The sequence below is a fragment of the Pecten maximus genome, chromosome 8 (genome assembly GCF_902652985.1).
Source record: "Pecten maximus chromosome 8, xPecMax1.1, whole genome shotgun sequence".
Taxonomy (NCBI): Eukaryota; Metazoa; Mollusca; class Bivalvia; order Pectinida; family Pectinidae; genus Pecten; species Pecten maximus.
In genome coordinates, this window is record NC_047022.1 from 38,900,300 (window position 1) to 39,112,045 (window position 211,746).

Here is a 211,746-nt window from a genome sequence, read left to right on the forward strand (position 1 = left end):
CATGATTAAAAGCAAGCTTTAGTAATGATGTAGAAGCTAAGTTAACAATCTTGATGAAAAATTAGGAAACTCCTAAAAAATAGGAATGGTTGAGTGGAGAATTGAACTTGATCCCACGAGGAAACACAGAGATGAAAATCTTCAGCTCATTTGTTGATTTCAGCATTTTGACTCTCTGAAAAGAGCCAATTTCATGTATAGTCCACAAAAAAGTAAATTTTTGAAGACACTGTATTTCCATCTGTGGAAACTGCAAAGTGCCAAACGGATGAGATGTTCTTATGAAATATGGAGGAATGTCCATATTTACAAGTTTTCTGTGTATAGTAGTAGGGTTGATCTCGCTCCCCTGACCTTAAGGACAGGTGCTCTATGAATCATTGGCAGTGCACCTATACCTTAACTGGCAACCACTAATAATATATAAGTACTTTGGTCATGCATTTCACCATTATCATTTTAATTTCCTAATTACAAAAGATTAAACTTTAATCTTCAGTTTTGGCAGTGAGTCTTTTGTTACAGTTTGTAGACTACCTGTAATATAATGTATGTACACAGTTTGTACATGTTCTATTGTGGGTAAGTGAGGAAGAAGACCTTTGTGGCTTTTGTTTGGAACATAATGTTAATCAATTTCTGCCAGCCATATTGATGAGGTATTTTGATTTTTTTGGTGACATATAAAATCTTTGAGCTATCCAGTATGTCTGGAACAGTCCAGCTATTTGACCACTAATCTGTCTGAAGGTAGCTGGGATTTTGAAGTGTGCATTAATATATGAAGAAGGAGAGTGGTCATCTCCATGTTTACATAGCCAGGCATTACCTGTATGTCATGTTTACATTACCTGTGTATTGGTTAGTGTTGGACACTGACCAAAACACATGGACATCTTGACCTAAGGGACCCACCACATGACAGGCCTCTTTACAGCTTGACCGATGAGTTGATGCACTCAATAGATGACCACTGGGCCTATACTGGACAAAGCCTAAGCCTTATGGATGACCAGGTGAGGCCAGAGTGGCTTTAGGTAATTTAATTATCTTTTCTTACATCAATGTCCAGGTATGGGACAGGAGTGGACATAAGTCATCATTACAGTTTTACCAGGACAGTTTTATTCTAGGCATTAAGTGAGAAAGTTTTTGTACTTGAAGGGAAAGTGATTGATTATCATCCTGACTATCAACAAGTGGGTGCATCCCTCATCCATCACTAGGACTGCAATGGTGTTCACGTTTTTATAGGACTTCCCATTATCTGATATTAATTGAAGCAGAGCATTCAGAAAACACAGTTTGAAAATCTACTGTATTCATGCCAGATTTGTACATTTAGTGAATTTTGAAAACACTCTACACCAGGGAAGTTGATGTGACAAACTATCTGTTACTAAATACTTTGACAATTTTCTGGTGCATTTCATGTGCACAGTCACTGCATGCAGGTCTGACTTGTAAAAGATGTAGAATATGTTCATGGAATTGAGAAAGACACAAAGTTTTAACTTGCAGATAAGTGACTGGAGCTCATAAGCGGTACTCTGGCAGTATATATAAGTTGACCCCAACCAAAGGTCAGTGTTTGAATGATGGACACAGACTAGTCTCCTCATTTGTTGACCTTAGTGGTGAAAAAAAACAGGTACATGGTTGTCATTAGCTCCGCCCCCATATAATGGAGGCCTGCCCTCAAGGCAAAGGAAAAAGAATCCAGTCTCGTCAAATACGAGTGTGGATATAAATATCTTGGAAAGTGTTAATTTGTCTCCATGGATACCAAGTCCACATGTAGGTATTGAGGATGTATGACACTTACTCATTAAGATCATAAGGACAGTGTTGGATTTCAGTGTAAAGGCTTTCATCTCCATGACAACAATTTGAAACCTAAAATATTCAAAGGACATCAGAAAAGAAAGTGAATAATGTAAGATTCAGATTCTGTTGGTTTCTGGGTATTTCAAGGGCATTGAAAATGACATTGTTGATGTCAAGGGCATGAACTAACATTGCCTACTGATACTAAAACATTTTCGATTTTAAAGATTTGATTTGTGGTAGATGAAGCAGGAGAGGGAATAATTTGATCATCGAATCATTAATGTCTGAACACGAGGCAGTCAAGTTGGCCGTGGCCAATGATTTGAGTGACGACTGCCAATGAGGTGTAACCAACCTCATCAATGTCAGTGAGTTAAAGGGGCTGACCTGGCCACACAACCACATGGTTTTCATTGTCAACAGTTGATTCGTTCAGCTGGACATATCGATCTCTCAGTGAACCCCAAAATCTGCTGCATGGTCATGCCTGACGGGATCAAAAGAGAACACACCAGTATGCAAGTTCAGGGCTTGCTCTGTTCTGTTTGTGAATGAACATTTCTGAAGTGACAGGTATACTGTAATTTAAGACTGTAAAAGATTACTATTTTATTGACGATTCTCAGTTTTGCATTAATGACTGCAGGTACAAAAGTTTTTCCACACAATTTTAATCTATTGTTCCTCACCATTGTTATCAATTTTAAGATGCAGAAAATGAACATGTGGTTATTGTAAGATACATTATAATAAGAGATGTTGGGACACCACTTGCTGTCATGATGTTCTGTTGTACAGGTTTGATTAGCCTGAAGGATATTCCAAACATCAGCACCACCTACTTGTAACATAGAACTAATTAACAGGACATATTATATAAATGTTCCACAGGCCACTTGACCTAGTGAATTATTCATGTATTGTTTTGGTGCTGTAGGGGCTGTGTACCAGTGAGTGATCATACACTTGTGTCTATACCACTCTGTAGTAGCACCAGGTGTTTGTTTTAAATACAGATGTCACCAGAATTATGTCTGTATGACTGCGGAATTACTGGTGGTATTCTCGATTAACTGGTGAGGATGTGAACTAATGTCGTTGAATTTGTTAATTAAGACAGCCTGGACATCACCTGGAGTTACGACTCAGAGGAGGAACGGGAAACTTGGAGGGAAACTTGAAGGGAAACTTCGAGGGCAACTTTGAGGGAAACTGTGCAATTTATCTAAAGCCTGAGGAATTCTCATCTGCTCATTGTTTTAATGTTTCAGACAGGCTAAATGTCCCTGAAAAATGTAAACAGCCTATGATGTATGCAGGAGACCAAATGTCAGCCATTATATACCAGTATCATCTGTCAGCTTCACACAGTGGTCTCCACTAACACTAAACTATGGTAACTTTTTGAAGACTGTTGTTGGCAGAGAAGCATCCTTGGTCATTTTGGTATTATAAAGATAGACTTAAGTCGTGGGTTTGAAACTCTCCGTGAGGTGTGGGTATGATGTTGATGGTATAAAACTCTCCTGAGATGAGGGTATGAGAATCTAACTGTGTCCTGTACATGCTGGTGGGGGCTCAGGTGACATCTCTCCCTGTGTGTGCTGCAGGGTATATCCAGACATCCCAGGTCTGTTCCAGGAGATATACTGGGACAGTCTTGTTGTCCTGTGGTTCCAGGAGTATTCTGCGGAAATCAATATTGGGAAAAGGATAAGTCCCATATCAGGATTATTCAGGCTTGTGATTTTAATATAGCTCACACAGTTTAGAATCTCGTGTTCATTTCAATATTGGATCTAATGTGCACTGTGTAATATTTGCTGATAACTAGTGGTCGTTCAAATCTCTCATATTCATGGGAAAAGTGTGCCTCATTTGATGTAGTGACCAGTATATTGATAAGATACCTGGAGCACCTGAGGATATTAAGGACATGCTTGACCGGTGAATGACCACTCCACAGGAATACATTACAGGTAATTTCGTCATAATATCAGCTCTAGTGATAAAGTTTGATTGTTGAATGCCTCTCTTGAATTATAGTTAGTTTATTCTATGGTGCACAATTGGCCAGAGGGAGGCTTGGTCAATATCGAAGTCTGTTTGAGCTTATCTTAATGAGTTAGCTATCGTAAAAGTTGAACAGGTCAGTTTGCGGTAAACTTAATGTACCGTGAGTCCTTGATGTACATAAGCTTTTTAACCTGAACAGTTAGTGAATGGTAATTTATTCATTACATGTAATGCTTGACCTTGGTAGTCCACTTGTGAATTGATAACTCAGTTTACAGTGAGAAAATGACCATTCATGACCATTACATTAACAGGCCAGTGTTGCCTTAAGGACAGTTTTTTAGTTGCACATAAAAAGGGTCATCAAGTCCAATGTACAATATTTGATGAAAAGTGTAAAAACTGCCATCATTTATGCATTCATTATGTGATTTTGTTATATTACATATATAAAATATATAAATCAAATATACGTAAAATGTGCCATCAAGGTAAAATAAATAATCACAACTGGCCTTAATACTTGTTCAAATCCATTTCTCCAAAAATAATCCATTAATAACACATATCACTATGTATTGTAGAGAGTTGTAGCACATAGTTTATCCTTTATGCACAGTATCAAAATGAAAGATAAATACATTGACATTGGAGTTAACTCTGAGTGAGAAAAGGGTTCTTGTTATGATTTCATCGTCTGTATGTAAGGGATCAGATTACACTTCAAGTCACAAAAACAATTGAACTTTTCTTCAATTGATCTAATGATATTGGGAAAGCAATAACAACTTTTTAATCTAAAGTATGTCTTACAGTTCAAATTAAATATTGTGTATGATATTTTAAACCATATTTTCTCATACATAAAACATGTTGTGTAGAGATGAATTGATTTATGTGTAACGTATTTAAATTACAAAGAATAAGCAAAAGCCATCAAGACCAGACATGCTTTAACTAGACAGAACTTAGTATATTCTGTCAAACATTGCTGATTTATACTAGATTTTAAAAGTTTACTGACTTATAGTTTTACAGAGCAGGTAAGGTGTATCAATTACACATGTGATCAGAGTACCCAGTAAATTACAGGGTGGCGTCCAGCCAAAGTACAACAGGCATTCAGTCAAATACCTGACCAATCATAGAGGTGTTTAAAGGCCAGTAGAGATTTACCACCAGTGAGTGCTGGACATGGATACTGGTCAAGGTTGAAGTTATTCCAAAAGACATTTTGAAAAAGTATCAAATATGATGGTCAGAGATAAAGCAGCCATTCTATTGTAGAAGGGATGTTCTTTAAATTGGCAGAACATGATCAATTAAAACTTGTTTTTACTTGTGCAGAGCTTTGAAGGAGTCAGGGTAAATGCAATAAACAAAAGGATATTTTTATTTAACAGACTGGTGGGGATTTTAATGTGGGATAACTTTGTAGATTTGACATGCATGTCTGGTGGTCAGGGGAAGGTCAGAAGATTGATGGCAGGTATCAGTGTTGGCACCCCTATAATCTGTGGACAGGAAGACATTAACCTATGTGACCTCTGTAATGAGTGACCTTTAGTGTGGTCGGCAATGGGGAGGGGTAGAATCTAGATTCAGGTACAACTGTACAGGGGCAATTTATCAGGTGTAGGTCCGAACTTTCAAAGTTGCAGGTGTCTCCTAGTATGGATATCTCAGAACATAATTACACATGTAGGATGAGTTTTTAAATAACTTGTCTTTCTGTAAAAAATAACCATCATTCAAATACCGATTACAAAAGATGCTTCTGTTTGTCTGATATCTCTCATGATCCCAATGTTTTAAACCCAACTTTGTAGCAGTAATGTATGCCCTATTTAAGTACATTGTTTGTTGTACTGGCAAATTTCTATTTGCATAATTTATTGAAATTTATTTAAAAAAAGTATTAACTGAATTTTAAATAAATAGTTATAGTTTTCAAATAAAGATGTAAGCCTTGTTTGAAACTTGTCAACAGTAGTTTAGACATTTGTCCTTGCTTGTCCTTCAAAGTAAGATGAAGGTTATAGATCATGGTATAATGCAGATTCATAAAATAGCATGTCTGTTGAAGCCCACATTCAGATTCATTAAATAATGTGTATCAAAGCCCACATTCAAATTGTTTACTATCGTAATGAATAGCACAGCAAAACATGAATTCATTAAATTTGTAAACATGATCTTCATTTGAACATTGATATGGATGATCTATTTACATAATTAGCCATTAGACTGTATTTATTTATTTCAGAAGGGGTGGGGGGGGGGGGGGGGGGGAGCACTTTAGGACAGGCAAGTTGTAAGGTCGTCAATTTTTCTTCAGTGTCAAGGCATATTTAAAAAAATTGAACTTCTGACGACTTTTAACGAAATTAATCACAGCTGATCTTTGACTAGTCATTTAAAATAGCTCAAGTTACAGCAAGTCGATGGGATTTCCTGGTGGGAGGGGTGGGTATGTAGATTGTTTTGGTATCTCTTATTTAGGAAATGGTAAATAATCCTCAGTTTTGATATATCGCCATATCTTTGTATGATTTTTTTTTCAAAACTGTCTTGAACCAAGCTGTGATAATTATGGTTCTGCGTCAAGAAAGTGATGTGTAAAGATGTTTCCCTTTTTCTACTTCCATACTGGTATAAATATATATCTACACTTATTTATTACTATCAGAATTTGAGGATACATACACAAGTCTGGTACAAGTAGGTATAGTTTCATGTTTCAAATTGAGGAGGGTAGTCTGTACAGGAGTTGTTGGGATGTACTTTCTCAAAGACAAAGGATGTTTTGTAGATCACATGTGATTGATGTGAAGGATGTTATTTATTTAACTGACAAATGTGAACTTTCAGCTTCTATGTAGGTGAGTAACTTTGACCAAACCAAACTAGAAATTCAGTCAAAATGCCTTACCTATCTATCATGTAATGGTTGTAGTGTAAGCTTCCACAGGGACATGTTGAATGAAGATTTCAAATTTAATTATTTTTTTTTTTTCAGATATTTTTTTTTTCATTTCTCTACATACTAATATGATACAACACATACACATATACGCTGTTTAAATTATTTGTAAAGCTATGAAGTATTATAGGTTTATAAAGATTGTTTTAAACAGGTTTTAGCAGAATCATCTGTGTGAAATTGACTTTTAAGGAGAAAACTTAATCACTTGTGCTTGGAGACAAATTTCTTGGGAATGCAATTTTTTATGACTTAATTTGAAGTAGTGAATCTAATGTCAGTGTTGAATATGTCAAAATCATTTTCACAATTATGTAGAGAACTTCACATAAATGTAATCCATGCAGAATTTAATTGAAATATCATATTTCTCATCCTGAGAAAATTTTAATGGTCAGTGAATATTTACATTATGATTTGAGTGATTACTAAAAAAGACCCTATACATGTATATCGCTAAACATAGTTGTATCCGGGTGATTAGTCAAAAAGACCCCATTTATCAGTAAAGATAGCTGTATTTGGGTGATACACATTTAGAGATGGTTGTTTTCCATGATAATTTATATTCCTTTTACCTAATTACTGCCTTGTTTGTTCCATTCCTATTGTGCATTATTATGTCATATTACATGTCTTTTACTTCCTTTCATTGCATAATATAAAGCTAGGGATATTCATTCTACTTGTTCATTTCCTACTATTGTACAAAGGTGTAACAATACTTGTCTTGATACAAGGCACACAATACAAAATCTGTTAATTTGTTATTGTAAATAATGTATTGAAAAACATCAAAGACAGAATCTATCCATTTATTATTGTAAATGATTATGATATATAATGAAAAACAACAAAGACAAATCTCTTTCACAATTTATTCGGAACTTGACATGTGGAGATTAAAAATGATCATTTAAAGAAGATAGATTAAACATATTTTTGTCATACAACAGAAGATTTTGCTTCAATATGGTTGGAAGTGGGGACTGATTCTTCAATCTTAGTTCTGGAATGTCCTCCATTTTCTATAGTAAGAATTAAGTAAGGTTTTCATGTCAACATCAATAAGTTGCAATAAAGACCTTTTTATCTTGCATTGCTCAATATGACAATTGTGTATGATGGATTTAAGATATAATGTCACCTATCTTTCTTAAGTTGCTTAGAACTGTGGATTATTAATTTTACAAGCGTTGGTTTTGTTGGGTATGGAATGTCTTAATGAAGCCAATCTCCCTTTATCTTATCATTACTTCCTGCCTTTTCATTTACAACTTTAATTATAAAGTATTCTGACAAACATATATTGCTATTCCATACTCTCATATTAGTGATGTCTGAGGTGTATGGTAGTAACCCTTGATATGTATGTCAGTAACACCTGAGATGTATGTTAGTAACACCTGAGATATACGTTAGTAACACCTGAATATGTAAGTAACACCTGAGATGTATGTAAGTAACACCTGAGATATATGTAAGTAACACCTGAGATATATGTTAGTAACACTTGATATACATTAGTAACACCTGAGATATATGTTAGTAACACCTGAGATATATGTTAGTAACACCTGAGATATATGTAAGTAACACCTGAGATATATGTTAGTAACACCTAAGATATGTTAGTATCACCTGAGATATATGTTAGTAACACCTGAGATATGTTAGTATCAACTGAGATGTATGGTAGTAACACCTGATATATGTTAGTAACACCTGAGATGTATGTTAGTAACACCTGAGATATATGGTAGTAATACCTGAGATATATGTAAGTAACACCTGAGATATATGTAAGTAACACCTGAGATATATGTTAGTAACACCTGAGATGTATGTTAGTAATACCTGAGATATACGTTAGTAACACCTGAGATATATGTAAGTAACACCTGAGATATATGTTAGTAACACCTGAGATATGTTAGTATCACCTGAGATGTATATAAGTAACACCTGAGATATATGTTAGTAACACCTGAGATATATGTAAGTAACACCTGAGATATATGTTAGTAACACCTGAGATATATGTAAGTAACACCTGAGATATATGTTAGTAACACCTGAGATGTATGTTAGTAACACCTGAGATATATGTTAGTAACACCTGGGATGTATGTTAGTAACACCTGAGATGTATGTTAGTAACACCTGAGATATATGTTAGTAACACCTGAGATATATGTTAGTAACACCTGGGATATATGTTAGTAACACCTGAGATATATGTTAGTAACACCTGAGATATATGTTAGTAACACCTGAGATATATGTTAGTAACACCTGAGATATATGTTAGTAACACCTGAGATATATGTTAGTAACACCTGAGATGTATGTTAGTAACACCTGAGATATATGTTAGTAACACCTGGGATATATGTTAGTAACACCTGAGATGTATGTTAGTAACACTTGAGATATAAGTTATTAACACCTGAGATATATATAAGTATCACCTGGGATGTATGTTAGTAACACCTGAGATGTATGTTAGTAACACCTGAGATGTATGTTAGTAACACCTGAGATGTATGTTAGTAACACCTGAGATGTATGTTGTATAAATTACACCTGGGAAATGAGCTAGTACTTGAGGTATATATTATCAATAAATACCTGAGTGGAGTACAGGTATGAACACAGGCATGCATGGATAGCTACCTAATCAAATGTTAAGTCTGTAAATTTATGTCCCAGGAGTCAGTTGTTTAATACATTAACTGTTTGATGACAACACTTGATGAGCTGATACATTTGATTTTACCTGGTTAATACATTCCAGTTGTGTATTTACCTGTACATGGAGTGTTTAGTAAACAATTTCCTGTTGTTCCATGGCTATTATGTACAGAATACATTTTCTGTGCAATAAATCTGGCTGTCCTAATGCTTGGTTGACTATTGTGCCCTTGATAACTTTCAAGGATGATCAGGTCTTCACACAGCTATGAAACATACTCTGATCATAGATTACTCTATACAAAAGGACATAGGCATGTCATTCTTATTATCTCCCTTTATTGTCCCCTCTCCCTGGCACCTCCCTTACCTAGTCTCTTTACAACAGGAATAGGTTGATTATCTCCCTTTATTTATCCCCTCTCCCTGGCACCTCCCTTACCTAGTCTTTACAACAGGAAAAGGTTGATTGTCTCCCTTTGTTTATCCCCTCTCCCTGGCACCTCCCTTACCTAGTCTTTACAACAGGAATAAGTTGATTATCTCCCTTTGTTTATCCCCTCTCCCTGGCACCTCCCTTACCTAGTCTTTACAACAGGAATAGGTTGATTATCTCCCTTTGTTTATCCCCTCTCCCTGGCACCTCCCTTATCTAGTCTTTACAACATGAATAGGTTGATTATCTCCCTTTGTTTATCCCCTCTCCCTGGCACCTTCCTTACCTAGTCTTTACAGAGAGAATAGGTTGATTATCTCTCTTTATTTACCCCTCTCCCAGGCACCTCCCTTACCCAGACTTTACAACAGGAATAGGTGGATTATCTCAGTCTTTACAACAGGAATAGGTTTATTAACTCCCTTTATTTATCCCCTCTCCCAGGCACCTCCCTTACCCAGTCTTTACAACAGGAATAGGTGGATTATCTCAGTCTTTACAACAGGAATAGGTGGATTATCTCCCTTTTTTATCCCCTCTCCCTGTCACCTCCCTTACCCAGTCTTTACAACAGGAAAAGGTTGATTATCTTCCTTTTTTATCCCCTCTCCCTGGCACCTCCCTTACCTAGTCTTTACAACAGGAATAGGTTGATTATCTCCCTTTGTTTATCCCCTCTCCCTGGCACCTCCCTTACCCAGTCTTTACAACAGGAAAAGGTTGATTATCTTCCTTTTTTATCCCCTCTCCCTGGCACCTCCCTTACCTAGTCTTTACAACAGGAATAGGTTGATTATCTCCCTTTGTTTATCCCCTCTCCCTGGCACCTCCCTTACCCAGTCTTTACAACAGGAATAGGTTGAATATCTCCCTTTATCATCCCCTCTCCCTGGCACCTCCCTTACCTAGTCTTTACAATAGGAATATGTTGATTATCTCAGTCTTTACAACAGGAATAGGTTGATTATCTCCCTTTTTTATCCCCTCTCCCTGTCACCTCCCTTACCCAGTCTTTACAACAGAAAAAGGTTGATTATCTTCCTTTTTTATCCCCTCTCCCTGGCACCTCCCTTACCTAGTCTTTACAACAGGAATAGGTTGATTATCTCCCTTTGTTTATCCCCTCTCCCTGGCACCTCCCTTACCCAGTCTTTACAACAGGAAAAGGTTGATTATCTCCCTTTATTTATCCCCTCTCCCAGGCACCTCCCTTACCTAGTCTTTACAACAGGAATAGGTTGAGCAATATTTATGTAGACTATTTTCTTTCAAGAGTTTTTGACCAAGTGGCATATTTGCTGTATAAGTAGTCACACAATGTGCTTTCACAGAAGGAATGTTGGGCGAGGCTGAGTGTTAGAAGGTTACACTTATTGATATCAAATTATGTACTGGAAACAATAACTCCTGCACTTGTTAAATGCTTGAGATGCCATGTTGATGATGCACATGCAGCTCTTATCAGTATCAATGTATTGTTGGGCCGTTATAATCTGTTCTTGTGTTGGGGACACTGACACAGGATACAAATATAAATGTTTTTTAACATGCAAGTGATCACAGAGTTAACTTTGATTTCAAGTTATGGACAGATCTAATCGTAACCAGTTTTTCTGTCCTGTCTATCCAGCCAATTATTAATGTGGTTTTCCTTGTCTAAGTAAGATCATTACAGTTACGTTTTGTACTTACATTGTATATAAGATTTTAAAGTATTATAAATAGATTAAGAATCACTGATTTGTGAAAAAAAAATTGCTTTTTCCCAAAGATTGCCATAAAACTGTGATGGATCATTTTTGGTTCTACTTTTCTTGAAGGTCACTACGTTTTTCTCATGTACTAGAAAACTTTGTGACATGTCATCCAATCATGAGTAATAACGATGTATGATGTTGGTAGTTTAATTTAGTCAAGTGCCTCATGGAAAAATGTTCAGACTTCATCCAGAAGTCTGCCAGTCTCCAACAACCAATTCACTACCTCTTAACCAAGCAACTGCACTGAAATTTTAAATGGACACTGATTACCAGTAGATTATTATATTAACCATGTATCATTTTAGCTATTCAAATCTCCCTAAGATGTGGTCCATTGTCCATTGATCCGTTTGTCTGTAAAAATCACTATTTCTTGAGAAATTCTGGAAAAATATTTCTCATAGTTCACAGGTAGGTTCTCCTTGTCCCTAGTCGTGCCCACTGTGATTTCTAGTCATTTTTACACTCATTGGACCAAAGTATTAGAAAATCTAAGTGTATTTTCTTGCATTTTAAAATAAATAACGCATTAGGTATTATGTACAGTATACTACAATGCGTGCTGTCGTGCTTACAGGTATTGGGTGATAGATCAGTGATGCAGTGGAGAAGGGGTGTTCAACAGGGTGCTCTGTCAGGGCATGCTTTGCATCATTAGTGTATTGATTTTCTTTGTCCAGAGATTGTAAAACAGGTAGCCGACTCCCCATCAATATTTGATGTCCGTAAACAACACCTGAACTTCATATGCACAGTACAACTTTTGTGTCTTCACAGTAAGGAGAGCCAGTCTCATTTCTACCTGTATTAGTGGTATGTGCTTCCTTAACATATGTTGATGTTTATGTGACATGAAAAGGGACTATACTTGTACTACTGTACAGAGGTATGTATTTTACAAAGGCTGTCCTGACTGCACTGCACTTTGTTTACCTCTGGCTGATGAAGAATTCCATTGTACTTATAACATCTGTCAGAGTATGCTTTACTTAAGATTTACTTATATTGATTTGAAACATAGTTAACACATATATACAAAAAGTAATTATGGCCATTTTGTTGGTCTTATTTTCAGTATTGTTGTTGTATTTACTAGTTATAAACAGGTCCAATATATTTGGTGGATATGGCAGTGATAACCAAGGTTATAGGGGACAGGATTGCATTAACAACAAATGGCTTGTGTATTGTTGTCTGGAAGGCTGATCAAAGAGACCCAAAATGTTCTATTAACAAGTAAATTATACCTGTACAGGCAATAAACTCCAACCTGCTAGGTCACCCAGAGCTGTCGTTATCATTAGGTGATAGCTACATAAATCATAACTCGGTGATGGAATATTGATAAATTTCTACTTATATACTTTATGTATTACAATCGCTTGAATGACATTATTTTCTTGGGTCGTTTTCTGATTTATAACAACCATATACGGGAAATAAATATTTCATTTAACTATAAGGGAACATGCCCATTAAACCTTTGCAAATGGGTACATCTCACATAGACCCATTTCCAAACAAGTTTTTAGATAATACTCAATATTGTTTGTCTGATCATTGTTTGTCTGCATGTGACATATGCTGAAACTCAGAAACAAGCAGTAAGGTATGCAAGCCTTCTACACCAGGGCCTTTGGATGGTAGAGGACAGGACAGTTGATGTCCCAATAATAGATTATACTGAGTAGGTCTCTAATCAACAGGTGTGCTGTTATCAGGACAGGTGTAAAATACTTCCTGACTATGGAGATAGGCCTGATAGGTGATACTAGGGAATGTGAGGAAGTTACTGTGGTAATGTGACCTCTAGGTACATTCTTGGAAATAGCTAGGACCAATGTGGCCATCTCTTATGATTGTATGACCAGGTCAGTATCATCACACCAAGTTTAAGTCATTGTCTGTCCTTATCTCTGATTGGTGGATTTAAAATTCAAAAGTTTTGTGGTAGGAGTAAATTGAAAAAACCCCACAATATCAGGGTTATTATCAGAAGATTCTTGTTCATTGTTCAGTTCAGTTGTGATATTCCTAAAGAGTTTTCCCTCATGGTGACTGCTCAAATTGCTCTATCTACCTATACTCTGTTTCCCCATCTGATGACAAACATCTGGTGATGTAGTACCACAGTGTAGGAGGTGGTATTTATCAGGACTGACCATGCAAGGCTGTCCACTTTTACTTTACAATGGGTAAATGCTGCTAAAGTACATTATAGAATATGACATTAGAAACAAACACTAGATTTTCCATGTACATTGTATATGTACAGCCATTTATCAACGATGTCATTTTGATTGCTCAATTTATTGTTTATTGCTAAAAATTAAATTACAAAAAGACAACTGAGAAAACAGAATTTTCAAAGAAATCATGCTAAGATTGTAATTTAAGGTATCATTGGACTTAGTTGGATGATCTGATATTGTACACGTCATTCTAGTAGATAAACTGTGATGTGATCAGGGTTACAGGTCCCAAGGGCCTTTTGACATCAGTTTATATTTATATCTGGGTTCATCAGTTGTTTGTTATGCATGGTTATGTCAGCCCATGGGACCTCTTTATTGTGACTGGTGCTGTGATCCTCAAAGATTATACACAGACAGGTGTGTACATAGTGGAACCTTTCAGGAACTTAATGATTTTGACATACAGTAGAAACTCTCAAGTTTGGACACATTGGACAGTCTGGACACACAGCTTTCATTGGTTTGTGTGTATAGTTAAGTTAACCTTACTTAATTCAAGCTTTTAGTATAGATCTACTTATTGTCGATTTCAGGTTATATTCTTAGCTATGTGATGGTTTTTAGATATGAAAGAAAAAATTACATTTCTTTAATATTCTGTCAGAAATTCAGGTTCTGTAGATTATTTGTTATTTTGACAGTAAAATACCTCCTGGGCCACTGACTCATTATCAACACTAACTTAATTGACTCATTTGAACATTTATATTACTTTACTAAATTGTTCTAAGTGTTATTTGTGAAGAATGGGAATGGTCCTAGTTGTGTTCAACATTAATGTTGTATTTTTCTTACACAGATCATCTATACACTGTTACAGAGAGTGTAAACTTGATATTGATCTTAATGTGTCCCCAGACTGTATTTAAGTCAACATAAATAATTTTTTTGTTTTAAATTCTGGTCCATAAATCATTTGCCATATGTCCTAGTAATTAAAGGTTCCACCAGGTAACTGGAGTGTGTTACTAATGGTGATGTATAACAGTAATCAATAACAACAGGTAACCTAGTGGGATATGTTGTTCAGGACTATTTATAATAAATTCATTTAGGTCAAGGTTGTTACAGTGATCAACAAAGGTCAAGGTCATTACAGTGATCAGCAAAAGGTCAAAGTCATAATGATTGTTAATACAGGTCAAGGCTGTTACAATGGTCAATATAGGTGAAGGATATTAAATACTACAGAGATTAGTATATGTTGCAAGGTTTTTATAGATCAAAGTTATGAGTGATGTTCTGAGTGGTCAGTATAGGTCAAGGTTATCACAATGATCAAATATAGGTCATGGTTATGAGTGATAAGTAAAAAGTAATGAGGCTATGTCAGTGATGATACAGGTCACAAGTCAATTACAGGTCACAAGTCAATTACAGGTCACAAGTCAATTACAGGTCAAGTCAGTAACATGCTAAACAAAAACTACCTGTATTCTCCCTAGATACCTTAGATACCTGTATTGTCACTAACTACCTGTATCCTGTCTAGATACCTGTATTGTCACTAACTACCTGTATTCTCCCTAGATACCTTAGATACCTGTATTGTCACTAACTACCTGTATTCTCCCTAGATACCTGTATTGTCACTAACTACCTGTATTCTCCCTAGATACCTTAGATACCTGTATTGTCACTAACTACCTGTATTCTGTCTAGATACCTTAGATACCTGTATTGTTACTAACTACCTGTATTCTGTCTAGATACCTTATATACCTGTATTGTCACTAACTACCTGTATTATGTCTAGATACCTGTATTGTCACTAACTACCTGTATTCTGTCTAGATATCTTATATACCTGTATTGTCACTTACTACCTGTATCCTGTATAGATACCTTATATACCTGTATTGTCACTAACTACCTGTATTCTGTCTAGATATCTTATATATCTATATTGTCACTAACTACCTGTATCCTGTCTAGATACCCGTATTGTCACTAAATACCTGCATCTCCCTATAGATACCTTAGATACCTGTATTGTCACTAACTACCTGTATTATGTCTAGATACCTTAGATACCTGTATTGTCACTAACTACCTGTATTCTGTCTAGATACCTGTATTGTTGCTAACTACCTGTGTTCTCCCTAGATACCTTAGATACATGTATTGTCACTAACTACCTGTATTCTGTCTAGATACCTTAGATACCTGTATTGTCACTAACTACCTGTGTTCTCCCTAGATACCTTAGATACATGTATTGTCACTAACTACCTGTATTCTGTCTTGATACCTTAGATACCTGTATTGTCACTAACTACCTGTATTCTGTCTAGATATCTTAGATACCTGTATTGTCACTAACTACCTGTATTCTGTCTAGATACCTTAGATACATGTATTGTCACCAACTACCTGTATTCTCCCTAGATACCTTATATACCTGTATTGTCACTAACTACCTGTATTCTGTCTAGATACCTAAGATACCTGTATTGTCACTAACTACCTGTATTCTCCCTAGATACCTTAGATACCTGTATTGTCACTAACTACCTGTATTATGTCTAGATATCTTATATACCTGTATTGTCACTTACTACCTGTATCCTGTATAGATACCTTATATACCTGTATTGTCACCAACTACCTGTATTCTCCCTAGATACCTTATATACCTGTATTGTCACTAACTACCTGTATTCTCCCTAGATACCTTAGATACCTGTATTGTCACTAACTACCTGTATTCTCCCTAGATACCTTAGATACCTGTATTGTCACTAACTACCTGTATTATGTCTAGATATCTTATATACCTGTATTGTCACTTACTACCTGTATCCTGTATAGATACCTTATATACCTGTATTGTCACTAACTACCTGTATTCTGTCTAGATATCTTATATACCTGTATTGTCACTAACTACCTGTATTCTGTACCTTAGATACCTGTATTGTCACTAACTACCTGTATTCTGTCTAGATACCTTAGATACCTGTATTGTCACTAACTACCTGTATTCTGTCTAGATACCTTAGATACCTGTATTGTCACTAACTACCTGTATTCTGTCTAGATACCTTATATACCTGTATTGTCACTAACTACCTGTATTCTCCCTAGATACCTTGGATACCTGTATTGTCACTAACTACCTGTATTCTGTCTAGATATCTTATATACCTGTATTGTCACTAACTACCTGTATTCTGTCTAGATACCTTAGATACCTGTATTGTCACTAACTACCTGTATTCTGTCTAGATACCTTAGATACCTGTATTGTCACTAACTACCTGTATTCTGTCTAGATACCTTAGATACCTGTATTGTCACTTACTACCTGTATTATGTCTAGATACCTTAGATACCTGTATTGTCACTTACTACCTGTATCCTGTCTAGATACCTTAGATACCTGTATTGTCACTAACTACCTGTATTCTGTCTAGATACCTTAGATACCTGTATTGTCACTAACTACCTGTATTCTATCTAGATACCTGTATTGTCACAAACTACCTGTATTCTGTCTAGATACCTTATATACCTGTATTGTCACTAACTACCTGTATTCTGTCTAGATACCTTAATAATATCTTGGATATGCCTGTATCCTAATTATTCCTGACTCTGTGTGTACTCTGCCCTTTCTAGATTATGTATGCTATATTGATCGTCATGTGATGGTTTTTAAATCAGCTACTTGGTAATGCCTGTTGTTCGATCTGTCTGTTCATTATATTGATTGTTTATTGGAAAAGTTGGAGGGACAATTATAATTGATTTCGTTGTTATAGTAAGGCCAGAGAACAAACAAATCAATTTCAGGGGGTAATTGGATAACTCTATTGTCAAGGCTGTACACAATGCTAAGCTACAGTGTATGGTTAGATTATGTGAGGGTGGTAGCTATATAGTATGATTTACAGTGTAAAGTAAGGTGTTTTCTAATCATTTTATTTTGGAAACATCATTGTTTGTAGAGAAATTGAATCTTCTGTAAGTGATTAACCTGATTGGTAAGTTAGATTGCTATAATCAGTGATAAACTCGCGACTCTACTGAGTTTGTGGCTTTGTGCTGCTTCATCAATAACCCATAGGCTCACCCTTTCCTCGTACTAAGGTCTTGTTAAACATTGCTAGTTTGTCTAGGTAACTGACCGTAGGAGTTAGACCTGCCATACGCTATATATACATGGACAGGTATACATCGCTATAGGTAAAGATCACCAGGTGAAATCATATGATTACTTATTCATGGTCATTGCTGGCTGTACTCTACTAAAACTTGATACCTGGAGCAAAATAGATATAAACTTAGTTACAAAGGGTTTTACGGAAATAGATGCTTGTGTACTCCATGTAACAAGATAGAAAAATATGTTTACTTTCAACATATTTTATTGTTAAACTAAAATATGAGATTAAGCATATATATTAACTGCAAATTTATTATCAACGCCATGTGATGAAAAATGTTACAGGTCAGATAATGGGGATTTATTCCCTCCACTCGGAAAACTCTAACTCCCTGCAAGGAAGCTTTAATTACAAGTAATCAATTAATATAAAAGTCAGTTTGGCTATTAAGAATAAAAAAGTAAAACATTTTTTAAAATCACATGAGCAGATTAAATTCCTTTCATTTAATAGCACTTTTGTAGCCGAGCTTTGATGGCATTTTCACTGTAAAGTTTAAACAGTAGCACTTATAGAGTATCAAGTATACATAATTTAATTTGTTATGAAGTATTCTAATCTCAGTTTTATAAAAGTCAGATTATCTAATAAAGTATTTTAATCTCTATTATATAAAAGTCAGTCTGTGTAGTGATTTGTCACAAAGGTGTTTAAGCTACGGAGTGTTCAGGTCAAATAGCCAGGTAACTTTACATTAGGCGGACATCTACAGGACAGTTACATTGTGGTTAGGTAAGTTATTTTATTCCAACCTTTTCACAAAGATTTGTGCAAGTTTAGAAATATTAAGGTGAGAGTATCACAGGAGTTGTCATTTCTACCCAGAATGTCAAAGGCATTGTAACATTTGAATTATAACCTTGACCTTGGCATGTTTAACAGTTTTAATACTTAATCATTTCACAGAGACTTCATTTCAACTTTAAAATGTACTTAAATCTGTCAGTTTTATAAATACCACATGTCTCTCAGTTATCCTTGAAAAAATACTTAAAACACATGTAAAGATACTTGTACAATAGGTACATGGTTTGACCTGAGGTAAACAACTGTATGTTTTTATTTCAAAGTGTTTAGGAGAAGTTACTGTATAGGGATTCTAACAGCATTACTTATATTGGGGAACCTGAAATGCAGGTGACTGTTTTGCAGGATATATTGTAATAAAAAGAAATATTTCATTTAAAATTTTTCATCAGGAAGGTTGTGTAACAGCTGAATACTGTAAGTCATTTAGATTTTGTGAACCTTACTCTTCAGACATATTTGTAAAAATATGATTTCGCAAATGCTGATCTACAATGACTATGAATTTGTGATAAGCTATTAGAGTGGTTAACTCTGCAAGACTCCGATATTAGTAACCGATAGCATAGCCTTCATCAAAAGGGCCATTTTTATACAAATACTCAAATACTCACGAAGGATTTGAATTCATGATTGAATCTCCTCGCATATTAACAGCAAAAATAAATCCCGCATCTATAAGTGATTTACTGTATTATGCATGAGCAGTGCATGAAGACATGGTGAAACTTTTGCATGAATTTGAGGAATGATTGTTGATCTTCATATAGTTTGTACCTTTGGCTTTAATAATGTGAACCATTTTATCCTGAAACTTTATAACATTGTCAAAGTTTCAGTGGGTACCTCCCCAAAAGGTATTATCAAAGTTCCCCAATATAATTGTAAAAGTGTATCTATAACGGAGATCAGCGAATATTGTACCAGTCTCAGAGATCACAGAACATGTTGATCACCTTTAATGAACAGGTGTAAAGTTTGTTTACGTAGGGAGGGTATAGATAAATGTATACCTAAGATAGGTGTAGTAACGAGATATGGACAAGTAAAGGGGAGCCAGGCGTCAGATATTTCACTATCATGTAACAAGAGAAGGTTTGTGCCAGTTTCAAAATATCTGTGCCAGAGTTTGTCTTTCATTATTTGTCTGGAAATCAAAGGAAACGGTACGTAAATCTACAATCACTTTTAGGTTATGATTTGATAATTTAAGTACCTGTATTTATTTTCATATCATATAACAAACCTTTATCACGATTTCTTATAAAATCTTTCTTCTTATGCTTACATACATTTTATAGACACTGCATGTTGTTTCTCTGCGACTTCTACTGTAGTATTTTAGGAAAGGAAAAAATATATTTTGATGTAGAGATTTTATGGTATGAAGAATGAGAACTAGTGTTTATAATGTACCTGTCAAGCTGACACCACTAATAAGTAACTCATCATCTTGTGTACAGATGCAGATGACACATATTTTGCTATCACTTTGATCATAAAAACTCATTGATCAGAAATTTGGGTTTTCTGTCTTGAAATGTTCTTTTAACATATTTTCACATATTTTCATATTTGAAGGGAAAGTTACAAGGTTGTGATGCCTCCATTAGTTTTAAGGTGTAAACTTTCTTGCTGTGGTATTTGTAGTTGTCTAAGGCTGTCCAATGCTCATAATGTACCCTTACATTGACATTCCCTACAATGTTTGTTGTTATAGACATGAAGTGCCTATAATTCAAGTTAAAGGTTATTTATCAGTAGAATGCATGGTAAACCAACATTTTGATGGTAAACTGTCTTTATCTGCATGGCTTTAATTACGAAGTCATCCAGACACACTGTGGTAACCATGTACCATTCCTAAATCCACTTTCTGTTGCTAATCTATCTTTGACAAATATGGGAAGACTACAATATATTAACCTGGATAATATCTTACTTTTTTTTTTTAATTTGAAGATTCTCCTGTCTGATGAGAATCTATTGTTTGGAAAAACAAGAATTAGGATAAAGATTATCAAGTGATTAGATAACATACAGTCATACAGATCAAAATGTACTGAAATATAATGAACGTCCATTGACTAATGTGTTAAATTAAAGGTTCTGTTGACTAATGTGTTAAATTCAAGGTTCCGTTGACTAATGTGTTAAATTCAAGGTTCCATTGACTAATGTGTTAAATTAAAGGTTCCGTTGACTAATGTGTTAAATTCAAGGTTCCGTTGACTAATGTGTTAAATTAAAGGTTCCATTGACTAATGTGTTAAATTAAAGGTTCCGTTGACTAATGTGTTAAATTATAGGTTCCATTGACTAATGTGTTAAATTAAAGGTTCCATTGACTAATGTGTTAAATTAAAGGTTCCATTGACTAATGTGTTAAGTCAAAGGTTCCATTGACTAATGTGTTAAATTAAAGGTTCCATTGACTAATGTGTTAAATTAAAGGTACCTACTTGACACCCAGGTTATATAACTGTGATATAACATTTACCTGTTAAGTTGTACCAATCTCCTTAGACACTGGAGAGAGAGAGAGAGGTATACCCCCTACTCAAGTTAGATCATGTCTTAATAGCATATTAAATACAGTGGTATATGAATCTGAGGAATATGTATTATACAATCGACCTCTACAACATTGTTGGTAGTATTATACTTACATATGTATTTCTTAAATTTGATGTCAATACGGAAGCATATAGGAAGAGGGTATAACTGAAAAGTCACCATTTAGGGTGAAAATCATCACAGGAAAATTGACAGGTATGTAGATTTAATATTATACATTTATAAAGAAATGAAACTTCTGACATAAAAATATCCTGTTATACATTTATAAAGAAATGAAACTGCTGACATAAAAATATCCTGTTATACATTTATAAAGAAATGAAACTTCTGACATAAAAATATCCTGTTATACATTTACAAAGAAATGAAACTTCTGACATAAAAATATCCTGTTATATATCTATAAAGAAATGAAACTGCTGACATAAAAATATCCTGTTGTGCTTGCTTTATTTTGAGCCTGCATAATTGTTTGTTCAATAACAGCCTCCTTGTTGTGTATGCCAAATTTTGAAATTTGATAAGATATTGAAGATGGCTGCTATGCAGTCAGCATTTCGATTTTGACATTTGAAGATTGTTATATCGATTATCAATTAGGTTTGATATATATCTTTCTCAATAGCTTCTGATAGAATCTTCTTGAAACCTGTTGGACATTTTCTGGAGGATTAAGGGCTATAGCTGTTTATGACATATTTTGAGCCTGATTAAATTATTCAAGATGGTCACCAGCAGTCATATTTTGATTTTGACACATGAAGTTTGTTATCACAATTTCTCGTGAACTATCTTCTTTAAAACTTTATAAACACATTCAGTATACTGAATTCATTTTTGTTTTGTTTTGTTTTTAATTGTCCTTTAGAATGAAAATGTCCTTCAATTCATTGACTAGAATTGTGAAGTGTAACAGGAGGATATATTGAAATTCAAAATGGCCACTAGTGGCCGTCTTGAATGATCTTTATCAAAGTCTTGACAAAAAAAAAATATGAAAATCATTTATACACCAAGATCCCTCTGTAATGTTTCTAAGATCCAGATTTGAAATGAAAACTTTGTAAATAGGAATATCTTTAAGCACACAATACACTTACGGTATCAACTTAGATATAGCAATGCAGTATTAGTCCTAGTAGGGGATTGGAAATACCAATATTGATTATGAAGAACTATTGTTTACAGGGGGACATATATATCAAACATATTGTTTAGATAATGAATTAAGACACATTATTTGTGATGTCAGAAATCAGCTTGGATATCATTGATTAGATGTATGCTAATACAGCATGCTTTCTATAAATGAATTGAATATTATAGATTTGTTGTGATATATTGGATTTTATCACATTGTATTATTGACATAACTGTATGTCACATTCAATGGCTGTGTCAGATCACAGTTGTCATCAAAATCTACCTGCATGGCTCACCGACTTGTCCACAATCTTGATTCACCCATAAGTTGTGCATTGAAACTGTCCTGTTTTGTCATTGGAAGAGTCCATTGTATATTTTAGGAATAAGATTAACTGCTAATAATTTGATACATTAAATTTTGAAAAAAAGTTTGAGCCCAATATAGAACCTGATCGTATGCTGACATTATTGGGCCGTTAAAGCTCAGTGATTAACTACACCAGTGACTGTTATTGTAACATGTCTGTTTTGACCTGTGTAATGCCGTACAGGGTTAGAAGTTTTGTGGGGGACAATTCCTATAAGACATGTGATAAAGACTATCTATACTGATAGTATCATACCTTGTGTGTGAGTCATTCTATAAACGGCCGATTTATACATTCCAGTATTATCTGCTGATTACACTGATAAAAACACTACTAAATGTCATGATCCATTAAAAAGTAAGACTATTTCCTAGCGGAGTATAGATATAAATTGTGAACTGTATATGAGTTCTCAATGTCTTTATGTGTAAGGGAGTCAATAGCTGAATTATAATTTAAAATCAGAACTTGCTGTGGATACAAACTCCAACGGGTTTTAATGTTTGTTCTGCCAAATTGAACTGAAATGAATTTGTTTAAGTGTAAGTTCTAAGTGTAGTTCCTTCATTTCATTTTCTGTAGGAAAAGAAAAAGATACCAGTACTTAGAAGCAGAAAAAAGTGATGAATTGTAAAAAAATTTTTGTTTTCTGCTCAGGTGATTTACCATTTCCTGTGTTAAACAAGTCATTATTGACGTAATACTTCAGAATTTAAGTCATTGTCGACGTAATGCCTAGTGTTTAAGAGTCATTGTCAAAATAATTCTATAGTGTTTAAAATCTTTGGGATTTGCTGGTTCCAATGTGCTGGTATTGTGATTGGATAATAAACAAGATGGCTTGTCCCTGAAGGGGGCCTGAGAAGTAAATTCATAAGTCTGTAATCACAACTTAATCTTCTGTCTGTGAACCTTTAAACCATTCATAGTAATTATTGAAATCAGGCTTTAGTATACACCTCAGGGATGTTTTGTACCTGACCTTACACTGACCTTGAAGATCTGTCTGAACTGAACACCACATAAACCATTATCAGTGCCATAATGTTAGGACCCCATTGAAACCATGTACACATGTAATTGTGGGAAGGACCATGTATGTCTCTGATATTCTAAACACAAAAATTGTTGACCATTAGGAGTAACCAAGGCTATTTTGGGTGGTTGGGTTTAGGCACAGTGGTAGTTAACACACTTGATTTTCACCTACAATTGTAGGTGGTCAGGGTTTCCCAGTAATGTTCGAAGGTCTAGTCACAAGACTGACCCTGGTACTCCACTGATTCCTCCCTTAATAAGACCCATTTACACACTTCCATCAGGGCCAACAAGTGATTTATACAAGCTGATGTATTGTTATAATAATAAATAAAGTTACATAAAGAGTTAGGAAAGGCTGCAGCAAACATTACTAGAATACAAAAGTGATATAAATTAAAATGTGTGCATACATAACTAATCATTGGTCATTAATATAATTCAAATGTTGTTGTAAATTAAAGAGAGATGATAGAATTAATCATAATGGTGTTAGATAACAGTGTTTTATAGTCATGATACCTTTTTAGATGAAAGAACTGGAAGATAAACCTGACTCATCAGCGTTGTGTATCCAGTTTTGATTAAAATATTAAAATTTAATGTGCTAGACGAATCGGTGAGATCACTTCATTGTCTAGGCCAGTCACTCACTGTAACAGATTAGTCAAAAAGTTAATCCACAATGTAGGGATTTAATCCTCCTTGTTAACTACTAATGTATATCTCTAAAAGGGTTTGTCTGGATGTGTCCGAGCAGGGGCGTAAGGGTGTATTAGGTATACTTTGATTAGTAAATACTTAGCTATGTATTAGATATGTAAGTCATTGTGGGGTATATACTTAGCTTCGTAAGTCATTGTTGGGTTTATCAATGGAATTCACAAAGATACCAGCATAGCCCCCGACTCGTAAACAGTACGCTACAACATGGATGACCCTGTGGAGAATTTGTCGGAGGATTGTTTGGAAAGTGAAGGGGTAAATATGTTATATTTAATACTGTGTTTCTGTAAGGAATCAGTGAGTTTGTCTAGGAATGTAGTCAACTTAGTGTGAATTGTAGACAACGTTAATTAAATAAGTTCATTAGGAATGACAGTAAAATGATGAATTAAATATGCATTGGAACTGGACTGGGCTGAACGCTTGTGGGCAGGTACATGTAGCTATAGTGGTTAGAGTGTCCATCTAGAGGTCAGAAGTCCCAGGTTCGAGTCTTGGTCAGGTCGTTGCATTATTTTATTGACAGACCAGCTTTGAGTAGACTCGCTTAGTATTCTATTGACCAACCAGCTTGATGTAGACTCCCTTGGTATTCTTTCGACCAAACAAATTTGAGTAAACTCCCTTGGCATTCTGTTGACCAACCAGCTTAACGTAGACTTTCTTAGTATTCTATTGACCAACTAGTCAGGAGTAGGCTCCCTTAGTATTCTATTGACCAACAGTCAGGAGTAGACACCTTTGGTATTCTTTTGACCAACTAGTCAGGAGTAGACACCCTTAGTATTCTATTGACCACCCAGCTTTGAGTAGACTCCGTTAGTATTCTATTGACCAACTAGTCAGGAGTAGGCTCCCTTAGTATTCTATTGACCAACAGTCAGGAGTAGACACCTTTGGTATTCTTTTGACCAACTAGTCAGGAGTAGACACCCTTAGTATTCTATTGACCACCCAGCTTTGAGTAGACTCCCTTAGTATTCTATTGACCAACCAGTCAGGAGTAGACTCCATTGGTATTCTATTGACCAACCAGTCAGGAGTAGACTCCCTTGGTATTCTATTGACCAACCAGTCAGGAGTAGACTCCATGGGTATTCTATTGACCAACCAGTCAGGAGTAGACTCCCTTGGTATTCTATTGACCAACCAGTCAGGAGTAGACTCTCTTAGTATTCTATTGACCAACCAGTCAGGAGTAGACACCCTTGGTATTCTATTGACCAACCAGTCAGGAGTAGACTCCCTTGGTATTCTATTGACCACCCAGTCAGGAGTAGACTCCCTTGGTATTCTATTGACCAACAGTCAGGAGTAGACTCCCTTGGTATTCTATTGACCAACCAGTCAGGAGTAGACTCCCTTGGTATTCTATTGACCAACCAGTCAGGAGTAGACTCGCTTAGTATTCTATTGACCAACCAGTCAGGAGTAGACTCCCTTGGTATTCTATTGACCAACCAGTCAGGAGTAGACACCCTTAGTATTCTATTGACCAACCAGTCAGGAGTAGACTCCCTTGGTATTCTATTGACCAACCAGTCAGGAGTAGGCTCCTTTGGTATTCTATTGACCAACCAGTCAGGAGTAGACTCCCTTGGTATTCTATTGACCAACCAGTCAGGAGTAGACTCCCTTGGTATTCTATTGACTAACCAGTCAGGAGTCGACTCGCTTAGTATTCTATTGACTAACCAGTCAGGAGTCGACTCTCTTAGTATTCTATTGACCAACCAGTCAGGAGTAGACTCCCTTAGTATTCTATTGACCAACCAGTCAGGAGTAGACACCCTTGGTATTCTATTGACCAACCAGTCAGGAGTAGACTCCATTGGTATTCTATTGACCAGTAGTCAGGGGTAGACTCCCTTAGTATTCTATTGACCAACCAGTCAGGAGTAGACTCCCTTGGTATTCTATTGACCAGTAGTCAGGGGTAGACTCCCTTAGTATTCTATTGACCAACCAGTCAGGAGTAGACTCGCTTAGTATTCTATTGACTAACCAGTCAGGAGTCGACTCTCTTAGTATTCTATTGACCAACCAGTCAGGAGTAGACTCCCTTAGTATTCTATTGACCAACCAGTCAGGAGTAGACTCCATTGGTATTCTATTGACCAGTAGTCAGGGGTAGACTCCCTTGGTATTCTATTGACCAGCTAGTCCGGAGTAGACTTGCTTAGTATTCTATTGACCAACCAGTCAGGAGTCGACTCCCTTAGTATTCTATTAACCAACCAGCTTGGAGTAGAGTCCCTTTGTACCTATTGATCCAACTAGCCTGGAAGTGGCTCGATGTGGCCCTATTATTAATCTTAAGCAAGGAGTTAACTCTTTGGGTTCTTACAGTCACTCACCTAAGCCTGAGTAAGCTCTATCCTCTTTGGGTTCTTACAGTCACTCACCTAAGCCTGAGTAAGCTCTATCCTCTTTGGGTTCTTACAGTCACTCACCTAAGCCTGAGTAAGCTCTGTTTGGTACCTGTCTTGCAGGGAGTCACCTCAGTGGGTACCAAATGACTTATCTGCTAGAGTCATTAGTTAGTTGTTTGATTGACCCACCTAGGCAGGAGAGCTTCCTTGCCCCAATATATACAGAGTTATTGCCCTTTTGTATCACTTTGATGTATGGATATCTGGTATAATACATCAGTTACAGTGATAATATTTATACCTCTTACAATACTGGAGTGATATATATTGAAATCAAGTTACCTGTCCTATTACTTACAGAGTTACAGCTCTTTGTTCAATTCTATATCAAAGAATGTTCTTAGATGTCACAAACTGGATCATTACTATTTATTGTAATTTTAATGTTAAGTTGAATTCTAATTCTAACAGCACGCAGATTCACTGGATTTATCTTCTAACTTTATTGGATTTCTGATTATTGAGATCTAATATGTAGAAAAGCAGCAGATTGCGAGCAGAATACAAGTGTTGACAGCTCCCATAGGAAATCCTACCAGAACCATCCATCTATTTACTGAAGCATTGGTCTCCTGCATTCATGCAAAGAAAAAAAACAAAATACATAATGTGTTTCTGAAATTAACTTAAGACTTGTGTTTTACATAGTAGCATTATCTCAGTCCAGAGATCTGATTTGATTTCTCACTAATCAGGTAGAGGGAGGTAACTCCTCCTGACTTGGCGTTTACATTGATTGCTGTAGACCTTACACCTGAATCTAGGCATTGTCAATGAGTAGATACTAGAATTATTAATGGTATTATTCTAGGCTGAAGTAAGGAACTCAGGGTCATAGAGTACAAAAACAAAATGATATTTGGAAGGTTTTGGGTATTGTCTACCTCAGGGTTAGCTGTTGTTGGGTCAGTATGTGCATAGAGAGTTATTATCCGATTGTGTGTGACCATAATGCATCAATTTTATATGGAGGAGTGTTAGGATAGCTAGGTCAGTATCTGGAAGCAGATCAGTGAGGGGACAGGCTAGTTATTTCGCAGCTGAATGTTAACAAAATTCTCTATACTGCTGGAGATATAAATGTTCTACTTCAAAATTTCAGTTTTTTAAGCAGAATTTGTATATAATGTTAAGCAGGCAGTGTCAGTTGTGTGTACTCTAATAGATACTGGGTCAGTTTGGGTCAGTGTGGACTGGACATTCCCTAAGTTTGTTTGTCCTGTAACATTGTATACTAACATTGCCTTATTGTCTACACAAACTTGACCATAACACCCTGATAGGAGTATAGAGAACTTACAAACATGGGCAATATATGTGTGGGGTCTCCTAACAACTTAATCTTTCATGGGAACCTCTCATCTTTAAATCAGTTACAACAGGAACAGATTCGTGTGGCATGTACACCATATCAAATAATGAATCTGTCACTCAGCTCAGATGCAGTATCACAAAGTTGGTTAAGAGCTGTTAACTGTATGGATTAGAATCTTTATGGGGCATTTGTCAGAAGTATAATAACTCATTGCTTTCCCCTGATCTTTCCAAAGCAGCTCAATGAAATTCCACTGATTTCAAACTGAAAGATTTAGGACAACTCGAGAACAAGGGAAGTATAGTTGTGTAAAAGGAAGGAGAAATGTAATATACCCTAGCTGCCCTTGCTGGGCCCTAGGATACGGGATACCCTGCCCATGTTGGGCCTTGGGATACAGGATATCCTTCCCATGTTGGACCTTGGGATACAGGATACCCTGCCCATGTTGGACCTTGGGATACAGGATATCCTTCCCATGTTGGACCTTGGGATACAGGATACCCTGCCCATGTTGGACCTTGGGATACAGGATACCCTGCCCATGTTGGACCTTGGGATACAGGATATCCTTCCCATGTTGGACCTTGGGATACAGGATACCCTGCCCATGTTGGACCTTGGGATACCCTGGTTTCCAGAGCCTTGGGATACCATGCCCTCACAGGGCCTTTGGATACTGGATACCCTGCCCATGCTGGGTTGTGGGATATTCTGGTGTCCTGGGCCTTGGAATACCCTGCCCTTGCTGGGCCTTGGGATGCAACCCTACTGGTGCTGGGCCCTACACGGCCTTGGGATACGGGATACCCTGCCCATGCTGGGCCGTGGGATACCCTGCCCTCGCTTGGCCTTGGAATCTCTACTTCTCTGAAGGGACATATCTATAGCATTACACTAAAGAGAAACTCCTACTAGCCTGTCTATGTTGGTCACCTGTCCTGTCCACTTTACACACATAATGTGAAGCTAGGATTGCTCATCCCCCCCCCCCCCCCTCTTCCCCCCACCCCAACTCTTGACTGATAAATGTAGGTAAACATTACAGAAGGTCAAGACAAGGTTTACCTACTTGATGATTAGTGGACATTATAAACAATGCAGTCACTGTCACTACTTGTTGGTCAATAGACAGTACTGGTCAGTATACCTACCTGATGGTCAATAGACAGTACTTGTCAGTAGACATTCCTGATGGTCAGTAGACATGCAATACTGGTCACTAGATGTTCCTGATGGTTAATAGACAATTCTGGTCAGTAGCCGTTCCTGATGGTCAGTAGACAGCACTGGTCACTAGATGTTCCTGATGGTTAATAGACAATTCTGGTCAGTAGACGTTCCTAATGGTCAGTAGACAGCGCTGGTCAGTTGACATACACGATGGTCAATAGACAGTACTGGTCACTAGATGTTCCTGATGGTCAGTAGACATAACTGATGGTCAATAAACAGTACTGGTCAGTAAAGACATACCTGATGGTTTGTAAGCAATGGTCACTCACCATGGGTCAATAGTGGTCACTGGTGATTTGGGATCAACACTCTACAACACGTAAGTCTTAACCAGATGAAGAATTTGTTGAAAATGTTCCTACAATCTTGATTACAAAATAACGGTGTTCTTCACTTATGTTTGAATAGATCTAAAGAATTAAATATGTGAAAAAAGATGAAATGTTGCTATAAAGATAATATTATTTTATCTAAGGATCAATTTTGTGTAATGGGAGTTTGAAGGATGCATTAAAAGTGAAGTCATTAATTTTTACCACACAATTGATAGTCATTTCGTATAAACATACTGAAGTTAGATGTTTGTGTTTAAAATCTCATTTACATGCAAGAAGAATCAATCTTTAAGATAAGACATCTGATTAGTTGATTATGGAGATTGTAAACTACATCTGTTTGATAATCCTATCCTATGAAAATAATCGTGTTAAAAACATATGGAACATGTTAATTGGCTTCAAACAGAATTGAAGAATCTTTGAATATATGTTTATATTTAAAGATGGTGAAAATGGTATAGATACGATATAAACTATTTATATCAAGTTTATCAACTGAAGTTAACTTTCCAAACTTTTTTGAAACATTAAACATGAATGAAATCCTGTGCGCGTATGAATGAATTTGAGTGGAGTATAGGGTTTCCCTGAGAATGACAACCATACAAACATGGACAATAGGGAAGGACAACATCAAGATGGCTGTCCCCTCATCCTCACTGATAAACAGGACCTAGTAGATTGGGTTGCAGGGGTATGAATAGAACACACCCGCGCCTGTAATTGCCCTAGTCAGCCGTAACCTTGGAGATGGCTTCGGGTAGGTCCATCCTACTACCATATGTTAATGCCACACAGCAGGCGATACATAAAACCATCATATGACCATTATGCTGTGCTGAAATTGCTTTCTGCCCCTGATACAGGCATGTTCACGCAACCAGAAACTTCAAAACATTTTAGTCAGGTCCATAATCAACTTCTATCATGAACCGTTTGGAGGAGATTCTTATGTCACAAGTCAGACTTGATCACAACTTATACTGGAAAATCTCGTCCCTTTAAAATCTAGACATGGATGGTATTTGCTTTTCTCCTACACTTTTGAATAAAATTTAAAATGAAATGTAAATGTTAAGAAAATAGAGTCAACACTGCAGGCAATATAGAATAGCTTTGCAAGTGTTGAATGTTTTAAAATTGTCGTGTCAGAATTCTCACTCAGGTAAGTGGGGCCACGGTGGCCGAGTGGTTAAGGTGTCCTGACACTTTACCACTAGCCCTCCACCTGTACGAAACTCACTTGGAGCAGTTGCCTGGTACTGACCATAGGCCAATGATTTTTCTCTGGACTTGCCTCCACCTCCAAAGAAACCAGGCACGTCCTTAAATGACCCTGGCTGTTAAATAGGACATTAAACAAAATAAACCCAAACCAAACCTCACTGACAGGTGATGTGAACTTATACATCATATGGAGAGTGCTTTTTAGATCTGTGCACTAGTATGACGCTGTTTTATGTGTGATTTTTAATGTGAGATTTGAATTCCCTTGTTTGCCTACATGTTGACATCATACTTGTCAATGTATTACACATTCTATGACATTTTCATTCAAAGTTAATTGTCATCTACTCATATTACCAGTGACAGCTCTATAGCAGGCACAAGCCAGGGGATTTCAATTTAATTTTAACATCTAAAATTAGGGTAAAAATCAATTAAGATGTGTTTAACCCTTTCAAATTTATTTATTGATGTATTGTAAGGACATTGCATGTGTTGATTCATATATTAAAGTTGATTATTTTCATGAATAGATATGAATTCTTTACTCATATAAAGATTGTTTTCTGCAGGTCTAATCATTTGATGCACAAACATCTGTATAGTTAGTTTGGGAAAATTCTTGAAGTTTATTGTTAGGATCAAATTGTATATAAGGCATAATAATTCAAAGAGGTTTGTAATTTTTTTCATATTTTTTTTTTAAGGTAATGCTTTAAGTTATATCCTTTAACCATTCTGGAAAATTGTCCTTTTTTAAAAGTTAAAAACAAAGAACACCTAAAATAACAAACATTCCTTGGACAGTTTGTTTGTTTGGTATATCTCAGAAATGAGGAGTGCAAAGGAAGTGTGGAAAAGAAATATTCCTACTGTTTCAATCGTAACAGAAGACATCAGAGTCCCTTTGAAACCCCTGATTATGGAAGAGACCCACTTTTAGTTAATACAGCTAGCTGCCTTCTTGGGCTCTACAATTTTATGTCAAAGATACCATCTTCAATCCTTAGGAAGGGATCAAAATTAGTTTTACCTAACTGTTCTAGCATGGGTTTTAAGGGACAGTAATACTGTGAGATATGTATCTTTAATTGTCTGTCAGCAAACTTTATTTTTCACCTAGAGGAAGGAAGGAACATTTTGTCAGATACTCTACAATTATACAGCTATGCTTGACCTGATTTTTATATAGACTATCTTATAACATTTAATAACTGATGTGTAGAAGAATCAAACACAGACTATTGAGAGGAGATGAAAACAATCTGATACATAACTATTATTTACCTGTGAGTTCCAGGTGTTACTGTTAAACAACACTGCTGTAAGTAATAAAAAACCAAAGAATTTGATGGCCTGACTGTCAATTTCCTGTGAGCACGACAAACAGATCTTTACATTAAAGTGACAAGAGGAAATCTCATTTCATATATTTCAAAATGAAGTACTTCAAGACTGTACAAAGTTATTCCAAATCATCTTTTATTTGTTTTTGTTGGAAGCAGTTAAATATAATTATTAATGTATTTAATTTGTTAACAGATTTATAGATTTTGAATTGTTCAGTTGTTTATTTTAATCTGGACAGTTTGTCATCACTCGCTTGGTCTTCAGGTAACCAAATAGCCATCGCCAGGGAAACATTTTTCCTCCTCACTGGTTTTTTGACAGTGTCAGATTTCATTGGCAAATTTTTCTGATTTATGACAAACTTGATATTTTCAAATATGTATCATATTTGTGTATTTTATATAAATACAGCATATTTCTTCAGGGCTGATTTAATGATATCTGTTGTTGAAGCTGTTTGATGAATTGGAAGTGTGGTACTGGTACAGTGTATTTAAGGTTTGTGTATCATTAGAAATACATATTCTTTGAAAATGAAATGTGAAGATGATTGTTGTACATGATTTATTCTGTATTTTTAAGAATCTAAGAAACCTTCAAGTTGGCATTCATGCTACCATAAACTTACATTTGTCCATGATTTAGATACACAGGAAAGCTACAGATTCTATTGTGACTGTGCTACATTGTTGTATTCATTTTCAATTAATTTGATTTACCAATGTATAGGTCTCCCTTGTGTCTGTTCCATGCATTGACTGAAACTTCGTTTAATTTTTCATGAAACAAGACTCTTTAAAAGTGAATAAATATGGCCTTCTTTTGTGTCATTACAGTTGATTGGCTGCTACGATTACCAGGAGAGAACGAAAATCCGGGCAGCCATAAGGGATTTGCAGGATCCAAGTAACAGTGGAATCAAGACCTACTCCTTCAACCAGAAATACAGACGTAAATCCGGATCTGGTTCTTCTCCGTCAAACTCTCCACTCCTCTTGCCAAATTCTCCCCTGCTGTCACCTAAAGATTTCTCCTGGCCAAAATCTCCGCTCTCATCACCTAAGAATTTCTCTTCATCGAGATCCCCACTTTCGTCACCTAAGAGTATCTCTTCATCGAGATCCCCACTTCCATCTCCTAAGAGTTTCTCTTCGTTGAGATCCCCACTTCCATCTCCTAAGAATATTTCTTCGTCAAGATCGTCTATTCCTTCTCCTAAGAGTTTCTCTTCGTTGAGATCCCCACTTCCATCACCTAAGAATATCCCTTCATCAAAATCTCCACTGTCATCACCAAAGAATTTCTCTTCACGACTTTTCCAAGACAGGAAAACTGATCAAACCTTACCCAAGACAAACTCCAAATCCTCTGTGGGTAAAGATGATGTAGCAAAAAAGGAAAGGAAGTTATCATGGAGGGAAGCTTTAAAAGATGTCATTGAACGTCAGACAAAGCGGAATTTGATCCGGAGAGAGAGGATGTCAAGTGGTTCTTCAGACGGTGGAGGTTCCAGAGGTGCAGATAATGTATTTGAGTCCAGTCAAGTCAGCAAAACATTTAAAAGTTACCTGTTTGCTGGAAATATAAGCTGCCCAAAGAGGGAAGGAGATCTGTTACATAGTGAGAGTAACTTACGAAAAAAGTTTCGACTAAAATCTGATGGTTCCGATTCTGAGTCTGACAAAAAGGATGTGAGTCTTACGGCCAGTGTGTACAACAACAGATGGTCTCACCTGAAATCTGATGAGTCTCACAACAACTTCAGTCCTAGAAATTCACAGTCATCTGCAAAAAGTTTACAGGAAACAAGTTCAGCTCCAGTTAAGAGATTGAGACTAAAGTCGGATGGAACGCCACCGAATTCTCCTCCACATAATATGAATGTAACATACCACAAATCAGACGACAGTTTATCCATGATGTCGTATTCAAGCCGAGCTACTTCCTGTAAGAGTGTTGATTCTGGATACAGTTCAGCATCTGGCCGATCCCAAACAGACAAAGATGAGTCTGATGGGCAAAATGCCTGCAGGGAGTTACAAGGTGAGGATAGCTCGATATAAATCACCTGAAACTCATCATGAGGAACCAACGAAGTATATCAGTAAAACAGTATGGCGTTCATCTCTCCATGAAAGCAATGAGGATTCGGTGTTTAGGAAGGATGCCAGTCCATCTGAGTATGGCAGCAAAAAGCCACCCCGGTCTCAGAGAAAAATATTTCGTATGAAGTCTGACGAAAACTTGTTGGATGAACCAGTTGAAAATAAGAAAACTTCAAAGGAACAAAATGGTGAAATAACTCTAAGCAGAGATGTGCGTGTTTCTCCAACTGAACGGAAAATGATGCGTGTGAAATCGGAGAGCAACCTGTTGACTCCTTTAACAACTCGTACAGTAAATAGGGCATCACTACTGGACAAAGAACAAGATCAAGCTCCATTATTCTTGAGGCGGGCAGAGAAAAACTCCAAGATCACAGATGCAAGGTATGGATTTACACGTAATTCGCGGAATGCGGATTACATGGACACTGAGAATGGCTACAATGACACTGGTGGTAGTATGAAGGTCAAGGTCAGAGATTCCAGTCCCTCTGGGTTGAGTTTAAAACTTGACAGATCCATATCATCTCCTGGCAATAGTCAGCCAGATAGTCCGTCACGTCTTAGACTCCAGGAAAGGATGCGGCGCCGTGTTTCTGAATCAGATGTTTTACGAGATATTGAGACATCTTCTCTAGTCATTGATGTTGATAGAAATTTCAGTTCAGCACTGGAAGTAGAGACAGCAATTGAGAACTTGCAGGACCAGGTAAGAAATATTGGTGGGAGAATATGGTATACTATTGTAGGTTCATATTGATGTAAAACGAATGATCTCAAGTGGTCTGATGTCATTCTATTGAGATGGGGATACATAGACCATTTCTGTAGTATCTTTTTGGATGAAATTTGAAATTAATTACATAAAATGTAAATAGAAATGATGAAAAAAAACCCCGAAACTTATGTGTCGCTTATAGATTCATTAAAAGATAAGGGATATAGAGCTATATTGAGCCAATCACAAACTCGAATCACAATTGTGTTATAGCTCTTAGTGTTTGCTTGGGGTTACTTTTTACTTTCAGGTCAATATCTAAGATAGTATTATAAAAAGACATTAGTCTCTTCACAAATATGTTGTCTATTTACTTTTTACTGGTTTCCCACCAAGCAACACATACTTCTTTTGAATTTTTGTGATTTTATAGAAAATGTTTGTTTCATTTCATTAATTTATTGCTTAGAACATGTTACACTCTGATGGTTACCTCTGTGATTTTTTTTTTAAATTCAAAGTTCATTTTTGAGATATTGCGATGCAGCTTCATTATAAACATGAACAGTTTTAAAATTATACCTAAAGTTTGTTAGGTGTTAACCTAAAGATATGTAAACATTGAAACACTTTGGTCACCTTGATATTGTAGTTTCTTTTGGGTAGTTTACATAATTTAAGCAGTTTATAGATTAAATCTGTTCAAATATTTAAAGAATGGAATCAATTTTCAAACAATTACTACATTGTTGAATGTCTAATGTTAAAAGGCCTGCAGTATTTTAATCAACTGGAACCCATATGTTTACATTACTCAGCTGCCCTTTACGTACTCTAATGCCAAAATACAGAACTTGTAACCAGGTAATGTCTCACATAGACATCAGGTGCACTTTACTGTTGTGTGCTTCGCTTGTAATGAATATAACTTCATCAGAAGGTATGGGCTTCAGTTTGGTAATATATTCTAAGTTATACGTCTGTTATGGTGGAGTCAGTACCCTGTCCTACTGTAACAGGTAGGTTGGAATATGTAAATCTATTTAGAATAAGATTCCATTGATGTGAGGTGCCTATGTGGAGTTATACCATTTTGACTTCGGTGTCTGTCATAACCTTTGATTCACCTGTCTTCAGGTTTGTCTTTAAATGATATACTTACAAAACCAAAAGGACTATCTATGGTCAGGCTAATTGGCTTGCTAGTCTCATCAATTAATTTTGAATTAAATTACTTTAAACAACCCAACAGTGGATGTTCAAATTTTCAAGTGACACCATACCATGTTATGTAGAAAAGATCGAGATCAAATATGTTAAAACAGTCAAATGATTGAATTTGACTTGCTGCTTGAGGAAGTAAAGAGAGTGAACATTCAGTTTTTAATATGAGTGAAAACTTTCAGCATTAAATGTTATTTTCTGAATTATATAATAACAAGGCAGTGATACAGACAATTTGAGCCTTTATCTGAGCCTCTATTTGATACAGCTTGTAAAAATCTTTTCAAATCTAAAACTGAACAGTAATTACAATAATATTCAAACTTTATTAGAAGCTCTTACCTGAGTTATTATTACCTATGGTGGTTAGGGAGATCTCATAAATCTAGTTCAGTGTATCACCGGGTCAGATCACCGATATCAAGGTCAGATTTCTGATTAGTTTCAAGGTCATTGACTTTTTATTTCTGTTTGTATTCATTGATGTTTGTCCTGTTGTAGCTGAAGCTATGTACAGACTTCTCAGAGAGGAGAAAGATACGAGCTGCGGTACGGAAGCTGAGAGAGAGGAAACAAGGTAGGTAACTCTAGTGAAATCATGTTACATCTACATGCAATTGATCCTTAGGTGATTGCAGAGTGAAGCAGTCGGGAGAATTTGAATAAAATCATGCAAAAAAATGGGTTTATATATAGAAATTGAGCATCTACAATTAACATCTTGGGTAGCGGATGAAGGCACTGACATAGGAGTATTGACCTTCAATAGTCATCACTCTCATTAACATCAGGTTGTGTATAGACCAGTTTAACAAAAAATATCCACATCGGTCATATGATGTATTGTCAGCAAGATCGTAGGGTGAACAAATCAACATGCTGATATGCTGGTTTAAGAACCTGTTTGGGTAATAAATATTCGAGATGGATTTGGAGAATCAGTCATAAATCCTTCTATAGTTTTCAGATTGACTTCTGTATGCTCCTTCAACAAGCAGGCAATATACCTTAATTATCAACATTAATGTTCGGCTCAATTTCTATCCGAATTATTTTTTCTTCATTTAAAACACATGCCCATATAATTCCACAGAATGCTGTCTAGTAATTGGTGTATGGTGATTTGTCACTTAAATTCACTTGATGCTATCAGATCCATTTTTTCGCAACACAATCCTTTACACATTGGACATTGTGGCACTGTGTTTTATTGTATCATAGTAATTACTAGATCCCGTTGGATGATGATCTTCACGGTTCTTGAACAGTTTTTGTGATGACATATTTTTACCTTACAATTTATTCATATAGACAAACCTGGTGTCAGTTTTACACTCCCAAGTCCCCTTAGGCTAGATATAACCTACCACTCTGTCATTTTAAACAATTACATGAGAAATTGGGAAAATCAAGTTAAAAAGTACCCCATGAAGTGAGTCCATATACAGCAATAATTTCACATGAATAATTTGTTTGCCGGTGAATTCTATCTGATGAGAGGGTACAAAGTGTAGCACAAATAGATGATAAAGCTACAGAAATATCCGGTTTCTCAAATAATGTAACATTTGTGTAGAGTGACGCGAAATATTTGGCCACTTATTTCCGAATGACCTTCTCAGCACTGATATATATAAAGTTACTGTATCACTTTCTCTACAGGTGAAATATTCACAGGTGTGGTTAGACTTTTATATAAAACTTCTGAAATAGGAAATAAATGAGATTTTGACCTGTGGCTGGCCATCGGCTTAAGGGTGTTGTATAATGATGGTATTGTTGGGATACGGATGTTTACGGAAACTGGATACAAAATGTTTCCATGTGGAAATAAAAATGAAGACTGGAATAATTTTCTACTTTAAAATGATTTAAAATGTAGAAAAAATGTCCAACAAAATAAAAACAGTTACAATAAAATCTTTTGTGAAAGTGATGTGCAATCAGGAATTGTAGCATGGACAGCCTAGCTTCTGATATATTTACTCCTACATTGCTTGTTACTATGGAAACAGAAATTGAGTGATTTAAGGGAGAATCTATATTGCTTACAAAATGAATGGTAGCGTACATCAAAGAAAGTCGGTGACGCTTTGCTGGTGACCTTTCTGTTTGTCCATTTTTTTTTTATAAAATCAAGGAAATATTTATACTTTATTTATTTTACAAAATATATCAAAAGGTTTTATGAATATTATCACTTTTGTTCGACTGGCTTGAAGCAGGTGTCCCAACATTTTCATTTGATGACCATAGTGACCATCATAGTGTAGCAATGGGTGCCATCTTCCCAACCATTGCTTAAAAGTTTGAACATTTTGTAGTGTTATGATGCAATACTAATTAAACATTACTGACAAAAAGTTCCTATAAAAAACAAAACTGTTAATTTCTAAGGATGATTTTATTAGCTTGAAAATTAATGAATTTGTATATAAAGTTGATCAAAACTTTTATCTGAATTTGGTAGGGAAAGATAAATGGAAAGCGTATGGTTTGTAGGAATCAGGGTTGAGGAACTACTGGCTGGCATACAAATGAGTTGTGTAGTGAAATGATGGAGGTTTTAGTTTACAACGGAATAGAATTGAGTCGTGTAGTGAGATCGTCGGGGTTCTGCCTGTATAGAAATTGAATTGAGTCGTGTTAAAAGTGAGCTTGTTGAGATACATTAAGACTTACCTACAGACGTCACATATATATTATGAAATCATAAATAAGGATTTATGGTAGATCCTAAATTTGCATTTTAATATGTTTTTAGACAAATCAAAGAAAAGAATTTCAAAAGACATTTTTTATGAATATTTCACGGATTAGACATGGCTTTTGGTTTGTATTACAATAAGAGGTAAATAAACCTTAAGTCCTATCATAGGAAAATTTACATTTAACGTGGGGCTCTATCTCGGTAGGGGAGATTTGACGACCTATTTACATTCTTATCCATCAGAAATGGATCGAAGATGTTTGTAATCTACACACATTGATTTCTTTAAGATCAGTATAGCGTACTAAGTCCCCTGTCTAATACAAATTTATTCTTGATATCATGGCTTCCTGTAATTTATTCCGACTTTTGTGGCCTGTTGAAAACGTGCTTTTTACTACGGTACAGTATGCCGCGCAGGTTTTCTATGACCAGCTTACAGTTGGGAAACTGAGCATAGCAAGGAATGAAACATGTTAAACAAGCCTTAAAATATTCAGTTTACTTGATATTGTGTAGACTTTATGAACTTGTGGGGGTATACAAAGAGATATGTACTTGATGTGTATTTATAAAATAACATGTGTTTGAATTTCCTTTATGATATGAATACTAGGTCACTGTGGCTGATTGACATATTTATGGATACTTATATCATTATCACAAAACATTATCAAGGTCAGTGTGTACATACCAGTTACATGGATCAAAGATCTTAGAATAAGGCCGAACAAAAACCATACAAACCAGTGTCATGTGACATTGAATGTTGGCTTCAGTGAGACGTTCAGATAAAGAGTACATCAGCATTAGTTTGAACTTTAAAGACAAATTCTACTTTGTTCTACATGTACATCTATAACAAGGTAAATTAAAAAAATATATAATAATGAGTAGAGTTACTTCCCCTGTCCAGATATTCATCTATCATATAACATAATTAGTAAAGTATACTGCTGGCAATGTATATGTCCGGAGATTAATTGCTGCAGTTTCTTTATTTCTTTTAATTATATATTTGTTTTTATGTACTGAGAATCGGATAACAATGACATTCAAATATAACTCTAGTTCTATCTCAAAATTGATAAAACAAGGTGTTAAAAACAAGATATAGGTTCTCATGGAGACCCTTGAAAATTACAAAGATAGATAAAGACCAGGCACTCCAGTAGAGTAAGCATCTTCTGCTTCCTCGATGACACCTTCCATGCAAATCAAAGTCAAATCATGTCAAGTCCTCAAAATGAGAACCAGGTAGTGACAACGGAACCAACAGGTGTATCAACAATCATCAGAAATTTTAAACAGATCTAAGTATGTTTAGTTACAACTAGAAAAGGACTTAAAACTTGACAGACAGTGATACTGCAGGTCCATTGTAAAATGGTGTACTTACTTTACATGATAGTAATTACCTTCACATACACAGTGTACACTAGCTGTAGGGAAAGTCTTTCAAACTTAGAGGTTCTAACTTTTGTTCTGATCTTATACAAGTAAAAGGTAACATTAAATTTCAGGGTCACCATTATAGTGTAAAGTTTAAGATTCCGTGTAAAGTATAAATGTCAGGGTCACCATTATAGTGTAAAGTTTAAGATTCCGTGTAATCAAAATGCTTTGAGAAAAGGAATGAGGTGTTATTGCAGTATTTTTACATAATTTTCTGGTTTACTGTAATACATTTTTTAATATTTCAATTTGTACTCAAGTTGGACTCAATGAAACTACCAAACTTAATCGGTTTCATTTGCTCATGAATTTGACCAGATTAACACTGATCAGTGCGTAAATCCTTCCACGGAACGATTTCACTTTTTCTACATTGTTGTTATAAACATAGAATAATTATTAAAATTATCAAATTTATAATGTATTCTTGTATTTTATGAAAGACCAGATATGCTAAATACTTCTATTTTGACAAAATAATGCTGTTTTTAATCCTAATATTGCGGACTATTTTACTCGACCGACTCGACATGCACAATCCGGAACTCCTCGGGCTTTTCCCCATTTGGACTTGCACAAGCTTCGAGACATTAATATCTAGACCGACTTTTTTATTCGAAAAAAAAAACAATTGAAATATAAGGATTGAATCTTGATTTGGTCGACTTCATGGGGTCATGAATTGAGTTGCTCTTGAGACAAATTTAATGAACTGCGAACATGGGGTCATGAATTGAGTTGCTCTTGAGACAAATTCAACATGAACTGCTTCGCAGTTCATTAAATTTGTCTCAAGAGCAACTCAATTCATGACCCCATGAAATCGACCAAATCAAGATTCAATCCTTAAATGTTTAAGCAAAGTATTTCAAATATACATACCGTAACAGCCAGTGCAAGCACCATTGAGACCCAGATTATTGTAATCATTTCATCTGAGAAATTAAATGCCATGTAAACTGACCCAAATTTAAGTTTTATACTTGGTAACCTGCAGGGTTTGATGCAGTTCCTTGAGCAAGGTCAAGGGCAGGAGAGATCACTTTCTTCTACAGGTATCATGTGAACATTCACCGAGTAAACATCTATATTTAATCATGGTACAGATTCCAATCATTACGGCAAGGCTCTCAGTTTCAATGATTAGAGAATAGAATAAAATTTGCAATAGCTATGCATATAAAACACATTTACAAAGATTTATTACTGTTGACTGAATGTTGACAGTTATTTCTCTGTGAAATCTACCTAGTCACAGGTAAGTCATTCTACTTAACGAGAAATCAACATTTAACCAGGTGTGGAATTTATGGCTGAGTAATAAAGTCATGGGTCTCTATTGGAAATTTAAGTCTGTATTGGAAACATAAGTATGGCTATAGGTTGTTACAGTTATATATCCATCAACCCTGGAAGTGGTGAATGGCATCTCATCAAGGATATTTAACCTTACGAGAATACCAGCATCAGCTGTAACCATGTTTTAATGTACTATAACTGTCATCAATGTTCTATTTGACATCAGTGCTCTACACAACAAATTTCATTTTGATGGATTTTAAACAGATTGGGATATTTTGTTTCCTTTTCAACTTATCCACATATTCACAGAAGTGGATATATTTGTTGTCACCAGTTTTTGATGAGAGGAACATATCATCTCTTTACTACACGTGTTCCTGAGTGATTTTCCATCCGTGAATCAAAGAAGATTCACTGTAAGTAATTTTACCATATAGTTTCTATGAGAGCTTATCTAAATAAAGAATCTAGTTTGAAATTTTGTATTATTTCAGACAATCTTACAAAAAATGTAAAAGATTTTCTGTAAGAACTATGAAAATAAATAATTTAGTCTGAAATATTTGTATTATTGCAGACAATCTACAAAAAGTGTAAAAGACAGATTTTCTGTAAGAACTAGTGTAAATAAAGTACATATACGCTTATGTATTTTCACACACCCACCAGAAAAAGTATTTGTAGGAATTTGAGATGTATCTGGGTAGAATATTGGACACTGTAAGTGTTGCTTTCCTCTGATTACTGCCCACAGAGACAGATACCTGACCCATCAATACAGTCACAGGATGGACATTGTCACATGTATAACATCTCAGGATTGTTTATTTCATTCATGCTTGGTGATGAAAGCCGTGGTTCTAAGAGTACCACCCATCCCCCAGTGTTAACCTTCTCCTCTTTTGTCCGGGGTGATTTAAAGTCGCTGGCCTGTTAAATTGACTATAATATGATTACATTTAAAATGTAATCCTTGCCCAAAGTATCTCGGTGATACCCTAATATCCCGCCCAGTTCGTCCCTCTTTTGTCCAGCCTAGGTATATAAGAAGCTATTGGCTGACCAATGGGAGAGATGAGAGAGGACTTCAGTGCCTCAATGTTGTGGTAGCTGTCCTACAATCTTACACCTTCTTTACCAGGATTATTTACGGAGTTAAGGTCCATTTGGTAAAGGTGAGACTTGTTTTGTAAGTCAATACTGTAGAAATGAAGATTTGGTTTGATGGTCAGTCTAAACTTCCAGAAACATGTTCTAAAAATCTTTGCTGAGTCTACAAGTGGATGAAATTAAGATTGATGTTGACAGCCAATATGTTTAAAACTTTCTTTATTAAACTAAGGTTGATAATCATAACATTAAACTAAGGTTGATAATCATAACATTAAACTAAGGTTGATAATCATAACATTAAACTAAGATTGATAATCATAATATTAAACTAAGGTTGATAATCATAACATTAAACTAAGATTGATAATCATAATATTAAACTAAGGTTGATAATCATAATATTAAACTATGGTTGATAATCATAATATTAAACTATGGTTGATAATCATAACATTAAACTAAGGTTGATAATCATAAGTCTTCAGTTAGTACATATCATTCATCCTATTATACAAATACATATGTATATCAAAGAGAAAGCAAGAGAATGGAAGACAACAAAATATTCATTATATGGTAGAATAGCTCAGTACTGTAAAGCAGAATGAAACTAAGGTTTTACGATTAATGAGTATATTTCTAAACAACCACCAAATAATGAGTATATTTCTAAACAACCACCAAATAATGAGTATATTTCTAAACAACCACCAAATAATGAGTATATTTCTAAACAACCACCAAATAATGAGTATATTTCTAAACAACCACCAAATAATGAGTATATTTCTAAACAACCACCAAATAATGAGTATATTTCTAAACAACCAAACTGCATGTTTTGTGCATTAAGTTATTTCCTGGTAAAATTAACTACTATAGCTATTTTCACTGACATACACTGAAGGAGTGCAAGAAACCTTGATGATTTTGTTTAGAGGACTTCTAATTGTAGGACTGTGATCAGTACAATACTGGCAGCTGGTTATTGCTTCTTATATGACCTTTGTAATCAAAATTCTAGCTAAATGTCAAACAAGTTTACTTGAATTCCTTAAACAAATGACAAAGTAACAGATGCTGTAGTCCTCAGCTTAAATGTGAGAAGACAACTTGTCATCAGGTACATAATTTGTTATAATTTGTTGATATTTTGTTGCCATATTGAGGACAGTAAAACATATCATCTATCAATTTTATTACAGCAATCATCACTTAGTCAGTCCTCTGTTAAAACATCTAACACCTCGTTTTACTTTCTGTTCAGAGTATCCTTACAGAATCGTTGAGGTTTATTACCCACTGTCTACTGTAGATGTATATAATTATCTATTTAACCTCGTGCAGTTCAGTAAAAAGTGTCTCTATAGTGACAGGTGGCGCCCCCTGTGGTCTACTTAAGTTATTACATAGCTATAACAATAAAATAGGTGATGGGTGATTATGTAATTATTCACACTTATAAGAACCTGGAATGATAATGTCACATCCGAGTTGTACCAATAAACCATATCTTACACTTTCTTATTGATAATCTGTGTAAAACGCTGCTTGCAATTTTTAGGTTATCCGAGTCAAAATCTCCTGATGACCTATTACAAGGCCTTTTGTCCACTGTCGTCCAATAACTTTTTCTTGCGAACACGATAACTGGAGTAAATATGAACAAATTTTCATGAAACTTGGTATACACCATTATATCAATAAGATCTCGGATGACTCCCACCGTAGGGCCGATTCAACTGTACCTTACAGTTATGGCCCTTTGTAGTTTTATTGCCATTGGATCTTGTGAACACAATAACTTGATGAATATGAACAGATTTTCATGAAATTCAAATGAATTACCTTGGCCTACTTTCAAGGTCAGAGGGATCAAATATGTAAAATGTAAAATCTTAGTTTAAAAGCAAAAATTGTCTATCAGTAGACATATATATGTCAGAACTTAGGTGAACAATAAAGCCCATGGGCCTCCTGTTTTTTTTGTTTTTTTTTTAAATTTTTAATTTAAAAAAAAAAAATTTTTTTTTTGGGGGGGGGGGGGGGGGGGGGGGGGGGAGGCGGGGATATTAGTTATGCCAGTAGCTCATTAATTGTTTTTCATAATTATATTATATTTACATGCCCTATATTACTTCAGATAAGTGTATAGCAAGGAATTTTAACAGAGCTGTGGTGTTTCAAAAGATCGAAATTTTAACAGTTTAAAACAGACAAATAACAAACATTTTACAACTGAGCTTAGGTAAATGATAATAATGTTGTTTACAACTAAAAACCAGCCACCCTTCTGAGAAGTCATTGAAGTGTTTACAGTAACGTTTCATTGACATATAAAGTAAAAAGGTGTATTGGGTTTCACATTAAAATTTGATGTTAATTGACTGTGCTTACCCATGATTACACACACAAAGGTGTGTTTTCCATTTTATCTTTATTAAAAATGGGCGTAATTTTTCCACCTGTCATTATTGGAGATTGTCCATGGTCTGATTGGATATTGACGTAGGTTATGTCGTTTAACAAGTAAAGTCGTTACAAGGTCATCCTGTGTCATATTGTTGGTGGTGTAAAACAATGGCCTATTCTTCTTGGATATTTCCTCTACAAATACCTGTAGATCACATAGAGTAATTCCTCAAGTGTCCATGATCTACTACAATGTTATGTGTTTGTGGGCAGATTGACCACAGGAATGTGTAGTGCTGTATTCAAAACAAATGCATCTTGACAAAAATGTTGAAAATTTGTCCAATCAGAGGTGTGTAATATAATCTTTGAATAAGGGAAATGCTTAAGGATTGTTAGGGTTATAATTCTGAAATAAAACATGAATCAGAGAGAATTAGATAGGTCTCTTTGTGAACCCATCATTTTATTGCAGCAAAGGGTGGTCGGGTGGCGCTGTGGTAACACCCGCTTTTCACCAAGTTAGCTGAGGTTTGATTCCCCAATTGAACCATGTGGGTTTCCTCTGGGTACTACGGTTTCCTCCAACACTAAGAAGTCGTTATAACTTGTTGCACAGTTGTTGTAAAATAAAGTTTACATTTCTTATTACAACAAGTGTTATTATAATGATATGTACACCTTCCAATGAAAAATCATTCACTTATAGGTTTCAGCCTACCTCGTATAGCTTGCCGAGTCAGCCTACCTCGTATTTATAGCTTGCCGAGTCAGCCTACCTCGTATAGCTTGCCGAGTCAGCCTACCTCGTATAGCTTGCCGAGTCAGCCTACCTCGTATAGCTTGCCGAGTCAGCCTACCTCGTATATATAGCTTGCCGAGTCAGCCTACCTCGTATATATAGCTTGCCGAGTCAGCCTACCTCGTATATATAGCTTGCCGAGTCAGCCTACCTCGTATAGCTTGCCGAGTCAGCCTACCTCATATATATAGCTTGCCGAGTCAGCCTACCTCGTATATGTAGCTTGCCGAGTCAGCCTACCTCGTATAGCTTGCCGAGTCTCCCTACATGGAGGAGGTATACTGATTTGATTTATTATAACAAGATATAAACAATATGAAGTGAAGGGTCTATACTTGCCAAACCTCCCTATTGGCGACTCCTATTTCCCAAATGGAAATTCAAAATAGTTGGGATCAGTATGAAGGTCATGTCACCATTTTGACATTAAATCTACACAAAGGCTATCATGGTCTTCATATTCATCATCTAAAAGATCTTCAGATCTTTTTTCAAAACCATATTATGTATTATTTTAGGGTGGGAAATCCAGCACATGGTCTGCGATATGTACAACACTGTGTTGACAGGTTATGATCTTACTGTTATGGTAAGGCAATCCTTCAGCTAATACAGTAGTATATAAAAATGTCACATCTGTGATGACCATTTTGAAAAGCCAAGTTTGGAAATTCCACAACTGGTATAAGCATGTTTACACTTAAGACACTTGTGAGAAATAAGAGAGTGAGATTTGTCTTATCTAGGTGGATTTCTTGATAGAGGTCATTTGTACCCTTTATGTTGTCAAGGATTCATATGAATTCTTGTCCTGAGGTGTGTTGAGAGTGCCACCTTTAGGAGAGCCTATGTAAATAGCTAGTTACACACTCCCTTAAGAGGAGCTAGTTCAGTCTGATACAATTTTGTGAAATTGATGAGTCGAACACCTGAATTTTACCATGGATTACGATTCGTATTTCCGTTACCAGCTCCTTAAGATGACTATGTGGAGAGGTAGGGACATTGTAACTCATCGCCTAGACCTCATCTATCAGATGGAATTGAATGTTTTTAGTCTGGAGGAAATGTAAAGCTGTTTTTTCCTGTCACTGTTTGTAAATCTTATCTATGTTTGATCAGCCATTTTTAATGCATATGATCCTGTAAACTATTCTCTGTGGTATAATAAATTACATGTGTTAATCCTGAGGACACATTTGCTGTTGATATACTCTGTTTGTCTGGATGGCATCACAACAGGGGAATCTTATCTCACATTTTGTAAATTTTCAAAAAAATAACCAAAACAAGATAAAATTGTTCTTGTTTATTTCAGGTCTTACTGGTGAGATTTAAGATTATAATGAATGAATTCTGTTTATGGTGCGATCTATAGTAATTTACTACCTTCCTGTACCTTCACTTCACCTCAGTCATTAGTAATGTAATGAGGGTACTGATGGTCATGGCCCTATCACCGTAATACCACGGTAAGTTAGATTATATATAGTAACACATGACTGGGTGTCAGGGTACTGATGGTCATGGCCCTATAACTGTAGTACCATGGTAAGTTAGATTGTATGTAGTAACACATGACTGGGTGTCAGGGTACTGATGGTCATGGCCCTATAACCGTAGTACCACGGTAAGTTAGATTGTATGTAGTAACAAATGACTGGGTGTCAGGGTACTGATGGTCATGGCCCTATAACCGTAGTACCACGGTAAGTTAGATTGTATGTAGTAACACATGACTGGGTGTCAGGGTACTGATGGTCATGGCCCTATAACCGTAGTACCACGGTAAGTTAGATTGTATGTAGTAACAAATGACTGGGTGTCAGGGTACTGATGGTCATGGCCCTATAACTGTAGTACCACGGTAAGTTAGATTGTATGTAGTAACAAATGACTGGGTGTCAGGGTACCAAACGATTCTGGCCGATAAGTTGATCATGTTAGAATAAACACACAAGATTTGTGGCGTTAAGAGACACACCAACAGGTGCCTGTCATGTATTATCATATCAACAAACCAAAATCAATATTTACACTTACGTAACAAATTAGAAATAGCTGGATTTAGAACCCTCTAAGGTTCTGATCAAACAACTCCATTTCAGTCCTTTTAAACCTAACTTCTGGTGACACAGGCTAGCTTTAAATAGTGAGGAGCTGCTACACCAAGTTGAGAACTCTCAGCATGTTCTATTTAATGATATAAAAGCTGACACTTAAGTGTGAAGTTTGGCTGTTAGAATGAGACATTCATCCATCACAACCTGATCAATGTCTGCTAATATTCATTACGAGATATTGGGTAATAGGTATAATGTGTTTTTATGCTCCCCGCTATGAAATGGAGGGCATATAGTATTACCCATGTCTGTTCCTTCCCGTCCCGTCCAGTCTCGTCCTGTCCTGTCCCGATGCGATGTAACTAACTATTTTCAGGAACTGCTGATGTGATCCTCACCAAACTGTGTTTCTGGGTATCAAGTGGCCGCGGGGACATTTATGACTTACAGACATTTTCTAGTTTCTGTTTACATGGGTATACTTTTCAGTGACACCCTCCAAAAAGGCTTTCCCATACTGCAAGTCTATAGATGGTTCAAATGCTTGCTGTCCATAAAAAAATGGAGGCCAACAGATTTTGACTTTTAGGTACATTTAAGGAATTATGTGTCCCAGGTAGTGTTCTACTCTATAATTGTTTGTTAGGGTTTACCGCCCCATGTACAGCCAAGGTCATTTTGAGGCAGAATCTCCCTGCAAGCAGAATAAAGTGTCTTACCCAAAGTGTCTTCCCGAGAAACACAAGTGGTCATGGGTGTATGGAATGCCTAACCATGCACCTTGGATCTTCACCAGAGGTTATGTGGCCGGCGCTCTGAGTAACCCGGCCGGCGCTCTAAGTAACCTGGCCGGCGCTCTAAGTAACCTGGCCGGCGCTCTAAGTAACCGAGCTATCGTGGCCCGTCTGCTCTATAATACAGTACTCTATACAGTATGTGTACACGTTATATGATGAACTCTCAGGTTTTCTTTCATCTATTATTAAATCAAACATTTTCTTTTCCTCGTTAGAATTCCATCCTATTCTCATGCATGTACATCACTTTATTATTGCTTAAATATGTCCCCTGGGTTCTGTTGAGTTTGTAAATGTCAAATTGACATTAACCTTTACTAGGATACCTTTAACAAACATTCCCAAGATCAAATATCAATTCTACATTTGAGATATTTAAATCATGTTTATTGCATTTTAATGGTATCGTTCATTATAGAAATCAAAGCTTGAGGAAATAAAGAAATGACGTATGAAGTATTCATTTTACAACGTATCCATTCAGCTGTTCCAGTTTGCATGAATAAAGTGATATAATACTTTGTCAAGCATTCAGGTATCAGACATATATCTGAAGAATTGATTAGGATTGCGAAATCTACTTGTGTTTAAAGCATACAATACAATAGATACACCAAAACTGCTGTTGACTCTGACTCTAATACAGATATTTCACAGTTTTAAATGGGGATTTCTCTGTATGGAGATAGAGATTTAATGGTGTTCAGAGTACCTGTGTATCACATATGGTAATATGTGTGCAAATCTACATAAGCCATTCTTCTGTCAAACCATCCTGATCTTCTCTTACAAAAACATCAAGAAGATTTTTTACTTGCAAATCTAAGGTATTCTTCTGTCAAACCATCCTGATCTTACTTTAACAGAAATATCAAATCGAGCTGTCCTGATCTGTCTTCAACAAAAACATCAACATATTTTGACATGCAAATTTTATCCATTCTTCTGTCAAGCCATCCTATCCTTTCTTTACAATGATATCAACAGGTTTTTATTTTGTAATAGCAAACTAAAATCCCCTTCACTTTGCTTTTCCTGTGTGATACAGCGAATGGTATTTAATAAGTCAACGACTGACCAAAATATCCCTAGACCAATACCTACCAGAGATATAACCACACTGGTCTAATACTTTAACAATGACCCTGGACTGACACACCTGTATTCACAACCAGGTCAGGTTACCTTTCTTTTAAAGACAATTCTGTAGTATTTCTTCTGAATTTTGAAATAATATCAAAACAACAACAAAAATGTTTTCCAGTAGGTTAAGTTCATCCACTCAATGCTTCCTAAAGTTACTTGTTCCATTTTGACAACAGTTGCCAAAAACAAAGTTATTTTTAACATCAAAACTTGGAATGAAGTATTCAGGTCTAGATCATAATTTGACACAATTATGAACCATTTTATCACCTTTAATCAGGTATATGGAATTGTTCATGACCCCGAGAATAATGAATTGTGGATGGCGTGATTTTTACCCCTCACAGAGGCGTGGCCATTGGTGTTGCTCGTGTGTATATAATACCTGCCACGTTCATTGCGTCCTGCTATCGTCATCACCTATTGTTCATGACCAATCAAGGTCAAAATGATTTTAACGTGATACATTGATCACAAATTAACCTTATATATTTTTTCTTTATTTGAATTTTCATTCTACTCTGAAATTCATTACAAAATACACTTTAGGAATATCCAAGAGATTAGATTTGAAGGCAAAAGAAATTTTAAGCAATTGAATAAAGTGTGATTAAGCCTACAGAAGATAACTTTGATTTAGTGACAGTCATATATTATCAAGTCTGATATGGAACATTGGACGATGAAAAGAACTGAACGTAAACAATTTGACCCTGCCTGTTCGTGCAGATACAGATCAGTTACCTTTTTAACGGATATGACAAACCATTTTTAGATCTGTATATACGATGCTTTGTTTCCCGTCCTTTGTGGTGTTGGTTTACAGGAAATGGTCAGATTGTGTTTAAATGTTTATTTGTAGTGATTACCACAGGTGGACAGGAAAGAGTAACTCCCTAATCCATTTTATAGCCCCAATAGGAGAATTACTTCCATTGGACGTCGGAACGAGAAATAAATAGGTTCTGAAAAATTTGGTATTGACCACCAGAATAAGAGACCTGTTGATATGACACAAATAGAAATGCAAGGTTACAGTTGGATGTTAAGGATTCTCAAATTGTAGGAATTGTAAAGTTGTGCACATTTAGATCAGGAGAGAAGGAAACCTACAGAACATTCTCAAGTTTGTGATGTGAAAATATCTGTTGCGTGTTGACAGTGCAGACGTTTTGGATTCCTATCATGGTTATCATAAACAGAGGTAAGGTCCTCACTACCTGTACACAGGGTGAAACTGGATGTTTTATACCTTTCTTTATCAAGTTTTGGTTTAACGAGACTTGAAATAAAAAGCCTACAATATTGACAATAAATTGATTCTCTGTAGTTTATAGGGTTTGATAAATCACTGTGTTCGTTTGAACTTGGATAAGGATTCATTTTAGGAAGATAGTAGTTATTGTTTGGTATTGATTTGTAAGAGAGGTACTGTATACTCTCTCTGATCATCATACATAGTGGCTGTTACAACACAGATTCATTCGGTACAATACGTGTATACATGGCTTGTTTAAAAGGATGTCTGACTTTACAGCGAGGGAAATCATAACTATATAGTTGTCTCTACATTCCTAAGTTAATTATCTAGAAAAGGTAAACAAAAAAATAACAATGAAATAAACATTGACATATAAAGAATAGAACTGGCTGTGATGTTTAATTCTGTACAGAGAACAGTTGTCTTTTGCACATTACATTTTTTACACATTATACTTATATACATGCGATTTGTGTTAGAGTTATCTCCCTCAAGGATATGATACCCGTAAAGTTAAAAAGAAAAAAAAGACACTGAGAACTATTTATGAAGCTTTCTATTGAATCAATTAAGAAAGCTTTCTGATTGATTTTAACCAATACTTGTGTAGTTTTGTGTTATCAGCTAATTTTAATTGGGTCCAGATTAACAGCTACCCTTATATGTCTGTTCTGAGACTCCTTAACTTCAAGGTTAAATGTAAATGTAAAATTTCCTTTTCTCAGATTATCACACAAAACAGCATAGATAACATTTGACATTAGTAAAATCAGTGTGGGTGATATACCCAGTATATATTGCTGTGAAGGTTCAACATTTAATGTCTCTATAGATCTTGTACTATTAATACATCCTTTTTCTCTATTTTTGTTGATGTTCCTGAAATGGTATTGTGTGTCTCTAGACCTCTGTAGACTGTTGATTATAGATCTTTCTCAAAAGAGATGTCTGTTAAATGGATTATGATAATTAAAATAATTTAAGCTTAACTCTTTGTTAAAACTTTTTAGAAAATTCATTGAATTTTTTTTCTTTGGTGATTGAATTGGCCAATTACCCTTGATAAAAGTAGAGATGACAGGAGAGAATGCACTTTTAACATCTCGGAGGACAGCGAGCAGACATGTTCTCACACCTCATTACCTGTACTATCATTACCGTGATTTCTGTCTACAGGGAAGTTTTAATAGACTAGAGCAATTGGGTGGTTTCAATAAACCCCATGGAAAATCATTGTCAGTTCTGATTAGGAAAAACGTTAATACACTGATTCAAATAATGAGTAAATGCAATCACATATACTGTATACCTATGTAATGGATGATGAAATGTCTGAATTTTTCAATTTCAATATAGCATAGGATATTTAAAGTAAATTTAGACATACTGATTATGAACATCTTGATTTTTTTCTCATAGTTCTCTTTTGAACCAATATGAAGTATTTTAAATTGTATTGTCGAATAAGGAATTTCAGTTGTAGAGTATCAGTCAGAATATCTGTACTTTGTGTCAAGGTATGATAAACAGAAAGGATCATTAAACATGATATGTAAGTAAATATTTATTTTATATTTTTAAATGTTTTTAACAAGATTCAAGTTTTTTATGAGAAACTGATAAAATCACTCAGGTTAGTTAAATGGTGCCATGTGTTAGTGAACAATGTACTGAATGGCAGAATATTGTCTGAGTTGGAGTGTAGATACAATCTAGCTCAGACCTGGACTTTTTTGTGGACTATCCCTCATATCTGTTGTCATAGTTACAAAACCAGGACTGTATCAACTTATCTAGCTGGAGATGTGTACAGGTTAAGATATAAACCTGCATTTCTCATACATGTGGGGTACCACACCTGTACAGGGGTATCAGTACCTGCCAGGGGCCTGGTGCCAGTTTAAAGGTGGATCTACTTTGTTTACTTCAAAACAGTTTGAAGGAGGAAAGGAATTTTTATTATACCCCCCGCAACGAAGTTAGTGGGGGTATACTGGAATCACCTTGTCCGTCCGGCCGGCCGTCCATCCGTCACAAAATTTGTGCTATGCATTCGCTCATTTCTTTATGGATTTCACTCAAATTTGGTATATAGTTAGAAGACCATATGAACTTGTGTCCCCTGCAGTGATTTCGCGATTTAGCCCTTTTTATCAGAGTTATGCCCCTTTTTCATACAAAATGTGTCATAATTTTGTCCGGCTATGCATTCATTTAGTTTTTGATGGATTATCTTGAAACTTTATACAGAGTTGAAGGATGGCATGAAGTTGTGTCTCCAGTAACGGCTTCTTCCGAACAAACTCTTTTTACAGAGTTATGCCCCTTTATGTAAAAAATAGTTACTAGCTTGTCCTGCTATGCATTTGCTTTGTTTTCAATGGATTTTACTAAAATTTGGTATGTAGTTAGAGGACCCTATGAGGCTTAGCTCTATGCAAAGATTTTGCCGAATTACCAGTTATACTAGAGTTATGCCCCTTTTTTCTTTAAAAACGAGCAAAATTTTGTTCGGCTATGCATTCACTTAGTTCTTAGGCAGCGTCACAAAGTATCTAAACCAATCATGGAAAAGCGGGGGTATACTTGTCACCCCCTCGGTGACAGCTCTAGTTGATTTTGAAGGATATGAATGGTTTGTTAAGACTTAAAAATATGTCAATTGTCTAGGTCCATTTGTAGGATATACCTCTAGGTTGAATTAATTGAAGAAGACAAATTGACTTTGCTGATTATTGATTTTGTTGATTTGAAACAAATTGTCTCTGTTAGTTTGAAGGATACAAACTCTCCAGATTGAGTTGATGGACAAATTGTCTATGTTGATTTGAAGGACAAATTGTCTTCGTTGTTTTGGAGAATTTGAAGCAAATTGTCTTGATTTCATTTGGAGGAAGTCTTTAAGGGGATACAAAGGAAAATTGTCTTGATTTCATTTGGAGGAAGTCTTTAAGGGGATACAAAGGACAGCCAGTGTGTGTAAAACATTGATGTTTAATGCCTGGTTGGAGTTATTCTTAGAGAGTGAAGATTTATTGCATAACACTTTAATGAGATTTACTCTGTTAATGCTTTCTCTGGGACAAAATGTTGATTAAGTTGCACATGCAGGATGTCCATTAACAGGAGGAATTATAAATGACCTTGAGAAAACTGTTGTTGTATTGTGGTGTAACTTAGAACAGAGGTTGATTGTTTACAAATCTGATGTATAGGGTTTTAAATAGCGGTATTTAAATCAGATTTTTCCATATCATTCTCAAAGGATGTTGGATATTGTATCAGAGAAGGGCGTTGTAAAGGCAATGTTTGTAATTGGAGAAACTTTAAACTGGGTCAGGATCAGATATTTACATAAACATGGTAAGTTTAAAATTCTTATTTCTGGGTCAGTAAAGATGATTTGCTTTTTAAGGTAATAAAACTACATCTGACAAGTAGATTACAAATTAATGCATGTATTAACAAATTATTAGTCATATTTGAGTAGAAATAAATGTTTACCTGATAAATATTACATAAACCTTTCCAATATATCTTTTATTTGATTAATGTCTAGCTTATTGAAGCCACCGACTGAGAAACAGATCCTACCATATAATATACTGATGATTAGGACAATGTGGGAGTACTTGATTAACTTGCTGTCTTCATTGTCTTGGTTGTTAGAGACAGCTTATAAACTGGAGACAGCTTATACCTGACTGGAGACAGCTTATAACTGACTGGAGACAGCTAATAACTGACTGGAGACAGGTAATAACTGACTGGAGACAGCTAATAACTGACTGGAGACAGCTAATAACTGACTGGAGACAGGTTATAACTGACAGGAGACAGCTTATAACTGACTGGAGACAGCTTATAAACTGGAGACAGCTTATAACTGACTGGAGACAGCTTATAAACTGGAGACAGCTTATAACTGACTGGAGACAGCTTATAAACCGGAGACAGGTTATAACTGACTGGAGACGGGTAATAACTGACTGGAGACAACTTATAACTGACTGGAGACAACTTATAACTGACTGGAGACAGCTAATAACTGACTGGAGACAGCTTATAACTGACTGGAGACAGCTTATAACTGACTGGAGACAGCTTATAAACTGGAGACAACTTATAACTGACTGGAGACAGCTTATAACTGACTGGAGACAACTTATAACTGACCGGAGACAGCTAATAACTGACTGGAGACAGCTAATAACTGACTGGAGACAGCTTATAACTGACTGGAGACAGCTAATAACTGACTGGAGACAACTTATAACTGACTGGAGACAGCTTATAACTGACTGGAGACAACTTATAACTGACTGGAGACAGGTTATAACTGACTGGAGACAGGTTATAAACTGGAGACAGCTTATAACTGACTGGAGACAGCTAATAACTGACTGGAGACAGCTTATAACTGACTGGAGACAGCTTATAACTGACTGGAGACAACTTATAACTGACTGGAGACAGCTAATAACTGACTGGAGACAGCTAATAACTGACTAGAGACAGCTTATAACTGACTGGAGACAGCTTATAACTGACTGGAGACAGCTAATAACTGACTGGAGACAGCTTATAACTGACTGGAGACAACTTATAACTGACTGGAGACAGCTAATAACTGACTGGAGACAGCTAATAACTGACTGGAGACAACTAATAACTGACTGGAGACAACTAATAACTGACTGGAGACAGCTTATAACTGACTAGAGACAACTAATAACTGACTGGAGACAACTTATAACTGACTGGAGACAACTAATAACTGACTGGAGACAACTAATAACTGACTGGAGACAACTAATAACTGACTGGAGACAGCTAATAACTGACTGGAGACAGCTAATAACTGACTGGAGACAAGCTAATAACTGACTGGAGACAGCTAATAACTGACTGGAGACAGCTTATAACTGACTGGAGACAGCTATAACTGACTGGAGACAGCTTAATAACTGACTGGAGACAGCTAATAACTGACTGGAGACAGCTAATAACTGACTGGAGACAGCTAATAACTGACTGGAGACAGCTTATAACTGACTGGAGACAGCTAATAACTGATTGGAGACAGCTAATAACTGACTGGAGACAGCTAATAACTGACTGGAGACAGCTAATAACTGACTGGAGACAGCTTATAACTGACTGGAGACAGCTAATAACTGACTGGAGACAGCTTATAACTGACTGGAGACAAGCTAATAACTGACTGGAGACAGCTTATAACTGACTGGAGACAACTAATAACTGACTGGAGACAGCTAATAACTGACTGGAGACAGCTTATAACTGACTGGAGACAGCTAATAACTGACTGGAGACAGCTAATAACTGACTGGAGACAGCTAATAACTGACTGGAGACAGCTAATAACTGACTGGAGACAGCTTATAACTGACTGGAGACAGCTTATAACTGACTGGAGACAGCTTATAACTGACTGGAGACAGCTAATAACTGACTGGAGACAACGTATAACTGACTGGAGACAGCTTATAACTGACTGGAGACAGCTTATAACTGACTGGAGACAGCTTATAACTGACTGGAGACAGCTAATAACTGATTGGAGACAGGTAATAACTGACTGGAGACAGCTATAACTGACTGGAGACAGGTAATAACTGACTGGAGACAGCTTATAACTGACTGGAGACAGCTAATAACTGACTGGAGACAGCTTATAACTGACTGGAGACAGCTTATAACTGACTGGAGACAGCTTATAACTGACTGGAGACAGCTTATAACTGACTGGAGACAGCTTATAACTGACTGGAGACAGGTTATAACTGACTGGAGACAGCTTATAACTGACTGGAGACAGCTTATAACTGACTGGAGACAGCTAATAACTGATTGGAGACAGCTTATAACTGACTGGAGACAGCTTATAACTGATTGGAGACAGGTTATAACTGACTAGAGACAGGTTATAACTGACTGGAGACAGCTTATAACTGACTGGAGACAGGTTATAACTGACTGGAGACAGCTTATAACTGACTGGAGACAGCTAATAACTGACTGGAGACAGCTAATAACTGACTGGAGACAGCTAATAACTGACTGGAGACAGATTATAACTGACTGGAGACAGCTTATAACTGATTGGAGACAGGTAATAACTGGCTGGAGACAGGTAATAACTGACTGGAGACAGCTTATAACTGACTAGAGACAGGTAATAACTGGCTGGAGACAGGTAATAACTGACTGGAGACAGCTTATAACTGACTAGAGACAGCTAATAACTGACTGGAGACAGCTAATAACTGACTGGAGACAACTTATAACTGACTGGAGACAGCTAATAACTGACTGGAGACAGGTTATAACTGACTGGAGACAGCTATAAACTGACTGGAGACAGCTTATAACTGACTGGAGACAGCTTATAACTGACTGGAGACAGCTAATAACTGACTGGAGACAGCTTATAACTGACTGGAGACAGCTAATAACTGACTGGAGACAGCTTATAACTGACTGGAGACAGCTTATAACTGACTGGAGACAGCTATAACTGACTGGAGACAGCTAATAACTGACTGGAGACAGCTTATAACTGACTGGAGACAGCTAATAACTGACTGGAGACAGCTAATAACTGACTGGAGACAGCTTATAACTGACTGGAGACAGACTTATAACTGACTGGAGACAGCTAATAACTGACTGGAGACAGCTAATAACTGCTGGAGACAGCTAATAACTGACTGGAGACAGCTATAACTGACTGGAGACAGCTATAACTGACTGGAGACAGGTATAACTGACTGGAGACAGCTTATAACTGACTGGAGACAGCTAATAACTGACTGGAGACAGCTTATAACTGACTGGAGACAGCTTATAACTGACTGGAGACAGGTAATAACTGACTGGAGACGGGTAATAACTGACTGGAGACAGGTAATAACTGACTGGAGACAGCTAATAACTGACTGGAGACAGCTAATAACTGACTGGAGACAACTTATAACTGACTGGAGACAGGTAATAACTGACTGGAGACAGCTAATAACTGACCGGAGACAGCTAATAACTGACTGGAGACAACTTATAACTGACTGGAGACAGGTAATAACTGACTGGAGACAGCTAATAACTGACCGGAGACAGCTAATAACTGACTGGAGACAACTTATAACTGACTGGAGACAGGTTATAACTGACTGGAGACAGCTAATAACTGACTAGAGACAACTAATAACTGACTGGAGACAGCTAATAACTGACTGGAGACAGCTAATAACTGACTGGAGACAACTTATAACTGACTGGAGACAGGTAATAACTGACTGGAGATATCTTATAACTGACTGGAGACAACTTATAACTGACTGGAGACAGCTTATAACTGACTGGAGACAACTTCTTACTACTGTAGCTGGACACAGCCTAGAAATCAGTTTTAGTGAAAAGTTGATATATCCCCTACAAATAAGAATTTATTGTATTGGTTATAAATTATATCTGACCATCCTGTCTTGTTGTACTCATTTACTTTCAATACTTTAAAGTTTGTGAGATTGTGACCTTGACAACAGCAACATTGATAAAAAATACGTCAACAGGAGGTGAGCTTGTCTTTCACAAACAAACCTGTTGGTAAGAACACCTGGAGTGTCACGTTTGGCCCCAGCTGGGGGATTACAAGGGCTCTTTAGATTTGATTCATGACATAAACACCACCAATATCTGTGGTATTACTCTGTCTGGGATTACTGATGATTGATATCAGAGGTCAAACGATAAATCCCCACATTTCAAGGGTCGTGATTGACCTGTAATTCAGTATTGTAACACGAGTCTTTTTTTTTTTTTATCTATACAGAATTTCCTGATTATTACATATAACTTCTATGCTGAAATTATTATGGATTCTAATATATGATAATTTTGCCACTGACAACATGAAATGCTTTGTTGTATTTTTTTTTTTTGGTGTTTAGTTTGTCCTTCTGTACTACACTACTTGTTACTAGAACTTTATACTTGGGGCACGGGGTCACTGGGGTGAGGGGTGTTCCATGTTAATCTACAGTAAGTCGGTGAGGTAGTCTTCCACGTACCACCAAGAGTATGTCACTTTAGCCTATGTTTTGACCTTTGACCTACATGGAAGAAAAAGTTTGCCAGGCTGACTTTTCCTGCACTACAACCTAGACAAGGCAGTATGTCGAGCATCAAAACTGATCTACATTTTGACCTGCATCAAGGTCAAAGGTCAAATTTCATATTTTGTGGGGGACTAGTCCATTGAATTATCTATCTTCATGTTTATATAATTTTACCCAGATATGTTTTTATTGATTATGTTCTGTTTGACCTACCATAGAGACTAATTCATATAAACTAACATAATTTATCCTAAACTAACAGTTTAAACTAACATATATTAAACTAACAGTTTACTTTTTTTCATCTTCAGCATTAGAAAACTGTGACAGTGGAAGTGACAAAACTCCCATCAGCCCACAGGAGATCCCGTTTGTAAGGGAGACAACTCCGTTGACCAGGGTTGATCCGGATTTGACTCCCCTGAATGGATACACTGACATAGAAAGCATCCCTGAACTACGACGTCTAGTATGTATAAATTTTTATTGTTTTATGCTCCATTATAGGGATCATACAAATAAAATTCAGGCCAAACAAATAGGTCAGGTGGTGCAGTGGATAGTGTTTTTGCCTCTCACCAGAACAGCCATGATATGTATTCCCTGGTCATATGTGAAATGTGAAAAGGATATAGGATCACTAATTTTCAACCAAATTATTGCCATCAGGTTCTCTGGATTTCACCAAATATATGACTCTCTGGACTTTTCCATTTGAGCCAATGAAAGTGATAAATATAAATTGATTATAACTTGTTTCATAATTGTCGTAAAATTAGTAAAAAAAAAATTGAATTGAAACAATTATTGATTGCTATACAAATAGCTTTAAATCACTGACAGCCAAAGGACAAAAAGCTATATAATCCAGTGTTTAAGACCTGGGAAGCAGGGAAGCAGGAAAGCGAGGGATGCCAAGCAATGTCAGAAGGTAACATACAACCTTAAAGCTTGTCATACAAATGTACATTTGTGGACAAATGAGTGTTAATGAAGATTTCAGCATTCGAGGGGCGACACAAATTGTAACTAATGTTTAGCTCTACTGGATCTAACACTTGTGAAGGCAATTATGTCTTGTTTTACAATCCTTTGTAGCAGAATTCTCTAGAGGGAGGCTTTGTATAGAGGTTACTTGGTAGTCTGAGTTAGAGAGAGTCTTTGTATAGAGGGTATTTGGTAGTCTGGGTTAGAAGGAAGCTTTGTATAGAGGTTACTTGGTAGTCTGAGTTAGAGGGAAGCTTTGTATAGAGGTTATTTGGTAGTCTGAGTTAGAGGGAGGCTTTGTATAGAGGTTACTTGGTAGTCTGAGTTAGAGGGAGGCTTTGTGTAGAGGTTATTTGGTAGTCTGAGTTAGAGGGAGGCTTTGTATAGAGGTTACTTGGTAGTCTGAGTTAGAGGGAGTCTTTGTATAGAGGTTATTTGGTAGTCTGAGTTAAAGGGAAGCTTTGTATAGAGGTTACTTGGTACATTGTAGTCTGAGTTAGAGGGAGTCTTTGTGTAGAGGTTATTTGGTAGTCTGAGTTAGAGGGAGGCTTTGTGTAGAGGTTACTTGGTAGTCTGAGTTAGAGGGAAGCTTTGTATAGAGGTTACTTGGTAGTCTGAGTTAGAGGGAGTCTTTGTATAGAGGTTATTTGGTAGTCTGAGTTAGAGGGAGGCTTTGTATAGAGGTTACTTGGTAGTCTGAGTTAGAGGGAGTCTTTGTATAGAGGTTATTTGGTAGTCTGAGTTAGAGGGAGGCTTTGTATAGAGGTTACTTGGTAGTCTGAGTTAGAGGGAAGCTTTTTATAGAGGTTACTTGGTACATTGTAGTCTGAGCTAGAGGGAGTCTTTGTATAGAGGTTATTTGGTAGTCTGAGTTAGAGGGAGGCTTTGTATAGAGGTTACTTGGTAGTCTGAGTTAGAGGGAAGCTTTTTATAGAGGTTACTTGGTACATTGTAGTCTGAGTTAGAGGGAGTCTTTGTGTAGAGGTTATTTGGTAGTCTCAGTTGTCAGATGCTTTGTGAGTTTTTCCTGAGATGTTTTGTGACTTGGTTGTAACAGGATGTCTATGGTATTTGTTTACATGTACATACAATGAACTGCAATGATTTGTGAAAATCAACCGATTCTTTTATCTGAGTCAGCTGAAGTAAATTAAATGGTATCAGCCTGTGGAAGTATCATAACCACTGTATAAAGGTCAGGCCATTTAATGGCTTTTTTATTTCCTATCTCTGAACTTTATTTACAACCAGTGTCAAAACTTGCTGGCATGGAAAGACCATAAATGATGATTTCTTCATGTGTAATCAAGTGTAGAAATTAGATAAACCTGTCTTCAGCGATACTCAATGTGTACTCGATGTGGACGTCAAAGGCGGAGTGCAGTTACTTTTTGTTTCCCTGATAGTCTGAGGATTCCATGGAGTTTACGAGGGATGTAGATAGGGTGCTGTCTGTACCAGATATAGGGATATTTGTTACCATTGTTTACATATATATGTAAATATTTACCCCATTGAATTAAAGTGCTAAAGATGATATTACATGTTATAAATCTGTTTTATGTCTCCTCCTTAAATCTCCCAAGTCAAAAGTTCACCGCTTATAGACCTTCTTATATCTTATATTTGACAGATGTTCAAGCACTCATATTTTCATAGAGTTTAGATAACAGTGTTTGTTTTGTTGGAAATCTTTTGTCATAATTATGTCATGATAAAAGACAACATATTAGCAGAAATATGTTAATAAAATTTTATAGTTGTCATTTAGATGAATAGAAATACAGATTTATATATATAGAACAATTTGTTTTGTTTCTACAATCCACTGAACAATAACCAGAGGCGAATTTTCACTTAACTTGCATTCAGGTATTTAAAGTTTCTTCCTGTGTGAAGAACATATGTAAATATTGTATATTTCATATTTTGACCACACATGAAAAGAGTGCTGTAGACTCAATGTGTAATCGAATAAAGTAATGCCTAAAGAAAATACATAGTCAAAAGTGTCGACTGATTTAAAGTTAAAATCATATGTCAGTATATACATGTGTATCATCACTTATAAATCCCTAACCAGGTCATAAAATAACCAACATTAGAAAGGTTGAATTGTGTATTTCCGCATAAAAAGACAATTTCATAAAGTGTTCCACTTGTGATAAGATGTATGGACTTTTGTAAAGATATAAACTGGAGACTATAACCTATTGCAGGTAAACATACGAAAGCAGTTTACCTGTTACCTGACCTAACGAGATAAGGTTTTCAGTGTTATCTGTAACGAGTCATTAATGATGCCATAATTAGTTCCCTAATGAGGTAATGATTGGAAAAAGTTAAATACAAAAATATAAGATAAATGTTAGATTTGTCTGAACTTGGCTGATCTTGTGTGTAGTCATATGTTTTCGAGACATGCATTTGTAATAAGTGCATGGCCTGTGGGAATTCAAACATTCAGATAACCATGATCTTATCGGTAAACGGCAAGTGTGTTTGTATTTTTGATTGTTCAAGGTAAGCATTGAGATCTCATGGTGGTTGAAAAAGCATTGACTTTGGCAAGCTTTCAACACACCTTCAAATTACTTAAGTAGGAAAGTGTTTCCTTATGATATTTGTTGTGACGTGGATGATATATGGTCTGGGTAGTTCTTGAAGGTCAGCGTGATTAAATGATTAATTTCTGACAGTTCATTGAGGGTCTTTCCGGGCTGTTCATTACTTAGTCATTGGTAGATATATTGATGAATTTTGGGCAGTTCATTTATTTTGTCTGTGCTGTTCATCAAATGCCGCTTCAATTCAAACGATCTAGAGCTTTCATAATGAGATTTTGTTCAGTTTACCACTGGTGCATTTCGGTCTATAATGAAAGGAGAGAGGAAAAACCATGTTTACCAACTAAAGCAAAGGCATCTTGTCAGCTGAGTAACAGATTATATTTAACACTGGTGCACAAGCATTGTGGCCTGGACCTGCTCCTTTCTATACTCAATAAAAAACAGGTGTATTGTTTGACAATTAAAACTGTTAGAACATTAGAGTTTGATTTTCTCCTGTGTTTTATCTTCAAATTCTAATGAAAGAATACAAAATCTTCAAGTTACTCTTTCAGAACTGTTGTTTTATTGAAGAAAGTTAATTTGTAAATGTTTAAATTGTAAGGATTTTAACAAGGTCATATTTTAGTCTCTGCATGGAAACTATTGACTGAATTAAAGTGTAACAGTCGTAAACCTTTAAAGTCAACAATGGAAATTCACCCAAAAAAGGTGTCAAAAGACGGGTTTTATCTGCCACAAAATTAATGAGCCTTTACAATGTCTTTTTGGGATTGTAAAACCATAAAGTCAACCATTTATAGAAGTTTTCAAGGCATTCTGACACTGTGGAGAAAACAGTGAATCGTGAGTTCTATCCGTAACAATAACACTTCCATACAACAGGTCTGTCAAGTTTACTCAATACCTGCCGAGTTATCCTGTCTTCTAAAGATCTGGGATTAAAACTGTGACAATATCCAGCTGTTTATGTAAGCTGATCGTTATAAGGCCAGGTTTAGATCAGACATAGATAAATCATATAAAAGTAAATTCAAATGAACTAGTGTTAAATGTACATACTGGGTATAGACATGTTATTGGTCAATATTATGTTGTCCAGTCAGTAGAGGAACCAGGACTGGTCAGTTGTCCCTACAAAATTTGGACAATCCATTTGGTGAGGTCATTGTGGGTCTGACCAGCCTTAGACATTTAATAGTGTGTATTTCAGTTATTCTGAAAGGAGATATCATTGTAAATTCAACACTTCTGTATCTGGCCTGAGAGCATTGCACATTCCCTTCAATCATTAATGCGGACATTTTGGACGCTGCGAAGGAAGTCTGTGATATTGCTGATTTGACAGTACAGGGGTTGAAGTTTGAAGCAGTTGTGTAGATATGATGTTTAAGGTCCTTACCTGGATTATCTAACATTCCATGATTCCAGAATCTGTTGAATTGGAATATAAACATGGGGGACTCTATTATGCTCTACAGCCCCTATCAGTAAGGTAGGTAGCCTCATTTCCTATATAGCTAAAAAACATCTTGGTATGGGTGAGGAAATAGGTATCTTATTCAAACATACAAACTTGATATTGATGTCTTATATTTATGCATGCAGCTCAGGAAAAAAGATGCTTAAACATAGTAACATCTATTTCTCATTTAATGACATGTACGTAACACTCCATTTGGTCAATCCTTCAGCTGAGGTTGGCAAAAAAATATAGAAATATCGAGATATATATGTAGCATTAATTTTACTACCTCTTAGGAACCTTTGCAGACAGTCAACAAAAGTACTGGTAGTTGACATGTTGAAAGTCAAATAAATGTCAGTGATTTCTGGGGTTAAAATCCTCCAAAACTGTTCCTTTATTATATTGTAGAAGATGTTACAAATTGTTACAAGTTAGTAGGAAGTCTATAGAGGTTTGATGTCAAAACTTAGATAAGTTCTTAATTGAGTGGTAAACTACAGAACCTGTCGATAAGTGGAGTAATGAATGTCAGCTATTATGTCACAGAGAGAATATTGTCCTTATTGGGAGATTAATGGATTAAATATATAGGTAATATAGTCATTATAGTTACCTGTTCAGATCACCAGGGAATTTAATGATTATATGTTATGTCTGTGTTGTGTGATCACCGGGGAATTCAAGGATTATATATTATGTCTGTGTCATCATTGACTTTATATGAGTGCCAAGTTAGTGTTTAGCTCTTAATTGCTTATAAAATTGTATTCCAAGTATATAATAAGTTTGTATTTTACAAATGAATACTGCTGTCTCTTATAGAATATTTCACCAATTTCGACATACATATACATGTATTTGATTTTATAAAAGTGCAAGGGACCATTTAAGGAATTGATTTTTGCATGTCCCAAACCAATTAAGAACTTCAAAATCTTGCCTGACTACATTGCAGTTCCAATAAGTACCCAATAAACAGATTTCGTAACTTGATATAGTGAAGACAACTCTGGTATATTATTCTAATCAATTGGGGTGAACCTAGTTGGTTTACTTGCCTTTCCTCTCGGCAAGCCAGGAAGACATTGGGGAGGGGGGAGGGAAATGGAGGACTGCTAGTGGGGCATATACATGGGATGGGACAATGCTGTACAGATAATACTAGTAGGGCTTTCCACACCCACATGCATTGGATCTTAATATCCTACCTGTTACAGATAATATAATATTTTATATTTATACATTTGTCTGGCATTGTCACTATATAGTCTGTTTGAGAGCTCTGGCATTGATGTACAGTCTACCCTCGTTATATCGCCACATTTCGTCCGTGTCAATTATGGCGGTATAACGAGGGTGGCGTTAGTATCGAATCATGAAAATTACAACAGTAAAAGATAATGTTGTACCAACGTTTTAATAAATACACAATGAGTTAACATATAAGACACCATGGTATTGACCGTACATTTCGTAGCTTACAAATACACATTTACATATGTAATTTCTGAAAAAAGACATTAATTTGCTTTTGTCTCATGCCATCTGTTACAATCTGTCGAATTTGCGCATTACGTTGACAAATGAAACTTTATATAAAAATCTTTTTTTTTTGTTTTTTGTTTTTTGTTTTTTGCAATCTGTCATCCAAGATGGCCACTGTCTCCTCTGATTGGTTGACTGAATGTCTAAGGGGAAAAATGAAGGTTAATTGTCACTCTGACATCTGATTGACTGTTGCATTTTAATCCATAAACATAATAACTCTATATGTAGTACATTGGGAAGTTGTTTATAATTGATTCTGAAGAATAGTACCTGTAAAATAAACAAAATCCACTATATGGCTGTCATTTCTAGGTTCTCTGACACTGATTGAGAGGTACCATTGATTCCTGCTAGGCTTAATGAAATAGCTACACTGTTCTATTATAAGTAAAATTAATGGTAGAACAGTCTGACATAAAACTTTGATTTACACCTGATTAAGGACATACCCAGTGAGTGAGCTCATCGATCACTTCACCTTGTAATATTATTGATACCCTGGACAGTATACTTGTATAACTACAGGAATGTTTTACACCTGTATTTACACCTGTGTCCAGGTAACACCTTGTCCCGCCATCACCTGGAGGGACAGCAATATAAGTCATACACAATCAGTAGTACCGAAATGCTCGCCTTCCTTACGATTCAATAAAATCAAACAAGTTCACCAATAGAAAATCGGCGCAATTAGCTCAGGCTTTCAATGCCTGTATAGTCTAGTATTTGATTTGGATGTTTTTCCAAGATCACATAATCTTTGTGTGTAATGAAAGGGGTATGAATGTGGGGTTTAAAGTTTCTCGTGGGTTTGTGTACACCGTGATACCTATATAGATATTTCTACATATTTTGGCTACGTATGGCAGTCCTGTGCCACATAGATGATTGTGTGCACAGTGGGATTGTTTTGTTTTGTATATTGACTGCTGAAATGTTGTAATAGTTATGATCTATGTACAGGTGTGAGAAAGGCTATATGCTGCCTTAAGATATGGTAAAAGAATTCCGCGGAGATCAATATGATTATGTCATGGAGGTCGACGTTTGAATGACAGGGCCTTGATGTGTTAGGTATTTGAGTGATATTTACTTCGAAGGATGGTACAATGGGCAGTGTAAAGTTTGATACGGGGATGTACAGTGTCCAGTCTAAATCATTTCCAGATATGTCCAGTCGTCAGTCTAAGTCAATTCCATGGATGTACAGTCGACAGTCTAAAGTAAGTTATAGTTGATACATTAACGGCCAATCAACACAAAAAAGGTCATTAGGGACATAAAAATGGTGCAAGTAAGTTCTGGGAGTAATATTGTCCATTTCGGTTACAGGGATGAATCTAACTCTTGTTTTACTGTAGTGACCAGTGTCCAGTCTGGTATTGCATATCAAGCAGAACATATCTAGTCTTGTTCCATGTACAATACTAGGACTTCAGGCGAATGTCCCAGGGAACATACAGAGTCGAGTCTCCTCAATGCTAGGACATTCCAGTCCAGTTCCATGGACATGCAGTGCCATGCTTTCCTACTAACAGGAGTCTGTTCTCTCCAGATAAAGTCGGTGTAATTAAATGACAGTTTACTTCAATATATAATTGACGTCTTATCTTCTGACCAGATATTGGCTGCTTTCATCTGTCACTTGTCACAGTGATACAGGTCAACGTCTCCAGACATTGAAGGAGCAGTACTACTTCGTCTGAGACTTAAATCAGTTGTGAAATGTCACATCATAGGATCCTTTTGACTTTACACGGCACACCATCATGATTTATATTTGTTGTGTGTAGAGATAGAAGCTCAGTGAAAATATTAGATCACAAGTCATGAGTGTGAAAGATTTAAATGACTTACAGAATATGATTTAATCTTTTTAGACATAGAAATGAAGGAAAGCCTGATATTGATGTCAAGTTGTGAATTGGAATGATTTAAACGTGAGCCTGGACAGACACTACCTTACCTGTTGTTATCAATGTGGGTCTGATCCGAAATGTGATCAGGATGTTCAATTCTGTCCCGACAAGCTGTCACGTAGCCGCAAGTCAAGGAGAGGCTGGTTATTGACAGAAAAATGCTGTCCTAGCGTAGATTTCAAAGCATGCCGACGACAACGCACAGCTGATTGACGTGCATCGCTTTGATATTGATTCGACAATGTTTACAAAGTTTGCATCTCGCACAAAGTCTGTTACGATATATTGAGCTGGGCTACGTTTAAACAATTTGCTGCATCATAATCTGTTTCACAAAAAATCTTGGATTACACTTATATATGTGATACTGTGGTGTTATCTTTGAAATGTCTACGTGATAAAACTAGCAGGATTGATATAGCTTGTACCAAATGTGTTGATTTGATTTAAAGGAATATTTTACCTCACATAAAATAGTTAACACGAACATGTTTGTCCGATACATGCAGCAACGTTTAAATTTTGGTTCTCCTGATGCGGGCACTAAGACATCGCAAAACAGACAGAATAATAACAAAGAAAAGGTTTGTAATAGTTGAAATAGTTTTACTGGGTGAAACTGTTCTTTAAAGGAAATGTCTGTGTTTGATTTTTGTAAAAATGTTGTGATTTTAGAAATTGGAGTTGGTCCATATTTATATTTGGAAGATGGATGACGTTGGTATTGATGGATTTATAAGATGTTTAAAAAGTGATTCAAATCAGAGATGGTGAGGTAGACAGAGATTAATGATATCTACAAGCTGGTGTCCTTACATCGCATGATTTAAGTCCATGGACATTGACCTGACATCAGTATGAACAAGGAATCCCTCCCCCTATTAAATACTGAACTGTCTCAGTGAAGAATGAACTTCATCTGTCCCTAATAAGGGAGACTGTATTTATCCTGACTGGTCCTGTCAGTGTGTAGGTTTTGATAAGGAAAATATTCTGTGATCAACTACTATTAACCTGTTATCGTAATGTTATTCTTTTAAAAATATGTGTTGAGGGAGATACTGTGTACATAACTTGTATAGAACCTAAAATCTTAACAACCTCGATTTTCCATTTATGTTAAATATGTGGAAACTTAATTGTTTTATCTATATCTATTATTGAATATAAGTTTTAATTAGTATTGATGTATTGTTTCTTCCAACAGTTGACTGAAGAAACCGACTATGATGAGAAGAGAAAGATTCGTCTTGCTCTCCGACAACTGCGACAACGAGAACGTGGTGAGTTGGACACTTGTATACCGTAAAATTTGTGTGTATAATGCAAGATATATGCAGGTGCTTTTTCAAACTTCATTTTCAGTAAAAAATGATTGAGAATCTTTTTCAAAAACTTTACTGCATGAAAGTTGCTTATTCTTACAAATGTCATTTCAAAATAACGTCTATGATTTAGTAAAGCTAATTACGTACAGTAGTCATACGAACAGTCTGAATAATACGTGCAGTCATATGAACAGTCTCAATAATACGTACAGTCATACGAACAGTCTCAATGAGAGTTGTGTAGAAGATGAGCATGCAGCAATGAAGTTTAGGAAATCTTAGGTTCTTTATAAAGCTCTTATAATGAAAACAGTTGTTAAATTGACATTCTTACATCCTCATGTGATTCAATATTAAACATTTAAATTATATAAAATGGCAAAAAAGTCTACCAATTGATAAAGTTTAGAAATAAACTGAAATGGGAAATAAAAGTAACACTGGAGGCCAGATATAACACCTGTACAGTGTTTTGATTAATGTGTAACATCCATTAATCATCGATTCTAATCTACCTGTAGTAAACATCCATATAAAAACATGCCCAGGTAATGGTACTACCTGGAGAGTATATATTAACATGTTAATGGTGGAGTAATTAGACTAAAACATGGCCTGGTAGGATAGAAATTATTCAAATCAATTAAAATTCTATTTATATGCTGAAATCAAAATTTACATATTGAAGCTTTTATGTCAAGGTACAGATTCATTTATCATCAATCAGGTTTACATATTAGTGCTCAATCAATCCAATAAATATTTTTGTTAATGTTTTCACATACATTTGGAATGATTTTTGATAAGGTGTCAAGCAGTTTCATTAAAATTACAGACAGCAGGTTACATATGCATAAAACACTTTTTTATTCATTTTTGTTTTAATTAATCTAAATTTGAATGTGTTACTCTTTGAAAGTGATTGGTATTTTCAATAAACAAGTTTTGGGTCGTTGTGGAATGTGATAAACATGAAAAGATTATAAACAAGGTGCTGTGTTTATTTTCATTCTTTGAAGAACTATAGAAAAAAACAACTTAATGTCATGTTTATTTACAAAAGGGTATTAGGTCTTTGTTATCAATATGTTCCTATTTACGTGTAGACAGAGTATTGACTGAAGGTTTTATACACCTTACGTAACTGTATAGAGTGAAGATTATATCAAAGTAAGAACGGGTAACGTGTTACACAGATAAACAGCTTAGGGGCGAGATCCACAGACACATGGAGTGGGGCTCAAATGTAAACGTCATTGATTTTACAACAATTACGAAATGACTTATCATCAACTTATATTAATCTGTCTTGTTGGCCCGATGGAGATGGGCGCCCTGAGATTTTACTGTGGGAGGAGCAGGAAACCCACGTGGTAGGGCAGGTGAATCCCATATTTTTTTGTGTCCGATTGGGGAGTCAAACCTGGGTCGGCTAAGTGAAAGGCATGTGTGTTATCACTCTGCTACCAACCACCTAGGGCTAAAGTTAGGACTGTTCTATCAGAAATAAAATAAAATATATCATTATGTGATATTGGTGGCAATTAATAGCCAAAGATACTGAAACAAAAAAAAAACCCTGGTGTATCAGTTTTTATATTGTTATAGATATTTGTATACATTATAATTTTGACAAATTTTAGCTTTTAAATCAACATCACTTTAATTTTTGATATTCAATTAATTATAAAAGATGATCCTGCATTCTATAGGTTTCTTTAATGGTGACTTACAAGTGTTGTGGGTAACATGGTGTTGACAGATCCATCAAACAGCCAAAGAAATTAATGGTATTTGAGGTGGTAATTATTTTAAACCATCGTGAACTTGATGTATTGGTTACAGAAAACCAGTGATATGTGTAATGTTGGTATAAATACCTCAGTGGAAATCCAGAACCATAGCTAGGTAGGCGATGATTAACACAGTGATTTAATAGGCGCCCTAAGATTGAGTACTTTCTCAGTGTAAGGTTGGGAGAGGTATCTACTCACATGTAAGGTCAAGGTCGTACCAGTGTATTATAAGGTAATTTTCACCAGAGTAGATTTTGTCAGGTGTGGTCTAGATCTGCTGTACACAATTATTGAGACAAGTCTGTCACTAACTATTCCCAGAACAATTAAGTTTTGGCTTGTTTCTATGGGACGATCCCTTATCCACTAAGGTACAGTCGGGTGACTAATGTTGTCTGTGTACCCTGACTTCCAATCACGCCTCGTCATCAGAAATAATAAGCTCCCTGGAGCTGACAAATAACATTTTAAATAAGAGTTTTTTTTCTTATTAGAATTAATAGGTATTTGTCAGAAATTTGTATTGTGGCATATGTGTATATATATCTTTATTTTGATTCATTATTGAAAAGTCTTTTTTTTTTTTTTTTTAAAAACCCACCTAAAAACGGTACAGTGTGTTCTTAAGGGTTACATTACAAGATTCATAACATTTTGAGGTAATCGCAGAAAATTGAGGAATGACGTCAGTACAGTATTTCAAACTCTAATGTATTGACACAAAAATCCTTTTGGGTTGTAATTTGAAAATGTATATTGACAGATATAAATCTGAGAGATAACTGGTGACATTTTAACATGTTGGGAGAAAGAGAATATGAAAACATAGATCAACAAGGTCAGACTGGCATTCATTTCCAACATGACACCAATTTCTATAAGAGCTGTGTTGAGTAGGTTCACCTTGTCACAAGAGCCAATAGCTAACAGGAACATATCCTTACCTATGAATACAGTCCTCATTTGGAGTGAGAACTCTTCAGACAAATGAGGTAATGTTATTTGGATGTCAGATTATATCATCTTGCAACCTTAACAGAAAGCAGTAATTATCCAGTTTTCAATGAAATGTCAGCCAAAGATTGTAAACTATCCCTTAATACCCCAAGTACAATATATCTCTAAGTTATGTCATCAACGCTTTAAAGTTTTTATTTGTAAAGAATATTTTCTTCGCGTCACTCAGGATTCTATTTTCGTAGCCTGCTTGTTGAATGTGTAATGTATGGTAACTAAAAAACGATACACTCTGGCACTTACATATAATGTGATTTGGAAATCATGACGTAATTGTTGATAGAAACTTGTAATTGAAATGATTGGTTTTCCTGAGAAATTTGTCAGATACTTGAATGTGAGTGTGGGTATTTCTCTAGGGGTGTGTACAGTTCTCCAGTAGGAGAGGGTAGTGCTACTGTAGGTCTCGCTGAGTTTGTTAAACTTACAGCTTATCTCGAGGAGTCTCCAAACACCCTCTACCTATGAGTACGTCACATGTATGTTTATTAAACCTTTAGCACTGTTAGACTTTAAAGTGAGGTTTATATATCAGTAGAATGGTGCAAACATGACAAGCAAAATTTTAAACAATACGTGTATCTGGGAAGGTATCAATGGTATAAGTTACATTCCTGAACAGGAAAATCGTTTCTGGTATGTAACAAATAAGAAAAAACAACTCATGTCACATACACCGAATCTCGTGTCACAGACACGCAGAATCCTGTGCACAAACAAATTGAATTTCTTGCCAATGTGTTGCAAAAATATCACAAAATACATGAAACCCTTTTGGTTATTATATGTGAAACCTGACAAGATTTGGTAATGACATGTAGAGTAAGAGGTCACAATGTCGGGTAAGATGTCACAGTTAAGTTGGGTTAGAGGTCATTCAGGGTTAGGGGTCACAAAGTGAGGATGCCCAAGACAACATTGTCAGACATGTACACCAACACTATGCAGTCAGTTTACAGTCTGTGAAGACTGTGTGAGGTAGGAATGCAGAGGAATTCCATGTGTTAGGCTAAATATTTTATGTTTGAAAAGTAAACACAGAAGGATATATTGTTCCTTGTCTGACAAATGTTTTCAGTCTGTGTCATGTACACCCATATATTAGGTCCATCCCGAATATTTTCTGAGAAAAACAAATATTGTTGAAGACAAGGGTACACATAAAAAGGGGATATATGTTCAATAAAACATTAATGTAAGTGCAATACTTCATCAATCTTAAAATTCTTTTTGGGGGAGATTTAAATTATGACAACATCTAACAATATAAAGAGATTTCTCTGCTGTTGACAAACCCAGCCACTACTTCAGTCAGACATTTGTAATATGTAATTCTGTGGAATGCAGTCTACTGCGTCATCAGGTGGATTGAACCCGAACAACCACATGTTTTATCCCTTCAGTCCGAACAACCATATGCTTTATCCATTCAGTCCGAACAACAAAGTATTTCATCCCTTCAGTCCGATCAACCAAGTGTTCCATCCCTTCAGTGTGAACAACCAAGTGTTCCATCTCTTCAGTCCGAACAACCAAGTGTTCCATCCCTTCAGTCCGAACAACCAAGTGTTCCATCCCTTCAGTCCAAACAACAAAGTGTTCCATCCCTTCAGTCCGAACAACCAAGTGTTCCATCCCTTCAGTCCGAACAACCAAGTGTTTCATCCCTTCAGTCCCAACAACCAAGTGTTCCATCCCTTCAGTCCCAACAACCAAGTGTTCCATCCCTTCAGTCCCAACAACCAAGTGTTCCATCCCTTCAGTCCGAACAACCAAGTGTTCCATCCCTTCAGTCCCAACAACCAAGTGTTCCATCCCTTCAGTCCCAACAACCAAGTGTTCCATCCCTTCAGTCCCAACAACCAAGTGTTCCATCCCTTCAGTCCCAACAACCAAGTGTTCCATCCCTTCAGTCCCAACAACCAAGTGTTCCATCCCTTCAGTCCCAACAACCAAGTGTTCCATCCCTTCAGTCCCAACAACCAAGTGTTCCATCCCTTCAGTCCCAACAACCAAGTGTTCCATCCCTTCAGTCCGAACAACCAAGTGTTCCATCCCTTCAGTCCCAACAACCAAGTGTTCCATCCCTTCAGTCCCGAACAACCAAGTGTTCCATCCCTTCAGTCCCAACAACCAAGTGTTCCATCCCTTCAGTCCCAACAACCAAGTGTTCCATCCCTTCAGTCCCGAACAACCAAGTGTTCCATCCCTTCAGTCCGAACAACCAAGTGTTCCATCCCTTCAGTCCCAACAACCAAGTGTTCCATCCCTTCAGTCCGAACAACCAAGTGTTCCATCCCTTCAGTCCGAACAACCAAGTGTTCCATCCCTTCAGTCCCAACAACCAAGTGTTCCATCCCTTCAGTCCCAACAACCAAGTGTTCCATCCCTTCAGTCCGAACAACCAAGTGTTCCATCCCTTCAGTCCCGAACAACCAAGTGTTCCATCCCTTCAGTCCCAACAACCAAGTGTTCCATCCCTTCAGTCCCAACAACCAAGTGTTCCATCCCTTCAGTCCGAACAACCAAGTGTTCCATCCCTTCAGTCCCAACAACCAAGTGTTCCATCACTTCAGTCCCAACAACCAAGTGTTCCATACCTTCAGTCCCAACAACCAAGTGTTCCATCCCTTCAGTCCCAACAACCAAGTGTTCCATCCCTTCAGTCCCAACAACCAAGTGTTCCATCCCTTCAGTCCCAACAACCAAGTGTTCCATCCCTTCAGTCCGAACAACAAAGTGTTCCATCCCTTCAGTCTACACTGCTCTACAAACTTAGTATTTGGCAGCTTTCCCTACGTGCCTCATCGCATCCTTCCTCCCACCGAAAAGTCGCATCCTTCCTTCCACCAAATGTCGGCAATATGATCTTCCAACGCTGCTTTGGCCATATCACAGTCTCAGTGCGGTTTATACAATATCAGGAAAGACAAGACATTGAGATCTAAAACAGGACTTCCACAGGATTCCATTTAATAATTGGAGATAGTGTAAGCTAAGTCACAATATAACCTGTTCAGTTAACTGAATGAGTAATACTGAAGTTAAAATGAAACAAACAAAATTGGAATCTCCTTCCAGAAGATCAACAGTTGATGAGTAAGCACACAGTTGATGTCACAGGTCCTTCAAGGTCCTGACTGGTTTTTCCTTCTATTTCTAATACACTTTCATTACTTTGATAAAGTAAATATCAGATTGATTTGCCTTCCAAAAATATGACTGCTCAAAATATATTATTTTTGATGTCAGAGGGCTGTTGTAACTCTTTAGTTATTGAAGTCTTGTATGTTATATTGAGCTCTCCAGGTTTTATTAGCCCTTCAGGTCGTGCTGTCAGTTTACAGAATCTGGCGTCTTTATGTAGCTTTCATCACGATTATGGACATTGAGAGTGATTTTGAGTCATTAAAGGAAGACGTTTTATTGGTCTGTAAATTTTCTGAGATTTCAATGTAAATAAAGAGTAGGAGATAGACTGACCCTGATCAGGGTAGATCCTTATGTGTTTGATATCACATAGAAATGACACCTGTAGAATTAACATCTTCAACAAAAAGGTACCATATTGGTGTTTGATGCCTCTTAATTGGAATGTGAACAATAGGAAAAGTGTGCCAGAGGTGGGCTATTACCCAGTTCCAGTGTTTACACATCGGAGGGTTTGTTGGCACTTGTAGAGTAAATCCCTCGTAAGTATAGTAACATCACATCTTTTTTCTGAATGACAAGTTGATGTTTGAGGACAAATACAATCTGATCGATTTAACTTGTGGACAAAGTGAGGTGTTACTGAAGTCATTAAACATTGCCCCATTTTCAATGCTTATTGGTAATGGGCGTTCAATCCTGATTTTGAACTTCATTCAGTTTCAACAAAACTTTTATACAGCAATTCTAAAGGGACTGGAAGTATGATTGTCTGCATTGCTTTATTGTGGTATAAAAGGTTGTGACTTTGTATCAGAACTTATATTATCAGTGAGGGTAATGTGTGATGAAGTTAAACAATTCCTTATACAGGTACAATTGTTTAATGCTTTGTAAATCACTTCAAAACCTTCTTTTGTTTTTGAATCCGTTTCATCCTATCATTGGAATTTCTTTGAGGAATCTGACATAATACTTTGTACATGGTCCATGTATGTGACAAGGACTACAATCAGGCAGCTGTAAGTATGAGGAAGCTAGCATAAAGTAGGTCGCTGTATGAGAAAGCTGGCTGGAAGTAGGTCACTGTTAGTATGAGGAAACTGGCTGTAAGAAGGTTGCTGTAAGTATGAGGAAGCTGGCTATAAGTAGGTCACTGTAAGTATGAGGAAGCTAACTGTAAGTAGGTCACTGTAAGTATGAGGAAGCTAACTAAGTAGGTCACTAAGTATGAGGAAGCTAACTGTAAGTAGGTCACTAAGTATTAGGAAGCTAACTGAAAGTAGGTCACTAAGTATGAGGAAGCTGACTGTAAGTAGGTCACAGTAAGTATTAGGAATCTTGCTGTAAGTAGGTCACTAAGTATTAGGAAGCTAACTGAAAGTAGGTCACTGTAAGTATGAGGAAGCTGACTGTAAGTAGGTCACAGTAAGTATGAGGAATCTTGCTGTAAGTAGGTCGCTGTAAATATGAGGAAGCTGGCATTAAGTAGGTCACTGTAGGTATGCAGGTTGAAGCAGCCTCTGTATACAAAGTATAAGCAGGTGATAGTGTAGGAAAGAGAAGCTTCCTTTGTGTGATCTATCCAGGAGTTATCTTACTGATGACAGCTTATAGATACTAAGGTGTGGGGAGTCCAGATTATCATATTCTCACTTCAAATATATAGATAATAAGGTTTTGGGAGTTCAGATTATAACCTTTCTTAAAAAGTATAGATAGCTAGCAAACCAGCCTGTTAGTCATGAACAGCCACACATTACAAACACACAAAAGATCATGATATGTGTCACAGAAATCTAGGTCTTATTCCATCTCAGGTGATCAGGGTCAGATAAAAGTTTCAATCACAAAATGTTTTGAATGTGTGTTTTGGCACAAGGTTTAAGGAAGAGAGTCCAACCACTTCTCTACTGAATAAAGAAATTGAAAAACGATTTCCTTTTTTAATGAAATTTCTGAATAATCAAGAGAGATCTTGGTCCCATTCCCATAAGATTTTTATTTTTTTTATCAGAAAGGAAATTTATATCTTTTGTATTGATCTTAACTCATATATAAGTAAATGGGCCATATTAACACTAGGTGAAAAAATAGAAAAAAAAATTGAAAAAGAAAACTTCAATAGAGAGTATATACATGTACATTACTCTCCACTTCTTTATCAGGGGACAGTTTGATGTCTAATACATCTTTTGTTAATTGAACACGTTTTATACATAAATCTGGTCACTTACTCAGTGCAGGTGATGCAATTTTTTAGTCAAGTTCCAACAATCTTTTTTTGATGATGGAATTCTTGTACATGCTATTTTGCCTATTGATAATCTGATAATTTATTCTTATTTTTCTCTAGAGGATAGATTGAATATTTGTTGAAGGTATATATATAATGTCAATAATCAGCAGGGGGGGGAGAGCTAATTTTTTATATAAGATATTATAAGAATTTCATCACTTAAACTTTGAATCAATCTAATTAGCCTCATATCCCTAAAATGTGCTGGTGAGGACTAGACTGGAGGTCCATTAAATAAAATCTTATGATGCAGGAATGGAAGTAACAGATCTACTTGTATAAAAAGGATGAAAGATGAATAAAGATGAACGATTAATTTTATCATTGAAAGATTTTTGCTGTATGATCATATTGGTTAAGGTAAACACCTAGTATGCTATATCTTCTCACTGTTTACTGAGGCTATAACTAAAAGATACTGAACAGTATTAGGTGACAAATACACAGCGTACTTAATGCTCAGAGGTTTTATGGTGAGGTCCTGGAGAGAGAGAAGTGAATTAGAAAATGTATGTTTTGTGGGTAAAGCTTTAAACCTGTGATCAGAATAAGTTGATATTAAATGAATCATGTCAAACGTAAGAAGGAGGAAATCAGTCGGAATCACATACAGACCAGGTGACACTCAACAGTTCCCCTGTACTAGGGGAGACACACAATCGATGGGATGTAGCTGTGATGTACACAATCTTTACTGTTCAAAGTCACTTCAAACCCTGTATAGTGTGACACCTGTATAGTGTGACACCTGTATAGTGTAACACCTGTATAGTGTAACACCTGTATAGTATGACACCTGTATAGTGTGACACCTGTATCAAACACTTGTATAGTGTGACACCTGTATAGTGTGACACCTGTATAGTGTGACACCTGTATAGTGTAACACCTGTATAGTGTGACACCTGTATAGTGTGACGCCTGTATAGTGTGACACCTGTATAGTGTGACACCTGTATAGTGTGACACCTGTATAGTGTGACACCTGTATAGTGTGACACCTGTATAGTGTGACACCTGTATAGTGTGACACCTGTATAGTGTAACACCTGTATAGTGTGACACCTGTATAGTGTGACACCTGTATAGTGTGACACCTGTAGTGTGATACCTGTATAGTGTGACACCTGTATAGTGTGATACCTGTATATTGTGACACCTGTAAAGTGTGACACCTGTATAGTGTACATGTGACACCTGTATCAAACACCTGTATAGTGTAACACCTGTTTAGTGTGACACCTGTATCAAACACCTGTATAGTGTAACACCTGTATAGTGTGACACCTGTATAGTGTAACACCTGTATTGTGTGATACCTTTTTAGTGTGACACCAGTATAGTATGACACCTGTTTAGTGTGACACCTGTATAGTGTGACACCAGTATAGTGTGACGCCTGTATCAAACACCTGTATAGTGTGACACCTGTATAGTGTGACACCTGTATAGTGTGACACCTGTATAGTGTGACACCAGTATAGTGTGACGCCTGTATCAAACACCTGTATAGTGTGACACCTGTATAGTGTGACACCTGTATTTTATGACACCTGTTTAGTGTGACACATATATAGTGTGACACCTGTATAGTATGACACCTGTATAGTATGACACCTGTATAGTGTAACACCTGTATAGTGTAACACCTGTTTAGTGTGACACCTGTATCAAACACCTGTATAGTGTGACACCTGTTTAGTGTGACACCTGTATAGTATGACACCTGTTTAGTGTGACACATATATAATGTAACACCTGTATAGTGTAACACCTGTATATTGTAACACATGTATAGTGTGACACCTGTATAGTGTGACACCTGTATAGTGTGACACCTGTTAAGTGTGACACCTGTATCAAACACCTGTATAGTGTAACACCTGTATAGTATGACACCTGTATAGTGTGACACATGTATAGTGTAACACCTGTATAGTGTAACACCTGTTTAGTGTGACACCTGTATAGTGTAACACCTGTATAGTGTGACACCTGTATAGTGTAACACCTGTATAGTGTGACACCTGTATAGTGTAACACCTGTATAGTATGACACCTGTATAGTATGACACCTGTATAGTGTGATACCTGTATAGTGTGACACATGTATAGTGTAACACCTGTATAGTGTAACACTTGTTTAGTGTGACACCTGTATAGTGTGACACCTTTATAGTGTGACACCTGCATAGTGTAACACATGTATAGTGTGATACCTGTATAGTGTGACACCTGTATAGTGTGACACCTGTATAATATGACACCTGTATAGCGTGACACCTGTATAGTGTGACACCTGTATAGTGTGACACCTGTATCAGACACCTGTATTTTGATATTTGACCTTTATAGACAGGCAATCCTTGACCTTTATGCAGAGGTTTGTATAATAACACAGATGATGCTAGACCTATGCATGTAATATTTTAGAAGAATATACTAACTAACCCTGATAGAAAGTCTGGTAAGGTGTTCAGTATGTGAGGTGCACTTTACGAGGTGATGTTATGGTGATTTGTCATAGCAGTGTACGGAGAGCAGCAGGCTCTTGTCATATCCCACACGATTACCAAGGACAAACACATGGATCATATTTTTTTACCATCAGATTGAATAGAGTATAAACAAGAGGTGAAAAGAGCTTCAAGGTTTTTTTTAACCTATATATTATACCAAGAGTTTGACAGTGATTTCTTAATGAGCATGCCTGTTTGTTGATCGATGAATAGAATTTCTGTCGATGAAATGTACAACATGTAAGTAATGAAAATAATCCCACCAAAAGGTTTCTTTTATTATTTTTGTATGTCTATAAAGGTTTTAGCTCTGTTACATTCTAGCTCAGAGTAATACTACAGAGGTTCCATCGTGTAACATGTGATCATGTCCTATCTACCTTGGAAGGGTCCGGGTTACAGAGGTTCCATCGTGTAACATGTGATCATGTCCTATCTACCTTGGAAGGGTCCGGGTTACAGAGGTTCCGTCAGGATTTTACGGGTTTGACTCTACATAGTCTATACATATAGTAGGTATACTAGACAGGAAGCCTGTTACTAAACTGGTAACTGGGTGTTGTAATGACATGTAAGTTTAGATAACTAGTATTTATCTAAGGTCATCCTACTCCAAAGATGTGAAGAATGCCATTCCTCCAGGGTGAGGCAGCTAACCTTGACTATACCACCCTGTTACCTGATTGCCTTCCTGCTCGAAGATTTCACACTTTGTTGTTCCTCATTCTATAAGAATAACGATTTGATGCACGAGTTCATGTCTGATAAAATTGTCATAATAATTGACCAAGTGAAAAGTTTTGATGATTTAAAGAGAGGTGACATATAAACATTACGATGAATATATACACTTATCTCTCCCTACCTGTGGTTGACAGGTAAGCCCACACTGGAATATCTAATTAACACCTGTAGGTTTCCACTTACGGCGCTCACCTGATTGTTTTACATTTGTGTGATAGGACACAAGGACTCTATGTTACGATTTGACATACATGAAACACCATGCATCAACTGGGACACTGTTTTTGATAATTCAGAAGTTTGGATTATAACCACTACAGATTTGGATTTGATTTCGGTAAGATTGAAAGTCTTCCTGTTTCTATCAGTTTATGATCAGTTATGATGTGTCACTGGAAAGCAAAACACCACTGGTAAAAGCAGCATTTTACCTTAAATGTTAAAAGAAATCTTCATTGTGGTCTGGATATCATCATGATTATTAAAATCAAACTCGGTCCACCTGACCGGTTTGTCAATCTGTTGAATGTGAATCATTTTTAACAGGTCTTGAATCTGTAACTTGTGTGACAATAAGTTGCTGTCTCTGTTTGTTTCCTGTAATTAATTTGTATTGTTATTTACATGTTTTCTTGATTCTCATCAATGTATGGAGTATTTCATAAAATTATTTATTAGGAGTGAAAACCTATTAGTAAATTCATACAAAGTTTGTTGTTATACTAAATCCTATAAGATGCACTTTTACTAAAGTCTAGTAGTACATGATAAATTCTGCCTATTCATCCTTTTCTGCTGGGTAATACTTCACACTGTGATGTTTTCCATCCCAAGGGATATCATCAGGATTTCCTTTATAAAGTCTTCAGTGAAACAGCTGGTCTGCTGATCATGTATTTTATTTCATATCAATGTGTATTCATCAGAATATAATACCTGGATTTACATGTTTATTTGGTGTTTATTGGTATTTAGATATGTTTTCTTTTGAGATAAGAAATATTATGAGATTTGAGAACTTCAATAAGAAAATAAATCTTGAAATGCAAATCTTAAATTTCATTTTAAATCCTTATATTACATTTGCCGTGATGAAATGAAATAAAGTTGTCTTTATAGATACATCAATGTAACATATTACACATAACCATGCAGAGTAATATTCCCTCACACTGTGCTAGAATATACTCTCTGTTTCTCTACTTACAATTTACTTCCTGTAACATTTGAGGTAAACTCATATAATGTTAGATATCTTTACAGCCATAAAAGACTTATATAATTAACTCTTTAGATATATATCATCCAAATGCTAAATATTTAATTATATTTCATCCAACTGCTCACTTAAATTAATCATACCACGTCCAACTGCTAAATGATTAATTATACCTCGTCAAACTGCTCAGTATTTAACACACAGACAATGTTTAACTGTTTATTCATCTAGGTCTGCTCCGTTATATCCTGTATTACATAATATTGTATCATTCTGATAAGCTGTGAGGTAACCTGTAGCTACCAACAGACAGAGGTCAAATATGCTCTGAAGCAGTATGACTGGAACTTGATGGACAGCAGTCTGCTGCATTTAATTTCTTTTCATTTTGACATCCTGGATTTGTCAGCACTACCAAACTCTGGGAATTGTCAGCACTGCCAGAACTGTTGGTATTAGTTGTTTCCAATTCATTACTTCATTTTGAAATCTAGGATTTGTTAGCACTATCAAAACTATATTATTTCTTAAATCTACCTGAATTATGTAAAGGTCATTGTAAGCTTTGATTGTAAACCTATAAGACATTCTTCAGGGATTCCCTACACATAAAATTCATGTAGAAAGGCTGAAGATACGTTATTGAGGTTAAATTACCAATGACTATAGATTTAAAAGATTTAGAAAAGCATATCTGTATGGAAGACCAGCTAGTATGGTAGACAATCTTAGTTTATCCTGAATGCTATGGGTACCAATGATATATAGGACTGGATCTTAATTGAGAAAAATGATATGTGTTTTCTGTAAACCATCTGAACTGGTTTGGTACCCGATTCTTGTTTTCTTCTGATTCTAATCACGGTTCAAAAGTACAATCCGTCTGGGATTGTGATGTCTGATAAAATTTCAATTTAACTCTTCAAAAAGCTGCGACGGATTTGGTCATTAGATCAACTTTGAGTTCATTTATACCAACAGTTTAGGGCAGTTTGGTGTCAACTGAACTGTACTACTTGTCAGACATAGGTTTGTATAGAAGTAGACTTCTATGATATATTTGCAAAAAGTTTGAAAAACATAATTAATGTACTTTTTATGGAAAGTATAAAAAAGACCAAAGTATTCCCCATGGATTATATTGTCAAGATAACTTTTTCACAGATCTATTCCATCCTCAAAGATAGTGAAAATAGAACCATAGAAGTAGCAACAGCGTGTGCACATGTTTCCTTTGTCAATAATGACCAATATCTGAATGGCGGTAGAGAATTTATAAAGTGTTGGGACTTTAAAGGAATTTTAAATATCAAATATTACTTTTAGTACCAGGAGATTGAAATCCCCATGTAAGGGGAATTGTGAAATTTGACCCACATATTGTGATAGTAGTTGTTTGTTAGGTATTAATAACAGGTTTACGACAATGCTATCTGTCATCAATAAGATACATTTATCTCACTATCAAACGAAACACTCCAACTTATTGGAAAAGGGGCAAATCATTCAAGATGGTAAATGTCAATTTACCTTGGGTTTGGGGACTTGATATATGTCTATTGTTTGCCTATGTTGGATGTGTTAGGATGTTTGTAAATGTTGGTCCGCGCCTACTATTTACTGGTCATATTTTTGTCTGACAGTTTCTCTTCATAGGTAGGTAGATTTCACGGGGGTTAAAGCTGAGTTGGACTGTTCGGGGATTTAAATTTGAAATTTTGTAGTTATTGTTTACAAATTTGTCATTCTATCCCTGAAACGCAAGCCACGCAGAAGATCAAGATGGGTACAGTGTAATCGGGGCTGACAATGCATGTAAGATTAGAGGGAAAAGGAAAAACATGGACAAATCAGCATACTTTGCCTTCTCTAAATACGTAATTATAAAAAACAAGTTCAAAATTTGATACTTGCTTAGTATTCATGTGTTTTCCCCTCCATTCAAAGTGTCCTCAAGTAGGAGCTTAGTGTCACTTCTGTTAGGAATTACATCTGAGCAGACGACACCCTTTCTGTGGATAAATCAGTAACTGTTTCTTGAGTGTGAACAAATATTTCAAAGAAAAGTTTTTAACACAGGGAGATGAACAAACTGATAAATTGGTAATGTTTTAAATATTGTGGGAACAAGCTTTACGTTGTCTGGAGTTGACTGCTGTCAAGGTTTTTAATGGTGAGTGTAAATTGACCTTTTACCCCACATTTTTATGGTTAAGCTTCATAGCTAAGTCAATAATACAGGTATCAGGAGGCGGAGAGGATAGTCATCTCATATGTCTTTCATATGTAGGTGATTGCTAGTGACAAATTCATAGGATGAAGATTGTGTGATACTTTCCTTTTGTGAATAACTGATCAATCGTATCATTCTTTGATGACTTCAAAAACTAAGGGAAAGATATCACTCTCTGCTAAATACTGAAAATTGTGTTTGAGACATAACTTGTCGGAGTGGTTAACAGATTGTACCTATCAGGTAAGTCATTATGTGAAAAGTCTGCAAAACAGTCTTAAAAAATGATGAAGAAGCAACTCGGACCATCTTTATTTATGAAACGAAAATTGTCTCTTTTCTCATGTTACTATAGGTACAAATTATTTGGATTATGACAAAATCATGTAAATTACTTCAAAATATCATAGTGTCTGCTGTTGATGTATGACTTATCTTTAAATGTATCGGTATGATATTGATCAGCTACCAGATGAAAAGATCCTTCAGACAAAAAATTACTTTTATCAAAAATTTTAAAAATCTTTGTCTATCAGGTAGAAGATCAAATTAGATTGTACATACTGTCAGGAAGATTTCTCTGTGATAAGATCTGGTATGTCACAAGTATGGTATATATATTAGATTTCTTTGACAAATTCAGTGACTTTAATTTGTCAGAATATGATTTTAATACGGCGCCTGAAGTTGTCAGATTGAGGTCAAAGATATTTTTGTTTGTCCAGTTAAGACACATTTATTTAGGAATTACCATTTGTCAGAATTTTATAGCATTATAACCATTTCTTGTCATAAAATTATGGTATAAGATATTACTAGTTGTGAGAGTCACAGTGTCAAAAAGTGTTCTAGATAGCTGACCGTAGCCTAGCTAAGATGTTTCTACTTGTCTGATAATGGCATAAGATTTTCTAGATCACTGATCATAGCCTAAGATGTTTCTACTTGTCGGACTGTGGATTAAGATGTTCTAGATCGCTGATTGTAGGCTAAGATGTTTCTACTTGTCTGATTGTGACTTAATTAAGATACTTCTTCTTGTCAGTTGGCTAATTGTACATCCTATAGATTAAGAGCAAGACATTTGGTGGTACAATTATGACATTTAAGGGTTCATTGACAGAAAAGTTCCATTTAGGTAAGAAAAAAGGTAGGAAATCCTGATCTTCCTGTCTCATATAGTATTCAGGTATAACTTAACCTTTGCCACATGCAGGTTATAACACTTCAGCACTCTGTACCAATAGTGCAATGATACATTGTTGCAATGCAACATTATTGCGCTGACTGAAATGTACATACACCATCTCAATGGCAGTTTTTGAGAAATTAAGCTTTGTTTTGATTAATTTTTCTAAACCTAATTTTGAAAGTGAAATAGTTGTTTTAGACATTTTTAGTAAGTTACAATTATGTTCAGAATTTCTTAAATTTTAATTCTGTGCTATTTTCTTTATAAAACCAACAACACATAACCACGAAATCAGCTGTATACAAACAGAACAGACAAATTTCAAAATATTTTGACAATGTAATTTATAATTCATTGAATTCCTGTACATGATATGATTCAACATTAACTCCCAAATGAAACAAACTGAATTTTCAAAGTTTTCACAAGAATATTTCAACAGTTCAGGCTTAAGCCTATATCCGATGTCGCGACGAAGGAATGTGTATCCGACCATTTTGGGTCAAATCTACCTTCGTTTTACAAATGCCAGCGAGTGTAGTTATTAGCGTGTCGAGCTATGGCGGAAAACTGATTCTCATTGAAGAAAAGGTAGAAATAATCAATGGGACTTGCAGTATCAACATCAAAATTTTCTGGAAGTACTGGCCCCGTTTTCCTAACAAAATCATTTACGGCGAAAAATCTCAGTCAACATTACCTAATGGCGGCAGTACACCTTGTCGCCGTTCGTCCTCATTCTCGGACTCGTTATCTGTTGACTGTTCATTTAGAACATCGTTAAGATCAATATCTGACTCAATGTCTTCAGGTCCAAAGCCATCAAACTCTAAATTATCATCATCGTCGTCAAAAATGTCGCGCAAAATCGTAGCCACAGACGCCATCACGCCTCGTTGTTGTCACACTTTTCTACACTCATGACTCACACTTTCTAGGTTAATTTATTCAAAAACTTTCGTATGAATGACGTGTACAAATCTGATTGGTCGATGCATTGATATCTTCTTAAAATAGTATCGGGGATTTCCAGATAGGTGTTGCTCTCAATCACGGGATTTTCCATGTCTAAGTTTACCGAACCGGCATGGCGTCGAGAGGCGCTTACATTGAGATAACGTAGAGGCGTCGAGAAGCGCTTACATGGAGATAATGCAAAGGCGTCAGGAAGCGCTTACATGTGGCAAGGGGTAAAGGCGTCCAGAGGCGCTTACATGTGGCAAAGGGTTAATGTGTTAAAACTTAGGACGTTCTGTTTGTAGACAGAAACTCAGGACGTTCTGTTTGTAGACAGAAATTCAGGACGTTCTGTTTGTTAACACTTAGGACGTTCTGTTTGTAGACAGAAATTCAGGACGTTCTGTTTGGAGACAGAAACTCAGGACGTTCTGTTTGTAGACAGAAATTCAGGATGTTCTGTGTGTAGACAGAAATTCAGGACATTCTGTTTGTAAACACTTAGGATGTTCTGTTTGTAGATAGAAATTCAGGACGTTCTGTTTGTAAACACTTAAGACGTTCTGTTTGTAGATAGAAATTCAGGATGTTCTGTTTGTAGACAGAAATTCAGGATGTTCTGTTTGTAAACACTTAGGACGTTCTGTTTGTAGATAGAAATTCAGGATGTTCTGTTTGTAGACAGAAATTCAGGATGTTCTGTTTGTAAACACTTAGGACGTTCTGTTTGTAGATAGAAATTCAGGATGTTCTGTTTGTAGACAGAAATTCAGGATGTTCTGTTTGTAAACACTCAGGACGTTCTGTTTGTAGATAGAAATTCAGGATGTTCTGTTGTAGACAGAAACTCGGGATGTTCTGTTTGTAGACAGAAATTCAGGATGTTCTGTTTGTTAACACTTAGGACGTTCTGTTTGTAGATAGAAATTCAGGACGTTCTGTTTGTAGACAGAAATTCAGGATGTTCTGTTGTAGACAGAAACTCGGGATGTTCTGTTTGTAGACAGAAATTCAGGACGTTCTGTTTGTAGACAGAAATTCAGGACGTTCTGTTGTAGACAGAAATTCAGGACGTTCTGTTTTTCTGTTGTAGACAGAAATTCAGGACTTTCTGTTGTAGACAGAAAATCACTCACTTAGTCACTGACTGTAGTAAATAATGTCATCCAAAAATATTAAAGATGTTAATAGTGTTTTATGTTTATGTGAGGTTTAAAATTTTACAAAGTTCCAGGAAAATGATCAGAAATTTAAGTTAGGTCTATAAACTCCTGTTTTCATGGATGGTTGATTGGTATGATAATAAAAAATAATGGTATTTGTGTGTGATAATAAAAATTTAGTTCAAACATCACTGTTTGGTGTGGGAAACTTGCTGAAGTTGATCAGGTGTATTCGTTTCACCAGTTCTGGCTGCCAATGCTGCTACAGTAAGAGAATAATGACATATTATATGTAAATGATGGCTGTACCTTTCCCCTTCCAGTTTTTATAACTAACTATTATACTATTATACCATGATTCCTATGATGGCAAACTTGCATTCACATACTAGAAAGAATGTTTGCAATGCTTTCAATGATATTGGGTTTTTTTAACTACAATAATATTCAAACATTCTTTAACTAATAACTTTGAAGTTTTTCTGGCACCCTATTTTGAAATATTCCTGTTAAGGTAGCGTGCCCCACCACTTTTCTACTGTACACAGGTATATATTAAGGTAGCGTGCCCCACCACTTTTCTACTGTACACAGGTCTATATTAAGGTAGAGTGCCCCACCACTTTTCTACTGTACACAGGTCTTTATTAAGGTAGCGTGCCCCACCACTTTCTACTGTACACAGGTATATATTAAGGTAGCGTGCCCCACCACTTTTCTTCTGTACACAGGTATATATTAAGGTAGAGTGCCCCACCACTTTTCTACTGTACACAGGTATATATTAAGGTAGAGTGCCCCACCACTTTTCTTCTGTACACAGGTCTTTATTAAGGTACATACCCCACCACCTTTTTATACAATACAGGCATTAAATACAAGTTATTTTCCTGTATCAACTGTTTCCTTCTGGTAGATGTTTTTATTTATCCTTGGTTTCCCTCTCAAACAATATTTGTATCATGTCTCCCTCGAAGATGTTTTTATATTCTGTTTCCCTCTCTTGAAGATTTTCCATCTGGGAGATGTTTGTATCCTTTGTTTCCCTCTTGCAGAATTTCTTTATTCACTGTAACTCTGTTTCCCTCTGAAAGATGTTTGTATCCACTGTTTCCCTCTGGAAGAGTTTCCCTCTGGAAGAGGTTTCCCTCTGGAAGAGTTTCCCTCTTGGAGATGCTCATGCATCCCCACTCTGGGTTAAATTGCTATGAAAGTAATTTGTTTTACAGCCTGATGCATCACTTGACATGTTTTTAAAAATATGCATAAAGAAATATTCACAGCCCATTAGTCTAAGTAATTTGTGTCAAATAAAGTGTTTGATGACAAATCTCTACACCGAGCCTACACTTGTTAATTGAAAAGTAATTCAAAGTGACATGTCACCAGCAGCAAAATATATTCATGCATCAAGCAAATGTCTCGCTGTTTGCACTTTGAATGTAAATTTTCCCTTGGTGTAGCTACACTGTTGTATTAAATTTGATATATCATGTAGAATACCATAGCTCCTTGATGAAAATTGAATCTCAATACTGACTTTAGCCCAGTATTTAGATTTTCCTAAATAGTGGACATTCATCAGGTATATAGATGTTATGTCAACTAAGTTATAGTCTACAATTTCTGTTCATGGGAAATTGTTTAGGAGTCTGTGAGGTAAAACACAGTTTAACAGTACAGGTGAGGTAAAACACAGTTTAACAGTACAGGTGAGGTAAAACACAGTTTAACAGTACAGGTGAGGTAAAACACAGTCTAACAGTACAGGTGACCCATCAGGTATTTACATTCAACAATTCATTTTCTGTCATCAGTAAAGTTAAAAATTGAAATTAAAAAATTTACTGCATATATAATACATAATGGCATGATGATGATGATAAAATGTTTGAGTGATCTTGAAATCTGATCCTCTCGTGTGTCACCGATGTAATGAAACATTTGAAATTTCATCTATGTGGCGTATACACATCTATACAATGGCATGCACTCCCTCTAGTGTCAGTATCATAGGTATACTGCGTGTGACAATGGACAAGGTAACTCCACCGCGACAGTCGCGCATGATGTAACCCATACTTGATGTAGACCTTCATAGTAGATATGATGTACCTTAGGCGACCCATTCATTGCTACGCTATCGTAATTCCCTTCCTCCGAGATCATCATATCACATAGTTTATGCCGTACTGGATATGATTGTGGGGTAGTTTTTATTTTAATTTGAAATGTTAAAATATTCTATAAAAATAGGTCAGTACCGTTTGTATGTAAATGTTAGGACTGAGGTGAAACAAGCTATAGGAGTGGAGAAAGTGAGTTGGCTTTTTGTTCATAACATTTCTTGGATATGGACAATTTTGTCTAAAAAAAATTCTAAAATAATTCCGACACATTTGACAGGGGCATCTGTGAAGTTAATGAAAGACTGTGGTATTTAGAAAATGTGCTCACGGTAGTAGTGCTTAATATCAACAGGTGTGTTTTATAATTGGCTGGGACATCTCATTGTCTCCTACCTCTAGAAAAAGTCTGGCTGTTGAAATTTGGATATATCATTCTGTGTGGAAATGGATGATTCTGAACTAGGTAAGTTTGTATGAGATATTCTAGGGACCTCTACTTAGGGTTTCTATAGTTTTAAAGTTATTTAAATCACGTGTGGGATACCTGTTGGTTATGAGGGACACAGTAGAAGTAAAGAAAAAGAACAATTTAGACGTGTGACGTTCGGAGATGAGGTATTATAGCACCTGTATATTGGGGCTTAGTATTAATTTGTTGGGGTAGTAGTGTTTTAGGGATTCTCACCCAAAAGTTATGTTTCTTTGTACAAATATTGCAGACTGGTATGTATTTGTAGTGTGCACTGGTGTTAGAATTAAACATGCCTAGTAAAATGATGCACAAATGATAAATATTTGTTTATTTATACACCTGAATATTCCATCAAGAGTACAATAAGATTGTAGCTTTAGTGGTTGTGGTAGAGAGAAGTCAGGGGGGTGAACCTGAGTGACTTGGAGGAGGTCTATCAGATGATATCTCCTGGTTCAATCTCTATTCCATGTCTATATTTAACAGGTATTCAACAATGTTGAAACAGGATACCCGTTAATGTCAGTAGTAGGCGTAATTAAGATGATCGTCTTATTCATACAGTAACAGATATACATCTGTAATAGTATTGGTATTCCCATTCATATTTATATATATCCACAAAGATCACCAAGTCACTCCCAACTTCTAACTTAGTTATAATAACATATGATAATCAATTACAATTAACCTTAAAGAAATATATCTGATTCAATCATTAATTTCTCCAACTGCTGAAGTTATTTGATTGCTTCTCATAATTTTATTCCATGATTTATTTGTGATTTTTTCGAGGCTAGTTGATGGAATATCTTAGCTGAATCCGTAGATCCTGCTTGAGTATAGAACTAAATCATTCTCATGCTTAGAAAGAGCTATCAAGTTTATTGAAATGTTTCCATGCGACTGATACAGACCCTATGGGCCTCTTCATTGTTTATGATACAGGCCCTATAGGACTCTTAATTGTTTATGATACAGCCCCTATGGGACTCTTAATTGTTTATGTGCACTCCCTTTGTCGAGGCATCTTAATGCACTACTGATATCTCCTGGTACACGCGGAATGTATGATGCGACCTATCCCAGGGTTAGGTCTGGGTATAATCCAGTAGATGTTTAGCCGCAAATTTCAAATACCACAGACAAATTTGTACTGAAAAATGGGTTTAGATTTAACTAGTTGAATAAATATACAAAGCAATCACTTCACGACTTTCTAATAGTATTTGTGATGATCTAGAATTGAATCTTAAACTAGCGTGTATATATACGGTACCTTCTTTGGTTCTGTTGTCCATAACACATAAATTGGGAACTAGGAAAGGGATGCTTAAGGTCAAAGGTCACATTGGTTAGTTCAAAGGTTATATCAGTAAGTTTACAGACCTAAGAAATAAACAGTTGTTAATAGTGTTCTAACAGTTGATTATCTCACAGTTCATCCATGTCCTTTCAGTAGATCAGTTTACTCTGTACAACATGTCTGTCTCCAGTGATCTAAGGTGATTTTGAATATTGACTGGCCCTGGGATCATTTTCATAATTCATCAAATCATTCAGTCAGGGTTAGACCAAACCCTTTTGTACCTATATATGAAATTAAGCAAACAGAAATTGTTCAATAGGCTGAAATATAACAATATTGTCCTATCTACACCAATGTCTGGGTTCAAGGTCAGCCAGTGTGTCGGGGATGATATACTGAACTATTGGAGGGTAATATTCTATTGTTTCCCTGTGATTTATTGTCGTATGAGTGCCATGTTGACTCCATCTTACTTCTATGCAGTGTTCGGTTTCACATGTGAAACGATAAGATCATGAACAGCATTTAAAAAGATCATTTTTGTGTTTGTCAAATCCAACAATTTTCAATTCAAAACTTCCTAAATAAATGTGTAGTGAAAACAACGATTACGGCTATTATGTAGTAGGGGTGCGGGGACAATGCATGCTTAAGATGTATAATGCTTTTACCCTTGGGTGGAATATAAGTATATTGTTGATAAAAGATATATGTTTAAATCTGTTCTTCGTGACCGCAAGGGCAGATTTAAGTACAAGTCGGGCTACTTAGTCCAATGGCCATGGTACTGTAGTACTTACTCTGTTTACACACTTTCCAGTACACTTTTGGATTCAAAGTCAAAGAAGCTACTAGAACTACAGATTTAATTTCATATAACATAGGGAAAACAAGATTAAAAATCAAGATACCGACAGTAATATTTGATATGTTGCTTTCCGAACAACGAACTCGCAACTTAGACTGTTATGGTTTAGTGATATTTGCTGTAAAAGTAGAAAAAAAAGTTCCTTTAATCAATAATAATCTTGATATCAGATTATGCGAATATTTCCATATTCAAAATGTTTGGGTGGAACGCTCTTCAAACTGATTTTGGTGAAGAAATGGCTGTTGATTATTGTAGATCGATGTGGTGGTGTATGCGATGGCTGTATTTTTGTGATAGGAAAAGGAGCTATTTTTACATTAGCATTATAGAAGGGAGAATTGTTTTGATTGTGCAAACATCTAGCTGTTTACCAAAAGCCTTAAAAAAATGCAAAAAAACTCTTATATTCTTCAAAGTATTTATTAAAACATTACAGATTTATAAGAATTCCATATAACGTACATCATTCTAAATACTTATTGTAAAGAATCTTATCTAAATAAGACCATTTGTTGAAGGATAAATAACATTTGATTGTAACTAATATTATGTTGATGTTTTAAATTACCTCCAGATTTGACCTCACACAGCATGCATGGATCAATTTTATTGGCCATCTCCCTTATCTAATCTCTTGGATTTGATAAGCCTTGAGAACTTATTTGGATAAAAATCTTAAATTTATTTCATATCATCTAATACCTTGGATTTGTCAATTCTTTATGATATTTTCACAGTGTTGTTACTCACATATGGAATTTATAAGTTCAATAAAGATTTCTGCCCCATAAACAAAGATAAATAAAACTAAGTATGAGAGAATTCTTTACTGGAATATGGTTTACAAAGTTTTCTGTGATTTGTGTTGGTAGTTTTTAATTTTTTTATAAGCGGATAAAAGATATATTATCACAAGTCTTGATTACAGAAAGATGAAGGTGATTTAAATCATGCAGCTTCACTTTAACATTATACCATGTTTGGACTGAAGTCAAATCAGCTTCACTTTAACATTATACCATATGTCTGGACTGAGGTCAAATCAGCTTCACTTTAACATTATACCATGTTTGAACTGAAGTCTTGTCTTTATTGTGTCACACACAAGGAGTATTTGGTATTGCATATAACATATTTTTCCCTCAATAATTCTTTCTAAGCATTGACAACATTCTGTATGTTTGTATTTTCAGAGCGAGAGAGTGGGGACCAGCCAGTAAATGGTAGGATTCTGACAACAAACCACAGCTTTATCGAACAGCGGCAAAAAAACTTTGTGAAAGATTCCAACGCCACATCATCATCATCATCACCACAGACAACAGTAGGACACAACTCAAACATTCCAGAGAATGGGATCAGTTATCAAAACAGTGAAGTGATCCTGAATGGGTATGATGACAAGTCACATGACCACACTCCTGTGAATAGCCAGAGAAGGTTTAGTGATTTCAGTGGAACTGCTAACAAAAAGAGTTACAGAAGGTCAAGTGATGCTAGTAGAATTGATGAGCATAATTTAGTGTTAAACAAAGACAAGCCTCACCACCTATCTTCTCCCTCTGTCTGTAGAGATGCTGGCTCTCCTGTTCCAAAATCTTCAGAAGTAAAACCTACATTTCATTCCTCATTATCAATTGCACATTTGCGATCAAGCAGAACATTTTCTCCTCCACCAAAATTGTCACCTCCATCAGATAAATCTACGACCTCCTCTTCATCACAATCATCACCAACCACTACTTCATCAAGGTCATCACCTACGACACCTTTATCTGGGTCATCACCTACGACACCTTTATCTGGGTCATCACCTACGACACCTTCTGTATTGCAATCCTCACCTGTGACATCTGGTTCATCTCCGTCAACAGACTCAGGAAATGTCAAGGACATTCATGTCCAAAGAAACAATTCATTAGACACGTGCCAAACACCTAGCTCACCTACATGTGGGGAAGCAAGTCCCAAGTATCAGCGACGATTCTCTTTGTCTGCCATCACTCCTAAGAAAGACCATGTGAAAGGCAAAGAGGAGATTAAACAAGGAAGTGATTTTGAAGCTTTGGGAAAGTCTTGGATAGAGAAAAAGAAGCGGTCGTGTTCACTTCCAGGAAACAGTGAAGTTTTGAATTCCTCAGACATGGAGGCTGCATTCTCCGAGTTACTCAGTGCTGTGGACCATGAACCACAAAACAGTGTTAGCACTTCCAACGACCTTGACCTTTTGGTTGAAGACTCAAAAGTGGATATTAATGAAAATGAAAAGATTGAGGAAGCAATAATAAAGGTTTGTATATTAGCATCTCCTAGAAAATGTTAACTCCAGCCTAGCTGATACATTATCACAGAATTTAAACCTGGAATTTAAGTATGGACACTTTAGATATTGATGGGAACTGTAAAAATATTTGTGGGGGAAAAAGGAGTCTATTTATGTGCATGTGTGCTAAGTTATGTTTCATTCCTGAAAGGGTTGAGATTAACTGGCAAAATCTCCAAATTCATGAAATTCTCACATAATGTCTATGCCAGCTGCTGTCTAGAAATGTAATTTGATTGCTGAAAATATGTATCTTCAAACATTCACTTTTTAATTCAAAATGATTTTTTATCCAATTTCAAAAAGTAAAAAGCGTATAGAGAAGAAGCAATCCAGACTATTGGTTGAAGGATTGCAATTTTCATAGAAATAGATTAGATATGAGATACAAATTTGTCATTGCCAGGTGTAATTGTTTAGTTGATGTATGACACTATTAAACGTGACATTTTTATGTCATACTAATTAACTACACTGACAACAAGGTGGTGACATGGATACACTCTGGGATGTATGGTGGTCCCTAACTCGTATAAAAAATCTATTTCTATCCTGTTTTGTAACACAAACTACAACCCTACGGGACAGTCATGTTAAGTAATGGTTAATTTGTAGGTTTTCTCTGTCAGATAAACAGAATAAATATGTTACTGAACAGGAAAATAGATAGGAAACTCACCAAATAAACAAAATTAATTAAAGAGGGAATTCTTGCATCAAATTATCATAATTAAAAACAACATATCTATATATTTTTTCTCATACAATTTGTCAAGAATGATGAGTACAGTTGTTATGGTAACTGGATTTATACAGATATTAATAAACAAGTTAAGTAGACCTGAAGCCTCCTACTTCTTACCAAAATGATAGCCATTATAATATAATCAGGGAGAACATTTACTTCATGCAGTGGCAATACTAATAATGTCAATTTTTGAAGAAAAAAAAACAAACAAAAAACACTGCTAAGATGGTTTGTTGGTTTGTTTTTATTTCAGAAGACTGCTACTGATGCCAAAAGTTCGCCCCTTTCTGACAAAGGTGAGTACAGTCTCCCTAGTCAAGGTCATAATGAGTCAGAAACAAGGTTAAACTCACAACGGAAAATTAAAAATGTTCAGCAATTTAGGCTTACTACACAAGAACTAACAGATCTGCCAAGTTTGTACTCATACTACCCTTATATCAAGTTTGTACTTATGGCCTCATATTGAAAAAATGTGCATACTACCCTTATATCAATCACCTTGTATGTCTGAACAGACGTCCGATCAATCATTTCCTTATTTAAGCGTGATGAAATAACATGATGTAATGTTACTGAGAGTTAGTAAAATATATAGAATGTACAAATACTGTTCACATTTGTATGTTATTTGTGTATCAAGCATATTTCTTCTTAATTTCTAACAGTTTCCCCATAATAACAGTTATAATGAAATCTGTTTTATTTTAAATCTCAGAAAATAGTGACAAAACACTGGTCACTACGCCACAGAGGCCACATCTTGTCTTGGATGTTAATTCTACGCCAGAGAAAAATAGTGCAATATCAATAATAGAAGATGACGATGGTGCGGTATCCGTGTCGAGCACATCTCAGAAAAATGTTGGTGATACCACCATCACACAAAAGATGAAACTTCGTAGATCGGAGAGCAATGCAGAAGAAGAAGAACGGGATACAATCATTGAAACAAAACTAACGTCTCCTGGTGGGACTTATCACTACGAAAAAGACGTGACCAAATCAAAGCGTAAAATCACACAGCGAGGGTCGGATTACTTTTCTCGTAGTAAATATGTAGTGAGAAAGAAAAGAGATGATTCAGGGGAGGAAATCGAAGAACATGATATTTCTCTGGAGACGGATAATTTCTCTGTGACCAAAGGGGAAGCATGGGGGGATAAGGCAGAGGCCAAAGTGGAGATGTCCAAACCGATGGACACCTTACTCCCGCCAAAACAAACCTCCAAGGAACACGTTAGTGATAAGGCAGGTGGGCGAATGAATGTGTCTAAAACCAGCAGTGGGTACGGTAGTGTTTCTGGGTCAGACGAGGAAGAACGAGAGGAAACAATTATCATCTACGGGCAACAAGGGAGACCATCAGGTGAGTTCATGTGACACACTCATAGTGTCCATTTTATTAGCAATATAATAAGTCAAAGGACTAATTAGTGTTAAACTAAGTTTATGAAAAAAGGTTTACATAAAAGAAACATGTTTATGACTATCTTATTCATATACTAAAAAAGTTTTGGAAAATTATGCCAAAATCGGTTTTGCTGTTTTGTTTTGATGTACATATTTAATCTTTCTTCGTATGTAGCGTGGCTGTAGTGTAATGAGACTGCTATATAGCTTATGATACAAACATGTCAGAAAATGATAGTTTGGTGTCTGTCAGGACTCCAGGCAGGTGTCTCTTCCAATACTCCATGTATGTTTTGTGTTCTATCTCGATCAACTCTGGAAGATAGCAAGGTTCTAGATATTCATCATAATAATTATTACAGATATGTTGAAGCATAAAACGTCTTATATTTCATTAATATTTAATTTCACTAATGATGATCGAAATATCCAGGTGACAATTATTTCTGTAATTGAGGTGTATTGTGAATCACAGTCTGAAGTCTTATAGAAGCCTTAATGTGTAGTTTCTACTATATCCTTATCATTCTATATCCAGGTTTGATCACTCCAGCCACTATCTAAAACACATTCTTGTAACTGGAATTCTTGTGTAAGAACAATTTTGTATATCTGAGAATATGTCTGATGATGAAAAAATGTCAAATTCATATGGCAAGTTTGTCTTGAAAATGTGTGGAAAATTAAAATTTGTCTAGAAAATGTGTGGAAATTTATTAAGTTACAAAGAAAATGTTTATGGAGTGTCAGCAGAAAGTGTGTTTGTAACCTGTTCAGAATTGTCATTGTATTTTAGGCATTTAGACTGAGAGTGTTGATGTATCAGATCAACTTGGAAGTACATTTTCAACATGTCATGTTTTCAGAGTTGTGTATACTGTCACATGTATATATACATGTAAGCCCCTGATGTCCTACTTTATAAATGTACTTTAGCCTATACGCCTTATAAGCCCCGAATGTCGTAATAAGCATATACGCCTTGTGAGCCCCTGATGTTGTACTTTATGAAGGTAATTAGCATATACACCCTGTAAGTTTCTACTGTAGAAGAGAAAAGTCTTATTTTCTTGTGTGATGTTTCATTTGTTTCCATGTGACTTTACCAATGCACAGATTACCGACGCTGCTCCAGTACCGGGATTATTCAGTATCCTGCCTTCCACCAATCAAGACTGCTTTGAAAATCTCCCTTGCTTAGCCCAATGTCACATGCTTGATTGCCCTGTAGCTGATTGGAGGATTAGTATGTCATGTTGTCTCTGATTGGTCCCCATTGTGTTACCATCCAAACATCTAACCCCTCATTAGTTTAGATATTCTAACATTTTTTGTGTCGTGTTGTTTGATTGGTGATGGCCCTTTAAATGTTTGTGATCCCATTTATAACCTCAACCCTGATTGGTTGTAATCACCTGTGATGTATCCTGATACCTTTGATTGGTTGTAATCCCTTGTGTGTCATGATACCTGATTGGTTGTTATATCCTTGTATTCTTAACTTTACCATATTTGTGTCTTCATCTCTGATTGGTTCATTTTTTTTTTATATCATCTCTTATAGCATTTTTTTCCCATATAGGACAACTTTGTGGTTGATGTCAACCATACAGAAACCTGTGTGCATTAATACCAAAATATTCACCATCATTTACTGCTGATGATGCTTATATAGTATTCAAATATTCATATTAAGTTGACCCTAGAAAAAATGTGTGATGTGTATGATATTACTTGCTGGTTATAATAAAGTCAGGTTAACTGAACTACATCAAGTAATACTAAGGTCTACCTTACTTCAAGTTCGTACATTCTATTGTGAAGCATTGTCATCTTGATGGAACATATACCTTTTTACTGCCATTTTCAACAAACTTTCATAATTCGTCTCTGATTCACAAAAGCTATTAAGTATTTGTTTACATAAGCTATCACAAGCTACACCAAACCGGTATCATGGTGGCCATTGAGACTCCATCAGGAGGCTGAAGTGGTGAAGCTGGCCAGCAGTCAACAGTCATTAGCACTTAACAGAGATTGATGGTAAAATAATTGAAATAAGGAGATATGATTTAAGTCCTGTCGACTCTGGCCACTTTACTCAGTGTGAGTGGCTGTCAGCACAGTGACACATGTATCTAAATTCACTCTCGAATTTGTTTGAACTGTGTTCCATGGAAAGTCTACAAATAGATTGGAGAGTATCGTGTGTGTCTGTGTCTATGGAGCCAGGAATAACTGCACCATTTTCTCCCAACCATTCCAGTCACTCTTGGATCTCTAAACAGGCTTTGTTGATCAAATGCTGCTTTGAAGAAAATTCTTCACAAAATGATTCTAAATATAAAATGAACTATGTAGTGTTGTGTTGATTTCTATTTGATCTCTCAAATCTTCCTCAAGTTGAGCCTACCTGTTTCAGTAGCATACAAAGTATACAAATTGTTTTATATTCGATGGCAGGATGCTTTGCTGGTTGGGCATTGTATAAATTGTTTTATATTCAATGGTAGGATGCTTTGCTGGTTGGGCATTGTATAAATTGTTTTATATTCAATGGTAGGATGCTTTGTTGGTTGGGCATTGTATAAATTGTTTTATATTCAATGGTAGGATGCTTTGCCGGTTGGTCATTTTATGTCCAGGTAATAACTTCATGCTTCATTTCCCCTGAGTTCACCAAATCATTACCAGTAATATGTAATTACCTTAGTAAAATAAGCTGTTGGAAAGGGCTTAATAACCAACAATAAAGAAATTAACATCCCTCCAACAAACATTATATTAATAATGATATTTTGATTATCTTAGGTTTATCTCCTATGTATTTCATATCACTGATATTTAGGGGAAAAGTTAAAATTATACTTGATATTTGTATTCACCTCGGTAAAATATATATATACTTTGTGGTGTAACAGGTAAAAATACACATTGTAGCAATGTTTAACAGGTAAATTATATTCCTACATTGTGGGGGTAACTAGGTCTCAGTTTTTGTCAGCACCTCTAATTAAAGAACATCAATTATTTTGGTTGCTTTTTTATGATCTAAAAGCTTTGTCACCTCTCCTTAATCAATCCCTACAGTTAGTTCCTGGTTTTAGTGCCAGTATATCACAATCCTGACTTAAGTTGATGTTGTATTTCTCCTCAGTAAAATTAATTGAATATAGGTAGAGTTGGGAGGAGGGATTTGCAGAGGAATATAAGCATGTGATGGTTGTCTGAATGTAGGTCGATCTTGGATAAAATACAATGCCTGTATCTATCTGTGAAAGTTGAGTGAACAAATTAGTGTGTAGATATGTGAAATATTTATTATGATTGAGGGGTGTGTTCTGTGTGAGGGATTAGCTTCCAAACTGCTGGTTATTAGCCTGATCTTATCACACTATCAGGCCATTGATAAATAGACAGCTAATATCCAAAATGTGTAAGTGTCCTGGAGTTATCTCCCTTCCTCCATAATATTGTGAATTCCAATTTTGCCCGAATTGGCTTGGGTCCAAATTGAACAGCTTATCTCTTCACGGCTGTCTACCAGAGAGACAGAAAATTCCATGCATTATTCCTGCAAAGTCTATTACTTTTCTCAGTTTGCCAAATTTTAAAGCAAAACCTCAGCAAGAGAAATGATTCTATAATAAATAATTTAGATATATACAATAGGAGAGAAGACATTTTACAAGCTTCATGGATTCTGTTTATTGGATGGTGCAGGTGTTTCTTTTATTCAATTATTTCCTGTTTCTTTTGCCAGAAGTAATTTTTTATGTCTACCAAGGGAGTTTATTCTTATGATACCAATGTAACCATTTCTTGTTTGCATAATTAGAAAAGTTGTTATTTTTGGAAGACGAGTGCTCTGTATCATATCATCATTAAACAATTGTTGAACAGAAGCTGCCCAACTCTTGTCTTGTGTGCTGTACAATAGTTAATCAAAGTTAATATAGCTACTACCTTAGTCTATTATAAACTTTAGACTGAAGTATTCCAGTAACGTCTGTGAGTTACGGAGGAGGTGCGACTCTCTCTACAACTACCCATTGATGTTTAACATTTCCTTCCCGCGCTTGAGTTTGCCAAATCTTCTCTATGCCAGGAATTCACTAGTTCTCACTGTAGAAATCAATTTAGGGTATTTCAACGCTAAACAGAGCACGCGTAAACATAGAGTAGGCCTCTCTCACCTGGCTACAGAAGCTATCGTCATGGGGACCGGATGGTAAACATTACACTTCTCCATATAGGAATAGTCCCAACCATGTTCCAGGATACAGGTAACAATCATGTTGTGCTTTGTCACCTATGTATTGTTATAACTATCTTTTGAATATTTTGTTAGACATTTACCTGTATTTTATTGGTCTGTAAAGAATATATTTCATTTTCATTGGTTTGTTCATGGGTATAAAAATGATTGATTTTGAATAACTCCTTCACAAGTTTTTAAGTTTAAATTTTTTATAATTGATATTTTACATTAACTTTTGATAAAGATTGAAATATTTCTATGTTAATTGAGTCCTGTATCCAAAATAATTTTTTGTTTTCTTTTTGTAGGTATTGCTCTAAAAATAATCTTTTTGATGGTAACTTTGTAATTAAATGTTAAGTTATCAATTCTGATCTTTTTATCGATAAATAATTATTTGATCAAAAATGTCGATGTAGATGACAGAAAATATAGTACCACACCATTTTATGGCAAAAATTTGCAAGTAATTTCAGACAGAAGTTAAAATATAATGTATTTTACAACATAGAGAGGGGTCACTGAACAGAAATATTGTAGATTATCTATTGGTCACTATCGAGGGTCGGTATAAAGAGGTATGGTAACCATGGAGATATATCAATGGTCTGAGGTGTCAATATAAAGATTACATTGGTCACCGTGGAGAAGGTGTCAGCGGTGTGAGGGGTCAGTATAAAGATTATAGTGGTAACCACGGAGTAGGTGTCAGTGGTGTGAGGGGTCATACATACAGTTAAGTCACCACAGAGAGGGTGTGAGGTGTCATACATACAGTTAAGTCACCACAGAGAGGGGTCAATATAAAGATTACATTGGTCACCGTGGAGAAGGTGTCAGTGGTGTGAGGTGTCATACATACAGTTAAGTCACCACAGAGAGGGGTCCATTTACAGATTTACATATGGTATTGGCCTCTGTAGGAAGGTGGGAACTTCAGTCATGTTTTCAGATCTGAACATTCCTTGGTTCCTATATTTGACTTCGTACATGTCATTACACCACACTGCTGGAGTTTAAAAGCCCTCTATCCCAGGACATCCATGTCCTGATGCAGACATGTCATAACTACACTGCAGCTACATTGCTGAGTCTGTCAGTAATGCTAGGATGTACTTATATTCTGGATACATAAATGTACCAACATATATTTTAGGAGGAAAGTACACTTAGTATTGTTAGCTTTACAATGTCAAAGCAGATGCCCATTAGTTCTTTTCAATGTGACAAAGAATAAAAACTATCTGTTGTCTATGATTACTAATATGATAATATCATACTGTTAGCTATACAGAATTACTGTTTGATTTTTTGTGAAATTTCAGATATTTTTCATTTCAACTGTACAAGCTTTCCATGTGCCCAATTGGCCATGTTTTCCTCCAGCCTCCCCAGCAGGGTGTAAATAAATAGTTGTCTGGCCTCAGACAGTAGTTGTCACTGTTTTCTCCACTGTATGTTTGATTGATGCTTACCACTTCCCCATACCAAAGTCTCCATGCATTTCCTTCCTTGTTTTTACCAGGTTTCCTTATATACTCCCCATATCAACGTATCCACCCACTTGTCGGCTCCTCCTTGTTGTGACTATAGATGAAACCTTTGACAACCTTGTTGGTATCATTATGTATCTATTGTATATAACTGTATGGTATGTTGATTGTCATTCACCATGTTGTCTTGTTTGGCCTTCACTCCATTGGTAATTAACCTGTATATCATCATTACCTCTCCCCTGTAATACTGTCACTGTTATATGGGTTCATACCTTCGTTTTTACGACAACACATTAGGGAGGCGGTAATGGTAAGGCTCCAGAAAACTAACCACCATGTGCTTTTAATGTTTATACATTTTTGTGACTTATTTTTTGTGTTTCTGTGGCAGGTGATGAAGGTTGTCACGGTGACAAACTCAGATTTCTATCTAAGGTTTACACTTTATCATGTCCACTTCAGGTTGCCCGGAGATTCGGACCACATTGAAGGAAGTTCTAGCACTAGAGGGCAGTGCAGCTACCCTGGAGTGTGCAGTGACATGTTCTCCCCTCCCTACTGTTACCTGGTATAAAGACAATAAGGCTCTCAGCTCCTCTGTACGATATGACACCAAGTTCGATGGCCCATCAGGAAAGGCATCCCTCACTATCAAAAGTTCCGGGAATGAATGACATGGGGGAATACAAATGTAACTTTCGAAACCCTCTGGGAGAGGCGGAAACAACATCAAAGATTGTCATTAAAAGTAAGTGACTTTTCTAGGAAATCTTTATAGCACTATATGCCTAGTATATGAAACCTTGTACCCATTATAAAGCTGAGAACATGTATTAATTCATACCCATTATATAATATCTTTTAACCTTTAACTGAAATACATTGATTATCGAACCACCTCTTACCATTCAATAAAAAGAATATGATGACATATGTATATATATGAATATGTTTGAACTTTGTAATTGTACATTTGTATATGAAAAATGCATCATTAAAAAATTATGTATTAAAAAAAAATTCTTCTGCTGTATCTATTTAGCATATTTTGTAAAGTAGGCAACACAAAACTATATGGTTATCAATCCTTTAATAACTATGTCAATGTTTATGTAACCTTGTGTATCTAAAAACTCTGAAAACGGTGCTAGCCTACCCAGTTACACAAAGATGAAAGTGCATCTAATATCATCAATGGACAATGACCCCTTTCTTACTCTTACAAGCCTGATTTTCTATTGAAAACAGGTGTGATGGATTTCTCAGTGGGATAAGAGAAAAAGTTTATTTGCTTTAGTTCACATGTGTAAAATGTGTGGAAGAAATGTAGAAATGATATTTGATCAGCATACAGATACCACATGTTTCTGTGTTTACATATATATACCTTCTATCTGTGATTTACATGTTCCATATGTTGTTTGCTCAGTTTCAGGGAAACATGCTTTACCATTGATACGCCACACAATCCTGTAACATAGATATAGGTTAAGTCGGTCCATCTGTCCTAGCAGATATCATATTTATTGTCGGAGAAACTTTTCAAATCTGACCATCACAATGTATGAATAAACTGTTGAACAAAATCTTCGTCCATATGTTCTCTTTACCTTGATCCAAAAGAACACTTATTTTCAGTTTGATATTGCAAGTATATTGTTGTTTGATATTAGCCACTTTCATATTTTCTTCTGTGATGCAGAGAAAGCCACAAAAAAGCCTGAATTCAAAAAGAGATTGAAGGAGCAGTCTGTGACGGAAGGACAATCAGTCGAACTGGAATGTGTGCTGAAGGAGGCATCCACTGTGTCATGGTACAAAGATGGAATCATACAGCGTAACTCGGCTGATTTTAAACAGACCTTTGATGGTGTCACAGCTAAACTGGAAATCTCTGAAATATTTCTTGATGACAAGGGCGAATATGCATGTGTGGCCAAAAATGATCTCGGCGAGACAAAGACAGTGTGTAAAATAAATGTGAAAGGTAATTTGAACAGCTTGTATATCTGACTTTTTTTCTCTGTCACTGTGGTGCTTGTACTACACTTTTTTTCTGTGTCCTCAATGTCTGTGATATATAACAGAGGATGTCATTGGTCAAATGGTGACCTTACGACCTCTAAGTGTCATTGTGCTTCATTGGATGTTTATAATTGATGTTTTCATTTCAAACTCACAACTTAATTCATCATAAAGATGTTTATAGTTAATACATTTTAAAAGTGTGTTAATCAAATTTGAAACAAAATAATATTTAATTCTTGTTCATTTTTTATGTGACAACCATTTCATCACAAACATTTGACTGACCATTTCTAATGCTTCATTGTATATAATTTAATATAGTTTCCTCCCCTGCAATTAACAATGGAACTTCAATTAATCAAATCTGGATCATTCCATTGTTCATTGTAAGGGTGGAAACATTGGCTTTTCCTCCCTTATCCTGTTGCTATGGTTGCTACCTTTTTCGCTTTCCCTAAGTATTATATACATACATGAGCTTTATCTAACTTGAGTTTTCAGCAGTAAGTCATCAAAATATTGCATTGGATTGGATTTTATCTCAATGTTTTATCTATCTAGACAATTAAAACAATATCAATTTTTGAGTTTCTAGATTTTAGTCAATTTTGAAACACAACAGTAAATGCTTTGAAGTCAGACTGTTATACTTGACTAATCATAAGGGAAAATTTTTTCAGAAATTAGATTCCCATGAAACTTTTTATATAGATAAAACAACAAATGTATTTGTTTATTGTGGAAACCCTATTCTGTAGTATTTGAATATTTTCACCAAATGATAGCATACTTAATTCTCCTTTAAACATAAGCTTATTTGGATTCCCCGACCAATGTGACCACCTTACCAGTCCCAGATAGATATCTAACATTAAAAATACTGCACAATATTAAGATTTCCACATATCAATTAATATCTTGTATCGAGCATGGTACACCGGTGAATACAGTATACCAACCTTCGTTACAAAAGATTTCCAAAGATACTCAGAAAGGGAGGTTAATTATTTTATGTGTCACAGTCAAATATTTTTGGACACACTTTGATGTAAAAATGAGTAAGTATAAAGTATTAAATTTGAAAACTTTGCTCACTGTTTGCTTGTGTTTCTGAAGCATGCGGGGAATTTGATGAAAAAAATAATACACATGGCTAGGAGCTATCTTTATCAGGAGTGGTGATGGTGTGAGAATATAGCATCTCTACTTACTGGGAAGGGAAAGATGGCCTGATAAAAAAAAAAAACATCCTTCATCCATATCATGTTTACACTTCCACTTTTTATTTAATTAACATTTCACAAACAAGTCATGCTATTTACCTACACTTAACATCAACCTATCAGCTTTAATTAAGTCCTTATGAATATTCATAGCTATGCAATAAGATGAAAATTACTCTAATGACCGTTTAGTACTATAAGTGTCTTCACCATGATAGACCACTTGTTAAAGATAAAATTATGAGAAATAAATTGTATCCTTTGACCCCTGCTTGACTCTGAGGAATAGTCGGGATGAAAGGGATGGCTCATTCCACTTAGAAATACTTCTCAAAAATAGTAAGGCAGGAAGACACAGGAAGAAGAAATGCATAATTCTCAAGTTTAGCATCCATGTTATGTTGTTATGTATTATGGAAGAGATGAATGAGATCGAGAGCAGATGTTTGGGGTTTATAGAGATATCAAATGTGTGGGTTGATACCTATCAAGAAGTCCATCAGGTCCCCTGGAAAGTGTGCCAGTCATTTGTAGGTGCTGGTGTGGACATTTTAATCCTCACAATTTAATAGTATCAAGTAGCATCAGTCAGATATCTACCTCACAGCTATGCAGGGGGTCTAACTGCTGGGGATACAACCACCGTGAAGTTTAGTAAGTTACATCACCCCTCACCTCAGGGGATACACACACAGTATAGTCTAGTAAGTGGAGTACATCACCCCTCACCTCAGGGGATACATACACAGTATACTCTAGTTAGTAGAGTACATCCAACTCACCTCAGGGGATACACACACAGTATACTCTAGTAAGTGGAGTACATCACCCCTCACCTCAGGGGATACACACACAGTATACTCTAGTTAGTGGAGTACATCACCCCTCACCTCAGGGGATACACACACAGTATACTCTAGTTAATGGAGGACATCCCCCCTCACCTCAGGGGATACACACACAGTATACTCTGGTCAGTAGAGTACATCACCCCCTCACCTCAGGGGATACACACACAGTATAATCTAGTAAGTGGAGGACATCCCCCCTCACCTCAGGGGATACACACACAGTATACTCTGGTCAGTAGAGTACATCACCCCCTTACATCAGGGGATACACACACAGTATACTCTAGTTAATGGAGTACATCACCCCTCACCTCAGGGGATACACACACAGTATACTCTAGTTAATGGAGTACATCACCCCCTCACCTCAGGGGATACACACACAGTATAATCTAGTAAGTGGAGGACATCCCCCCTCACCTCAGGGGATACACACAGAGTTGTTCTAGTTAGTGGAGGACATCACCCCTCACCTCAGGGGATACACACACAGTATACTCTGGTTAGTAGAGTACATCACCCCCTTACCTCAGGGGATACACACACAGTATACTCTAGTTTGTGGAGTACATCACCCCCTCACCTCAGGGGATACACACACAGTATACTCTAGTTAGTGGAGTACATCACCCCTCACCTCAGGGGATACACACACAGTATACTCTAGTTAGTGGAGTACATCACCCCCTCACCTCAGGGGATACACACACAGTATACTCTAGTTAGTGGAGTACATCACCCCCTCACCTCAGGGGATACACACACAGTATACTCTAGCTAATGGGAGTACATCACCCCCTCACCTCAGGGGATACACACACAGTATACTCTAGTTAATGGAGTACATCACCCCTCACCTCAGGGGATACACACACAGTATACTCTAGTTAATGGAGTACATCACCCCCTCACCTCAGGGGATACACACACAGTATACTCTAGTCAGTAGAGTACATCACCCCCTCACGTCAGGAGATACACACACAGTATAGTCTAGTTAGTGGCCTCACCTCAGGGTATACACTCACAGTATACTCTAGTTAGTGGAGTACATCACCCTTACCTCAGGGGATACACACACAGTATACTCTAGTTAGTGGAGTACATCACCCCCTCAACTCAGGGGATACACACACAGTATACTCTAGTTAGTGGAGTACATCACCCCTCAACTCAGGGGATACAAACACAGTATACTCTAGTTAGTGGAGTAAATACCCCCTCACCTGAGGGGATATACACACAGTATACTCTAGTTAGTGGAGTACATCACCCCTCACCTCAGGGGATACACACACAGTATAGTCTAGTTAGTGGAGTACATCCCCCCCCCCCCCCCCCCCCCCCCTTACCTTAGGGGATACACACACAGTATACTCTAGTTAGTGGAGTACATCAGTCATCAAAATATGGTTTCTCACTTTAATTTAAAAGGAAACCAATTTCCAGGGGGAGGGGGGGTATGGTTGCTTGGATTTCAAGGGAAATAACTCCAACTCATCACTTAGAGGTTAATGTATCCTCAACAAAGATGATGGAGCAAGAGAGCTGTTTTTGTAAACAAAGTGAGATGGAAATATTCCAGGGTTGTTGATTGGAGATTCCTTACAGACAGTACTAGAAAAACAACGATAGCAATAACAACTAGATGTATATGGTAGGTACATAAAAAAACTGCCTGCTGGCAATAGTACTCCAGTAAAATGTCCTTGGCAGCACCATTAGCTACCTGAGACATTATTGGATAGTACTCTAGAAAAAAAAGGTAATATAACATGAAACTGATAATTTAGCATGAGAATTGCAAAATACAACACTGATTCAATTCAATTGAAACAAATTTCACAACAGAATTTTTTTACTGGATTCAGTAAATACTAAAGGCCTAATAATACTGGTTCAGCCAACATCAGTAAATACTGACGGCCAATACTGATTCAGTCAACATCAGTAAATACTGAGAACCTATACTGATTCAGTCAACATCAGTAAATACTGAGAACCTATACTGATTCAGTCAACATCAGGCCTGCTAATTCAGTCACAAGCAAAAACTTTGGTGACAAACGATTCCTGTATTCATTATGTTGGAAACAATTTGCTTTAGCCAAAGATCTTTTTTTTCACTGGAGATTGATTGTAACATTATTTGTCCCTACAAGTGAAGCTAGATGGACTTGAGGTACCTTCTCTGTTGGTCTCGTACCTTCTCTGTTGGTCTTGTACCTGATGCCAAAGCTTATCAGTGCTCTAGCAGCTTAATTCTTTGAGGGATTTCAATGAAGTATCAAATAATAACATCTCGGACAAGTTGTAGTTTCAGGGTCCAAGGTCAAGGTTGCTTTCGCAATATCCAGTATGCTTGTTTTTTTTTCAAACAATGTATGATAATGAAAAGAACAGTCGGACATCTCAGTCTCTCAGTTTTTTTAGCTCACAAAACAAAGATGTAAGTAGTTATTCCCCGTACAGTGCCTACTGTGCTGGCACTACAAGTGATCATCTGGTTATTACTTTCAGACTAGAGATAAGAATTGTGTTGTTATCATAAATTTGGGATATGTGATCTCAATGCATACAGAAAATAACCAATTTTCTGCCATCAGTATATAGCCTTCCATCAAAGCAGTACAGCTGACAGGCCTCACATCAGTCTGTGTAAATAAACAGACTAGCATAAGAATATAGTACCACTCAGTGACAAAATACAACAGAAAATTGTAAAAACTTACTGTGTCTGCAATTTGGAAGCTGTTTTATTGACTATTCCCTAAAAGGTTGACCTTTTGAACTCTTGGGAGTATAAACACTGTAATGAAAATAAAGTCTACCTGGCAGAAATTCTTGACCTTCAAACTCTGAATATAACAGAGCAGTAAAATATTGACTGACAAACTTTGAATTCTTAGCATAATTGAGGGGTAGAAATAAGTGCTATTGTTTTGGCAGGCAAAGTTGACCTTTGAACTCTTAGTATATGTATATTGCCAGGCAAGCTTGACCTTTGAACTGTGAGTATGACAGAGGATACAAGCTTGGTGAAAATTGACAGTAATTACTAGAGGGGCCCAGTCCTGATTTGGTAAGGTTATCACCATGGTCTCTTCTAGTTCAGCTATCAATATCTGGCAGTTGTAGTTTCTTAGATAATCTATGATATTTAATCATCTTTTACATGGCTATAATATTGGGGAGGAAATTGTAGATGAGATGGGGGAAGAGAGAATATCTATTGCATGGCTTTGAAATAACAAGGGATTTATTACATCGGAGTGAAGCAAAAAATCATGCAATAACCTAAAGGTATGCTGTCCCATCCAGTGACTACTACTGATAGTGTTGGATTGCAGTCAGTGATTAGATATCACTGGTATGGGGTCCCCACCTGTGACATCATTAGAGGTACATAGGAGTACTAGATCAGCTGGAGATCTGATCTCTATCCAGGTGAGCCAAGTGCTCTCAACATAGCTTCCACCATCTACTAATCACATTTGAATTTAACTTTTACACAGATGTGAGTGTTTTCAGTTTACTGGTAAGTTGCCATCTTGGGGTTTTAAAGTTATACAAGGTATCTCATGGAGGTTTGATAAATCTAAGGTATATTACATAGCTTCCCACTAGAGCTGTGTAAAGGATGCCTATAACTTGAACAATAGTGAACATTTTAATGATCCACATTCAGTTGGCAGTTGTAAACCTTTAATTATGTTTTTCATGTCAAAGCAACAACAAAACTCATTGCTGACAATGTCTGTTACATTCACAGCACCATTAATTTGATATCAAACTTTTATCCATGAAAAAATCACCATTTGTCAAAGGATTCAAGGTTAAAGGCCAACAATATGGGAGTCTTCAGTTTCCTAATTGTCGAAACAATGTCAGTTGAGTAAAGGTCAAGGTCAGAAAAGTAAGAAAAGCTACGTCTGTTACTGGAAATAAAAGCTACACCAGGAATATTGATATAGTACATATTGTATCCTTAGATTTCTGTGATTTTACCATGAAACTTATAGTCCATTATCTCAAAAGGTGAATTTTATCTTATTGAATTCACAGAAAACAAAACTAGTGTATGCCTTTCAAAATATCTTCAATAATTTTGAAAGGCCTTTAGCTCTCTACATCAGATCAGTGATAAGGCCAATTCCTGTTTTTCTGCTGCTGCCTGAGTTCAAAGTTTTAAGAACATGCAGCTGGTTTAAGATGTCTAGCATCTATATCGGAATCAAACAGCATTTTCAGGCTACTGGTAACATTGAATTCTAGACAACAAGAAACACATTTGCGTTGGCTCAGCCTTCAAAGAATGGAGACCAAATATAATAGGTCAGTGCTCATCAGTAGCCTCATAATACACCACAAACAAATATATCAGTATTTTCACGAGTGCAAAGCACGAGTGAAAAATATCAAAATATTCTGTCATACAAGTGAAATATATGTTATAGTTAACAGGAAGCCGTTCAGTTTTCATTTTATTACATTTTCTATACTTAAAAACAAAATAAAAAAAACTATCAAAACATTAAGTGTGTCAAAAAATGCGGGAATCGGTAACAATGCATGATACCATCTCTGTGACGTTACTCCACGTCATGACAACATTATTTTGAAAGGATTGATCAACACAATTTAAGCATTTTCTGCTTGTTATCAGAGAATCTGTGCATGAATAACTAATGTCAAGTGAGTATTTTGTTAAAAACTATACACATACAACTGTACACATACAACAGACATTACCTACATACAACTGTACACATACAACAGACATAACCTACATACAACTGTACACATACAACAGACATTACCTACATACAACTGTACATATACAACAGACATTACCTACATACAACTGTACACATACAACATACATTACCTACATACAACTGTACACATACAACAGACATTACCTACATACAACTGTACACATACAACAGACATTACCTACATACAACTGTACACATACAACAGACATTACCTACATACAACTGTACACATACAACAGATATTACCTACATACAACTGTACACATACAACATACATTACCTACATACAACTGTACACATACAACAGACATTACCTACATACAACTGTACACATACAACATACATTACCTACATACAACTGTACACATACAACAGACATTACCTACATACAACTGTACACATACAACAGACATTACCTACATACTACTGTACACATACAACAGACATTACCTACATACAACTGTACATACAACAGACATTACCTACATACAACTGTACACATACAACAGACATTACCTACATACAACTGTACATACAACAGACATAACCTACATACAACTGTACATACAACAGACATAACCTACATACAACTGTAGACATACAACAGACATTACCTACATACAACTGTACACATACAACAGACATTACCTACATACAACTGTACACATACAACAGACATTACCTACATACAACTGTACACATACAACAGACATAACCTACATACAACTGTACATACAACAGACATAACCTACATACAACTGTAGACATACAACAGACATTACCTACATACAACTGTACACATACAACAGACATTACCTACATACAACTGTACACATACAACAGACATAACCTACATACAACTGTACATACAACAGACATTACCTACATACAACTGTACATACAACAGACATTACCTACATACAACTGTACACATACAACAGACATTACCTACATACAACTGTACAGACATTACCTATATACAACTGAACACATACAACAGACATTACCTACATACAACTGTACATACAACAGACATTACCTACATACAACTGTACACATACAACAGACATTACCTACATACAACTGTACATACAACAGACATTACCTACATACAACTGTACAAATACAACAGACATTACCTACATACAACTGAACACATACAACAGACATTACCTACATACAACTGTACACATACAACAGACATTACCTACATACTACTGTACACATACAACAGACATTACCTACATACAACTGAACACATACAACAGACATTACCTACATACAACTGTACAAATACAACAGACATTACCTACATACAACTGAACACATACATTGCCAATGGTACTTTCTCTGCTTTTATCAGGCCAGAATCTGTTAAATTTTCAGATGATAGAATATTTATGGTAGTTTTGTAAAACTTTGTTCCCTGCCATAAGACGATGAGTCCAGCATGTTTTCGAGTGGGACTTTCTGAAGTTTCCCAGACAAAAACATAAAAGATCTGTATATCCATTGACTGCCTCCAGACTTTTTGTCGTTCATCTTATCAGGGAAATAAGATCATGTTTTCCCAGCATAAAAGAGACTATCATCTCCACCATCTGTTTACTAACATTCCTATCTACACAATGACCACACTTAAATTTACTCAATTTTTAAAAACTGACGGTTATATTTCATAAAAATTTTAAACACAAAACTGGCAGATTTGATTTTCAAACTAATGTTTCTCCCTAAAATGCTTCAGATTTTAAGTCATTCTAAGCTTTTAACTTAACAGATTTTTTCATTTCACATTTCTTTGGATTTTCTTACATCCGGACGTGGCATTGAATAATGAGGTTTTCATGCTTGCTACTTTTCCCTCTCTCGTTTATCAGATAAAACCAAAACTAAGCGTTTAAGTGTTGACAAAAGAAAATACATGTTCCTGCACTGATAAAAATTTTCTTATCATAGCAAGAGATTTCTCTTAAAATTAACAGCATCAATATTTTGTTTATTAATTATTATGTCATAGAATTAAATTCAATTAAAATCTGAAGAACATGTATTATTTTGCTGATTAGATGATGTAATTGAGAAAGGTACAAAGGTTTCTATCACCAGTTTAATAACATCATTAGGAGTTGGACAGGAATGTGGAATTCTGAAAAGATTGTTTCGTGATTTGTTAATTTAGAATCTTAATAAGAATCAGCAGAGCATTACCATTATTTTTTTTCTTGTTATCTATATGTGATAAATAAGTCAGTTTTGTAAAACTTGTTTGGAAAAAACCAATCTCCCTAAATATTTCCCATAGGCTGCTTTTCAGTCCCTTACTGGTGAAACCAGAGGGACTATAGATATATAGGTTCATCTCCATCTGTCTGGTATGTTTGGTTTGGTTTGGTTTTATTTGTTTAACCTCCTATCAACAGCTTAGGTCATTTAAGGACGGCCTCCCTTGCGTGCGAAATGCATGCATGTGGTGAGGGCGTATGTGTGTTTTGGGAGGCTGCGGTATGTTTCTGTTAAGCCTCCTTGTGGTAGGCTGGAATTTTTGCCGATTTATAGTGCTACCTCACTGAAGCATACTGCCGAAGACACCCAGCAGGACACCCCACCCGGTCACATTATACTGAAAACGGGCGTACCAGTCATCCCACTCCTAATATGCTGAGTGCTAAGCAGGAGTAGCAACTACCATTTTTAAAGACTCTGGTATGTCTCGGCCAGGGGACCGAACCAAAAGCCTTCCTCAAAGGGCGAACGCTCAACTAAAGGCCAAAAGTGAGGCATTGTCACGGGAGACATTAGGAAGTTGTTCAGAAAGAAAAGATAGATAAGATCCCAAATTTAGTCGCCTCTTATGATCATGCAATGGGGGCAGTAGGTACAATTCATAACCCTACATACAGGGCAATGTATTGTAATACATAATGCCAAAGTTTGTCAGCACTCTAGCAGCTTCATTTCAAGAGAGATTTTGATCAAACATCACACAGTGATAAAGAACAATAATATCTTGGACAACTTTGGGTTTTGTGGATTTCGGGTCAAAGTCAAGGTCACTGTTACTATTTTTAGCACGGGCCAGTAGGAGACATGTATCGCTTTACCTATAGCCAGTATGCTTGTTGCATTTACCATTACAAACCGCAAAAATAAGTAGCAACAGATCATTAAATTACTGAACACTAAATAGAGCTATCACATACCTATACAATTGTTTATATTCTATTTGCTATAACCACTTAACCACAGTTACTCTCGATTGCATGTGATAGCGGCTCTCATATCTTGTTCAGTGAGGTAGCCACCAGGTATTGCAAGGATATGACCCTTGCTTCTCTTGGGGCAATAAACAAGTGTATGTTCCTGCAAAGTTTGTGTACAAGATAGATCATGAACCCCTTGGCATATTTAGTTCATATTCACAAAATAACATCACACCATCAAGTTTCTATACCTGATTATATTTTGGTGAAGGTCAAGGTCAAAGGTCTCACCTTTAAGGGGATGGAATGTATATGAAAGCTCCTGGTTGCTTTGCTTATGTAAGTTTTATTCAATATAATAAAAAAAAATAGTTTTATCTAACTGCCTTACTTCGTTGATAAATATATGTTTATTTTTCTGTATTTTACAGAAACTGCCAGTGATGCCAATGTTGCACCAATATTTCTGACAAAGCCTGGCAGTAAGATACTTAACGGTGGGGACACGCTACTTCTCGACTGTGATGTCATTGGTACACCAAAGCCAACAATCTCCTGGACACGGGATGGCAATCGACTAGCCACCAATCGTGGCTGTAGGGAAACATATGACGGCCGTGTGGCAACACTAAAAATTTCAGACGCCAGTAAGGACGATAGTGGTAAATACGAGTGCACGGCAGAGAATATCGCAGGCAAGGTGACAGTGGACGCTCTCATCGTTGTCAAAGGTAGATACACAGAAAGGGTTAAGTATGAAGCTCAAAAACATGCACCGTTTACAATAGTTTTGAAGGTTAGGGAGTAATATTGACAGAAATAACGTTTTGGTTTGATTCAGATTTATGATATGGTTCAGATTATTGGATAATCAGGCCATTGTTTAGGATTTCACCATACAGTAAGTTAAAATCGGGTGTCAGCTAGTAGTGCACAGTGGTATAATGGATAACAGTTGCTTTTCACCAAGGTGGCCGAGGTGACCATGTAGGACTTTTATTCCTCCAATGCTACATAAAGGTATGGGGTCACCTGTCAAAGTATGATGGGTTCTCGCCATGTGCATCCATCTGGACCAAGCAAATTGTTAAATATAAATCTTTAAAATAAATGTTGAAAAATGCAGTTTAATTTTAATGCTGATTTCAACACTGACTCAGTGTTTATATCAATATACATCTATCATCTATATATTACTGCTGACTACTATATATATAACACACAATAGATATTTTATACTTAGACTCTATATATAATTAACACAATAGATATTTTATACTAAGACTCTATATATAACACACAATAGATATTTTATACTTAGACTCTATATATAACACACAATAGATATTTTATACTTAGACTCTATATATAACACACAATAGATATTTTATACTTAAGACTCTATATATAACACACAATAAATATTTTATACTTAGACTCTATATATAACACACAATAGATATTTTATACTTAGACTCTATATATAACACAATAGATATTTTATACTTAAGACTCTATATATAACACAATAGATATTTTATACTTAGACTCTATATATAACACACAATAGATATTTTATACTTAAGACTCTATATATATAACACAATAGATATTTTATACTTAGACTCTATATATAACACACAATATATATTTTATACTTAAGACTCTATATATAACACACAATAGATATTTTATACTTAAGACTCTATATTTATACAACACACAATAGATATTTTATACTTAAGACTCTATATATAACACAATAGATATTTTATACTTAAGACTCTATATATAACACAATAGATATTTTATACTTAAGACTCTATATATATAACACAATAGATATTTTATACTTAGACTCTATATATATAACACAATAGATATTTTATACTTAAGACTCTATATATAACACACAATAGATATTTTATACTTAGACTCTAGATATATACAACACACAATGGTTATTGTAGCACTAACCTACTCTATATATACAACTCACAATGGGTATTTTAGTAATTAAACACCTTAGTGTTTACATTTTATTTAATCATGTGTGATGTTGGGGGTAGTTTATTTTATGAAACTTTATTGAATTAACATTCCGCAAGGCACAAGCTTAGTCAACATACAAAAAACAGCCTCTTTCTCATTGTATCAATATCAGTGAAGTTCTTTGATTCTGAGTGCTTGGAAACTATCATTTGGGAAATTTACTTTTTCATGTTTAAACTCACGATTTGTACAGGTGGATGTTATCTAGGCTAGCACAGGTGTAAATTTTACATTATTTTCTCGTTAAGTTGAGGAGACTTCATGAGTATCTGTTGTTAGTTAGCATACTTAGTTAATCAGGCAGAACAAAGTCTTTTTAACAATCTTATTAAAGCAACTAATGATTTCATTATAATTTAATGAGATTTAAACGATATCTGGTTGTTAGAGTTAGGCATTAGCCCACGTGATTGTGGAACTCAAGTCAGTTGTAAAAGTAACGGAAGCTCATTGTTACAGCTAATTCATTCATTTAGGGACAAATCTTGATATTTTGTTTAAAACCATGTTTCAAGTGAAATTTTGTGAGTGAAAAATTATTTCAATTTGAATTGAAATATCAGTTTGAGAAAATGAAATCTTATTGGTATGAAATGTTCGGGAATTGAACACCGACTGTAAACCTTGATAACACAGAAAGTCACCATCAGGATAATTGGCCCATTTATTTATTGTCGGCAGGGTGACATTTCGGATGTCAACAAGTGACAAATTTCTAACGAATTGAATAAATTCTGATAAACCTTATTGGTATAATAAGATTAGTGTGTCTCTATCAATGAAGACCTCATTCTGACTTAATCTTAATTGCTGATATTGTATGTGGGAACATACTAGGGCTTACTCCCTGGACTTAGTCACCCAAACCTTACCACCCAAAACCAAGTACACCTGCCTAGCCTTTAGTGTGTATTGCCTGTCCAAGATAGCAGTCTTTAATAAATATCCACCCTCCAAAATCACAGTCCATTTTTGAAACATAGGGGTGATAGGCTAGTCATGCGTGAGTAATATCAGGTGTTACAGAAGAATAATAATGTCACATGTTACCTGCTTGTATTGATATGGATTAAAACATGGCGTTCAAACTTTGTCATCAAATTAATATACTGGACATGGGATTTATCTTGTGTGGGGTGTGAAATCATAGAAACACAACCATGTCCACATCAGTGTTGTGTAGAAGTTCTAGTGCTTACTGACGATATTCTGGACTGAAATATCACCAGACACAATAATTACTGGTATAACAGAACATGGCCAGTGACTTTATAAACTTCATGACATTTCCACATTATCAGCGCAATTAGTGCAACATTTACTGCAAATTCTCGCATGCGATCATAATTCAAGGACTATTTCGGCTGTAAACGATGCGGTAAAAATTCCTGACTTTTGTCTGGTGGACTATTTTTCTGTTTTCACTTGATCATATTGTAAATGTGACGATAAAAACAATTGTGATGTGTACTGCCTTAGATGGGACGTGTAGATCAGCTGATGATGATAAATAATGAGTACAGTCTCAATACCTAAATAACATCTAGGGGGATAGAAACTGTGATAATAATGAATAAATTAAGACAATTACGTCTGACATTTTTCACAGCAAAACAGGGTCCACCAGTTATTCATCACCAGCTGACGGACATCTCCGTGGTGGTGGGGAAATCTGTCACCCTCCATTGTGATGTGAGAGGAAGTCCTGTTCCAATGATCATGTGGAGAAAAGATGGCCAGGTCATTGGGAACATGCCCGACTTCCATCAAACCTATGACAGCAATGTCGCTCGACTCACCATCAAAGAAATATTTGAACAAGACAATGGATGTTACGACTGTGTTGCTAGGAACAATTTTGGATCTGTAACATCGACATGCAAATTAAAAGTTATAGGTAAGATTAGGGAAACACAAGTTGGTCAAGTGATTTTTATCACTGTATAAAATATCAATATTTCATTTTTGTTGACCTGAAGTTCTCAAAATCAATAGAAATTGATATAAACTATGTATCCATTTATATCTCTTTATCATGTTATGCTTTTCATATTCTGAAATCTGATTTCATAATATTTTTTGTAGATGAAGATAGTGCCAAAACCAAAATGTCACCAAAATTGGGAGTACGTAATAAAACTCCTCAGAAAACAGACTGGATTGTGGGTAGGGATAAAGGTCAAACAGCTGCACCATCCTTGACCCCATCAAAATCCACTGGGGTCAAGAGAAGTGAAAGCATGCGAGTGACATCAGACCATGGAGTACGTGATAGATTCATGAAAAAAATAGATGAAAAGAGTGCTAAATCTACCTCTGAGAAAGAAGAGTTCAGCAAAGTTTTAAATGGTTTAGGCAAGAGTGGTAAGGCCATGGATGATTCCAAAGACAACCCTTTTAAATCTCTTAGCAACAAAGATGATGAGCAAAAGCGTGTGTCACCTTTTAGAGATTTAGACAAAGTCAAGGAAAAACCTAAGGTGGATAATGACCCGCCATGGAAAAATGTTTCGTTACGTCGAACAGAAAGTGCACGCGTTCCTACAAAACCAGCTTGGTCACGAGATAAATCAGAAGATAAACAAGCAGCACAATCTGACAAATCAACGCAAGACAAACCAAAAATTCCTACAGGTGCTTTAAGTGATTCAAAATCTTCTACAAGGCCATCATTAAATCTAGAGAAATCAGATTCTGTCACAAAAGTTCCAGCTCAAACAGATATTCCTCCACGACCTACAATAACACTACGCCGGTCAGAGAGTGCACATGCTGGCAGGAGTCTTTTCCAAAAGAAGGATTTCTTGGCTCGTGCAATTGATTTAGCAATGGAAAAATCGAAACAACAAGAAATTAACAATAACCGATATCAGGTGGTGGAGGAAGCACCGTCTTCCTCGTCTTCTTCAATACCCTCCACAGAGAAAGAGCAGGAGAAGAATTTGGTCAAAACAGATTTATCCAAAAATGGTGCTATAGAGGAAAAAACTGGTCCAACAAAGCTGGGTAGGACACAGAGTGCAAGACTTCTGTTTGAAAACAAGTGTAATTCACCGGATGTTAAACCAGAGACACCATTGGCAAACTTTCTGGCTCGCCGAGACAATGGAGTGAGAAGAACCTCAAGCCTCAAAGTAACACCAGCGGAGAAAGAAGCAGGGTGGTTCAGAAACAAATTACAACAAAGTGGTCCTGAGTCTTCTCCATTGGCTAAGGTAGGTCTAGAAGCAGGGTGGTTCAGAAACAAATTACAACAAAATGGTCCTGAGTCTTCTCCATTGGCTAAGGTAGGTCTAAGTATCGTCAACATTCCACATTGTGTCAATACACCGACCCATAATTAAATGGGTTACTGTATGCCAGGGTCCCAGTAAAGATCACTTTCAGACAAAAAGTTACTTATTCGCCCTTGTTTAAAATCTGCCCTCAGCATTAACAGTAGACACCACTGAAACTATATTGTTATATCTGTTTTCTTATTGGGCAAAGATCCTGAATATCTAACTGTGGAAAATGTTTCCTGACTAAAGATATCTAAAATATAACTAATTCCAGTGTTAGTGTAATGGATGACTAGTAAGGTGGCCAATGTCCTTCAATAATAATCAGTGTGTGAAGTGTTCGGTGATGGATGATATGGTTGGTTGTTCTGTTATTACCAGCCTAGTTCTCATTTTGAGAATGTTGAATTTCCTTGATTTGACCTAGATTTTCATGTCATCTATAAAACGGAGGATGATTTTCATGTCATCTATAAAATGAAGGACGCCTACCCTTTTGCAACACCTGGCCCTATAAATACTCTCAAGGTTCTCCGTGTTATTGTAAATGATGTTGATATTTTTGTTTGATTGGATTATAATTAAGGTATTATTTAGTGACTTTATTGTCCTTCATTAGCATTGTTAGGATACAGCATGATTACACCATTTTACTCTGAAAGAGCGACAGGTTTCATTGACATAGATATGGTAATTCCTCTAAGAACTGAAAATACACCATTCCAAAAACTGTTTGGATTTATTTGTACTTGTTTTGCCAAGTGCCTGTTCCACGCTGAAACACACTACAGTTTATACAGACAGGAAGCATTTCTCTGACACTTAATGTGTAAGCTTCTAGACATCCCTCATGTGTAAACGCTTTTTCTATAACTTACGTAGCTGTTAAACTTCAATAATGGTCCTAGTTTTTGGGTTGAAAGATTTCCTGTGGAGATATCTGGCCAGCTTAAATATTGCTGCAATTTTGGTACAGATTAAAGTTTGAATGTTATGTAACTGTTGCAGGCTAAGAGCTGTAAATAGGTTCACTTCAGATAGAGTGGCCAATTAGAAATGTTTGGAGATTTTTCTTTTAACATGATTGATTTATTCTCCATTAATGATCTAAATCTTCGTTATTACAAAGTGAAAATGAACTAAATTTCAAAGAAAATTAAAAAAATTGTGACAGAGATATATTTCTGTATACTTGAAGTTGTTTCCATTTTAAAGTTAATTTGTGTGCAAACCATTATCGGAAGTGTTAGAACTTGAAATTTCAAAGTATTTATCAACTCTCTACAAATAATACTTCCTACCCAACTGTAGCATGAGATGTGAAAACAGCCACATTCTAACAAGGTATAAAAAAGTGTCCTGCCGATTATCTGGTATTCATCAATGCTAATACACTGGGGCGTATTTACAACAGTAACATTGTCAGTAAGTTGTATTGCGTCACACAGACTTGTGAGTCTGTCAGATAAAAAAAAAAGCTGGTAGTTATAGGCTGGTATTGAGGAGGAGGAGGAAAGAAAATAAGCAGGAGTTGGATATGATGATAGCTAGGGAGGAGGATAAAATGTGTAGGGAAGATGTCGACAGTCTGGACAAGTAGTTAAAGTGTAGACAGCTGTACTCATACTTCTCTATAATTGTCATGTACAGACTGTTTCACCATCATCACTTCCTCTTAAATTATGTAACAAAGAACTTGATTGGCTAAATGAAATTGGAAAGTTGTCATTCTGAATTTGATTGGTTTGTGGTTACATCGGATGATTTTGTTTTGGATTTGTAATTGACTAAATTGAATACTCTAATAATGATGATTCAGTTCATAGTAACACAAATCTACATATTATACATTTCCATTTTAAGTTTTTTTAATAAATTTAAATGTTTTATGAATTGTAAATTGAAGAGTATATGAGAAAGTTTTATATGCGTGCTCATTTGTAAATTATTTTCTAATGACTTCCTTCATTGTTGCTATATGTGTAAAACTCAGGTTCTTTAATTTGTAAATTCATAGGATCACGACGAATATTTCACATTTAACACAAACCATACATGAATGAGTAATATAAATTGTTGACTTCAGAGGAAATCATCAGAGAGAAGTCTAGTAAAAAGCTAGACTATTTTTTAGAAACTTAACACTGAACACATCCACTGCTAAGATGTTTAGAGAATGAAGCATGTTCTTGGGAATATACAAATGTCTATTTGATTAAACAGCTACCAAAAATAGTTGCATAAAAAAGCAAACGAGTTAAACGTCGTTTCTTAAAACTTGCATAGGTTCCCTGTTCTTTTTCCGTTAGATTCCTTCTGGCTTTTAAAGAGTTTTAAAAACTTTTCTCAATCAGCCTCCATTACATCTGATGGCAGCATGTCAAGAAGTTTTTTTCTGCTAACGGATTGGAATTCACTTTGTAACTCAAGGGAAGTAACTCCTACAGTCTTAGACCTATTTAACTCTCCTCTTTGGTAATTGGTGTTGAACTAAATATACAATTCAGACTATCATATAATTGATACTGTGCCAGAATGGTAAACCATAACATATTTATATTCCTGTATGTAGTTGGCTAAATGATGTTTAAATAGATCTGCTCAAAGAAATATAGGTTAAATCTCTTACTATTACAAAAGACTGCTGTTTGATGTGAAATATATCCATCAACTTAAACCACTTGTGGTGCTCATTTACCTAACACTTCTCCAAACTTATTGTTTACATATGTACTCATACAAACATTCCCATAGATATATCCCATAACAGCTTCTCTATTTTACCATTTAGCAAAAAATAAATCAATTTAATTAGACATCCAAATTACTTTGATGTTTAAGATAGAAAAATCATAACAATTACATAGCTACAGTAGACTTCCTGTGATACAACTATAACAGTTATATAACTACAGTGATACAACTATAACAGTTATATAACTACAGTCATACAACTATAACAGTTATATAACTACAGTCATACAACAATAACAGTTATATAACTACAGTCATACAACTATAACAGTTATATAACTACAGTCATACAACTATAACAGTTATATAACTACAGTCATACAACTATAACAGTTATATAACAACAGTCATACAACTATAACAGTTATATAACTACAGTCATACAACTATAACAGTTATATAACTACAGCCATACAACTATAACAGTTATATAACTACAGTCATACAGCTATAACAGTTATATAACTACAGTGATACAACTATAACAGTTATATAACTACAGTCATACAACTATAACAGTTATATAACTACAGTAGACTTCCAGTCATACAACTAAAACAGTTATATAACTACAGTCATACAACTATAACAGTTATATAACTACAGTCATACAACTATAACAGTAATATAACTACAGTCATACAACTATATCATTTCACCCTACATATTGAGGGTAAGGTGTTATAGTAACAAAGCATACCAAACAGCTGAGTAAACAATAATTCTCCAGGGGAAAACAATGAAAATTGGATGCTTTTTCAACTTAAGTAGCAAATATATATCTTTCATAATAATTTAATGTTCACTGCTTCAGACTTTTTTGAAGAATATCCAATCACTTGATACTTAGGTTGTAACATGTGTACTTAGTATAATTTGATATTCAAGTACTTTTCTTTTTCAAATATCCGAGATGATATTGAAGTACTTTCCATTTTATTATTTATCAAATAATATCAAAATAAGGATGAAGTATGAATGAACAAATAGGTGGATATATGTGCCATTAGTCAATCACATATATAATACCTAGTTAAGATATTTTGTATTAAGATATCAATTCTGATGAGGAATTAAAGAAAGACTTTGGTAAATTAATATTAAGTTTTTATATTTAACTGTTAATTAGAAACACATCTGATGTCTAGTTAAGTCCAGGCTGAGTGATGTAAGTCTATGATCTGATAACCATGGGTGGGGGGGGGGGGGGGGGGGGGGGGGTATTCCACTAGATAGTGATCTGTTGAGGGAGAGAAGCCTCCAGGAGTTGTCTATGCCACTCACAGTAATACTACTGCCATTTCTATGTAGCATTATCTCTGTACCACGTTCCCTGAAGGTCAAACAAGCATGCATTCTAACACTGGATTTTATACCTGATTCCTCTCGCGCATTCCCCTTACCTGACTAGCGCGTGTGTCCTTATATCACACGACATCGAACTCTTCTACAAAGTCACCAGTAACTGGTAAGTTTTTTAATGATTAATTACAAACAATTTCTGAGTCACTATTTATGATCGACTTACCAATATTTATGAAAAAGATGGGTTATTTTTAGACCCCTGGCAATGTGTTTTGAAGATTCTACAGTGTGGGAGTTTACATGGTCTTGGAAAACGTTTCTTTGTTAGTGTCTGTTTAGATCTGTAAATTAGTTTGGTTTTAGAGATTCAACCAACCTAGATTCATTTTGTTTATACATTGAGAAAAGTTATCAAGGTTGTGATTTTGAATGGATGATGTTGTTATTTGATTTTTATAGTAATTTGCAGTGTAAATTGTCTTCTTATTTTCCTCTTGATTGAAAATTTCTTTGAAGAATATTCTGAATAAATTATTGTTGTAACGGTGTAGATGATATTTAGATATTGTTGGCTAATGAGAAGATAGATGATAAACTATATCAGTTAATCATACTATTTACAGACCTCCACAAATACTTTGCTTTAAATATACTTAAATTTACACAAAATGAATATTCTTTCGTTTCCACTGTATCAAATTTTAGGATGGAGAAGTTGTAAAAGATTGGCTATCGTGAGATAGTAGTATTAGTGAGATGATAGGGGATGTAGGATGGTTAGCTGGCTAACTGTGGAGGTAATTATCTGGTTCTCTATACACTCTTCTTAATTAACATGGCCAATTACCTATGGCCAGATAGTGCTGATCGGTCTTAGGTGTATGGAGTACACTTACTGCAGCGTCTCTCATTGAACAGTAAAAACCAGGCAAACACCTAGCTTTAGGACACAGGGCTGGGTGGGAATTTAAGTCAAGATTGAGGTGCACAGGCTGAGAATGGGAACTCAAGACCATATTGAGGTACACAGGGCGGGTTGGGAATTCAGGATGATCTCCAGGTAAACTGGCTGAGGGTGGGAACCCAAGACCATATTGAGGTACACAGGGCAGGGTGGGAATTCAAGTCCATATTGAGGTACACAGGGCGGGTTGGGAATTCAAGCCCATATTGAGGTACACAGACTGAGGATGGGAATTCAAGCCCATATTGAGGTAAACAGGGCGGGGTGGGAACTAAAGTCCATATTGAGGTACACAGGGCAGGGTGGGAATTCAAGTCCATTTTGAGGTACACAGGGCGGGGTGGGAATTAATTCAAGTCCATTTTGAGGTACACAGGGCGGGGTGGGAATTAATTCAAGTCCATTTTGAGGTACACAGGGCGGGGTGGGAATTAATTCAAGTCCATTTTGAGGTACACAGGGCGGGGTGGGAATTAATTCAAGTCCATTTTGAGGTACACAGGGCGGGGTGGGAATTAATTCAAGTCCATTTTGAGGTACACAGGGCGGGGGTGGGAATTAATTCAAGTCCATTTTGAGGTACACAGGGTGGGTTGGGAATTCAAGTCCATATTGAGGTACACAGGGCGGGGTGGGAATTAATTCAAGTCCATTTTGAGGTACACAGGGCAGGGTGGGAATTCAAGTCCATTTTGAGGTACACAGGGCTGAGGATGGGAACTAAGGATAATCTCCAGGTACACTGGCTGAGGGTGGGAACCCAAGCATAATGAGTGAGGGACAGAGATGGAATGATACAGGGTCAGGGGAAACAACATTGATTTAGTGATAAAAACAGGATTTGAGTGCATCAAGACCACAACCAGAATCAAGCAACCAATCATAGATGGATATATCATATATGTTATCATTGTATTGATATATATATATAGAAACAGATGTCTATTCTGCAGTTGTACATAATGGATTATAACGTATCCTCTCCCCCATCCTCCTTCTCATCAGTCTATACTTATACCTGACCATTATAACAAACATTGATCACTTTATCTTCACCATATGCCCCATAAACAACCCTCTATCACTAATATATCTCATAAACTTGTCCCAACCCAGCTAGCCCACATACCTATAGAGAGGGTTAAGGTTAGTGAGGGGAGGGGTGGTGTAGACAGGGTTAAGGTTAGTGAGGGGAGGGGTAACATAGACAGGGTTAAGGTTAGTGAGGGGAGCGGGGGTATAGACAGGGTTAAGGTTAGTGAGGGGAGGGGTGGTATAGACATGGTTAAGGTTAGTGAGGGGAGGGGTGGTGTAGACAGGGTTAAGGTTAGTGAGGGGAGGGGTGACATAGACAGGGTTAAGGTTAGTGAGGGGAGGGGTGGTATAGACAGGGTTAAGGTTAGTGAGGGGAGGGGTGGTATAGACAGGGTTAAGGTTAGTGAGGGGAGGGGTGGTATAGACAGGGTTAAGGTTAGTGAGGGGAGGGGTGGTATAGACAGTGTTAAGGTTAGTGAGGGGAGGAGTGGTATAGACAGGGTTAAGGTTAGTGAGGGGAGGGGTGGTATAGACAGGGTTAAGGTTAGTGAGGGGAGGGGTGGTATAGACAGTGTTAATGTTAGTGAGGGGAGGGGTGGTATAGACAGGGTTAAGGTTAGTGAGGGGAGGGGTGGTATAGACAGTGTTAATGTTAGTGAGGGGAGGGGTGGTATAGACAGGGTTAAGGTTAGTGAGGGGAGGGGTGGTATAGACAGGGTTAAGGTTAGTGAGGGGAGGGGTGGTATAGACAGGGTTAAGGTTAGTGAGGGGAGGGGTGGTATAGACAGGGTAAGGTTAGTGAGGGGAGGGGTGGTATAGACAGGGTTAAGGTTAGTGAGGGGAGGGGTGGTATAGACAGGGTTAATGTTAGTGAGGGGAGGGGTGGTATAGACAGGGTTAAGGTTAGTGAGGGGAGGGGTGACATAGACAGGTTAAGGTTAGTGAGGGGAGGGGTGACATAGACAGGGTTTAAGGTTAGTGAGGGGAGGGGTGGTATAGACAGGGTTAAGGTTAGTGAGGGGAGGGGTGGTATAGACAGGGTTAAGGTTAGTGAGGGGAGGGGGGTATATACAGGGTTAAGGTTAGTGAGGGGAGGGTGGTTTAGACAGGGTTAAGGGTTAGTGAGGGGAGGGGGTGACATAGACAGGGTTAAGGTTAGTGAGGGGAGGGGTGTATAGACAGGGTTAAGGTTAGTGAGGGAGAGGGGTGGTATAGACAGGGGTTAAGGTTAGTGATGGGGAGGGGTGGTATAGACAGGGTTAAGGTTAGTGAGGGGAGGGGTAACATAGACAGGGTTAAGGTTAGTGAGGGGAGGGGTGACATAGACAGGGTTAAGGTTAGTGAGGGGAGGGGTGGTATAGACATGGTTAAGGTTAGTGAGGGGAGGGGTGGTGTAGACAGGGTTAATGTTAGTGAGGGGAGGGGTGGTATAGACAGGGTTAAGGTTAGTGAGGGGAGGGGTGACATAGACAGGGTTAAGGTTAGTGAGGGGAGGGGTGACATAGACAGGGTTAATGTTAGTGAGGGGAGGGGTGACATAGACAGGGTTAATGTTAGTGAGGGGAGGGGTGGTATAGACAGTGTTAATGTTAGTGAGGGGAGGGGTGGTATAGACAGGGTTAAGGTTAGTGAGGGGAGGGGTGGTATAGACAGGGTTAAGGTTAGTGAGGGGAGGGGTGACATAGACAGGGGTTAATGTTAGTGAGGGGAGGGGTGGTATAGACAGGGTTAAGGTTATTGAGGGGAGGGGTGGTATAGACAGGGTTAAGGTTAGTGAGGGGAGGGGTGACATAGACAGGGTTAATGTTAGTGAGGGGAGGGGTGGTATAGACAGGGTTAAGGTTATTGAGGGGAGGGGTGGTATAGACAGGGTTAAGGTTAGTGAGGGGAGGGGTGACATAGACAGGGTTAAGGTTAGTGAGGGGAGGGGTGGTATAGACAGGGTTAAGGTTAGTGAGGGGAGGGGTGGTATAGACAGGGTTAAGGTTAGTGAGGGGAGGGGGTGGTATAGACAGTGTTAATGTTAGTGAGGGGAGGGGTGGTATAGACAGGGTTAAGGTTAGTGAGGGGAGGGGTGGTATAGACAGATTAAAGGTTAGTGAGGGGAGGGGTGGTATAGACAGGGTTAAGGTTAGTGAGGGGAGGGGTAACATAGACAGGGTTAAGGTTAGTGAGGGGAGGGGTGACATAGACAGGGTTAAGGTTAGTGAGGGGAGGGGTGGTATAGACATGGTTAAGGTTAGTGAGGGGAGGGTGGTGTAGACAGGGTTAATGTTAGTGAGGGGAGGGGTGGTATAGACAGGGTTAAGGTTAGTGAGGGGAGGGGTGACATAGACAGGGTTAAGGTTAGTGAGGGGAGGGGTGACATAGACAGGGTTAATGTTAGTGAGGGGAGGGGTGACATAGACAGGGTTAATGTTAGTGAGGGGAGGGGTGGTATAGACAGGGTTAATGTTAGTGAGGGGAGGGGTGGTATAGACAGGGTTAAGGTTAGTGTGGGGGGGGGGTGGTATAGACAGGGTTAAGGTTAGTGAGGGGAGGGGTGACATAGACAGGGTTAATGTTAGTGAGGGGAGGGGGTGGTATAGACAGGGTTAAGGTTAGTGAGGGGAGGGGTGGTATAGACAGGGTTAAGGTTAGTGAGGGGAGGGGTGACATAGACAGGGTTAATGTTAGTGAGGGGAGGGGTGGTATAGACAGGGTTAAGGTTATTGAGGGGAGGGGTGGTATAGACAGGGTTAAGGTTAGTGAGGGGAGGGGGTGACATAGACAGGGTTAAGGTTAGTGAGGGGAGGGGTGGTATAGACAGGGTTAAGGTTAGTGAGGGGAGGGGTGGTATAGACAGGGTTAAGGTTAGTGAGGGGAGGGGTGGTATAGACAGTGTTAATGTTAGTGAGGGGAGGGGTGGTATAGACAGGGTTAAGGTTAGTGAGGGGAGGGGTGGTATAGACAGATTAAAGGTTAGTGAGGGGAGGGGTGGTATAGACAGATTAAAGGTTAGTGAGGGGAGGGGTGGTATAGACAGGGTTAAGGTTAGTGAGGGGAGGGGTGACATAGACAGGGTTAAGGTTAGTGAGGGGAGGTGTGGTATAGACAGGGTTAAGGTTAGTGAGGGGAGGGGTGACATAGACAGGGTTAAGGTTAGTGAGGGGAGGGGTGGTATAGACAGGGTTAAGGTTAGTGAGGGGAGGGGGTAACATAGACAGGGTTAAGGTTAGTGAGGGGAGGGGTGGTATAGACAGGGTTAAGGTTAGTGAGGGGGGGAGGGGTGAATAGACAGGGTTAAGGTTAGTGAGGGGAGGGGTGGTATAGACAGGGTTAAGGTTAGTGAGGGGAGGGGTGATATAGACAGGGTTCAGGTTAGTGAGGGGAGGGGTGGTATAGACAGGGTTAAGGTTAGTGAGGGGAGGGGTGACATAGACAGGGGTTAAGGTTAGTGAGGAGAGGGGTGGTATAGACAGGGTTAAGGTTAGTGAGGGGAGGGGTGGTATAGACAGGGTTAAGGTTAGTGAGGGGAGGGGTGACATAGACAGGGTTAATGTTAGTGAGGGGAGGGGTGGTATAGACAGGGTTAAGGTTAGTGAGGGGAGGGGTGGTATAGACAGGGTTAAGGTTAGTGAGGGGAGGTATAGACAGGGTTAAGGTTAGTGAGGGGAGGGGTGACATAGACAGGGTTAAGGTTAGTGAGGGGAGGGGTGGTATAGACATGGTTAAGGTTAGTGAGGGGAGGGGTGGTATAGACAGATTAAAGGTTAGTGAAGGGAGGGGTGACATAGACAGGGTTAATGTTAGTGAGGGGAGGGGTGGTATAGACAGGGTTAAGGTTAGTGAGGGGAGGTGTGGTATAGACAGGGTTAAGGTTAGTGAGGGGAGTGTTGGTATAGACAGGGTTAAGGTTAGTGAGGGGAGGGATGATGGTTAGACAGGGTTGTGATGGGAGGGATTACAGTCAATCAATACACAGAGAGAGGTGCTAGTTGAGACAGGTGTCCTGCGGCTGGTGTGTGGGTGTTCATTATAATTCTCCCACTCTCCTGATTGCAAATGTTTTTTGTATTTCTTCATATTCAATGATACATTTTCTTTTTATTAATTTTCGAGTCATGTTTGGACTTGTTTTGTTCATCCTGAAGTGTAAGCCATATAATTGTAACTTTACAAGAGAAATGTATTTTATGTTTGATGGGAACATCAGTGAGATGGATAGTAATGTGGTGTAAGGTTTGGGAACATCTACCACAGTGGCTGATGATGCTGTGTACTGCCAGAGTTTGTTTATCTTCCTCCTCAGTGAGCATCAGCTTACATACAAAATGTTCTTCCAAAAATGTCCAGAGGAGGCCCATTGAAGGGAAATATTGAAATTGTGTAGAAATTAGTCACAGTTTGGCTCTTAAGTTTCTGTTGGCCTACAAGCCTCATATACTGGTTCCAGTATAAGAACAGGACGCCAGTGGCAACTTTAGTGTAGATATGTATCTGTGATGAACATTACTTCTTTATTTAAATCAAAGAATGAGGCATATGTAAAATATACACCTCAACAGTTTCCCCTATAGTGTCCCCCATAATGAGTATAGCGTTATAATGATGGAGGAATTCTTTTGATTTATAGGAAACCTGATGTGAAGTGTGAGAAATAAACAGCACAATGATATGTAATACATTACTACATATATTAATTAGTGTTCTTGAAAATCATTCCAATAAATAATTAGGAATCTAAAAATCTAGATAAAGGCACAGTCTAATTCTTAAACCAACAAAGTTAACGAGTCCCCACCCTAAACGTCTCCCCACCCTTTTACCCTCTAATCTGACATCCCTTTCTTGCCTTTAACTGCCTAATCCGATCCTAGCTAACCCTGTAATTTGTTCATTACCAGTTGTAAAGAATGCTGGCCTGTCTGTTCACTGTTTCTGTAGGACAGGAGGGGTACAGTAATGTGATTATAATGGGATTACCTACCTCCGTCCCATATAGATTTACAGGATGTTATATTACCATGGCAACAGGATGTAAACAAATTCCACAGAGTGGAGCTTCCTGACATATACAAATAGCTATACACTCTAGAAAGACCTATATAAGCATTACCCTGGCAGGCATCTGTCCTTCTAAAATGTGTTTAATTAAATAAATTACTTATGTTATCTTTGTATTGTGACTTGGTTATACACTGTTTACCAGGATTGAGGATAGAGCACTTCAGTCAACATGTATGACTAGTGAAAAAATAATTAAAACTCTGAAACAGTCACTTGGCTGATAAATACTATAGATATGTAAACTGCTGTCAAAACAAAACACATGCACCCAACAACCTTGACTGCAGCTAATTATAATATATAAGTAGGTCACCAGGTCAAGACAAGTACTCATAACCTTCTGTTACATATTGAGGTATCCTGAACATTACACATGTAAATACTTCAAACCTCTCAGCCTGACACTCCAGAGTTTTCAGTGATTCAGCTTCTTTGTTATTTGTATATTTTGTTAGTTAAATGTTTCCAGTAAAACAAGGAAGGATTTGTTTCTGTCATGATTATTTACATCTATGTAGAGAACATGACAAAGTAAGGGTCAATATCCAAGACTGGATGCCAGTGTCATTTTTAAATAAGATGAAGATTTAGACTTGGAAAGGTGCCAAGATTATATTTAAAAGACAAAGTCATCTTAATGAAATTCCGCATGGCAAATAGATGCTAGCTAGAGTATTCCAACCTATAACTACCAGTGAATGTGAACGAATCATCTCACACAGATCCGAACAGTTTGTTTACTTGAAATCTTCTGCAATATAACATTGTTTTAACAGCAGATTAGGATTGATAGAAAAAACAATACTAAGGTTGGGAGGTAGAATTAATCAACTAAAGTATGCATCCCATCTCTGCTGCCTATTTGTTATAACTCTTTGTGGCTGGGCCATCAACAACATATCTTCGTTTTTCGTCAGAATGTAGTACCTCTTTGTTTGTCGGGCTGGTGCATTTCCCCAAGGTTCTGAACACCTCTGTACAAGGTAGATTGTACTTGTAGTAGCTCTTTGTGTCCTGCCAGGTCCCCCTGGTCCTAGAACACCCCTGTACAAGGTAGATTGTATATGTAGCAACTCTGTATGTCTCAGCCAATATTCCCCAAGGCTCTAAACAACGCATAACAACTCTGTGTGTCCCAGCCAATATTCCCCAAGGCTCTAAACAACGCATAACAACTCTGTGTGTCTCAGCCAATATTCCCCAAGGCTCTAAACAACGCATAACAATTGTATGTCCCGCCAATATTCCCCAAGGCTCTAAACAACGCATAACAACTGTGTGTCCCAGCCAATATCCCCAAGGCTCTAAACAACGCATAACAACTGTGTGTCCCAGCCAATATTCCCCAAGGCTCTAAACAACGCATAACAACTGTGTGTCCCAGCCAATATTCCCCAAGGCTCTAAACAACGCATAACACTGTGTGTCCCGCCAATATTCCCCAAGGCTCCTAAACAACGCATAACAACTGTAGTGTCCAGCCAATATTCCCCAAGGCTCTAAACAAACGCATAACAACTGTGGTGTCCCAGCCAATATTCCCCAAGGCTCTAACAACGCATACACAACTGTGTGTCCCAGCCATATTACCCCAAGGCTCTAAACAAACGCATAACAACTGTGTGTCCCAGCCAATATCCCCAAGGCGTCTAAACACTGCATACAACCTGTAGTGTCCCGCCAATATTCCCCAAGGCTCTAAACAACGCATAACAACTGTGTGTCCCAGCCAATATTCCCCAAGGCTCTAAACAACGCATAACAACTGTGTGTCCCAGCCAATATTCCCCAAGGCTCTAAACAATGCATAACAACTGTGTGTCTCAGCCAATATTCCCCAAGGCTCTAAACAACGCATAACAATTGTATGTCTCAGCCAATATTCCCCAAGGTTCTAAACAACGCATAACAATTGTATGTCTCAGCCAATATTCCCCAAGGCTCTAAACAACTTATAACAACTGTGTGTCTCAGCCAATATTCCCCAAGGCTCTAAACAACGCATAACAACTGTGTGTCTCAGCCAATATTCCCCAAGGCTCTAAACAACGCATAACAACTGTGTGTCCCAGCCAATATTCCCCAAGGCTCTAAACAATGCATAACAACTGTGTGTCCCAGCCAATATTCCCCAAGGCTCTAAACAACGCATAACAACTGTGTGTCTCAGCCAATATTCCCCAAGGCTCTAAACAACGCATAACAATTGTATGTCTCAGCCAATATTCCCCAAGGTTCTAAACAACGCATAACAATTGTATGTCTCGGCCAATATTCCCCAAGGTTCTAAACAACGCATAACAATTGTATGTCTCAGCCAATATTCCCCAAGGCTCTAAACAACTTATAACAACTCTGAGTGTCTCAGTCAATCCCCAGGGCCTAAACACCTCTGTACAAAGTACATTGTATTTGTAGTGACCATTGTGGGATCGGCCAATCTTCCAAGTCCTAAACACCTCTGTTCAACCTTGTACTTGTAACGACTTGTGTTGGTTGTACACCTGAGTGTGATGGAGTTGGTACCTATAATGATGAGTGGGTGCCATAGGAATGGTGTAGGTGGACCTGTGTTCCAGGTCTGGCTGATACTACCTACAGCCAGTAACCTATCATGTGAGGAGAGCATCTACACCTCTCCAAACTATACACAACATTGGTATGACTCAAGCAAATCAGAAAAATAGAAATCACTGATAAATTACATAATCGCTGTGTAGATAGAAAAATAAAGATACTTTTTTGCAGAAATCATGTGTATAGAGATATACTAAATGTATAAAGTGATGGTTTTGCCCATTATACAGTGTGAAATGGTGTCTGTTCACTGGGCGTTCAACAGCCAGGAATGTTAACCAAAACGTAGATTGAGCTCTGTCAACAATACTGTGTAAGAATATTGTGTTACACTCCTAGTGTGTTATTACTAAGCTACATAGAAACAGAAACAAGAGGATATTAGAGACTCTATACTTTTCTTCTGTTTACCAAAGTTGTGCAAATTCTACTTTGGACAATTTGAAGTCACTGAGATCTGTATCAATAGTGAAGTGGATTGTGTAAAAATGAGTTAAAATCAGCCAATTGCTAATCAGTCTAGATTACCATCTATCCAGCAGTCGTGATTGAGTGCTGATCTAGTCAAAATCAGATCTCTAACACACACACAATCACCAGTCATGATTGAGTACTAATCTAGTCGAAATAAAAACTCTAATACCATCATCAGTCGTGATTGTCGAAATCGGAACTCTAATACCATCATCAGGCGTGATTGTCGAAATCGGAACTCTTATACCATTATCAGTTGTGATTAAGTACTGATCTAGTCAAAATCGGACTCTAATAGATCTAGTCCATATCAGAACTCTAATACCATCACCAGATATATATAATGATTTAATACATGCCCATTATGTTACATAAGAGATGAGTGATGTTTGGGGGACTCTCCTAACCACCATGTCGGTGAACATGTGTGTATCTGGGATCATTTAACAAATTAGTACTGACATTTATTGGCTCACAGTGAATACCAGAAATATACAGGAGACATGTAGTATTCTCCTCAGAGATCTACAGGAAGTTTGTAGATTGTCAATCACTGCTCCCTCCAAGATCTACAGGAAGTTTGTAGATTGTCAATCACTGCTCCCTCCAAGATCTACAGGAAGTTTGTAGAATGTCAATCACTGCTCCCTCCAAGATCTACAGGAAGTTTGTAGATTGTCAATCACTGCTTCCTGCAAGATCTTCAAGAAGTTTATAGATTGTCAATCACTGCTCCCTCCAAGATCTACAGGAAGTTTGTAGATTGTCAATCACTGCTTCCTCCAAGATCTACAGGAAGTTTATAGAATGTCAATCACTGCTTCCTGCAAGATCTTCAAGAAGTTTATAGATTGTCAATCACTGCTCCCTCCAAGATCTACAGGAAGTTTGTAGATTGTCAATCACTGCTCCCTCCAAGATGTACAGGAAGTTTATAGATTGTCAATCACTGCTCCCTCCAAGATCTACAGGAAGTTTATAGATTGTCAATCACTGCTCCCTCCAAGATCTACAGGAAGTTTATAGATTGTCAATCACTGCTCCCTCCAAGATCTACAGGAAGTTTGTAGATTGTCAATCACTGCTCCCTCCAAGATCTACAGGAAGTGTATAGATTGTCAATCACTGCTCCCTCCAAGATCTACAGGAAGTGTATAGATTGTCAATCACTGCTCCCTCAAAGATCTACAGGAAGTGTATAGATTGTCAATCACTGCTCCCTCCAAGATCTACAGGAAGTGTATAGATTGTCAATCACTGCTCCCTCCAAGATCTTCAAGAAGTTTTTAGATTGTCAATCACTGCTCCCTCCAAGATGTACAGGAAGTTTATAGATTGTCAATCACTGCTCCCTCCAAGATGTACAGGAAGTTTATAGATTGTCAATCACTGCTCCCTCCAAGATCTACAGGAAGTTTGTTGATTGTCAATCACTGCTCCCTCCAAGATCTACAGGAAGTTTGTAGATTGTCAATCACTGCTCCCTCCAAGATCTACAGGAAGTGTATAGATTGTCAATCACTGCTCCCTCAAAGATCTACAGGAAGTTTATAGATTGTCAATCACTGCTCCCTCCAAGATCTACACAAAGTTTGTAGAATGTCAACCACTTCTTCCTGCAAGATCTTCAAGAAGTTTGTAGATTGTCAATCACTGCTCCCTCCAAGATCTTCAAGAAGTTTATAGAATGTCAATCACTGCTCCCTCCAAGATCTACAGGAAGTTTATAGATTGTCAATCACTGCTCCCTCCAAGATCTACAGGAAGTTTGTAGATTGTCAATCACTGCTCCCTCCAAGATCTACAGGAAGTTTGTAGTATGTCAATCACTGCTCCCTCCAAGATCTACAGGAAGTTTGTAGATTGTCAATCACTGCTCCCTCCAAGATCTACAGGAAGTTTGTAGATTGTCAATCACTGCTCCCTCCAAGATCTACAGGAAGTTTGTAGATTGTCAATCACTGCTCCCTCCAAGATCTACAGGAAGTTTATAGATTGTCAATCACTGCTCCCTCCAAGATCTACAGGAAGTTTATAGATTGTCAATCACTGCTCCCTTTGAGATCTACACAAAGTTTATAGAATGTCAACCACTGCTCCCTTTGAGATCTACAGGATGTTTGTAGAATGTTGATCACTGTCCCCTTGAGATCTACAGGATGTTTGTAGAATGTTGATCACTGCTCCTTTTGAGATCTACAGGATGTTTGTAGAATGTTGATCACTGCTCCTTTTGAGATCTACAGGATGTTTGTAGAATGTTGATCACTGCTCCTTTTGAGATCTACAGGATGTTTGTAGAGTGTTGATCACTGCTCCCTTTGAGATCTACAGGATGTTTGTAGAATGTTGATCACTGCTCCTTTTGAGATCTACAGGATGTTTGTAGAATGTTGATCACTGCTCCTTTTGAGATCTACAGGATGTTTGTAGAATGTCAATCACTGTTCCTTTGTGTAGAATATGTCTCCAAATGAATTGACCTGATTTTCAAAGATAATTAATCCATGGAGATGACTCAATTCACACTTTGGTGAAAAGGTGTCTTTATGTCATTTTCACAACTTTTACAACTGGTTAGAGATAAATTCCCACAGAGTTGATTAAATTGAATGTTTATTGGTTTGGTACTTGTGTGCTGTTCCACTTTCATTGTTTCCCTAAATATAGGTAAAGATAGGTTCATTTGGTTTCCATACTGAGGCAGGCCATATAACGAGATTGATGGCAATTTTACAACATCACAAGTTTGTCAGAAATAGAGATTCTACTATACTATCAATGTTAAGGATCAGTATATGTTACATAAGTCTGGCTAGGACACTAATACAGAACTGAAGTCATCTTCCAGTATGTGGTCAGTCTTCTTGGATATAGAACTGGTGTGATCTGTCAAGATCTTCCTGGATATAGAACTGGTGTGATCTGTCAAGATCTTCCTGGATATTGAACTGTTGTGATCTGTCTAGATCTTCCTGGATATTGAACTGGTGTAGTTTGTCTTCCTGGATATAGAACTGGTGTAGTTTGTCTTCCTGGATATTCACTCACTCAGAACTGCCACAGTGACAAATCAGTTTTGATCATTTAAATACTAGTTGGTATATTAAGGAGTATTGAGGTATGTAACTTTTGCATTTTAATTTTAGTGTTAAGAATGTTGTCAGAAATTCATATGACACAGCTCTATTTTATGGGTTCATTGACTTTGTGTTATTAATGATAAAATGTATGGAACAAACTCGTCAACACCATTAAAATAATGTCGAAAATGTATGGAACAAACTCGTCATCACCATTAAAATAATGTTGGAGATAAATAAGCTGGCCATGCCTGTAAGATATACCTACAGATCCTATAGATGATCTGTATACTGCAACGTTTCACACAGTTTGCAGCTTTAAATATCGGATAACTATAACAATTATTTTAGAAGTTCTGCCATCATTTTAGAGGAAGAAGTTAAAGAACGCTGTTTTTTAAAAACGAAATGATTATGTTAGTTGGCAGGTGAATCTGCCTACTTGGGATGTGTATGAGGTACTTGGCAACCGTCCTCAATTAACAGACAGCATGAGAAAGAAGTAATCCCCAGGAATTTACTTGCAGCTCTAACATGATGGAGATACAGTATGCCACAGTTTTGTTCCCATTGTATATTTTCCTGATTGATTTTGTCTGCCTTCATCGTCTAGTAAAACACCATAATGTGTAGAAGTTCTAAATTCTTTTCCTCTCTGGACATTTGTCTATGGGTGAATCATATGTTACAATGGTAAATGGTATTTGGACATTCATGTCATGATACTATTGTAACCTGTATCTGGACATTTGTCTATGAGAAGATCATGTTACTGTCCTGTATTTTCTCCATATCTCTATGGTTGCCTGTATAAGGACTTTGATCATATCATGTTACTATGGTAAGCTTTATATGAATTTAACATGTCTATGGGTAGATCATTTTGATGTTACTATGGTAACATTTTTTGGGACATTTGTCTATAGCTAGATGACCTTGATGTTGCTTTGGTAACAGTTTTGGAACATATGTGTATGGATAAATCCCCATTAGAATTTATGAACATTTTTCTATGGATCATTTTGACTGCACTGATTGGGGGTACCTTCAACAATAATTTGCCCTTTGAGAAGTGCCTCTATGGAGCACACTCCAGCCTGCTGCTTCATAGAAACTTGGCTCATCTTTTCTGACCGTAATTTGAATTACCACTAACCCAAATTCTAAAACATAACCTAAGTACCTAATTGGCAGGTTTAAAATAGATTTGATTGGATAAAGAATGTGTCAGATAATGATGCTGTATATAATTCAATTATGAGTGTGGATGTGTTTGTCAATAGATTCCTATGTATAACAAGTATATAGTGTAGTACGTGGAAAGCATGTGCATGCCTTACGCCTGCGTGTGTATTACACATACCTGGGTACACAGGCTACACACATTCCTGTAGAACACAGGTTTCTCACAACTTTCTGGCTCAGAAGGCAGACAGAAGATGTAACAAAAAACAAACGGTTAAATAGTCTGTGGACTATTGTATAAACACTGATTCTCAGTGGTAGGAGAGGGAGCTGGTACCGATGTGTTTTAGAAAGTTTGTTTGAAGTTTCAAGGACTTGCAGCCATAACAGATCTACTTCATACAAGGTAATTCATGTGAGCAGTTTATTTCAGCAGTCAGAAATGTATATAGTCTATACATAAACAAAGTTTTTTTTGTGAAATGTTGCTCATTCACCATCTTTGGCTATGGATCAGATATCTATGTCACAAATTAACCATCTTTGGCCATGGATTAGATATTTTTGTCACAACCATTTTTGGTCATGGATTAGATATTTTTGTCACAACCATTTTTGGTCATGGATTAGATATTGTGTCACCAATATCTGTGTTTGCTGGTTGGATATTTATGTCAATGCTACATTGGTAAACTTTCCAATTAATGTTGTTTTTCTGGATATGATTTTGTTAAAATACAAAATACTTACTTTGTGTCATAATATGCCACATATCTTTTTTTCATAACTTTAGAGTGTTCGAGTTACCATAGCAGTCCAACACATATTTCCAGATTTCATATAGTTTCTGGGTTACAATATTAGTTTATGCAACTTCAAAGAACATTTTGTTTATTTAATCATGTTTATTGTAGAATCATCTACGCCTTTAAACATTTTCTTTCTATACTGTTTTTTTCTAAGACTTAAGCAATATTTTTTTTATATTTTTATTTAAAGTATTTCCTTTGTGCTTGTACAAATTTCCAGTCATATTCTGTTTTCTTTTGGAAATTAAAACATTCATTGAAAGCCTTCCAACAAATTCATTCAGCCTGTTTCAGTGTTTATGTTACACCAAGACAATATTATCAGGCCTCCTATTATAAAACCAAGCAGTGTCTGCTACAGCAGAGCTGCCTGATGTGGAAGGGACCTAAACATGCTATCATCAAACATTGAGAAATGTGCACTATCATTTAATGAGATTGGAAAGATTTGGAATATAATCAGAACCTGTGATGAAGTTGATGATAAATCGCCCCCAACCCAATAGTGGTATGTATAAAGTTTGTAGAGTAGTCTGGGCCATGTGTGGCTCCTCTCTAGGCACACCTTACTTCTCCATTAACACTCAGACTGGGGCAAATCCACTTTGGTCCAAAGATGAGCCAAAAGTTTGTTTGGTGCAATTTTGTAATGATTTATTAATTTGTATTTAGGATTATGTATTTATACATAAGGATAACAAAATCAAGGAAATTTCAACTGAAATAGCTGAGAGTTGATAAAGAGTTGTGTGGTGGGTACATCAATTGGCAAGGTAATGTTTCACAGAGGTCAAAAGGTCATATTGTACCGAGTTTAGGTCAATGTTTGACCCTGACCTTTAACATAAACAAAACAATTCAAGTTGCCAGAGTAATATTGTAATAGTTAGGTCAGTGTTTGACCTTGACCAGACTTCAAACATACCGGTAGACAGTTGGAAGACAATAGGAAAATAAACAATATGTTTACAAAAAGATGCAATTTGGCTGAACACTTTTCCTGGGGTGACCAAAGGTTGTGGACCTGGCAGTATCCATTTGTACCAGATAGGAGTCATTGACTTGACCACTGCACATGGTACTAATTGTGGTCACTCAGGTAATGGTGCCTAATGGATTACTCAGCTGGCCAGCACACCAAGAAGAAAGTTCCTATCTCTATTCAGAGGACCAAAGACAGTCAACATGGTGGCATGCAGTCTCCCATCTAGTACCGAGTTCAATAAGTATATACTTCATATACTCTGCCCTGTACAAGTTAAAACCCTGTTTTCTAATACAAGGCAGAACATTTATATCTTCTATGCCTAACTGGTATTATCTTTTTATCCAATTAATTGTACAAGTATTATTTTCTCATAAATTATTCAGCTTTATAAAGATTTGATTTTGTGAAGTATTTTTTATCTGTCAAGTGGCATCTGAAGGTTACTACCTCAATGACATCACAAATTTATTTAAGTTATTAGTGGTTCTCTGCCAAACTATATCACACAGATTTAAGTGTTCTATCTCCGGCTATAATCTACACAGAAAACATTCTGGAATTTTTAAGAAACTTTGAAGTATCGAAAATATGATACATGTGCATTCTAATATATCTGATTTTTTGTTTAATGTTTGTCCATTATGATGTTAAAATTCCTGTCTTGTTCTGCGCGAGTTGGCATACCCAGATAGTAAACTTGTTTATGTGTTTTTGTTGCCCAGGTTTCAAATAAAAGTCCAAGGTCAAGTTCTACCTACTGATGCTTTTATATCTTTATATACAGTTTGTTGAACTCTTCAACTGATTTTCAGGAATATCATGTCTCAAAAGAGTAGATGCCTACAAGGTCAACGCCCAGGGCTACTGACTTTTGATGTAGCACACATATACATGGTGATGGATTTGCTCAGAAGTCAAGTGTTTTATTGTATAGAATTGAAATGATATCAAACTGATATTTTGTTTCGTCTTTTAATATCTTAATGACAGTTTGGAATTTTGTTTAATTGGTCTATGTAAAGCAGACAAGACTGATTTAAACTACTTCTGTGGCTCTATCTACCCACACAGAGAAATAGCTTACATTTAATGTTATCAAGATTGTCTTAAGTGACTCTTGTTTCATATGAAATAATCTAGCACATCTTCGATTGCCAAACGATATTTTGTTGTAATAGCAAAATGAATTGTTTTCAAACAATTTCCAAATTATTAAAGATGTCATGAGATATGAAACCGTTACCTACAAATCTTCCAATGTTTTGGTGTGGGTGTAGCCTACCTGTTGTATTGGTAAGATGCCCTATAGGTGTGGGTCAAAGAGCGGCCCAAAGAGGGCTGCTCTGGGCAGAGGCAAGGCCATCACAGGGCATTGAGGCAAGGCCACACCAGGGCATTATAAGGCAAGGCTAACAGGGCATTACAAGGCAAGGCTAACAGGGCATTATAAGGCAAGGCCCCAACCCAGGTCATTATAAGGCAAGGCTAACAGGGCATTATAAGGCAAGGCTAACCCAGGGCATTATAAAGCAAGGCTAACAGGGCATTACAAGGCAAGGCTAACAGGGCATTATAAGGCAAGGCCCCAACCCAGGTCATTATAAGGCAAGGCTAACAGGGCATTATAAGGCAAGGCTAACCCAGGGCATTATAAGTCAAGGCTAACAGGGCATTATAAGGCAAGGCTAACCCAGGGCATTATAAGTCAAGGCAAGGCCACACCTGGGCAGTAAGAGGGCTGAATAAATCTGTGGTTCTGTCATTTTTAGAATACAGATTTGTTACATCGACCATTCATTGTTTTGTCAGACTAAAGCAGAAGCTCTGGTATCAACATTTCTTTGTTTCATACAGTAGAGGATGTTTTTCCAATTTTGTGATTCCATGTATTTGGTTGATCTTATCCCAGTTCTGCTTTAGTGTGTTTGTTACTTCCTGATAATATCTCATCAAAATATGTATTGTTCAATTCTGATGAATCAACTAAGAAATTCCAGTCAATTATGTTTTTGCCATTATTGCTTCAGTTCTGCCAGAATTACATCGTTTCAATGGCTAACAATAGCATGATGTACTTTAAGGCTGTGATGCGTAGACACCAGGTGGCGCCCTTCTACACACCCTCGGCTCTGGGGCTCTCAGGCTCTCGAAGTCTGTAGCTTAATAAGGGTGTCAACATTGAATAGCATAAGATATGGTGACAGTTCTTTGTAAAATTAAATGTAGAAATAAGTTGGTATCTTAAGTTGTCTTGTCTAAGAATATTTAAAATACCGTAAGCAAATCTGAACCAGAACAATTTGACAAAGTCCTCTTTTGGTCGAACTTCTTTAAGAAGTTCAAGTTGACAAAGCTTACATTAATATGAAGCAATGCATTTTTAACAATGCTGAGTTGCCAGATGTGAAACTGCCTGATAAAGTCTTTGGTTCATTTTGTTCAAAAATATAGGATAAAAATAAATTTGAACACCTGCTTTTTTTTGTGCAGTGCTGCCATTATGTATTACTTATGGTAATTGTTGAGATTGCCTAGAATTTGTGTGCCAGCGATCGTTACACAGCCAAAAAATGGTTATTTCTTCACTTTATATCTACTTAAAGGAAGCTAAGCTTTTGTGATGGAATGGCAGACAACCAGGTAACTACTATACATACATATATGGCTGTTTCTTCAGCTAGGTCTTTGTCTAGGTGTGATGAGAAACACTCACTATACACCCCAAATCTGGGGATGTAAGTCGAGGCTCGTAATGGATCTGAAAATCGAAGTCCATGTAGTGTAGCAGGTTGGTTTACTTATCTATGACAATTAGCAAATCAGAAAAAAAACAAGATGCCTATCTATTGAGATGATAACAACTTTAAACTGATGACCACAATAGAGAAAAAAATGCAGAAAAAAGCTTCTGCAGCTAGGAAAGGAGCACTGCTGTCTATACCAGGCTGTCTGTAATACCAGGAGGTTTATTGTGGTAACATTACATCAGTACTGTTTGATATTTGGTTTGTATTTGTGTTGATGAGTATTGCTTTCTTGTTTCCAGGGAGACAAGACCACCATGCCTTCCTATGAAACGATGGACGATGAGGAGGAGCTGCACAAATATGTAAGTATGAGTTTAATATCTGACTTATACGGCTCTGGGCTGAGTGACTTACAAAGTGTTAGTATGAGTTTGGGACTTATACGGCTCTGGGCTGAGTGACTTACAAAATGTTAGTATGAGTTTGGGACTCATACGGTACTGGGCTGAGTGACTTACAAAATGTTGGTATGAGTTTGGGACTTATACGGTACTGGGCTGAGTGACTTACAAAATGTTAGTAAGAGTTTGGGACTTATACAGCTCTGGGCTGAGTGACTTACAAAATGTTAGTATGAGTTTGGGACTTATACAGCTCTGGGCTGAGTGACTTACAAAATGTTAATATGAGTTTGGGACTTATACGGCTCTGGACTGTGTGACTTACAGAATGTTAGTATGAGTTTGGGACTTATACAGCTCTGGGCTGAGTGACTTACAAAATGTTAGTATGAGTTTGGGACTTATCACGGTACTGGGCTGTGTGACTTACAACTATGTAAGTAAGAGTTTGAGATTTAAAGCTGGATGGGGCAAGGTGACTAGCTAGTGAATGGTCTGTTACAGTTAGCTGATCTGTCTGGATAACAATGGTCCCAGGTTCCAACCTGGTCTGGATCCATTGTATTTTCCTTTGTCTGTGACATTAAGAATATACCAGTATAGTGGAATGGGAGGAGTATTTAATAAACAAATTATAAGTTTCATTGATTAATTATGACTAGATCATATACCTTTGATGTTTTAACAGATATATCAAAATGTAAAATCAGGAAATAAATGAAATTAAAAAAAAACAAAAAAATGTTGTCTAATATACAGTGCCAATGTTACTGTACTAGGAATTTAGTAAACAGAAGATGATACATTTACACCTGATAAGTGGAGAACCTAACAAGGTATACAGATACTGATAGTAAACAGGTCACAGAGTGTAGCTCAGCATCAGTTACAGAAGTAATCCCTCCAGGTATCTCTAAAGCTCTCCTCACAGATCACCAGCTATCTCTAAGCTTTCTGCACAGGTCAGCAGGCAGCCTTATCTTAGCATGTAGGTCAGCATGCAGCCCTATCTTGGTGACCCATCATGGCTTCCCCAATGCTCCCCATAAAACCTTTTTTACAGCAATGCACTCTTTCATAAGTAAAGTATACACTAAGCCGTTTAATATGCAGTAAAATCCCAAGTTCTCCGTCATAAATGTTCTTTACCAGGTGAAACTGCAAATATTTTTGAAACCTGAGGACTGATTCTATGAACTTTTTTTTTTATTTTGTCTCTAGCAAAAAGACTTCAAAGTTTTGTGTTAAGCTCATTTTCTCAAAAAGTATCAATGTTATTTCAACCAAAAATGAATATGGTTGCATTCATTGTACGTTGAACACTTGGTATGGTATTATTAGCAGATAAATAACCAGCATCTTTGGAACCCTGAAAGTGTATAAATCACACACCAATAATCCTCTGACTAGCTGACATTGTCCTATAGGTTCTGTGTTGTTTGATGTTGGTTGTGGCCATGGGTGGACTGATTTGGGAGGGGGCCGGTATAAAGGGTCAATTGGGCACATTTAATAACTCTTATCACAAGTAGTCAGAAGTTAAGTAACTGATCAACCCGGATGTGTAGCATCATCTACAGTATCACAATGTTTTGATAGCTTCTTGTTGTGTTGAATGATACAAAGATATACATATTTATAAGAACTCATTGGAAGCAAAACAGTTTTGGAGATAGTGTTTTTTAACTAGATATAATCTGAGAAAACTTTAATTTCAAAAAAACAAAATTGTTCCAATTTTCAAATTTTGAAATGTCTACTAAGTAGGAAAAATGGTTTAATCTAAGTGATTCCATATCAATATTACTAGGTCACCGTGGCCTACTTTTGAATTAAAGTTGTTTGTTAACAAACTGGAAACCTAATTCAAGTAGTCATATTTGAATGAGGACTTTCAAACAACTGAAGTGTAAGTGATATTCTAATCAACCAAACAAGGTATCTGTAAGGATGAAGGCTTCATTCCCAGCCCACTTATTTCTGACAGGCATGTGATGGGCACTGACAGTAGGCCACTTGTGTGGAGTGGTTGTAAGGTCTCTCAACAGGCTCATCCATCAAATTCAACATTTACTTTTTACCTTCAGGTTACTTTGACCTACAAATATTTAGCTGTGTATATTTATAAACACCATATCAATGTATTTTCCTCTTCTAAACAGATCTACTATGAATTGGGAATGGTAAACTTTACTTTGAATGTTTAATAAATGATTTCTTTGGAAAAGAAAAACACAGTCATATAGCCCTGCATGGCCATCTCAATTATTCTGTGTAGATCTCTCAAATAGTACTGGCCATCTGAATTATGCTGTGTAGATCTCTGTGTCAAACCTTTTCTACTTTACAACAAATGTGACAGTTTTGTCACTCTCTTGTTGATTGGATGAAAGCATGGTAGGGGTCAGTTACCTATGTAGGAGAAAGCTTGAGTACCTTACCAGTAATTGTTCTAAAACCTTGTTCACATCTGATCAGGGAATCAAACCTACAGTGTGAATGTTGGCCATATAGCCATTTTAGCAGCTGACCACCACATGCCTCATTACCATTAATCTGCCCTACCCCCTTCTTACTCATTATTTTAATGAGTAAGAAAGGCATAGTGTAGATTAATGGTAAAACTTTGTTCTGAATTAACATTATGTGCTGAAAGATGTACTTTGTATATACTGAAAGTTGTACATTGTATATGCTGGAAGTTGTACTTTGTATATACTGAAAGTTGCACTTTGTATATACTGAAGGTTGTACATTGTATAAACTTAAAATTCTACTTTGTATATACTGAAAGTTGTACATTGTACATTCTGAAAGTTGTACTTTATATATACTGAAAGTTACGCTTTGTATATACTAAAGGTTGTACTTTGTATATTCTGAAAGTTGCATTTTGTATATACTGAAAGTTGTACTTTGTTTATACTGAAGCTGTACTTTTCTGTATTGCCATTTCCCCTCTGGTATATGATATGTCTTTCCATTACACCAGGTCTCTGATGTTATATTTCTTGTTTGTTATATACATCAGAGAGCCTGGAGATTGTATGTCGGCCATCTTTGTGCTGTCTGTTGGCCATTAGTTTGGAGCCTAACACTGGAGTCTGTCTTGTAGCCATGGTGATGATAGCTACCTCTGATAAAATAATCAGCCAAGATTTCACCAGTAGTTATGGTAAAGGTGGAAAACAGATTTCATGCTTGGACTAGTGGAATGAATGGCATGTTGTATAGTTGCTTTTTATGACAATAGTGTTGGCATATTTCCTGCTTCCCTTGGTATTTCTTGGTGTTCATTTCTGTTTTGCCCCATATTGCTCTTTCTCTTTCATTCACTGTGTCCAAACTTCCTTTATTTTCAAGCAGGGATATAAAATTAATATTCCCTGCCTGTTTGTAGTCAGGTAAACTTATATCTCAATTCCAGCTATGCCCGAGACACCATCAGCTATAGTACTGCCAGATTAGTCAATGGTATAGCTTTGATGGTGTACTTTGACAGAGCTACTGACACCGCTTGTTATACATTAATGAGAGGTTGGAGAGGCTTGTATATACAGTTACCATAGTTATAACTGTACATGTCTACTATGTACAAACTCAAGTCCTTCCTAATAACACACAGTACCTTAGTATTCTGAATTTTTAAAGCCAGCAAAGGTTTTGCTCAGATAAGTGCCATAGAAAAAAAAAGGTAAAAAAAAGAAAATTGTTGCTAGCTTCATCTATTCCGATTATTTAACCTATATCAAGCCAGTCAAATGAATACCTCAACTCAGTTTTTATATTAGGAATACTATATATTAGGATAAATACTAGTGATAAGATTCCAGAAATTTCTTTTTATTTGACATTCCATTCTTAACAATGAATGGATATGGAATATCCCGCTCTAGGATATTCTTCGCCAGCCATGGATATGTCGCTCCAGAATATGTCACTCCAGGATTATGTCGCTCAGGATATGTCAGAATAGTAGAATTAAATGTTGTCTAATGTAATAAGTCACATTCATTGTACAAAAAAAAAACGGTTTATGAAACTGTTTTATAAATAGGTTTTCTTTCTTAAAGTCTTGCAATTAAAAACTGCAACTGCTTAGTTTTGGAAACATTTTTACATATCTCAAATTCTTTAAGGTTGAGTGTATATTTAAGAAAAATAAGAATGTTTGAAAAACTTTGTGTTTACAACCTTTCCACAACAGTTTTGTCCTGACATTTATGTCAGAGTTTAAGAACATACCAGAGCGTTATTTATGGAATTTTGTGATGTAGATGGTGTAGAACTTACCTGAGCAGTGAGTGGGACATGCATACACTAATCAGGACCTTTTGAATTAGCAGAATCACTATTATGGAATTTACAGTATACAGTCTTTGTCAGTGTTCTAGGCAGCCTGACATAATGGGGTTGACAGGAGGGTATTGTGGTGTATTTTTAGTACTCAACCACTTAGTTTTTATCCTATCTTTGTCATGGTTAATTAGGTGAAATCCTATTAACGTAAAGCTGATATTACCCACACTATTTTCTGACGATTCACTGACGACAGCCAGGATTTATAGGCACTGTGTTAACGGCTATATTGTTATGTAACACAATTAACTGATTACACAATACCCATTACAAGGAAAAACGCGATACAAACATACAATATAGTGTTTGTTGTATGAACAAAAATGTTTTCCCCTAGCTTCCACATTACAGGGGCATAATAAATTACCTGCAATTTTGACCTTCGACCTTGACTGCTGAAACTACTTAAAATTTTAAGTGCAGTATCCAGGCACCTACATAAAATGTCAGTCAGTCTAACAGTCCTCTCTCTGTCCTTTTTCCTAAGTGTGTAAAATAAAAAAGGATGATGAGATCACAAAAGATCAGTTCGATTGGTTTTGTAAGGATTTTCCTGTTGCCCTTAACTTCCTGGACTGATGGCCTCCCTTCCACAAATCACCAATGATCTGATTGTAGACTTTCTGAACTGATGGCCTCCCTTCCACAAATCACCAATGATCTGATTGTAGACTTCCATGGCTGATGGCCTTCCCCACAAATCACCAATGATCTGCTTGTTGGGTTCTATAACATTTATAAAACCCCAGATTATCCCTGGGTCAGAGAGCTGGAGTGGAGGTTTAATGAGCTGTGGTGACCATATGTACCAGTTAATGTAAAACTGTACTGGCCATCTGTACTGTAACACCAAAGTGTATAGGGCTTTGTACTAACGAGACCGATACCTCATATCAACAATATCCCTTCTGTTTACCACTGGTTGTATCGAGGAACTACCGTGTCTCTGATGGGGAGACTATGATTATAGTTCTCTTTTTCTGCACCGTTTTTTTATTTTCCATTTTCTGATTCCTCCTTGATTACAAACAATTTAAGAGTTTAACTGTTCTTTAATACATGTAGCCATCTTCTGATTCCTCCTTGATAACAAACAATTTAAGAGTTTAACTGTTTTGAGATTTGCAGCAATAAAGCAATAACAATGAATGATTAGATAATTAAATTCTTGCAAATAGAATTTTACTGATAAAAACATATCAGGTTTATTAGATATAGGTCATTAAGCCTGGGTAGTAAAGTTGCCAGTATAATATTATGGTTTTGTGTCGATATACAGATTTATTTCCTGGAATGAAGACTTAGAATGACAAAAAGATATGTCCATAGGGTATATATACCTGACATTATCATGAAATTCTTGCTGATCTTATTTTGAAACAGTCATATAACCAAATCTTTCCGGTACTTTTCTCATTCATGCATTAGTCACATGAATTCTCCAGTCACATAATGACTACAACTGTGTTTGTCTCGCCTACAAGGAAGTTGCAAAGTGAGATTATAATAGTGTTACTTTTCTGACAGCAATGGCATAATCAACACTTCATTTTAAAGTTTTGTGTTTGGAACCATTGCTAAAAAGTATAAGACCAACTTTAATCTGGTATATATTTAGATCACATAGTGGACAGCTAAACACAGCCTGCATTTACAAAATATCACGGCATGATTTATGGTCCAGTGACTGTGGAATTAAGGGAAGCTGGACTTTAAAAGTTTAGTTCAGTTTCTCAAAAAGAATCAAATCAATTTAATTTTCATAAAACCTAAAAAATAGTCTCATTGTAGTATGACATCTCAGATCACCGAACAGTGTTTTGCTGTAGTTTTGGGTTAAAAACCATAGATTTTGAGAAATTGATATAAATTTTTTAGTGCATCTCCAATTGATTTACAAATTATTTTACAGACAAATTGGAGTGAATTCTACAATGAATCAGATGTATTTTTCTCACTTTTCAGAAAGAATGATTTTTTGGGGGCAAAAATGACATATTTATGTGAATTTTGAGAATTACTGATTTTGCAAAATTTGCCCTTTTGTTTGCAATGTATGAATATTTACACATACCTATAATGTATACAGGGTGCTTCCATGCTACTATATGGAGGTTTTTTGGTTGTGTTTGTAAAACATTCTGAAATTCAAAGTGAATTTTGGAGTTTGCATAAAACTTACTAATTACTGACAAAGAGGGACAGGTAAGACATACATAGTTACTTGTAATTTTTGTCTGTCAACAGCTCTCCAAGACCGAGGACTTCGAGGAGAGGAAGAGAATTCGGACCAGAATGAGAGAGCTGCGAGAAATCAAAAGTAGTAAGTAGATGTAGATTGAAAAAGTAGTAAGTAGCTGTAGATTGAAAAAGTAGTAAGTAGCTGTAGATTGAAAGGATCCGATATATAAAATCATCAATATTGCTCATTAAGTAAAGGATGTTAAATCTATGCAGACATTTATGTGGGTTTTTTTTGTCAATCATACAAGATATTATCCTGAAACTGAAACTCCTTTTTCCTACCACAGAGGAAATTGAAGAGCGTAGAATCCAGCGAGAGAAGGAAAATGAGGACATAATAAAGCGTAGACATGAACAGGCAGACAAACAAAAAGCCAAAACGTTGGCCGAGTTTGACAAGATGGCCAAGACAGCATCGCAGCAACACAACAAGACACTGCAGGCATCAGAGGATAGTCTAAAGGAGAAAATCCGGCGTGCTGATGAGGACAAGGCCAGGACACTAGCTGTCTACGACGACCTCGCACAGAAGGGTACGACCCGCACCTCAACTGTCTCCAAAACACAGGAAATTCCAGGTGTGTTGTATGGAGGAGAAACAATTAGAAATTTTGTTAATTGTTTTTCTGTTTCTGATGTCACAGGTCTGTTTGTATTTATGTGTTATGGTGTTGAGAGCCTGGTAATGTGGTGTCCCTGGGCAGGTGTGGATGGCTGCTGGGTAGTCTGTAGTAGAAGGGTGGCAATGCTGGGTTGTAGACGCCATGCATATCTGTATTTATCTCAGATATATAGTTGTATATATACTGTGTGTGCTCTTTTCTGCTTACTATATCAACTGTTATCTTAATTTGTATTCTATATAAAGCCTATATTCCAGTATATACTGAACTGCTTTAGTTCCTATCCTCTGCAGTGTAACTCAATATCATTGATTATGTATGATCAGAATATAATTCCTTGGACTGACCTTATGTCTTTTGTCCATACTGTATTAGACGTAAAACTGGCAGAAGTCGAACACCAAATATAAATAACTATTTGATATTTAGTCCAAGGATATTTATCTTTTGATGTAAAAGCATTACATTGCAAAATTGAATCGTATTTATTTCAAACATAAGGAGCTTGTGATTAAGAATTCCCTAAACAGCCTACTTTTTCGACCTTGTTTGCTGATGTTGTATTCTGTAATTTGTATCATAGTGTTTTTATTATGATCTGGTTAAAAGAATATTCAGCTGACATAGCTGTTTTCAACTTCCTCAACTTTGATTTTCCAACAGAAAAATCATTCAATAAGCTAAAAATACTGAACTGAGCATTTATGAAACTAGGACTCTCTATCAGTTCTGATAAAATATTCATCCATAGACTCTTATATCTGATTTCTTTTGTAATGATTAATGTATGTCAGACATGTTTGAGATTTTGTAGAGATTTTGTAAGTTCTGTTCACATAGTTTCCTGTGTGGCCTTGTATATATATATATGTATATATGTATGTATATAACTTAGATGTATTGGACCTCAATAATTATGGCTTCATCTATTAGCAAAATCTGTTTATCTGAATGTTTCATTCTTGATGAAATATACTTTCTTAAGTTTAAAAAATTTGGAATCAAACTTGAATATTATCAGAGTGAGTATTGAGGTTTCACTGTACAGTGAAGTCTGGCCCCTATGCTACAGTAGATTCAGAAACAGAATCAGAGAAAACTTATGTGATATATTAGTGCCTAAGTGATTTTGACTGTAAAACCTATCCATTTTATTGTGAGCTTCAGAAAGTAAAAAATGTAGATAAAGAAGATGAGTTAAAATAGGAAAAGTTTGTATAGTAAGTCATAGAATACAATGTAAGGCGACTGTATAGGATATGTTAGTCCAGATTTGTCGGACTGTCTTCAAGCCAGACTTCACTGTGTAGAATCTGTAGATTTCTGTATAGCTCCGTATCAAGCTTCTAGCCTCCATGCTTGATCGCTTCCTTCATTATCGTTGCTTCCTAGGGGGAACAAGAACAACCGTTATTAAAAAAACAGAAACAACTGCAGGGTTCGGAGGTGTTGGTTATGGTAGTAAACCCACAGCAGGTAAGAATCACATTCATTGGTTGAAAGACTCTTTCCACAGCCAATGAGATTTTCCGTTACAGGTGTTAATGAGAAGTGGAGGTGCATGTTTGATTACAAGCACGCTGAATTCCATTGTATTTATATAATTTCCACCATCTCCCTTCTCCCAAATGAAATAAATTCCCTTGCATATTTTCTGAACATTGGTGGATCTCTGTTCCTGCTGTTGCTATGGCTACCATTAACTGTGATGAAACTATTAGCCACCTGGCTATGAAATTGCATGAATACAGAGTTACACCAAACCAGAAATGTGTGGTACACCTCTGTTGATGAAGTATACAGAAACCCACCCATATACCCTACTGTGTGTAATAAGATACAAATCGGTAAATTGTGTGTTTTGGAACTCTTCTGAGGGAAAAAATCAGGAATAGTGTATTGCCAGATATTAGAAGATATTCTCTACCATAATGACATCCATGCGGAGCTGATTACATGCTTTCTACGCAATGTGGCACAAGTGTAATAAAATGTGACCATTGATAGGGAACAGAGTTTGATATATCACCAACTTCACAGTGTACATGTTGCTTCTTATCACAAGTCTCCTAGTGGCAAAACATTCTGTAGAAAAATAGTATGTGGATGTAGGGGGTGTTTGTGTAGTCTGGCATGTTGTCCTGGCAACAAGGCTTAGTTATCTCCCCTGCATATTTTACTGTAACTTATAATTCATATGGATTTATTTATTTTAACTTTGCATCGTGCAAACAATATTTATAATTATAAAGTTCTTGGTTTGTGATATATATAATTCAAGTTCCCTTTGCCTATCTCTCCTAGAACTGTTTAAATGTAAATGTCCACTTCTCAAGGCGATGTACCAAGGAAAAGGCCCTTGTATGTACTGAGGCAAAGGCCCCTGTATGTACAGAGGCAGGGATATCCATTTGTACTGTATAATGTCACTTTTTCTGGTAACTTCCTTTCCGGAATTGGTTTTCCATAGATGACACAATATAGCTTTCTTATTTGTTACCACATTTTAATTTTTATGTTGCTTTAATTTGTGTTCACAATTTTGTTTCACTTTTTTGTTGATTCTGATATATTTACCATGTGTTTTGTGTTTATTTCCTAATACCTTTTATAAAGTAACATATGATTATTTGCATTTTAGAATTAATGATTTTGTGTTCCCATGCATTTAGTGATGGCGTTTGGTTCTAATAGAAAATCCATTCATTTCATTTCATTCACTCTCTAGAACAAGCTGCAAAATTTTTGACAGAGCAACTTAAAAATGCGTCTTGCATCGGAACTGAGGGTAAAATATCGGTAAAAACCGAGAGCTGGAGCAGTCGAGATGGAGTCACACACACATCCCAGAAATCTGAAGCTTGGGGAGGTAGTCTTTCCTATCAACACCTTGCTCCCTATCATGTACACTTGCTTAAGGTGGTGATGAATATCCCACCTCCTACTAACAAGTTATCTCCCTTTTCTGAACTACACAGTTATTTCTCAAGCTATAGCCCATCAAGTTAAAAATCAAGTTGTGTCATCTTTAACAAATTTTGCTGTTTGATCTTTTCGATTGATGTATACTGCTACTCTTTTTAAAAGAACCTTCCCTTTATTCTTTGTCCTTGACCCTGTTCATTGATAACCTATTGGAAACAGTGTTATCTGCCTTTGTTCTTTATCCTTGATATGTATTGATAAGCTATTTGAAACACAGATATCTGCCCTTGTTCTTTATCCTTGACTCTAGTGATAAGGTATTTGAAACACAGTTATCTGCCCTCGTTCTTAATCCTTGACTCTGTATTGATAAGCTTTTGGAAACATGGTTATCTGCCCTTGTTCTTTATCCTTGAACTCTTGTATTGATAAGGTATTTGAAACACAGTTATCTGCCCTTGTTCTTAATCCTTGACTCTGTATTGATAAACTATTGGACACAGTTATCTGCCCTTGTTCTTTATCCTTGAACTCTTGTATTGATAAGGTATTTGAAACACAGTTATCTGCCCTTGTTCTTAATCCTTGACTCTGTATTGATAAACTATTGGACACGGTTACCTGCCCTTGTTCTTTATCCTTGAACTCTTGTATTGATAATGTATTTGAAACACAGTTATCTGCCCTTGTTCTTAATCCTTGACTCTGTATTGATAAACTATTGGACACGGTTACCTGCCCTTGTTCTTTATCCTTGACCCTATATTGGTAAGCTATTGGAAACTCAGTCATCAGTCCTTGTTCATTAGCCTTGACTCTGTATTGAAATACAGTTATCCGTCTTTATTTGAACTGAATTTCCTAATCATTGCACATATCTCATCCATCATCCCTGTGATCATGTGACATCATAACTAGTCACAATGTCACTTTTGTATAACCATGATACTAACATATATATAACCCTGGAATGCTGACACATATAATCACTGTAACTATTGTACTGGTATGGATACTGTGTTAATCAGTTCAACTGTTAATCTGTGGTTAAACTTGTCCAGTACTATGAACTAGGATTCCAAAAGATAGAGAAAACACCTAGCTAAAGACACAAATGTGTTCTCCGTACACGGAAGATGGAAAATCCAGAAAATATCTCTTTTTACACTACATGTATGTCTATATTCAAGAAAAGTAGACTGACTTTGACAATACGCCTATATCTCAACATTAATATCAAGACATACATATATTTGAATATCAAAATAGAAATAAGTATTTTAAGGCTCAAGATTTTTTTAATGCTTTCTTGCATGGTAGCAATAGAACATCTTTATAACTATTATACTTGCCAACTTTCATCAATTACCTTGGGGAGATGGACCAATTTTCAAGTAAAAAAAGCACATTTGTAGACCTCCCTTGAAAGAATCTTTTTTAACTGATTGGATTTTAAAGATTGGAAACAATATTAATAAGTGTGATAGTTTCATGTCTAAATTCAGTGAAAAAATCATGAGTGTACTCCCAGATAGGACAGAGTTGGCAAATATAAACCTTAATGTACTAACCTGTATAGGCAATTATATGGATAACTGTTCGTATGTTTATTTCTTTGCATGATTTGGTGAAGAACATTATAAAACTTAGTAGAAAAATATAAGAGATTGTGGGTACCTTTGTAAGGGAGGTAACTCCTACTAGTTTATGTTATGCAGCACTCCATGTGTTACAGTTAAGGGAGGATTACTGCAGCTAGTTCACTTTTAACACAAAAACTGGAAATTTATGTTCCAATTTTAACCAACCTTTTGGCAAAAGTCCAACATTTCTCAAATTTGTTTAAAACATTTTAAAGGTTTTGTACAGAAAACTACACTGCATACGTATTTACTTAGCTGGAGTTTAATTGTGTCTGAAAGTAAGAAACTGCTAACATAAATCTGTTATGTTTCTATTAAATATTTCTGCTATTTCAAGTATGTTCCAAAGATTGTTAACAGAAGTAAAGCAGAATCTGCCACTAGGCAATAAACACCATCTGCTTTCAATGCTTGGAGCTCTCTAGTGTTACGAGGATGAAAAAGTCCATTTTTGTTTGAGTATCAGATACCTACAATACACACAATATCTATAGAATCAATTTATAGAAAATTATCTTGTATCTAAATGTAGTTACGTGAATCACGCACAGCAATTTGAGGAATATGTAAGTGTATTGGCAGGCATTTGTTGGTGGATGCCTGCCTCAAAACTTGCTACATTTACAGTAGGGAGTAGCAGTGTTCACTTTCAATCCTTCAATGTAAGGAGTGCCAATGTTAATTAATTGTATGTGTGAAAATGTCGTTCACTGATTTAATCAGAAATCCCAGCTTCAGAAACATCTTGAATTGATCTAAATGAAGATTATGAGTTTACTTCGGAGGATTTTAAAAATTCTATCTGGATTTTATTCTCTACATTTGAAAGGAATAAAGAGCACCACCCCAGATGTGGTTTATTTCAATTTTTTTTAAATTTTTTTCTAGAAGTCGATAAAGGGAATTAATAGATCTATATTGGCATGTGACTCCTGGTTTGTGTGAACAGTATTTTGAGTTTAACCTCCTCCTTTCAGCAAAACCTGGAGCTGGTGGTGCAATGGCTGCATTTAAAAAAATGGATTCTGCAGCAGCTCCCCCTGGTGGTAGTCGACCAAAGTAAGTATTGGGACGTACGAGGGACAACATTGTGACACCAGTAAGGCACTGCTGCCAGCCACAATTAGGCTAAAAATACATTTACTTTTGAACTATAACCTTTGAATTCACGAGGCCAAATTTTATACAAAGAGTTATTTTCCAAAACTCCATGTTTCCCCATATTCAGGCATAATTACACATAATGTAGTACATAACCTTTAACATTCATTAAATGTATTCAAGGATTCATGTAAAAAAGTCAATTTACTATATATCTACATGTAGTATACTTAAACATGTTTTGATGTTTTGTTTGAAATCAATTGAATATATCTTTTGTCTCCTTCCTTGTTAAGCATGTTTAATTAGAAGGGATAAAATCCTGAACCAGATTATTATTTGTCTGTTTGTTAGTTTCCTATAATGCTGATGTTATAAGATTATCATCAGGAAACAGGTTTCATACATCACCTGGAGCATCCACTTTTGTTACAAAATAATAACAGGTGAAACTAATTTCCAATTTTATTTAACAAATTATAGATTTGCATTGATACCGTACAGGATCAATTTGAATTTTTATTATTTTCAGTAACATGAAAAAGGAAATCTGGCAAATTGTATGATGAAAATCAAATCTCTTTATCTCTAGGATCTATACAAAAAGAGTGTTTAATAATTTAGAAACCTGTTTCTTAATGTTTTTGTATAATACATGTATATGCTTCATTGTTTGATCAACAGATTTTGTACCTAGCTGCTAGAGTTTCTGCTGCTGCATGTGTGTTTAGTTCATAACAGTTCATCAGTCCATTCAGAAACTTCCCAAAAGTTATCTCCCAAGCCTAGGGTTGTCACCATTGACCTTTGATCCTAAGTCAATATTGACCCTAAAGTAGTAATTGACCCCTTATCACCATATAAGATTCTATAGGTGATGCCCCCTAGGACTTAAGAGTTGTTTATCACAGCATAGTTACAAATCAGCCCAATGATGAAAGGTAGTTTCCTTGACCCATGAATTATCTTCAATGACTTTTAGTAATTCCCCTTGATCATAAAAGTTACCTCCCTTGATCCTCAATTTATCTCCCTTGATAATAAATTTAACTTCCTTTACTCGAGAGTTATTTTCTTTTGAACCACCAAGACATAGTGTGAAAATGTTCATACCAGCAAGTGCTCATGCTATTCCTTAGCAAACTATTGTAGCACATCATACCAGCTTAAATATTTGTGTGATGTTTACACATGTTAAAAAATCTTTAACTAATTTGTTTTAATACTTTATTTGGTAATTACTAGAGTTTGTATTGTCAACTGATTCATCCAAACTGTTTGTAGCTTTTATATTAAAATGATGAAAAACACCTGTGATTGTAATAAATTTGATTGAAAACAAAACTAAATTCTTTTGTATGAAAAATATTATTGCAGAAAACTTAGTGAGACAATTTTTTTATATCCACCCCAGAAATAATTAGCCTTTTACTTTAAACACTGGAATCTGTGACCAATGTATTGTTGTGTTTTTTAACTGTCAGTGGTTTGTTGGCTGTGTCTTACGCAAAGAAGGCTGCCACAACGATGCGCAGAAATGCTGCCGTAATCAAACAAGAAATTCTCGCATTCGTTAAAAAGAACACGGAAGCGTATGAGGTATAAAAAGCCAACGGCTTATTTTTATAATGTAGCTAGTCTTCACTCACATATTTTTTCCAGACTATTTTTGTTTATTGCTTTTATCTCCTTGCTAACATGTGTGCTGTATGGTACATAGTAAAACATATCAACACAGCATAGCTTTAGTCTTCTATAGAGACTATGTAAATTGTTAAACAATATATAATTAACACAAATCACATGATATATACAACTTAGCTCTGTAATTAACAACAATAGGTAAGTATTTATGACAAAATAGATACAATATACCTATCACAATATATATTTAACAATTCTCAGCAATATTTCTATTTCAAATCAAAACTTTAAACTTAAATTCAAAATATGTAATCTTATATCCCTGACAAAATTTTTATCAGAAGCACTTAATTATATACCATCAAAGCTATTCAACATTTTACCTACAACTGTATACATCATCATCATCAATGACAAGCCATTAGCTTTCCCGTACTGCCACCTGTTGTCAGCCTGCTCACTATTTGCATAAGCTTTTGTCCATCATCATGTATATATGTCCATCACCGTGTTTGTCTAGTCACCCTCATGTTGTAATCCGCCAGGTAGCTCTAGAAAATTCACTAAAATTCTTTCTACATTTTTACAGATATGCTGTCACATTGTTTACAAGACTTAATTTCCAAATTCATGTTTCAGATTGCATGTTTTGTTAGTCGAGTCTGTAATGTTCAGGAGTCCAAAGATTTAGTGAGATTTCCCACTTTTTTATGATTTGTGAAAATCTTCTCATAGTAAACAGATTAATTTTGATGCTGTGATACAAAAAAATGTTTCTTTTTCTATTTTGTGACTAAAAGACATCATAAGCATCACTAAAATTCAATTAACTTCAGCATTTAGGTAAAACAACATTTAAAGTAATGTAAATGTAATGCATAAATAATTGTAAATATGATTTTGATTGACATCACAAAAAGTGGAAGGTCAAAGTTTAACCATTAGCCTTGAAACATTACAGATTTGACCTGTTGTTGTTGATCCCGATCGTCAGTCAATGCTGTAAAGAGGGTGACCTCTGGTGAACTCTTGGTTATGCATTTGAATATTTATTCACCTTATTTTCACTTGAACACTGCTGTTTTCTCCTGCAAGCTTCATGGCGGCTCAAGGTCGCGGGGGAGGTGGCGGAAGCAAGGTCACACGTAGTCCAAGTGCCATCAAAACTATGTTGTTGGAGTGGTGCAAATCTAAAATCAACCATTACGAGGTATCCCTGTCTGTTATCATGGTGCATGGTGTCATGGCTGACATAAGACTGCTTCAGCCTCGTCCACTGTGAAAACTCATCAATTTCCCCAGGTTTACAGGCACCAATTTTTTTTAATTTAAAAGAAAAATGAAGTTATTTAGATTATTTTGAAGAGGAACCACTGATTGTGTCTATATTTGTATTTGTAGTTCGAACAATAAGTTTCCCAACTTAAGGAAAAAGCAGAAGAGAAAAAGTACTTTTGATTATAAGATAAGCATTTAATACAAAACAATTAAGCCTGTGTTAGTTGATGAGTTACAGTGAAATGATGTCACATGACTGATGACGAAATAATCTTCTGGGTTGTGGCTGAAAGGCATGGCTTCACTTGTAACAGGAACTGGTGTTATGTTATGTAGTGGAATGACACAAGATGTGGTTTGGCTGTGGTGTATTGATCTTTAATCAGAACTACTTTAGTTTGCACTTGTTCACGTGACTGAATTGTGATTTGTAGATCACTGTTTGTGAAACAATTTATATGCTGTCTGCTCTAAACTCCTCACAATATTTCTGTCAAGAAATTAAACTTTTAAAACAAGGTGTAATATGACTATTGATGGTAAGGATAATCTTAGAACTTTAGAAAGAGTTTTATTCAAAGAACTTGGTGCATTGAAAGCCTAATTCTCGGAATCTAAAGTATTTCATTCATATCCTCTGAAGAAGAGGTAGCTGACGGAGAACGTCTTAAGATCCTTGACATTGATATCTCACATCTTTTTTTAATAAACGGTTCAGTTTCTCTGAACACAATTAACCTATTGCATAAGTGTGAAAAAGGTTACCAGGTTTTGCTGGGTACCAGGTATAAAAGTCCTGGAATGATTTAGGTGCAGTAGATCTGCATGTTATACTCCACAGCTATTGCATGTTGGAATGAATCCTAGTTTTCTGCTATAAATCAAAGTTATGAAGTATGTACTTCAGTGTTATTTCTATAAAAATACATGTTTATACATGATCAAATATATTCAGTTGCTTTAATATTTAGTCAAAATTTGTCATGCATGAAGGTCTGTGACAGTAAAATATTATGTAGAGATAAAGTTTAGTGAGATGTCGCAGACAAACGTGATTGCATGTACACATGATCCCCTTCTGCTAGTGGAACTTACATGGTGGTTACATAGGAAGCTTGATTTAAACACACTTTCATATGCTGAAGGTAAATACAGAACTTCTGGTTGTGGAACCTTTTCCTCATCTACTGAAAGTTTGAAATTGATATTGGATGTTAAACCCCATAATAGTACTAAGATTTGCAGAACTTGAGTGGTAAGGTGGGAAGGTAGATTCTAAACACTGGTTAGGAGGGAAGGTAGATTCTAAACACTGGTTAGGAGGGAAGGTAGATTCTAGACACTGGTTAGGAGGGAAAGTAGATTCTAGACACTGGTTAGGAGGGAAAGTAGATTCTAGACACTGGTTACGAGGGAAGGTAGATTCTAGACACTGGTTAGGAGGGAAGGTAGATTCTAGACACTGGTTAGGAGGGAAGGTAGATTCTAGACACTGGTTAAGAGGGAAGGTAGATTCTAGACACTGGTTAAGAGGGAAGGTAGATTATAAACACTGGTTAGGAGGGAAGGTAGATTATAAACACTGGTTAGGTGGGAAGGTAGATTCTAGACACTGGTTAGGAGGGAAGGTAGATTCTAGACACTGGTTAGGAGGGAAGGTAGATTCTAAACACAGGTTAGGAGGGAAGGTAGATTCTAAACACTGGTTAGGAGGGAAGGTAGATTCTAAACACTGGTTAGGAGGGAAGGTAGATTCTAGACACTGGTTAGGAGGGAAGGTAGATTCTAAACACTGGTTAGGAGGGAAGGTAGATTCTAAACACTGGTTAGGAGGGAAGGTAGATTCTAGACACTGGTTAGGAGGGAAGGTAGATTCTAAACACTGGTTAGAAGGGAAGGTAGATTCTAGACACTGGTTAAGAGGGAAGGTAGATTCTAAACACTGGTTAGGAGGGAAGGTATATTCTAAACACAGGTTAGGAGGGAAGGTAGATTCTAAACACTGGTTAAGAGGGAAGGTAGATTCTAAACACAGGTTAGGAGGGAAGGTAGATTCTAAACACTGGTTAGGAGGGAAGGTAGATTCTAAACACTGGTTAGGAGGGAAGGTAAATTCTAAACACTGGTTAGGAGGGAAGGTAAATTCTAAACACTGGTTAGGAGGGAAGGTAGATTCTAAACACTGATTAGGAGGGAAGGTAGATTCTAAACACTGGTTAGGAGGGAAGGTAGATTCTAGACACTGGTTAGGAGGGAAGGTAGATTCTAAACACTGGTTAGGAGGGAAGGTAGATTCTAGACACTGGTTAGGAGGGAAGGTAGATTCTAAACACTGGTTAGGAGGGAAGGTAGATTCTAAACACTGGTTAGGAGGGAAGGTAGATTCTAAACACTGGTTAGGAGGGAAGGTAGATTCTAGACACTGGTTAGGAGGGAAGGTAGATTATAAACACTGGTTAGGAGGGAAGGTAGATTCTAAACACTGGTTAGGAGGGAAGGTAGATTCTAGACACTGGTTAGGAGGGAAGGTAGATTCTAAACACTGGTTAGAAGGGAAGGTAGATTCTAGACACTGGTTAAGAGGGAAGGTAGATTCTAAACACTGGTTAGGAGGGAAGGTATATTCTAAACACAGGTTAGGAGGGAAGGTAGATTCTAAACACTGGTTAAGAGGGAAGGTAGATTCTAAACACAGGTTAGGAGGGAAGGTAGATTCTAAACACTGGTTAGGAGGGAAGGTAAATTCTAAACACTGGTTAGGAGGGAAGGTAGATTCTAAACACTGGTTAGGAGGGAAGGTAGATTCTAAACACTGATTAGGAGGGAAGGTAGATTCTAAACACTGGTTAGGAGGGAAGGTAGATTCTAGACACTGGTTAGGAGGGAAGGTAGATTCTAAACACTGGTTAGGAGGGAAGGTAGATTCTAGACACTGGTTAGGAGGGAAGGTAGATTCTAAACACTGGTTAGGAGGGAAGGTAGATTCTAAACACTGGTTAGGAGGGAAGGTAGATTCTAAACACTGGTTAGGAGGGAAGGTAGATTCTAGACACTGGTTAAGAGGAAGGTAGATTCTAAACACAGGTTAGGAGGGAAGGTAAATTCTAGACACTAGTTAGGAGGGAAGGTAAATTCTAGACACTGGTTAAGAGGGAAGGTAGATTCTAGACACTGGTTAAGAGGGAAGGTAGATTCTAGACACTGGTTAGAAAGGAAGGTAGATTCTAGACACTGGTTAAGAGGGAAGGTATATTCTAGAGACCAGTTAAGAGGGAAGGTAGATTCTAGACACTGGTTAGGAGGGAAGGTAGATTCTAGACACTGGTTAAGAGGGAAGGTAGATTCTAGACACTGGTTAGGAGGGAAGGTAGATTCTAGACACTGGTTAAGAGGGAAGGTAGATTCTAGACACTGGTTAAGAGGGAAGGTAGATTCTAGACACTGGTTAAGAGGGAAGGTAGATTCTAGACACTGGTTAAGAGGGAAGGTAGATTCTAGACACTGGTTAGGAGGGAAGGTAGATTCTTAATACACTGTAATCTGTTGTTTTTGGTGAAGGAACTTCCAGCATTGCTAACATCTTAAGAAAATGATTTTGTCATTTTTAATCTTTGAGGCTTTTTTTTTTTTTTAATTCAGTGTGTTGTTTGCTTTATATTTGTGTCCAGATAGTTTGGGATCATTTAACTTATTTCATACATTTGTTTGAGTTTCTAGTACAGTTTATTCAGAGAAATTTTTAAATGTTTATGATATACAGGGGAGGCTCTAAAGCTAATCTTAGTAACTTGGATAAAAAGCATGAAATGAGTGTATGGAATCTTCTGTATCATCACAAACAAAAGGGCCATAATATCTAAAGAGAATGCCTTATTGTTATCAAAGGAAGGAAATGTCAGATCGTTTATCAAAAGTACAATTACGTAAATGTTTTGATGAAATCGTCAGGTGCAGGCCATTCCATGATCAGTAGATAAATACATCCTAATAACATTATGTTCTGGGTATGACCTGGATCTATTTCCCTTGTATTAATTCTCAATTCTAGGTCTTCTTTAGATGTAGTCTGGATGGGTTCTAAGTAAATTCATAGCGTAATAAATTAAACAATATCTCTGCAGCATAATAAATTTGTACTTACTGTAAGTCTGTTTGATAACAATGCTGGGTAGTAGAAATCATAAACAGTGATGGGTAGTAGAAATCATAAACAGTGATGGGTAGTAGAAATCATAAACAGTGATATGGGTAGTAGAAATCATAAACAGTGATATGGGTAGTAGAAATCATAAACAGTGATATGGGTAGTAGAAATCATAAACAGTGATATGGGTGGTAGATATCTCCCCTCTGTGGTCATTAAATATTTATGTACATGTTGCATGATCTAACTCAGGGTAGCTGTGTAATGGTAGAAGGCTAGGAACAATATTACTTTCTTTTTTTCAGAATTTCACCTGAAATAGACTGATTTTGCTCTTTTTGAAAACATTGTTTAACTTGCATGGATTAACTATTGTTTTTGAATTGTTTAATGATATGCTAAAATATTCAATACATGTATATGGAACAAATGTTTTATGATTATTTTATAATTGAAAGTATTTTTCGGAATTCTTTTCACTCTGAAATTGACATAACTGTTACTGCACCTTTTAGATAAACACTGAACTGTATAAGAACTGTATATTGTTTTTATCTATGAAAGATGATCCATAAAATTATGATTATAATGAAGTAATTCAGATCATATGCAGTAATATTAACGAAACATTAAAATGTTTTTCAAATATACACACAAGTGATTAAAAGAGAATTTCCATTTTAGGGAATTGAGGTGACAAATTTCTCAAGCAGTTGGAACAATGGGATGGCATTTTGTGCTCTGATCCATAATTTCTACCCAGATGCATTTGATATTACCAAACTCAACCCCAAAAATAGACGGGCCAACTTCAACCTCGCATTCGATACAGCTGAGTAAGTAGCCAGGTTTTTATACTCTCCATAACAAAGTTTGGGGGTGATGTCCCCTTCACCAGGTCTACTGGTCTGGACGTCTGTCTTCAGAACACCTCGTCGTACTCTATTTTTAGGTCACCTGAGACAAAGTCTCAAGTGACCTTTTCTCATCGCTTTTTGTCTGTCATCGTTCGTCCGTAGACAATTTATATTTTTAACTTCTGCTCCAAAATCTCTTAACCAAATTCAATGAAATTTGGAAGGAAGCTTTCATAGCCGACACTGGAGTCTCACTTATGCCACTGGGGAGGGGTTAAACTTTGCTATAGTTTATATAGGGAAATCACATTTTTGACTATCATTGTTTTGGTTTCTATTATAATTCAATCTAACTTTGCTAACATTATCAGTTTTGGATGACAGCTTAATGGTATGCACTTGTTGGCCTTGACTGACTCACTGGGCTGATTGGCGAGGCCAAAAAGGCTCCAATTACCTGAAATATTTCAAAACTCAGGTGACCAATAAGGCCCATGGTCTCTTGTTACTTTTCCAGGGGTCTCCATAGAGATCTCCATTTTGTTCCTATTCAGCTGTTTTGATGTTGATATGAGTTAGAATTACAGTTTTGTTGTTGATATGAGTTAGAATTAGAGTTGTGATGTTGATATGAGTTACAGTTTTGTTGTTGATATGAGTTAAAGTTACAGTTTTATTAGTAATTTGAGTTAAGAATTACAGTTTTTTTAGTTATTTAAAATGTACTTTGCATGGTGCTATTCTCTGTGTTTGTAGGCAGTATGCAGACATTGCGCCCCTTCTGGATGTGGAGGACATGGTTCGTATGAAGAACCCTGACTGGAAATGTGTGTTTACCTATGTACAGAGTTTCTACCGCAAACTCCACAACCATGAGGCTAACAAGGTGAAGCAGTCATCGGAACAGTAATCACTCTTTACCTTCATACAGAGCTTCTACCGCACCACAATCACAAGGCTGGCAACGTGATCATTGGAACATCTCTCTCCTATGTCTGGAAAAGCCTACACGACAGCATGCTCTGTATCAGTTTTACCACTAAAATGGAGAATAGCACCTGATTATTGTGGAAATTTCGGCATGATGACCACATTATATGAAATCTCGCGAAAATAACAGTGACCAGCGAACATTTTAGTCGGCTGCTGTTCCCATAGCAACATGACATATATGCTTGTAGTGTGACCTTGAGAGGTCAGAGGTCTTTTAACTACCAGTAGTAGTGAGAACGACTGGAATGAAGGCTTATTTATAATACTCAGTCAGGTAGTGTTTTACACAATCTTACATCAGCAATCATGGTTTTAATCTCAAACTGTCAAAAGTACTCGGACATGGTTTGTGACAAATCAGTCATTATTGGAACCTTCTCTTTTGTGAAGTAGGGAATTAAGTATGAATTGTCAAAATATTGTATTGTCAAGTTCAATATTTTCTTTTTTCTTTTTATAAGAATTTTTTAAATAACAGATTTGCCCTAATAAGCTTTTTTAGTGTTTATGGGCTATTAAGATTATAATAATTCAATAACAGATAATATGAGGGGTTTGAATATTTACCCTCAATGATGGTAGAAGTAGGGGATTCAATGACAATATTTGATAATGGAATTTTTCTAGTAGAATTTTATATTATCAACTGTGCCAAAATATACTCTCATCTCATTGTGAGTCAAGTAGATTTTAGAAAACTCATTGGATGTTAACATTGTTACATGACTCTAGTATACATACATTGTACCAATAATCTGCCATCTTGGATTGAATCTTGTTTTTACAGTATAGTATGTAGTGCAGTCAGCCTTAATGCTTGTGGGGCAACTAGACATGACTGTTTTTAAATTTTGCAATTTTTGTCATTATATATAACATAGACAATTGTATGATCTATATACATTATTTACTACTCAAATACTTATAAAAGAAAAATGACATGTATAATTGTACTGTTGAAGGTCATCAATTTGACCCAAATACAGGTCAAGGTCATGTAGCATTAACAGCTGCTCTATGTAGAATTCCCAGCAATACATTGGAATATTAACGTGTAGTTTGTTCTCTAAATAAGATGCTTTTTATTTTTTATTTGGCTTTGGATACATTACCTGCTACATGTAGCTTTGGTGGAACTTTAACAACAATCAGAGATAGCTGGACATTCATGTCCCCATGACCTCTCTTGTCTGTCAATGTCAGACCCAAGTCTGATGTAAGAGGAGGGGTGGAGGGGTGCAGCAAATACATTCTCATTATATAAATTACTTATTTTTATAAGAAATTGGGTTGAATATAAGAAATTAGGTTGAATGGTAACATAAGGTCAAGGTCACAAATGACCTTGGAGTGTGAAGAGTATAGCCCTATTTAGTCCCTCAGTGACACTCACATCTCCGTTCAGTACCTTTCCCTATGCACAATCCTGTTGATAGATAATCTATGGAACACTGAAAAAAACTCTTTGTTTACATATACTTTCAGCTAGGCCGTTGGTAGGGATTGGGAGCTATGCCCTTAGATAATAGTGTCCAGCATGACCCTTGATCTTGATTAGGAATTTCTTGCTGGACACTTGCCTTTGGGTTTAAATTTCCAGCTAGGCCTTTTACCTTGTGTAGGAATTTCAAGCTAGGCTTTTTTGAAGCAGTGTCCAGACCCAATATAGGCTGTTGACTGAAAAAACAGATACTCGAAAAGAGACTTTTTTTTTCCCTTATCAAGTGCCAAGTTACTTTAAACATCCTCTCCTTCAATTCACAATTGATCCATCGTTGGGAGGTTCTATCTAGAACTTACAGGTGTGTAGAGGTTCTATCTAGAACTTACAGGTGTGTAGAGGTTCTATTTAGAACTTACAGGCGTGTAGAGGTTCTATCTAGAACTTACAGGTGTGTAGAGGTTCTATCTAGAACTTACAGGTGTGTAGAGGTTCTATCTAGAACTTACAGGTGTGTAGAGGTTCTATCTAGAACTTACAGGTATGTAGAGGTCGACTTGCCCTGTTTTCCAACAAATCCATAAATAGGTAAAAACCTAGATGTTTGAGAGTTGTATATGAAGTGTTAGCTATATAGGTATAGTATGTAAGTAATATATCGCTAGGTGGTGTATATATAATAGATCTCTGCAGCAGAGCTTGCGTACTACTGTTAATGTGTGTTAAATCTTTATTTTTAATTCAGTATACGAGTGTTAATATATCATCAGCTGTTGTGATGTATACCTTATTGTTTATATTTATGTTCACTGTTTTAGTTCGTGATCTGAATATTATGCCAGTATAGACTTGTAGGTTTTCTGCTTTCTTGTTATCTTATCAATACAGTTTTATGATCTTATGAGAACATTTGATAGTTTTAGACCAAATCTCTTTAACATTGACATACTTTTATGATGTACACTGAATTTTTAAGTCTTTGGTCACATGTAAGGTGCTCCAGGTGGTTATCACCATAGAAACTCAATGTAGTGTCAAAGTGCAGGTCACCTATCACTACTTTTACTCTTAACAAAAAATTATGTATGATTAACAGGTGTTGTACATTTTTAACCAGGTTTTTTTTTAGTCTTTCTGATGTTTTATGCATCATTTAAAATTTACATGTTTATTGCATGTGATGAGGTTTTTAACAGAAATAAAACTGATCATGTTTACTTGTGACCGTGTATAATACAACATATCCCCTTAATCTTTGGAATAAAAGTTTTTAGCCATAAATGGTGCCATGTTGTATACAAGTCACTTATCTAGTTTATACAGAAATTCTGGTTTCTGAAATTTTTTTTTCCAAATATCTGGATCATCAAGATACAAATAATCTACTATATGTACGATGTATAGTCGGTCAGCTGACCAGTACTATGTACTGTGTATGGTCGGCCAGCTGACCAGTACTATGTACTGTGTATGGTCGGTCAGCTGACGGGTTCTATGTACCGTGTATGGTCGTTCAGCTGACCGTACTATATACTGTGTATGGTCGGTCAGCTGACCGGTACTATGTACTGTGTATGGTCGGCCAGCTGACCAGTACTATGTACTGTGTATGGTCGGTCAGCTGACGGGTTCTATGTACTGTGTATGGTCGGCCAGCTGACCGGTACTATGTACTGTGTATGGTCTGTCAGCTGACCAGTACTATGTACTGTGTATGGTCGGTCAGCTGATCTGTACTATGTACTGTGTATGGTCGGTCAGCTGACCAGTACTATGTACTGTGTATGGTCGGTCAGATGACGGGTTCTATGTACTGTGTATGGTCGGCCAGCTGACCGGTACTATGTACTGTGTATGGTCTGTCAGCTGACCAGTACTATGAACTGTGTATGGTCGGTCAGCTGATCTGTACTATGTATTGACTACATGTATTTAGGTATATATATATATGTAATGTTCTGTGATCATTCTGCCATACTATGATATATCTCTGTAATACCTGTAGTTTAACACCTTAATATTTACCTGTTATATACATTGTAAACAGTAGTCTTTTCAATCCTCAGAAATTTAATGGACTTTCTCAACAGTTGAGATTTTGAGATAAGCTCACTACTATAAAATTACTGCAATATCTTCCCTATAACTGCTGATATTAACATTATTTTCCTCAGAACTGGGTGACATCCAGTGTCCAGCATCCTACCTTGCCATTCTTTATTTCCCCTATCATGTATTGCATTATTATTTGTAACATGTTGTAGATTTTGTGATAATTTGCTTTAAATTTATTGAACATTTATTGAAGAATTAAATAAAAATGATAAAAAAACATAATGAAAATAAAGTGTATGTGTTTTTTTTTGTATTTTACTGAAAAGACTTTATGGTAGAATGTTGAAAACACAGAATCATTATGATAGATGGAAAAGAAGAATAGGATGTTGCATATTTTGTGTTATTTCTAGCCTGGAAATGCCTTAATCAGTTTATAACTTCAACTTTGTGATTATTCTCCCCACTTTGGAGGTATAATGTACATCCATGCCTGAAAACGTGTACACGATATTACATCTGTGCTTGAACACTTGTGTACATGATATTACGTCTGTGCCTGAACACTTGTGTACACGATATTACATCTGTGCTTGAACACTTGTGTACACGATATTACGTCTGTGCCTGAACACTTGTGTACACGATATAACATCTGTTCTTGAACACTTGTGTACACGATAAAACATCTGTTCTTGAACACTTGTGTACATGATATAACATCCGTGTCTGAACACTTGTGTACACGATAAAATATCTGTTCTTGAACACTTGTGTACATGATATAACATCTGTGTCTGAACACTTGTGTACACGTTATTACGTCTGTGCCTGAACACTTGTGTACACGATATTACATCGTGCCTGAACACTTGTGTACACGATATAACATCTGTGCCTGAACACTTGTGTACACGATATTACATCGTGCCTGAACACTTGTGTACACGATAAAACATCTGTTCCTGAACACTTGTGTACACGATAAAACATCTGGGCCTGAACACTTGTGTACACGTTATTACGTCTGTGCCTGAACACTTGTGTACACGATAAAACATCTGGGCCTGAACACTTGTGTACACGTTATTATGTCCGTGTCTGAACACTTGTGTACACGATATTACATCGTGCCTGAACACTTGTGTACACGATAAAACATCGTGCCTGAACACTTGTGTACAAGATATTACATCGTGCCTGAACACTTGTGTACACGATAAAACATCTGTTCCTGAACACTTGTGTACACGATATTACATCCGTGCCTGAACACTTGTGTACACGATATTACATCCGTGCCTGAACACTTGTGTACACGATATAACATCTGTTCCTGAACACTTGTGTACACGATATAACATCCGTGCCTGAACAATTGTGAACACAATATCTCTCATGAGCCCCTGTACAGATTTCATATTCACACCACTGCATACTTGTACATCTTATGTAGGTTTTGATGGTCATCAGTCAGGCAAGATTAAAGGTCAAAGGTCACACCTTTGAAATGAAAGTTTTTGTACAAGGTATGTCTTGAATACATAGTTGCTGTTCACACCATAACATCACGTGAAATTCTACACCAGATTAGATTTTGGTGCCATTAGTTAAGGTTAAGGTCAAAGGTCATACTTAATCACTATGAAAATGGTCCATATATTTTGATATCTCTTGAATCCCTGGATAGATATATTGTTTTGTTGAGGGGGTTGGGGTACATCTGTGTCAGGCCCTGCTCAATTTGGTTTCATTTGTCCATCAATAAAACCCTCGATTTGTTGTCAATCAATAAACCCTGCATATGTTGTCCATCAACAAAACCCTGCATATGTTGTCAATCAACAATACCCTGGATATGTTGTCAATCAATAAAACCCTGCATATGTTGTCCATTAAAAAATCCTGGATATGTCTGTCAAAGAAAACATTGATATTGAGGACACTGGGGACTGTCGCAATTGCTTTCAGAGAGTACAAGAAAACATGTTTTGCTGTCGGCACATTACAAATGGCATCATCAATTATCTATCATTCAATTATAGACATCGGCGGCAACTAGTTCAGGTCGACTGGAAATATAAAGGACTTTATACTTATCTCATCACTCATATAAAAATACTCCACTAGTTAATCAGCTGTTTGTACTATAAAGTCGGTTTTACTAAAAACTGATAATTACCTATTTTCGACCATAGGATAAATTATCCTCTGTATATAGTATATATCGATGATGATTTTAACTTTGGTGTTAATGACCAGATACAAGTGTGCCTATGACTTGACCATGTACATGTATAAACTACCACAGGTGTCATAACTGCCTACATAGATAAATGGTAATAGGCTTACTATCGATCAAAACATACGTCATCACATTTATGGGTGGTCGGATGGCACAGTCCAATCGTAGGTGGGTTAATGTTGTTGGCGATCGGTTGTTTTTACTTTTGTACTCATCCAACCGTAAATACAAAATATATCTTTGATCTTGATTACATTTACGATGGGATATTAAAATCCTATTCAAAATTCGATCCTATATTATGTTACGATATTCAGAATACTTTCACTTCGACTTGATGACGTGTTCCCACTTTTAATATGTTGATTTGTATTGTACTCTAACAGATGTTACTTTTGTACGTACGGACATCAAATCCTGGTCCAGTTACGTTTTCCGATCTTTCTATTCTCCAATTTATCATCCGCAGCCTAAAAAACAAGTTACCACACATCAGCGTGTTTAACCCCATTCCGTTGAGGAGCCAGGGGTTTCTACTCCGAGTGGAAAATACGGTGGCACGGCGAGTAAAATTGGTTATTCTTTCTTAACGTTCAATATGTCATGCAATTGTGCTCACGTGTTGGCCGAAAATATTTTGAAAGTGTTAGGTCAGTTTCCCAATAGATGAAGAGCTTACATCGGGACAAATTACATTTTCATGATTTTTTGTCGACCTCGTGAATGTAGATGTTTTCTCTTCATTGTGCCTTTTCTAGACCGGAAAAATATTTCAAGAAATGTTAAACATGTTCTTCATAACAATAAGTAATTATACGTCAAATGGAATGCTGGTCTGATTTTGAATGGCATGCTTATTTGAAAATTCAACTTAGATAATCGGGTTGCTACTCATTTTGTATTTAATATTCGCAATTATTTTGCATATTGAAATTACGACTATATCAAGTAAATCAATTATGTATTTGGTTTGGGATACCTACATTGTAGGTACTAGATGGTTGATTCCTCGCTATTAAGACCAAAGCGAAAGAGGTGTCTGAGTGAATCTGTTGTACTTATCTACTGATATTCAGAAGAACCAATTTAGAGAACATTACATCTACTTACAAAGGAATAATAACAATAGGATTGGGAAAAAAAACTAACTGGGTTAACGGACAAGGATCACATTTCACGACTTCTCTCTCGGACATTGTTGATACACGGACAAGGATCACAATTCACGACTTCTCTCTCGGACATTGTCGATACACGGACAAGGATCACGATTCACGACTTCTCTCTCGGACATTGTTGATACACGGACAAGGATCACAATTCACGACTTCTCTCTCGGACATTGTTGATACACGGACAAGGATCACAATTCATCACTTCTATCTCGGACATTGTTGATACACGGACAAGGATCACAATTCATCACTTCTCTCTCGGACATTGTTGATACACGGACAAGGATCACAATTCACGACTTCTCTCTCGGACATTGTTGATACACGGACAAGGATCACAATTCATCACTTCTCTCTCGGACATTGTTGATACACGGACAAGGATCACAATTCACGACTTCTCTCTCGGACATTGTTGATACACGGACAAGGATCACAATTCATCACTTCTCACGGACATTGTTGATACACGGACAAGGATCACAATTCACCACTTCTCTCTCGGACATTGTTGATACACGGACAAGGATCACAATTCACCACTTCTCTCTCGGACATTGTTGATACACGGACAAGGATCACAATTCACCACTTCTCTCTCGGACATTGTTGATACACGGACAAGGATCACAATTCACCACTTCTCTCTCGGACATTGTTGATACACGGACAAGGATCACAATTCACGACTTCTCTCTCGGACATTGTTGATACACGGACAAGGATCACAATTCACGACTTCTCTCTCGGACATTGTTGATACACGGACAAGGATCACAATTCACCACTTCTCTCTCGGACATTGTTGATACACGGACAAGGATCACAATTCACGACTTCTCTCTCAGACATTGTTTATACACGGTAAGGATCACAATTCATCACTTCTCTCTCGGACATTGTTGATACACGGACAAGGATCACAATTCATCACTTCTCTCTCGGACATTGTTGATACACGGACAAGGATCACAATTCACCACTTCTCTCTCGGACATTGTTTATACACGGACAAGGATCACAATTCATCACTTCTCTCTCGGACATTGTTGATACACGGACAAGGATCACAATTCACGACTTCTCTCTCGGACATTGTTGATACACGGACAAGGATCACAATTCACCACTTCTCTCTCGGACATTGTTAATAAACACGGACAAGGATCACAATTCACGACTTCTCTCTCGGACATTTTTGATACACGGACAAGGATCACAATTCACGACTTCTCTCTCGGACATTGTTGATACACGGACAAGGATCACAATTCATCACTTCTCTCTCGGACATTGTTGATACACGGACAAGGATCACAATTCACGACTTCTCTCTCGGACATTGTTGATACACGGAGAAAGATCACAATTCATCACTTCTCTCTCGGACATTGTTGATACACGGACAAGGATCACAATTCACGACTTCTCTCTCGGACATTGTTGATACACTGACAAGGATCACAATTCACGACTTCTCTCTCGGACATTGTTGATACACGGACAAGGATCACAATTCATCACTTCTCTCTCGGACATTGTTGATACACGGACAAGGATCACAATTCACGACTTCTCTCTCAGACATTGCTGCTACACGGACAAGGATCACAATTCATCACTTCTCTCTCGGACATTGTTGATACACGGACAAGGATCACAATTCACGACTTCTCTCTCAGACATTGTTGATACACGGACAAGGATCACAATTCACGACTTCTCTCTCGGACATTGTTGATACACGGACAAGGATCACAATTCACGACTTCTCTCTCAGACATTGTTGCTACACGGACAAGGATCACAATTCATCACTTCTCTCTCGGACATTGTTGATACACGGACAAGGATCACAATTCACGACTTCTCTCTCGGACATTGTTGATACACGGACAAGGATCACAATTCACGACTTCTCTCTCGGACATTGTTGATACACGGACAAGGATCACAATTCACGACTTCTCTTCCAGACATTGTTGATACACGAACTAGGATCACAATTCACCATCCATGCAATTACAGATCAATTGTTATCACAATGTCTTTGAAAGGATGATGGTTATCAAATATTTACACACTAATTTGTTACATAATACATCGCGGTATACAAATCAGCCTTGGTGTTAACCATTTAATTTTGTCATAACATCTGCGGAATTCTCGGAAAGAAACAAATATAATTATCATGTTTAGTATTTTGTGATATTTCAAAAGCATTCTATCGTGTTTGGCATGTAGGGCTAGTCCAAAAGTTAGAAACCTTTGGAATATCTGGCAAATTGCTTATTTGGTTCAAGGATTACATTTCGCATCACAGGTCATAATACAAAACTCAAAATCTCAAATAAAAACAACCGATGCCGATGTACCCCAAGGATCTGAACTCGGCCCATTCTTATTTCTTCCATTTATAACCGATATTTGTGATAACCCTGAGAAAGCCTTTCTCGTGTGTTTGCCGATAACATATTGTTGTATATCCTGATAACCCTGAGAAAGCCTTTCTCGTGTGTTTGCCGATAACATATTGTTTTATATCCTGATAACCCTGAGAAAGCCTTTCTCGTGTGTTTGCCGATAACATATTGTTTTATATCCTGATAACCCTGAGACAGCCTTTCTCGTGTGTTTGCCGATAACATATTGTTTTATATCCTGATAACCCTGAGAAAGCCTTTCTCGTGTGTTTGCCGATAACATATTGTTTTATATCCTGATAACCCTGAGAAAGCCTTTCTCGTGTGTTTGCCGATAACATATTGTTGTATATCCTGATAACCCAGAGAAAGCCTTTCTCGTGTGTTTGCCGATAACATATTGTTTTATATCCTGATAACCCCGAGAAAGCCGTTCTCGTGTGTTTGCCGATAACATATTGTTTTATATCCTGATAACCCTGAGAAAGCCTTTCTCGTGTGTTTGCCGATAACATATTGTTTTATATCCTGATAACCCTGAGAAAGCCTTTCTCGTGTGTTTGCCGATAACATATTGTTTTATATCCTGATAACCCTGAGAAAGCCTTTCTCGTGTGTTTGCCGATAACATATTGTTGTATATCCTGATAACCCTGAGAAAGCCTTTCTCGTGTGTTTGCCGATAACATATTGTTTTATATCCTGATAACCCTGAGAAAGCCTTTCTCGTGTGTTTGCCGATAACATATTGTTGTATATCCTGATAACCCAGAGAAAGCCTTTCTCGTGTGTTTGCCGATAACATATTGTTGTATATCCTGATAACCCTGAGAAAGCCTTTCTCGTGTGTTTGCCGATAACATATTGTTTTATATCCTGATAACCCTGAGAAAGCCTTTCTCGTGTGTTTGCCGATAACATATTGTTGTATATCCTGATAACCCTGAGAAAGCCTTTCTCGTGTGTTTGCCGATAACATATTGTTGTATATCCTGATAACCCAGAGAAAGCCTTTCTCGTGTGTTTGCCGATAACATATTGTTGTATATCCTGATAACCCTGAGAAAGCCTTTCTCGTGTGTTTGCCGATAACATATTGTTGTATATCCTGATAACCCTGAGAAAGCCTTTCTCGTGTGTTTGCCGATAACATATTGTTTTATATTCTGATAACCCTGAGAAAGCCTTTCTCGTGTGTTTGCCGATAACATATTGTTGTATATCCTGATAACCCTGAGAAAGCCTTTCTCGTGTGTTTGCCGATAACATATTGTTGTATATCCTGATAACCCTGAGAAAGCCTTTCTCGTGTGTTTGCCGATAACATATTGTTGTATATCTTGATAACCCTGAGAAAGCCTTTCTCGTGTGTTTGCCGATAACATATTGTTGTATATCCTGATAACCCTGAGAAAGCCTTTCTCGTGTGTTTGCCGATAACATATTGTTGTATATCCTGATAACCCATCAGCAACAATTGAGACTTCTATTAATGGCGACTTTCAAAATCTTCAAAGTTTGGCAAATAATTGGCTCGTGAAATTTAATCCTGCTAAAACTGAAGCTATCCTTCCATCAAATTATAATAACCCAATCGACAGGGAGATATCAAATTATAATAACCCAATCGACAGGGAGATATCAAATTATAATTACCCAATCGACAGGGAGATATCAAATTATAATAACCCAATCGACAGCTAGGGAGATATCAAATTATAATAACCCAATCGACAGGGAGATATCGAATTATAATAACCCAATCGACAGCTAGGGAGATATCAAATTATAATAACCCAATCGACAGGGAGATATCAAATTATAATAACCCAATCGACAGGGAGATATCAAATTATAATAACCCAATCGACAGGGAGATATCAAATTATAATAACCCAATCGACAGGGAGATATCAAATTATAATAACCCAATCGACAGGGAGATATCAAATTATAATAACCCAATCGACAGGGAGATATCAAATTCAATAATGTTGTTATAGACTTGAAAATGCACTCTTACTCGAGCAAATATTCTCTCTACTATGAAACAGGATAGGAACTTTTCTTCCCTTCTTTTATTGACTTCTAACTTACTAAAATAGTATATTAATGTAATGATAATGTGATGTACAAAGAAGAGGGCTTATATAATGTTGGTTTACTTTGTGCTCCGGCCTACACGTATCGTCATAAGAATATGTTTAAACATAAAAATAATCACGGAACACTGTCGAGCTATGAGACTAAGTACCGCGATATAACGCGAACGGTTTGTGTCATAGCCTAAGTACCTTACATCAATATGAAATGACGTAATGATGTTTATATGTTACAATTAACATCAATAGATATATATACATGTTGTGAACAGAATTGATAGCTGAAATAAACGTCTGTGACGCCTGTAAATAAAAGTTACCGAATAGAGCGAGCTATAAATGTATGTAATAATATATTTTATTGCATTTTGCCAGTGAAATACTAGTATATAGAGGATATTGAATGGTTTCCCGTTTAATATAACATATGTTTCAGCAGTATGACAGAATATCGATATTTTCACGAGTGCGAAGCACGAGGGAAAAATTACGGATTCTGTTCGGATATTTTATCATAAATAATATTATCCCAGACAATATCAGAATATTATCCCAGACAATATCAGAATATTATCCCAGACAATATCAGAATATTATCCCAGACAATATCAGAATATTATCCCAGACAATATCAGAATATTATCCCAGACAATATCAGAATATTATCCCAGACAATATCAGAATATTATCCCAGACAATATCAGAATATTATCCCAGACAATATCAGAATATTATCCCAGACAATATCAGAATATTATCCCAGACAATATCAGAATATTATCCCAGACAATATCAGAATATTATCCCAGACAATATCAGAATATTATCCCAGACAATATCAGAATATTATCCCAGACAATATCAGAATATTATCCCAGACAATATCAGAATATTATCCCAGACAATATCAGAATATTATCCCAGACAATATCAGAATATTATCCCAGACAATATCAGAATATTATCCCAGACAATATCAGAATATTATCCCAGACAATATCAGAATATTATCCCAGACAATATCAGAATATTATCCCAGACAATATCAGAATATTATCCCAGACAATATCAGAATATTATCCCAGACAATATCAGAATATTATCCCAGACAATATCAGAATATTATCCCAGACAATATCAGAATATTATCCCAGACAATATCAGAATATTATCCCGGACAATATCAGAATATTATCCCGGACAATATCAGAATATTATCCCGGACAATATCAGAATATTATCCCAGACAATATCAGAATATTATCCCAGACAATATCAGAATATTATCCCAGACAATATCAGAATATTATCCCAGACAATATCAGAATATTATCCCAGACAATATCAGAATATTATCCCAGACAATATCAGAATATTATCCCAGACAATATCAGAATATTATCCCAGACAATATCAGAATATTATCCCAGACAATATCAGAATATTATCCCAGACAATATCAGAATATTATCCCAGACAATATCAGAATATTATCCCAGACAATATCAGAATATTCCAAAATAGGTCTAATAAAGGCTAAAGATATTATTTGAAAAAAATTCTATTAGGGTGGTTTTTTTTTAGTTTCTTACTACTACTAGTCTTGGTGACACTTTTTTTTGAATGCACTCTGTGACATTTTGTATATATTAAATTAAGGTGGTCATTTTATGTACCATCATCAGACATAATACCACTAGGTGTTTATGAGAACACTAGGTACATTGTTCATAGTTATAGGATCATAAATTCCTGGTATAGTTTTCCTTTTTAATTAATAATGAGTCTGTCTTGCCTGAATTGAATTCTGCTTACTACTTATATTTATATACATGTATATATTCTTGAAAGATCACTATCGAAAGTATTAAGATAGTAGGGGTTTCAACTATTGTATAAAAGGCTGTGTCATCAGCAAATAATTTTGTTTTACAATTTATATCATTCCCTATACCATTGATATACACTTAGAAAAAAACGAGGATCTAAGGTTGAACCTTGAGGTACACCTGCTTTAATATTCTGAGTTTTCGAACAAGGACCATTTATAACAACCCCCGACTTCTGTCTGATTAATGATGTTCCCACCAAGATAGTATTTTCCAAGCTATTCCCGATTCTTTCGATTTATTTATAAGACCCCTGTACCAAACCCAATCAAAAGCTTTATTTATCTCACAATAACACTGCAATGATTCCTTTATCCGCGTCTAAAACCCTCCCAATATCATTTATAATGTCTAACAATTGATTTGTTGCAGAATCCCCAGGTGTGAAACCTGTTTGACAATTCGTAAAAGATATCATATCTCTAAAAAATGTAAACATGTTTAAAGATACACCTTTCCATTAGTTTGCCAGCAATACTTATCAAAGTTACACCTTTCCATTAGTTTGCCAGCAATACTTATCAAAGATATATAAGTCGGTAGAGTGAAACGAAGTTGTTTTTGTCAACTTTCCTAAAATCTGGTGTAACATTAGCTACTTCCGATAACGAAGGATATATACCACAGTCGATTGACTTATTAAACAATTTAGAATGAATTGAAATGATAGACTCTGTCTCTGCTTCCTTAAATATTCTTGGACTTACTTATCTAACATATTTATCGTATCTTCAACATCTTTAACCGGATGTTATAGTGGTCCTCGTTAATGCTATATTCGTGTAAAATTGATAGGTATTTAATATTCATGAATGTGAAAACTTAATTTGTGGTTTGGGAATTATCAGATCAGTGATCGGATAGATTTTAGAAATACATGATGGTGTCATGAATATCAAACCTTCGCCTAATCAATAATCACATTAAGTTTGACACCCAATTCTCTCATTAAACCTCAATTTTCGACATGCTTCGATACTTTGGTAGGTGTTGGCTGAAGTGCGATGGTCATGACCAAACACTACTGGTTGTAAGAGGTTAAGAAGCCCTACAAACCAATCGTGCTGGATTTATTATGTAATTTGTGACGTGAAACTGTTCGCTAATGTAGTGATCACTCGACAAGTGCCCATTACTTTCAGGAACAATCGCTACCATGAAGTTTCTTCAAGTCATTATTATTTTAATTTTGATATTTTCTGTTAAACGGGTGGATTCTTCGTGTCGTGAAATTAAGTCTACACTGTTCAAACGAAACTCTGTTGTTGATGGAATCAAATTCAAAATATTGCTGAAATCCTCGTACAGTGTGTGTCTGCGGGAGTGTCTGTCGTTTACTGCGTGTGGGTCGGTGAACATATACCCAGCCGATCTCCGCTGTGACCTCATACTCCTGTCGTCCTCTGAGACATCGAATAAAATAATGGCCTCGACCGATGGCGTCACCGTGAATGCTGCTGATATACCAAAGGTAAATTTAATATCTTGGCCGATTAGTCTTTTTGTACTGTTCTGAAGCTATCAGGGGTTTGCGGAGTTGTTAAATTTAACCAAAAGACATATCGATAATGAACATGTGATCTTAACTGACACTCTATTGAATATGTGTGTGTCGGATATATCATAAAGTACTGAAAAAGATATTACAGATTACAGACTCTTCAACATCAGCCACTTGCCTAGATCTTTGCTTACAACGTAACCAGCAGAAATGTTTTACAACTTAACTGTAAAACATGCTGATTTTATTTTGCCTATTGTCCACATCACCGTATGATGTGGTGGACAAGGTTATCCAAACTTTTACTGGTGTGAGATTGATATAATCTTACCCTGAGGTTGAGATCATCTATACGTGCTCTTTGTACTTTCTAAACAATTGCATGATATTACATTATATTTACCATTGTATGGCACTGCCACTATATAACCCTACCAATTCAGTTGCGAGTTCACCAGCTTATGAACTGCCAAATGAAATTTGAATTTGAAAATTTCAAAAAAAAATCGCACGACAAATAAAAAATCGCAGATGGTAAATATAAGCATTGAACGGCTTTCAGTTGGCATTCATAGTCAATATGAATGCCAACTGTACAGAGGCAAATTCAACATGAAGCGCTAGCGCGCTTCATGGAATTTGCCTCTGTCCAGTTCGCATTCATATTGACTATGAATGCCAACTGAAAGCCGTTCAATGCTTAAAACAATGCAATGACGTTACAGTAACAATGCAATGACGTTACAGTAACAATGTAATGACGTCACAGTAACAATGCAATGACGTTACAGTAACAATGCAATGACGTCACAGTAACAATGCAATGACGTCACAGTAACAATGCAACTAAGAATCTTTATTTTCAAAGAAGGGTTGTTCCTAATTTCTGCTGGTTTTGAAATCCCTTATTCGACTTTTGAAGGTAAAAAGTTCTTGAATGGACAGGTCACATTCGATTCGATTTATCTGGTTCTGTAACCATACAGAAAAGAAGGAACATGTGAGCTTAACGATTTGTTGGTTACAAAAATGTGAATAATTTGATGTTTTTACCTTCTATCTTATATCTTCCACAACATAAGTCCAGATAATGAGTCTAAACTTACTAATTAGATAGCACTCGTTAAGTGTTCTGCCTGCTACTATTTGAACATGTTTAATAGCTTGTCAATCAAATATAGTATTAGCTAATCCAAAACAACGTCAACACATTCTATAATTGGTCGGATAAAAGATGTATAGAGTGTCTATCAAGTAGAGATTTTGATTTGCCATGTTTAAGTTGTATTGTCCGTTAATACCGACGGTTGATTTGCCATGTTTAAGTTGTATTGTCCGTTAATACCGACGGTTGATTTGCCATGTTTAAGTTGTATTGTCCGTTAATACCGACGGTTGATTTGCCATGTTTAAGTTGCATTGTCCGTTAATACCGACGGTTGATTTGCCATGTTTAAGTTGCATTGTCCGTTAATACCGACGGTTGATTTGCCATGTTTAAGTTGCATTGTCCGTTAATACCGACGGTTGATTTGCCATGTTTAAGTTGCATTGTCCGTTAATACCGACGGTTGATTTGCCATGTTTAAGTTGCATTGTCCGTTAATACCGACGGTTGATTTGCCATGTTTAAGTTGTATTGTCCGTTAATACCGACGGTTGATTTGCCATGTCTAAGTTGTATTGTCCGTTAATACCGACGGTTGATTTGCCATGTCTAAGTTGTATTGTCCGTTAATACCGACGGTTGATTTCCCATGTCTAAGTTGTATTGTCCGTTAATACCGACGGTTGATTTGCCATGTCTAAGTTGTATTGTCCGTTAATACCGACGGTTGATTTCCCATGTCTAAGTTGTATTGTCCGTTAATACCGACGGTTGATTTGCCATGTTTAGGTTGTATTGTCCGTTAATACCGACGGTTGATTTGCCATGTTTAGGTTGTATTGTCCGTTAATACCGACGGTTGATTTGCCATGTTTAGGTTGTATTGTCCGTTAATACCGACGGTTGATTTGCCATGTTTAAGTTGTATTGTCCGTTAATACCGACGGTTGATTTGCCATGTTTAAGTTGTATTGTCCGTTAATACCGACGGTTGATTTGCCATGTTTAAGTTGTATTGTCCGTTAATACCGACGGTTGATTTGCCATGTTTAAGTTGCATTGTCCGTTAATACCGACGGTTGATTTGCCATGTTTAAGTTGCATTGTCCGTTAATACCGACGGTTGATTTGCCATGTTTAAGTTGCATTGTCCGTTAATACCGACGGTTGATTTGCCATGTTTAAGTTGTATTGTCCGTTAATACCGACGGTTGATTTGCCATGTTTAAGTTGTATTGTCCGTTAATACCGACGGTTGATTTGCCATGTTTAAGTTGTATTGTCCGTTAATACCGACGGTTGATTTGCCATGTTTAAGTTGTATTGTCCGTTAATACCGACGGTTGATTTGCCATGTTTAGGTTGTATTGTCCGTTAATACCGACGGTTGATTTGCCATGTTTAAGTTGTATTGTCCGTTAATACCGACGGTTGATTTGCCATGTTTAAGTTGTATTTTCCGTTAATACCGACGGTTGATTTGCCATGTTTAAGTTGTATTGTCCGTTAATACCGACGGTTGATTTGCCATGTTTAAGTTGTATTGTCCGTTAATACCGACGGTTGATTTGCCATGTCTAAGTTGTATTGTCCGTTAATACCGACGGTTAATTTGCCATGTTTAAGTTGTATTGTCCGTTAATACCGACGGTTGATTTGCCATGTTTAAGTTGTATTGTCCGTTAATACCGACGGTTGATTTGCCATGTTTAAGTTGTATTGTCCGTTAATACCGACGGTTGATTTCCCGTTAACAACCCTTTGATGTTTTTTATCATAGGTATAATTTTAACCAATCAATGAGTCTCCCATAAATTGCCGCCCGTGGAATTTTGTTTTTGTGCCAAACTGTTGAATGCTTTACTTCTATCACACAATATAACTTGTATTTCTTTACCGTTATCAATCACCTTAATTACTAGTTATAGTAATTGATTGATTGACAGCAGAATCCCCAGGATGAAACCATCCATACACGTCAGTCACAGATTTCTGACCTTTCTGTATAATTGGAGAAGTCATACAGTTTTATTTTTCTCGTATAACCAGGTATCACATTAGTTTTTAAATTCATATATATATACATTTACGCTGCAGTGACACAATATAACCTAGTAGCTTCGCTTTGGTTCCTACGAATAGGAACCGAGATAAGTAGGAAAAGGAACCGAGATTAATGTAAACAATTTATGTTACAATAGAATTCAGTTATAGAAAACATCTTGACTTCATTCAAGTTCAACTAAACCATACTTCATTACTTTTGGAAAAAAAACGAATAGCTTTGCTTGAAAATATTAGCTAAACATCACGGCGAATCACTCCTCGATGTCGAGCTTTTACAGTTCGCCCAACTTTGCGATGATTCACAGTTGTCTATGAAATAAACAGCATCTGTGTCCAGAATGTAACCATCAGGCAAGGCTATACTCATGAATTTCAAATACTAGTAGTTCCGCTTCTTCTGGCATCAGTATGAGATTTTCTGGAGCTTATGACCAGAACCAGAAATATACATATACTGTCAAGTATAACATTCGCCCGCTTGCCAAAGAATGCTTCGAAGAACGCTGTGTTGTGCTTCAGCATGTTTTCTCTTTTAAAATGTTCACGTCCAAGGTACAATGGAACAATAGTTAAGCTTACTGTTTTACTATGGAAGGAAATATTTTCGATAAATTGGAAACTTACATGTTAACAACAGTTGAACACTGTTTCCATGATATGTACGTCTTCTTTTTTACCCAAACAACATTAGTGTATCCTCGTGTTTGGAGTGTAAATGCCAGTACCAACAGAGGACGAACAATGTGAAAAAATCTAGAAACAGTGTTCTTGTCCAACCTGTCCGGGCTTTACAATCTGCACAAAGGAGGACTCATCGCTAAAAGATGATCGAGATGTGTTTTGTGCGCTTGGATTGAAACTCTTTATACATAGTGTGCATTTGTCGTGGAAAGACTGGCCATAACATAGATTGGCCACGTATCATCATCAACACCAACGTTGCAGCATTCGTTTATGATATTTCTCGAAGCACTTCGCATCCAAATTTCTTAATCATCTGTAAAGCTATTGCCATCTGCTTTTAAAACATCAACCAACCAATTGCGCTGGGGAATTTTGATGTTTCCAGCAGATTTCTCGATTTTAAAGCCTCCGTCAGACGCGATAGAATATAGAATCACTTTGATACAATATTTCAAATCATGTTCATTTCATATAAGTTATTTACATGAAGAATATGTAAAAAAAATAATGTAAAAAAAAAAAAACAATAAAAAAAATCACACAAAAATATATCCCTGTATCTTAGGAAAGGAACATGTCCACATGTTTTGTCCACTGTCGGTCAACAATTCATTTGTGTGACACGTCAAAGAAAAAATCAACACTTTGCACAAATGGTAAAGGTTTGATCTTTGGGCAGGGGTAGGGTAAGGGACAAAGTTCTCTATAGCTTACGAATGGACTGAATATGTAATGCATTCAAAATGTCATTTTTCGATAATTATTTTTCACAAAATGCTTAAAAATTAAATATTATCGGTGGTATACTCACTGTTTTAGTATTTTGGTATGCATTGTTTCCTATTTCGTTGAAATAAATAATTAGTTCATCTGTTTTGTGATAATCTGTATTACGTAATTAGTTAATAAGACAACTGCATCATCAGTTAATTTGTTTTAAAGCCGAAGGAACCAACTTTGATGGTACAAAGCAATGCATCGGTGAGTGGTTTGTTAGGGTAAACATTCTTTAGGCCACCCCTTTGGGAAATTAACATTGCTGATAACCCTATCTTTTAACTATTTCTGAGTTTGTACTTGTGTCAGTCTTATTGTTCTGATAACTAAGTGATTTTAAGCTTTAATGCATTACTATCTTCTGTGATCAGTCTCGCCTGCAATTTTGAAAAGACCATTCCCTAAGGGGTACACGATACTGTTAAAGGAAATTAAAACGCGGTGCATGTTTTATTTTCCTGTAATGCAGTAGGCGTTCGTACGCCCGAACGGAATGAAGTTCAATGATTAAGTAAAAGTATATGTGACAGTGATATCACTTAAAAGTACGTTACCTACCAAAATATATCTGAAAAAGATGACAATGTTTCTATTATCAATTGTGTACGATAAATAGTTTGTTTTATCACGTCTACAGTGGCTGTTTGCCGATATTCGTTACCTTGTGTCTGCTCTATCAGATTTAGTAACAATGGTATATCAAATGCACTGACACGAGTTTGTAAATGAAGGCAGTTAATCTATCTTTTGTATATAATTTCATTTTATAAACCACAATCAAGTATCCTGAATAAGCGCGAATACGCTAATAGTATTATTCCCAATTAACTTAAAGCTTTGTAAACGAACTTATATTAATCGCGATTGTTGGCCCTGATGGAAGAGCACAAGGGATTTTACTGAGGGAGGAAACCGGAATACCTGGAAAAAACCAACGTGGTGGGGGCATGTGACTGCATACCGTTCACGCCCGATCGGGAATCCAACCCCTGCTGTCTAGGTAAAGGCAAGCGTGTTACCACTGAGCCACCCGACAACACAAGGCATTGTTGCTGCTCTATCAAACGTTTAGAAACAACCACAATAACGTAAATAATATCAACTCTGGGTGCCGTTCGACTAAAAAATAACATGTTGAGAATATCCTACAGTGATCGGTTTGTGAGGATGTATCCAGGCCACACTGTTAGATAAGGATGTAGTCATGTCACACTGTTAGATAAGGATGTAGCCATTTCACACTGTTAGATAAGGATGTAGTCATGTCACACTGTTAGATAAGGATGTAGTCATGTCACACTGTTCGATAAGGATGTAGTCATGTCACACTGTTAGATAAGGATGTAGTCATACCACACTGTTAGATAAGGATGTAGTCATGTCACACTGTTAGATGAGGATGTATCCATGTCACACTGTTAGATAAGGATGTAGTCATACCACACTGTTAGATAAGGATGTAGTCATGTCACACTGTTAGATAAGGATGTAGTCATGTCACACTGTTAGATAAGGATGTAGTCATGTCACACTGTAAGATAAGGATGTAGTCATGTCACACTGTTAGATAAGGATGTAGTCATACCACACTGTTAGATAAGGATGTAGTCATGTCACACTGTTAGATAAGGATGTAGTCGTGTCACACTGTTAGATAAGGATGTAGTCATACCACACTGTTAGATAAGGATGTAGTCATGTCACACTGTTAGATAAGGATGTAGCCATGTCACACTGTTAGATAAGGATGTAGTCATACCACACTGTTAGATGAGGATGTAGTCATGTCACACTGTTAGATAAGGATGTAGTCATGTCACACTGTTAGATAAGGACGTAGCCATGTCACACTGTTAGATAAGGATGTAGCCATACCACACTGTTAGATAAGGATGTAGTCGTGTCACACGGTTAGATAAGGATGTAGTCATGTCACACTGTTAGATAAGGATGTAGTCATACCACACTGTTAGATAAGGATGTAGTCATGTCACACTGTTAGATAAGGATGTAGCCATTTCACACTGTTAGATAAGGATGTAGTCATGTCACACTGTTAGATAAGGATGTAGCCATGTCACACTGTTAGATAAGGATGTAGTCATGTCACACTGTTAGATAAGGATGTAGTCATGTCACACTGTTAGATAAGGATGTAGTCATGTCACACTGTTAGATAAGGATGTAATCATGTCACACTGTTAGATAAGGATGTAGTCATGCCACACTGTTAGATAAGGATGTAGTCATACCACACTGTTAGATAAGGATGTAGTCATGTAACACTGTTAGATAAGGATGTAGTCATGTCACACTGTTAGATAAGGATGTAGTCATGTCACACTGTTAGATAAGGATGTAGTCATGTCACACTGTTAGATAAGGATGTAGTCATACCACACTGTTAGATAAGGATGTAGTCATGTCACACTGTTAGATAAGGATGTAGTCATGTCACACTGTTAGATAAGGATGTAGTCATGTCACACTGTTAGATAAGGATGTAGTCATGTCACACTGTTAGATAAGGATGTAGTCATACCACACTGTTAGATAAGGATGTAGTCATGTCACACTGTTAGATAAGGATGTAGTCATGTCACACTGTTAGATAAGGATGTAGTCATGTCACACTGTTAGATAAGGATGTAGTCATGTCACACTGTTAGATAAGGATGTAGTCATACCACACTGTTAGATAAGGATGTAGTCATGTCACACTGTTAGATAAGGATGTAGTCATGTCACACTGTTAGATAAGGATGTAGTCATGTCACACTGTTAGATAAGGATGTAGTCATACCACACTGTTAGATAAGGATGTAGTCGTGTCACACTGTTAGATAAGGATGTAGTCATGTCACACTGTTAGATAAGGATGTAGTCATGTCACACTGTTAGATAAGGATGTAGTCATGTCACACTGTTAGATAAGGATGTAGTCATACCACACTGTTAGATAAGGATGTAGTCATGTCACACTGTTAGATAAGGATGTAGTCATGTCACACTGTTAGATAAGGATGTAGTCATGTCACACTGTTAGATAAGGATGTAGTCATGTCACACTGTTAGATAAGGATGTAGTCATACCACACTGTTAGATAAGGATGTAGTCATGTCACACTGTTAGATAAGGATGTAGTCATGTCACACTGTTAGATAAGGATGTAGTCATGTCACACTGTTAGATAAGGATGTAGTCATGTCACACTGTTAGATAAGGATGTAGTCATGTCACACTGTTAGATAAGGATGTAGCCATGTCACACGGTTAGATAAGGATGTAGTCATGTCACACTGTTAGATAAGGATGTAGCCATGTCACACTGTTAGATAAGGATGTAGTCATGTCACACTGTTATATAAGGATGTAGCCATGTCACTCTGTTAGATAAGGATGTAGTCATGTCACTGTTAGATAAGGATGTAGTCATGTCACACTGTTAGATAAGGATGTAGTCATGTCACGGTTAGATAAGGATGTAGTCATACCACACTGTTAGATAAGGATGTAGTCATGTCACACTGTTAGATAAGGATGTAGTCATACCACACTGTTAGATAAGGATGTAGCCATGTCACACTGTTAGATAAGGATGTAGTCATGTCACACTGTTAGATAAGGATGTAGCCATGTCACACTGTTAGATAAGGATGTAGTCATGTCACACTGTTAGATAAGGATGTAGCCATGTCACACTGTTAGATAAGGATGTAGCCATGTCACACTGTTAGATAAGGATTTAGTCATGCCACACTGTTAGATAAGGATGTAGCCATGTCACACTGCTCGATAAGCGCTATCTTACTTTCGATCATAATTAACTTCATACAAGAAGATTTTGTCTGTTACTAACTCTCATGGGTAACATTTCACGTGATCACCTTCACGGGTGGCTGGTGACAGGGAGTGCCGTAAAGTCATAACACTAGTTTTATAAACCGATATAGATCTTTTCCTGTATAGAAACTTAAAAACACTATCTCACTATTATGTATTTATTTGTTTATAAATGGAATAATGAGTAAAAACCTAGATCATATGGCGTACATGTCATTAAACAACAGAAAAAGTCTAATATATTGCATGCAAGATTAAGAAAAAGAAGTAGCACTTTAAATAATAACCTTTAATAAATTGATTGAGGATACATATCATTTCTACGTCTGTGATAATTATGTAGAACATAGACACAAATTGTACCGGGATATAATTTCACACCACTTGTTGTCACTATTGCTGTATCGAAGCAGTGATCCATTGAGGATAATGTTATGATATGCCAAAACACTTAGAGTTTAATTTATTAGATTTTCTATTTCCAACAGAGTAATAATTAGTTAGTTGTGCTCTTTTTTAGATAGACTTTTTACATTCTGTATTTGAATTACTTTGTCTAATCTCTAGATCTAGTTGGTTCTAAAATTGAATACGAGAAAGGAAAACGAAATGTCGGTTAGTTGAAATCGGAAATTTGGTAAAGAGTAATTATTGGCGTCACGGAGGTTATATTTCGAGTTTTCAGATACTGAGGGAGACAGTAGAGTGGATAGGTAACTAGGTGGTACTTGATTTGTGATACTTTTAATATTTTACATTCAGTCAGTTATGGCAAACACGATCGAACGTTTTGGAGATATCACAAAAAAAAAAAAAAAAAAAGTAGACTAGGTTGCGTTTTTCCATATTTTTATCATTTGATGGACGGTAGGGTGGCCAGGTTGGAACCAGACTGATATTTATATATAAGTGAGTTTTCATGTAAATAATTATTCAAACAATTCACAACTAAGCGCCCACAAACTTTACCAATAGTACTGAGTAATGATATATGTCTTTAATATGAAGAAACATGTTTATCCCCCCTTTTAAATAATGGCATAACTGTTGTTAATTTTTAATGTTTTGAAAGAGTTTCTAATTAATGATAAAGAAAATGCTACAGAGAATGCAGTATCTTTTAACATATTGTGGCAAATTATGACCTACATCTTTGTATACAGATAAAGATTGATGTATATTGGTTATGTCGTTGAGTTAACAGTGTCTGCTCGGCGATGTCTGTATCGTCAATGTTAGAAATGTACTTTTCTGTGCTAATTTCTATCATAATTTCGAGAAATCCAACACATCTATATCGTATGTATATAACAGCTCCTATACCCGTCTTCTGTATGATTGCGTTGGTAAAGTGAACTAAATGTCCTTGACTCTGTTATTGTTTCCAGGAGCTCGCCAGTTCCTGTCGGGATCACAACTGTCCGGTGACTGACGTGTGTGTTGGTATGACGTCAGGACACCACGTGTGTATCAATTACGGTAGGTATTACCTTGTCATTGAGGGTTTAAAACATTTAAAACAATTTGAACGATATCGGCAAAGTATATAATTAACGTGCATTGGTCATTTCTCATATGTTAAAATACCAGACAATCCGACAAAAGAAACAATTGTTTATAGAATAGATTATAATCACATGTAAGGCATACGCCACTATTTTAGAGGAACAGCATATGCTTACAATAGGCAACAAAGCTGATAAAAAATACCCCCCCCCCCCCCCCCCCCCCTAACAATGAATACTTAAAATAGATCAGTAAACCGATCCAGCTGAATAACACCGCTCTCTTTCTGTGACGGAAGCAACTATCAAGTTCCCATTGTCATAAACCGCTTATATTCTTAATTTCCATTAAATACATATGCTACATAATGTTACCATCAGATAGACTCTTACCTACCTACTACTTATCTAACTACCTACCTATCTACACGTACATCCATACCTCCTCGGCATTTTCGCTTGGTATATGTATGTCACTTTATAGCGCACTGACCAATTAGAAATCCACACACACAGTTGACGATGAGGTGTTGTGACAATCAAGAAAAGGGCGACATGTTGATACGCCCAATCGTCAAATCCGAAAAGCACAATTTTGGTCACTTGGTCATTTTCCACTTACGAATCGTAGAGGGTCGGAACAGCTGTTCCTAACAGCATCTATCCAACATACCGGCAGACAGCCTAATGTTTATCTCTATTCTTGGAAGGATTCCCTAGTGACATCCGCTTTTAAGATATGCTATGATGTAGATGCACAGTCCTATAGTATTCACAAAAACAAAGGAAAACGATTTTGTTTTGGTTACGGTTTGATCTCTCAAGTCTTTTATACAGTCGAAAATGTTACGAATTGGTTCCAAAAAGAGGTGCGTTTTGGTTACGAATTGATCCCAATTAATGACTACAATGGAAATTCATGCAGTTTTTGTCACTATTGTTTTGCTATTTTGAAAACGGTCGCCTTCAGGTCGAAACATGCCAATATGCACCTCATCTCTTTGTCGGATCTTTCGAATGGCGTTTGGATGTTATAATTCCGTATTTAAATCTGACTTTATGCAATAGTTTGACAGCAAAAGGCTGCAAAGTCCTTCAGTCAGGAATTGGACGATATTTAACCTAGGTTTGTATGGTGGGTGTCGTTGATGAACCAGAAGCGCTTACTCTCCCGGAACACGTGGTCTAAGTCTTACTTTTGCAGAACTATCTTTACGTTCGTATTTTGTCCTTGCTTGGTAGATTTTCAGTTGGAATTATGTTTTCGTTATTATGATGGCATTCCTTGTTTTTGTATAAATGACACACACGGGTAAAACCTAATGGTTGAACAATGTCCTCAGAGGTGCTTTAGTAAGTGTATTTATTTGGAAAGGACTTTGAGGAAATCTAAATCGGGCTAAACAATCATTTAATAGAAGTATTGTTTTTAATGATCTTCCAATAATACAACAAAGCACCCGTCAACCATTAACGGTTTGTACAAACAACAAACAGGTGAATATCACCTTTGATATGTTAGTTGTACATTAACAGCCGAATAATGCTGAAGGTCACAATTGATTTATTTTCCTTCTGGAACTCTCTGCTGATGCGAAAGCTCCAAATAAGGACTGATTAAAGGGGACTGAGAGTTGTTTCGCAATAACTGGTGCCGAGACGTTCTCATACAATGATTTATTTGGACACAAGCCGAAAGAAAAAAGATTAATATTCATTAATGCATACGCCGTTGATCTTACGTATTGATGATCTGGCATGGTGATACGAGATCAACCGAATTCAAAACTGTCAATTTACTTTACTATGATTTGTCTGTGCCTCGACTGAGGTTACTTTATGACGTCTCCGTTGTGTTGTTTTGCAGAATTCTGCATCGGTGTGCCATCAACAATAAGTAAAACGACCTATACCCTGGACTACTCCAGAGGAGTACCGACTGCTCTCTATTCGTGTATCTCTGGTGCTGGTTATGTCGGAGGTGATAAGACGTCTATTTGCGATCCCCTTACAAAAACGTGGAGTTTGGCAACAATCGTCTGTTCTACAGGTATGTTTATATCTCTAGCCAAGTTGACATTTATTCAGTGTGTAATGGCAGTCATGTACTTCCTGAGATAACATCATGTATCTTAGAATATCAAACTAGGTCAATTGTCTTTCGTAAGACCCCCTTGACATCGGAAGAATAAACAAATCCAGTTTATTGTCTAGCGACCCTCTTCCATTTCATGGTAGGTACAAATGTATATGATATCTGGCTATCCTCTTCCACTGGGGGATTTTCTTCTACTGGTTGACATGATTTTTTTTTTAAATTTCTGGCTATCCCCTTCCACTAGTGGATACGGATTTGGCAGATGTCTGGCGATTCTCTTCCACTAATGGATGCATATGTCAGATGACTGACGATCTTCTTCGACTTGTTGATACTGATTAGTCAGATGTCTGGCGATCTTCGTCCACAGGTAGATAGAGATTTGTCATATGTCGGATAAAGACAGTGTCCGTGGTCTGTAGATCATTTCCCGCTTCATCTCGTTCTCAGACACAAATTAACCAGCGGCCTGTAGACATGAAAGTCAAACAGCTCGATTCGTGTATACCATTGTATTTTCCAGAATTGCCAGATGCTTGTGGAGATCCTCCTCCACTTTTGAATACCAACACATTTACACGTCCGTATAAAGAGGACGCCTACAGAGCTATTTACACGTGTCAAAACTACAGTGACCAGACTTTCACAGATCACTGTCCATTGACAAAGTGTACGGGCATTGAACAGTGGACATCCGGGGCTTCCATATCATGTAGCAGTAAGTACCAACTGCGGCACTGCCATACCATAGTGGCGATATTCATATTCCCTTCTTAGTCTGTGTGTAACGTAACAATGCTCCGTAACTAAGGAAATATAATCGGAATCTATAACCAATTAAACATATTAATTAGGTATTATTACAGGTAAGCTTTCAATGTAATTAACGTAACCACTGTCGTGTAGGGAGAGCAATTTTCAAGATGGCTGGCTAAGATAATCACAAAAGGTAGTAGTGCACTATAAGCTACAACTTTTACAGAACAATCTGACTGAGGCAAGAACAAAGTCTAACTCAAAAAAGTAAAAATATTACAACATTTATCGGATTCTGTTTATGTCATAGACATCTGTGAATCCTTCGCAAAGTTCGCCGAACTGTGAAAATCTGCATCGAAACGTAATTCTTCGTGAGTTTTTGCCCATACTTAATTATCATAACAGCCTACTAGTTAGCTTTGTTGTCAGAAGGAAAACCCAGTGACACAATATGATGTTTACAGTTACAGTGCCATTATATTTACAAAACAAAGAAAACGAGTATGTTTATGTTACGGTTGATCTCCGCATATCGTGAGATCCCACTACGTCATTGAAGATTAAATGGAGTTGATGACAATTTGTCATTTCCAAATTTTCACTCAATTCTGAAAGAATAAGGAATTATCATATCAGTCATTATACTCAAAGGGAAGAGAAACGCAATTAGAAATTGCCCGGTTTAATACTGTTTCAATGAATGTAAAAATAGTGAAATTGAAAGATAAGGAACAAGGCAAATATGAGGTTGATCCAAGGGTACCCTCTCAACGTGAGTAGCGTTCTGGTCCCATCAATATCGTGTATCCTCCTCCCCGCCATGAGCCACAGTGGGCTGCAGTGATTGTACATATACACAAAACATGTACCCTTTTGTGCATTGAATGTATCGGGATATTGACCCTCCTCATTGGTATACGGTTCCATCCCTCATCCAGCGCCAAAGTCAACTTATCGGGAATAGGCAGGGCTGTATATATGCCAGTCTAGGGCGTGATCATTGTTTGCTACATGCAGCCGGGGTTGTCCTGATAGAAAGTCAATCGACGTTGCTGTCCTAGAAGAACAACACGCGACGCAAGTGGTCGATAGATGGTCATGGACTGATTTGCGACCCGATTTTGCGAGGTACCTTGACAATGAAATTCAATGGCACAACCTGTCTCAACTTCATAAAGTCGTGGCATTTTTAAGGTTATATCTTTGTGTTTAAAATGTGGGTAATCAAGACGAATGAACAGTGGTTTTAATGTTGTTATAGTCGATATGGCAGCAAGATGTATGGTGGGCAAATGGCATGGGAACCCGTTAAGGTTTCCATGCTACATTTGCCCACCATATCGACTATAACAACAATAAAACCACTGTTCAATACTTATATTTACATTGCCTTACCATTTTTGTCAACTTTGACAAAAACTAAACCAACACAAAAATATCCCGCCTTTTTAATGTCACATGACCTACTGGGTGTTATAGCCTGAGGTACTGGGTGTTATAGGCGTATGGTAGCAACTGCCTCTTAGCATTGTGTCAATGGGAAAAAGGTGAGCAAATGTAAATATAGGGCTGTGAGCGTAAATATCATATTGCTTAAAAGTGGTATCACTGGGGAATCCTTCTGACAATAGATATAAACATAAGTCTGTTTTTATTATTCAGCATGAGCTCGGCGGACCACGCCTCGATGCCAAGTTTAACAGTTCGCCCAACTTTGCAAAGGGTTCACACTTGTTTATGAACAGCATACAATAAATGTTGTAGTACAGATTTTATCTACTTTTGATTTGGACTTTGTACTTGTTTTCGTCAAATTGCTCTACTAAATACGTGATTTTGTTGCCTCATAACAACCATTCCTAAACGGGTACACGACAGTGGTAACAGATGTTACAACACTGATAACAGGGTAGTTATGTAATGGATAACATGACACTGATAACAGGGTAGTTATGTAATGGATAACATGACACTTATAACAGGGTAGTTATGTAATGGATAACATGACACTGATAACAGGGTAGTTATGTAATGGATAACATGACACTGATAACAGGGTAGTTATGTAATGGATAACACGACACTGATAACAGGGTAGTTATGTAATGGATAACACGACACCGATAACAGGGTGGTTATGTAATGGATAACATGACACTTATAACGGGGTAGTTATGTATAGATAACATGACACTGATAACAGGGTAGTTATGTAATGGATAACATGACACTGATAACAGGGTAGTTATGTAATGGATAACATGACACTGATAACAGGGTAGTTATGTAATGGATAACATGACACATAACAGGGTAGTTATGTAATGGATAACATGACACTTATAACAGGGTAGTTATGTATAGATAACATGACATTTATAACAGGGTAGTTATGTATAGATAACATGACACTTATAACAGGGTAGTTATGTATAGATAACATGACACTTATAACAGGGTAGTTATAAAATGGATAACATGACACTGATAACAGGGTAGTTATGTATAGATAATATGACACTGATAACAGGGTAGTTATGTAATGAATAACATGATACTTATAACAGGGTAGTTATGTAATGGATAACATGACACTGATAACAGGGTAGTTATGTATAGATAACATGACACTGATAACAGGGTTGTTATGTATAGATAACATGACACTTATAACAGGGTAGTTATGTAATGGATAACATGACACTGATAACAGGGTAGTTATGTAATGGATAACACGACACTGATAACAGGGTAGTTATGTATAGATAACATGACACTTATAACAGGGTAGTTATGTAATGGATAACTTGACACTTATAACAGGATAGTTATGTAATGGATAACATGACACTTATAACAGGGTAGTTATGTAATGGATAACATGACACTGAGAACAGGGTAGTTATGTAATGGATAACATGACACTGATAGCAGGGTAGTTATGTAATGGATAACATGACACTTATAACAGGATAGTTATGTATAGATAACATGACACTTATAACAGGGTAGTTATATAATGGATAACATGACACTTATAACAGGATAGTTATGTAATGGATAACACGACACTGATAACAGGGTAGTTATGTAATGGATAACACGACACTTACAACAGGGTAGTTATGTAATGGATAACACGACACTGATAACATGGTAGTTATGTAATGGATAACATGACACTGATAACAGGGTAGTTATTTATAGATAACATGACACTGATAACAGGGTGGTTATGTATAGGTAACATGACACTTATAACAGGGTAGTTATGTATAGATAACACGACACGTATAACAGGGTAGTTATGTAATGGATAACATGACACTGATAACAGGGTTGTTATGTATAGGTAACATGACACTTATAACAGGGTAGTTATGTATAGATAACACGACACGTATAACAGGGTGGTTATGTATAGATAACATGACACTGATAACAGGGTAGTTATGTAATGGATAACATGACACTGATAACAGGGTAGTTATGTATAGATAACATGACACTGATAACAGGGTAGTTATGTATAGATAACATGACACTTATAACAGGTTAGTTATGTAATGGATAACATGGCACTTATAACAGGATAATTATGTAATGGATAACATGACACTGATAACAGGGTAGTTATGTATAGATAACATGACACTGATAACAGGGTAGTTATGTATAGATAACATGACACTGATAACAGGGTAGTTATGTATAGATAACATGACACTTATAACAGGTTAGTTATGTAATGGATAACATGGCACTTATAACAGGATAGTTATGTAATGGATAACATGACACTGATAACAGGGTAGTTATGTATAGATAACATGACACTTATAACAGGGTAGTTATGTATAGATAACATGACACTTATAGCAGGGTAGTTATGTAATGAATAACATGATACTTATAACAGGATAGTTATGTAATGGATAACACGACACTTATAACAGGGTGGTTATGTAATGAATAACATGATACTTATAACAGGTTAGTTATGTATAGATAACAGGACACCTATAACAGGGTAGAATTTTTGTTTCCTTCAGGTCTGGACTGCCATACCAGTACAGTTTATAACGGACAAATAACATGTACTGAATCCGGACTGACCTGTCAACGCTGGGACCAGCAGACACCACACAGCCATGGTTATTTCACCAGTAGCGATCTAAACAACTATTGTAGGATTTCGTCAGACACTACGGCGCCCTGGTGTTTCACTCTGGACCCCAGCATCAGGTGGGAATACTGCCCAGTACCCACCTGTTGAAAATGCAGCTGGGAGATCTACCATCAGGATGACGTAACCACTCTGTGAGACGGTGACCTCGGCTGGGGGTTCTACCATTAGGATGACATGACTTTGTGAGACAGTGACGTCGACTAAGAGCGTTACGCTCAGGAGGACGTAACCATTCTGAGACACTCAAATACACTATTTGTAACAGCTCTGTATGCAAAACTTACCAGGCAGAAACATGTATCGTTATCAAAAAACTAGATAAATGCTGCTATTCTCGCGCTTATTCTTGTTTTTGGTTTTGCTAAATGTTTTTATTTTCCTTTTGAAACAAAGCTTAGAGAAAAATAAAGAAATATTAATGATATAGTAATATATATTTAATAATATATTTCTGTATACAAAGTCGACATATATTGGAATTTACAAGGTGCAATTTTTACAGGTATACATAGGATTAGATTTGCTTGTTTTAGAATATCACTGTAGTAATTAAAATGGATAACTCCCAGTCTACTCTAATAAGATATTTCAACATTTTGAACATAACCTGAAATATACAAACCTATATAATTATCATTCGTAAAGTAAAATTATGACTTTGCTCTAAAACTTTTTTTTTACATTTAATTTTAACTAAATAGGGACATCCCCTTTCACTCGCACTCACTGTCATTCGGTTGACGCCATTTCCACTTTCCACACCTTGAACATATGATACAGGATCCAAATCTATCGACCAATTAGATCATTTATATGTACACATTTCTTATGAAAATTTCGTTAAGTCATGTTTTTTGTGTGTGTTTGTTTTTTGTTTTTGATGTATTCTAAATTAGTATTCATATTCCCTCTCTTAAAGCCGATGATACAAGGCAGTGTATGTTTGAGTTTAGAATTTTGCAGAAATTATTAAATGTTTGTTTTTAATTTTGTGGTCAAGCAAACCTAAAATTACACTGACATTGTTTAAGTGTATAGCAATACCTGTATGGGTTTCTTGTGTGACATTCCTAAAATAAGTGATTGAGCAGAGTGGGGAATTCATAATCTTAATTGTGGAAAGATATTTGTTTGTAGCTTTCACTAAAGTATCTTGTTTACAATCCTATACTGAAATCATCGGAGATTGGAGTCGGATGTTGTCTTTTTTATCACAATTGCATTTATTCTTTTCCACCAAAATTGATCGTTTATTACATCAAGATCAATTAACCATTTGTCTTGATACCTTGTAATTATGTTTAGGTGTTAAATAAATAGTTCATATATACAGAGAGTCCATGTTTCTTGTTTGTTTAAACACGATACATATCGAGAGGACAATAAGAAAGTGTAATAGTTACACCTCGATTTCTAAGGAAGTCCCAATTAGCTAAAAAAATGCATTCCTTATACCATAAAATTCTGTAATGCAAATTTCTTACAAAAAAGTGTGTATTTAAAAATCAACTCTCTCTAAGAATGTCGTAAACAAAATATATGCCCTTGTTTGACCAATTCTAAAGATATTGTGGTTTATTATTGATTTTAACCTTCGGATAAACCATAGAGGCTCGTATAGAGCACTTTTCTCTATATTTGAAGATTATAGTAATAGAGTAGATCAGCTTAAGCTTCTTTCCAGAGTTGATTTTTAATCATTTTGGCTTTTGACTTCAAAGATAGGACAATACAGGATTAGTGTAAACTTACTACCAACCAAAATTTCTTCAAAAATTCCTCACTTATATTATACAATAACTATTTTCTCTGTTATCTCTACTTTCTCCTTTTCCTATAATCTATTGAAAATAGGGGAACTAAATAGAAAATATGAGAAAGATCTATGAAGAATTACCGTTGTCAAAATTCATAATGACAATCTGCCATTTCGTCTTCTGAGCCTCAAAATTCCATATGCACAACTGCTGATCAAGGGGAACCGACAGAAATTTGAGATAAATATATATGAAGATCTTTTTTGAGAAATAACAAACTACAACTTTCAAAATTCAAAATGGCTACCAGTCGGCCATTTTGTTTTCCGATCAGTCTCGAAAATTCAATATTCAGGACAAGATACCAAGGTGAACCAATAGAAATTTCAGAAAGGCCAGGGAAATAGTGAATCACGCTCATCAATAGTCTTGCTAAACTGGGTTTTTTTCTGATCAGTCAATAAAAATTGATCGTTGTGTCTAACATCCAAACACCCACCCATACCTTCGTTTATAATCCCGCTGGACGATTCTTCTCATTAGGAACAGGTCATCAAACACCATTACCATGTATATTTAACAACTGAGTGTAAATGGATATATCAGTTAAATAATGTTTAATAAACATGTACAAAACACATTTAATAATTTATTTTCTCTCTGTCAATTAAGCTGTCTCGTACAACGATTTTATCATTACATGCAGTGTTTTTAATTGATAATGGCTTGATGGCTGCTCTCACCATCTTCGGTGCCCGCGCTGTGCTTTTAATAAAACATTTGTTGGTGATCAGTCTTGGCTGAGCGACCGTGGGTTGGGTTTACAAACCGAAAACAGGTAGTTTATAATATAGATATCCTGTCACTGTCTATTAGAGGGAATCCAAGCATACTTGTGATGGCTGTCAGGAAATTTTGAGATATAGGACTGCCAAAGCCGATGGAAAAAGATCCTATGTGTCTTAGAGGCATGTTATATGTCTATGAAGTGCACGTTAATGCCATATCAATATTTCATACTTTCCCTGGTAGCAGGTATGCGAATCTGCGTTGGATCTGTTAATGCATTTGGTTAGATATATATACCGCTTCCAGTTATCGTTCTGCGTCAAATCTATAGCTAAAGCTACAATGTACTTAACTAGCGGGCCAGATCTCGGAGGGATAATTAAGATTTAGGATGCATGTCACTTGGTCAGTTGTATAGCTATAACATTTAATCTTGTGTACTAAGTACGCACAGATTCATCTATATCTTGATTCTAAGATTATCTTTTCAAGAATAGCCGAGGCATTGCTCAAAATTTACTTTTGACCTCAACGCAATGCACATCTACTGGTAATTTCAATGGCACACCCATCCTTCATTTTGTGTCCTGTCTCGACCTCATGTCCTGATCATTTTGTACTCTAAAAAGAATTTATCTTCTAAAAAATTCAGACCTTACATTTTGAAAATTAAGTTCCCCGTCAGACCTTACATTGTGGACATCTTGTTCCCCGTCAGACCTTACATTGTGGACATTTTGTTCCCTGTAAGACCTTACATTGTGAACATTTTGTTCCCCGTCAGACCTTACATTGTGAACATTTTGTTCCCCGTCAGACCTTACATTGTTGACATTTTGTTTCCTGTCAGACCTTACATTGTGGACATTTTGTTCCCTGTCAGACCTTACATTGTTGACATATTGTTTCCTGTCAGACCTTACATTGTAAACATTTTGTTCCCCGTCAGACCTTACATTGTGGACATTTTGTTCCCCGTCAGACCTTACATTGTGGACATTTTGCTCCCTGTCAGAACTTACATTGTGGACATTTTGTTCCCCGTCAGACCTTACATTGTGGACATTTTGTTCCCCGTCAGACCTTACATTGTGGACATCTTGCTCCCCGTCAGACCTTACATTGTGGACATTGTGTTCCCCGTCAGACCTTACATTGTGGACATTTTGTTTCCCCGTCAGACCTTACATTGTGAACATTTTGTTCCCCATTAGACCTTACATTGTGGACATTTTGTTTCCTGTCAGACCTTACATTATGGACATTTTGTTTCCTGTCAGACCTTACATTATGGACATTTTGTTCCCCGTCAGACCTTACATTGTGGACATTTTGCTCCCTGTCAGACCTTACATTGTGGACATTTTGTTCCCCGTCAGACCTTACATTGTGGACATTTTGTTCCCCGTCAGACCTTACATTGTGGACATTTTGTTCCCTGTCAGACCTTACATCGTGAACATTTTGTTCCCTGTCAGACCTTACATTGTGGACATTTTGTTCCCCGTCAGACCTTACATTGTGGACATTTTGTTCCCCGTCAGACCTTACATTGTGGACATTTTGTTCCCTGTCAGACCTTACATAGTAGACATTTTGTTCCCTGTCAGACCTTACATTGTGGACATTTTGTTCCCTGTCAGACCTTACATTGTGGACATTTTGTTCCCCGTCAGACCTTACATTGTGGACATTTTGTTCCCTGTCAAACCTTACATTATGAACATTTTGTTCCCTGTCAGACCTTACATTGTGGACATTTTGTTCCCCGTCAGACCTTACATTGTGGACATTTTGTCCTCCGTCAGACCTTACATTGTGGACATTTTGTTCCCCGTCAGACCTTACATTGTTGACATTTTGTTTCCCGTCAGACCTTACATTGTGGACATTTTGTTTCCCCGTCAGACCTTACATTGTGGACATTTTGTCCCCCGTCAGACCTTACATTGTGGACATTTTGTTCCCCGTCAGACCTTACATTGTTGACATTTTGTTCCCCGTCAGACCTTACATTGTGGACATTTTGTTCCCCGTCAGACCTTACATTGTGGACATTGTTTCCTGTCAGACCTTACATTGTGGACATTTTGTTCCCCGTCAGACCTTACATTGTGAACATTTTGTTCCCCGTCAGACCTTACATTGTGGACATTTTGTTCCCCGTCAGACCTTACATTGTGAACATTTTGTTCCCCGTCAGACCTTACATTGTGGACATTTTGTTCCCCGTCAGACCTTACATTGTGGACATTTTGTTCCCCCGTCAGACCTTACATTGTGGACATTTTGTTTCCTGTCAGACCTTACATTGTGGACATTTTGTTGCCTGTCAAACCTTACATTGTTGACATTTTGTTCCCCGTCAGACCTTACATTGTGAACATTTTGTTCCCCGTCAGACCTTACATTGTGGACATTTTGTTCCCCCGTCAGACCTTACATTGTGGACATTTTGTTCCCCGTCAGACCTTACATTGTGGACATTTTGTTCCCCGTCAGACCTTACATTGTGGACATTTTGTTCCCTGTCAGACCTTACATAGTAGACATTTTGTTCCCTGTCAGACCTTACATTGTGGACATTTTGTTCCCCGTCAGACCTTACATTGTGGACATTTTGTTCCCCGTCAGACCTTACATTGTGGACATTTTGTTCCCTGTCAAACCTTACATTATGAACATTTTGTTCCCTGTCAGACCTTACATTGTGGACATTTTGTTCCCCGTCAGACCTTACATTGTGGACATTTTGTCCTCCGTCAGACCTTACATTGTGGACATTTTGTTGCCTGTCAAACCTTACATTGTGAACATTTTGTTGCCTGTCAGACCTTTCATTGTTGACATTTTGTTCCCCGTCAGACCTTACATTGTTGACATTTTGTTTCCCGTCAGACCTTACATTGTGGACATTTTGTTTCCCCGTCAGACCTTACATTGTGGACATTTTGTTCCCCGTCAGACCTTACATTGTGGACATTTTGTTCCCCGTCAGACCTTACATTGTGGACATTTTGTTCCCCGTCAGACCTTACATTGTGGACATTTTGTTCCCCGTCAGACCTTACATTGTGGACATTGTTTCCTGTCAGACCTTACATTGTGGACATTTTGTTCCCCGTCAGACCTTACATTGTGAACATTTTGTTCCCCGTCAGACCTTACATTGTGGACATTTTGTTCCCCGTCAGACCTTACATTGTGAACATTTTGTTCCCCGTCAGACCTTACATTGTGGACATTTTGTTCCCCGTCAGACCTTACATTGTGGACATTTTGTTCCCCCGTCAGACCTTACATTGTGGACATTTTGTTTCCTGTCAGACCTTACATTGTGGACATTTTGTTGCCTGTCAAACCTTACATTGTTGACATTTTGTTCCCCGTCAGACCTTACATTGTGAACATTTTGTTCCCCGTCAGACCTTACATTGTGGACATTTTGTTCCCCCGTCAGACCTTACATTGTGGACATTTTGTTCCCCGTCAGACCCGTCAGACCTTACATTGTGGACATTTTGTTCCCTGTCAGACCTTACATTGTGGACATTTTGTTGCCTGTCAAACCTTACATTGTTGACATTTTGTTCCCCGTCAGACCTTACATTGTGAACATTTTGTTCCCCGTCAGACCTTACATTGTGGACATTTTGTTCCCCCGTCAGACCTTACATTGTGGACATTTTGTTCCCCGTCAGACCTTACATTGTGGACATTTTGTTCCCCGTCAGACCTTACATTGTGGACATTTTGTTCCCTGTCAAACCTTACATAGTAGACATTTTGTTCCCTGTCAGACCTTACATTGTGGACATTTTGTTCCCCGTCAGACCTTACATTGTGGACATTTTGTTCCCCGTCAGACCTTACATTGTGGACATTTTGTTCCCTGTCAAACCTTACATTGTGAACATTTTGTTCCCTGTCAGACCTTACATTGTGGACATTTTGTTCCCCGTCAGACCTTACATTGTGGACATTTTGTCCTCCGTCAGACCTTACATTGTGGACATTTTGTTGCCTGTCAAACCTTACATTGTGAACATTTTGTTGCCTGTCAGACCTTTCATTGTTGACATTTTGTTCCCCGTCAGACCTTACATTGTTGACATTTTGTTTCCCGTCAGACCTTACATTGTGGACATTTTGTTTCCCCGTCAGACCTTACATTGTGGACATTTTGTCCCCCGTCAGACCTTACATTGTGGACATTTTGTTCCCCGTCAGACCTTACATTGTTGACATTTTGTTCCCCGTCAGACCTTACATTGTGGACATTTTGTTCCCCGTCAGACCTTACATTGTGGACATTGTTTCCCGTCAGACCTTACATTGTGGACATTTTGTTCCCCGTCAGACCTTTCATTGTTGACATTTTGTTCCCCGTCAGACCTTACATTGTTGACATTTTGTCCTCCGTCAGACCTTACATTGTGAACATTTTGTTCCCCGTTAGACCTTACATTGTTGACATTTTGTTTCCCCGTCAGACCTTACATTGTTGACATTTTGTTTCCCCGTCAGACCTTACATTGTGGACATCTTGTTCCCTGTCAGACCTTACATTGTGGACATTTTGTTGCCTGTCAAACCTTACATTGTGAACAGTTTGTTCCCTGTCAGACCTTACATAGTGGACATTTTGTTGCCTGTCAAACCTTACATTGTGGACATTTTGTTCCCTGTCAGACCTTACATTGTGGACATTTTGTTCCCTGTCAGACCTTACATTGTGGACATTTTGTTCCCCGTCAGACCTTACATTGAGGACATTATGTTCCCCGTCAGACCTTACCTTGTGGACATTTTGTTTCCTGTCAGACCTTACATTGTGGACATTTTGTTTCCTGTCAGACCTTACATTGTGGACATTTTGTTCCCTGTCAGACCTTACATTGTGGACATTTTGTTTCCTGTCAGACCTTACATTGTGGACATTTTGTTCCCTGTCAGACCTTACATTGTGGACATTTTGTTTCCTGTCAGACCTTACATTGTGAACATTTTGTTGCCTCTCAGACCTTACATTGTGGACATTTTGTTTCCTGTCAGACATTACATTGTTGACATTTTGTCCTCCGCCAGACCTTACATTGTGAACAGTTTGTTCCCCGTTAGACCTTACATTGTGGACATTTTGTTTCCTGTCAGACCTTACATTGTGAACATTTTGTTCACCGTCAGACCTTACATTGTGGACATTTTGTTTCCTGTCAGACCTTACATTGTGGACATTTTGTTCACCGTCAGACCTTACATTGTGGACATTTTGTTTCCTGTCAGACCTTACATTGTGAACATTTTGTTGCCTGTCAGACCTTACATTGTGGACATTTTGTTCCCCGTCAGACCTTACATTGTGGACATTTTGTTGCCTGTCAGACCTTATATCGTGAACATTTTGTTCCCCGTCAGACCTTACATTGTGGACATTTTGTTCCCCCGTCCGACCTTACATTGTGAACATTTTGTTCCCCCGTCAGACCTTACATTGTGGACATTTTGTTCCCCCGTCAGACCTTACATTGTGGACATTTTGTTCCCCGTCAGACCTTACATTGTGGACATTTTGTTCCCCGTCAGACCTTACATTGTTGACATTTTGTTTCCCCGTCAGACCTTACATTGTGGACATTTTGTTTCCCGTCAGACCTTACATTGTGAACAGTTTGTTCCCTGTCAGACCTTACATAGTGGACATTTTGTTGCCTGTCAAACCTTACATTGTTGACATTTAGTTCCCCGTCAGACCTTACATTGTGGACATTTTGTTGCCTGTCAAACCTTACATTGTTGACATTTTGTTCCCCGTCAGAACTTACATTGTGAACATTTAGTTCCCCGTCAGACCTTACATTGAGAACATTTAGTTCCCCGTCAGACCTTACATTGTGGACATTTTGTTCCCCCGTCCGACCTTACATTGTGGACATTTTGTTCCCCGTCCGACCTTACATTGTGTTTCCCCGTCAGACCTTACATTGTGGACATTTTGTTCCCCGTCAGACCTTACATTGTGGACATTTTGTTGCCTGTCAGACCTTACATTGTGGACATTTTGTTCCCCGTCAGACCTTACATTGTGAACATTTTGTTCCCCGTCAGACCTTACATTGTGGACATTTTGTTCCCTCGTCAGACCTTACATTGTGGACATTTTGTTTCCTGTCAGACCTTACATTGTGAACATTTTGTTGCCTGTCAGACCTTACATTGTGGACATTTTGTTCCCTCGTCAGACCTTACATTGTGGACATTTTGTTTCCTCGTCAGACATTACATAGTGGACATTTTGTTCCCCGTCAGACCTTACATTGTGGACATTTTGTTTCCTCGTCAGACCTTACATTGTGGACATTTTGTTCCCCGTCAGACCTTACATTGTGGACATTTTGTTTCCTCGTCAGACATTACATAGTGGACATTTTGTTGCCTGTCAAACCTTACATTGTTGACATTTCGTTCCCCGTCAGACCTTACATTGTGAACATTTAGTTCCCCGTCAGACCTTACATTGTGGACATTTTGTTTCCTGTCAGACCTTACATTGTGGACATTTTAATCCCCGTCAGACCTTACATTGTTGACATTTTGTCGTCCGTCAGACCTTACATTGTGAACATTTTGTTCCCCGTTAGACCTTACATTGTTGACATTTTGTCCTCCGTCAGACCTTACATTGTGGACATTTTGTTCCCCGTCAGACCTTACATTGTTGACATTTTGTCCTCCGTCAGACCTTACATTGTGAACATTTTGTTCCCCGTTAGACCTTACATTGTTGACATTTTGTTTCCCCGTCAGACCTTACATTGTTGACATTTTGTTTCCCCGTCAGACCTTACATTGTGGACATCTTGTTCCCTGTCAGACCTTACATTGTGGACATTTTGTTCCCTGTCAGACCTTACATTGTGGACATCTTGTTTCCTGTCAGACCTTACATTGTGGACATTTTGTTGCCTGTCAAACCTTACATTGTGAACAGTTTGTTTCCTGTCAGACCTTACATTGTGAACATTTTGTTGCCTGTCAGACCTTACATTGTGGACATTTTGTTTCCTGTCAGACATTACATTGTTGACATTTTGTCCTCCGCCAGACCTTACATTGTGAACAGTTTGTTCCCCGTTAGACCTTACATTGTGGACATTTTGTTTCCTGTCAGACCTTACATTGTGAACATTTTGTTCACCGTCAGACCTTACATAGTGAACATTTTGTTCCCCGTCAGACCTTACATTGTGAACATCTTGTTCCCAGTCAGACCTTACATTGTGAACGTTTTGTTCCCTGTCAGACCTTACATTGTGGACATTTTGTTCCCCGTCAGACCTTACATTGTTGACATTTTGTCCTCCGTCAGACCTTACATTGTGAACATTTTGTTCCCCGTTAGACCTTACATTGTTGACATTTTGTTTCCCCGTCAGACCTTACATTGTTGACATTTTGTTTCCCCGTCAGACCTTACATTGTGGACATCTTGTTCCCTGTCAGACCTTACATTGTGGACATTTTGTTGCCTGTCAAACCTTACATTGTGAACAGTTTATTCCCTGTCAGACCTTACATAGTGGACATTTTGTTGCCTGTCAAACCTTACATTGTGGACATTTTGTTCCCTGTCAGACCTTACATTGTGGACATTTTGTTCCCTGTCAGACCTTACATTGTGGACATTTTGTTCCCCGTCAGACCTTACATTGAGGACATTATGTTCCCCGTCAGACCTTACCTTGTGGACATTTTGTTTCCTGTCAGACCTTACATTGTGGACATTTTGTTTCCTGTCAGACCTTACATTGTGGACATTTTGTTCCCTGTCAGACCTTACATTGTGGACATTTTGTTTCCTGTCAGACCTTACATTGTGGACATTTTGTTCCCTGTCAGACCTTACATTGTGGACATTTTGTTTCCTGTCAGACCTTACATTGTGAACATTTTGTTGCCTGTCAGACCTTACATTGTGGACATTTTGTTCCCTGTCAGACCTTACATTGTGGACATTTTGTTTCCTGTCAGACCTTACATTGTGAACATTTTGTTGCCTGTCAGACCTTACATTGTGGACATTTTGTTTCCTGTCAGACATTACATTGTTGACATTTTGTCCTCCGCCAGACCTTACATTGTGAACAGTTTGTTCCCCGTTAGACCTTACATTGTGGACATTTTGTTCCCCGTCAGACCTTACATTGTGGACATTTTGTTTCCTCGTCAGACATTACATAGTGGACATTTTGTTGCCTGTCAAACCTTACATTGTTGACATTTCGTTCCCCGTCAGACCTTACATTGTGAACATTTAGTTCCCCGTCAGACCTTACATTGTGGACATTTTGTTTCCTGTCAGACCTTACATTGTGGACATTTTAATCCCCGTCAGACCTTACATTGTTGACATTTTGTCGTCCGTCAGACCTTACATTGTGAACATTTTGTTCCCCGTTAGACCTTACATTGTTGACATTTTGTCCTCCGTCAGACCTTACATTGTGGACATTTTGTTCCCCGTCAGACCTTACATTGTTGACATTTTGTCCTCCGTCAGACCTTACATTGTGAACATTTTGTTCCCCGTTAGACCTTACATTGTTGACATTTTGTTTCCCCGTCAGACCTTACATTGTTGACATTTTGTTTCCCCGTCAGACCTTACATTGTGGACATCTTGTTCCCTGTCAGACCTTACATTGTGGACATTTTGTTCCCTGTCAGACCTTACATTGTGGACATCTTGTTTCCTGTCAGACCTTACATTGTGGACATTTTGTTGCCTGTCAAACCTTACATTGTGAACAGTTTGTTTCCTGTCAGACCTTACATTGTGAACATTTTGTTGCCTGTCAGACCTTACATTGTGGACATTTTGTTTCCTGTCAGACATTACATTGTTGACATTTTGTCCTCCGCCAGACCTTACATTGTGAACAGTTTGTTCCCCGTTAGACCTTACATTGTGGACATTTTGTTTCCTGTCAGACCTTACATTGTGAACATTTTGTTCACCGTCAGACCTTACATAGTGAACATTTTGTTCCCCGTCAGACCTTACATTGTGAACATTTTGTTCCCCGTCAGACCTTACATTGTGGACATTTTGTTCCCCGTCAGACCTTACATTGTTGACATTTTGTCCTCCGTCAGACCTTACATTGTGAACATTTTGTTCCCCGTTAGACCTTACATTGTTGACATTTTGTTTCCCCGTCAGACCTTACATTGTTGACATTTTGTTTCCCCGTCAGACCTTACATTGTGGACATCTTGTTCCCTGTCAGACCTTACATTGTGGACATTTTGTTGCCTGTCAAACCTTACATTGTGAACAGTTTGTTACCTGTCAGACCTTACATAGTGGACATTTTGTTGCCTGTCAAACCTTACATTGTGGACATTTTGTTCCCTGTCAGACCTTACATTGTGGACATTTTGTTCCCTGTCAGACCTTACATTGTGGACATTTTGTTCCCCGTCAGACCTTACATTGTGGACATTTTGTTCCCCGTCAGACCTTACATTGTGGACATTTTGTTTCCTGTCAGACCTTACATTGTGGACATTTTGTTTCCTGTCAGACCTTACATTGTGGACATTTTGTTCCCTGTCAGACCTTACATTGTGGACATTTTGTTCCCTGTCAGACCTTACATTGTGGACATTTTGTTCCCTGTCAGACCTTACATTGTGGACATTTTGTTTCCTGTCAGACCTTACATTGTGAACATTTTGTTGCCTGTCAGACCTTACATTGTGGACATTTTTTTTCCTGTCAGACATTACATTGTTGACATTTTGTCCTCCGCCAGACCTTACATTGTGAACAGTTTGTTCCCCGTTAGACCTTACATTGTGGACATTTTGTTCCCCGTCAGACCTTACATTGTGGACATTTTGTTTCCTCGTCAGACATTACATAGTGGACATTTTGTTGCCTGTCAAACCTTACATTGTTGACATTTCGTTCCCCGTCAGACCTTACATTGTGAACATTTAGTTCCCCGTCAGACCTTACATTGTGGACATTTTGTTTCCTGTCAGACCTTACATTGTGGACATTTTATTCCCCGTCAGACCTTACATTGTTGACATTTTGTCGTCCGTCAGACCTTACATTGTGAACATTTTGTTCCCCGTTAGACCTTACATTGTTGACATTTTGTCCTCCGTCAGACCTTACATTGTGGACATTTTGTTCCCCGTCAGACCTTACATTGTTGACATTTTGTCCTCCGTCAGACCTTACATTGTGAACATTTTGTTCCCCGTTAGACCTTACATTGTTGACATTTTGTTTCCCCGTCAGACCTTACATTGTTGACATTTTGTTTCCCCGTCAGACCTTACATTGTGGACATCTTGTTCCCTGTCAGACCTTACATTGTGGACATTTTGTTCCCTGTCAGACCTTACATTGTGGACATCTTGTTTCCTGTCAGACCTTACATTGTGGACATTTTGTTGCCTGTCAAACCTTACATTGTGAACAGTTTGTTTCCTGTCAGACCTTACATTGTGAACATTTTGTTGCCTGTCAGACCTTACATTGTGGACATTTTGTTTCCTGTCAGACATTACATTGTTGACATTTTGTCCTCCGCCAGACCTTACATTGTGGACATTTTGTTCCCCGTTAGACCTTACATTGTGGACATTTTGTTTCCTGTCAGACCTTACATTGTGAACATTTTGTTCACCGTCAGACCTTACATAGTGAACATTTTGTTCCCCGTCAGACCTTACATTGTGAACATCTTGTTCCCAGTCAGACCTTACATTGTGGACATTTTGTTCCCCGTCAGACCTTACATTGTTGACATTTTGTCCTCCGTCAGACCTTACATTGTGAACATTTTGTTCCCCGTTAGACCTTACATTGTTGACATTTTGTTTCCCCGTCAGACCTTACATTGTTGACATTTTGTTTCCCCGTCAGACCTTACATTGTGGACATCTTGTTCCCTGTCAGACCTTACATTGTGGACATTTTGTTGCCTGTCAAACCTTACATTGTGAACAGTTTGTTACCTGTCAGACCTTACATAGTGGACATTTTGTTGCCTGTCAAACCTTACATTGTGGACATTTTGTTCCCTGTCAGACCTTACATTGTGGACATTTTGTTCCCTGTCAGACCTTACATTGTGGACATTTTGTTCCCCGTCAGACCTTACATTGTGGACATTATGTTCCCCGTCAGACCTTACCTTGTGGACATTTTGTTTCCTGTCAGACCTTACATTGTGGACATTTTGTTTCCTGTCAGACCTTACATTGTGGACATTTTGTTCCCTGTCAGACCTTACATTGTGGACATTTTGTTTCCTGTCAGACCTTACATTGTGGACATTTTGTTCCCTGTCAGACCTTACATTGTGGACATTTTGTTTCCTGTCAGACCTTACATTGTGAACATTTTGTTGCCTGTCAGACCTTACATTGTGGACATTTTTTTTCCTGTCAGACATTACATTGTTGACATTTTGTCCTCCGCCAGACCTTACATTGTGAACAGTTTGTTCCCCGTTAGACCTTACATTGTGGACATTTTGTTCCCCGTCAGACCTTACATTGTGGACATTTTGTTTCCTCGTCAGACATTACATAGTGGACATTTTGTTGCCTGTCAAACCTTACATTGTTGA

General features: G+C 36.8%; 2 protein-coding genes and 1 long non-coding RNA gene across 3 annotated transcripts; all 3 read left to right on the forward strand.

The window, feature by feature from the left end:
- Window positions 1-34,184: 34,184 nt before the first annotated feature.
- Window positions 34,185-169,472, forward strand: LOC117332319 (muscle M-line assembly protein unc-89-like). Its single transcript, XM_033891204.1, is given in 23 exon segments — window positions 34,185-34,589; window positions 34,684-35,520; window positions 37,255-37,330; window positions 60,267-60,424; window positions 69,655-69,730; window positions 94,039-95,135; window positions 96,170-96,212; window positions 96,635-97,285; window positions 103,549-103,757; window positions 103,759-103,834; window positions 104,789-105,073; window positions 115,601-115,900; window positions 118,831-119,118; window positions 119,307-120,436; window positions 143,772-143,834; window positions 150,480-150,555; window positions 150,764-151,054; window positions 152,492-152,575; window positions 153,828-153,968; window positions 156,645-156,726; window positions 159,508-159,622; window positions 164,519-164,670; window positions 165,448-169,472. Coding segments are annotated over 23 exon segments (6,789 nt in total). The 3' UTR covers window positions 165,602-169,472.
- LOC117333464 lies at window positions 161,265-164,034 on the forward strand. Its single transcript, XR_004533906.1, has 2 exons — window positions 161,265-163,177; window positions 163,208-164,034. It is a non-coding gene; the product is annotated as an uncharacterized LOC117333464 (long non-coding RNA).
- Window positions 169,473-180,243: 10,771 nt separating the features above from the next.
- LOC117333466 (plasminogen-like) lies at window positions 180,244-198,042 on the forward strand. Its single transcript, XM_033892769.1, has 5 exons — window positions 180,244-180,485; window positions 190,384-190,474; window positions 192,368-192,550; window positions 193,122-193,316; window positions 197,410-198,042. Exons 1-5 carry the CDS (start codon window positions 180,438-180,440, stop codon window positions 197,631-197,633), a joined length of 741 nt encoding a protein of 246 aa, XP_033748660.1. The 5' UTR covers window positions 180,244-180,437; the 3' UTR covers window positions 197,634-198,042.
- Window positions 198,043-211,746: the final 13,704 nt, after the last annotated feature.

Excerpts from the sequence above, each read along its gene's own strand:
- LOC117333466 (XM_033892769.1), top strand. The coding sequence starts at position 180,438 with ATGGCCTCGACCGATGGCGTCACCGTGAATGCTGCTGATATACCAAAG. Across the intron at positions 180,486-190,383 it reads ATGCTGCTGATATACCAAAG|GAGCTCGCCAGTTCCTGTCG; the intron begins GTAAATTTAATA and ends TATTGTTTCCAG. Across the intron at positions 193,317-197,409 it reads GGCTTCCATATCATGTAGCA|GTCTGGACTGCCATACCAGT; the intron begins GTAAGTACCAAC and ends TGTTTCCTTCAG.